This window comes from Helicoverpa armigera, chromosome 9, assembly GCF_030705265.1.
Source record: "Helicoverpa armigera isolate CAAS_96S chromosome 9, ASM3070526v1, whole genome shotgun sequence".
In the NCBI taxonomy this organism is placed as follows: domain Eukaryota; kingdom Metazoa; phylum Arthropoda; class Insecta; order Lepidoptera; family Noctuidae; genus Helicoverpa; species Helicoverpa armigera.
The window spans coordinates 8,585,003-8,789,506 of NC_087128.1; the positions used below are offsets into that span (position 1 = coordinate 8,585,003).

At 35.5% G+C, this 204,504-nt stretch overlaps 11 protein-coding genes across 19 annotated transcripts; 8 read left to right on the forward strand and 3 right to left on the reverse strand.

The window, feature by feature from the left end:
- Positions 1 to 9,956: 9,956 nt before the first annotated feature.
- On the forward strand, positions 9,957 to 47,059 carry Ptr (Patched-related). Of its 2 annotated transcripts, none has more exons than XM_021329398.3 (11): positions 9,957 to 10,230; positions 37,459 to 37,735; positions 38,002 to 38,219; positions 40,972 to 41,153; positions 41,848 to 42,191; positions 42,461 to 42,661; positions 42,809 to 42,946; positions 43,043 to 43,356; positions 43,653 to 43,865; positions 43,955 to 44,164; positions 44,256 to 47,059. In XM_021329398.3, exons 2-11 carry the CDS (start codon positions 37,459 to 37,461, stop codon positions 45,357 to 45,359), a joined length of 3,201 nt encoding a protein of 1,066 aa, XP_021185073.3. In that variant the 5' UTR covers positions 9,957 to 10,230; the 3' UTR covers positions 45,360 to 47,059. The 2 variants fall into 2 exon arrangements, with proteins under 2 accessions (XP_021185073.3, XP_021185074.3); XM_021329399.3 differs by having other exon boundaries at positions 43,046 to 43,356.
- Positions 46,324 to 56,716, reverse strand: LOC110372587 (telomere-associated protein RIF1). Its single transcript, XM_021329396.3, has 12 exons — positions 56,587 to 56,716; positions 56,060 to 56,310; positions 55,746 to 55,979; positions 55,036 to 55,286; positions 54,050 to 54,830; positions 53,798 to 53,973; positions 53,474 to 53,720; positions 53,211 to 53,394; positions 52,445 to 52,668; positions 48,824 to 52,363; positions 47,925 to 48,740; positions 46,324 to 47,830 (listed from the first exon to the last, which is right to left on the reverse strand). Exons 2-12 carry the CDS (start codon positions 56,306 to 56,308, stop codon positions 47,522 to 47,524), a joined length of 7,011 nt encoding a protein of 2,336 aa, XP_021185071.3. The 5' UTR covers positions 56,309 to 56,310; positions 56,587 to 56,716; the 3' UTR covers positions 46,324 to 47,521.
- A 752-nt stretch (positions 56,717 to 57,468) lies between these two features.
- On the forward strand, positions 57,469 to 65,479 carry LOC110372593 (uncharacterized). Its single transcript, XM_049839226.2, has 3 exons — positions 57,469 to 58,302; positions 61,620 to 61,812; positions 64,391 to 65,479. Exons 1-3 carry the CDS (start codon positions 57,912 to 57,914, stop codon positions 64,575 to 64,577), a joined length of 771 nt encoding a protein of 256 aa, XP_049695183.1. The 5' UTR covers positions 57,469 to 57,911; the 3' UTR covers positions 64,578 to 65,479.
- A 1,239-nt stretch (positions 65,480 to 66,718) lies between these two features.
- On the reverse strand, positions 66,719 to 70,225 carry LOC110372591 (tropomyosin-2). The gene is made up of 6 exons (XM_049839229.2): positions 70,086 to 70,225; positions 69,736 to 69,975; positions 69,312 to 69,414; positions 68,435 to 68,541; positions 67,957 to 68,082; positions 66,719 to 67,121 (listed from the first exon to the last, which is right to left on the reverse strand). Exons 1-6 carry the CDS (start codon positions 70,173 to 70,175, stop codon positions 66,774 to 66,776), a joined length of 1,014 nt encoding a protein of 337 aa, XP_049695186.2. The 5' UTR covers positions 70,176 to 70,225; the 3' UTR covers positions 66,719 to 66,773.
- Positions 70,226 to 70,760: 535 nt separating this feature from the next.
- Positions 70,761 to 72,405, forward strand: LOC110372585 (heat shock 70 kDa protein 14). The gene has a single exon (XM_021329394.3). It carries the CDS (start codon positions 70,940 to 70,942, stop codon positions 72,359 to 72,361), a length of 1,422 nt encoding a protein of 473 aa, XP_021185069.3. The 5' UTR covers positions 70,761 to 70,939; the 3' UTR covers positions 72,362 to 72,405.
- A 396-nt stretch (positions 72,406 to 72,801) lies between these two features.
- LOC110372554 (multiple inositol polyphosphate phosphatase 1) lies at positions 72,802 to 78,744 on the forward strand. The gene is made up of 9 exons (XM_049839222.2): positions 72,802 to 73,112; positions 73,514 to 73,645; positions 73,760 to 73,935; positions 74,106 to 74,231; positions 74,331 to 74,481; positions 75,015 to 75,115; positions 75,329 to 75,438; positions 75,815 to 76,000; positions 77,420 to 78,744. The coding sequence occupies exons 1-9, from the start codon at positions 72,944 to 72,946 to the stop codon at positions 77,604 to 77,606; spliced, it is 1,338 nt and encodes a 445-aa protein (XP_049695179.2). The 5' UTR covers positions 72,802 to 72,943; the 3' UTR covers positions 77,607 to 78,744.
- A 10,621-nt stretch (positions 78,745 to 89,365) lies between these two features.
- On the forward strand, positions 89,366 to 108,822 carry LOC110372600 (uncharacterized). Of its 2 annotated transcripts, XM_021329419.3 has the most exons (5): positions 89,369 to 89,569; positions 89,668 to 89,749; positions 91,903 to 91,935; positions 94,620 to 94,802; positions 107,556 to 108,822. In XM_021329419.3, exons 1-5 carry the CDS (start codon positions 89,559 to 89,561, stop codon positions 107,952 to 107,954), a joined length of 708 nt encoding a protein of 235 aa, XP_021185094.2. In that variant the 5' UTR covers positions 89,369 to 89,558; the 3' UTR covers positions 107,955 to 108,822. The 2 variants fall into 2 exon arrangements, with proteins under 2 accessions (XP_021185095.2, XP_021185094.2); XM_021329420.3 differs by lacking the exon at positions 91,903 to 91,935 and having other exon boundaries at positions 89,366 to 89,569.
- Positions 97,008 to 103,034, reverse strand: LOC135117290 (uncharacterized). 6 transcript variants are annotated; one of them, XR_010276771.1, is made up of 3 exons: positions 102,720 to 103,034; positions 102,582 to 102,641; positions 97,008 to 97,679 (listed from the first exon to the last, which is right to left on the reverse strand). XR_010276771.1 is itself a non-coding variant. In XM_064036207.1 (2 exons), exon 1 carries the CDS (start codon positions 102,542 to 102,544, stop codon positions 101,081 to 101,083), a length of 1,464 nt encoding a protein of 487 aa, XP_063892277.1. In that variant the 5' UTR covers positions 102,545 to 102,575; the 3' UTR covers positions 97,008 to 97,679; positions 99,196 to 101,080. The 6 variants fall into 6 exon arrangements, 2 of the variants coding, with proteins under 2 accessions (XP_063892277.1, XP_063892276.1); XR_010276772.1 differs by lacking the exon at positions 102,582 to 102,641; XR_010276773.1 differs by lacking the exon at positions 102,582 to 102,641 and having other exon boundaries at positions 102,715 to 103,034.
- Positions 108,823 to 123,160: 14,338 nt separating the features above from the next.
- On the forward strand, positions 123,161 to 129,240 carry LOC110372598 (uncharacterized). Of its 2 annotated transcripts, XM_064036266.1 has the most exons (10): positions 123,161 to 123,321; positions 123,791 to 123,905; positions 124,061 to 124,113; positions 124,455 to 125,063; positions 125,250 to 125,374; positions 125,522 to 126,405; positions 126,587 to 126,680; positions 126,871 to 126,923; positions 127,055 to 127,597; positions 128,167 to 129,240. In XM_064036266.1, the coding sequence occupies exons 6-10, from the start codon at positions 126,317 to 126,319 to the stop codon at positions 128,267 to 128,269; spliced, it is 882 nt and encodes a 293-aa protein (XP_063892336.1). In that variant the 5' UTR covers positions 123,161 to 123,321; positions 123,791 to 123,905; positions 124,061 to 124,113; positions 124,455 to 125,063; positions 125,250 to 125,374; positions 125,522 to 126,316; the 3' UTR covers positions 128,270 to 129,240. The 2 variants fall into 2 exon arrangements, with proteins under 2 accessions (XP_063892336.1, XP_021185093.3); XM_021329418.3 differs by lacking the exons at positions 126,587 to 126,680; positions 126,871 to 126,923; positions 127,055 to 127,597; positions 128,167 to 129,240 and having other exon boundaries at positions 123,162 to 123,321; positions 125,522 to 125,641.
- Positions 129,241 to 130,342: 1,102 nt separating this feature from the next.
- Positions 130,343 to 136,635, forward strand: LOC126054288 (uncharacterized). The gene is made up of 10 exons (XM_049839223.2): positions 130,343 to 130,575; positions 131,031 to 131,115; positions 131,431 to 131,498; positions 131,954 to 132,853; positions 133,201 to 133,354; positions 134,372 to 134,515; positions 134,736 to 134,806; positions 134,994 to 135,752; positions 135,832 to 135,965; positions 136,120 to 136,635. The coding sequence occupies exons 1-10, from the start codon at positions 130,400 to 130,402 to the stop codon at positions 136,194 to 136,196; spliced, it is 2,568 nt and encodes an 855-aa protein (XP_049695180.2). The 5' UTR covers positions 130,343 to 130,399; the 3' UTR covers positions 136,197 to 136,635.
- Positions 136,636 to 146,249: 9,614 nt separating this feature from the next.
- On the forward strand, positions 146,250 to 170,178 carry LOC110372602 (ras-related protein Rap-1). The gene is made up of 3 exons (XM_021329422.3): positions 146,250 to 146,493; positions 163,665 to 164,097; positions 167,458 to 170,178. The coding sequence occupies exons 1-3, from the start codon at positions 146,405 to 146,407 to the stop codon at positions 167,773 to 167,775; spliced, it is 840 nt and encodes a 279-aa protein (XP_021185097.1). The 5' UTR covers positions 146,250 to 146,404; the 3' UTR covers positions 167,776 to 170,178.
- Positions 170,179 to 204,504: the final 34,326 nt, after the last annotated feature.

Below are 204,504 nucleotides of genomic sequence, written 5' to 3' on the forward strand. Positions count from 1 at the left end.
TAAAATTAACAAAAATACCCTATGTTGCACCGACACGTCAAATAAGTTATATATAACCGAATATGTTTCGCTAAAAATCTAATAAGTAGTGAAAGAATCGATATAATAGACGTAAATAAACTATATCAACTCGATTTCTACCGCAGCATATTTACCGTGACAGTGTGCAGTGGTGGCACGTCAATCATAGTCTAACGGTTTCACTTACTACGGATTTACAATTACGAAGCCGTGTTAAAGAAAAAAGGAAAAAACATGGCTACACTTATTAGATAGTCATGTTAAAGAAACCTCTTTTTAATATAATTTAATATTTTGTATTATAATAAAACATAATTTTAGAAAAAATACCTTTTATGTTTAAAAGAAAGGTAAATGTTTGACTAATCAGCTGACATTGGTGTCGATATGAAACAGATGGCCGAAATGACGCAAGCGCATCGAGTTCACGCACCAATGAGAATTCGGGCCAGTCGGTGCATCCACCGAACCAACTTGCAGTTACTTCAATTTACAGTAATCTTTATTTTAATACTCTGTGATATTGATGATAAGGAAAAAGGAATTTATACTAGAACATACTTTCACCTTTAACCCGCGTCCCGTGGGTGCTGAAAGAATATTTAAAATCGGTCCAGTGGCTTTTGAGTTTATCCATTACAACCAAACAAACAAACAAAGTTTTCCCCTTTATAATATTACATAGTATACATAAGCGCCCATCTTAAAGTGACATAAAAAATACTGTATTATTTAAAAATCCGAAAAGGAAAACCAAAGGGAATTTACATTGTTATCCCATAGCTACTTGTATATTTTTGTCCATCATGCCGTATATCATTCTTCATCCTATACCCTTAGTTACCGACTTCAAAAAAGGAAGAGGACCTCAACTTATCAAAACTTTTTTTTTGTTATGGCATCTCGCAGTTCAGCCAAGAAGTACTGCTTAACCGGACTTTTCCCTGTGGATGCCTAGAATTGAAGACCTCCAGACAGGGGCGATCATCAGAACTTCTTTTTTCAAAATTCTTGACTTTGGGGTCGATACAGAATGTCTTATTACATACCTTCCTATCTGAAGTCATTTCCCAAGACACTCTTTGCAGCCATATCGTCTTTCTCAAATTTTTACGCTGTTCATATTTGTAAATAATAATGACGTAACATTAAACCAGTAACCCCGATAGCGGAATATTTGTTAATCTCGTATAATACATGTAAACATTTCACCATTATTTCATGAGCTGTGTTTGTTATTTTCATCTTCCGCACGGTTCCTGTAAACAAAATGGTTTTAAGGCAGCTCTTGACCCATCTACAAATATTTTACGGCGTCACACGCGGCCTGTGGAAACCACTGCCAGTACCGAGATAAAATGGGCTATGTTACTCGGGAAGAGTGTAACTTTCCAACAGTGAAAGAATATTTCAAATTGGTTCACTATCAACCAAATATAAAAGAAATCATTTACCTTTATTGTAGTAGTATAGAAGTAGAGATATTTAAGTTCTTTCTGGTATTTATTTTGCTAAATACGAAACTCTAACCATGTGACAATTTGCAATGTAATAAAGATCTCTAAAATATCGGCAAATACATCTCGTATATATGTATAACGTAAAATCGATTGCTTCTCAATATCGATACATTTTTTGTGCAATTGGCAGTTAATGTCGGTTCTTTGTGCATATATTGAGCTAACGAGATCATAATCTACGTGCATATTATCATCACAACAGACCATTAAAATAAAGTGTGCATACTGTTTTATGGTAAGAAAAACTAGAGTATATGGACAGTTCGCGCATGCGCGTGAATGCACTTGCAATCGAGACGCGTGCGCAGCGGCGCGTGCGATCACCATTTCTCTACTCTAATTCCTATTCGTTTACTTTACAAATAACGTTTCATTTTACGCGTACTAAAACATTCTTATTAAATTGTTCGACGGTTTTATTGGAGTAGCTACATTTTAGTTAGCTGAAATATGGAAGCTGAAATGTAAAGAATTTGTATAAAACTTGATATAGAAAATTACTGTAATAAACCATTCCACTTGATGAGACCACAACACAGAATTAACTTACCTACTAACCACAAGAACGGATTAACTGTCCTTAATCAAATTATTTTCAATGTAATAACTAATTATGTATATTTATCAAACCACAATTCTCCATTAATTACAACGTTAATAGGCTAGTTTCCTAAAAAATAATAATTAGTCCGTCTTGTAGATTGTCCAAAATTAAGCGATACGTATTTTTTCTTTTTTAAATTGGATTAGAACTTGTTAAGATATAGCGTGTTAAAGTTGAGTGTGACGTCACAAGTTGCTACAATTTTCAGGACACTGTGACGTAAAAGGCCCCCACTCCTAATTTTTGAAGTGTATTATCTTTGTCATTTTATGTTTAATTAAAAAAAGAAAAAATACGTTTCCAATATTTTTTGATTATCTAAAAAGCGGACTAAATATTATTTCATTATTTCGACCCTGGACACTACCCTATCGCATATTAAGTAGTCCCACATTATTCCAAGGAAGATTATTTTTACACGTTTCAGGACGCAACAACTTCTAGAATACAAGTAACTTGTCTCGCAATTTTCCGAGTATCATTTCCCATATTTCCCATATAAACATTACCATTTACCCACACAAAACAGCATATAGCAACACTCAATCAAATACAGCCATCAAGACATTCCGCTTCCTCGAGTGTCTTCACACATATTACCAAGTAACCACCTTAATAATACCTATTTAACGTTTTGCAATACACAGTAGTGTCCCAAGCAAAGTGACCATGTTATTCTGACAGCTAAATGAACAAGTTCCATTGGTGCGTACACCAGGATTTTCCTCGATCACTTTCACTGTGCGCGTGTGTGCGTACGCTCAGGTTGCAACAGAATCCGCTGTATCTCGGTTGATCGCTTGATTGTCATATCAACCTGTTGGGGATGGCTTGTAATATCCGTTTGCTATATGTAATCTTTGGTGTTTGTTGGGGAAAAACTGTGTTATGAGTGTAAATGTAACTTGCGTAAGATGGGTAAAGTTGTATGGTATTTCAAAAGAAGAAAAGTTCTAGAAAATATTGTTTTGAGGAAAATAGATTCTAAGTAATAGGAAAAGGGTAATGTATTATAAGGATTGTTCCTTTAGTTGTAATTAAGTATAAGACATAACGATTAATACCTAATTTGCATAATTGGAAAATAGTAACGCTAAACAAGAAGTTAAGATCATAAAACCACATCAATGATGAAAACGTACATACTTAAGGCAACTCTAACTATCCTTGCTCATCTAAAAAAGTTCCACAAGCGAACTATTCAACAGCAAATCGCTCTAACATTGCTTATCCTTTTACGGCGCCAATTTAAACGTCCGTCTCCAAAAAGATTAGGTGCCAACTAGTGCATCGTTCTAGAAAATACCACGTTGCATGCCCGTGCGCAATGCGACCGTCTAGAAACTTCGATGCAGTTTGTCATTACAGTGAGCACTGACTGAATGATTTAGTTCGTAACACCCGTCTTGGTCTGTGCTATGGAACATGCATTTTGTTCCTTGTAGCGAAAATAGGTGTAAAAGTGAAGGGAAATTGTGGGAAAGAAAATTATAGAATAGAATAGAATATTTTTATTTGTAAAACATAGGTATTGACAAAATAAAGATAGCTGTTATAGATTGGATTAAGTTTTAAAATAGTTCTGACTCATGAGAATCAAGTGTTATACTGAAAACCTCACTTAGTCATGATCAATTGTATATGTATCAGAATTAAGAATTCCGAGTACCGCTATTAAAGTCCCAGTTAATTTATTATTTTACTTGCCTTTCGAGGAAGTACCTATAAAATGTCAATGTGGGTAATTTTGCCTTCCTTTAACGGTGGTTGTTGATATTATTCGTTGAGTAAGGGTTTCCCCCGCTGTTGCAAAAGTCCTCAACATAACTCTTTCCACTTTTCCATGGTATACCGAAAGCCCCAGGTATTACCTACCGTTAATTTGTTAAGTTTCGTTTCTACAAAACTAGGCCTCAAAAATAAAGAAATTAACAATCGGCCTTGAACAAGCGCACTGACCAGTACCTTCTCCAAATTATATAACATTTGACAGCAGGCCGATGTCGTCAACAGTACACAGTTGTTGTTTGTTTTGTCGCCAAGAATAATGTCGGTCACCTGTGATTATGACCTTGAGACTGCACTCACAAACCACCAATTACTTTCATAACTCTTCATGCAATAATGGCGCCCAAAATGGAACGAACATTTCTCCATAATGACCCGTTGCTTGTACACTAATGAATCAGCCTCGATAGGCTATCGTTCGCGCCATTTTCGTAATCCTATTATATAAAGCTGTGGTAGTGTGCTGACAAAATATGCTGACATAACATCGTCCAATATGAACTTCATAATAATTACACGAAATATATTGAAGTTGAGAACAATCAGTTAATAAATCTTCCCAAAAAGTCTATATTTCGGCATAAATGTAAAGAGTCTGGGTGAAAAAAGGTTTGAACAAGGTACAAGGATTTGTGTACAGTGCAATGACCTACGGTCAATGGTCATTATAATAAACATTAGAGTAAGGTAAACTAGGGTCACAGTCGTAAACAGCAGGTAATTCTAGTGTGATGAAATAAGAAACTACAATATAACATTAGGTGGCATTATGGCCACAATTTACAAAAAGAATTAAATAATTATTGAAATATATTTTTTTCTGCTTTTTGACTAGGTACACAATGTTACGTAAATCATCCGTCCAAACCCAAAAAAAGTCCACAAGCTTTTTACATACAGAGTAGAGTAAATACAGAAAAAATCCTTGTGAGTAGCAACGTGTTTAAGAAATACATCCCATTTAAAATTCGAGTGCAACAAAACTTGTAATCAATAAATTAAAGAAGCAAAATAAAAATAAAATTCGTTTAATCAGTCGTTGACCTACAGATTTTGGCTCCGGAGCAACATTAAGCATACAAATTCTGAGAATTAAGGGTCTTGAGTACCGTTATTGCGCTTCGATTGCAAAGATGCATATCGAACAAAGGATAAAAAATTTACCAGGAAGTTTATTTTTAATTTTATTTCAACGATAACTAATTTCGCTACTCGTCTTAACATTTATAATTTAACAGCAACATAAGAAGACTTTTGCCCAGTTGAGGCACAACTTTTATTACGTATTTTTTTTCTATTACGCGTAACTCGGCAATGTAACTCGTCCAATAATGCCTCCAGGAAAACAATGTCTACTCATTTAAAGCACTTCCTAGAATTTATTCGTCTCTACGACCACTTTTATTTTTATCGTGTTTTCAGCTGTCCAAAGAGCATGCCACTAATTTAGATCGTAAAAGAACTGTAGTGCTAAATAACCTTGCTTTCTTGCCACTCTAATGACTTAATTTAAATGTCCATCAGATTCTCTTATTAGCTAAAATAAAATATCTTGTCTGTTTTTTCGCTCAGAGCTATAAAAAATACTCACTCTATGTTATGGCGATTTTTTAAATATTCTAAGAATATATGAGACATCTTTGCTCGACCGAAGCAAGGATTAATCACTAGTGTTACATATTATATTTGTTGCATAGATAGTCTAAAGTGAAGGCAAGTCCATCGCAATATCTTGTGCAATTCTTTATTAGATGTTACAATATTGCAAATAACTGCATCAATAAATAACTAATTTTGCAGTTGCCAAATACGAAGTTTATGACCTGCATGCATTTATAAGCAGCGGTTATAATAAGTATTCATTATATTTACAGTTATATTTTAAGGAAAATATGAAACCAACACACGAATGCAACATCATATAGGAATCTGTCGCTAAAATACAGATTGACCTAACTTATTCAATCTTTCGATTAAAAAAACCTCGGAAATGTTTTGGTCATTTTTGTGTATCAGCATTGCAATTTTCGAGCGAGTGTTTCCTATAGTATGACTAACACATTTCAATTAAGGATGAGGGCCCATCAAACAAATGGACCATGCTATATACTAAAGGTCTCTTCATATAAATCTAGAGTTTGTATTGTGACGTCTTTTGCTCCAGGTCGGATATCTTCAAGAGGTCGTACGGTCACTCAGACTATTGTAATAGTAAGAGCACGTAGGATGATGTAACACAACAATGCGCGGTCACCGCCCGGAAGCTAGTCATAAGCAGATAACTAAATAATCGAGACTTCGATCATGATACCAGGATTCCTAGTGACCATAGACCTAGGAATCTAGTCTGAGGTTATGACGAAGATATTACTAAGTGTAACTTCTGATATTTCGATGGTATTTATTGGTATATCTGTGGTCTAGAGTGAATTAAAGCACCTGGTGAAATGGTGTGCAAGTATGATGAATAAGATTTTTAGGAAGAAACAAGTTCACAATTTAGTAAAAAGGATATCCTTCTATATTACGCCATACTGCTGACTGTGCAGTGAGTTTATGAAAAGCCATAGACACTGCGCGCCCGAAGTAGAGCCTTACCTGCTTTCATCAATTCATACAACTTCTTGCAAAGACACTAACCTACTTTCAAACGCCTTTGGAACTAGTTCCCACTTACCTACATAAAAATAAAAAATAGCATTAATATATTATTTTATATTTATGTGGATAAAGCTAAGAAATTAAATATTAACGGGACATGGTTACGCCCCGATTACTCGCCATGTTACTTGACCACTTGACTGTGCATAGTTTATATTTATAATATAAGAAACGTGAATGACCCACTTTTGTACGACTGTGTTTATAAATAAAGTGATTCACAAGCTTAGATTTTATTTTAATGAGAATGACTAATGGCTAATATATAAATAATCCGGTAGGTACAGCGAATTCCATTTCTTTCAACAAAAGTAGCAAACAGCAAAGCAAAGAAAGAGTGAAAAGTACACATACTACAGAATAAAACGTTGCATAATAATAATTAACATCAAACCTACAAAAAAACGTATAAACTACATAATTACAATTGAGCAAAAAACGTACTATAACTTTCTATATACAATTTTCAACAATAGAGTACTCGTAATTTTTCACAACTAAGTAAAGAAAAGGAGACAATGCGTACAATCAGACAATAGCTTAAAAGATAACAAAGTAGAATCAACTGAAGTCTAATCTTTTGTTATCTTTTGACGTGGTGGAACCTCTAAGCTTCCATACTCTGTGGCACAAGTTTACGACCACGCCGACTCTACTCGGAATTAAGATAATAGTATAATAGAAGTCCAAAACGATGTGTTAAGGGTTGTGTACAATGTACATGTAAACTATGTATGTACTGAAGAGAAATATATAAAAAAAAACATAATTTGATTTTCGAACTGAAACGGTTTATAATTTTCAAGTTACACAAGCTATGGAAAAATGTCTCCTATATGGTACTTACGTGTTTTTTTTTTAATAAAAAAAATATTACACATATGTATAATATGCATGTAATAAAATATTGAATACACCATCAAAACTACCTATGCAGGTTTATGAGATCAAAGGTCTTATTTGTTATTGCAAGTATTTGATGTATTCGTGCATATTGTTACCCAATCTACTTTTATTACCTTTATAAAAAATTGCAATAGACTCTGTAGAGCTTCATAAAACTTTTGTTAGGTATTTCAAGAGATAAAAAAATACACAGGTGACATTTTTATGAATTTTGAACACTAAAAATCGCTTTGGGTTTTAATTTACTTATTCCTAATAGAGCCTTTTTGTTCAAAAATTAAATATCTGAAAGTTGAATTTATCCATGTTGGAACATTTAATTTCATACCTACCTATTTTTATAAGATTTAAAAGGTTAAGGTTAAATTACTGAAAATAAAAACCTTTTTTCTCACCGTTTGAACACCCATCTTAAGACACCACGTGGGTGTCGCGACCCTGTGCACAAAATATTAAATATGATTCAACGATTACAATAAACATTATGACACAGTGTCAGTCAAGGCCAGATCCTAGTCTCCTGGCAATTCCACCAAGTAGGAAGGTCACACTTCATTCAATTCGCAATAACTGTTACCTAGTGCATTTGACGAATGCCGGGAGGAAGCATTAGTTTAATAACTCTGTCTACCTTGATTTTTTAATAAATTTATGAGTATGTACGCAGTTTGTATCAATTTTGGTCCTGATTGAGGCTGGTTAATAGCTAAAGGGATTTTTAGCCATATGATGATGAGATGATAAAGATATAGATATAGATGATAAAGAGATAGAAGTCGTGGTGGCCTAGTGGGTAAAGGACCAACCTCAAGTACGAGGGCGCGGGTTCGATCCCAGGTCAGGCAAGTACCAATGCAACTTTTCTAAGTTTGTATGTACTTTCTAAGTATATCTTAGACACCATTGGCTGTGTTTCGGATGGCACGTTAAACTGTAGGTCCCGGCTGTCATTGAACATCCTTGGCAGTCGTTACGGGTAGTCAGAAGCCAGTAAGTCTGACACCAGTCTAACCAAGGGGTATCGGGTTGCCCGGGTTACTGGGTTGAGGAGGTCAGATAGGCAGTCGCTCCTTGTAAAGCACTGGTACTCAGCTGAATCCGGTTAGACTGGAAGCCGACCCCAACATGATTGGGAAAAGGCTCGGAGGATGATGATGATGATGAGATGATAAAAATATCAATTTGGCTTTACCCTGTAGTTATACTTGCGTCGCTATTTAAATGTTCACACTTTTTCATTCTAAAACTATTTGCTATTTTTCATTTCTTCTATCGGTTCATTTTAATGTAAAGTGCAATTTTCGTGAACTTCCTGAAGGTAATTAGGTAACATCTTTATCCCACACACGCGTCTACAATGGTGTTTTAATTAAATATTTTGATTGGGAGAATATAAGAGCGACAAAACTGAACATTTAAATGAACCGAAAGAAAAAATGATTTACGTTTAACCTCCTTTTAAGAAACGGCACTGCAATATTAGGACATACACAATAGCCGCAGACAGTACAATCCGTTAGTCTTAACAAGCTGTCATAAGTTTTATCGCAGTTCAATCTCCGAAGTTGCTGACACGGATAACCACACTTTTTTACCTGTTTTTGTCCTAGAAAAAATGTTCGTTCGAAGAACTCATGATGAAATGAAGCGATTACTTCGAGCCTATACTAGTTTACCTTGTTTGAGCGCAAGTACGTTACGACTCCACCGTGGATCAGTGGGCATTTAGAGCGATATGGGTCACATAGTCAGTAACGAGACTTCGACGTAATCGATTTCACGTAACCACATTTAATAGGAGTCAACAAGACACGATTCGACCATTTGTTTTTATTCGAACATTTAAGTAAGTAAAACTTAGATTCCATAACTTAACTCGTTGAAGGCACTTCAATTCATTTCCATTTTTATGACCCTCAAAGTGGATTTGAAGGGATTAATACTGTTTTTATTTAAATCACGGAGTATTAATCTCGTATCTCATTAGCATAGCATAATAATCCCATAAAAATAAGGGCTACACTTGAAAGCCCGTATGACAACACTAAAGGAAACAAGCCACAAAGGGTAAGTATCCAGTTTCCATTAAACGAGCTCTTGATCACCTTCCACGTTTTCAAGCATATCTTTATTAGACTCGATTTCCCAACTCAATTCTATGATATCCCTTTGTCGTAAAGTGGGATATGTCAATAGAAAGCATGTAAAGAACTTTTTGACCAAGTTTTCGACTCCCACAATCTTAGCCACTTTAGTAAATCGTCACAATAATAGGCCAGGTAAAGTCGTAATGCATTTCGAAAGATTGAAGGAGAATACGTAGAATTCCACCGACAATGATACGACAAAAAATTGTGTGACAAAGTTCATAGACTCCTCTCCCGTCTCATAAAGGATTAGGGCCCTCGCAGCGGGAAGCGGTAAGTGGAGGTGGTCCTTATCTGAGACTGTTTCAACAGCGCAGTCGACGGCGTAGTGGGGTCCTCGCGCGCCACCACTTCGCGCTCCAACGCGACTCACGCAAGCCGCGCCCGCGCAACACGACCGCTACACACAAACGAGCCTTTTTCGATATTCAAATTTTAAAAATGTATTCGAATGAAGTGAGGTGAATCGATGAAAACTGTTCAGTGAATTGATAATAAGGTGAAAAAAAATATACAAGTGTTTTGGAACATATTTTAGTGAAGGATTTATTTTTGTTAAGGAGCAACCCTCTACAAATCCAAGGTAATTTTCGTTGTTTTGTTATTTTAGTTGTTTATCCGTTCGTGTGTTGCGGCAACGGCAACGGTGTCGAGGCGACTTATTGCATATTGCAGTTTCGTTACGGCTACCTATTTACAACATACGTCGTCGGAATGTCCGGTTGTAGACAAACTTTCTCGCGGGGGTTTCGCGAACCGTTTTCATATCATAACAAACATTCCTATGGTAGCATATATATAGGATACTTTACAACCATCCAATTAATAAACCGAGAGAGTGTTTTAAAGCTTATATAGTAATTAATGAGTAATAAAACAGTCTTGAAAAACGATTAATGAAAACCATGCAAAATAAAATTAATCGAATGTATTAAGGATTATTGCAATTTTGCGTTTAATGAATTTCTTAGCCTTTACATATGCTTGATTATATTCGAAGAATTATGTCGATAAATTACTTTAATACGCTTAAATAATTGTCAATTTGTTACGTGTGCTGACACGCTTTCTTGAAAGTATAATCAGATTTTTACAACAAATAAGTTATATGGACTGTTGAACAAGTAAATTGAGTCCCTTTGTGTAGTGTCACCTACTCTACGCTTATTTCATAAGTAGGGTGCTTCTGCGCAATTTTGTTTTATCTTAAGTGGTTTATTTCATCTTTTTACGTAACTAGTTCAATGTGGTATTTTTGAAATTTGTTCCTTATTTCGAATAATTCAATAAGCAGTTAAGTAAGTTTTATAAAAACCTAAATAATGAAAATCACTGCTATACGCTACAGAATTTTCATCCTTATAACTACATACCGGTCGCATACCTAGAGATTGGCATAGAAAGCTATAGAAAAAAAAACAATTAATTGTTCTCTTTTTTAATTAATCACACAATGAAGGTGAGTAATGTGTGGGAGAAAAGAAACTATATTGGTTTCATAAATCATCTCATAATGACGTTCTATTACCGACATTTTCTCAGGTTTTCCATAATAGACGGCTAGGAAAAGTTTCACTGCTTTTCTAATGCGCACATGGTTACGCGTATCCTTATGCGACAGAAATATACCTCTAGATATTTCCACTATAAGTAAAGTGAGATTTGAATGACTTTTTTACGTAAGTTATTCTTAAAATAACATCCAAAGCTATAGAGAAAATAATGTGCCTGTCTCCACGAGCGGCCATACTTGAAATGAAGCTAATGCACTCTGCCAAAAAACTAACTAGGTACATAATCTTATTTTTAATGCTATTTAAACAAGTGCAGAAAAAGTGCAGAATCTAGGATTTTAGAAAACTTTGCTTACGCTCTACTGATTTCAGCTAAGAGATTTCTTTTTAAATTATTTTATTTTCTTTATATTTTTATTGCGACTTTTTAAACCGACTTCCGAAAGAAAGATCGCACATATATTTTTTGAGACAAAAAAAGTTTTCGCTAAATTCAACTTCATATAAAGCCACTTCTAGACTGTTTTTATTCCTTTAGAAGATTCCAGTCTATTTCAACATACCGACTACATGCATACCTACGTAATAGACACTTGATATGAAACCTGAGACCACAGTACGTGGTTCTATCCCATCAGTTAGATAATAAAGAAAGTAGGTGATATCAAGTATGATCCGTGAGAACCAATGGTAACAAAAACAATTGAAGAAGGCACTGTTCCACATTTGAAAGTCTTGTTTTTTTTATTATAATGTCTTCATTTGCATTTTACACCAAAAATATTATTTATGGTCACAGGAAATTTTTAAAAACATGTAAAGCATGCTGTGTGCTTTGTGATTGACTACGACTCTTCTAACAACTTTTTTTATGTATGTTTCATGTTATAAACTTTACATTATAATAGAGATTTATTCATAAAAAAAACCAAGTTGCAACTTTCTCTTAGCCTAAAATGTTAAGAACAGCTTCTAACCGAAGATATTTTAGTCAAGGCAAGGTCATGAAAACTATGACATAGTTAAAAACAATGCTAAATGACCGTAAACTGAGACTCTTAAGGACACTAAAAGCCGAGCCAATACTATGACTCAAACTGAAAACTACGACATATTATTTAGTTAATTTTAGCTGTCCTCATTAATCGCTAATTTTCATCATTAATTGCCGATTTGCGGATGCCCAAATTTTAATTACCTACTTTTAATTCACAATATTACAATTACTTAAAGTAATTATGCAAAGCATACACTAATTACGAGGCCTTAATGCTTATTCCTGGAATTGTACCTAGTTCTTTAATTATTCAAAAACCCCGTTGTATAATAATGAAAGTCGCTAATTTAACCTGAAGTACTCATTTATTAAAGAAGTATGACTTTATTTATCAGCGTTTAGTTATTTTCATAAGTTGCAAGAAAGTCGATTAAATTAAGTAGCAATATTAATAACAATATCAATAAATAGGGGTCCATATCGAATCTAGAATCACGAGGGAAGTCCGTATCTTGAGCCATAGAAATAATCATCCCTTGGACATCTATTCTTATATGACAGGTACCTGTCGAACAAAAGATTTTTTGTAAAAAACATTTAAGGGTAGGATAGCACGTGTTTACCTGCAAAGTCAAAAAAGGCCACTATAAGGAGTATTTTTTTGCTAACCCATCGATGCCTTTTCCCTGTGCACAAAGGTGTCCAAAGTCCTAAAAGTTTTGACTTTGCGTTATAAACATTTGTAGCTCTTTGTGCGTATTTCACGTTGGAAAGATTTACATAAGAATAGTACAAAGTATGGGTGACTGATTAGCAAGGCGTGCTAAAACTGAATATGCAGGGTGCCAAAAGAAAATACTTAAAAAAATATATATGTCATAGCCACTAGACATAGTCACTTACCTACAGTCTCTTTCGAACGTTCTCGTTTCAATTATGAATTAATAGTGACGTCTGCATGTCCATATTTGTCTATGGAATCCAAAGTATTTTGAACTCTACTTCATAGTGCAGTTATTTTGGTGGTAAAGCACCTTGAATTAAATAGTTTAACTTGGGTAATTTTTGTCCATTGTCTTTATTCCGGAATACATGTCATCATGACGTTAGCTGACGTCTATTTTTTATGGATCCTAAATTTGAATGGAAACTGCATGTTTCAGCCTCATTTTGTCTGAGGACTAGCACTGTTAAACTGCGGAATGACTGTAAAATCTTGTATTTTATTAAGACGTGCATGCTTTGTCTCCATAGAATTTTAATACCAAAGATGGCTGTTATCATACGTAATATCGTGATACTTTTTAAAATATTTAATGTATTCCGTTAAAAAAAAGTTCATGTTTTTTGTTACATCCTTTTTCACGTTGCTAATGGCTTAAAAGCTTAACAAAATGACATTTAATGACATTCGTGACTATTTCATTAGCAAGAGTCTATGTTCCGAAGCCTATAGCAATGTTTTTGTTCCACCTGACCGACTCGTGGTTTGGCTGGAGTTGATGAAGCATGAAATTCGGCATCTAAAACATCTTGTGTGACTTGTTGAAACGAATTGTGTACACCGTACACTGCTTTAGGTGAACAGAGAATACAGCCGTCACGTGGTTTCTTTAAACTTTACACTGTTTGAAAACAGACGGTGTAATACGGACAGTTTGATAGATCATAACTTCTGATAAAGAGTTTCCTAGCGAAATCAAACCATCGAACGGATGTAGAGTACCTACTACATATTTTGTATCAGCGAAATATCACCCAACGTTGTTTTGTCTGTTATTCAGTGTTCAATATAACAATTAAACGCAACTAAATATGATGCAATTTTAAGTAACGTCACAGAAAGTAAGGTCAGGGTCAAAAGAACATAAATTTCTGTTTTCTTTAATCTTACTAAGGAAGCAGAATCATCACAAACATCTTTTAAATAGAAACTACAATCAAAACAAGATCAGAAATGCTAAACAATTGCTAGACACTGGAAAACAAAATGTCAACCGTCAACCAGTTCTTAATTTTAATAGCTATAACGTAACAATACAAATACGTAGAGATACCATAAAGGTTTGTAATGTCCCATACAATTAATGGAACAATACATCAACATCGGTGCCCGGGTCACGTAGTCTTACATAAATTCTGATTGGTTAGTTAAGAACACGCACACCTGTTTCGAAAACGTTAACTTCGCGAATCAAGGTTGGTGTTGTGAATTCAGAGAGATCGCCTCCGATTCTTACCGAATGTTTGGAGCATCTGTAGAGAGAATAAAAACTCCTTTTTAGGTAAAGACGGCTCCGATTTTTTTGCTCTGTCCAGTGTGTCCACTGTCCATCCCGCTTTTTTTTTCTTAGCTGAGATTTTTTTGCATAAAGAGTAATCTACACAACTTTGTAAAGAAGCAAGTTTTAACTGCAGTTTCAAATTAGAAGACAAGTGTCATTGTTTTCTTGATCTTATACCATTTGAAACACCTACGTTGACAACTTTACAGCTGAATAATTTTACGGTTCTGCAAATGTAATCAAATAACTCTAAAACTCGGTAAGGTTTAGAGAAAGGAAAGTGCAAAGGTGCCTCAGGTTTTGATATTTCAGTATCATGTATCAGAATGAGCCAATTAGCCAAAAAGATATGGTGGGTGAACGAATCTCATCTATTGCCGTACTTGCGAAAATAATCAATTTCTGAATATCTCGATTGCTAATTAATACCTAATACATATAAATTGAATATTCTGATTAAAATTGGTTAATATTACTTAAATAATTATTGCAAATGAAATAAACTGCACAGACGTGTATTTAAAATGCACTTTACTTCGTTCTATCGTTATGCAATTTCGTAAAAGTGAATGAACTTTGCAACGGCCTCTGCAGTGGGCGTCAAATAACTTCGATCTTTGCATACATGTAAACTAAGCTGTTTGTGTGTATAACAAGTAAAAGTATGTATTTAAGTATTTTAGCCAATCAGGTTGATTCACTTTGACCCCGCATTTCTCTTCCGCTAAAATGATCGTAGCATAACATTTGTATAATATCTGTTAAATAGTTAAGTTAACTTTTCTGTTACTTCATAAAAGCAATAGTTTTGAGTTATACATAAGAATGACGTAGATTACAGTTGCCAGATATTAAAGGAAAAGATGACTTTCTTCCTTACAATTAAGGATAACTAAGTTAACCTTACGGATTTATGGTACGATAAAATATTTTTCATACATAGCAAAAATTTTCCTGTTACGAAATGTTTACTGCAATGTATAATTAAACTCTAATGAACTTTTAAATTCATTGTCACCTCTACCTAAAATTTACATCCATAAATATAAATCTCTTACATGATATTTGGCACATTATCCTTATTTGACCATTCTCTTCATACAAGACTTACATTTCTCTGCACAACCTCGCAGCAAATATCAAGTTATACAAATAAGCAATACCTGGCAGGTAACATTTTAAAAGACTAGTTTATTTGCAACATAGTGAACGTTCAAATTGCTTAATAAATAGCGAAATAAGATCACAATGTCCGTCTGCTCACAGTATTTATTTGATCGTTCGTGCGAAAAGACTGGCAGCCATTAAATAAGAGGAATATTTTCTTCTAGACTTTTATTGCGTTTGAACTTCGAACTCCGAAATGAAAACTGGAAAAATCTCTGATTTGTTAGATATGGAAATATTTGATCGTGGCTATTTTTCATTATCTCTGATGATGTTAGAAACGAGCCTGAGGTAGATAAATGGTGAAAAAATTTCTAGTTTCCTTATTAAAATTTGCTGTAAAATTTCTAGTTCAAAGTGTGTACCAGGCTGAGATATTCCTTAAAGTCTACCTCCCAAATTAACCCTAACTTAGTCTTGGTTTATTGTCTATTTATTAATAATTTGCTTATTATGAATTTTAACGAATTTTCCTTTAACGGTATCCCCTACCTTAATTATGGTCTTATTGAAAATACATAAAGTGAATGTTCTCAGAACCCTTAGTAACGGGCTTATGATTCCGTTTTGTATCAATGTTAATTCAATCAGTACGGTACTTCGGGGAAAAAACTTTTTGGATCGCGAACTTTTTTCCATAACTGCATGACTTGTGTTTATTTACCATTCATTTTATTATTAAATATGTATTTTTCATTCATTTGCCTTGATATTGTGAATTGTTGTAAAATAGCTCAGCATTTATGTATTTATTAATTAATTAATTAATTTGACGTTGTAGAATAGGAAATTTTATTCGCCATCATGTTAGGAATAAGAATATAATTATAAAAAATAAGAGAGAATGCATAAAAAATTGTGCATTTCATATCACACGAATGTCAATTCACGTGTGATTGCACCGTATGCGTGACGCTTACAAGGGTCCTATTCTTTTCTTAAGATGGCAATCTTCAGTATGTTAAAACCAGTGTTGGGCAAATCAACTAATTTATTCAATCAATTGATCAATCATGATTGATCTAATCATGATTATTTTAGTCATGACTAATTTAATCATAACTAACGAGATCAATCATTAGTATGACTAAATTCGTTAATCGCAAATCATCAATCATTAGTTTTAATCATGAATGTATGACTAAGCTCGATGCACAGGTGTTGGTACACTTCACATACAGGGTGTAAGGATCAGCTGACCGAAGTCTCAGACCATCATCTTGAGTAAAGTACAGAAGGAATCAGGTTCAGGTAAAATATTAAAGTCGGCTGCTAATTTTGTAAAGAAAGGCCAATTTTTTTTCTTTTCTGAGAAAAAAAATCCTTCAGTACGTTACTTAGGATGATGGTCTGAGTCCATGGTTTTAGTTTGGTAAGCCATCCTTTATACTTACCCTATATTATATAGCTTTCTTAAAATATATTATTTGTGTTTATAAAGTTCAATTCAGTTACGCTGAGATGATAATTAAATAAATAAAATAATACAAGTATAATTTAGTTAGTCTTATAATCGTTAAAGCAATACGATAACAGTAACGTTTTGTGTGCAATTCAATATTTGTTAAGATGCAGAAAAATATTTTATTTTACCCGGTATGAAAAAATATCAATCATAAATAAATAATCATGATTATTTGATTAAGATTAAAACTAATCAATCGTTAGTCATCACCTCGTGATTAAACTAAATAATCATTAGTCTTCAATCATAACTAACACATTCAATCATTAGTCATCAATCATTAGTTAACTAAATTTTGCCCAACACTGGTTAAAACATAATGAAACATCAAAGAATTTTAAAAACTTTTCTAAAGGGCACCTTTCTAAAACAGTGGTACCTTTGTATTTTATGAAGATTCGCGGGCAAAACCCAACTAAACTACATATAACGTTAATACAAATACCTGTGAATACGTAGAGCGTACAATTGCGTACTGTTCCGTTTTGCTAACGTATAAGTGCCGTACTTGCTTCGTCAAAATACGTGTAACTCATACCGTTAGGTAATAACCCAGTAATTATGTAACACTATTGTTTTTGTTATAAATCCGGATCTGCAGTCGCATCCCAGACTGCATTGTTTGATGTTGTTTTTATTTTAAGCATGTATTGTGTAAGATGTCTCGTTTTATAGGAATTCAGAAATTAAAGTTACATTGTGTGAGATGGCGGCAGAATATTTCTTGAATTTAAGATGCATTGTTTTTTATACATTAGGTATTTATTTTAAAAGGAATCCATGAGTATTTGAGGTTCATTGGAAGTAGGTAAAGCGCTTTTGTTATAAGCTTTATTCATCACTTGTATTCTTTGTATATTTTGCTTCAAATGTTCTTGAACTTATGTTGAAGACGACTTTGAACTTTGAACAATTAACTACATATGTACTTAAATATAAGTTATAAAAGGACACGATATGCTATGCGAAACATCTGTGTATAAGTAACTAAGAGGAGACAAATATGCAGAAATTAGATATTAAATATCGATAAAATTCATAAGACACGAGTTCAAGGTCAACCCTTACGTTTATGAATTTTAATGAGACATCAATTTATAAGAAGCTGATTTGCATTTAGGCTTAGTAAAAAAAATACACGAGTCTTTAGTAAGGTACTGTCAATGTAAAGTCCCCGATATAAAAACTCGATAATACTCGGAGTAATAAATTCTTACAAGGTTTACATATGTTTTATGGAGATGACAGTTTTATATAAATATGAATAAAATAATAAAACCTCCTTTTTTATTAATGGCTCTTGAGAACAGAAGTGACACTTAGTCATTTTCGCAGACTTGAAAAAATCGCAGTAATTTTATTGTTACGCGGAAAGCTTAAGTACTTGCCTGCTGTAGGTATATCCGTATAGCACCTGTGTTAATACATATATTGGATTATGCCTTTGATTCGTTGTCAATTAATCAAAAATAATAAGCATCTTCTACTAACACTAAATAAATAATTATGCGGTAAATTGTAAGATAACATAGGCCCATAAACATGATATTCAAAAGTTCGTAAATACTCGTAGTCACTTACTTGTGTACATAGAAACATAACACAGACCTGTCATACGATGTAAGCTATTTCGACTATTATACCACCGCGTATGTCTAACCAAAATAAATTAATATTAACTCCAAATGTAAATTAAAAAAGCCCTTAGATGTAAATAATCAACATTCAGCAAGGCCACACAATAATCTGCATGGCTATACTTTGTAAACTGAAATAATTCCAGCCATTCGATTTGATCTCGAATACGTGCCGATTTCGCCTCAACTCGATTGCTCGTATTTATTCGATTAATAAGGACGACTGGTGACATTACTGGGTAATCGATATTTATCGAAGGTAAACAAGACACTACACTATGGTACCATGAAGTATGATACTATGGTAAACTCTACTCATTGATATCAATCACCTACTTCCTAACTATGAATGCGCAAATTAGTTGGTTGAAGCTTTAACGGCAAAACGGCTGAATCGATTGAAATGACATTTGGTGTGAAGATGGTTGGGGATTGTAGTGATGGTTGTCGGATATTTACTGGTTGCTGGAAATTGTGCCAAGATGCAAAGGTGAAGCCGTAGGAAGCAGCTAGTTTAAGTTTACACGGAAGCTCAAAACAAGGGAAGTAATTAATGCGCTATAAGTTTTCATATAAACTTGTAATTAATTGTCACCAGTCGTTGGTTAGTGCTCCCCGAAGGGCAACGCCTTTCGGTATTTTGACGTCATAATTATAAACAAAAAAAAAACTTCGTAAAAGTCTCGGAATAAAGTTCGATGCCTAGTTTCCATGACCTTTAGTTAAGACAATTTAATAATAACGGGAGTCACTTTCACTCTTTTCCATAATTATGTCTTAATGTCATTATTTGCAGAAGGTCGCTCTTTAAGAAATGTTAAAAATTCAATTCATGATTCATATACATTACATACATTACATATTAACGGAAAGTTCAAAACGAATGGATTTTGGAAAACATTTTCATGAGAGTTATTTGACACATTCTACATTTGAATTTTTACATTCAAACTCATTCATTTGTTTTGTTCATTTGTCCTTTTGGTATCTACAATAATAACCGCAAAAATATCCCATAGGCATGTACTATAGAGGTAAATATCATGGTACAATTTCACGCTTGCTTACTTTTCGATCGCAGTCGGATAAACATGCGATGTCGATCCGAAACAATGACAGATCTAGATAACCGATCAATGTAGGTTCGAACAATCAGATTATTTCATAAAACACGCCATATTTTACATGCAATCAAAATAAAACTATGAATGTTTCGGCTACGCATATACATATGTTATTGAGAGCAATTGCTTTGGCGGCTATGTTAGAACGGTTATTTTTACCGATATTGTCAATGTCGGACGTAATTTCAGAAATAACCTGGATATTTGAGGAAAATGAAATGGAAAACCAGACATAAAAGGGTCCGAGATTCAACCTTAACAAACTTAGGGGAATAAGCGAACCCCTACCGATTTAGCGTAGTTTTTTGAATCATTTATTAATTACGTTTAGATCAATAAGAATACATTCTTATTAATTCAAAAGTATTTGTTTATCTTTTAACTAAATCCATCAAAAAAATTGAAGGCTTTTCCGTTATCAAAAACCCTTCATCTAATTAATAAAACAAAGTTATTTATCTTTGAGAATAAGTAGTGGAATAATAATATAACCAGAAGTAAGAATAAAGGTGTTGACTGACCTGTATCATTTGTACATTGTGTAATATGTTACGTAGAAAACATTCAGAGAGCATCAAGTACTGCCGTCTACTTATAACATAAGGTATAGGCAAGTCAGTGTTTACCTTTATATGGACTTCGACCAAAGGCCCTTGACTATTACAAAATAAAAGCAGTTACAGGTATTTACGTTTTGTTTTTATTTAGGTATGTTCTACCTACTTGTGGTACTTTTAGACTCATAATAAATCGTAATTCAATAAATTTTGATGTTTTATTAAAATAGCTGAATAAAGCTGTACAAAATCATTGCCTATAGGTAATAGTACCCGTGTCTCAATATAATAAAAAAGTATTTAGACGTTTCTTGTACTGAGTGTAATATTTATTCCAATTGATATAAATGGTTAATGTTTGATTTATTGACAATTCATAAACTGCATGTAAAGTCAAGGTCTCTTAGGCGTCGTCCTAATGAGGGTTTTCCAAAATGGCGTCCACGAGGTGGCAGCACCGAGTCGTCAGGTCCAGGTACCGTTTAAAGTGCTTTTGTTTACTATGAACCGTGAACGATTTTTGTGATTTTTTATTGTATAATTAAAGAAGTGCATTATTGTTTAACAATTGCGGTTGAGTAGATAAAAAACTAAATCATATTGTGTAAACAAATTCTAGTACATTACGTTATCTACCTTTCAATGAGCTTTTCCTTAGTACCAGTGACTTTTGCACCCCTCTTTCTGAGCTCAATTTTTAGTTCGGAAACCTTATTCCGACCGTAGTCCATAATAAAATCAATAAACACTTCCAATATAATAGAATTTCAATAAGCAATAAGTTCGGACCCTACAATTCCATACTATTTGACAGCTGCTTGGACCAGACGCATACGTGGCGCCACCCGGTGGCAGAAAAAAGAGAGAAAACCCTCATTGGCAGAAATCGCGCGATGGCGCGATGCGTTTTTCATCTAAGACGTCGCACATAGGGGTATTTGATCAATAAAGTCGATCAAAATTATTTATCTGCTATAATTTATTTATTGGCATTAAAATGTACTCAAAAAGTAAAAAAAAAACTATTTTGATTTATTTTTTAACAGGAATTTGAAATAAGTGTAAAAAAAATAATTTGTCTCTATTTGTTTATTGCAATCTTTAACAATTTAGACGTATTAATTAAAAACTTATAAACTAATACATTATTAAATTAATTAAATCGCTTATAACTACTCTTCTTCATCTGAATCATGTTCACTATCTTCTGCATTCTCTTTATCCTTATCAACTTCGTAGGACATTAACATTTCCCTAGTTTCTAGTTTAAAATTTATTGATTTTTTAGTCACTTTTCGTCTAATACTTGTCAAATATGGGTCTGAAGTTAATAATAATCTATTTAAGACATCTATATTACAGTCAGTTCTACTGAATTTTCTTGCATATTGTTCCCTGAATTTTCGAAAATGTTTATTACGAGCCTCTGCAGCTTCTTCTGATAAGGCCCCTATTGGTAGTATGGCGTGTCTAATAACTGTAGGCCCATGTATTAAAATAATAATGCTTGTAACTGAATTTCTGCACACGTTTCAGTGACCCTATAAGACTCGGCATTTGGATAGCAATCTTGTTTTGCTTTTTGTAAAATGGAATAGCACGGATATAGTTTTTTAGAACTTTCTCTAATTATTTCGTACTGCTTTCTTGTTAATGCAGCTTCCACAAATATAGACAAAGCCTGACTTGGCGATAGTTGCTTAATTTTTGCTTCAGGAGTTGCGCTCTTTCTGAAAGCTTCACGATATTTCCGACCACGTGCTGGGGATGCCATAATATCTTTTATCACGTATGCACATCCACATTTCCTTTATCACGAAGCGCCATTTGACCTGCATAAATTAGTGTATCTGCTTCATTTTTGCCTCGTAAATGTGATGTCTTCCGACGCTTACTGCAGTCTGTTAGTTCCGCGAACTCTTTGCTTGGCCGACCCGGGGATTTTTCAATATTATTTTTTTTTTCGGTATTTCAAGAGTGCCTTGTAACCAATCATGGTAATTTTTCAAAAATACACTTTCTGTTCGCTTTGCTGTCTGCCACTTAGACTTCATTTCAGACTTGAGACGAGAAAATGTTTGAATAAACTATGATTTTTGATCAGTTGGGAATGAAGAGTCATTAATTATTTCAAACTCCAATAAATCCAACTTTTTTCCGAAATCTGGTTCAGTATATTCCCTCGATTTTCGGAAAACATAATTTCGCGTCACGACCTTTGTACCAGAAGACCCTACAACAAGAGAAATCTGAAATTAACTTAAGTGACCGCAAAATAAAGTTTGTTTTTGTAAATACCACATGCACTTAATTTTCAAAATGTTTTCATTTTGGCACATGTTGGCAGCTATTTTCTTTTTAAATTTCTAATATGCATATCTAACAACAGGATGAAAAAAGAATTTGACCCGGGAAAAGTCCGGAAATACAACAAAAAGACTTTGAAATATTGGAAAAGGCTAAAATCGACTCATCTTTTTAATGTACCCCATAAAAGATGGAGTAAATAATTGTTAAAGGTATATATTACAAAAAAAATAGTGATATAAATTTTACATACCTTGTTCTGCACCGTCCATAACTAAAATATGATTTATACCGAGTAATCTAACTGTCACGCTTATTTTTAACAATTAAGTTAACTCACTTTCACTGGGTATTAAGTTCGTGCGATCAAGCTTGCGTTAGAAAGACGACTGATTGTGAACGGAATTTTAGCAAGAACAAAAGAGAGTCGAGCGGTTTATTGTCCCCCCGACCCTACCGTTTTGCCAGGTAGCAAAAACTACCTTCTATGAATACTTTGTAATATTCGACTTTTGATCGATTTTTTGGGTTAAATACTCCTATGTGCGTCGTCCCAATTGACAGCGATCGCACGATGACACGATGCGTTCTCGTCATGCGATGAGTTCAAACATACAGATTTCATCAGTGGTTCCGAGGTTCAAATAGGACACTATTTGAACCTCGGAACCTCGCAAGTGAGATCGTGAGATGAAAAACGCATCGCGCCATCGCGCGATCGCTGCCAATTAGGACGACGCCTTAAGCTGTACTTAATAGCTTTATCAGATGGAATTTTAAAACAGTTAACGACTATACCCTACAAATCACATTCAATGATAAATTGGTTACCTACTTAAGTTAGTCACCAAGTATAGCAATGTTCATTGAAACGACTCATAAGATGATTATTATTTAAATACTTGTACTTAAGTGTTATAAATGATGGTCTACAGAAAAATATGATTACTTCAATGATTTATTCAAGTCACATATGAATATTTTCAATAGAACGGAAAATGGAAAAGAACGATGTTGAGCAAAGGCCACTTCAAAAAGAGAGGGTTTTATTATATTTATTTTTCTTTAGTTCAAACACTTTCTGTAAGACAACTTGGAAAGTATGAAGTCTTTGAAAAATAACATAGAATTCTGTCCTGAATATTCCTAAAATCTTTGTAGCTTCAATAAACGAGTACCAGTCAAATTGCACAAAGATTGATGACCTGTGCCAAATTTATAGCCTCCACTATAAATATTTATCGACGAACTAGGCCCAGAATGTATTCAAAACAATTTGGCATTCAAGTGATGCGTCTATCGTAAATTATGTAATCATTGGCGGCTTCAAATGCAAATAAACCTTATTATAATTATACTGTCTAGTCAGTAACTTAAGTTTCGTAAAAACCTAGTTAACTGTATGTATACCTATAGTTAAGAACCTGCTGCCTTGTGTATGTTCAACTGAAACAGATGAACTACGAAACACTATGATTTCAGAACGCCGCTGTCGATGGACTTTTATATTGAGTCCGAACTTAATTGTTATACGATACAAAGTGTAGGAGTACGGTAGACTGCACATCAGTGGTAACTGTCATGCACCTTAACTCAATAGTAATAAGTACGATTTTCCTATAAAACTGTTACCACTGACTATAAAGTTAATACTTCTTTTGTTTTTAATATCTCAATTAACACGTATGCAGTCGCGGTAGTTCACTAGTATTATAACAAAGGTCGACGAGTGATCGGCGTAGCATATGATCAATTTCCTGAAAAATTACGCGAATTAATTTGGCGTGTAAATTGCTCAACATTATAGCCAAAGTTTTGATGATTCAACTGATTTAGTGAGCAATTGTTTCTAGTTTTTCTACAAAGATCGAATGTGTGCTAGAACTGAAGCGAATATAATCGATTTGTTTTAAAAATCGTGCAGAAAGATGATAGAATCATATTTAGATCATTTGGTACTTCCTAGGCTTCGCACCTATTGTGATATGTCTATAGACATAGCTTGAGTATTATTTAAAGTAACTACCAGTAACTTATGAGGGAAAATTCTAGACACAATATGCTGAAATCGTTATAAAAGGCACACCTGACTCCTTGACAGACTTTGATATTAAAGGTTTATCATTATAAATATTAAAATTACTTACAAACATAACCAATTACATTAAGTGAGCGTAAAATACTGAGTACTAGGTAATTTATGATCAAACGCCTGTATTGCATATATGAGATAAGATTAATTAAGAACTTGCTAGAAGTTGGAACTAAATAGCTTATGCCCTTTTCAGTAAAACCTGTCTTCTCAAGAGATCAAGTTATCTTGATCTCCCAAGTTTAAGTTACCACTTGATTGAACCGATTAACTTACAAATTCAGAAACTTGTTTATCTGTATTTCGCAAGCTTGGCAAACGGACATCTAGACGTGACAGTGTGTTAAGCCAACTTCGAGTAAAGATTAGAGTATCACATAACAAAGTTTCCAAGAAAAAAACTGTAAGAATTGAGGTCAGTTACATTAAAATATGCACATAACGAAATTAATGTAATGATGCTGCTCAATTTTATATTTATTCAAAATAAAATTGGCAATATCTAATTGCTTCAATAAGAATTTCAGTTTCACGCTTAAGCAATTAAAAAAAGATTTTCTGCCAACTTAAAATTAGTAAAATGAATCACAAAACTCGTAATTGATTCTGACCCCTTAAAAACATCCGCGGCCTAGCAGGAACATGGTGGGTTTTAGAAATTAAGAGTCTGACACTCAATTACGGTGCACCCACAGCAAGACTGATGATTTTCCACCAAAAAAAGCTCAAATAACAGAACGTGAAACTTAAAGTAATTCTCATTACAATCGTAATTTACTATGTCGGAGAAATAATACATTGTGGTTACCGTGTTTAAAGTGAGCGATTAGCGACCAAGCGGTGTTCAGTTACATCACAATATTGCAGTATCGGCGACGGTGTCGACCGCGGCTTGCGACACCGCTTATTAACCGTCCCGCCGACAATATCTTCCTGGACAACACTAATACAGGGCCGAATCTGGAGCCCTAAGATTATAGGGTCTTGAAAAAGTCTATAATCGAAGTGCAATGTGCTCTGTATGCTTTTAGGATTAGGAAACTAATTGGGACTTAAAGTAGTAGCAAGTAGTTGAAAATTCGAAAAAGTTCTGTAGTACCTATCATTGCCGATAGATTGTTTTATTTAGAAAACGAGAAAATCCAATAATCGCACATATGTATTTTGGGAGCATAAAAGGCTGGACAATGCCTAAAATGTAGGTAATTTATTTTACCTGAAGATGTTATTGCCAATTGGGTACCAGACACCTGACAGCGTAGCCAAGACAAATTTCTCACCGCAAGTGACATCGTTGTGTTAATTAGTCACAGAAATATGAACGCTTTTGTAAGTAAAAATACCAGGAAAGTATAACAAAGAAGCGGCTAGCTGTCTCATTGTTTTTGTGTAAACTGTTTGGTAAAATATCTTGACGAACTTAATGGTACTTTTGAAATATGAAGTTGCAATTTTGAGCATATTTTTTAAGTCTTATGGGAAAATGGTTAACATTTCAGGTCAAGATCAGCTTTGAGTATTAAATATGCAATTTTGAAAGGCATTTTGAACAGTACTGTTAATATTCTCAAAATATGGCACTTGTGATGAAGAAAATGAACGGAAATAGAACGTAGTTTGGCGTAGTGGCAAGTAACAAGCGGAAACGCTCGGTGGATCGAATGTGCTGTAACCAGAGTTATCGCAACGCTGCTGTTGCAATCGACGGCACACATAACCGATGGCCGTAAGCTTCACATTCTGCAATGAAAGGCATCTGCCAGATTACACATAAATTATTTATAAATAATACAGCAGCCGATGAAATAGACTGGTATGCAAAAAGGCGATGACTTTCAAAAGATTTTTTGCGCAACAAAATATACGTTTTAGTAAGACACACTCAGAGATAACGACGGAACTGCAATTGGTTCAAATCATTATAGTTATTTTATTTACAAGATTGGAACTCGAGTCGTTGTTATTATGGAGACTAGAAAATGCCGCGACAAAACAAAGAAAGGTACAAATAACATACATAACTGAGGTTATCTTACATAACGTATTACGAACAATGGACACAAATTCTCTAAAGTTCGGGTCACCGCGTCTTCTTGGAAATCGCGTGCGCCGGTCGTAGGTCAGACAGGACGACTTTCATTGTGGGCGTAGAAATTACAATTTACATGGACAAAGGCTAATAGTTGTTAATTGTGTAAACGGTGGACCAAATTATGAATTAAGGAACGTTTGAATTCGAACGTAGTTGGTGAATGCACTACACGCATGACTTAGTCGAAACCCGACATCTTTGTCCGGTATTTCAATTGAACACGTGCCATTCTAGAACTTTGCTACTTTCATAAAAAACATTGATAACATCCAATAAATACTTTCATAACGTGATTAGTTTGTGTGAAGTACATAATAATTTAGACATATTGTACATACACCGAGGATAGAAAGCGACTGCATGCATGCGATGATGCGCGCGTCGACACGCGACGGCGCGGGCGCATCGCTCTATCGCATCGCGATTAAGAATAATTGCAGCGAAACAAACAAAGCACAATCATCGTATGTCAGATGTAAACTAACGAACATTGCTAGAGACAATAGAGTTTCGAAAGCAACATCGTTATTGACACAAATAATGAGATCTCGTTTGGACATTGTAAACACCTTAAAAAAATATTAGTCAATATCAATTAAAATGTGAAAGCATGATACTGTTCAATTATTTGCGGTAATTAGAGCTGCTTTTATGAAAGTTAACAGAAAGTAACCACGATTATTAATCCGGTTAGCCATGCAAGTACCCTGTAAGTAGGCGCCTATTCAAGATCATTCAAACCAGACGTACTGAATACTGCAACCCACTTGGAGAACATGACGTTCATTTTGAATATGAGGAGGAAAGACGTTAAAATTTTGTAAAGGAAATTCGAATAAAAAATAACGACTTCCATATTTAGAAAAGGACATGGCAACGTGGCTAGCGGAGCATAACAATAGTCTACAATTAGTGTTACGGAAGCGTTTGGTGGATGAGGAAAGCCCATCACTGCGGAGCCTCGAGGCAACCTCGTGTGCTCCATTTGCCTCGACTCAGACACGACCCAGCCTTCGAGGCGGCCTCGTTCCATTGACTGTGCCGTCATTAGAAAATTTAGGTGTCGTTGTCGCTGTAAAAGGCACGAAAGTAAATAGTTCAACAAAACGCTGCATGCTAAAAAAGATAATTGCAAAGCGGTCTCGTTGTATAAAAACTGATCAGTTTTAATGAATTTGCTTCTACAAAATAACTTCGGTTTTGCGTTTGCGTAATATAATGAAGTACTCACGTTGAATAATTGGATCACTTTGTATTAAAGCGTGAGATTAAGCAATAAAGAATCAATATTATTGGGTTTTTAGAGCTTTGAGGCTGTGACCTTCCACATAACTATCTCTGTCTAATGGTAGGTAACGACAGTGCAATACTTAACTGCCGCAGATTACCTGTTTAGTGCCCTTGCGCATGCAATATTGTAACTTCTGTCTAAATCCTTCATGATACAAGGCCGAAATTAAAACTTATGCTTGAGATAGGATGTGCGTGAGTTGCGTGAAAATTACGGGTATGTTTTTCGTTTATTAACAGTTTTAGCAGTCGTAATTTTTTGACTTTTGACTGAATTGATATTTCTGAGACCACGTAGTGGCAATTAATGTTTTTTTATCAGTGCCATGTGAACATTATCATTTGGAACCCTGACTCTTATTTCCCTCACGTAAAGGACGAACTTTGTAACATGGTAAGTATTATGTAAAATTATAATACATCTTTGCATGAAGAATGTTTTAAATGCGGTTTCTTGCGTGTTCTGCGTAGCACCGTTGTGTGACAAGAATCATGTACTAAACAGATTACTTGAAGCAATAATTGAAAATTTAATAATTTTCACATTATGAAACATGCTGTCAGGGGGCGTAACGTGACCCAAAAACAAGACTTTTGATGTGACATTATGGGTTAAATAAGTACCTTTTGTATGTAATTTGCTCTTAACCATTTTGAGAAATAAAGTTTCATATTTTTAATCTACATTAAGGCAAGGAACAATAGCGTCATATGCACTTTAAGATTGGTAAATATATCTTCAAATCCCGACGTGCCAGAGCCAGTCCTTTTTTTTAACGACGTCAAAAATCATCAAATGACCCCTCCCGTTGTGGATTAGCAGCGATGAGAAAGTGTCAGACTAAAAACCGTCGTGTTCCGTCGTAGGCCTTTTATAAGCCATGGCCGCGGTAACTCTTTCGAACAATCCCGCAGCCTGCCAGAGCAAGTCTGTGTTCTAGAATTCTAAGAAATTATATGTGTTACCTTGGTGACAAAAAATAATTGTAGACCACTATAATTAACATTCGCAGTTAGAGCAAAATTATGATTAGACCGTTAGTTACATCTCAACAGCAAGTTAGTTAATATTGCGTGCGTATAATACGCGTTAAGACAGCCCCGGCCGGTCGGCAGGAACGAGGTAACACCGCAGATGACACTATGACCCTAATCTTACATAATTTAGTTATTAAACCTGTTAGGCATATTATTTTATAACTTAGCTTCTTTGCTGGCAATCAACTGCGTGGTGCTGAGATTTTTCACATTAACACAAACATTATTTTTTTAATTTATGTACGAGATAATTAATGTTAAAACTAAATTAGTACATATTACATAATGTAGTTAAAAATACAGACGCAAAAATTAGAATTGCTCGTTTCAGGGGTTTGTTTTCAACTATGCGTCTCTAATCGAATTATTGTGTTTGAAAATGTTTTCTTCGCGCAAAATTAAGTCTACCAGGTATTTGCTTGACTCCGTAACAATAATTTATGTAAAAGTCTACTATGTAATACTAGCTGTTTACCGCGGTTTCACCCACATCCTGGGCGAACTTCTTCCGTAACGGACAAAATATGGCATATATGGAAAGAATAGTATCGGAGACTTTAAGGGTGGTAACAAATAAATATTTCCTGTTTATTAAAAGTACGAGTATAGAGGTATATGTTATCCTGATGTTTATACCTCCATAAATGGGTTATGAAACATACTAAAAGTTAACATTGTACATATTTGTAGCTACTGGGTAGGTATGTGTAATGATGTGTCAATATGTTTATTTACTCACGCTAAGATTTGTTTAACCTCAATACTCGAATCAATACCGTTTAGTAATTAACAATAGCATTAAATTATGCACCTACTAAGTGTTAAGCTCTTAATTGTTTGTTTGAAAAATTAACAACACGTCGAAACATTTGTATTGGATTTTACGATAATGTACTAATATGTACTTGCAATTTTGTAATATATAGGTAGCTTTACACCTTCATAAGTAAGACTAATGGAATAAAAACTAAAAAATATTCTTGAAAACAGTAGACGTGCAGTGTAGTGTGCAGTGCAGTGTGAAAACTAAAATAATTTTAATTTAAAAAAGGACGTCCATTGTAACAAAAGTTAAAGAGGTAAATGCTTTCACTGTATTTTAAAGTTTAAAATAAAATCATATTTAAAATTTTATAAGTAATATAGGTTCATGATTCTTATTTTATCCTACAACTCGAATGAAACTAGTTTACGAATTGTAGGTATTCTATTATTCTATTATTAGCAATTCTAAAAAAAAATATAGCATCAATAAAAACCGAAATAGCAATTTACAGTTTATCCTTGATATATGCAAATCGTTATGTCTAGCACTAAATGCTTATACATCCTTTAATTAGGTCAATAACCTCGACAACTTCTACTTTTTATTTACAAGGCCGTTCTCATTTTACCTTAGTTTTTTGTTAGGTATAGGTAGAAGCTAGAGATAGATAAGATTATAGCACAAAGTTATTGGAGCTAATATTAATGATATCTGCCATAATCCATAATGCCTGTGTTGTAAAATTTATTTTTCTTTCGGCCAAACATTTCGCATGCCTATAAACATAGTTTAGGCTGTAACTTTACGAAGAAATCTGTTGTAAAGGAAAAACCCGAGAATTTGCAAACTGAGCAAATGAAAATCGTATAACAAAACAAACGTATGTAATCACACAGTATCGCAATAGAAAAACAAAAATAGCTGCATTTATGATTTTACAACTGTTTCGCAACTCCGTAAGAAATTCGTAATTGCGAAAGTGTCGCCACCAAGTTTTATAGTCTGCGATTATTTCAACCTGTGTCAAGGTTTAGTGATCTGACAATGACTTCTAACTCGTAATTAATCAAACTTTACGCTGAAAAAATGCTAAAATAATGCCTGAAATCATAAATCCATTTGGAGAGGGGTCAAGATTGCAGAAAATTGGAGACAATATTAAAAGGTCAAGAAGTCCTCACCGGCTATTAGGTTCAATGTCGAAAATGTAGGCAAAGGCAGGACTTTTTAATGATGTAAGCCTTATAATAATAAAATAATATATTCTACGTGATCTAATTTTTCCCTCTATACGTGAAGTAATTTGTAGAAAGTCCACAGACTTGAGCGTCACCATCAATCTCGTGTTTCAGAAAGGTATCGAGAGTTGCTTTACATTATTGTTAATTGATTTGAAATGATTATTTAGGGAAAGCAATTCATTTTTACCGTTTATTTTTCAGACTTACAACTTAATTTAAAAAACAGAGATTTGTAGGCGCCCATGTCAAATTAATGTTTCCTATTTTATGTTGCGTAGTTAATACCAAGTTCCAACCATAAAAATGGTGGAATAAGACTCATATCCAATTTGAGGAAAAAATAATTGAAATATTGTCAGTTATCTATCAGACAGTAGTGCGTTAAGAAATCAATTTCGACGGATTGAAAATCGTTTTGTAACAGCGCTAGCCGTCAAATTGGCGAATTGTGTAAGCGTATCTATGCAGTCTAGAATAATATAGCGTCAAGTGCATTGGGTAGATCAGCAGACCTTAAAAATAAATAATGCAAGAATATCTTTGACTTTTTACCCTTAAAATTCTGATGGTGATATTCTGTTACGTTAAATTTTCACTTTATAACCACGGAAAACATATCGCGCCGGCCCCAATAGGTACTTAGCTAGAGATATGTATAGTTAGGCTAAAAAGAAAAATAATCGAAACTAATTTAGAAGTAATAACAAATTAAAACACTAAATATGCATGAAAAAACATACTTACGTATTATTTTTCTAAGCTTAACAGATGTTTGGGAAATATTTAGCTGGCAAGCACGTTAGCCACATCCGAAGCGCAAATTGCAATGTATTGTACATTCTTTACGTATGTCTGCCAAAGTATTTCAATATTGCACTAAACAGCAATGTTTATTATACAAGGATAAACTAACAAACACAGGACAATCAGTGTGCTGCCAATCATTGGACACGTGACGTAAAATGCCGTTGACCGCACTTTCACAAACGACGGCAATCTACTTGTATTAGTGCTTGCAAATATGTTTTTACTTAATACTTAGTAATTATTAAGGAGGTGAAACGTTCTCCGTGATTGCATGTGAGATGTAAGTATTTTTAATATGAAAGAAACTGACAATCTGTAGCTTTGTCTGTACCAGTTAGAGTTTGTTGACATTTTAGCATATGAGTGGGTATAGATGACACGAAAAAGCGTGTCACAGACTTACAACAATAACAAGCATACAGAATTATTTCAGATTCAATAAAATCTAAATAATACACATTAAAAAAGAAGATGCACAGTTTTAGGTCATTCATCATCATCAGCCTATCGCAGTCCATTGCTGGACATAGGCCTCTCCAAGTGCACGCCATTGAGATTGATCTTCGGCTTCTCGCATCCAGCTCCTGCCAGCCGTCATTACCTTTTCCTCTATAAGTAAACTATCTTTAAAACGCCATTTCATCGCAGCTTGCACCCTTCCATAACACATCATTCATTTCTAATTACGGTGCAGCATTGCTATTATGCAAACTGTCTCCATGGTAGGTAGGTATAGGTACCTAAAATATGATAATTTCTATTTCTAATAACTCATTAAAGTGAAGTCATTAGTAAAGTATGCCGTGTTATACGTCAGTGAACCGAAGAAATGTTTTTACGAGATACTCGTGTTGCCGTAATATTATCAAAATATTTTCTCATATTGATTCAATATTTATACCTCATTTGGATAAAGTGTGAGAATATAAACTTGGAAGATTCTATTCACATGGTAATTACTGTAAACCGTTTAATTGATTCTAGTATTGTTTAGATACACTAGCTTCTGCCAGCGGTTTCACCCGCATCTCATGGGAGCGTCTGGTCTGCACGAACCCGGTTAAAAGTAACCTATGACCTTCCTAAATAAAAGAGCTATCTAACACTGAAATAACTTTTCAAATCGTAAAGTAGTTCCTGAGATTAGCGCGTTCAAATAAACAAGCTCGAAAGCTTTATATGTACCTAATATTTGTATAGCTAAAATACTGTTCGAATCCTGCTTTTGTTAAACGGGAATTGCCCCAGATTTGTAAGTGATAGCGGAAGGAAGGACTCAACCTTAAAAAGATCCTCAATAATTTCTAGGATAGGAATCTTGCAATATTTAATAGGCAGACAAGCAGACACAATCATTCCTAATGAAGACAGATCGACATACATTAAGCTTCATCTGTTCACTTTTTTATGTTACGACTATGTTATTGCCTGTCCGTTTTATTAAGTTTTACGCTATATAAATGAAGTATATAAGTGAAAGGTAGGTCCGTACGCTCGGTCAAGGAGGTCCACACGATGTTCTACATACATACTTATCAGATTTATGTTTTTTAATCAGATACAGCGTAATTATCGTTTGGATTCATGTTTGAGGAAAATATTGAAGGAAAATGTATGATTAATTGTAGGTTTTTGCTAATTAATTTATGAAGATTTTCTTGGATTATTTTGCGATTAACTGACATGATACATTCTTCTGTTGCTTCACATTGAAGAATTGCTATATTTTTATTAAATTGGTCTCAATCTTTTTAAGAACAGACGTTAGCTGAAAAACTAAATGGCACTTTATTGGTGGAATATGACAACTCTTATAGGTCAAGTTAGTAATAAATCGAGAAGAATCTATTTCTACTTAGTGTCTAGCTATTATAAAAATCTGAACTAAGGTAAGGTCGACGGGTAAGGCCGTATCTAATTGCCTAACTACCTCAGTTTATACGATCTAGATTGAAAAGAAGATAAATATTCCAAGATATGCAAATGGGTATTAAGAACATTTATTGATTGACATCTGAAGTAATATTATGAGAGCGAAAGTAATTTTATTTAACTTTGTAATTCAGTTACATGTTTTATGTTAAGTAATATTTTAACGAACAAAAGACATGGCTGCTTGAAATGTTGAACTTATGAGACTATGCTAGACAGAGAAGTATGGAAAAACATGATGTGCCGACATCAAAGAAAGATGCTAATTCGTGATCAAACTTCAACCAAGTTTGATCACGAATTAGTATTACATGATATATAGAGTATTGAATCCCTATTTTGTCAACAAAAACTTTTATTATTAACTTAAGATAACCAACTCTACCTATATCTACTATGTTCTATGACAACTGGCTATGAATGGCTGAAGAAAAACCGCAATCATCAGTACCGCTGACTGCAAAATCACTGACCATAAAAGATCATCATTATAAGATACTTCTGATGCAGGCTCTATCCGTAGCAAAAAACTTCTTGTACGAAGCTTTGTTAAAATACACAATTAAGAAATGTAACTCAATCTGCCTAAATTGAAATCTTAGGTAACTCAAACCCAGATTTTACTCAGGGTTTCTCATTGACCTATGGTAGATATACCATGTTAAATCATGTGTATTTGACATGGTATATCTACCATATGAGAAAGAATCTCTGTCAAACCATAGATGGGTCAATAATTTCATGCGTGACCTATCTAATAGTACTTGCACAGTTCGACTATAAATTCTTCGATCATGCATCCCTAATCATTATAAACCGTCAGACTGATCAAAGAAACGGCACAAAATCTGATGAGTGATATTCAAAAGTTAAATGATATTACAATTTAGCAACGATTACGTCTCAATGTCGCAACAATCCTGCTAAAGAAAGTCAGCGGCCGTGAGATGACCTCCGACAACGGATTAAACACGGTCTTTTGCTACGAACACCCATTTTTTTGTTTATTTTTTCCAATTAAGGTAACTGAAATAGAGGCAGAATTGGAACTGTTTGACTTTTATTTTGGTACGTAATTAGAAATACCTAATAATAACTGTTCGTTTTGGTTCCTCTGCCAATGCTCGTAAGCTAGCATAGCTATCAACTACATATTCTTAAAATTACTTATTGTACACGTGTATTGTCACCACACTTCTTATGGTGTAAGTATGGTGTGTCACTATACTTCGTATGACTACATAATTTATTTTCAAAAATTACAAGAACTGTTTTCCTTTATAACTTGATTTGTGAAGTAAGTAAGTATGTGGTCTCACATGCTAAAACCAATTTAGACCATGGAACTTAACGCCATTAGTTCAATGAGTCCGTAAATAAGTCTTACGGTATAAACGATCGGGTAACATAGCAAGTGCCTTTGTACCCGTTGTGTTGTAAACCACGGCGTAATGAACATCTGTGGTATGACCGCAAGTAATCACAGTTATTGCCGTCTTTAGGACTTGCCGTAAATCATTATACCTACTTACTCTTAAGAAGTACTGCTTAACACCGTTAAGCTACGGTTAAAGGTCGTCGCTCATAAATGGTATTGCAAAATTTTTTGAACAATCTCGTTGGTCAAGTTGTATTTATCGTAAGCCTTTTTAAGGTAAATATTTAAAAATAGTTGTCATACTTTCTTTACCAGGTCTTTTTAGATTTGGTGTTTTAAATCTTTTCATTGCTATGAAACTTTAACAAGGGTACTTATTGATCTCCTGACAGTTCGAAGTTGCTAATATAGTGGTCATGCTAACAATGTGCTTAATAAGTACTGTACTGAATGTACCTACTTCCTGAAGATAATTCCAAAGATACCTACGTATGTACATAAGTGCGTTACTTCTATAAGATAAATGCCAGATTACCGCGCAATATGAAACCGCGATGCGATGCGGTAACACAGACTATGTTTCGGTTTGAGAGGGATTACGCACTTCTCCGAGTTTCACACACTCCACAAGTAAATGGTGTAAATGCTCTTTCGTATTATGTCATAGAGCAATTTTTTGTTCCTAATTCAACCGTTACATATAAAATGTTTGTTCGGAGCAAAATTTTATATTTACTTTATTTAAATGATACAGTACACACTGTCTTCAAAGTCACTTAACTATCTCAAAGTTACTTTACGAACTAGCCTATGTGATTAAGCTCGTAACTTAAAAGTTAAATACAAAGTTTTCTGTGACAATAGCATCACCAAGTGAGTCATGTTATCATTAGTAAATGAATATTAACTTACAATAAGCCCTCAGTGCGTATATTTAAAATAAATTAGTCATTTATAACAATACTTAGTTACAAAATACGACTCACAATATTTAATTATTCATTAAACATTATTATAATAAAGTCTACATTAATTTGTATATTTTGACTCATCGTTATATCTAGGTAATAAATGCACATGTCATATCTACGCAATAGCTATACCAATTTCCATTTCATATGCCCAAAGGAAGAAAATAATGAATTTATAATAGTGGCCGTACGGTATCAATGTAGGGGCAATAATTCAGGGGCAGTCCTAGTACCTATGCGAGCAAGTTACATGTATTTATAATTAACTTAAACAGAAGTTTCTAGCCGATAAATGTTTTGTAGAACTCGACTAATCTATTACAAGTTTGTAACCAATACTTATAAGAATGCAAATATGCAACAATTTTAAAATGAGGACAGATTAACGACTAAGCACCCAACTAGTTACTTATATCGAGAAATATTAAAGAAACGAGTTGTAATTAGTGCAATTATTATGAATCGATTTAATATTTAAATATCGAGTAATTGGGTTTGAATATGTTAGTGCTCCACTTACTCAGTTTAAGTTCAAATGGTTTAGTATAAGTTTAGTAAGAACTGCGTTACTTTCAGAAGCGTATTTTCTATACTCAACGATTCTCCCATAAACACAGGTAACAGGTATTTGACACCTCTAACGAGGAATGTTGCACGAAGTATTTGCTCAAAAATATATATATATTTTGAAAAAGTGTTTATTTTTCTCAAACTCGTATAATATTTGCATATGGCCTAAAAACGCGTGCTTGGCCGGAAAACGAGCACTAAAGGTTTTATAGTCACGTGTTCCTCACTACGCCCATTCAAAGAAATACCTTCGAATTGTAAACAAAACCAGTATCGGTAAAACACTATTACTATACGATGAAAAACAATCCGATTTTCATTGTCTTGTCTACGCTAAAGTTAGTCTTAACACGGGAAAATTATTGGAAAAGACGGGTACACAGACACAGTTAATAAAACAAACCGGTACTTACCTCCTTAGAAATTAGCGAACTTCACACAATTACATCTGAATTCATTCTAGAAAAGGTTACGTTGATTTCTGACACATACGCGAATATTAGACATTTAAATAAAACTAGAATATATATGCTTTTGTTACCTATGCGTTATCTTACTTTATTCCTTTCTCCTTGTTGCAGATGGGTTGCAGGCTCACAATCGTGGACGATGTCCTCAACAAATCCTTCTACAAACTCGGTTTAGTCGTCGGCAGACAACCCGGGTACTTCATCATCATCCCCGTTCTCCTCTCACTGCTCATGATCACAGGATACCAAAGAATTCACTATGAAATGGACCCAGAGTACCTTTTCTCCCCCGTCAGTGGACAAGGCAAATACGAAAGGAGAATCGTCGAGGAAAATTTCAAAGTCAACTATTCACACAGGTTTAACGTTGGAAGGATTACACGGGCAGGTTGGTACAATCAAATACATATGTCTTAAGATTAACTCTTTGTTCCGTAAACAACAAAAACTTTACGCGAAACCGGTCACATTACTCATTTGAGTTGACACTCTTTATTGAGGCGTTTTGGCAATTATTTGGCGAAACGTTGAACTCTACAAAAAAACCTGGCATTGTATTCTTCGCACTCAAGGATCTACGCCTTGATTGAGATGGCCGTGTGACGAGAACTTCTAGAAAAGTACGCTTAGTATTGCTTAACGTCTTATTTCCAGGACGATTCGGCAGAGTAATAATCGTAGCGAAAGACAATAACACGAACATGCTGCGAACAGAAGTGTGGAAGGAACTGCGACAGCTGGATGAGCTGGTTCAGAACATGACGGTGACGCTACCGAGCGGAGAAACCTTCACTTATAAGGAAGAGTGCGCGCGCTGGGAAGGACAATGCTTCACCAACGACATTCTCAATTTGGACAAGATTATTGGCGAGGTAAGGACAAACTAATTTAAATGCACCATATCGAGTACCTACACTTATAATAGTTTGATGCTTAATTTGGTCGTTATTCACCAAACCAATAATCGATGTCAAAATCTAGTTCTTCATGTTATCAAGTGACAAGGCATTGCCGTGCCCGAGATCATGACAAAAAAAACATGTACATTATTGTTCATGATTGAAAAGCAAAATCTCAGTACACAACTACAAAAACAATTTACTAATAGCAGGTACATCTTTTTACTGATAGACGAGACGCCTTTGTGTAGGATAACGATACGAAGCGTCTGGTACACTGCGAGCCTAAATTTATAATACGAGCAACACCGGTCTCATCATAAACAATCTTCTGCGTCATTGGGACTATCAGTGGCGTCCCCCTAATGGAATTCTAGAAAATTCTAAAGGCCATTATTGTATTTAAACGGGACATTGATTTAGATTTGTTGCTCATTTGTCCTTGTGTCAACCTGTGAACATCCTTTGTGCCTCACCCAACTAAACAGATTTGATGATCATATTGATGTTTGCAATTGCCTTGCCTTGCGAAAGAAAGTATTTCCGTTTGCGGTGACCTAATTTTTAATTTCCACTAACTTAGTTATTACTAATTATCCCTCCAGAACCCTTTCTGCGAAACTTTACCTTTTGATCTTCTATACACCTTCCTATGTAGAATTTCAAATGCGTTCGTTGCCGCGGACAGCTACCTACCACAGTACCACACCAGTTAAACAAAACACGTGCAAATGTGTCAAGTAAAACTGAGACCGACAAGTGTCCTATTTACATACGAATATTAACAATATGCTTTCGATTTCTTTGGACTTTCTCTTCGAAAACAGGTGTGCATGCCTTTGCTACTCAGTACTCATTTTTCAATGTAAGGATCGTTTTATGGTTATCATTTATTATTACTGATATTCTCAATAAATATTTTTAATGTACAATACCTACCTACTTAATTGAAGCCAGTAAAAAAATGAAATACCTAAGATTATGGTCACTTTTAACTTTTCAGAAAACAAAAGCATATCAGTATGTGGATACACACGTTTTCTAATGCAATTTCAATTTACCTACCCATGTCTGCAGATGGCAAAACGTATCCACAACTTTATTACAAGCAATCCGGAGTCCTGATTGAACTCACGTGGCTTATCAACAAACTATTTTTCAAATGGGATTAGGACACATAGAAAACTGTCACGATTTAAATTGCTCACAAGATTGCAAATGGAAACTAAAATAGAATTACGCCAACCATGACGTTGAAATAAGAGTTCTCACGAAACGCGACAATTTTATTGAAATTCAAATCAACGGAATTGCTTTCGTGTTTCGAATAAGTAATATGGCATCTCGAAAATCTTTTTTGTTTAGAAACAGACATGGGAGTAGCAACAAATTCTTTCTATTTTAATCGCCGAACAATAGGACGTTATCAATGGCAAAGCATGATAATGACCTTGTCGCTATCAGGAAATTCGTGCCAATACCATGGGTTTTTGACACTTGATTTACATTCAATTCGTATAAATTCTCACACTGACTCAAGGCGGTCGCGGTAAGTCACAGAACGTTCCATGAATCACTACAATTAAACCTTAAACTTGGCGATACAATAGCCTGTTAAACTTTAACAGTCTTGATCACATGCATTATGTGATATAAACCACAGACCGCACGCTGAGCAGTAACTAATTCATTATTCAAAGGGAATCGATGTCATCTTGATAATGCGCACTCCTCCATAATGACTCCTCGAATTTCTTTAACCGCATGCCATTTCCATAATACTTCGGTGCAATCAAGGCACATTTTCGTTACTATACACCAACAAAAGTACTCTTCCAAAACGTTCACTGCCCTTGTCAGCTCTTTTATTGCAAAATCATGATTGTGGTAAGTAGGTAAGGTACCTCATAAATAAAATTATGGTCAAATTCACACGCGATTGCAAAATACTTTTGGGCAAATATTCCAATTCACGTTTGTTTTCGTCGTCTATGAAATTACAAGTTCATGTCATATATGAAGTACATAACTATGCACACAGTAATCCATTGGGTTTACATCATACCATCATGTCTTTCCTAAAACAGAACAATGACAAGTAGTACCATACGCAATGTTACGGTATAATTTTCAGTTACTGCAATATTAGGCAAATATAGCTACGCTCTACACACATACTTTTGTGGTAACCTTTCTATTGTTATTAAAATTACAATAAAAACAGCACAACATAAAGTACATACAATTAGTCTGTAACAAGGCACAACAATGTGTCAGCCGTCATTTATATTCTAAGCATCCTTCTCGAGAGATCTTGTACCCACAAGGATTCGTCATGTACCTTCCTCAGTAATGGAAATTCTTTGTATGTGTGATTACACTAATGTCACGCCTCCGCTAAACAAGCCTGCCCTTTGAGCCGCTTGAAGAACCTTTACCTTTGCATTGGGAAGTACTAAAGGCTTGGAGAGCCTCTCATGCCTTTGTAAACAATCATTCTACTTCCTAGCGCATTTCCGGCGTACTTCGAAGGTTAGCAAGGTATCGGTAGGAACTGCTTACCTGCTAGTTTACATTTAAGTACACTTTTCCAAATGTTATAATAACATGAGCTTTGTACACACAATTTTAATAATTCGAAATCGAAACGTTAGAACTTCTTTGTAGTTACAGTCCTTTGTAAACAATAAATTAAGGATCCTTATTTTATCCTCTGATCCGACAGGTGGAGCGAGGCGAACTAAACCTGACGTTCCCCATAATGTTCAACCCTGTGACATGGGAGGCCCACGCGTTCCCGGTGTTCTTCGGGGGCTCCAAGGTCGTGGACGATATCATAGTGTCTGTGCCTGCGGTTCAGCTCGTCTGGTTCGTGAGGACGGACACGAAAGCACAGCTAGACGGGAGGTAAGATATTTTTCCCCTCAATTTGTATAATTGTATCCAGATATTTACCCATTCCATGAGCAGATATAATTTTGATCGTATCTAGTAAAGTCTAGAACGACGGACCGATAAAAAATAATCGTCGATTTAATAAATCATTGAATCGTTTATCAGCATAGTAAACATAGTTTACAGTCAAGCAGATCGTGCGTAGATCAATATTATCTTACACGTAATGGAGGATATCCTTTAAAATAACTGTGCGTATGTACTCAAAATAGGCAAGCATGCAATACAAGGAAGAGATGATTGTAGCGGTCATTATGTTTTGAAGGAAACAATGAGCGTTTCTATAGTTTCTGATCAGTACTTATTACGTTTACTCTGCTTCATTTAGCTTTTAATGACTTGTTTTGAATTTCAATAGCATTGCACTTTGTGTAAATACACAACGCTGTAACTTAGATAATAGGACTTCGATCTTGACACGGTTTAAGAAATCGTTTCGAATACTAAACACTGCGTAATATTCGACAAGAATACGAATGGAAAGGCGAGTGGAGAGTTTTAGATTGTCGGTAAATATTTCGAAAGGTATTAATTTCCTGCTCAGTGTATTATGAAGAAATATGTTTATCGCACTATCCGGATAATATAATATGTTACTTGACGCCGTTGGTTAATTACTATAACAAATCTTCTCAATAAATTTCAGAGGTGCGGCATGGGAAGACGCATTTTTGGACACAGTAGGAATAGCAGAAGACACAGGCCGATTCAAGCACATTTCCGTCGCACGATTTGCCTCCCGAACCCTCGACCACGAACTTGAGAAGAACACGAGAACAGTCATACCATTCTTCAGTTCCACTTTTATTCTCATGGGGATATTCTCCATCGTGACTTGTATGATGGGCGACTGGGTTCGTTCCAAACCATGGCTGGGTTTGCTGGGCAACATATCGGCTGTGATGGCCACGGCAGCAGCGTTCGGATGCGCTATATATTTAGGCATTTCCTTCATTGGAATCAATTTAGCTGCACCCTTCTTAATGATTGGTAAGTTTTGCATTTGATTACTAAACCATTATTTTTGCTTGACTCTGACAATCTCTCACAGCACACATTTCCAGTTCACCTAAATCAAATTCTTACAGAATGACCATCTACAAAATTACTCAGAAAGTTAACCCATTCGTTTTATTACAAACGTGCAATTTGTTGCTGTCACGTTTTTCCATTATGAATACACCTAGTCACCTACATTGTGTCACACATTGAAAGACCACGTGTTTAGAAATGTTTGTAAGTTTTTATTCCTGTTTCAGGTATTGGTATTGACGATACGTTCGTGATGTTGGCGGCGTGGAGGCGAGCATCTCCCAAGCTCCCTGTGCCGGAGCGAATGGCCATCATGTTGTCTGAAGCAGCGGTGTCTATCACAATTACCTCGGTCACAGACATGCTCTCATTCTTCATCGGTATTTTCTCTCCATTCCCGTCGGTACAAATATTCTGCATGTACTCGGGTAAGTTCAAATCAATTTTAATTTTTATCCACTCCCTAAGAAAAAAGTGCTACCCCCTCACTCTTCATTCACTTCTATTCAAGCAGACTTCTAATTATTTCTTCTTGCTTTTATGTTAAAAAAAAATATCTCCATCGTATATTCCAGGACTCGCCGTTTGCTTCACATTTGTATGGCATCTGACATTCTTCGCTGGATGTGTCGCCATATCAGGTTACCGTGAAAAACAAAATAGACATACGATAACATGGATGAAGGTTTTGCCAGAATCCAGGGCCAGGAAAGGTGAGCCTTACATACACAAATTTTCCAATGATTTGTTTGTGGAATAATTTTCCTTTTACCATGACGGCTCAATTGACAAATCTTTTTTTGTTTCAGAAGAAAAATCATGGATGTACAGAATATTCTGCAGTGGAGGCATAGACGCAGCCGATCCTGATAACCCGATCGACAACAAGGAGCATTGCATCATGGCTTTCTTCAGAACCACCATGGCAGATTTGCTGAACAACGGCTACGTGAAAGCCCTAGTTATCGTGGTGTTTATAGCGTACCTGGCGGGAGCAGGGTACGGTGTGACCAATCTCAAGGAAGGGTTAGAAAGAAGGAAGTTATCCAAAGTGGATTCATACTCTGTTGAGTTCTTTGACCGTGAAGATCTGTATTACAGAGAATTCCCATATAGAATTCAGGTAATTGATTTTGAGTACTTGCACGATATTTTAGTAGGTTTAGCTTTTATGAATACCAAACACTTCGAGATACTGAAGTTAACCCATGATCCTTAGAATGCATTGCTTAGAATAGATGCAAATTGTTTATGTACCTACGGACAGAATTAAAAAACATAGGTAATTCATTGAATGTTACGACTTATTTAAATGTTCTATTGAGTAATAAAGGAGCATACGCTCATAAAACGTGTCGACCAATAAATAATGTAGGTACGTCTATTCAAATAATAACTAAATAGCTACATTCTTTCTAGGTGGTTATAAGTGGAGAATACAATTATTCTGATCCAAAAGTGCAAGATGAGGTAGAAGCTTTGACCAAGAGCTTGGAGAACACTTCGTACATATCAAACTCGCTCTACACAGAGTCTTGGCTTCGAACCTTCGTCGACTACGTATCGAGAAACAACGACTACTTGAACGTGACTATCGATAATGAGGATGACTTCATTCAGAATCTTAAAGAAGTGAGTAGAAAACGAATAAATTCATTTGTAAAAGCCGTAAGTAACCGATATCTCAGAACTGATCTTCATTTTGTTTTTTTTTTTTACAGTTGTGGCTGTTCCCAGCAAACCCATTCTCTCTAGACGTGAAGTTTAACGATGAAGGAAATCGAATTGTAGCTTCAAGATTTCTAGTTCAAGCAGTCAACATCAGCGGAACAAACCACGAGAAAGAAATGGTTCGAGCACTAAGAGACGTTGTTGCTAAGTCTCCTCTGAATGCCTCTGTATTTCATCCTTATTTCGTCTTTTTCGATCAGGTGAGTCCAAAAACTTATATGTATACTTACGTAAGATTCAGACAGGTACATTGAAAAAATGATAACCAACATACTGTTATTTCTGTTTCAGTTCGAACTTGTGAGGCCGACTTCACTTCAGAATTTATGCTACGGTGCTCTTATGATGATGATCACGTCATTTGTATTCATCCCTAACATCCTGTGCTCTCTGTGGGTGGCTTTCAGTATAATATCCATTGAAATTGGAGTAGTAGGTTACATGGCCCTTTGGGATATCAATCTTGACTCAATATCCATGATTAACTTGATTATGTGTATCGGCTTCTCCGTTGATTTCACTGCGCATATCTGTTACGCGTACATGGCTTCCAAGGCAAAGTCCCCTGACGATAAAGTCAGCGAATGTCTCTACTCCCTCGGGTTGCCCATAGTTCAAGGATCGTTCAGTACAATTCTCGGTGTCATAGCTTTGCTCCTGGCTGACAGTTACATTTTCTCCGTATTTTTCAAAATGGTTTTCATGGTCATATTCTTTGGAGCAATGCACGGCCTCTTCTTACTTCCAGTACTTTTGTCTCTGTTTGGTCCTGGTTCTTGCACCAGAAGGACCGATGATGTCAAAATGGCTAAATTAGAGAAATGTTTCCCCAATCCTTACTGTATGCCTCACCCACAGCTAGTTCTCAATGATCAAATATACAACGGTAAGAATTTGAACCCGAATGGTATCTACAAGATTTATGGCGATGACAAAGATCTAGGAATAGGCACGTCAGGCGAAGACACTAGCGAAAGTAGTTCCAACCAGTCGCAACGCCGGCAATTAGGCGACGATGAGAATGGCCGGAAAAAATATGACGACGGGTGGAAGCGATCTGCTTATTGCCAGAATTCTGCTAGCCAGTTTCAACCATCCGGTGAATTAGATCTTTACGGTCACGATATGGATCGTAATTGGCAACGACAACGCTATGAAGACAATCGCCGGGTTTTCGACAATTACCGGAAACCTCCGGCAGCAGGGCGGACGCGCGATGACGAGTGGGTGTCGGCGCGGAAGACGAGCGACGGCGGGCCGCGGCGCGAGGGCACGTACCGCGTGACGCGCGCGCACTCGCACCACAACATCCACCGCTCGCGCGCTCCCCGCCGCTCCAACTCGCATCAGAACTTAGAACATTTAGACTACGTCGCAGAAATGCGTTTTCCCTGACAGTGACCACTTCTGTCTAAATAATATTTAAAATTTTATCGAGTGCTCAATTTATGGACCAAAGTATTATGCTACTTTCGTAAAAACGAAATCAGTAGTCTAATTTCCTAGAAAGTGAAGAACAATGAGTTGATAGATGAACACTTTTTCTTGAAGGTGTCAAGTGTTACATGGAGTGATACAAACTGTTTATCTTCAACGTGTAGTTAGAACTATAAATGGAGCTTTGTATAAAAGCCTTATGCCAAAATCAAAATAAGTAGTCCTTTATCAGCTTTCTTACTGGTGTAGTTGTGGTGGTCGTGTGAAGATTTTTATATTTCCAGCTATTGTTTCCCATAAAACTTTACAAATGACATTTTACAAAACAACTGCATGTAAGATAGGCTGGGCTTTACGTTCTTGTCTCTATTTAAGATAAATTTTGATATGTATAAATATAAAAAGCTCAGTAGTACACCAAAGTACGATCGGTTCAATAACGCTATTGTTATGTAAGTAAGTTATTGATTCGGGAGGAAAAATATGTAATTATACTTTAGTAAATAACCCGTAATTTAATGAGTATTTCGAGATTTTGGTACAAGGCTGTATTATGAGTGGTTATGATTGTTTATCGCAAATTGCCTAGAATACTGTGTTAGCCGCCGTAAAGTAATACATATGTAATAGTTATACGTGATTGAACTGTAATATACTGTAGCATATACAAAACGTCCCAAAAATCCTGATATTGAAATTAAGGCTGCTTTCTGAAATGCGAACTAATAAACAAATATCGTTTTCTCTACAATGATGGAAAAAAAACATTTTGAAAAGGATTTGTAATCGATAACATCGTTTCTAAATACGTTTGTTATTCAAAAAATTTGAAAACGATACAGCCCACAAATGTGAAAGTGGCTTGAAATCTATGAAAAAATAGGTACACGCATATTTTAAAGAAGCAAGTGAAAAATATGTATTGTTTTTACAAAATAATTTATTAAACATACTTAACTAGTTCCTACAACTTAACAATTGAAACTACTGATTCAGTCAGTGCACTTGCTTTCGGCAATCATACAAATTTTGGCTTCCATAGGGTCTGTAGTCTAAGACATCTATTTTTAGTGTGATAAAAAAGGGAAGGGTGATATATAAGAGGTGTGTTAATAAGTGTCTAAGGTTTAGGCGCGATAGAAACTTTTCCTTCCATGACAAAATCTCATAATCAATTCAGGTACTCTGAACAACTAATATAAAATGCAAGTTAAGTCGTTAAATTGAAATAAGGACAAATTAGTCCAAAAACCCAAACTTTTGTCAAAAAAGTTTCTATTGTGCCAACATCTGAAACATTTTAAGTCTTCATGTTATACAAATAAAGCTTTAACCATTACCTGTCTAGATATGGGTTGCTGTAAATATTAGTTGTGATATTATTATCTCGATGCCATGTTCCATCCCTGTCTTACGTTTATGTTTACTGCTACTCTACAACTAATATTTAACTCTTTGTCATACAAATACAATTTATGTTCTGTCTGACAAGATGTGCTTGTCATTGCATTTTGTGGTAGGTATAACAGCAAGTGACTCTAGTGTTTGTTCCGTGTGTTATGTAAGAATATATTTTTGTGATCGCTAGCGGTCGCTCATCATGACTGAATAATGTAAATATTATCTGTTTTACATTAAATAAAAATTAGTTTTATTAACTCTTGTTTATTATTTACTTCTCTTTGAAATCATATAGTTCTATCACAATAAGGTACCTATGTGGATTGACTACAACTAAGTTTAAACATAACACGCATTCAACGAAAACTTCTTGATTAAAGGCACAATACAAAAGTACATACAAACATATCATCGCAATACTACGCTACTGGATGTACAATATAAAATAAACGTAAAAACATAATGACAAATATTAAATGTAATGTACTGTCGTCGCCTGATATATAATCACGCATTTTAATGAGATAATATGATATGAAAAGTATGTGATCAGTCTGAAACAATAACATTGTAACCAAGTATGGACATACTGGGTGACTGCGTTTGCTCTACATTTTGACACAATCAGTCAAACGAACTACACAGCCACGTACTTGGGTATCTAACTGAGTCCATAACCGGGCAAAATACAAACTACTCTACGGTATTGTAAAGTAGCTTTAACGAGGCGAGCGCGTATCATACACAGACTTTAGGACTTCACTACAGAACAAAATCAAATCTTTGGGGTCAAACCTGTCACACATGTATTCTCGGATGAATGATAATTCTTTACTACTGCGATTATCATTTCCCTGGTCCTTATTCCACTGTTTCTCTAGTACTCTGTTTAAGAGAGTTTTAGCGTCAGAAGGTGTGACCTTCTTCATTAACACGTCAGTTATAGCACTGATAGGCAACCTTTCACTAATCTGCCGGATAGATGACTCTTCTAATTGTATGCCAACTTGATCCACGAAGTCTGGTCTCTGCAATAAATAAATAACGTATTTATGAAATGTTAATAATTATAGACAAGAAATAAAATTTGTTCTTTCTCAAAAATAAATTATGTTGACTTACCTCTGCTAAACCTAATTTAACAATATCAGCAGTAGATTTACTGCCCGATTCGTCGGTCTGCGCAACTGTATCCACAGTTGAAGTAGTCTCAGTCTGTACAAATGTAACAGCAGTCGGCGTTACCATGGTTTGCATTTCCACCTCGACGGAAGCATTCGTGACGGTTTGCATTTCACTGTCAACACACTCAACGCCTTTAAGCTGGGGCTCCGGCATAGGCTCGTCAAATATAGCCTCATCAATCGTCACCATAATATCACAAGATGGTTTTTCCACCCTCTTTGAAGCGTAATCTGACAATACTTTCTTTGCCACTTTAACTTTAGGAGCTTTAATACACAACCTGTTTACTTCAAGTTCTGTCATCTTTGCCAAATCACCAACTGTTTCTACCTTACCAACTAATTCTTTAACAAGCAATGACTTCATTGCTGACGAAGATAATTCGCTGGCTATGTTGTCTATAGGATCCTTACAATCTACTAAGTCTAGGCATATGGGATCACTGTCATTTAATTCACTGGCTCTAATAATTTCAACAACAGGCATCTCATCGAGAGAGAAGGCTTGAGTGTCATCTGGAGTGGAAACAGGACCAGTTTCTGAGAAACTTTCTATGGCTTTATTTAATACTGTGTCCAGTTTGAAAACATGGTCTAAACGTTTAGGAGACTTGATGGGCGTATGCTGTCGCAGTTGCCTTTCCAGACGTTTATGTGCAGAGTTTTGTGGAGATCGAACGCCGCCCGGTTCAATGTACTTATGAACTGATACTGTAGTAGACACTGGTGGGTCATGGAAGCTTACTCTTTTTCTCTGAAAAAAATATAACCGTGTTAGTAAATAGACCTTTAGTTGTTACAAGTCATTATTGATATTAAGTAAATAATAATACTCACTTTACTGGCTGGTGATATCGTAGCATCGTCAGCAATCTCTACAAGCTTTCTCTTGAGTATGGGACCTGCTGGACTGCTATCGACTGCAGGCAGTGATCGCCGGAATTTTAGGAAATGTTCACTGTCTTCATTTTCCGTTGGCGGTTCAATATTTTCACTTACAGAATTGTATAAGATTCGTAAGTTTCTTCTAGCGGGTGTACTTGTAGTGCTAGTCTTTTTGATCTCTTCTGTTTCAAGTTTTTCTTGATTTATTATAGCTTGCACTTTATCAGGGACGCAGCATAGACCTAACATTTGCGCTGCTCGACCTACAGAGCGCACTTGAGGTCTGTTTTTCTTGAGAGATAGAGAAGAACTAGGGCTAGTATTGGTCACAGTAACTTCAACTCTCGGCGGAGAGAGATCCCTTTTATCTGGAGACACTTTTTCTTCTGTAAACACTTCAGGAGACCCACCTTTTTCATAAGGTTCGCCATTACTGTGCACAGGAGATGACAATGTGATGACCACAAAATCACTACTAGTCTCAGGTGACGGTGACTTTGTACTTCTTTCGGGGCTCATATTCTTAATCGGTGATATCTCTAACGTATTATTTAAGAAATCTTGTTTTCGCTTAGCCTCATCTCCAATTGCTGAAGGTGATGAAGAGCCACTCTCTTTTTCCAACTCTGCACAGACTGACTCTGATAAGGTTAGTGTTCTATTATCAGAAGGATTTACTACATTCTCGTCTATTTGATCTTTAGTCAAAGATCCTTCTTTGTCTGTGTTATTGCAATCGTCATTGGTGATATTTATAACTGTCACATTAGATGTATCTTTCTGTACATTGTCCACCTCCATTAAGGAAGTAGGATCTGTCGGTTGGGTGTCAGCTTCGGCTAGTTCCTGAGTTTCAGGGCCCACTTCGGTTTCATCACTGCTGATCGTCACCGGCGTTGGAATATCATCGTTTATAATAATCACAGAGAGCACTTTGTCATCAATTGGTTCTGTATCCATATTTTCTGTAAGATTAGCTTCAATTTTATCTTCTGCAACAGTTTTGTTCAGGGAAAACTCTATATCTTTACTGTCATCTTTATTCCCTTCATTGACTTTGGTTGATTCTTGTACTCCAATAACTGCACAGTCTAAAATGCTCTGAGATTCAACTGTATATTTCTGTACATCCTGAAACAGATTCATTTTTTCTAACGTTACAACAGGAATCTTCTTTGACGACTTTTTCGTAGATTTCACTGATATCGTCGTTATTGTGGAATCTTGTGAACTTTCAATAACATCTTCGGAGTCTGGGAGTTCATCTGAAAATGAAGTCTGATCTTTCATTTCGACATCTTTGTCCTCACTATCTTCAACAGTTACTGAGGAGTTTGCGGAACTATCACTGTCTTTGGTTTTCTCTTTACTTTTCTTGTCACTTTTGCCAGAACTAACTTCCGATTTTGACTTATTTAGCTTCTCAAACAAACTCTTTCGTCGTCCACCAGTGGATTCAAGAGCTTTCCTGGTGAGCCTTGTCTGAGATTGCATTTTTAAGAATGGATGTCCTTCAACCATGTCTATTGCTAGTTCCTTCTCAATTCTCGATTTTCTAATGCTTTTCTTTTTGGTAGTTGACTTTTGCTCTTCATTCTCCGTAGTTTTTGTTACTTTTAGAGGTGTTGACAATTGTTTAGCATCTTTTGAGCTCGGACTTGTTTTCCTACTAGTGTTTTCATCGTTTTTCTCATTTACTAATTCATCATCTATTTGTTCTGACTGTTCATCTATGTTTTGAGAATTTTCACTATTCTCAACAATGCAAATTTGTTCCTGGACTACCCGAGGCTTTCTACCCCTTTTGGCAGGTTTTTTGTCTTTATTGTCATCACATGTGTTTGTTTTACTGACGCTAGAAACCTTATTTTCGACTATTACTCTTTCAACGTTCGTGGCTTTAGAAGTTGGCGTTTGATCATTTGCCGCTATATCCATACTATCATCTACGGTCAAGGTTGTAGTGTTTTTTCCTGTTTCTTCAACGTCAGTCGCTTTTTTGACAGTCTCTTTTCCTGTTTCTTCAACGTTAGTCGCTTTTTTGACAGTCTCTTTTCCTGCTTCTTCAACGTCAGTCGCTTTTTTGACAGTCTCTTTTCCTGCTTCTTTAACGTCAGTCGCTTTTTTGACAGTCTCTTTTCCAGAGTCCTCAACGTCAGTCGATTTTTTGACAGTCTCTTTTCCTGCTTCTTCAACGTCAGTCGTTTTTCTGACAGTCTCGTCACTGACTTTAGACACTTCTTTCTGTGGGTTTTCATCAATCTGCACTATACCATCAACCTCAGAAATAGTTTGAATTTCTGGCACTTGTAAATCATCAGGTTTCTTTCCATCTTTTTCAGACTCGGGTGGACTGAGTTCCTTGTCATTATTCTCAGATCTATCAGATTTGTCTGTTGTAGATGTGGTAGAATTAGACTGCACTGCTTGATCTTTCGATTTCAGGACTGGTAAAGACTGGCGACTTTTTTTCGAATTTAATAACAGCAGCTCTTCAAACTTCTTTGGCTTTCTTTTCACTCGTGACGGTCTATCAGCCGATAACATTGGAGGAGCTGAATTAACAATACTTGCTGTTTCATCTCTTTTAGATTGTGTCGGAGACTTGGCAATGCATTCAGTTTTATTAAGTACCATAGGTGAATCTTTATTTCCTTTTTGGTCTCCCGACTTTTCTATTAGATTTCTTACATTGCGAAAGACGCGGTCTTTTAAAGCCATGCGCGGTGTTTTAGTAGTTTTAGGAGTAACAGGTGGTTCAACTTTATTAACAATCTTATCTGAAGAGACTGTTACTTTAGCATCATCCCTCTTGATATTTTCGGAAAAGAAGTTTTCTAGTATTTTATTACTACACACATCATTAGAACTGGGTAAGTTTGTGAGAATATCGGTTGTAGTTTCATTATCTCCAGTTTTTGATCTACTTTCTGATTTACTGCTGTTGGATGTGTCTTGTGAGTCTGTCTTCCAGGAGACCAGTTTAAATTCATCTTGAGATTGAGATAGATCTTGATACAAAGCTGGAATGTCATCTCTTTTCCTTTGTAATTTCTCTTTTTGATTTTCAGTTAGTTTTCTTGGATTGAATTTCCAGTTTGATTTCACCACTTCATATATTTCACCGTTGTCGACAACCTTATTAACTATGCTTGGCTCTATTTTCTTGGCCTTCTTTGGAACTTCTTTTGTTTTAGGTGTTGTGAATTTATTTTTGTCCGAGCATGCAGTTTCGTTCTCAATAGCAGCTACTAATAATTTAATTTTTTTATAGCTTATGTGAGTTTCATCAATTTTCGATACTATTGTTTTCATGACAATAAGACTTGAGGCTTTAGTTAAAGGCTGATTTGATAGATATGAACATGAATCACATAAATCATCAGCTATAACTGGAATTATTCCGTCATATGCAATACTGTCATTTTCAACTTGTAATAAATCAATTAAAAACTTCAACAAACTTTCAACAAGGGGCAGTATGAGGGAGGCCTGCAAAAATAATGTATTGTTAGCTTAAAACATACAGATTCAAAAAAGGAAAAATCTTTATGTATATTTTTTTTGACATACCGTTGTCTTCATCTTCTTGCAAGCATGAGTCATCACTTTCAATGTTTTCATCATAATGAGTAATATAAACCGAGCAGCAGTTTCATTCAAACTTGATTTGATAGATTTTATTGTAGAAAAAATTCTATCAATAAGCATAAAAAATAGACCTTCATAATTTTGGTAGTTATCAATGCGACTTGTCAAAGCATATAGTACTTCCAATTCCTTTTCAGATACTTTACCTACACAAAAATACATTTTATTATAATAAAATAAAAACAAAAATATTATTTTATAATGCTTTTTGGAGCAACATCATATTACTAAAGAATCATCAAACACCCATTAAAGTAACAAGCTGAACCCAAGTTGCCACTTTTCATAGAATATTGTACAACACAATTAGGTAAATCTAATTAGCCTTCACATTAGACTTCAAGTTAATAATTGCTTGTTGCTACAGAAACAAAACTATTGCATTTTATACAGATTACTACATATTAAAAAAAAAAACTTAGGTACTTAATTACATTATCAGAAACAATAAACTAAATAATAATTTTAAAGTAATGCAATAATTTTATTTTCACTTAGGTATTTCTGTCTCACTGACTTTACAATGATCAATAGATTGAAGCTACAGTCACCAAGATTACAGTGAGCGGGTCTTGGGACGAGTCTGAGCTTAGTTAGCACTTAATGGGACTTTATGAATGCCTTTTCTAATCATCTGTTGCTCATACATTAATCAAAAATATTATTTAAAAACAAGATGTGTTCTTACCAACTGCCAATTGCTGCTTTATTACAGCGATTGTGACACACAGTTTAAAATATATCGCAGGCTTATTATCTTCAGTGTCAGTAAAAATGAATTTTGATATTGCCTCTTCTAAAACCTCATTCTGCTTGACTTTTGAATAAACTGCATCATACATTGTATACCATGTCATGGCCAGAGGTTTTAGCTGAAAATAAGCATTTTTGGTTGAATATTTTAAAGGTATTTATGTATTTGTAAGTCTTTATAAAATAAAATGTACATACTTGGGTAAATGAGTTAATCAATGGCAATGGCCACAGCAACATATTGGACAAACTTTTTGCACTGAGCATGCTATGTGGCAACTCACTGACTGTCTCTGCAAGAGCAGTCCATACAATGCAAGATATGTTGCTTGTAGTCAAGTTCTTCAGCAGGAAATGTATGGCAAATGTCGGTGAACCAAACCCTGAATCTAATATCACCTTCACCACTGGTCTCAGAGTTGTTACCATCTCTTTGAAATCACAACTGAAATTATCATAATAATAGTAATATATGACTGCAGATTATTAGAAATATAACAATTAAAATAGTAATTCAATTACCTTTGACGAGCAACATGCAATCTAGGATCTAATATACAAGTTATAACTTTGCATAGAGACTCATTTGAATCATTCCTGATCATTAAGAGTTGTTTCATTCTCATATCTTCATCAAATAAAGACAGTAACAACACATCAAACACTAAAACAGCCAGTTTACTGTTGTGTTCACTTTGCTAAAAAACAAATATTGATTAACAAGACACCATTGTAGAAAATTAAAAAAGAAAACGTTTTGATGATCAAAATTACCTTCACAAGATGTTCTAATATGGACAGCATTTCATTAAAAAGATCCTTTCTTATATTATTTTCAGGTAATTCGCCAATAGTGAAAAGGTATGACTTCCACAAACAAGTCATTTGTTGTTTATTTAAACCATGATCAGTATTTGACATCATAATGGTTGAAGTCAAAGAGAAGATCCAATGATTCCAATTATCCACTAGATTTTTTGTGTTGATCAATTTGCCTTTTAGTTTAGGTAAGTTTGTGCAGCCATTACAACTGACATGGCCTACCATATCCACCATTGCTTGTATACATTGTTTTTTCAATGTCACAGTCATTTGTCCAGGTATTAAAACTGATTTATCTATGGCATTGTGTTTTCCAAAGCAGAAATGCAAAAATGAAACAAGAATAGTGTCAATAAACTTGTCTACTTTGCTCTGGAATTTCTGAATTAAATGCCACCAACATTTAAACTTAGCTAGAGCCGTAACTTCTGCTTTAGCATTGTTTGACTTGAGTGGTATTATGAGCAGTTTAATTCTTTTGTTTATGTTGCTTTCATTTGTTTCAGTGGAGAAACTGTCAATGAGTACATTCCAACACTCAAATGCTTTACATCTGTTGGCCACATCTACTTTGAATGCTGCCTCAACTACTGGCAGCATAGAATTTATGGGAGTTCCTACGCTCCCCTGTGGTTCAGTCACTTGATGTTTAAGGAGTCTTATAAAAACTATCCATAGTCTATGCCATAAAATACTTCCTTTTTGTAAAAGACCTTTCATCACACTTGGGTACCTAGAAATGGAATGTTTATGAAATGTGGTAGATAAATCCTGTTTTGTTTCAATAGTAACTTTTGAAAATTATTAAGCAGATAAAATAATTACCACTGTTGTAAACTCAATTTGAATAAAATTGTATGACAATTCTGTAAATAAGTTAATGTTACACAAACAACTTAAACAATTATTTTGTTAATTTTGCAATATTTTCTACTTACTTTTGTCCATTACAAATACACTCCAGAACACTTTTCCACTGGGGATTGCCAGTGTAGTCTACAGTGATGAGTTCTTCAGTCAAATATTCAAGTGTCTCTACAAGCAATTCATGATCTGTGGGCACTGTAGTCAGATGAGTCATTATTGTAGGAATTACTTTTGAGAACCAAACAGATACTCCTTTGTCTATAAATTGCCTTTTTTTCTCTGGTGGCAGGATTTTCATGTACTTGTGAAGAATCAAACATGCCTGCAATATGTATAGTAAATGACATTAAACCTGCTTTGTTACCAGCTGGCAATGGTTGGCAATACACTAAAACAATATAATACTTTACAATGCTGTTACAGTAAACTATAATCCAATACATTGTTTACACATAGGTTATGCACAAAAACTTAAAACATCCAACTCCTTAGTATGAAATGATGTGTAATGCTGTTGCAGTTACACTATAACCCAATACTTTGTTTACACATACTTAGATTATGCTTTGTCAGTAAGTTAGTACTCATAACATGTTCAATAGGGGTGATCTGACATTACTATGTACATAGGTTGAGTTAGCAACATTTCTCTTATTCTCATTTTAAATGTGTACTTATAAGTGCTCATACAATTTAAGCTACTTGAAACAGTGTCAATAGTTTCAAAAACTCAAAATAACAAGCTGTAACTTTTTGAAATGTTATAACAAAAACAGCATACCTGCAATCTTAGTGTGGGAGGTATCCTCATATGGCAGTACAGGTTGAACATCTCCATGTGCTCTTCATGATGCTCTGCTGCAGCAATGAGTGTGTCAGTAGGGTACGACAGATATGTCTCAAAGCACAACAGCTTCACCGCTTCCACTTTACTCATCAAAGCTGTTGTGTTTATCACAGATATCACTGCTAAAGCTGAAGGCAGCAAGTCTGGACGCTGCACATATTTACCCACCTGAAAATTGTTTACAAACATTACAATGACATTTCAATTCATGCACAAATGAACAAAAGTATATAAACTAAGTGAATTACCAAGACTCTGGACAATATAACAGATACTATGTTCATGATGGTAGTTATGTGTCTCATGTCCTCTTTCAAGTCGTGTACACACACTGCCAGTAACCTCTCAGTTTCTTCCAAACCCAATTCATCTCCAGCATCAAGAGCGCTTTGTATCAAGCCGTAATTCTTGCTTCTAGACAAATGGTTCTCTAAACTATAGTGTTCTAAACCTTCCAACGCCGATACTATGGCTGTATTCATGTTTTCTTCCGGCATTTCTGAAAAAGTATTAAAAGCTAATTGCTTGATTACACCTATATGGACGCAATTCAGTTGCAACAATCGAGCTAGAGTATATATTTGCAAAAGGATGAACTCGTTGACATCAAAGCTACTATACACTCGTACACAGCGTTCTAAAAAAAAGATACGGCAGGCGGCCGCAGATAAGTAGGAAACAAAACCACGCCAATGTTCACACAAATATATATAGTACAATCGTAATGTAAGAAGTATAACAGTTTGTAGTATTAAAAACAAGTTTATCAACGTACTTGGTCGATTATATTTTACGTTAAACTAAGTTATCAGAATATTTCAAAATCGAAATAAAACCAACACATTTTGACATTTAACGCATTTCTGGCGCGAAGTACGACAGCGAAATTGTTGCTATTCTACAAATGGTAGAAATTCATTAAATGTGGTAATTTATTTTGTTGCCATGAGTAAATGAAAAAACTCGTAAAATTGTATGTGTAGTGTGTAGGTAACTACTTATGTTCTTTTATGATGAATGAAACGCGTACGCATACGCTCTGCAGTCTTTACTCATGTACAGCCCTATCTCATAGCCAGATGGATATGTAGGCAATTCGCCTCGAACAGAAAAAGTGACAGAAAGCGTAAGACCAACATTTACGTGCCCTTCAATGGTATTCACGGGTGTTGGTAGGTACATATCAATCACCAACTTCCAGACCTCGAGCGACTTTGTGAAACTCACAAAGCGATTTCGGTCCGACCCGGGAATCGAGCCCGCAAACAGCAATCGCGCAATACGACTACAAGACAAATAGGCACATTGGTAGGTAAGTCAAGAAGGCTAGATATTAGTATCATCGGATAATTTATTAATTAATCTGAACATGATTTAAAATAGGTAGGTAGTACAGTAGGCATCTATGTTCAACCATTGTTTGAATTACCCGCCCACTAAGATTTTAATGTCTCATCATCACCCACTCATAACTTTGCGTAATACTCATCATCACACGTCCCTGGTATTTATGCATTCAATGCTTTAACACCAATAAAATAACTACCCACTTACATTATAATCATGGTACCTACCTCTAATCATTATTCGCTTTTAAGTACCTGGGATGGCTACTGAAAACAAGCATAAGCAATGTTATATAACTACCTACACCCAGACCCTGCTATCCCGTAATAATTGTTTTGGTAACTATCAAAATAGACTACTATGTTAAATAGCTTTCAAAGTTTGCGTGTGAACCTCAGTTCGTTTACATTTCTAATATCTATTGCATCTTCTCTAGCACTCGTTGCGGTGTCTCGCACACGCCTCGCCATTTGAAGACAAGTGCCGCGGCGTGCGCCCGCGCATATGTGCCTCGTAACTCTCCCGCCGATTGCATCGTTCGTTTGTCGAATGTCCACGCGATCCGTGCTGAGCATAACAATCAGTTATTTCAAGCAAAGCATATAAATTACACACATAACCATATCTGGATGGAACGCGCGAACGTGTGGTGATAGTTATGTGTCCAAATGACTGGTGCTTCAGTGTGCAAAACATCCTAGAATCGTTGTGACGGCTCAAAATACAGTGCCAGTGATAACTTTGTTGTAAACAATGCCAGGACACGCGGGCAGCCCCTACTGGGCTGCTGTAGACTTTGACAGCGAAGGGGAAGAGGCGCAAACGCCTCCGAGTAATCACCGGGTGTATCTGGATCCCTGGGATAACGAGGCTTACGGAATGATGCAAGCGGAGACAGCGGAGTCCAGCCAAGGAGATAACTTCAATTCGTTTGCCGGCGAGCCAGTCAGTGCTAGTTTTTATTACGTCCCTACAAAAAACTATGATTCTGGAGAAGAGCCGCCGCTGCCGCCGCCAAGGTGGAAAAGATCTCCACCTGAAGAAATAATTGCGCCGGAGTACGCGATGTATGGACGTAAAGCATCACGAACTATTGTACCAGAGTTTCCTCCCGATGCTGCAATATACGGAGAGAGACCTATAAGTAAGCACTAACCTGTTTAATTATTATCAGCACCTAAATACATAAGTACTTAGGTGTCAAACGTTAAATACCTGCTAAAATTAATGAATGCAGGATTGAAAATGACGAATTAATTGATTTCACAATAAAATTATGTAGTTATTAAATCTCACTTTCGTTTAAATGAAGGCTCATTAAAATATTTCTTAATTTACAGTGAGTCTAATTATACTATTTCTGTTAATTAATTATTAATTAATGTAAATATAATTATTGTGTTCGTTAGCAGTCTAAGAAATGCAACATGCAGAAAAAATGGGCTTCTTGAAGCTACTTTACAATAAAATAAAATTTTAAATTCGTTACGCTATTAGATCCATAATCCTGTATTTGGTATCACCTAATATTTTATGGATCCGTTATATTCAAAGTTATTAAGGCGCGGATGACATCAATTTATTATTCCATATAAAATTAACCATCCATTCAGTGGCGGATTAAGAGTATCCGAGGCCCTAAGCACAGAGCCTGTGTAGACCCCCTATTACTTAAATGGAAATAGAAGGTTGAAGAAATTGACCGAGCGAAGCGAGCGTGTTGCACATGTAGTTTCAAATGCGCGAGCGAAGCGAGCGCGAAATTTTTTTCGGACTCGTACGGAGGTAAAATTTATCCCAAACGTACTTAATTTTTTGTTTGTTGACAAATGCAAAAACGAGGCACATAGTTTCTGAATACGCGAGCGAAGCGAGCGTGAAATTTTAATGATTTTTATTATAGACTCAGAACCAAAATTACGTACAATGTAGCCCAAACGTACTTAACTTTTAATTTGTTGACAAATGTAAAAACGAGGACATATAGTTTTTGAAAACGCGAGCGAAGCGAGCGGGAAATCTTGATTAGGTATGTTTTAAGACTCAGAACTAAAATTTCGTAAAAGGACTACATTTCAAACCTTCATTTCTTTCTGTTGGACAAGTAAGATGGATAACGTAAGATCGATAACAACGTCCGCGGACTTAACCGGTGGTCCGCGGACCACTTGGAATGCCTCCAGGCACCACCAGCCCACCACCACCAGGACCACTGATCTAAAGCATCCAAAATTTTCGGATATGTTTGTTATATTGCACTCGTAGTTACAGCGTGAGCTTCCCAACGACTGTACGATAGCGACTTCGGAACGCTATCGTTGCCTATTAATTCTTTGCCCAACGATGAGTAGAAGCTGAAAAAAAATTGTATAACAACTGCACAATTGAAAAAAAAATCACTGCGATCGTACAACAATCAACAGCACTGCGACCAATCAAGTTTAGAGGCGGGGGTGTATGAAGGGTCACTCCCGGACTGCTTGCGCCTTGTGATTTCGGACATATTGCGGATGAATCTCGATAAAATGTAGGTATAAAATGAAACGCCAGCAGAGGATGGAGGCCCCTGGAGAACAGGGGCCCCAAGCACGTGCTTGTTGTGCTTATAGGGTTAATCCGCCACTGCATCCATTCAATGCAAAAGAATACGAACTACGTTGTTCCTCCACTGTTGGGTTACCGTAACCTGCCTGAGCTTTTAGGCAGATTTTTTAATTTTTAAATGAAGGTGGATTTTGTATCATACCTAAGCTATCTATTAACGTGTGTGTTTATACACAACATTAACACTTTCATACCAATTTGTTTTATCATTCATAAATTGTAGGTACCTACCTAAAAATTGTTCTAATAACAAAATAAAATAATCCAAACTTATGTATGCTTTATTTTGGAACTCCTCAGAAGCAAATCAAGTCAAGACTCACATTATTATCGCTTATCTGTTCTTACTTCTGTATCTTCACGCTTATTTTCATTTAGATCGATATCGCACTGCGTTTATAACCTTCAGATACCTACATAAATTACTGAAATATTTCAGCGATGCATTCTAAAATAATAGTAGGTAAATCCGAAATCAGCTTTAGGAATGTAATCTTGGTAATTGCAGGTACCTAGTTATTCATACATTCGTAGACTTATCCCAAGTAGCATTCGGGGTTCTATATAAGATGTCTAGTCGTTCACATGTACTCTACAAGCTGTGTATGTCAGCTGTATAAGAGCTGTATAGCTTGCTATAATGCTTTTATTGAACCAGTTTGGGCACAAATTAGACAGCCTTGAGTTCACTATGGCTGTACATTAGAAGAATAATAGCATTATAATAGCAGTTTAAGTAGTAACGTCGGACTTAAGGCTGACTTACGGCACTATATGGAACGCAGTGTGAACCATACAACATACATGAGTGTAATAAAGAGTAATTAGTGGCTAAATACACAGCCTTCACAGTTAAAATCGGACAAAAGTACTCCAGTAAGCTACCTTAAATTCACTTGTGTCCTAAAATACTTCTAAATTTTAATATATTAGTTTGACAATTGTACGGAGTGCACGGATTCGGGGCAAACTAACTCCAATGGATTATTATTATGATATAACACGTGGTAGTACCTGTTTTATGTACTATATCATGTTAATGCCATGGGAATGCATCTTTATCGTGAAATATATACATATTGACAACTAAAATTTTCACGCGCCTCTGTAAAAACGCTTTATTCATTTTGAAATATTTATAACTAGCTGAGAGGAAAGTTTTCATTTTCAGTTTTTGATATTATATTAGCATTATAATTATACTACGGTAATTAATTTTAACATGAAACCAAAACTCATTCGCTCTATCTGCGTATTTTGTGATAAATCTGCATTAATCTTGTAGATTTATTTGGTAAATATTGTAGGTTACGTAGAACAAAATGGTGGAAATGAAATACGGCTATGTGAACTGTTATATAGTCCTTCAAACAGCCTACAGTCCACATGTGAATCATTTAAACACTTCTGTACAGATAGTAAAAAAAAGGTTATCTTAAGTATCACAAACAAGTCCTAATACAGCTACTGGCTGTATAACAGTCTAAAAGAAGTAAACATAACAGCCTTTGGCTTTATAAATGACCAGAAGTGTTCTATTAAAATGCTAGATCTATAACATCGAACAAATAGGCCGTTAAACAGCGCTTGCCGTATCTCTACCCTCCTATAATGCTCTTAGTCAGAAAGCTGACTAAAGGATAGTTGTTAGACTACTATAACACCCATAACCGTATAAAAGTATTACTCTACACTCCTATAAGTCCCTTAGACAGGTATAGGTGTAATTAATTGCAATAATGCAGCTAATACATCACGAGTGAACTGTAGTAATGCTTTAAGTTCACCTGTGAACTAAATGTGTACTCTTAAATGGAACAAAATGCTACTTGGGTAGTCATATTTTTTGCTTTTCAGGAGACCGAAGAAGGTCAATGTTCGTGGACGAGCCGACGTACGTCCCCCACCCGATGCTTTACGAGCCACTGTACGGTGGTGTGGTACCGCCAGGATACATGCCTCCGCCCCCCAGAACACGCATGTCCCTCTCACATCCTCCCGAATATGTGATGGCAGGACTTGGGTACCCCAATAGTAGAAGACACTCCAGGTAGGCATTTATTTTCTTTGACAAAAAAATAAGGGACGAAAGTCGGACGATAGCTTTCTGTTACTGTGTCTAATGAATGAGCAGCATCAGCACAAATCGTAAAAATAAGTAGACCTATAAAAAGCAAAACTACCTAGTCTGAGATGATAAAAAACATTAATGAATCTGCATGGAAATTATACCTTGCCACTAAACAAAACGAAATGGGGTGCATGTCTATTTATAACCTGCCTTATTTGAAAGCACGTTCAAGGTGGCTGATTACTTCATTAATGCGTATGTAATTATTGCTCTCCGTACTCGAAAGTGCAGTAAAAAAGGTAAAAACGTGGATACGTAATCTATTCAATGAGAACTTTAATGTCTATTTACATAACCTTTAGCAAAAGCGAAGTTTCACGATACTGGCATTTACTAACGGTGAGCGAAAATATCAGATCAGGGTTGATGATTTAACTTTTGGTTTTTCGGAAAAGAACCTTTAGCAATTCAGCAAAAATAAAACTCCATGAAGTGCACAGGTTGGTATTGTAAATGAAACAGCAGTCCGTTTACCGAAAAAAACACATCCTAATTCTAAGACCTAGATGTCGTATCTCCATAACTTTGAGGTAGTATTGATGACAGCAGATAAAATATGTATTTTAAGTACTTAAGTATGTAATTACCTACCTACTCAAAAAAAAGTAAAGGTCTAGCCGTCAAGAAAAATACTAATGCGTTGAGCATACTCAATAAACATGCGCTGCAGTCGTAGATCAGGGAGATAACGATGTGTAAAAATATTGTAAACAGCAAAGTATCGAAGAGTTACGCTTTGTGGTCACGACATCGCGTCACTATAGACAACAGCCACGGACTAAGCACGAAGATGTTTTCACACTAATGAGATAAATAATAGACATGCACGGGCCGGGTAACATCTGCGGATTTCTACACTTGTTGTACTGCTCGTAATTACTATCTGCTATACAGCCAACGGCGGTGTGTGTAATCATAGTTAATGCTCACACTCTTGATAGTGAAACTGGCTAATAGGTGCTACTTGAGCACCCAGTTAGTCGAGATACTCGATACAACATATTAAGTGCTTAATGATCACCGCCTTTTAGCGGTCATTAAGTACGGAGGAATTTGATGAATTGATATGGCATTCGATTTTTAAATAGGATCCAGGATTATCTATAGTAAAAAAAAATGGCATCACGAATAAAACAGGAGAATGTCTGAGTTGAGTAATCGTGTGCACTTCATCTTGCTAAGTTTTCCCACCACTGTGTCTTGTATAATTAGGATGACCATAGTGTAATACATAAATGGGTAAAATAAAGTTGAGTCGTGCTCGCCACTTGCCATTTCAAACTGCATATCTGTGAATGGGAAGTTCGCGTTCCCAGCACTTAGGCGAGACTTTAGCTTCCACGGAAAGTTCAACGGCAAAAACGGCAATCGTTGGCAAAGGCAGTGTGAGGCGAGCGATTCTGTATTATAATAACAAGCATTGTACATCCGTCGTGTGAACGCGCACCAGTTTTTTGTTTCCTACAAATGAAAGTTGCACTTGTGAGAATGTAGCATGGCTCATGTATGTATGTAGGGAAACTTGTTCATAACATTGACCTTAGTAGTGGGCGTTCTTCGTGGTAATCACTCATGGTGTGTCCCTACACCCACAACATCAAGCATAACAATAAGGAGCCGGTAACCTTGCATGATTGCAGTCACAATTAACCACTTGATTATTAATTTTTGTTATAGATGACACCTTGACAGTTACACACACTTGCATGTCGGGGGCAATGCTGTTGCTAATTATGTAAACGTCGCTCATATCGTACAAGGTTTCTTTTGTTTTTAAGAGTTACGTTTGCTTACTTAGTTTTAATTTTGGCAGCCCGTGCAATTTTACTTTCCATTCCGGTATTTGCCAACAGTTATTTTGTATGCACTGGGCCACAAACTGATATCAATGACGATGTATGTATGCGCTAGGTGTGCGTTTCCTTATGCGTCCAACAATTAGATTCCAATAGCAATTACGAAATGACTTCTGATGGGTATCGACTACCGAATAAAGTTGTACAGACTGGATAAACCGGTGAAGGAATTCGTAAGACAACATAGTTTACCTTTTAAACAACAGGCATTAGAGCAATTATTCGGGTAGCACACCACTTTCTAGTCACGGATTACGTGAACACAAGCTTTGTGAGGTAAATTTAGCGGATAGGTAGAAAGTCAGTCATGCCACTCATGATGGGCGTATTCTTCATAATCGTCATAACGCGAAATAGTGCGAAGTGACGACTCTAGGAAATAGTCCGGTTATCTAATCCGCCTTGCAATCATAACACTCGTATTGACTTGACACTGATGAGAGATTGCGTGCGTGTGTAACGATTATGGTGATTTTAACATTAATCTGTCAGGCTCATGAATATTTGGTGATCTCTCTGTTACGCACGATTTTATAATACCTATCCACCTACCTACTTGCAATTAATTGTACAGTATAGTTGCCTAAACCAATCAATATCGAGAAATTTCATGAAGGTAATTTATATGTTTATGTTAACAGAATGACCGATGCATACGAGCAGTTTGCGTACGAAAGCCTGTCTCCGGAATACGAAGATTGGGCGCGACCATTCCCAAAAACTGCCCCGGATAACTTCCATTTGTCCAGATACGGACACCTCCAAATTGACTACTCCTGCAGTTGGAACTCCCTCGACAGGCTCATTCGTAGCCAGCACCGAGGATAAAGCAAGGAAACTGTAACAAACTTGACTGAAACCTGGGGACTGAATACAAAGTACTTTTGCAACTATGCACGCGTTAATTTTGCGCATGCATGCCTTCTATGTGTATAGATGCTTAATTATAGTTAATTGTGGTATTCAAAGCATGTTTATATGTTTCGGTAGCGGCAAGATCGTGCACATTTTTGTAATTCATAGTTACGATGAAACTCGTGTGCTGTGCTGTCAGACGCATAGAACGGATCGAAAGTTGGTTCCGGATTCTCTAAAAACTGAACGAACGCATCCCTGCGCAAGCATATGATAGTCTTGAACGCACATTTCCGGATGCAATTGTGTGGAAACCCGTTATGTGTAAGAGTATATCTGCAAATGTCTTCCGCGCTTACTTAGAGGTAATCGTACTCATGTATTCGGCCCCTCCAAAGTTATTTTAATGGTCAATTTACCTAGTTATGGTTATAGACATTCATTCGTAATTTGCTATTATGCTTTAGGAATGTAACTTCCGCAATTTTCGCTCTGTTTATAATCAAGATCAATATTAATCTGTCTGTTTACTTAAGGTAGGTATTTTAAATATAGTGAGAGGCTTTTACGTAAGTGAAGTACAAGACGAATTGTTTAATTATTAAGGTGCTAAATATTACCTATCTATATTATTTTTTAATCAATTAAAGAAACTAAGTAAGTGCTAGCCAAAGAAAATACATTATTATGCTTAAGTAAAATGTTTATTTAATTAGGTACCTAAATAATAATTATGAGGCTGAAACCAAGAAACACCAATGTTGGTGTACAACTATGTAAAGTAGGCTACATAAGTTTTCTGTGCTAAAGGTTATTAAGTTTTTTTTTATATAAAAAATGCATTGGAATGAATATAAATAATTGAGAAACTAAAACGATTTTCATTGCAAATCACGGAACGAACTTTTTCCTATTAAAATGGTTAAACGAGTAGGAAAGTCTTAAGAAAATGTTCTTCTCATTACATGCTTACCGGACTCATTATAATGGAGCTAATATCGCGCTTTCTTACGGCACGAGCTGTCGTTTATGTTGTATTGACAGCAATTTGTGTTTATTATCCTATGGTGTGGTTAACTTTCAACATTTTCATTAGATCGAGAGCCTAGACCAGATAAGCTTCGCTATACTTACATCCATCTCTCTACACTTTCACTGTTAGACAGCATGCTATTATGCCTATTTGAACTGTATGTCTGTATTTGTATAACTTTCCCATTCGTTTTACCCAGATCTACCTGTTTTATAACATCTGTTGTAAATGCTTGCATACGTACGGTCTGCAACATAATAAGTACCTAATGCAGATCAATACTGCAGGTTTCTACTCATTTGCAGGAGATAATTATGTAGGTATTTATACAGCTTAGGATACTGCAACTGTATATCTTAGATATAATTGCATATTTATCAGTTTCCCTAAATTACTGTAATTTGTTTTTTAAAATTCAATGAAACTATAGCCACAAATCGCATGTCCAAACAGTTTAGATGGCACAAATATTTCGTGCACACTTGTAATTACAGGGCATAAATTATTTCCAACCAAATAATGTGGTTAATAAAGCAATTCACGCTTCAGGGGAAGTAGGTAGGATTTAAACGACGATATGTGGGTCATCTCGTGATGTAACTTATGAATATTTACCCAGTATGTAGTCATGTAGTTCTTTTCATAATCGCATTCTTATTTGTTGTAACAGGTACTATCAGATAAAGCAACTAAATTAGAAAGAGCCACCGTAGCTAACATAATTGCTGTTTCGTTATGAATAGTTATTGTGGCGAGGCTATGTGTAATGAAATAATTTCTGGTCATTTTGTTCTTATATAATGGTTTGTTATTTAATGTCGGAAGGTCTATTAAAAATATCGGTCTAATTGTTTTGATATCTTAAGATCAATATCTGCTGCATCATGCAGCTGTCTACGTAACTTCTTCTGACTTAATTCTTTAGCTGACAATGCAGATTGGATGCTGAATCACCAAGTTATACTTAATAATTATAAGCTCAAGTTTTAAATAGGTAAGTCTAGCGAAGGAAGGTAAGTAGGTACCTCAGGTCTTGTAGGTGACAAGTGAACGAAACAGAAGAATAAAAACAATCGGACAAAACGTGCAATTTATTACCAACAAATTATAACTTAAACAATTACACAAAAATTAAATTAAAACTCTTGGAAGTCTTTGTCGTTGTAGAGTTTCCTTTTCTTAGTAATATGAAACAGACCTTTTTTCTCGGAACTTTTCGCTTTAGGAGTTCGGTCATTTTTGTTATCGTAGTAAATTACTTGCAAACTGTTTGCAGTCTTCTGTGCTTTATTTTGCGAAGTTGGCAAAGGATATTTATTTACGTCTTGTACTGGGTTTGTGTCGACATTATGATAGTCTATATAAGGTTCCCTGTTAGCAGAATAGGGTCTCTCAACGTGATTTTCATACTGAGATGGATAACTGCTTTGTAAGTATTGCTTGAACTGACTTTGTTTTAGTTTCTCTTCTAGTTCCTCCAATCGCTACAAAACGAATGAATATATAACCGATGAGAAATAGGTTGCACCTAACTTTAGCCACGGCTACACCTAGGTGTAGAATCTACGGCTACACCTATTTCTAGCCGAAGATAAGAGTATGCAACTGAGTTTAACGTGGTTAGCTGCATATGGCCGGTTACACCTAGTTGTAGCCGGGTAACCGCACTTCGGGCTTTAGCCGTAACATTAAATTAGTGAAAGCGTTTCATAATCTTATGTTATAGCTGTCATTAAGCACCTTTCCATAATGATGTCATGTTTAAGTGCAGTTTTAATGGCCAATGTCGGGCCACAAATACGTAATTATATTATATCGCTACGAGCTAAAACTATAGTTTATTACGCAGAGGTAAGTAGTAATAAATGTCTGTCAGTCTGTGTTACTTAAGTGTAGGGGAACGCCGGAAGTGGATGTAGCCAGTTAAAGAAATTGTTGGCCTGTCTGTTTTTCTTGACAGCAAATCCAGCAAAGGCAGGATTACTTATACATTATTATTCATTATGAAAACTAGAAGATATCTTCCAACACAAAATAGGTACTATATCATCATACAACGTTAACTATAGCCCGAGCTTGATTTTTTTCCCAGAGGTTCCTTTCAATATAGAACGTGGCCCATTTACTATTGACCGCAAAATCAAACACCTGATTTGTAGCATCGACATCAAAGCTTTGGATTCATAAAATGAGACATCGCACAGTAAATTGGGCTCTCATAAAGTCATACTCATTGTACATACAAATGTACTTATAGAAAATAACGAAAGATATTTTTTTTTTTTTTCATAGAAAACCATAAAGATATTGGAAACCCACCCGTCTATAAGCATCGATGTTGAGGTCAGTGCGGGCAGTCTCTCTGGCCAGCTCCTCTTGCAGTTGGGTCGCACGCGCAGCCTCGCGTTGTACCTTCTCCTCATATTCCAGTACTACCACGTTGATCTGTCATAGTTGCCGAAATAAAGAAACAAGAAAATTCACCGATTTTCAGAGCAATGTATTATCGTATATAATAGTTCAAACTTAACTTTGTCATACTTGATAACTGACAAATTCTTCTGTGGATCTAAGTATTTATATGGAATGAATCCTCGGGTTCAAAACGTGAAAAAATTATCGTTAGGTAGTTCTTAAACCAGTCAAAAGTCAATCTATACTTGATGATTCGATTACCTACTTGATGTGCTTAATACCTTCCATATCCTACCCTGATAAAATTGTGACAAGGGCAGGAGGATGATGACCCACATCACTTATATCTTAAGATATAAGTAGGTAATTATTTTAAACAAACCTTGTCCCTATGCTCAGCTTCCATTTCCCGCATCTTAGCTCGAAGTTCCTCGATGACACACGTGAACTGTGCCACCTGAGCGTCACATTCCTGCTGCATCTGTTGAACTTTGTACCAAATTCTTATTTATAAAGTATTTTTAATGGTAAGTACCTAAGTAGATGGACTCAGGTCATTCAGGAATATTCTGTATGGAAGATTTTAGGTAAACATAATTATTATGTGGGAGCAAGGTGGATATGGAGCAAGGGGGCATACCTATCAAAGAATCCAATCAAAAGTGTGAATGGCGAGAAATATGGCTGCAAATAATATTACGTACCTACAAGGGCAGAACAATGGTGATGGAGATTTACATAAAGGTTTTTGAAAACTCCATCTAGATGGATGACCAGGGGCCCGATTCTCCTAAGTTTACTTAAGCGACATACGATTCACGTTCGACTTGGTTCGACTGAGAGCCAATCCCGACTCGATTACGATTGAAGCGTATGTGGCATCTATTTTTTCCTTGAAATAAACGTTTTTATCCTTTACTGTCATTCAATAATGAATCGTTTTGTCTGCAAATAATTTACGATTGCAATATGAGTGTAGAGCAAACTACCGTATAGACCAAAATCACCAAAATAGCAGACCAATCGCAAACCAATCGAATGTCGTTGGAATACGATTGGTCTTATATTAGTAGCAGAATGCCCGATATGGTTAAAACTGCTATTGCGAATTTGCGATCATATTGCGATTCGATTTCTATTCGATTTTGACATTATTAACTGGGAGAATCGGGCCCCAGTAGGTACCGAACTAGAGGCTCTGATTCTAAGATTCTATTCAAATATTGGTTCTAGAAGGGGCACCGTAAATAAATACTTACTTTCCCTTTTACTGTCCGTTTTCAACTCTTCAATCTGTGTCTCATAAGCACTCCTCAACTTCATTATATTTTCGTGTTGTTTTTGTAAAGCATTTTCTTTGTCCTATAAAATGTGCCAAAATGTTGACTGTCATTAACTGTCTCTACCTACCACACACCTTGCTATGTCTATTTTTAAAACTAGCTTCTGCCAGCGGTTTCACCCGCATCCCGTGGGAACTACTTCCCGTACGGGGATAAAAAGTAGCCTATAGCCTTCCTCGATAAATGGGCTGAGATTAGCGCGTTCAAACAAACAAACTCTTCAGCTTTATAATATTAGTATAGATAAAAATACATACAGATTTTTTGAAAAGTATACAAAAAAGAACTTATTTCTACACTATAAAAACCAAACTGAAGTTAAGGAATTTTGAGATGTTACCTTTTCTATATCCGCAATGTTATTATCTTTCAAAGATATCTGCTCCTTTAATCTTTTTACGTCTCTTTTGAGATAGACCAGCTGTGACACGGTCTCCTGAAGGTTGCCTATCATCTCTCGTGATGTCAGTAGATGGTAACGATGGGACTTTTCCATTTCTCGAACTTCTTTCAATTCGAGCTCTAACTTCGAATTAGCTTCTCGTAACTTTTTGCATTCTTCATTTTCGTTAGCGAAGTCCTATTTTATACATGGAGTGATTAATAAAAGTAGGAATGAATTATAATAGGTACATAGATATTTAGCTATGTGTAAAAATATCTGAGGTAAACATTTTTTTTTATGCTTACAATTTTACACCTTGACAAAATATTCAGGATATTTTGAAGACGACCGTCCAGAACAGTCTTCTGTTCATCTTCTTCTTGCTTCGTTTCCATTCCAATTAACTATTTTGTCAATTCAATTCTAAATTTAATAGACATCTTTGTTACATTTTTTAAATCCCGCTTAATTGTCTTTTTTTATTCAAGCAAGTGATGTCATAGCAAAGGCATTAAGCTAATTGCACTTATTATTTTTCAAAAAAAAAAACTGATGCATAAAGATACTACCTATTAATTTTGTTTAATTAATTTTCAATACCGACTGTCCGCACGATATTTATGTAATTTACCTGTTATTAAGTAAAATTATACTATTCGTTCCATATTAACTGGCTGATTAATGTAAAAAAATCCGCTCTACAGCCATAATCTTTTTTTAAAAAGAAAATCTTTTTACTTTTAAAATACTTTTTATGGCAGATAACCAGCCAGCCAGCCAAGTTGTCTACGCTAGCAGTATAATTTTATATTTGAAGTTTATTTCTTGAATGTAAATATTATTTAAATTATATCAATTTTTTCGTATTGCGTAATTAAAGTTTTTGGATTGTGGCATTTTTACTTTGGGGTTTTTAATCTACAATATTCCATGACATTAGCGACTGAAAGAAAGGAAATGTTAAATGTCAAACGATACGTCAAAGTCAAAAATTAAAATGTGTTTGGGCCTGAGATTGTGTCTATGTAGGTTATATTGTGTTTAAAATTTGAGTTATTCCTGTGATTTATTGAAACAAAGGATTCGTCACACTGTGATAAAATAACACTATTTCAAATAAATTATTTTTAATACATAAAATCCACAACTTACGAGTAAAATGGCTGCAGCATACGGAATACATTTGGGAAACAGCTCGGCTTCTTTGGCTTCATATTCTAATGGTGCGCCGTTAATCATTGCTAATGATGCTGGAGATCGAGTGACGCCTGCTATTGTAGCGCTCAATGGCACAGAATGGGAGATTGGACTGCCCGCCAAATCTGGACAGCCCTCATCCAAATCTATCATAAAACATAACAAGCGCCTCATGAACACTGACTTCAACGCGGATGACCTCACATACGTCGAGACCTCCTCATCGTGCCGCATCCAGAATGACGACAAAGTGGTATATGAGTTCGAAACAAGTGAAACTACACTCTATTCTAACCCTGACAACATTGCTACGAAAATATATGCAAAATTATTTACCATTGCCAGTCATGCTATGAGCAATGAGGGTGACCTGAAGCTAGTACTGGCTGCACCACTGCATTGGTCCACTGCAAGTACAGAAAGGCTCACAAAGTGTGCTGAACTGGCTGGTTTTGATGTATTACAAGTTATCAGTGAGCCCGCAGCTGCACTCCTTGCCTACAACATTGAAGAGACTGCAGAGGATGTGAACGTATTAGTCTACAGGCTTGGAGGTTCCTCATGTGATGTTTCTGTAGTAAAGGTTTCAGGTGGATTCATGACTATTGAGAAGAATATCTATCGATCAGACCTAGGTGGCCAGTGCTTGACTAAAGACTTAGCTGACTATATTGCACAGGAGTTCAGACAAAAATGGAAATTAGACCCTCAAGAAAGTAGACGCGCTATGGCAAAATTACTGATACATGCAGACAATTGTAAACATGTCCTCTCAACACTCAACTCAGCTCATGTATTTATTGAATCACTGTTAGATGGTGTTGACTGGAGCCAAAATGTATCCCGTGCAAGGTTTGAAAATGTGATTTCAGCAAAGATAAACAAATACATGGAGCCTGCACAGCAAGTCATTGAAAGCTTTGGTGGTCCAATTCATAAAATAGTTATCTGTGGTGGTAGTATGAAGATACCCAAGCTGCAATCAGCAATTGCTAACTTGCTGCCTGAAGCTGAAGTACTTTCTGGAATAAGTCCAGATGAAGTAATCGCAGTGGGATGTGCCAGGGAAGCAGGATTATTGTTGGATATTCCAGAATTCTCACTCAATGACTTGAACACAGAAGTTGAATTTTTGGGAAAAGATATTTATCTGAAGTATTTAGATCAAACGGTTCAACTGTTTAAGGAAGGAACTGCTCCTTATGCACAAAATATTCAGAGTATTGATGCAGGAGGTGATGTGACTGACATAAGTTTTACATTGCATGAAAATCCAGACAGTGAAGAGTTTGCTACTGAAACATTCAATGTTGAAAGTTTAAATAAACCATTCACTTTAAAAGCAACATTACAACAATCAAATGTATTGTTACAAGTAGAATAACATTTCTGTAACTTATGAAATTAAATATATTTGTCTAACAATTCTAGTATTGGTTTTATTTGTTTTTTTCCCCTGAGCTTAGTTTGAGATCTAGATGGACAACTAATTTAAAAAATGGAGACAACTTCAGGTTTGTATAGTTAGTCGTCTACCTAGGTCCTGCACCCAGTTATTTTTTCAATATAGTGAATTTTTTTTTTTTTTTTGGTGACTTGACCACGTCTGTGTGACCTTCCTAACCACCAAAGCCAGATCTGCCCTGGACTATTACAACAATTTAAGAGGAGGATAATCATTCTGAATTTTGAAGCCAGTGTCCGGAACTGAGTTTATTCAGAAAGCTATTCTGGCTTTATGATGAGGCCTCCCTTATTTTTGAAAACTCCTAAACGTAAACATTTATGTCAACGGATCAATGTCATTGTCAAAGCCGACATCTGTCATTCGTTAAGTCACAACAACACTCAAATCAAAACACAGTTCTCATTTTTATTTATTAAAAAAAATTCCGAGTCAATAAAAAACATTACACAAAATCGAAAGTTCCTTTTAAAACAAGATTACAAAATTCAAAAATAAATTATGAATGTATTTATCACAGCTTTTCTTTTAGCCTTAACATACAATACGATCGAAGTAGGATCTGTAATTGAAGAAGGTTCAAAAACAAGTTATATTAGAAATCATCTGGGTTCACGCACGCCTTACAGATTTAGGTCTAACAAGAATGATACAAGAATAAAGTATCCAAGTAAGTATGAATTCAATATCAACCTACTATTTTCAAACCTTTAGTATTACTTAAAAACAATGTTACTTACTTTAATTTCTTGTTATGTTGTTTGTTTGTGCTATTTTATTTAGTTACTAGCTTCCGCCAGCGGTTTCGCCCGCGTGGTGTGTTGATAAAAAGTAGCCTATGTGTTAATCCAGGGTATCACCTATTTTCATACTAAATGTCAACCAAATCGGTTCAGCCGTTTTTGCGTGACAGAATAACAAACATACATCCATACATTCTCACAAACTTTCACATTTATAATATTAGTAGGATATTAGTAGGAAGTAGGATATAAATATAATGCTGTTTCATTGAGGAATATGCGCTACTGGTTTAAGAGTTAAGTCTATGAATGATTTCATGTATTTCAGATTGTAAAGACACAAAAATATGGATGGTGATTCGTCACGGCACGAGGTTACCAGGTCGCAAAGATATAAAAGCAGCGTCAGCTCTTGTTGATTTAAAGTATGAAATTCTAAGGCAACATGAATGGGGTAAAGGTAAATCTAACCTTTATTATATTTTTTAGCTGTTTTGGAAGTTGATTGTGCTGTATTTTAGATAATTAGTCAATAAAAATCATCTTACAGTTTAAATGTTTATAAAACTTTCAGGTCAATTAACAAATCAACAATTAAATGATTTACAAGACTGGGATTTTGATATCGATCCGGAAGAAGAGAGTCATTTAACATTAGAAGGCAAAGATGAAATGATATTGATGGCCGAGAGAATGCAGAAAAGATTTCCTAATGCTATCAAACAAAAATATAATAATAAAACATTTTTGGTAAGCTTTTAATTATGATCATGAATTTGATAGTCTGTATTTTATAAAGTATTTTTTTTAAGTACTGTAGACATTGCACTAAAGAAGTTAAAAAAGTATTTAATGTGAGAAGTATTATTCCAAAGAGTATTTACTTAAATGCTTAGTTCTTTTTTTGAAATTTATTTCAGTTCCGCTATACAGCAACACAAAGAGCACAGCAGAGCGCTCGGCACTTCACAAATGGTTTGTTTGAACGAAGGGAGGCTAAAGACATAATATTCCAGCCAGCCACGAGAGTCGATCCAGTATTACGAGTAAATTAAATTTCTAATTTTATTAAAATAAGAAATAAAAAACAAAACTCAGTTTACTTAACTCCTAGCTTCTCTCTTCACTCAGTTGCAATTTTTCAGTTTTACAAACACTGTGACAGGTGGCAAAAGCAAGTTAAGAAAAATCCAGAGACTTACAAGGAGGCTAAGTTGTTTACTCATAGTCATGAAATGAACAAGACATTGGAGTTTGTGTCCAATAGACTGGGTCTTAATAGAGTACTGAACTGGGGTTTGTAAGAATATCAGTGTTGTGCTATCACTACAGCTTGCTTTGCTTTGCTACATTGTCACAGTTTCCATTCTTCAGATTTCACTGTATTGGTGTTTGTAACTTTTCTGTACACCCTTAGTTGTGGCGTTGTCTGTTATATAGTCATAAAAAAATTGTTTACCATGATGCCTATTATCGCTAGATATGACGCAAGTGGCTCCAAAAAACGTAATGTCTACCTGATTTATAGCACTGATACATTTTCCAAAATAAATGATTGTATTGGCTTGTGTAAACTTTTCGGTAATTATTGTAAGCGCCTGTGCCGACATGTGCATATTTTGAATTACCTACTTCCTCAATGACGCGCCCCAACCATGTTATGGTAATTATTTCTCTGTTTAAAACATACTGCTGTACTTATACATACATAGATGTGTTATAAGTCTATACACTCTGCATTAATTATGTACGCTGTATTTCCATGCTTATTTAAATAGTGTACTATAAATGTCTATAGGTTCATTTATGAATTCCATAACAATTTGCAGAAACTGTGGAAACAATGTACAAGTTCTGTGGATATGAAACTTCGTGGGACAAACATCACATATCGCCATGGTGTTATGCGTTTGATTCAGAGAGTATACAGGTAACTTATTATTCTCTACATATTAACTTTAACTTTGTAAGGCAAGAGGAAGTTATGTGCACCTATCTATATCTGGCACTGACTGATAATCGCGATAAATTTGAACTTGGTAATAATAAAGCTTATATGTTCGATTAACATGTAGGGTACATTTTAACAGGGTGCTAGTTATAAAGTTATTACATAAAAAGCAATTTAAGATTAATGTTTCAGGTGCTTGAATATTACCACGATTTGAAAGCGTATTGGGTCGACGGCTATGGCCACGAGTTATCATATCGCCAAGCTTGCATGGCCATTAAGAATATGTTTGAAAAATTTAGGTAACAAACTATGTATTTTAATTTTTGAGGGTGCTACACTCTTTGTCATTCCTCTAAGATCATCATCTGATTAGCCTTTTCCCAACTACGTTGGGGTCGACTTTGAGATTAACTGCATGCACCTGAGTACCAGTGTTTTAACAGCCTAGCTGACCTCAACCCAGTTACCCGGGAACTCAGTACCCTTTTATAATACTGGTTGTCAGACATTTCGACTTCTGACTACCCTTAACGACCGACCTGCCAAAAATCTTCAAATGACAGCTGGGATCCTCGTCACTTCACAAAAATCAATCAATTTTACGCGCCTTCCAAAATAGGCAGGAATCTGAAAAAAAAACCCTTTCAAAAAATCAATATGTATGTTATTTTTCAGCAAAGAGAATGGGTTACGTTCAATATTCCTGTTCACTCATTCGGGCACTATCCTGAAAATCCTGACACATATGCAGTTGTATCAGCCGCCGGTGCCGCTTCGAGGAGACGCTATTGTTAAGGACAGGGAATGGAACTTGTCCAAAATAGACTGCTTTGCCGCTAATTTGGCGTTTGTGCTGTTCAAGTGAGTGATATTTTTTGCTTTGATGTAGGTATATATTACTAAGCGCGATTGATAAGATCACGCCTCATCTGAAGTTAAAAGAGAGATAAAAATAAACTGGTATTTTAGATTTGAATTTCCGCACCTCGTCGTCGCATCTGCCTGAACACTATGGTTGGCGACAGGTTTATTATGTAAATCCATATTATAATTATCTTGAAAGTTTTGGTTTTCCAGAAATGGTTATTTTTGGATTTAAAACTGATTTGGCTGGCTAAGGCTACCTTAATTAAGTAAGCTTATTTAATTAAGTAAGCTTGATTCTTGATCATGTTCTGTAAGATTCAAAAAATCAAATTACCCACTACCTAAGTAGGTACCTAATAGGAGACCAACAAAAAAATCGAAAGAGCAATAGTTACAAATTATATTTCAACATCATTATCCCTACAGTATAAATACTTCATCCAGATTTTCAAGTGTTAAACGAAATACAGATTAATTACCACTTCAACGCGCTAATGTAAGCAGAAAGTCATAATATAAATCTCGGCCGAACAAAATGGGACCAGAGTTTTATTGTTGAATGGTTTGTATCAATGTTGTGTACCAAATAAACTGCGGTTACCAAGAAATAGGTTAATATTTGTTTTGATGGCCATTGTAATTCAGAGAAACAGGCCGGTGATGTAGGTACTTGTATATTTTTTTCATATTGGGTTTTTAAACCGCTTTTGCAAATCCAAACCCACGTGTTCTACGTAGCGATAGCTTTATGTTTTTATTGACCAAATTTCGTTTGGAAACCCACGATTTATGGGAAATCTGAAAGGTCAATGTCACCATGTTTTCCTTTAAAACAATTATTTTAAATTTCTTTTGATGGAATTTTCATAAAAATGAAGTTTGTCACGTAGGCTGTTTATTGCGCACGTTTTATGGAACGGGCAGAAAACACGTATTTGCTTAATAATAAATGTCCGGCAATTACTAGTCCCGAAGTTTGTTTTCATGATTAACGGTGAACGCGGTACAATGGGTATTCCTTAATTTTCATCGTCAGTTCAGAATTTTCTGGTTATATTATATTATACCCTACTTATTACTTACTACATTATGCCCTGTTTAGAGGGACACGTAAATATTTAAATGGTAGAGACTTTTATCACTTTTTCGAGTAAGGCCCAATTCACCTACAACTGTTTTTCTTAAAACAAATATTTAGTATGATAAAACTGACATTTATGTTTTTGGTGAACTTGGGCCTGGAATAGTTAAATTCAGTATTAAAAAAATCATTAAGACTGGGAATTGGGGTAAAGATTCCAAGATTTTTTTGCATAGGTACATAGTTTGTTAGTAATAAGTGAATCCAATATAAGTGAATCTAATATAAGTGTGTTAAAAATCATTGGAATTATGATGTTTTTTTATCCTCAGATGCAAGGATGGAGACCACGTATTAACCCTACACCAAGAGAAGATCATCAAACTCCCGATGTGCGAACACGAACTATGCCCACTGAAACATTTGAAGGAATACTTCTACGAAACCATATACAATTGTGACTATAACGATATGTGTAAACTTGATAGAAATGTTACTGCTAAACATGAGAGCGATTAATTGCTTATGAATAACTTATTTCTATGTATAGGCAAACTACATAAAAAAGTTATACTAATTAGTCCATCTTTTAAATGTAGGTACATAAAATACTTATACATTTTTTTTACTAAATAAGTAACAATATAGGTAGGTACTAACCCTTTAAACGAGAGTAAAAATTTAGCTTACCGTTCTTTCATATTCGTTTTATTAGTTTGTGAGAGTCGAGGTTGTTTATCTAAAAGTTGGATTTAATGAGTATCACATTTTTATATGTCAGCAGGCTTTCTTTGAGCGTAACTAAAGGCTTTAATGCTTAGAAGTTTATACCAGTTTTTACCATTTTGGTCAATTAATCCATATGCCTTTCGTACATACTCGTAGTTTCATATCTGTTATGGCTTTGCTGTGGTGGTTTAATCAGTCAGTTCGACTGATGTAAGTTTTTTTTTATATCTAGACACTACCAACGGGCTGGGCCTGACTGTTATTTTATAGACATACATACCTACTAATCTGTGTATGTATGCGTATTAGTACTAATTTTATTTAAATTGTATGACATTCCATAAGAGACACGCGATGGAGTTTTTTACCGACTGATTCTACCAACAAGAGATAAATCAAATGTCTGATTTTGTTTATTAATATAGCGGTAATCCTTAGTGTAAGAAAGTTTTATGTTGTTTATAATTGTTTCCAAGGCTTTACATTGACAAGCTAGCGCACAAAGAATTGCACGCGATGCTTAATTCTGCTGCTAAAACTAAAAATTAGTATGTAGGTACCATATGACTTAACATACTAACCTCAGTACATTTAGGTACATTATAACCATGCTTATGAAATTATTATCCAGTTTATACGAGTAACTAATAAGTACCAGTGATATTTTATTAAATGACTAAGTTTTTTTTACTAATGAGCAGTATTGCAGAAAGGGAACCAGTTAAAAAAATTGCAAAAGGAAATTGTGGCGACTAATCGCAGTTATGAAAAAAATCGTAAGACACGCACTTATGAACTTGTTATACGCGAATGAAAAGCTTGAAGTTGATGTATTTTAATAGTTTTAGAATGTTTACATTGTTACATTGAAATGTACAAATAATATTGTTGAATTGATCATAATAAATGCTACACGCTTTGAGTAAAACCCGAACTTTTATTCTCATAAAGACTCCTTAGCTTAGAAACCTTAGCTATTATAATATGTACCTATTATGCTATAACATAAAGTTCCAATTTAATACTCACAGGTTACCTTAAAATCACATTGTGGCTAAGTTATGGTCGTGCTCGTAAGATTTTGGCTATCAACAGAACTTAGGTTCCGCCGCTAGATGTCGCTATTGATATTATTTTTATATCTAGGAACTTTAAGGTTATATCATCTTGGTAAGACGGTGGAATACACGTAAACCATTGAATATGCCTAGAAGCTAGCATGTTACTGGGTTTAGTAAGTATGTGCTAATTTGAGATGTGGAATTTCTAACAGCTGATGCTTATCACGTCTCGACGGTATTACGCGTTCGTGTGATTTATGAAACTCTTAAAATTGGTTTCCACGTATAAAACTGTTTAAAATTACGTCTTCATCAGAATGCGGCTTCAGTCCCCTGTTAAGAAGTATTGAATAATTAAATTAAATTACGAAACACTGAATTTACTCTTTTCCTTCTGAGTAAACGGCCGATAAAATCCGTTAGCTATGTGGTAGAGTTATCATATAGCTATAGCTAACGAATCTTGTTTTAATTAAAATGCTAAGCTGAAATTCGTCTGATGGCAGAAGCAAAAGCAGCTGTGGAGTGGAAAGAAATTAGGTACATGAATCTACAATACATTTATCTAAAGAAAAATCTATAAAAAGTCAACCCTTACCTATGGACTCCCTTGGCTAGGTTTGACGCTTATTGTTTTAGATACTGGCCCACTCGCTTAATAAAAATATTCTATAGGTAGGCAAACGTTAAAATTACTTCAATTAAAGTCAACGGGTGTAAAATTTCAGCAAAGTATCTACCTACCAAGTAAGTATATCTACGTAGTGTTATAGCGTTGTTTATGTAGTACGAGAGACGGAGTGATAACGGCTCGGTAACTCGACGCCGAACTTCAATCAAACTTATAGCGCTGTAGTTGAAAGCTTTTGATGGACTCCCTTATTCTCCAGTTTATTGCTTCGGATTTCACTCAATCTTGATCGCACCACGGATCATTGGTTTTGTGACAATTGGCTTATTAATAGATCTTGTAGACTGTAGTACGTACAGTCAGCGCCAAAAGTCGATGAACAGAATCAACATGACAAAACACCTGTTCACAATAAAATGCCATAAGTTATAGTCGCAACTAGGAAACAAAATGGACTGTACACCAGAAACTTACAAAAGTCGTTAAACACGAGTATTTCAAAAGTATCTGTGCACTAGTATTCCTAAAGTCGCTGTACACCATCAATCCAAATGTCGCTGAACATCATTGTATCAAAAGTCACTAAACAGCAGTAAATACAAAATTAGGTTAACAAAGTGTATTTTAAATGTTGCCGTGTGTTAATCTACTTTTGACGCTTATGTTGTTCAGCTACTTTTGGGACAGTACTTGCTTGACCTTACTAATGTATGGTAACACGTTAGCATCTATTTCAATAATTTTAATAATTATTTTGGAAATACACTCTTTTGCAAAAAAAAGCGGGCACCTATGCGAAATCTTAGTTTTAAGGACTTTACGTGTATTTCAAAGGGTTTTAATGATTGTAGTATGTTTTTAGCATCAAAAGAGTTAGCCGAGCATGCGTGAGAGTGTATTCTAAATTTGAATTTTGTACAATTGCTAAGAAACTGGTTAAACCTTGTTTAGGACTAATTGCTGGCAGAAAGTTCGTCGGTGTTTTGAAAAGTTTTTGAAGTGATTTTCAGAAAACTGATAACGCAGTTTTAATTAATGATTAATGTACCTTTTTGTTAGATAAAACATTTTTGAAAAACTATGCGTGTTTGATAAAATTTTCACCTGCTCTAAATGGGCTATACTGATGATTGATGGCAATGTTAAGAGTTTCGGTATTTTAGTGTAAAGCGTTCTTCTGTTTAGATATTACACCTACGTGTTTTAAAATATCGCTTTTTCATAATTAAACACTATTTAGAGGAGTATCAGTACATTGGGCTGCGACAAAACCAATTTGATCGTTTCAAGATTTTTAAAAACGTTAAAGTCTGAAAGGAGACGAGTTGTGATCGGCACTGCTTACTTTAAATTGGTTTTGTCTCCTCATCTCACGAGATCAGCACATCACACATCGTCTGAGCAGGCTGGTATGTTAACGGCCTTTTCGCCATCGCCATAAAGTACATCGTTGCTACAACAAGATACACAACATTGTTCACTGTACGGAGACGGGATTAAACGCGGAGGTTTTACAACCCACTTTGTAAATACCTATATCGTTTTCAAATTCTACATAAAACATAATGTCCGAACTTTTGTGAAAGCTTTATGACTCATTGCTGAGTAGCTTTAAATTTGCAAGCTATTATGGCACGGAATACGTTCCTACAAAATATAATGTTCGCTCTCTAAGCAATATTAAATGTGGAAATGTTGCCGCTTTAGCGCCGGACAGCTGCTGTGGTGCCGCTAAAGTTTCACTAAAGCAAAACAATTGTACACCCACAATTTACGTAGGTACCTAAGCACCTATAATGCTTATGCTTTGTGCTCATTCGTGACTTTGTACTTAGTTAGCTAGTTATTTTGAATCTTCGAATGTTTGTAGTAGATATAAACTAATTAATTAGTTATTTTTCCATTATTGTAGTAATTCTTTCTCAAGCGTAAATGCCTTTAACATAGGGTCTTGTTACTAGTTCTATCTATTGTTACAAATGAACGCGAAAAATAAAACAGTTTCGAGCCTACGGGAGTTCTGTTCACTTTACGGTACGAGCGTTTCACTCCAATCCACGCAGATTTCAGAGGCTTTTTAGTGTTCGAGAACATGAAATTGGTACGAACAAAACACTGGGCATTTTTTCGTGCGCAACACTCAGATGCAGGCATGAAGCCCAAACCTTTTCGGACATGCTTTGAGCTTTGTACCGTCGAAAATATTTTGTTTGTTTTTCAGAACGTAGCTACTGTCGAACGATACAATTTATTGCTATTTCCTTTACACATTCTACTGGTAATTAATTCTTTCTTCTTTGTAATGCTGATTCATCGCGTTAATGATGAAATTCTCCGTATTCATTGTGGAAACAGCTTGTGATATGTAACGGGTAATCTAGTGAAATGTGTTTGTGCATCTTGTACAGCGTATTGTGCAAATTGTACATTTTCTCATTGTTTCATGAGGAGCTTTACTTGTTTTAACCTGTCATTTTCGAAATTAAATTACCTATACTTATTACCAGTGGCGGTTCCACCTTAGTGGGCACTTGTACATCACTCTTCTTTCTTTTTAATTAACTCTCCCTATATTTTCTTATGAACTCCCCATGTAGGTGCACATTGAGTAGGTATTATCAACTTTGTAAAGCTTTAAAGCCATTACATTTTGATGGCATGTTACTATAATAACAATACGTAAGTACATACGCTTTATTCGGGTCATGAACGCAAGTATTTAAATCTTTTGTAAATCTGTTTCGTGACGCTCCATGAACAATGCGCGTTATTTTATGGATCATTAAATTAACACTGTACAAAATTGAGTAATAACTTTGAATATTTCAAAGGACATATTTTTAGATCTTTGAACCTACTTACAACAACACAACTTTGTTTTGAAACAATAAATTGTGTGCATTTTGCAGTAGCAGTCGCTGAATAATCTTTTGTCGCAATTATCATTAAGCATTCAACATAAAGCGGAATTTTACTTAGCTATTTTTTCATCTAAAGTTAGATAGCGTATAAATTACATTTTCAGGTGCAAATAAGTGACACTTGTTGACTGGATTATAAATCCACATCTTGCCATCCAGAAAATGTAGGTAAGCACGGTTGTCGAAATTCGACTTATGAACACATGACGAATATCCTACGACTTACATCTTAGCAGGAGAGCGGAAAAATCTACGCGAACCTCTCTAATCCGCTTATTAGAAGTAGTGTGGTAATCCGCAATCGGCTCAAGCCAATTTCACGATAAAATGGAAAAGATCCTTATCCTTATCTGTGGTCTACTCAAGTCAGTCATGTTCTTGGAATGTCATCAATTAGGCGTTAATTCGATTAGAAATGGAATATCAAATATCTGGCGCAAATTGTTTCAATTCAGACACTAATTAAACATGAATGTTATTATGCAAACGTTAATTAAGGTCTCGCAGGTGCCTCGTTTAGATGTAATGCATGCCGCTCCTATCTCTGCGTTGCTAGATGATACATTTAGATAAGCAGGTAGCCTATCCAAGGCCCTACCTAGTTCTAGGCTACTTTGATATGTAATTAGTGGTAGTAGGGTCTAGTTTTTCATCTAGATATTTACACAATTAGGTACCTAAAACAAAAGAAAAAAATGGATATTTCAAACTAAAAATTCTTATACCGTAGGATTTCAGTAGTTTATTAGAGATCTACCTAGATATTATAAAAACCAACTGAAATATAATTTTTAATATCCACGGAAACCAACCAATATGATATCCTTGTTATGTGCTGTTATAACCTTCTTTCGTAGTACATATTATAATAATAATGAATCCAGTTAGTTATGCAGATTTCGCAGGCCTATCCACTGGTAGAGCCGTTCAGTCCACGATGTCGCCGCCCGATGACTGTATTTGGTTCGTTAGCCATTTATCGGCTACAATTTGGATCCCGACTCGAGTGTTCACCGAAACAGGCTTAATTGCTTTACCACCATTTCCATTTTCATGCCTACCATGTTCCAGATAAGCTCCATTATCGCAATATGCATTAAACTAGACGGAACAGAAGCCAAATGCATATTGTTTTGGAAAAGAATGTTTGAGTTTCATCTGCTATGCAGAACAGAGAGGATTAGACGATATTGCTCGTTCTGTTTAAACAAACACGCACCGAAATGAAACTTCTGGGTAAAATACTGTTGGAATATCCGGAACGAAAGCGATTTGGGTGGACACTCGTTGCGATCCTAAAATGACTATGTAGTATGAATGGCGGTCGTTCGGTTCGAACAATAGTGTGTGCAGTTGGCACGCTCGCAGCGCAGTTATGGTGCCACGGCGTTGGCAGCGTCCCGCAGCGCCATGGGCACCGTGCCACAGTTCAACGGCACCGCACTAGCACAGTTACTTTGAACGAACGATCAGCAATTGATTAAAACTTCCGAGACAAGATTTATTACACATACTTACCTATTTTTGCTACTGAGATGTTATCTGAATTTAAAATTAACTAGTTAGTCATCGATATACGTCTACTCGTTGCGTATTCTAGTTTGGATAGGTCATTTGTAATATAGAACATATCGCTATTTTTAACTGCAATAAATCGAAGGTTTCGACTCAGTTGCTTAGTCATCTGAAGTAAACAACTAATTTACAACATTATATCAAAAAGCATTTTCCGATCTGTTCTGTTCTAACTTAGATTATGGCTTTAGCTTGAAGATCAGATATGGCACATAAACGACTGATAGTTATCAGGAAATATCAATGATAGATTTTTATAGGACGGACGGGGCGCGGTGTTAGAATTCGCAGACGAAATGCCAGACGTACAGGGCCATAAAGTCTAGTTATAGATTGGATTGCATTGTGCATGTCTGCGAGAACTCGTATCTGATATGACAGGTGGGATAACCTATGCAGTAACACTGATGTAACACGGATTAGTTGACTGTTAGTTGCCAACAACAAATGCGTTTGATGACTGCCAACGAGGATGCAAGAAATCATTTTATACTGTAAGGGGTCCACAATTGCGTCATATGTTGTATGATTGTAACTCAGATCAAAGAAATATAGGGATTGTAAGCTGATAATCAGATGATCTGAAACTAAAATTATAAAGTAGTTTAATTTTCTTTTCAATAAATTGAATTTTAAAATTAAGCTTTTCCTATCATCGCGAACACAAAACTAATATTTGTGCTAAGCATTTTCTCTCCAATTAAATTACCACCCCGACTGGAAGCCGCGCTGGCTAGTAAGATGATGGCTATTATTCACAAAGGAAACCTCGTAACAATACCTTACAATTAGTTTTTAAATTATGTTATGCATTTCTGGAACTTATCTTTTCTTTGCGTGCAACTGACGCAAAGAAAATATCATGTAATATAGAAATTGGAACCGCACCAAGTTTTACATGGATAGAATGGATTTTGAATAGTTTTTGGCTAAAAGTTCTTATCTTACATTGTTTTTTGATAGCTGCCATTTATTACCGTAGTCATAAAATGTCTTGTATTTCCCATAAACTTAATAAATGTATGTAAGATAATAGATGTGTAAGGCGTGACTTGTATTTACTAATCGATGAGAAATATACATATGTATACATATTCAGTAGTCTTAACCCTTAAATTGGCAAATCAATTTATTACAAAAATTTAATTATTTTTTGTTATTTCCTGGTTTATTACGATGACAGATGACTGAAAAAAATCGAAAAAAAAATCTACCTATTACAGTTTTCGCGAAAATCTATGTACTCCGGGGAGTACGTTGCCAACTATAGTGGTTCTCCTGTTCGTACTACGTGGAGTACGTTGCCAAAATATGAATAAAACACATTTTAGTAAAATCTTCACTTTATTAATCATAATTCTTATCAAACTACATAATATGCATTTATTGCGTGTGAGATTAGCGGAAGCAATTTCTTTTGTTACTTTCTCCTACCATAAAACACAAGAGCACATTGCATTTCACGCAAAAAACTTTAGTTCTTCTATCTTTGCAAAACCTACAGCGTGATTGCTTATCTGCTATTTCTGGAAAATGTCCGACAGCATTTTCTGACACTGTCCACCGGCCGTTCAGCTGTAGGTTTCTGAATTATTTTCTCCTTCACCTACCCAAATTCCACCATGTACCGGACCCTTTCAAGAGCCGACGTCTTGAAAGGGGTCGGGTGCAAAGATATAAGCATATCTGCTAAATCAGGTCGTTTCAGGTTCAAGCACTGCTGAAAAAGAAAAAGAACATGCTGTATGACATACAATTCACAACACAACTGAAGTCATTTTACATAAAAACCAACAAACAAAGGCTAGTTTGCATTTCTAAGTAATAGGCAATGTACTCCGTGTATACCAAAGTTTATGTTGTGGACTTCACTACGTACTTGGCAACGGTATTCAGGGAGTACATACACAGTTATGAACTTATAAAATTGCGATTACATTATTTACACACAAAATTACGAATGATTGATATTATTTATAATGTTCCTATGCAATTTAAAGCCAAATAACCACAAGTCCCATCCAAAAAAATGTAGAAAAACACAAAAAACTTACCCGTGACCCGGATACAGCAGACCGCTTCGAAGACATTTTGAATTTGACAGCTATTTTTCAATGGAACCACATTCAAATATTTTTTCTACCAAAATATACAATAATGACAAGCCAAAAAGAACAAAAAATTGTATTTTTTTAAAGATTGGTACTACATTCGATTTAAAAAAAGTTAATGTCTTTTGTGGAGTACACTGCCAATTTAAGGGTTAACTATAAGTCAATTGTCAGAAATCTTCCATTGTTTGGAAGCTCACGCTGCTTGCTGAAATACAATCCATCAACTTAGTGGCTACCTCCTGGACACAATTGTTTCTGTATTTAGTAATTGTTATTTTCTTATAAGCAAATGTGTAAACGTGTTATTATTCTTTTGGTCCCTATAAATAATTATAACAAAAATCATTATTCATGATTCTGACTTAATACCAATCTTAACAACTTCCTATAGTTCGTTACACCATTAAGATCCAACTAGCTAAGTTTCTCAGAGTGGAGGTTCAGTTCATTTTGATTGAGGTGTGAGTGCAGTGAATTGGATATGTACTTCCACGTGCCTGCATTTTCTGTGACTCAACACTTTATGTCACCTTTATATACCTATAGTGAAGCGTAGTTTTAGAGGTTCTTGCACAAATGCTGATCTGCTTTTAGTTGAATGCTTTTTATTATAGACTTGTGAGATCTTTATGTGCCCATATTTCTGCAGCTGAGTTCATGAATGGGTTCTTCAGAATCAGACAGCAGAGAGCACGTTTATACTTGGAGTTATTTTTTTTATTTTTATGGAAAGAATGTCATTCATAACATCCAGGATAGTAGTTCATAGTTGTTTTCTAGTACTTTCGTTGTTTAAACTTGAGCTAGTTCTAAACAGGACAGCTAGGTATATATATTAAAGCGTTGGTATCTGAGTCGGTGTAGACGAGTTAAGTTTTCATTGCCTGAACTCCTTTGTGTTAATTCCTGGCTTACGATGACACCGATCTTAAATGAAATTCTACTGTAATGGAATCGGGTTTATTATTTGATTTCAAAGGCGCTTTAAAACATCGTAAAACTAAAGAAATAAAACCAGAAACCGGAATGAATGCCTTTGATAGAAACATGTTACGACCTTTTTGGATTTGATGTTTATTGTACGTAGGTACATTGGTACTATCTACATACATACACATGTACTAAGTACTTATGTATATCTTTAGTAATAGAAGTAATCGCTTCGATACTACAGAACCGATTGGAAAAAAACTGTCATTGTTGGAAAGCTACACTTTTCGCGAGTACCATAGGCTATATTTCATCCGGGCACAGAAGTCGTTTATCTGGAATGCGGGTGAAACCGCGGGCATACAGATAGTAATACATATAGTTGTTTGAATAATATAACAGAAGACTTACCTAGATTCTTCTACTACCTACATTAGATTAGACGAAACTGTTTTTGAGTATGCTACAAAGGAATAAAATACATATTCTTTGACTCGTTTCTTAGTAAACGTTATTATCTCGCAGGATTTACGTAGATTTTACCTCGTGTGGTTCACTATCTTTATAATGATTCCTACTTGATCTTGTACCTTACAAGCTTAGAAGATTATCCTTTATATCACTAGCTTCCGTCACCGGCTGCGACCACGTTCTAAATAAAAAGTATCTCATAGCCTTAACGCTTAGTTCTTCTCTGTGTGAGAGGAAACCTGTGCCCAGCATTGGGACGATAAAAAGGCTGATGATGTTGATAGCCTTCTTTAATAAGTGGGATATCTAAAACTGAAAGAATTTTTCAAGTTGATACTTACAATAGTTGCAGAGATAAGCACTTTCAGGAAAACCATATCTTCAGCTTCATAATATTAGCATAGATATATATAGGTTAAAATAAAAATAGAAAAACCTAAATGTTAAACTTCGACTTTTTATTTTTAATTAAAAATTAACTTTTGAAAGCTTTGATCAAAACTGTAGGTATACTAGGACTCGAACTAATTCGCAAAGCTGGTTAGCTCGTTTGAGCAAGTCCACCGAAACGCATCGGTGACTTTAGCAACTGGTAACACATAAGTAGACAACTTTCAGCGTGAATTTAGCCTCAGTTTCATTAAGAGTATTTCATTCCGAAAAATATAGCCATTGTTAGTCGGGAAGAGCGGAAGAGTGTAGCTTTTCAACAGCGAAAGAATTGTTCAAATCGGTTTCAGACGTTTCGGAGCCTTTAGGGTACAGACAAAAATATCTTTCCTCTTTATTATATTTTTATAGATTTTTATTTACCTAGTTATGAAAACTCAGTTCATTTGTCAATATGTATTTCATATTTAATTGACTGTGCTCTGAATTTGTATGATTGGACCTACATGAAAATCTGTTCACAATCCGTAATGCATGAGAAAAACATTAAAATTCATTCATACAAACTTCCAGTGGGAGGTATTGTTTATGATAAAAAGTTCTCCCTAAACCTAGCTGTTGTTAATGGAAAACTTCGGGACGCATTTAACTGCGTGTTGCTGTTTCACGTCATTGACTTTAACGACACGCTCAGACATCAGACATTTCATTAGTATTACACGTACGTTATATCAACTCCGCTGTTAGTAATTATACTCACTAAACAGAGCTTCGGCCTTTTATTATATACTTGTGTCGACACCTACTCGTTGCGTCATCGTGCGTATTTGTGATCATTTTGAGACTATTGTTGCTCGTTGTTCTACCCACTGCAGGGAAATTACTTCTTTTCAAGTAGATGTGTGTACAGGGAAATATAATGTCATTAGCTTTTGTTATCTATGACAAATCTCGACGCTCGAAAGTTACTACGAAATTGAGAAATAAAGTAGGCGTACAGATGCCTGTGGAAAGTTTAATGACTTTTAATCTCCTAATATTTTAAGCAGGTAGCTACCTAATATGATAAGATGCCATTTATATCGGTTTACAAGTCCATTAAATATATTAATAGGCTCGATACATCAAAGGCATTCCCTTGGCATAATAATTAATTAACTAAGTGCTTCCCACAACGCATTGATGATAACATTCAACAGTAGGAACATTTTTCAACCGTAAATTCGACCCACTGAGTGATTTAATCTAACACCTCGGATATTAAAATCGACGGGAAACCGTCTTGCAAATTTTTCGTTTTTAGCGAAATTCTTTTATAGTCAGCATGTGGTTAGAACAACCATAAAATTGAGATCTGGAAAGCATCAGCTGCTGATATTTACGCAGCAGTGATTAATAGCATCATTGTTTCGGTGTCTGGTGTATAAGGAACTATAGTTAGTGTAGCTGTCGGGGTGATAGACTGCTTATAGGGATTTACTCGTTTTTTTAACGAGCGAAGCAAGCAAGGCGTGAATGATTATGCAGTGGCGTTAATCCCGTCTGCAGTGTAGTCGTGCCGGCGTGTCGGTAATACGCGCACACGCACCCCGCGATCCCTGTGTCGTCGCGCTCGCTGCGACATCGCTACTAAAGAACAGTTCGTGTTTATGAGTGACAGGTGTGTTGCTATAGCAACGTACTCCATATTCAAACATTTCCCGCGTGTTTTAGCGATTTATTACTCGGCCTTTTTCTAATGAATGTTTTGTGTTTTAGAACCGAAACAATGAATCTTAAGCTGAACAACGAAATAAAAGGATCGGTCACGACGGAGAAATCGTCTGATTCTCTTGTTAAGGTAATCATCATCAGCCTTTTTTGTCGTACTGCAGGGCTCAGGCGAAGACCTCTTCCCATACAGCCATGGATCACACGCTTGCTAAAGGTGGAATTGGCGTTTTCTTTAGTCCAGCTTTCAAGATGTTTGAATAAAAACTTTACTCAATATTCAGTCTAAAGTAAGTGCACCTATGTTATTTACTAATGAATTAACTTACACTCATGCTGTATTGTCTGTAGATATGAAGACTAAATAACGATTAAACTATTTATGAATTTATAACGATGACTTCGTATGCAGTTAATTCACAAAAGAGAGAGTAAGTAGGATACATAATAATTTGACCGATTGCTTGTTGTTTATTTATATTCACTTGCTTTATGATACTGTATCGAGAATCTTTATTTGATTTTGCCAATTAAATAAATACTGCAAAACAAAGAAGTGAGCTAGTAAAAAAACATACAATTAATAGGTAATCGAAAAGAAATGAGATAATTTTTTTCAATAGTAAATAGTAAAAGAAAGTAAGTGAAAGAGATTTTTTGGTGATTTTTAAACTTCGTGTTTTAATTGTCATTTCCATTCTACTTACGCTATTCTAAACCCAGTAGGTACACTTTGTTTACAATGCTTAGTAAATTGTAATAAAATTAACTGATTCTTTGTCTTTGTTTTGTACATTTAAAGCTTTTTTATTTTACCGCTCCAGTGCCTCGAAGCTTTCTTTCTAATTGTATTATTCCCACGCCGATGTTTTAACTTGACTTTTGATCTTTAACTTTAAGGTATTTAAATACTTACATATACATATATACTTATAAATATATCTCTTAAGTAATTACTTAAAATATAAAGGCAGCATTATCAAGGGACTATTTAATTTAAGTGATTATTTATTGTAGATAATATGAACTAGATTTTAGGCAATCACGAAACCCTTGCTGATAAAAATTCGATATAACGAAATCGATTAAATTCCGCTCTGTTTTCTGATACCCAGAATAGTTTCAGGTTCTTCACAAGAAAACTCGTTTGGGCTTCTGAAAACTTCGCAACTATTGTAAACCGTAAATAATCAGAAAACATTTCTAGTTAAACACACGTTAACCTATTGTTACTACGGGAACTGCTTGAAGTGACTTTCATGTTTTTCTTAGTATAGTGCCTTTAAATGGTTATCCTTAGTTTGTTCATAATTTCGTAAAAAATACTAGTGTTACAAAAATGCAATTTTAAGGTTACCACCATGCACACTTTGTGGTTATTCATTTAGTTGAATACTTATGTATATTGTGACTCTTAAATCAAGTTAAAAAAGGTCTACACTAACAATTTATAAAACAAAAGAAAATTATATCAAGCTATAAAGAGTAGTATTAACATTCAACCGTGAACACACTGAAAACAATGCCAACCTATAACTAATACTATAACACCGTGATAGATGTAGACATATTGAAAAAATATATCCGCCCAAAATCCCCCACAATTTCATTGAAAATCGCTTCGCACTTATCAAAAAGAAACACGTTTCAATAATAAATATACTAAATAAAAGCCCATTTTCCGCCGCAAATAATAGCATAGTGAGTCAAAAACGTTTCAGGGGTCGCATAAATATGGCGGCAGAAATATGAGGGTCTGTTTCTCACAAAAACAGAAACAAGAAAGTAAGTAATATAGGGTAAGTTCCCAGGGTCCAACACTAACCTTTTAGTCTCAAGGGAAGCCGTTAAGCTGTCTCTTCACGTCGGTTTAGGTTCTGACTCGAGGGCACTTTCAAAACCAGATAATTTTGAATAATATCTGACAGGCGTTTCGCGTTTAAAACATTTATAAACAGGACAGACCTTTGAATTAAATTAGGTTCCTCAATTAGGGTTTTTTTTCAGTATAAATATTATATTTGTGCAAATTTTAAAGGGCACAGTTTTTTTGGCTTCGTTATAAAAATATTTTTCACTAGGTAACATTTAAGACTCCTTTAAGTCATAAGTTATTTCAAACCTTAGGTTCCTTAGAGATTAACACATGCAAAGATTTTCGCAAGCATTTCGTGCGTTGTTCTATCCTGGCCGATTATTGGTTTTCTTACATACATAATTCGTGAAACTGGACACAAGAGAACAAAGTAAACTTGAATATATCGCTTTGTTCTTCTTTTGCAGGATGAGCAGGAAGCCAAGCGGTCTCAGCGAGAGGTACGTCAGTACCACATGCTAACTCACACGATCTAACTGTGACAAAGTACTCTTGTAGTGTAATATTATGCTAATAACAATTTAATTAAACCTATGCCTCAACGGCAATGGTTTGACATCCATAACATTGCTTGATTCTAAAATTTTCACTTCTGTGACTTGGTTCACATACAAAATTAACCCCTGTTTGGCTATTTAAAACATTCGATTACACTACCAAACGTTAAGCAATATACAGCTGCCGCGACTGACGTACTGCCAACCTGACCAATAAGACACAAGGCGTGAGAATTACAGCTTTTTCACACTGCCGGATTTTTCAAGTGGAAAACTGATTGACATCACTCGATTCGTAATCGGTTTTTCGGGCGGCAAACAATTGACAGCCAGTGTGAAAACGCTGTTACCATTGCCTGATTAGCCATTAGCAGTCATCAAAATACTTATGCTTCCGAATTCTGGATAAGCTTTTCAGCGTGTCGTTTTCTGATAGTAGAGGTAATTAGTGAACTTCGCGTAGCTGGTAAAGATTGACGTAGTTTGGATCAAATATCGGTATTGACAGCTACCTATATGGTTTCTTTCTCAATTTTTTTTTGTATTGCTGATTTACGCTCTGTAAGCGAAAAAGTGCCCGCTCCGGTTACCCTTTGGAGCAAAGCAGGCGTGATATGTAGGCGAATACAAGACAAAAACATTATAATTATACTAAAACTAACTTCTATTCAATGTCTGGTTTTCGTAGAGTTTGTAGATAGATGACTAGGAGACTGAGTTTCATAATAAAGATAAATGTTTCATTGTTGGAGTGGGCTAAGGCGATCCGTCATGAGCAGCTGTAGCACAATATGCTCTGTTACTTAACTCATTATGTAATTAAAGTTTTGTTTGTTTACATCAAGTATTATACGATTGTTTTCCAAAACGATCTCTATCTACAAAGATGTTTTTGATTCTTTACACCTAGATACGAACAAAATGTCATGTTTTAAAACACGTTTATTATGTCTCATACAGTAGACACAATTAGGTGATTAATTGTTCAAAATACTTGTACTTGAGGTTCTAAGTACAAACATTAGTTGGAAACAAAGCGAAAGTAAACGGACCTTGACTTCGCTTTTCCAAGAAAAACAACCAATTCCTAAGTTGCATTATGCGTCCCGCGGTCCCTCAATCTTGGACTGATTGAATCAGGGTTACTGATTGATAGCTGATGCGGTTCACGCGGAGCCCACGGGGGCCTGGGCCGGTCGCAATCTAATCACAGCCCTAACATTGTTACAGGCTATATCGACCTCGTAGATTATAAAGGGGTTAGGGCCGCTAAAAATAGATGACGAGGTTCGTGTCGCGGTGAATGAATGAATTAATTTATTAAGCAGCGGGAGGCTATGGTGTCAAACAATATGATTTCACGCTGCTTTGCGAGTGTTTGGAGGTGGAAATTGAGCTCAGCGCAAAATATTGTTTCAAGTATTTTTGCGTATCTATTTTAGCGATATCCGAGAGTATATTTTTTATTTCCATTGTCCTCTAGATACTTTCTAATAATTGAAGTTAATATTAGTTTGGTTTTTATTTAGATTCGTAGTAACGTTTATTACACAGTAAACTTGAATTGTACAGTTTACAGCTTCTAAAATTATTACCATCGTTTACAGCCATGTCAGGTATGCAGTACTTTAGATTTCCTCAATTTCGGTATCTACATATAATCGGCGTCGACTAATCATAAATCCATCAGAGAATCACTCTTGTTGATGTCTCGGCCATTTCTGTTTGATCAAGAATTCAACGAAGTTAAAATGTTTTCCACTATTTTAAAAGCAATTTTCCACATGTGACGTAAAAAGGGATAAAGAAAAACATCCGGTAGCACTCAGCTCTAATACATGGTATCATTTCGCATTTCATTTCTATCCTGCGTTTAAAATTCCTTTCAATTTGTCTACTTCGTGTTGTAAAGGAATCAGCCGAGCACGTAAATAAGCGAGCGAAAACTTTGGAAATTGCGAAGGAGAAAATGTTAAGTTTCACATTAAGTATTTATAGTTTATATAAAATATGAAGTCTTTGATATCGTCACATACCGTTAGGTATCATTTAGTTTTCTTTTAAGAATCGTATTTATACGATCTTTGTATTATACTGTTTTATTAGAATTTACTTTTTCTTATAACATGACTAACTATACCAAGTTAGAGAGTGGGAGTTTTTCCTAATTTAAATGTAAAAACTGTACAAGATGGCGAAGACGCGTGGACTCGTTTGACCTTTGAAAGAAGTTAAAACTGCTCGTTGAATATTAAAATACCTATTTTTTCATTTTACTTAATACCTAACCGATATTGATGGAATGGAGGATACGGTCTGCGACTTTTGAGCCGCAGGCGAAACCTATGTTCACCTTATCGTTTGCCTACATAACAAAGCGACTGTAGATTTTACACTGCAGAGACTGTGATTGATAACTTAGCGCACAACTACCTATCTTTATTTTTCAGTTACATTTATCACACAGCAAGTTTTTGTCGCTCATTCATCCCATCGTGTCGATACAAATCACCCTCTATTACTTCTTCAATTAGCTACACCAACATCTGTAATACCAATCTTCAAGACACCAAAGACTAGAACACAAAAGAGGGCATATTATTAAAAAAGTCTTTTATATTTTACAGGAGGAGCGGCGACGTACTGGCCGGTACATGGCCATACTTGTAGGCATCTCCCTCTTCATCCTTGCCCTCTACCACGCGTGGGTCCGTCGCATCCCCATAGTGGCCAGTCTCGTGGTGCCAGCCCTCATAATGTTTGTGTACGTCGCGTGGATACTCTACACCGCCTCCAGGGAAAAACACAGGGTAATTATTTATGGTTTCTGCCGTCTTATGTTTACTTTACCTGGTCACTTGATATCGCTGTGTGTTGCTAGGAGATACGGAAAGTTACATTTTGTTTATAGCTTGGTGCATTATATAGTGTTCCTTTATGATGTTTCTACATTTTTATTGTTTGAAAATGTCCTAGTAGGTACATGCGGACTTTGAAAAAGTTCATCAAGACATCTAGTTTGTTCGTGCCTCCAAATTCAGATTTTTAAACGTTTGTAAAATAATTTGTATTTAACGTGTTAATAACAGAATCAACAATGAGATTGAAAATGGACACGTAAAATACGTATTTCGTAAAAGACTTACATCCGTTGTTTTGACTGTAAAATGCTGGAGCAATCATTAGCGCACTGAAATATACGAAACAGAAATGCATTAAACTTTCGTAATTATATTCTTTATTGCTTTCAGAGGTTAATAACATGCTCATGTTGAGATCAAACTTTTAAGACAACTCAAATAAATTAATAGAATGCTTACACACATTTTGTGATATCATTACGAACATAAGTGTAAATATTAAGTGATACATAGTGCACCTACGAGTCTTATGTTGTCTAAAGTATTCATTTATCATTTACAATAATCCACAGCTACGTTTCACATAAGATTTTTAAAGCAAATATGTACGCAGGGAACATAATGTAATATTGCGTTCAGATTTTCAGCTTCATCCGGATGCAGCTGCATTTGATATTCTATACAAAACAAATGCGCTCTCACCGCAACCTAATTATTGGATATGAATACCGATATGCTAAGTGTAGTGATCAGAAATACAGACAGACGGCTTTTACAACATCATAATCTATTATTACCTGCGCCCTTGCGCTCTGCTTAATTTAATACTGGTTATAATTATCGCGACGGTGAACTTGATTCTCCTAATTTAAGATTGCATTGACCTAATAAATAGGGACAGATAACGCAAGTAATCACAATGTCTAGATTACAGTATGTTTCTTTTCTAAACTCATGATGTGTATGTACCTAAGTTGTATAACTAAGGAAAAAAGGCTACAAACTTTCCTTGTCTAGAACAAAAAATAAAAATGCTACAGAAAATTCCAAGACATTCAAAATTAACGGACTTTATTTTCTGTATTTCCAACTGCTAGTTGGAGAAACTTGAAAACATTTTGGACCACAACAAAATTAATGGTCGAGCTGAAAGGATCCTTCCAGTTTTATAAAGCTGACATGTTTACGCAACTGAGTAATACAGGCGCGTGGGTCACTACTCGGGACATTACTCAACTTGTTTTCACCAGTGACGTCGCATATTATCCCAGTGGACACGAACATTTAGTCAAACCACAACTTTGGTGCTTCGCCTCATTTTTATTACGATTCATCATTTTAGTGGTCTCGTGGTCCCTCTTGTTGGCGAGGCGAAGTTTTGATGTCTTTTTTGTAAATGTCTCGTCAACTTCCGCGGCCCGGATGCGGTATTGTGTTTATGTGGACCGGTTTTACATATTTTTTGTACAGCCTTTTTATTTCGCCTGTGTGTAGAATTATTAGGTATCTGGTAATAGGTATTCATATGTATATGGAACTCATGCTTTGTAATTTTAAACGGTACTTTTCGTTTGCAAGGTTTGAATACAACCAAAAATACTTACGCATCTTTATCAAGAGCGTTACGTAATCGGTTAAAGTAAAGTATCGGTAATTCACGTGAGCACGGTTCCGTAATGAAATGGCTATGTAGGAATTTGAATTCATGACGTCATTAAAAATCCACAAAAAAAAAAACAAAACAACATCAAAGTATGTAGTACCCGAGGGCGAGATAACGCGCGATGGGCGGCAATAAACGTTGGCTGAATCACCCGGAGCGCGCCGTAACGCAAACATCTGCGTTAGCGATTGATGCCACTTTGACAGCATGTTTACAATATGAGCTGCGAACTATTAAATTGTGAACCAGTCAAAGTCAAGAACGTAGTTGATGCCTCATACATTGAAAGTAAATAAATTACGTGATTATCACAAAACTAGACATTACCAGGTAGGTACCTACACAACATCATCGTCTTCTAGTCTATTCTAAGCTTGCCAATTACTCGTTTGAAGCAAGACTGATTATTTTTTCAGAAATGTTGCAATTAGTTCGTGATTGATTTCTTTCAGGATGTTCGGGATTCTTGTGTGTGTTTCAATGAATTTGCCTTATTATTTTTCCAGTAACTAGTGCGTTTATTTTTTATACATGTAGGTACAGGTTTTACAAAATTGTAGGGAAGAAAAAATGTGAGTGACATTTAAGACGTCACTGTCAAAGGTCGGTAAATGCAGGCTTTCTGATTGGCGACACCGCTCGATAAAACAGAGCGGCGCCAGCCACGGTCGAAAACATCGTGCGTGCTATCGCCGCTGCACTAGATGGCGCTGATTGTAGACATACTCCCGGCCTTGGAAGCACCAGCTTCCAACGAAGTTACTGTGGTTGTAGTAGTGGACAGAGTTTTGGGTACGTCCTCTTGATAATTCCGGTCGCCGTCTTGATGACTGCTACACGAGAGAGGCCATCTCGACCTGGGAACGTCTCTTGCACTCGTCCAAGTTGCCATTTCAGGGGTGGAAGGTGATCTTCTTTTATTAGGACCAGTGTGTTCGGAAGTAATGTGTCTTGGTTAGATTGCCACTTGGTCCTCTTCTGAAGCTCAGAAATATATTCCGTAGCCCACCGACGCCAGAAGTTTTGTCGCATCTGTTCTATGCGATCATATCGTGGAAGGCGATGTGTGGCTGTCATCGTCAGGTCTTTCTTGTCAGCAGGCGCAGTAAGTGGCCGGCCAATCAAAAAATGAGCTGGACTTAACGGGAGCAAATCTGTCGGATCTGTGGACATAGGAGATATAGGACGGGAGTTCAGGACAGCCTCAATTTGTGCTAGTACTGTGCTCAACTCCTCGTACGTTAGATGTGCATTGCCTACAATACGACGCAAGTGATATTTGCAAGACTTGACTCCTGCCTCCCACAAACCACCAAAATGAGGCGAGTATGGCGGAATAAAAGAAAATTCTATTGAGTTATCGGATGTATAATTCAAAATGTCTGACTCATTGGTATCTAAAAATTTTGAGAATTCCTTTAAAGCTCCGACAAATGTTTTACCATTATCAGAAAAAATCTGCATAGGTTTGCCACGTCTGGAAATAAAGCGTTTCAAAGCCAATAAATATGCCTCACTAGTCAGACTCGTGACTAACTCCAAATGTATAGCGCGAGTGGCAAAGCATACAAACAGACAGATATAACACTTTGTCAATTTTGCCCCTCTACCTGCGCGATTCAGCATGAGCAATGGCCCGGCATAATCGACACCACAACGTAAGAATGGATATCCTGGCACAAGCCGTTCATTAGGTAAGTTACCCATTTGTATTTTCATTGGCGTAGCTCGCATTCGTGTGCACCTTACACACTTGTGTACAACTTGTTTTGCTAAATTGCGTCCCTTTAAAGGCCACCATGTTTCTCTAACAGTTGCTAAAAGCAACTGCGGCCCAGCGTGTAATAATACCTTGTGCTGATGTTCAAAAATAAGTCTAGTAAATAGGTGTCTGCTACACAACAACAATGGATGTTTTTTGTCATAGGAAAACGAGTCAGAGTTCACAAGTCTTCCTCCTACTCTAATTAAATTATGTTCGTCCATAAATATATTTAAACCAGAAATACTACGTGAACATTTAAACTGACGTTTATTTTTTAAACTATCATAAATTTCTGGAAAAGATTGTTGTTGTGCGATTTGAGTTAAAACTCTCGTTGCATTATTCAATTCGTTTACAGATAAACAACCTGTGAAACGCTGTGCACCTGCCTTTAGTTTACGAATATTATGTGTGAAACGAAGAATGTATGCTACCACACGGCGCAAGCGATTAAAACTTGAGAATCTGTGAAACAAAAAATCATCTGAATTTATCTGAACTAGTGCAGTAGATTTAACTGGTTTTAATTCTGGCAATTCATCACAATTAATGTCATAACAGCGCATGTTTTGATCCCATTCCGAATTGTCAACTTGTAAAAATGCGGGTCCGTGCCACCACATGTCGCACGACTTAAGTAAATCTAGGTGCATTCCGCGTGATAACATGTCAGCCGGGTTTTGTTTACCTGCGACGTGAAACCATTGTTTGTCACCAGTGAGCTCATTTATTTCTACAATGCGATTTTGTACAAATGGTTTCAATAAATTAGGCGACATTTTAAGCCATCCTAATACTACCGTGGAGTCTGACCAAAATAGACATTATCAAAGTTTAATCTTAATGATTTCTCGATTTTTAAACAATCTTGCACCCACTAATGCACCACATAATTCTAAGCGCGGTATGCTAACCGGTTTCACCGGGGCGACTCGACTCTTCGCGCATAACAAATGTACTGTTATTATATTATTATCTGTAACACTGCGTATATATGCACAAGCTCCGTACGCACACTGTGAAGCATCACAAAAAATATGTAATTCTATTACAGTTGTATTTTGTCCTATTACATGACGTGGAATGTGAATATACTGTAAATTATGAAATTTATTAATGAAGTTTTGCCAATCTGATAAAATAGACTTAGGCACCGGTTCATCCCAGTCTAATTTAGCTAACCACAGTTTTTGTAGTATGATTTTAGCAGTAATAACCGTTGGTGCAAGTAAACCTAATGGATCATATGTTTGTGCGATAGTTGAAAGAATGATTCGTTTAGTAACATGAGATTCATCTTGATTATATTTAGTGTCAAAGTATAATTCGTCAGAAGAATAAAACCATCCCATTCCCAATGTTTTAGTGTGACAGTTTTCACCGAATGATAAATCCTTAAAAGCGGATACGTTTGATTGTGTAACTGGTGAATTAAATACCCACTTTCTCAGATGAAAACATCCAGATTCTAGTACTTTAGAAACACTGTTGCAAATCTCTAATAATGTTTCTTGATCATCGTGGCCAGTGACGAGATCATCTACAAAAATGTCGTCATTAATGACTTGTGCGATGACGTCATCATTGCATTCCAACGCGAGTTGCTTCAAACACCTCATACTAAGATAAGGTGCGGACGCAGTTCCATATGTTACTGTGTTAAGTTGGTACACACCGAGAGGATCGGATGGATTCTCTCTCAAAGAATTAATTGTAAATTTCTTTGGTCTTCTTGTATTTTTACCTGCCGAAACATCTTCTCAATATCAGAAGATGCTACGTATCTGAATTGTCTGAATCGAAGCAAAATAGAAAACAAGTCATTGTGTAACGCAGGTCCTGTGTGTTGGATGTCATTTAATGATTTACCTGACGTTGACTTTGCACTTCCGTCAAACACCACTCTTAACTTCGTAGTAGAACTGTGTTCTCGGTAAACACCGTGATGTGGTAAAAAATAACAAATTTTATTATAATCAGAAATGCGACTCATGTGTCCCAAGCTTAAATACTCATTTATAAAATCAATATACATTTTTCTATAGGCCGGTGCGCTTCTTAGTAATTTGCGTTCGAGTGCAAGAAACCGGTTCTCGGCCATAGTAAATGTATCGCCGAGTACATCAGCTGACTCGCTTAGCGGTATGCGCACAGAAAAACGACCCTTATCTACGCGTAAAGTAGTGTCTTTAAATAATTTTTCGCATGCGATTTCTTCCTTAGTGAATTTATTACTACTAATAGGAATCTCTTCAAGTTCCCAAAAACGTTTGAGATCAGAATCTAATGTACTATGTGTGAAATTGCACTGAGTCTGTTTAATGCGTGAAACTCTTTTGTGTACAATACCAGATATGATCCATCCAAATTTTGTGTTTTGTAAGTATGGACCATTAGGCAATCTTACTAAACCCTCACTGAGCAGATCCCAGAACCTGTCCGCCCCGATCAACAAATGTATTTCACCGGAAGAACAGAATTCAGGATCGGCCAGTTGAATGTTGTCAGGTATTTCTATGTCACCTTTTGTACTCAGTGTCGGTAAGTGTGATGAAATACAAGACAAAACTAAACAGTTAAAGCGTGTGTTAAATGAATTTACTTTGGATCGCAATTGAATGCTACAAGAATTTGTGGATTGAGTGACAGTATTACCTACCCCTCTCACTTGAACAGTGGACTGTATCAATGGAATATTAAGTTTTTTACACAATGTTTCTGCAATGAAACAATGCTGACTTCCGTTATCCAGAAGAGCACGTGCTGTGTGATATACGTTATGCTCGTCCGCCACTTCCACTAAAGCAGTTGACAATAATACCGGGTTTTGATAATAGTGTGTATTGATATTATTATCTTCTGTGTAAAGCGTGTGTGTTTATGAGAAGTGGTGTGAGCTAACTGCGTGTGTGCGTCACTTGTACTAGGTTCAGGGTGAGACTTTTGTGTGATATGCGCCACTGCTGATGATGTACAAGTGTTTACTGAAGGGTCGTGAATTAATGTGTTATGCTTCTTATTACAATGCTTGCACGGTCCGAACCAACATTCGTTAACTGCGTGACCTATGCGTAAACAATTAACACATAAACCTTTTTCTTCAATGATACGTAGTTTATCCCGAAGCGATAAATTAAGGAACTCTTCACATGAATAAATGGGATGATTGGAACCACACATATTACATTTGTAACGTTTTGAATTGTTTGACCTTTTGCTATCCTTTTGTGTTGCAACATAACTGTGTGATTTTACTGATAACGACTTCTTTGTGTGAGTATTATTATTATTGTCTATCGTGGCTGGCTTATTCTGCGAAGGCTTCACAGTTTCTAGAAAATCAGCTCGATCTTTCAGAAATGTTAATAAATCTGACAGCAACATTTTTTTATCGACAGAACTGTTCGTGGAATTACTTTTATGAAGTTCCCACTCACGCTCAGTTGACGAATCTAGTTTTGAAACTATTATGTGAATAATTAATGTATCCCATGTATCAGTGGGTTCTCCTAAAGTTTTAAGTGCACGAATATTACGTAACATTGTGTCAATTAATTTACGGATTTGAGCAGCTGATTCTTTAGACATTGACTGCGCTGAAAATATTGCCTTCACATGATTATGAACTAATAGACGGTTATTATTGTATCTGTTTTCTAAAAGACCCCAAGCTACTAAATAATTATCAGCTGAAAACTCCAGCGACTTAATGACTTGTAGGGCGTTGCCCGTAAGGACGGAACGTAAGTAATGAAATTTCTGCACATTTTCTAAATTATTACTGTTGTGAATAATAGACATATAAGTATCTCGAAATTCGAGCCATTGGTCATACGAACCATCGAAGGTTGGTAAAGAAATAGTTGGTAGTTTTACACCGTTAATGCGACTTTGACTTTGTGCTTGACTCTGAACGGATTGACTACTGGAATCTTTAAGAACACATTTACATTTAGCCACAATAGCATAATATTGGTCTTGAAACGCTTCTCTCTCCTGTAATTCTTTATCTAATTGACACTCTGACACAGCCACATCTATCTCGTCTTGAATTTCAGAAAATGTATCAAACAAGATTTTATCTCTTTGATAACGCTCCTCCAATTCTAACTTCTGAGTTGCTGTTAAGTTTGACTCGTCCAAAGATTGCACATATTTGAGAAACAATGTGAACTTTCTTTTAACTACACCTCGTTTTTTCACTAAATCACGAATAAGATCTTCACTACTTTCTATATCTAGGGACTGCCCCTTTTCAGTCATATTGGTGATTTACAGGAGAAAGGAATCAAGTACTTACAGTTTTAACTGCAATGTCGTGCTCGTGGCAATGTGGCCGCTGCACATGTGGCTGCGAAGACTGGAATTTGCACAATAATGACGATGTTAGCACAAATTGAGTAGCGGTTTGGGAAAGGAAAGGATTGATTGACCTGACCGTGACTGCCAATGCTGATTCTGCTGAAGATCCGGGTCTGAAGGTCCAATTTTGTTCGGGATTCTTGTGTGTGTTTCAATGAATTTGCCTTATTATTTTTCCAGTAACTAGTGCGTTTATTTTTTATACATGTAGGTACAGGTTTTACAAAATTGTAGGGAAGAAAAAATGTGAGTGACATTTAAGACGTCACTGTCAAAGGTCGGTAAATGCAGGCTTTCTGATTGGCGACACCGCTCGATAAAACAGAGCGGCGCCAGCCACGGTCGAAAACATCGTGCGTGCTATCGCCGCTGCACTAGATGGCGCTGATTGTAGACACAGGAGATTTACGTCAGTGCATTCTAGAAGCTCGGTTCTATTGAAAAGGTTTTCCTTGTTAAAAATTCAAGTGAATTTCATGATTCACTGGTCATTCTATTTTTGAACTGGCGTTGTACCTGAGGTTTAAATATTATATCAGGAAATAAAGTTTATGAACCGAGTCGATAGCAACTCAGCGGCATTTTCAATACTTGAAGATACTCCATAAATAAAATACCTCTTATGGTCTATCTTAGCAGCAGTAGGTTATAAAATAGATTTTATGTGCAGTGTTTTGTCAAGCGTTGAGCAATAAACTATTATCCCCTGGTGCAGCAGAAAACACTATTAAATTGAGTGAGATCAATACGTACTGAAAAGATAATAGCATCATAAACTTTATTAGAAAGCTGTACAGTTTCCTAATGTTGAAATGGAGTCTTAAATTAAAAAAATAAAACTCTTGTTTGTACAGTACTCAAATTATTTCAACGAGGTACTCATGAATAGGAAAAAATATAAAAATAGTAGAGTATACTGCGCAATGAATTCGTTATTTTTCTTCTAAATGGACCTCATAATTTATGCAACTGCGTCACCATTCGTAACAATCATGTACCTACATCTTTACCCAGTAGGGAAAATCATAACACGAATGCACTGAAGCTAATGATTGCAACAGTTCACCGCATTTAGAACATCTGTAGGTCAATTAGTGTTGAAGCCAACCCAAATCTGTTCTCCAAACATTCCCATGACACAACAAACGGCTATACAATCGAAACAATAACATTCGAATGGTCTGAAGGCTCTGAAACTTGCAGTGTTTAGTCTGCGGCTATAAATACGAACATCATAACTTGCAATGTCTTCAACGTATTGACAGTTAGAAGCCGCATACTCTCCACACATACTCCAATCAGAGAAAATATTTAGAAGAAAGTTTCAAATGCTCTAATTAACATACTTTTTATACATCCGCCGAATACTGGCTTTAAACAAACGAAATGCGCGGTTTATTTTAAAATTTCGTAATGCATGCACGTAAAATGTACATGATTTATGTGTATTGTATGAAAAGTACGAAATCACTTTTTTTCCAAACTAACCGGAGATTGTTTATAAGAAACGTGTTGAAGTACTGCAAAATATTGTTGGTATCGATGGATGGTATACGTCAAAAAGCTCAAGGCTTCACAATTATAATTGTTTCGTACATCAGCGCTCAATATCGGATCCGCGAACATTTTGACAGCGATAGTAAAGTTTCGCAGACTCCATTGATGAGCTGAAAGACGTTGTTTATTTACCTTCGCAATGCGGTGTTTTTAAAACTTAAATTATAATAACTCGCCAAGGTTGAGTCAACAAAGTCAAGAGCGCCGTTAAATTGGGTTGTTTTATATTTAATGTCAATAAATTATGAATAAAACATTTGTGAATAAATTATGAATACAAAAATGATTTGTTTTTCATAAATCTAGTGGTATTGAAAATAAATAGAATGCTGTAATAAACAAAGTTTTAGACGTTCTACGCAATAGCTTGCGTATTTATAAAAGCTGAAAGTTTGTGGTATCAATATTTTCAGAGATGGTAAACAATGGAACAAAAGAAAATATCTTATTTGTTTGAAAGCTTACTTGTTTTCGTGTTTAAGCAAAATACCTACAGATACCGTCTTTAAGTGCTTAGGTTTATTCATATTTCAGATTTTATAAACCTCCAGTATAATAAACAAGGTACAGGGCTACATGTTTTTTTGTTACAATTTAAATTTATTAAACAAAAATATAAAAGCCTGGGTACTTCACCTTTTCAGTATATTAATTTACAGTTAATTCATGATACTGGTGAAACTACATATGATGCATTGCATACCCACGTGATGCGAAAAGTTTTTCAGCAGCTAGCACAAAAACGCATTTGCAGTGAACCTTATTCCAAAACTAATTAATCTCTTTACGAAGCATTTATTATTGTACGTCTATTTACTTTGTTTTTAATGTGCATACCTGTTTGAGTCAAAGAAATGTTTTTCTGAACTGTAATGTAATATGTTCAAAGTAGATTACATTATAAAGTGTTATTTATTTATCTATTCTCTTTTTGTGTTTTGTTAAATAAACACTAATTTGTTCATTTGGCGTTATTACAACATGAAACAAAACACAAGCGAATTGATCTTGTAGATATGTGCATCTGCATAGTTAAGCTAAGCAGAATAGTAATAATTCTACAATTCTGTTTAATATCTGGGATTGCATTTAAATGGTAAATCGTAAGACTGGACAGACGACTCTAAAATAATCAGTCTAACTTGGAATACCTTTTTTTCTAATTAACATCTAATCTTTTTTTTCAAACTACGTAACCTTTAAATATGAATATATCTGAATACGCATCCCCCGTATCATCAAACAATTTCCATAACTGCATACCTTTCAACGAAAATGAAATAGATTTTAGCAAAAGCTTTCTTCGTCATAACAGCTACATATGGCGAAAGAAAGTGTCGGCAATCAGTTCCGATATAACAAAGTGTTATAAATCTGCGCTAACCGAAGTTTATTATAAACGTGAGGGGAAATTCAAGTTCCAAAAACTACTGACGGTTGGTAGTAAGTCACGGATCACAAGTTGGCTCGAAGCCAGGGCTGACCGTTACTAATCGTTTCCGCTCATTTGTAACCGGTGACCAGCGGTTAATGGTTGCTGAATATCTTTTTGAAAGGTTTTGAGCTTTACCTACATTCGAAGTATTAGGAGTAGGTATGAAACTTTAGTATTAGTGGTATTTAACTTTATGTTGGCAGTTACATTGACATATTTACGTATTTTAAATTGTTTCTAAGTGTAGGGACTAGATATTTGAAAGTAATAAAAATATACCTTTCGCACAATTTTTTACTAAATACAGACAGGCATAGATTGCATAATGCTGTTTTGGTATCCAAATGAATAGTGTTGATGAAATTGATAACTATAAATATTTTTTTGAAAAAGGCTATGTAGTTGACGTTTCAAAAAATTTCATTTTTGTGTAGGTTATAGGTATATGTATATGTATATTCCTGTACAAAACAAACGATTGAGCGGGACATTTCTGTCAATCTATTACATAATGTGAGAGAACATAATCAGTTGTTAGAATGCATGAACGGCCTCATTGTACCCGAAGCTGCCAATTACATCATGCCGATTCTAAGAATTAGATATTAATGTATGTCACTGATTGTATCATGGACACGGTAATAATAAACACTGGACCTATATTAATACCTAGTGACGCTACTGTCCATTTTATTAATAAGGTTCCTCTGGAGTCGTTTACATGCTCCCATAAAGGTTCCCACTCAGTGGAAACAGTGTAAAAATAATCTTTCGGGAAAATAGGGCCGTCATTAAGTTGTTCCAAGTTCCAAGTTCCAAGTTCTGATAGTTGCATTTTGTGGGTGCGAACTAAATCCTTAGTAAAATTAACAAAAAACCATAATGATAATATGAAATAACCATAAATAACCAAGGAATGTACCTACTTCAAATTAGTTGGGTTGATTTCAGTATTTAATAGTTGACGTTAATCGCACCCCGTATCACGGTCCTCTTGGGATTTGTTACGAATAGCCGCTTTACGCCACCATTGTGGTGTCTGACATATATATCAATATATTAGGTACAGCTATCGTACAAGAATTACCCGCAGTTTCTATGAGTTTTTCAAAGAATGCTTACAGTGCTCACTCGCGCGAACATATCAGTTTGTCTTTTAAGCAATCATTGTAGAAATGGTGGAAAAAAAACCCAATTGTAGTTGGTATAAGTAAGATTTGAAAAGTACAAATCTGAAGCTTAAATACGATCTCACTCAGCCTTCGTAATGACTTTGATGTGTAAAACAATTACGTTTTGGCATTGGTATGTAGGTACGTCTTGATTATGTTCAAACATTACACTTACTTGTATGTATGAGAGTATTTGTATGTTTGGATGTGTGTAAAACGAAGTTGTACTCCAGTTGTTTGCATACAGTTCGACAGCAGAATTCGCTGCTCAGCAATTATTGCCACAGTGTTACTCCTTGTGCTCTAAATATAATCCGTAATGAATTTTCATTACAATTTACACAACCCGTGTTCTGGTTGCCACTTAAAATTATTTCACAGTAAATGTTGTTTGTTCTCAATCTACATGAAGTTATTTTAAGCAATGGGTTATTTGTTATAATTTTACCTGTTCAAGATTTTGTGTAATGGAGTTTCAATATTATTCTGGGCCTGTAAATATCTTGAAAATACTAAACCTTCGATGAAAATATTTATTTATCCTTACGGCTCTATTTGCGTCTGTGTTTTAATTAGCAAGCGGCAGTATTTCTGTTAACGAAAATATAGGTAATAAAATATTTAGTTATCAGTTGATTTGCCCTTATAAATATCTCAAGATAGTATTAGTTAATTATTATTACCTTATGCACTATACACATTATGTAAACAGTTATCATTTCATTTAATATCCACTTTGTAATTCCAGTTTCGTCTATTCGACGTGGAAGTGGGTCAGACAGCGCCGGAGGAAGGCGACGGCGACATCGCCATTACAGAGCTGACACAAAACAACGCCGACACATCTGTCGCGTGTAACAAGGAGAACGACACCAACTGTACAGAAGACATCACCAACTGGACAAACATCTCCACAGCTCTCATGAAAGGAGATAAAAACATTCACGCAGATATCGAACATAATCGACTCCCTATAATCCTAGTTAACGACAAACCCCCTGAAGATTTAGACCAAAAATGGCTGAACATTGTAGAATTATCAAACAATGATAAACTCAGAGTATTTCACACTAGACGAAAGTATAAACGAAGGTTTTGCAGAAGCAGACGACATGCTGCGTTCAAAAGATCTTACTCAATCGGCTGAATTTGACTATAACATTTTATATATCTCGTAGTTATGTACTGTGATTGTATATCTTTTAAGTAAGCTAATGAACTGCCTATTGTTATGTCTAGTATAAACGCTAACTTCATGTTGTAATTTAGGAAGGATGAGACTTATAATAGAAAAATCTACTCGTTGCCATGGTGACAACAATATAACACGTAGATAAAGTGCATTACAAACGACTGATTGTGTAAAACAACTGCTGTGTATGTTTAGATTGAACTTGGAGTTTTTAATCTACATGTATAAAATGCATAGTTATGGATTTTGGAAACATGTTTTTCATGTAGTTTTTGCCAGTAAGTATATGCCTTTCATAATTGTAATCCCTCCTAATAATAATTAATTGCCATAATATTTTCCGAATCTTTATTACAAATATCCCGCGTGTGTAAACATTCCTACTTTGTGTTGTTATGTACATCTGATAGAATATTAAATTACGGAAATTGATGAATAGTTTACTTTCAATTTTCCTGAAGTGTGAGGACAAGGAAAAATCTTGAAACCTAATAATGATTTGAAAGTGCCTTAGAGCTATGTAGAGAGAAGAATAAAAAAATGTTGCAGGTTCAATATAATTTGTAAATAAATTAAATGTATAATAATAAAAAAATAAACTTGCAACTATTCGCCTCCAGCTCGTCCTTTAAACTCATACTCGACCTGCATATTTTTTGCATATTTCCCACCCTTCGCAATTATGTACTATTATGGATGTGTGGATTTTTACGTCCCCACTCAGAGATATTTAATGAGTACTCCTTAGTGACGGAATGTCATACAAATCCTTCACTAAGGAATGGCTTAAGTAACCATTATATGTCTCTGAGTGGGGAGGTTAGTTATTATGACTTACATATATAAGGTACTTATCATAAAAAATGTCCTATAACTACATAAAATGATATAATAACATTACTTATTACATTCTGTCGTTTAAAGGCAAAGAAAATTAGTTAAGTCGTGTCGACGAAATGTTTAGGATTTTTTTGGTTTATCTGCCTTTGTTCACAAAGAAAGGGTATAATGTAGTTTAAATCTGTTTAAAACTATAAATTCTTCTTGAACTTAACTAGTTTCTAAAACATTTTAAAGGCGAGCTTCGTAATTATAAAATATTTACTACAATGGAGGCTAAAGGACAATGCTATTCTTTGTATGGAAGTTGGGCTCAAGTGTTGCCCACAGTAACTGCATAGTGTATTATGTTCCATAAGCTTATATTAGGTCCCAGACCAAAGCATTTCGAAATCTATCCCGGGAGTCCTGAGAAAAACTGGTTTGACTCTTATTCAATATTACATAAAATAAGCTTACGAACTCTTAACTATTCCACTTTTACTACCTTAATTGAAATGAATTATATTCATTGACAAATACGAGGTATTGTACACGACAACTTTTTTTTTAACCGACTTCCAAAAATGGAGGAGGTTCTTAATTCATTTGTATTCTTTTTACGTTTGTACGTGCATAACTCCGTCGTTTACCAACCGATTTCAACAATTATTTTATTGTTTGAAAGGGCTTACTTCCTCAATGGTTCCTTTGTCAACAGGCCCGGGGTCTGGTGATGGAATCTCTAAAAAAATCGGGAGCGACTCTCGAAAATTGTAGACACATATCGAGTAAAACCTTGTCATTCGGGAATATGTCTCAGACACCACAAAACTGTAAAGGTTAAGATCTGACCTGACAATGGAGACGACAGAGAGACGAGGGATCTCCTCAACGGTATCTACTAACTACCTCATGTTCGAGCTTATTTTTTCGTCTTAATAAGATTTTTCTAGAAGATAGCTCTTAGCGCAGGCGCCTTGTAGATTTAAACCGTAAATTCAAAATCATTGTCCGTTCTTATTCGACTGTTCATGTGGAATATTAGAACCGGTTTTTCTCCGGACCCCAGGGACCGATTTCAAAAATATTTGGATTTCATGTTAAGAGTGAAGTAAAGAACCTATTTCAATCACTCCCACTACTGGGCAAATGGCACAGGCTTTGTAAAGCGACTGTTCATGTGGAATATTAGAACCGGTTTTTCACCCGGACCCCAGGGACCGATTTCAAAAATATTTTAATTTCATGTTAAGAGTGAAGAAAAGAACCTATTTCAATCACTCCCACTACTGGGCAAATGACACAGGCTTTGCAAAGCGACTGTTCATGTGGAATATTAGACCCGGTTTTTCTCCGGACCCCAGGGACCGATTTCAAAAATATTTTAATTTCATGTTAAGAGTGAAGTAAAGAACCTACTTTGACCACTCCCACTACTGGGCAAATGCCAAAGACTTTGTTAAGTGACTATCTAAGGAGAACATTTGAACCGGTTTTTCTCGGGACCCCTGGGACCGATTTTAAAAATATTTTAATTTCGTGTTAAGAGTGAAGTAAAGAACCTATCTCAACCACTCCTACTACTGGGCAAATGGCTCAGGCCTATTTGGCAGGCTATTTGAACCCGTTTTCCTCGGGACCCCAGGGAGCAATTTCAAAAATATTTGCATTACGTGTTCAGAGTACACTAAGGAACCCCCTGAAACTACTCCCATTGCTGGGCAAACTATGAGCCCAGACCCTGGCATTGTCCTTTGGAATATTTGCTCTTCAAATATTTTAATGAAGAACCACAGAAACATGATTTAATGTACCTATTTATTCTATATTCTGAAGTTAAATTAAAGCATTAATTTTGAAATACTATGTGTTTTCGGTTCATGTTAACCATCTATTTATTTCATTACTGAATACCTACTGCATTGCGCGAGTACAGTTAATATAATATTTCAAATATTTTTTTTTTATACTACGTACAGAGAAAAACTTTACTTAATATTTAACTATGACTTTACTATATGATTTTGTTAACTAAAACTATCCTTTGAGCTGATTTGCAATTCTAAGAGTTCGATAAAAGTTATTCAAAAAGTCATCATCAGAATCAGTTGTTATTCTTATTTCGTGTACCTATGTAGTTTTCAGGAAAAAATCATGGAAATGTGAATCCGAAGAGACAGTGAGTTCGAGTACATTATGTACAACACACAACAGTATGGTTAAGTTTACTTCGTTTCTATTAAAAAAAAAGAAACAAAAGAGAGTTCTATTTGTCCTAAAACAAAACTAATTTATTACGATAATTAGGCAATCACGTTAACAGACTGGATAAAGGTCACGTAAAACAGACGTGTCTAATTTGCGGCACAATTGTTCATGCCTTCATATCTTAGTGTTCGTAATCTCTAATAGAATAGTTTCATTGACTTTGCCCTTGGTTAGATTACAATCAATTTGCCGGAGTACAGCGTGTACCGGAGAGAGGCGTGGTCGTTAGAGCGCGCCAATTAAACCCGGTGTACGTCCCAGCCCCACGAGAGACGCTTTGAACCCGTTAACCCACGCAGTAAATACACAAGCACCGCATTGTATCTTCTAGAGCATAATGACAGGTAATAGCTCCTCCGTTTAGAGGCCACTCCACGTATTTTTATTACCCCTGCGCCAACGATTACCGACAGAACGTTCCAATCGTAAACAAGTGCATAATAAATCAATTGGGTTTGTTACCTCTGAACTTTGCCGGATTTTATGCCGATTCCGGTGATTGCGGCTAATTTAATAAAGCTCGGATTCATGTTGTTTTGATCAGTGCGTGGAATAAATCTACGTGTATTTGGTATTCAGGCGTAAAGTATGTGTTAACGTATGTTATCTGATAGCATTGCCGGTCGACGTAAAAGGTACAATTTGTCTCATGCGGCTCGAGCCACTATCGGTTAGAGCACAAGGCGCGGTTGTGATTTGGCCAATAAGATCGAGCGAAGCGTCGATGCTTTCGATCTGTTTGATCCGCAAATATCAGACACCGCCGATATTTTGTTTCTTATTTGAATTCCGAACATACTCCGGCGGGATTTGGCATCGTGATCGTGATCGTTCACTCAGAACCGCAGGGCGGTACCACGAATATCAATGTTTTTTTATCATCTCGATTCAGGCTAGGTCCTGAGTTAAATTGAAAGCCGCTTTATAAAAATAACACGTTGCGCGTCGCCTCTATTTATCAGGAACGGAGACCGCGTTTTTCATTCAAATAGCCATAAATGAAATGTTCAAACGGATTCTTCGAATTTAAATTGGCGTGGGCGTTGAAGGTTTTTTAATTCTATCCCCACGTATACCGATATTTTTATTTACACACCCAATTAGTTTAATCTGTTCGAAATATCAAAGAGCTTAAAAGCTTGAGCAGGGTTGACTTTTTGAAATGTCGGAATATTTTGATTTGATTGGTTCCATCTGAATAAAAGGTAAGTTGACCATTAGGACCTTCTGGCACAGCTATAAACCGTTCTCGATTATGCATTCACCTCACAAAACGGTTGTCAAATAACTTGGCTTCGTCCAATTTGCATGAAATTGTTTCCAATATTATTACTTTACTTATGTCATAACGGCTGGCTGGTAGTTTGATGTAATAATGTAATAATTATTGGAATATTAATTTAGCTGACCAATATTTGTAGCACGTGGGTTGAGAGGAAAATAATTGAAATGTCTATTTTAATAAGGAAACGTATTTGGTAAACACTTGTATTTCGTATTAGATTATAGAATGAATTAGAATGGAAGTTTTCAAAAATTCCGAAAAGCTAATTGTCGTAAGTACACTAAAAATATGCATCATATAAGGTTAACAAATAATACTCCTGCCGTTTCAAGAGCTTTTGAATGTAAAGCTGAAGGTCATTTGTCACAAAAACTCTACTAATTAATTTTAATTTAATATGACCTTTGTAAAGCAAACGAAATGAGATTTTATTTATTATAGTTTCAGGCAGTTATAATGAAAGGCAGTAAATATATTTTTAAAGTATTAAATTTCACAGTAATGATATTTATTTAATACCCCGCATTGAGCTGCTTGGTGAAATGAACGTGATTTTCCGCCAGTAAATGGAATGAATTTCAAAAAATTAATTATTTATTATTCGAAAAGTAATTTTAGCACAGCCTTTATGTGAATCATTTTTAACTGCAATATATCTAGTATGAATGGTTTATAAAAAATAACATCACATAACAAAGTTTAACAAAATGCATTCTGAGAAGTGCATAATATTGATAATTGCTTTAAAATAACTTTAAAAAATAATCTAAAGTAACGAAAAGCTGATTAATTAAGTTCGTACCTAATTCCGCAGTGTAGTATCAAGCAAGTAAAGTAAATACCAAGCGTCGTGCCTCGTAGAGCGATTTATACGAGATCTGTCGAGGTGTTAGCTTGCGACTAAATATTCATCTAATCCTTAAATGCGTAAGTCGTAATTAACCTACGCAGATTATATACTCCCACTTACTAAGAACCAAGACTCTCATATAAAATTATATCACATGAATCTGTACACATACATTATAATTTGAAATTATAATCTCATTAAAGAGGATGTGGTAGGAATATACGCTCTGTTTATTTTTAATATTGCGTGTTCCCTTGTGTGTATAAACTACGTAAGAAAAGCTCATTTTCTAGTGTAATATTAATTTGTTATTCAGATGGGTGAAACTGTGCATTCATATATAAGTACTGTAATTGTTTTTGTTAGTTATCCGGATGCATTCTTAGGCAAAACTAGTTTTTCATAAAACTATTCATAGCATTGCTAGTATCCAGCACACGAGCTCCGGACATGTCTCCAACATTTCCGACAGCCTACGACTTGTGAAAAGAGGAACGAAGACGACTAAGTAATTATTACTTTGAAAGGGCCCCGAGCTAACTGCTACAGGCCCATCATTAGTGAATTTTCTTCGAGGGGCCCCTACTCGACAAATACGTTTGTCATTGTCACTGCTACGAAAAATGCTACGGCGTAGCAAAAAACGTAAAAATATATTTTATCAGAGTTAAATGATATTAATTTAGTACCCAATTAAGAATGCTTTCCGTTTTATACAAAAGAGCCTCTCCAAAAAGGTAATTAAATTATGAAGTTTGGAGTTTCAAAAATAAAGCGAGTACAAATTATGTTATATTTGTTCCTGTTATATTATTAAATTATTAAAAAATTATGTTATATTATTAAAACCATATTTTTTATTACGAAAAAAACTCCGTGTTTCTAAAAATATATAATATAACTTTATGAAGGTATATACAACTTTCAAATATGAAGTTAGCAACAATCTACAAGATTGCATAGAAAATAAATAATTTAGGAGCGCAGCGCAAACTCGGTAGGTAATTTAGTTTGCAGTTGGCTGGTGAAATATCACCGAGCTAAATAATTGTGTTGCTGTCAAGGACCGGCGCGGGTCCTCAGTTAAGCGCAAATATATTACGAGTCTGTCGGTGCACGCAAAGAGCGCATCAGATTTCTGACTGACATGTTCATTAAGTCCCGCCCCGCCCATCCTCTACAACACTCATTACGGAGCACCCTCTATAAAGGAACTGCGAGGAAAATCCCCAGCTGAATATTTGGGTCACCAGTTATACACAACTTTATGCACAGTAACGTTGGCGAAAAAGAATTACTCATTTTAGCAAATCCCTTCTTTGGTCCAGGAAATTATACTCACAGATCTGTGTTCAGTCAAGAAAATCTACTGCAAAGTTCCGGGAGTGTAAACAGATGGCAACTTCAGTTTGAAGTCCATTCAGACTGCCTGAGAACTGTGTGTCTTTCAGAGTGTGTCAACGCGTGAAATAAGCTTTTAACCTAATCTAGGTTGCGTGTGCATGCTTACTCTACGAGCTGTAGAATTGTGAGCAAACCCGAACGGGCTCTCGCTCAAACCACTTTATTTATAATTCAGCCAGTTAAATTGTCTGGTTAAGCGAATTTATGAATCTCCAAAAGGTTCGGACTCTTAATCTATTTGACTACGCACAGAAAATCACCGTCCAGCGGTTTTATGATACTTATACATATTTAAAACCCTCGGGACTTTAATTTGCGGTACTTAAATGGGCAGAGGAGCGTAACGTACTTAAAGATGAACTCAATCAGGCAAATGCGTACTATCTTTTAATTTAAACATTGGTAAGGTGATCCCAATTGCCGTATGTAATTTATATAATGTGATCTACATAATCCAATCGTGCGTTAAAACGTTCCTTGGCTAGGACTTGGTGCTTGAGAGTGTGTGATCCGCCTAACTAGTAACATATTGGCAGTCGTTAATGAAGTCATCAAATACAAAACGTGCCGAAACAACGATGCCACGGACTGATAGTATGCGAGTATAAACCGTGTTTGGAAACTTCTAAATTGTTCGACGTTAATGAATTCAAACTCTGATTGCATGGTAAATCAGAACAAGCCATTGTATGTTTATGGAGATATTTTGCTTCAGGCTTTTATGGTTTACTATACAGAACATTAGGTACATTATAAGGAATTGAAGAACAATTGTTAGTGTGGTAACACTGAGTAGCCATTCAATTCGACAGTATAACTCCTGATGAAATGATAGATAGTTAATAGTTAATCTATATTTTTTTGCATCTTGATTCAACCAAGACTGTGTAGACTTGATCGAAAGTGCTTAATAAAAAAAATGTATCCTTAGAATAACTCATAGCGTTAAGCCTAAATAAATAGTAGTAAAGTAAATATCGAAATTCGTCTAAGTTATAAAATCGCTACCATTGTCTTTGTTTCCAGCATCCACTGACTCCAGAAAGTCAAAGACCTCAAAATCGCCATTATAATAATTTAATTTATACTGGCATAAAAGTTCGTATTTCTCATTAAGATATTGCGCAGTTGTTGTTAGGATTCCTCGAACGAGATTCACAAGTAATATTATTTCATTAAACTGTGGAGGGACACCGAGATTAACTTATTAGGGAGGCGGAGTTTGCGGAGACTACGAAACCGAGATGTTTGTGTGCTCTGCGGCCAACGGACGCCGCTTATAATCATGTTATTTCAATTTTAAATGTCCAATGTACTTCTACGAACTTACAGCTTTATTAAAGTAGCTCTAAAGTTTCTGAATAAATAATTCGTTTAAAGTAAAGACTCTAGTTGCCAAACAAACGACGTCGTTTACATAAAGTTTTTAAATAATTGTAGCACAATATTGAGAAAATTTTACTAATTTGTACAAAAAGTTCTAAATGTTTATACATGTCATATCTAGATATAAAGGGCCTTGGCCATCATAAAGGCAATAATAAACGAGTGAGCATTAATATTATTAATTGCCTCGCCGCCGGCCATTCGTAAATGTCTAGTAATTCGTACGTCATTTCACAAAAAGCTGACATAAAATATTCGCGGATAACGGTTGTGAATTTCACATAGTAATCTTTTCAGCTGTAGCGCCCGACTCCCAGTTACAGAATGATGAATACTTGCGTGCTGAGTACGTCGGCGGACGGTGCGAGTTATCTCTTTTAACAGAGGGATTGAGCGAGCTATAATACACCTTAGTGCTATGCCATATGGTACATATTGCAGTGCGCTAAACTGGTGATATAAATGCTGAAAAGTTGACGTAGACATTAGCCTGGGAGTGTAAACTGGCTCAACACCACTAATGTACGTTGTACTCGTTTGTAGCACCTTCATCAAAACTAACAATACATCATCTGGTGTGAAACAGCCCTTAGTGAACGCTGAAAATATTTATTATTTCAACAAGATGATCCGTTTGAACTCCAAATGATTTTAACGCCTTTTCCTGAAATCGAATTAGGCAGTCGTGGCAAGAATTTCCAATTGCCGAAGACTCCTGCAAATTAATTAAGCAATCTTGATTTTCAAATAAACGAATTACGAGTCGTAGATTAAATTAGCTCGTTTCTATGTAATGTTATTTAAGAAAATTTATTAAGAACGCAGGGCCCTCTGAAGTTTGTTGATTTCGTTATTTCAACGTTACAACTTGTTAAATGTCAGGTGACGGTAATTGAGTTATTTAGTGATGTATACCCTATTTAAATATTAGATAGAATTTCTTATCATTCTCGCAATTAGGATCATTTAAAATTAAATAGAAGCGAAATAATTTTGTTTATAATACCTACACGATTTTTGCAGACTACTTTTACCCTCTGTCCTACATTTAAAAAACATTGGCCAAATAATAATAAAAATCACACAAAAATCAGAACACGCAATATGTACAAAGAAAAGTAATTTAAATATTCCGTTTAAGCGAAAAAGTCGTGTTCAAATTGCCGCAGGTCTGAAGGAAATCAGGTCGGGATTACTTTTTGTATGGTTTTTTTCGCAACGAGTCATGTAGAAATGTTGAGTGCTTATACGCGTTATCTGAGGGCTAAAGCGTCTATTGTTCAAGAAGGGTAGCTCTGAGATACTCGTGCGGTTAAGTTGGCGAGCTAATTTGGTAATGTGAGGGTAAGTCGTAGCCTGTAGTCCGTAGCGCGTAGCTCGTAAGCGGTTGTAGTGAACTGCGTAGCTCGGAGCCTTTGGGAGAAGACGAATTACGTTATTGATTTAATTGTGTACTTTTAATTTACTATCAAGTAAAAATAATATGTTCAGCAGTGGACGTCTTATGGCAGAGATGATGATGATGATGAAAAATAATACAGTCTTGTATGAAATCACTGCAAAACACGCACAAATATTGTGTCCAGTTCGTACAGTAGTAGTAGTGCGGTTACGTAGTGCAAATCGGGAGAAACAATTTGCTATGTGATATTAAGATTAAGTTAACAGTAGATAAACTAACCCGACACATATACGAACACCAATTTTAAGTAAGCTAAAGCTGCTAGAAACGTTCGTACGATAACGGATCAAATATTTAACTTAACCGTTAGGCTTGTTAAAGTTAAATTGAACGATTTAATGCTATTACTAAATTATGCCTAACTTGTTAACTATCCGCTTGCATAAATAATGCCGCAGTTTAAAGTTTCTAATTGGTATCTTAATTACATAATCTGTCTTGGGTTGGCAACTTTGGGCGAGTTGATCCCAGAATTACCGCGTGGGGGCGCTGACCTCTCAGATTCGGCCAACTTCTGCGCCTTATTATAATAAAGTTGTTTATATTAATATTTATATAAAGATTTCGTGTAATTTTATTCATGTATAAAATTTCTTAAGGCTTTTGTAAAAACTTTGAATAATAATAAAAAAAAAACATAAAAGTAATTTAGCGGTAAATGCTTTTAGTAGTTCGCTATTTTGATATGAATTCACTTAGTGTGGGTTAAGAGATTTCGCTTGCTTACGTGAACTGTGTGTACTTAGCCTTAACTTGACCCCCGTCGAGTAACATTACAGTACTTAGTGGCCACTCTTATACGAGTCTAAGAAAATGTACGGTAATAATACAATTTTATTATTAACCTAGATTTATTGAAAGGTCCTAATGTTATCGTGTTGTTATTTAGCTTTAATTGTTACGCTAATAACATTGTTATAATGAGCTGGTAATTAAATATAGATATATTGTTTTGTGTTACAAATTTTATTACGATTATCGATATATTATATATAAAAAGCATGTGTTCGGCCAAACAAAGATTGATCGAAATCTCAGGAACATTCCGATTCTGCTCAAAACTATGATATTAATGACAATGACATTTCAAACTGCCAAAAGTAGTCAACATGATTTAATTTACCTTTTCATCAATAGAATTTTCGCAACTTTTCCTAGTAAAACAGACTTTTTTTCACTGATGTTACATAAGTCTCCACTAATTAACAACTATACAAGACTATCCGTTACACCAACAAAAAAAAACTCAGCTCATAATGAGGCTGAAAGCCAGGGAACAGCTCCATAATGCGTTGTCCCTTCACGCTATTAAGTTTCATTCCCTTCGACCAGCCATTAACCAGTAGACAGCCAGCTATTTATTGCTCGGACAAACATTACGGCAGCACCGTGTGCTACTTAACAAACTATTATAACCACAGATGAAGAAACAGTGGAGATGCTATGAGGAAGCTAGGTCACGCGCCGTCTTGTAGGCCAAGCAACGGTTGGTATGATCAGTTACGAGAACTAACGAGGCCGTCTGGTTCCTTGTCAAATCAAAACCAATCTGACAAATATGTAAAAAATTGGTATTGATTGATTGTTGTTTTTTTTTAATAATGAGCGGGTCCCATGTAATGCGTGTAAGGAGCTAGTAACATTACTTATCCTCCGAACACCGGCGCGACGTATTGGCGCGTTACTTACTGAAGAGATTTTGTATATGACTTCTCCACTAGTCATTTCATTCTCTATGTTACCTCTTACACCGTTGATGTACAAGTCTGTCAAAGAACAAAGTCTATGCCATTATCTCCTGCAGTGAAGTACGGTGTTTTGCGTAGGTTTTGTTTACTAAGGCTCATGTTACAGAGGCTAGGTGTTTAGGGTTTATGGAAAAATAATGGGAGTCTGATTCAGTAATAGTTATAAATCCTAGAAATCCTAACTGGCCAAATGCGATAGGAGTTGCGCACTAAGGCATAAAATACTCATTTTATTATAGTTTTTTTTTTATTTTATTTTTTATTTAAGCGATAATAGAAATACAATAATCTGTGAAAATTTAAGCTGTCTAGCTATCATGGTTTTTGGGTGATAGATGGTCAGATGATGGACAGCGAAAGCCTTGATGGTTCTGTTTCACCTTTTGAGTACGGAACAAGGGAATGTACCAAAATGTTGCAGTTAGGTATGGTTTTTCCTATAGATATATTTAGGTATATTGCGAAAAAATGCTAAATTCAAGTGGAAGTGGGCGTCACTCAGTGCGAACAGTACAGATAATAGGATACCCCGATAATTCTTGTGAAGTCACCGTACAGATTTATAAGCGTTTTTATTTCACAGAAATTTCGTTTACGACCTTGAATTGGAGCATTCAACATATCTACACTAATATCATAAAGAGGAAAACTTTGTTTGTTTGTTTGTTTGGTTGTAATGAATAGGCTCAAAAACTACTGGACCGTTTTTAAAAATTCTTTCACCATTCGAAAGCTACTTTATCCACGAGTAACATAAGCTACATTTTATCCCCTTACGGGCAGTAGTTCCCACGGGACGCGAGTGAAACCGCGGGAAAACGGCTAGTCATCAATAAAACGAGTGAAATAATTTGGTTATATTTTTGTAGTAGTAACAAAATTGTGATACATCGGAGAAGAATGCTAATCAACATGTTCAGTCACACTCTCTTTCCCGCTTTTTCGTGGCTACAGATAAGGGAATAAGGCCAAACTAAAATTCGACGCAAACTCAATTTAAATGGTCTTTTTCTCAAAAGATCTTCGTTAGATTTGTTTAAGGATTTTATTGTACTCACTAAGAATACTAAACATCTTTGGGATTTAAGTTAAAAGTGCTGTTTTAGGGAAACAAATTTACATTGTATTGCGTTTAAAACGTTTGTAATCGACGAATGTAATTACTTCTCTAAGCTCACCGATATAAAGTGCAGGGTCTTAAGAAAAGGACTTTTTGTCTAATAAATCTTTTGATCGGTTTCCAAAGACTTTTTCCAACAAATTGATTAAATCCTGCGGGGCGTTCGATCTCCGGGTCTCGTCGGCCTCACCGCGTGATATCTTAGAAAAACATTTTATATCCCTTAATACATTTTCCCTATGTCAAGAGGATAGGCCCCGACGGTGGGGACTGGGCGTTTTTCACAGGATACGATTATAAACCGTTATAGATTGGCTGCTGCTGACAGGTAATAAAAGGGTTGCCATTATTGTTTAAAGTTAATAAATTTCCTTTATAAGACTTGCTTTCCGAGGAACTAAAATAGGACAATTACCCGAAAAATTATTAACAATTTACTAAAATTGGCATTTATGCCTACGTTATCATATCACAGCAAATAGTTAATATTAAGTATTCATCGGTTGGCGTTACCAAAATACTTATGGCACAGATCTAGGAAGTAAACCTCTTAGTGTACCTAAACCCTTGCAAAGCAGACTCACACTACTCATATGAAAAATACAATGCTTTTACCACTCCCGGCTGCTCAAAATATAATCAATACCTTTCGCTCAGCGTGCACAGCTCATCTGTAAAGATTTATGCAGCTCTGGTTTGCGCTAGCGCCATTTCTTCCCATGCATATAAACAGAGAAGAAAATTGTTTATTTCCTGTCTCGTCGGGTTTCGGCTTCACGCTGTCAGCTTCTGAACCACGTTTATATTCGTCAACTGTATATCTTAGCCATTAGTTACTGCACGAGGACATTTGTTTTAGGCTTTATTGTTGCAAAATGAGACGCCATTTTTTATTCTTAGGGCAGACATACTTAATATGTGAAATGCTGGACGCTACTTAATTGAGTGAGCACCTACAAAACATTCTCCATAGAGTGAGAAAAGTATTTAATTCCTTAGTGTATCTACAGCAAAGAAACCTCATAAGTTCAAACTGAGCAAAATATAAATTGTACCTGCCAAAGTAAACCTACAAAGGCAAGGCCTAAGACGAAAATACGTCACACAAAGGAAAGCTATTACTTTCCATAGATATGTAAAGTGAAGCAGTTCCCGATATGCGCATATAGCGGAGGTGATCACGGAGGCAGGCGACGGTCTGACGGCTGTCGACGAGCTGGCGCAGACGACTTGCGTAATTGACTTGTCTTGCCGGCCACCTCACTTCGTTACTCAACTGCCACTGCCGGAGATGCAGTACATGGTAGATAGTTCTATTGTACGAACTGGCAACTTAATCTTTTAACTGAATAAGTTTCGTTTTGATACATTTAATCCCAAAATAAAATTGTGATAGTACTTTTTTTCAAACACAATCCCTCCTTGTGAAAGGAGGCCTGTGCTCAGCATTGGGACATAAAAAGGCTGACGATGGTGATGATGATGAATTCAATTATATTTCTTCTTCTTAAAGTGTATTTGCGACTAGTGATCCTTGGCGAGGTAAAACAGCTTAAGCGCATTTGAATTCCTATACATTATCTGCCTTCCTAGAACTACCGACAATATTGTGACAGATATTTCAATGTATGTTTGATAATTACCAGTTGCTGGGGCACTGAGGTGTACACCTGGAGTTCACGATTATTAATTACCGCTGTAAAGCGTTTCATTTTCTTCTCTTAATGCCTGTAAAAACAGAGTATTCAAATGTCAAGGGTATTTTATGTTTTCGCTTTTTATGAAAACATTTTGTAGTGACTTATTATTATACCATATTATTTTTAAAAAGAGTAACCATGGAGTTTCTTGCCCGTTCTTCTCCATAGGAAGCTACTTTTGGAATGGGCAACTAGAATCAAACTTAGTTACCTATATTTTTGACGTTCATAAGTGCTTGATGTGACTTATTTTATATTCCGTCTATATATGTATACAGTTGTCGTAAAAGAAAGCTCTAACAGCTTTCTATAGTTAATAGCGTTTTTTCATAACATTGTCGATAAGTGCTGAAAATGTTCAGTTGCTAAATTAATTATTTTTTTAGCGATGCGACATTCGTGATCATTAATCATTGGCAATTAATCATTGCAGAGAACTTTAGGAATACGCAATTAGTGAAGCGCTCTTGTAATTAAGTGTGTATTTCTCACTGTCCTAATTACCTAGGGTTTCAAATTGAGGATCAAAACAATATGTTTATCATTGAAGTATTTTCCTGTCACTGAAACTGTCAGGGAATATATTTTGCTAGTTCGTTATCTCCCAACAATTTCGTTTCCTGTATATTGCGGTATCGCGAGACATTATCAAAACACACGGCTCGATACTGAGTCATAGTTTATTCCCAGTTTAATCATGTTTTAATATGATCATCCTCAACATGATTTTACCCTGTTTACTCTGATTTTGCTTTGAAAATATTGCCTTTGTATTGTATTTTGGTCGGAAAACTGTGTAAAACTAATATAGTTAACCTTTATTGAGTTGCACCGCAAATTCTGTAAAACAAAAAAATATGCAAAAAGTACGATCAAAACCCATATAAATTTTAGTATCATTATGTTTGAACACAAATCAAAAATATATTATCTATGTACAGTAATTTAAAGGTAAATAGGTACTTAATTTAACTAACTATGAATGGATAGGTACCAAAAAATAGTTTATTTTGAAAACAACAATAACAATTTATATATAATGCACATTTTTATTGCAATCGCCAGGATGTCCGATAGTAGTTTTATCTAAACCACAATAAGCTAGATTTTTTTTTTGAAAAACATTCAATAATTTAGTCAGTTCTTACATCAGTGTGGTCGTTGATACTCGTTTTTGAAAACTTTAAAATGTTAAAGCTTTCCGTAATTCAATTATTTATTATTGGAGCATTTTTTATAGTCGCAGTGCAATCCAGAATATGTAGTAAAGAAGTAGTGTAAGTAGCCTTGTTATTCTAATATTAATTGAGAGAGGAGACAATTTTCTTTAGTATTTTTGTATCAGCCGCTAGAATCGATAGACCCCAGATGGGTGACTAGCACTTAAGAGCATTTGATGAGACTGGAAGCCCATCCCAGTATATAATGGCGTCCACGGCTGATTTTGGCCACGGCGGCTGTTCTCATTTAAGGAGATCAGCCAACTGCGCAGGACATATTATAGTGCACGAGCATTTGCGCAGACACAGGTGCACTCCTTATTCCTTCACTCTCATAACCAGATGGGTCGGCAATCGTACACGACCGGAAAGAGATCAGGCGCAGGACCGACATTTACGTGCTACCCGATGCCATCCCAGTATATGAAGTCGGGTAGTCGTAGTCCCAGCAATTTCAATCACTATGCATTGAATGTTACAATAACTTCCTCCACAGTTTTGAATCTTCTAATCTTTGTTTTTGCAGTAAAACGCGCCCGGTGGTTGAACCTGTTAGTATATTGTCAAATGGCCGACATTATATGGACGAGGATGAAGTGACTCCAAAAACATTATCTAAATCGAAGAGGAGGTATGAAAACGTATGTAAAAAAACTTTAATCGATTAGATGTTTAGAACTTTGCTTTCATGAAACACTGAAACTAAGCATGGCAATTATACTTATTGCCAATGCCTACAAATTCTTATCGATAAGTCATAATTTAAATCGCAGTAACAAATGATTGTCTCTTTCAGGTAACCGTCACGATCACATATTGTTGTAGAGAAGAAGATGACACAGAAATCAGGTACGCAAATACTAACAAAAATGCATGTAAGATAACAATAAAAATATTAATAAATAAAACTAAGTCGCAGATGTCGCTTCTTTCAATAGTTAATTCATCAGTTCTGCTCAATCCAAGCCTACGATGTTGGCAAGAAACCATTCGTTTGCTCATGGAAATAGTATTTTAGACTTTTTCAACATCTATCTACTAATTAGTTTCTAGTACTAGATTTTCCAATGGTTTCACCGTGATCCGTTGGATTATAGACATATAGCCTATAACCGTCTCCAGCAACATTTCACCCCATCTCAATTATCAGTTGTCGTTTAATTTAATTTCCATATTTGTTAATTTTTCAGTTTAAAAGAATGCATAAAAGACTGCAAAGCAAATTGTATGTTTGGCCAGTGCAAGAAAGGAAGTTGTGTATGTAGCTACGGGTTCAAATTAGTCAACAAAAACTGCGTCTCATTCTGTGACCTCTGCATAGAATCAAATGGGACGTGTGACGGTTTGATATTATGCCGGTGTAAGTCTGGAAGCTATGTGGGCCAACCATGTCCATTTCCTGATGAATATCCTAAAACGACTACGGAATATTTGGGAGATTTCAGAGACACTGATGAAGATGTAGCCTTTATGAGGTATTTGTGGGCGAAATTAAATAACGGTTCTATACCATCAGGATCTGAGATTGCTCTGGACGATTATGATCGCTTTGGAGGTTCGAACCACACGAATAATTCAACGGAACCTTCAACGACTATTGTACCTATGAATACGACGATAGCTCACAGTAATAATGAAACAACAGAAAGCGTAAGAACAACTACATCATCGGTAAATATTACACGAGATACAAGTGAGCAGTCTACTGCCGCCAAAGATGTTGCACCTATTTCAACCGAAGACGCTGTCACAGGTCAAAGTAACTCTACCGACTTAAAGCAGGGTTCAGCAACATTCAAGTGAGTATAAAAATGTTCAAGCAAGGATTTAATTAATTATATTCGTTTTATATCTGATTAGATGCTGATAAGACTAGTTTTAACCTTAACAAAAATAAAATGGTTACTACTTATTGTGATCACGAGAATTTGGGATAAGAAAAAATGCATATTGTAATGATGAATGAATGATGTTTTTATTTTCAGGTTTCAGCAAAATGGCGTGTCTATATTAATTGCAATAATATTCGGTAATCACACGTGCGGAAATCAAGATAGTTTGTTGGTGGATGCTCCAAGTAGTAATTAACTATTAGAGATAATAATAAAAGGTTGGTATGTTCTTTGTTTAACAAATTGTTCGCTCTATCATGTCATACGTAGGAACTATGATTGTTCTAGCTAGAGTAATTTTCCTGGAACAAACGTTTAGTTTTACATCAGTTTATGTTTTTAAGTCTGTATTTTTATATTTTCAGGTAATTTCCTCGGAATTTTGGAGCCTTTGAGAGGATTTTTAATTTTAGTATGGTATACCTACATATATTTGTATTATATGTATTTTAAAACATTTTTTAAAAATAAATGTTACATTATTATCCATTCAACATTAATTCCATCACCTTAACGAGACTTAATAGTCGTAATAACGTAATAAAACGTATAAGATTCCAATTAATCTATATGTTCACATCAGAATCCTACTACTGATATTATAAAAGGAAGCCTGTATGGATGTCTTTTCCCTTTCACACAGAATATCACACTTGGCAGTAATTAAGCTATACATCAGAATAACATACAATAGGAAAGATAGCAGATTGAAACATTTTTTAAATTGATCCAGTAATTTCTGAGATTTATTTTTATATATTTCTAAAAAAAAGTCGTGTTAGTTACTCATTTTATAACTCAAGAATGTCTGAACCATTTAAGCTAAAAATATATAGAAGAGAAGATAGCTTAGACACGGGAAAAGGACATAGGGGAGTTTTTGTTACCATCCGGGATGCGGGAGAAACCGCGGGCAGAAGCTAGTAATTTATAGAGGTAGATACCTAGCCAATAGTGTTTTGTACTTTTAAACAAAAGCAGCAAAACATTAATGCTGCGGAATAATTTGCTACCATGGTGATATTATTTTGGCTTATCTATCAAACGCCAGGATGTTGAAAATTTTTATCATTAACACCAAAATTATTCTATTGAAGATACAAATTTTGGCAGTTCATACTTGAGTGTAGCCGTTACTACACGGTTTTAAAAACTTTAAAATGCAAAAACTTTCTCTGGCTCATCTTCTTATTATAGGAGCATTTTTGATAGTTGCAGTGCAGTCCAGAATATGCAGTAGAATATCTACGTAAGTTACTTTAATTTTGTGTGAACATTTTGTATTTGCGTACATAGTTAGAACCCTAGCTATAAAAATAAATTTATATTATTTTCAATTGTATGTGTAGTTATTTATAAGTAGGTACCTACATAATATAAAACATTTATTTGCCATTAATGTTCATTATTTTGTATTCTGTATTTTTCAGTAAAACCTCATTAACCGTCGAAGGACATAACAATCCAGGAGATGTAGGCTCCACTTCAAAACCATCACATAAACAAAAGATCAGGCATGCTAAGGTATTCTAATATGTCCAGTGAATTTTAGTCTAGTGACTCTTATATTTTTTTTGTAACCTAACAGTCTAACGTCGTCAACATGCGCAAGCTACTTGCACCGTGTAGATGCACCCTAAACGACCTGTATGTCGTGTAATTGATAGATATAGTTACCTACTTGTAATAAAATTAAACTGTCTATGTCTTTCAGAGAACCCACATGATCACTTATCATTGTAGCGAAGAAGATTACAACGAAATCAGGTACGTAAATTGACGTTTTGAATGTGTAAGTGTATTTTCAAACCGCCGTGAAAACAGGACAATTAATTTCGCTCTGTTCTGCATTTATTATTGTTTTGTTTTTTATGTAAGTACATTTTTTTTATTTTCAGTGAAGCAGAAAGCAAAGGTATAAACTGTATAGACTGTAAATATTGTTCCGAAGATGGAACTTGTTTTTGTAACTACGGGTTATTGATAAATAACCCTTGTGTAAATTTTTGTGAGATATGCAATCAAAATGGACGTTGTGTCGTCGGTCCATTGGGATGCGAATGTAAGACTGGAACTTATTATTTCCGCGAAGCATGTCCACTTTCAGGTGTAATTAATTCTCCAACGGCAAGTACACATGCAGATTTATACAGTACCGTGTCAGGTAATGTTGAATCCAGTACAGTGCGAGCTGAGAAGAGTAAAGTTAATATTAATGATCGTTTAAACAACACGAGTAACTCAACAGGATCTTTGACATCTAATGAACCTTTGAATTTGACGGAATCACAAGGTTATGATGAAGTAACGAAAAGGAGTTTGAATGTTACAACACTTGAGTCTGACCAGCCTCATCAAGTTGTTAAGCCTATTTCAACAGACAGTGTTGTCAGTAACAAAAACAACTCTAATGGATTGGACCAGGCACCAGTTGTATCAAGGTGAGAACAAATAATGTTAAACCCAAAACTAAAAGTCCCCATTATAAACTAGTAATACATTTAAGACTTTGTGAGTGCCTTCCTTACGATGAGTCCGACAAACCTTTTGAATGCGCAAATTTTGGTGCCGCTGCGTTTTTTAATGCTTGACTCCTGGAATTGTCGATATGACGTCACTATGACTCTTCGTACATACCTGTTTCATTTTTTGAGATTCGTTTAATAAAGTTAACTAGAAAATGGTGGTCAACTTGTCCGATAAAGATCGTGCTGCGTTTGGAGTGTCCACCATCCTGAAAATGTCGATATGACGTCACTATGACTCTTCGCCTACCTGGGGACTATAAGCATGTGTTGCAGTGAAATTGTTAATGCACTTCATTCATATAAAATAACGTACTTGACACTTAATATACTTAATAGTTAAATTATTAAAATCTGCAATACTTGTCAGGTATATGTCTTAAATTTTTATAAACTTAAAAAAATATATATTGTTAATCCTAACGACGAAAATGAAATAAACTTAGAAAATAACTAAATATCTATAATGATGTTCTTATTTTCAGGATGCAGCAAAATGGGATGTCTATTATTATTTCAATAATACTAGGTAATTATAAGTGTGGGAATCAAAATACTTTGTTGGGCGGTTGTTCAACAGGTAATTAACTTCTCGTGAAACCATATAAAGTTAGTAAGTAACCAAGGCATGGAGACGACAGTCGCGACCTGGAGACGGTTCTATAGCGATCCTGGCACATCACTATAATTAGGTTTTTCGGATGTTAACTTCATACAACTTGGGATTCATGTCATGTTTTTGATCCTTAAAGATTTTTTATTATAAATTCTGTCAATAAGTGGGACTATACCGAGTCGTAAATCTTGTAAACGTGGATGCAGATGTTGCGCTACGAACAGCGCACAATCCATGCCTCGGCTTGAGGCGTGTGTTAAAAAATATACCAACGTATGCTCGGGTTGAACCATCTCTCGTGGCGCAATCCTTAGCAATGTCTAGATCCACCTTAACTGTAATGCGGATGGATAACTATTTGACAGACATATTATTTTTTTTATTCCTCTTCTCAAGAGGCTAAATAAATGTAGTATTAGTTTTAAAGCATGTGTGTATCTACGAATATGAATATGCAGGAGACTCTGATGAATGTAAAATTGGAGTGGATATATGTATTTATAAGAATATACTTAGATGTATGGATTTAGTAGAGTGGTGGCCTAGTGGGCAAAGAACCAACCTCTCGAGTATGAGGGCGCGGGTTCGATTCCAGGTCAGGCAAGTACCAATGCAACTTTTCTAAGTTTGTATGTACTTTCTAAGAATATCTTAGACACCAATGACTGTGTTTCGGATGGCACGTTAAACTGTAGGTCCCGGCTGTCATTGAACATCCTTGGCAGTCGTTACGGGTAAGTAGTCAGAAGCCAGTAAGTCTGACACCAGTCTAACCAAGGGGTATCGGGTTGCCCGGGTAACTGGGTTGAGGAGGTCAGATAGGCAGTCGCTTCTTGTAAAGCACTGGTACTCAGCTGAATCCGGTTAGACTGGAAGCCGACCCCAACATAGTTTGGGAATAGGCTCGGAGGATGATGATGACTTAGATGTATGGATTTATGACATATTTTTTCAATAAACGTTGCTATGACCAATATTAGATCATTATTTATTATTACCCATTGTGACCTGACTTTTCCACAAACTTGATAGATAGTCCACTATAAAGATACTTAGCCTGCGCGCACACTGCATATTATTCAGTCGGCGAATGGTAGGTTTTTTTTAATGGTTAATTCAATCAAGTTTTTAGTCGGTCTGATACCGAAAAGTTACCTTAACCTAGTTACTTGTGTTCTTCCATTCTGATTTATGAGCAAAAATCGACTATTGGCCGACTAAACCGAAACAATATTTATTTAGATTTTGGAGAAATAAGCTTTAGGTATATTATAAATAGATGTCCAACTGGTAGGAGGGACAAGTAGTAATAAATTAAAACCGACTCCTGCCTGTGCACAGACATGGTTTAGTAGAAGTTCCCAACATAATATAATATTTTTTGGCATTTTTAAATTACTTCAAAATTTGCCATTCATTAATGTAATTACATTATGAAAAAATCGTATTTAATGGATTTTATTCTATCACAATGAATAATATTATAATATAATGAATATAAGAAAAAGGAGACATTATTTTGTTTATTTTTTTGAGTCTTAGAGTCCCAAAACTACAGAACGGATTTGAAAAATTCTTTCGCTGTTGGGAAGCTAGACTATCTCCGAGTGCTTTCTATGCATTAGTCCGGGTATAGGAAAAAGTTCCAGCTCGACGCAGAAGACATCGCGGGAAAATAGCTGGTACTTATGTACTTATTCGTATACCACAAAATTATATCATCATCATCATGCACATCACACGTAACAATTTCACAAAATTATATTAAAAAGAGGAAATATTTTGTTTGTTTTCTTCCCAAAGGCTCTTAAAATACTGAAGTGATTTAAAAAATCACTGTTGTGAAGCTAAACTATCCCCAAGTAACATAAGCTATATTTTGTTAGGCCACGTCAACAAGGAGTTGCGGGAAACAGCTGCAAAAAAAAATATTAATAATGTATGCAAAAATAATTAATTATAAAAAAAAAACATTTTTTTATATAGGTATTTATATAGGTACACGACAAAATATAATATATTTATAGTACTGGTAACACTGCAAGTTATCAGATGCGAACGTTCTTTAACGGATGTCTGATTAATCATAGTAATTCCCCTTGATGAGTAGTTTTTTGTTATATTTTTTGGTGTCTATTAATAGTTCGCGATTACTCGGTCAGTGGCAAACCGATATTTTTGATTGTAAAATGAAATCCAATTATGTGTTACGTTTGTTGCTAATTTTAGTGTGCGCATTAATTGGAATACACTCTCAAATGTGTATTACATTAAAATTGTAAGTGTAACTTTCAGAATTCGCTCATTCAGTGTAGATACCTAAATAATTATTGGCAAGTATAGGTATACAGATAAAAAAGACAGGACTTTAGATTGGACAAAGCCAATTAATTTAGATATTAACTAGCGACCCGCTCCGGCTTCGCACGGGATAACAGTATTTCCCCACTATTTAATGTATGTTATTATACATATAAACCTTCCTCTTTATTCACTCTATCTAATAAAAAAAACGCATGAAAATCGGTTGCGTAGTTTTCAAGATTTTAGCGTCCCCCATAGGGTGAGAAATAGCGACTTTGTTTATACTATGTAGTGATAGTGATATTTTTGCCGGACCGTGCACATGACAAATTATTAATTTATTAGATTATCGATCTCGATGTACTTAATAGTTGTTGTAAACCAATTAACAGAAATAAATATGATTTGTTTACGATATGCCTTTTTCAGTACAACAAGATTAGTCCCGGAGACGTTTCTTACTTACGACCTTAACGACGAGTTTGTTTTGATTACCAAGAAGACATATGCAACGGTAAATATTTGTTATTTAAAACGCAAATTAACTTAAAATTAACCTAGGTATAGTTATCGGCACGAATCTTGAGCTCCCTTCACCTGCGCAGAAGTAATTTATTGGGTCCCTTTTGTGGTATGAAGTGAGGCGCGGGGGCGGGCTAAAGCGGTGATTGGCCCGCAGTGCATCGCGTCATAGCCGTCACTCGGGATTGGTTCTTTGCTAATAAATCACCTCTTTTAAGATGTAGGCCAGAGCTCAAGATTCGTGCCGATAACTATATAAAATTAAATACAAAATTCATTTATTTCTGACACAATCACTTTTTTTTAGAAATACGACATTACGGAACACAAAATTTGCTGTGACGGATACAAAATAGAAGACGGCGAGGAACCTAGGTAACTGTAAAATTATAATCCTTCTTGTATGTATATGTCACTATATGTATATGCATGAATAAAACGCAGAAAGTAGATAGTTTAAGACACATTAACATTGATATTTTGGTTTAAAATGTGTCATCAGTTCGAAACTAAATCACAAAGACGATCCATGACACATTTAATAGTTGTAGGTACCTCGTGGGTTATATGTAAAAGCGTTTCAATGGAACAAATTCCCGCACCAGGCTGACTGTTAACTTTCAAATACGGTTCAGTAGCTTTGTCGTGAAAGCTCGACAGATAAATAGATTGAGCTATTTTCCCAATTATAACATTTTAGGTTTTTTCTTTATCTACGGCAAAACAAATATTGCTTCAATCCAATTAAATATTAAAAAAACTTTAGTACAACCCTTTGGTAGAACATAATAGAATTGAAATAATACATTTTTATTTTCATATTTTTTTAGCAACACGACATGCAAACCTGAATGTCACTCAGATTGTAAGAATGGCTACTGCAAGCGCCCTGACGAGTGCGCGTGTAACGCTGGGTACACACTGCGCAATGACACCTGCACTCCGCACTGTGAGCACTGTGAGCACGGCGCCTGCGTCGCTCCTAACATGTGCTGGTGCGACGCCGGGTACAGAATCGAGGACGGCATCTGTCAGCCCGTGTGCACCACTCCTTGTGTCCACGGCACCTGTGTAGCCCCAGACACGTGCCAATGTCTTCCTGGGTACAGAAAAACTACAAAGATTGCATGTTACTGTTGCACTACTATGGTATGTAAATATAGTACAACCTGTAGCTGCGGCTTGTATTTACACTTACGGAAAGAAGAAACTGAATCGAACGAATGCGTTCCTGAATGTAATCGTCCATGTGGTAATGGAACCTGTGTTAATCCGAACCAATGCGAATGCTTTCCAGGGTACTCAGTCAATAACTATACCCAGATGGATCCTTTGGACACACCCGTGTGTGTGTTAACGGACGAAATAAGTACCACAAGGGCACCTACGACTAGCCTTCCGTTGAGTAAAACGACAACATACAAATTATTAACCGAATCAAACACTACGGCATCTTCAAAAAATCTATATTTTACTAAGGTTCATAATTTTACAACTGTTGTCCATAATTTTGAAAGCACAACAACGCCTGAAAGTAAATTATTAACAGATGTAAACTACCCGATGGCCATAAACGCTACAACAATGGTACCTACAGACGTGACATTAACCAACAAGGCAGAATACGGGTCTACTACCACCACCGTGTCATACTTTGTAAGCGATATGACCGTTACCGAAGGAGCAAAACTTAACATCACAAGCACTGAAAGAATAAATGCTGAGTCATGGTAAGTCAATAGTTCCATGCAATACGAGTATGAAATGTCTGCAATCATCTTTTTTGTATTCACGTACAAAGACGTCAGGTGGATTTGATATTAAAACCTGCAGTCGACGTGATAAAAAATGGTTGTTCGTTTCCCAACGTGTCCTTCACTTTCTTTTGCCAGTTGAACAAAATATCTGCGAAATTTCGAATAGAAAATAATACATATTATATGCTTTTTAAAACCCTTGATTTATTATTTTTGCTCGCCCATTTTCAAAAAAACTGACGCTTAAATATTTTTTTTCCCTCTTAAAGTTAAAAAAAAAACTTAAGTATAAATAAAGAACTGTTTTGTTTATTTTTCAGGATGCAACAAAATGGAATATTCGTTTGGATATCAGTTGTGTTACTATTAGTTGGAATCATAATACTATTAGTTTGGCGACGGATACCAATGAGGATTATCGACAGGTTCAGAGGAAGAAGTTATTATGTCTACAGATATCATAATGCGGACTTGTAAGCGTAGTATTAAGAAAACAATAATAAATATATTCATCACTATTAAATGGAATAAATGATCTCTCCTCTGGTTGATCCTAGATTGACACTCTATTCAATTATTTTAAATTTTAAGCGTTTGATAAATTAAGTACAAAATGATATGCTGTCTTTATATTTTACTAACGCAGGAACTCCTCGGCCTCATCCTCCGAGCCTTTTCCCAATCATGTTGGGGTCGGCTTCCAGTTTAACCGGATTCAGCTGAGTACCAGTGCTTTACAAGAAGCGACTGCCTATCTGACCTCCTCAACCCAGTAACCGGGGCAACCCAATACCCCTTGGTTAGACTGGTGTCAGACTTACTGGCTTCTGACTACCCGTAACGACTGCCAATGATGTTCACTGACAGCCGGGACCTACAGTTTAACGTGCCATCCGAAACACTGTCAATGGTGTCTAATATATACTTAGAAAGTACATACAAACTAGGCCACCACGACTTCGGAACTCCTCGGCCTATCTGGATAAAAAGGTTCCTTCCTCGGTAAAGGGTTATCCGACACTGAAATCATTAGTAGGTACTATTTAAATGAACTCAGCTTTATAATATACCAGCTTTTGCCCGCGACTTCGTTCACGTGGAATAGTGCCTTCCGATCTCGCGGGATAGATGGCGCTGTATGTCGGATGCCCTTTCTCAGGTTCCAAACGACGACGTGTGTACCAAATTTCACACAAATGGTTCAGTAGTTTTGGGGTGAAGAAAAGACAGACAGACGGACAGAGTTACTTTCGCATTTACAATAGGTACCTATTAGTTTGGAAGTACATTTGTATGTTCAACAATTGGAAAATTAACTCACAATAAGTGCAAGGCTTCTGTTTACAGTGTTATTTTATTAAAATTAATGCAAAAAATAATAGGTAGGTACCTAATTACTAATAACCTGCATTATCTCAATAATATGGGTGCATAGCGGATATGTGGCATTGTCGTTAGTGATTATGTTAATATAAATTGATCAATTATTAGTTCAACATTAAATGTTATTACGCTAACACGTTAGCGAAAATAAAAATGTTAATAAATCCTGTGATTTTCGTGCTGATTATAGTTTCTACATTAGTGGATGTAGAGTGTCAAGTTTGTTTCAAAGCAGTAAGGGGATATGTTGCGGTATGTTATATTAATATTATTCATTTCATTTAAACGTAGTTAAATAATTTGTGCACAATTTCAAAACCCAGGGCATCCTTGAGAAACCTTTCAGAACATTTTGCGAGCTATCAAGCAAATAAACAAACTGTTTAGCTTTATAAGATATCGATAAATCATAAATATACGTAACATTAATGATAGCAATATCTTAAGCCCTTAATACTTCGTGTAATTTCAGAGAAGGAGGTTTATTATAACTAGAATCTGCTGCGAAGGATACACCTTAGAAGCTGACCATAAGGAAGTCAGGTAATCACCCACATCATTATTCCCCACTTTGATATTTTTTTCTGGAAAATTGTGGCAGGTCCAGAGGTCCCTTGTCTTCACTAAAACCAAATTTTGATCTATAGTTTTGTAATTGTTTGAAACTAGCTCCCTTTAAGACAGTTGGTTAATTCTTAAGAATATTATCTACTTAATTATTCATTTCCAGTGTGGATACTTGCAAACCGATTTGCACAACAAACTGCACGAATGGCTACTGCAAGCGCCCTGACGAGTGCGCGTGTAATGCTGGGTACACACTGCGCAATGACACCTGCGCGCCGCTCTGTGAAGACTGTTCGCATGGCGACTGCGTCACTCCGGGCACCTGCCGGTGCTCCGCCGGGTACGATCTCGTGGCCGGCACGTGTCAGCCCGTGTGCACCACTCCTTGTGTCCACGGCACCTGTGTAGCCCCAGACACGTGCCAATGTCTTCCCGGGTACAGACAAAGTGATTTAAAGGGCAGTGATTGTGAACCAATATGTTCCAGCGGTTGCATTTATGGTGATTGCAAGGCTCCGGAAAAATGCGTCTGTCACTCGGGTTGGCGGAACAGTAATGGCACTTGCTCACCAGTATGCAACGTTCCATGTGGTAATGGCACTTGTATTTTCCCAAACGTATGCGCGTGTTTTTTGGGATACAGAAATACTATGTTAAGAAGCCGAGGTGTAGATGACGCTCCAGTGTGTAAACCTGTTTGCAAAAATTGCAATGGCGTCTGTATTGCCCCTAATCAATGTAAAGAGGAAACTCAAACAATGATTGCACTCGCAACGACAAGCACAAACAGCCCTAACAATAATCTGACAGTCGGTATTCTAATGACTCAGTCATATTCTTCATTTTACTGGAGTTCTACGGAAAACTTAGATCATATCGAGAACTCTACTGTCACATTGGAAAAACTTACGGAATATTCATGGTGGGTTCACCAATCATTATCACAGTCATTGCTTTATTATTTTTCGTAATAATGTTGTCATAACGTACTTACTTTTCAGGATGAAAGAGCATCAAATTATTCTGATATCGCTTGTGGTAATCGTTACTACTGGGATAGTAGTGTTCATTGTTTGGCAACGACTACCTATGAAGATCATATATTTCTTTAAAGGCAAGAACTATAACATTAAAGGTTTGTACTTGTTACTTTAAGCTAGTTACAATTCGTTAAGCATATCGTTTAAAGCAACATGCTCCATCATTTTTATTATTCTGTCGTATTTTTTACGTTCAATAATATAATCACAGATCACACCAGAATATATCTTGTACTTTATTATTTTCAGGTGCCGGTCTAAGAAGAAATATCAGCAACTCATTTGTAAACATACAGTTCTTATCACAACTTGAATCACGGAGTTGAATCGTTATTGTTAATTTCAGATACATTTTTAAACTAAGGTAGTTGTTTTATGCAGGTATTTAAAAACACTATTCAGTTTTAAACTGATTACGTATAGAGCGTGGCTCGTTGTTTTACTAGGTGGATCGTGAAACTGAATAATTTATTATTATGGCCTACTTAGGATCGAATTGCTACGCAATCTGAACAGAAAGGTTTTCCGTGTCTTATTGCATATAATTACGGTAATGGTTTCTTTGAATCGCATGATTAAATCGGACGAGTTTCGAGGAGAGAAAATAATTTTGTATAATAAAATGATGATCGTAACGACTCAATATGGGTATTTTTGTTTTACACAGTACTTTCCTTGCGAAATTAAACATTTGTAGTAAGAAAATACTTTGATTGAATGCCACCCTTGCATAATTGCTAATGTTAATTAAATTAGGATTTATTATCATTACGTTTTAATTCGTATCAGCTGTACCAACCCTCTCCCAATCTGGTAATCTCTTCCCTCCCTGTATCCCAATACGTATTCTATATATTTATCAAAATGTCGGCAATAAGGAAAGCTCCCGACGTTATCGGGATGGGTGCAATTCTTTTCCTAAAAGAGGTCGTTACAAACGAGTATCGTATCGTTTGCTCTCCAATAATTTACCTCGGAGTTGCCAGTATTTATTAGAAAAAAGTGAAATTGACTACTTATAAACATTATGGGCCTTACTACAAAAACTTTACCTAAACACTGTTTTAAACTTGTCTAAAAAAAAAATGTGGCTCCAAAATGAACCATATGTCAACGTCATAATTTGACATTTTTTTAGACAAGTCTTAAACTGACGTTAAAAAGTTTTTGTGGTAAGACGGTATATTTTTTGGGTTTAAGAAAAATCTTTTTTGTAGCTTCTCTGTTTACTAGGCTAGAGCTTTTTTATCATACTTTTTATTTTAGTTAAACCTAACATATAGGTACGTTGTTTCAGCCAGTCAGTTCACAGTGAGACTGTGCGAATGGCTACAGTTATACCCGACCCCGTTAGTATCTAATACCTCTGTCACGAGTACTGCTGGGAATTTCCTCCAACACGTGTTGCGAGGAATTCTCTTTCAAATACCTCTGCATAATTAAACGTAACGTAATAATCTTGAGTAATGTCTATGTACTATACGATAATAAGGGTTGTGTACCTAAAATTAATTGGAATATATGTTGATAGATGAGGTAATCACTGTTTCTATTTTAGGTCAATATTTTGCTTCTTTTAAATCTAAACAAATATTATAAAAGGAAAAAAATGTTTTGAACCCCAAAAGCGAACTAGTGAATAGATTTGAAAAAAAAAACACTTATGTTAGGTTAAAACCACAGGAAACAGCTAGCAGATTAGGTACCTATAATGATCATAAGCGCAAATTATATCTATGCGATTTTCTTTGAAGCAATATCTACTTAATACTTTGATAAATTCTCAGAACAATAGCCCGTTAATAAATAGTTTTTACTACAGTGCTCTTAAAAACCCCTTATCTTGGAACTCATTATTTATTTACATTCAACATTATTTAGCAAAGTTGATGGTCTTGTCTTGCCACCGTTAGTTTTTAATGGTATCAACATTCCGTACAGCTGCACTGTGAAAAATCTTGGCCTACACCTTGACTCCACGCTGAATTGGCAATCACAGGTTGCAGCTGTCAGTCAAAAAGTGACCGGTACGTTGCGGTTCCTCTATCGCTTGAAAAATTTTCTCCCGGTTAACGTGAAGGCGACGCTTATGCAAACCTTAATCTTTCCCATAATCGACTATGGTGATGTTTGCTACTACGACCTGAATGCAGATCTGCTCAATAAACTTGACCGGCTTCTCAACAATTGCATTCGATTCGTTTTTAATCTCCGCAAGTACGATCATGTGTCAGCCTATCGAGCGCAACTTAAATGGCTACCGATAAGACAACGACGTGTGATGAGGGCATTAACTACTCTTTTTTCTATACTATACACCCCGTCTTCACCTTCATACTTAACCTCCCACTTTCAGTATGTGTGTTCACAGCACAACAAAAATCTCCGCTCCTCTAATAATCGTCTTCTTCATTGCCCTGCTCACCGTTCAGATATTGTTCATTCTTCCTTCTTTGTGAAATCTATTCTTCTCTGGAATGAGTTACCTCTTGAGATCAGGATGGTTAACAGTCGTTATACATTCAAAAAGAAATTACGCGACCACATCCACAGGAAATTGGCAGAGTCGCTACCGTAGATTATTATTTTTTTAATTTATTTTTCTCTCTTGGCAATTGTAATATGTATGTATTAAGTATGTATGTATAGTATGTTTATGTATAATATATATTAGTATTTATTTTTTTTACACTAAATGTCATAACATATAATCTTTGCACCTACCACTGCTATTTCTCCACCACCCAAAGGTAGACTGGTAGAAAACGCCTAAGGCGTTAAGTCCGCCCTTGTACAAAATGTGCAGAAATATTAAATAAATAAATAAATAAATTTACCTAGGTAACAAAATTTAATAAAGATTTGGCTCGGTCGTTTTTGAGGCAGGCCCGATAAATAAAGGTCTTCTAAGACTTGACTAATGAGGGCAGCTTGTTCGGACGCGGGCAAACACCCGACACACGACATTCATGTTCGTTCCATTAAAAAATTTCGAAAAACGATCTCAGAGATATGGGAATGCGATTAATAGCAATAAATATTAAAATAGTTTATTCTAGTTCTTAAGTCACACTTATAACGTTTGTTAAATATTAATAGTGTTGTTGTTATAAATGATGTGTATACCTGTAATAGGCATACATACCAGCAATGTAATTTTTAACGTATTTTTATAACTTCTGTGTATGTATTGCTGTTGGTGTACCTAATAAATAAATAAATAAATAAAATAAATAGTGACAACCATAGATTAACTATAATACATCACCATTCCACATCATCACATAATACCGCTCAATCAGGATTTGCGTAATTAGATAACATACTAGCATTATTGACAGCGTCCAAGTGTGTCAAGCATTATAATTATGAAGCATATATTGTCCTGATAATGAACACTTTATTAATAATAGGCAACTGATCAAAGGATGTGTGTCATTTCACAATACCTACACATGACCTAGTAAAGTAACGTGACATACAACTAGTCTTTTATCGTACCTAGTAAATGTAAGACATGAATAAATATTAAATTCCAGTTCACAGATACTTTCCCTCGTCTACACAATGGGTGATTGAGAAGCTCCGCTCGATCCCTCCGAAACAAATGATATAACCTCACGAAGAAAGGACTGATGTTTGCTCTTGTTCAGGGCCGAGGGTGAAGCAACATCAAGCCTCATGACAACAAATCAAGTATTTCCCAAAAGGTTGAAATCAATTGAAATGTTCGATAACGCAGAAACAATCTTATTCGATTTCGTTTCAAAATGTAATACTAAAATTGCTGAGAATCCATTTCTTCAATTTGAAGTTCTGCCAACTCACGCTTCGGCAATTTTAGAGATTTTGTGCATTATACCATCGCTGTAAAGAACAATAACGTTAAGTATCCGGTATTAGTAATCCTATAATTTAATTTGAAAATCCTCAGTTATTATCTAGTGTCGGAGCTCGACCGTAAAATAGACTCGCTACCCAGGTTATTTCCAGCAACACGCAAGGCACAAAATGGGGAAAATGCTTCACATTTTTTAATATCTTTCTATAAACGACCATCATAAAAATGTTTTATGGTTGTATAGGTAGGTGTATTGTAAGCTATTTCAGAGGAAAAAACTGAGGTTTGTTTTACTCCAGACTCGGTCCCTTTTGTCTCACACGTAATGAATGTGGTGAATATACCCTTCGTATATTCAGAATAAGGGACATCTTTATCTTTGTGATTTGTCTTTTAAACAATGTCATTTCACTAGTGGTTTTGATGCGATAAGATCGGTCGGTGCGATAGTTTAAATAGTGGTATGTTTATAGAGAATTTCGTAGGAAAGGGTATATTATTCAGAGCTTAGTATACATGTATTTCCTCAATACCATTATGATGAAGCGGTCGGCACGCCCACGCGAAGAAAGCTGCAGATGTTCATTAGTTCACGGCCGTGCGTGGGAAATTTATAGCGAAATGGAATTTTAAAGAGCCGCTGGCAAGTATTAATAATTTTGTATATGATTTTCTTTGTTTCTGTCTCCTGAAATTAAAGCATTTTTATATTGAAGTATATTGAAGGGGGTAACAAAATTCCTTATGAAAAACAAAGATAGTTAAGTAGGTTATTAAGATGCATATTATAGCAAACAATGTACTATTCAGTTTTGAAAAAAATATTTTACATTCAGGATTATTAACCTACACTTACACTGCCTGCACTTAGGTAACTACATGAGTATGAGCATGAGAGCATAATAAACTTTCCTAAAGATATTCTAAACTAAAGTAAGTCTGTATAACAATGTCGCTCAGTACAGTCTAAGCACTCATGTGTGTTGGGAATTAAAGTTCCTAAACGCATAACTCTTCCTTTGAACCGATAGTAAACAAACTGTATTGTAGTTAGTTCATCATCAGGTGGAGAGTGGTGCCGTAATGTAGTGAGCTAAACTTTGTTACAAATGTAATATTCGCAAGTTACTGCCGAGACCCGGGAGTGGAGAGTGTGGCTCGCACATTTGTTTTACGTAACTCGGTAAAAATGGAACCGAACTGAACAAAGAGTCTTACCTAAACCTGGCTTATCGCCGAACTGTGAACACAGTTTGGAACACAAGAAAATCACAATCTAACGTGTGTTTACACACTTGCGCAGAGTTGGCCGAGAGTATAATATATAGGTGATATTCATTTTATTGGCTATTTCTTTACAATTCTCTTCCACAAATATTTTCCCTATTTTTTGGAAACTTGAGATAAGTTGAAATTGGTAACTTTATGAGAAATCAATATCCATCAGTACAGAGGAAATGAAAATTGGTATTTTATCTCGATGATTAAAGGTCCATATTGCAGGATTGCTTGAATGCTGATGATGACAGGAAGGTAATTGATGGACCTACGAGGCAAGCTACCGCACCTCGATGAAGCGGTGTTCCGTGGGTCCCTTTACATTGTGTCGACGCCAACTCTTACGTGTATGATTATAAAGAAAAAGCTCAACAGTTTCAACCTTAGATGTTGAAAAAAATATAAAGATACAGAACTTCCTACATATCAAAATCTGAACACGACTGATAGGAGTCAATTCGGGTCGTTAAACAAAAACCTTTTTGATGCAAAACTATCCGTGTTTGCTGAAGTGGTGCTTAAGGCGTTAGGGATAAGCACACTCCCAACTAAAACTCGGCATTCAACAGGAGTTTAAACTATTGTATAATTAAAACAAGGCTTTAAACTAGACGACTAACTAGTGAATACTCGAGGTATTATTAAGTTACTAGTTTCTTAAGATTTGGTTAGTATGAAACTGAAACCTCTCGTTTGACCCTTTGAAATTTCATGGAATTCCTTAACGAGCTCCTTGGATCTAAGAAGTAGGGGAGAAGGTATCTTATTGAAATAGCAAAAATATTCTGATTAGAAAATGTGTATTTTAATATTATTCATAACTTGTGTAGAGTAGGCTGATAAAGGCATTTTTTTCATTGTAAAAGGGGTGATATTAAATCTTATTTTCCTTCATGGAATCTGATCCAAGTACCTACATAATAATTCTTTCACGGGTCGGATACGGCGACTGTAACACATTGTATATAAAATAGACTTGGAATTTTGAAAAGGTCATGCGGAAGAAACCCATGATAACAGTTACATCCTTGTGAAGGTGCACCATTTTTCATTTTATCTGGGTTTTTGCTATTTTTGTGGTTATCGCTGCCTGTAAATAATGGTAATTTGAAGACGTGAATATTGAACATGAAAGTAAGAACTTATTTTCATATTTTTGCGACAGTGACAAGAAAATAAAAATAATTATTTCGTTTAAAGATACAAAGATAAAGATGACAAAAAACAAATTAAATCGATATTGAAATGATTTTTGAATAACTTGCGATACACTGATAAGTAAATGTTCCACTTAAATATTGGTTAACTCTAGTAAAATCACAACGGGCGTCAATCAATGTAGAGCGTACCTATGTTAAATAGGATTTTTCATGACCATATCCAGTTTATTTTTATAAAAACGATGACGGTATTCTGCCTTCTTGGTAAAAAGGACAACCAGGAAGATAAGTATTTATTTTTTGTGTAACTGCTTAAATTTCAACGAACGAGGAAGAAACTGGCAACAAATAACATTTTCATGATTGTTTTCATATAACTCCAAACACAGCAGAGAACAATTCAAGCGCGAGCCCGCAATGCCGTTTAGTTATAAAATTTTCATTAACAATAAAATAGAAATGAACATGATAAAGCTTGGTGTTGTTAAAAGCTAGCAAATATTGTTCGACAAATGGACACAAAGCGTAGGTACATTGGTGGAAATAAAATGTATTGTTCAATAATTCCCAACAATTGTGACCGATAAGCGATTAAGTATTACGTTGATGATGTAAGACGTGCCCCTTCTACCCGCTACTCTGAGATTCAATTACGAGAAAGATAAACTGTTTGCATGAAGTTTCTTGTGATAAAGAAGTCTGATACTCGGTAAGAAGTAGTTGTAGACCAACTGACTGCACTCGTTACGGTTAGTTCAGGTTTCCCTGACTGCAACGAAGCGCGAAAGAATAGCTAAGTATATATATTTTTGTTTTCTGTTACAAAATTACTTGAAAATTTATTTCGATTAATATTATTCAAACTACCGCTTGATATTTCACTTTATTCACGATGTAAATCAAAACCCCCATGACAATCATTCTGTCAGGCTTTGCAATATAAAACTTTCAGCATACATCAGCCTTTCGCAAAGTTTTCCTCTTACAGCAATTTTATTTACAGCTACATATATCGCGCTTACTCATACCGACAGCATAAATCTCTCAAGGCATTCCCCCTTTAGGGTGTGATTTAACACCACCATTGGTATGTGGTTTCGGAACGCATCGCACGCCCGTCCCCTTGTTTGTTTGCGAAGTTATCCTGATTCTGATTCAACTTGAAGGTTTCCGAACATCTGATATTCAGATTTAAAAAATAAAAGCCTAGAAATCATTTCATATTAGTTTGGTTTCAGGTAATAAATGTCCAAAAATGCCAGGTTAAATTACTATTTTTTTGTGAAAAATAACTTTGCAAAGACAATTGAAATCGGGTTTCAGTAGCTTTAAATGATAGCGAGTAAACGATTTTTATTTTTGCGTATCAGAGAAGCCACTCGAACGAATGCCAAAGTTTCTTAATTACAAAAGCTGTAATGAGTTTTAGGAAAGTAATAAAAAACATAGAACGATATTACTTTTGCTGGATGCGAATTGAAGCCAGAATTACGTCGATACCAGAGTGGCGCTTCTCGCAATCTATGGATAGGGATTCTAATCGAGATCAAAGAACTAGGTCAGCTATACAACCTTTGTACCACGAAAATTATAAATCTGACGTCATTAAATAGAATTTATAATTGTTTTTGATAATATATTCGTAAATCATTAATAAATAAAAAAATAAGCTTAAATATCAAGTTTTAACACATTTCCATAGAGTGGAAAATACAAACGTATATATTGTATAGCAGCAATCGGCTCTATTAGACAAGTTGTTGCTATATTGCTAGTTAGGTACGAATAGTTGCAGATTACAAACCAAAATAAAGTCATACGTAAATACTTTAGTAATATATTTTTTTGTATGTACATTGTACAAGTACCTTAAGTAAAAGTATCCATAGTTTTGGTACTAGCTATATCCTTCTCCTCTTTTTCTTGTCCTTGAAAGCTTGTAGAATGTAATATTAAACAGGGTCAGAGCTTTATTATATAACTTCTAGAAACCTACTTAAATAAATTAAAAAACAAATTCTGTTTAAATAATGTAAATGTGTATTTTTAAACAAGTTTGTCATTTAAACTATTGCTTATTTTGGAGCTTGTAGAGCAGTCTCGACACTGACCAACCAGTCATATTAGTCAGTCGGTCACTGATATCACTGTGTTTCATATCAGAGCTAGTGTATAAAATTGCACGTTTGACCAAACCTTATCTGTTCCGAGTCTGTGGTCACGAAGGGTTAGTTCCTCACTTGTTGAGCGCTATTTTTCGCGTCGAGCTGAGCAGGGCGCCTCCCCCTCCCCCCAGTCTGCCTCACGAGCGTAATTTGCAATTCTCGGGCCTCAAGCCTCACCCCGCCGTCCTCACACGACCACTTGCGGAACACACCTTAATTCACTTGTTCCATCAAGATCTGTTTGACAACACCTTCATACAAGCGAGCGTTTTAATTGTTTGTATAGGATCACGCCGGGACTTTGATTTAACGGAAGATTATTTAATTACGTCGTCAATATTGTGCTACCCGACCTGCACGGTGTGACAAATGATACGAGTGTCAACATTTGCGTGTATCGTGACCTTTGCACCACAAGGGTAGTCATATTTATCTGTGGGGGCGAAATGAAGAAATTCAGTAATGTTAAGACCCACGCTGAATACGCAGGACAAGTACAGATAGGATGTAGGGCAAAAATTTCATTATCATAAATACTGAAAAACATAATATTGGAAAAAATGTATACGCTATAATTTGTAGTTCTAAATATTTTATACGTGAGGTAACAAAGAACATCGCTAGTGTAATGTCTGTCCTTTCTGTTATTGTAGTTTTGATGTAAGGCTGTGCGGCATTTGAAGTTTTGGATACTTTATAGGTATAGACGGGAGATTAGTAGTACTAATGTCTGAATTTACCGTTATTTAAAACCTCCTATATGTTTCTTGACAGAGAGAAATTAAATTAACGCACAAATAAAACAATAGCGAGATACATGCCTTTTACGAGTATGCGAGTATATAACACACAGAACCCTAAAAATGAAACATGAAATTGTTCACAAGCGTGAAAACGGTGGGCTCTTTACAAAAATATATCTTTCATTTTGTGTCCCTTTTTCAACATAAGGATTTTAACATTTTGCGAAACCAGCGACACATAAAATTACTCGTAATAAATCTTAGGAGATTTGCTTATTGGTACCTACTTTTAACCAGTAAATTATTTGAATAAAGTGTTGCCAATATGAGTCGAAAGGAATTTCTCGAATTTAAGACTGAACCTATCGCTACCATAGCCATTTATCAAAGTACAATTTTATAGCTTTTCTAATACCAAAGCATTTTTATAACGCGCACGCACTCGTAGAAAATTTATTTCTTTTCTATTATGATTCTCGTACGTTTGGAACTTTGCAATAAAAATCCCATCTACTGATGACAATAAGAGGAGAGGCTGTGTAATATATTCGGGAAGGCGTTTCGCGTCGATGTGCCTTCACTCAAGTCACAATGTCTGTGGGAGTGAGTTTAGAAAAACACGGCGAACACTTTATCCACTTAGGCAGGGCTTCGAGCGCGCAGCAACAGGCGACCCTGTGTCTACGTGCGCGCTACAGGTATTATCTTAGGTGCCTACTTACATTTTTCTTCATAATAACACGTTGTAAGAAAACTGACAACATCTCTAAGGTCTTCATTACACGCTTACGTGAATAAAAACTACAGAGGGATTACCTTTTTTCGCAAGCCGCTTCAAATAATGAGTAAGCTCTTTATCGTATCATGCCACGCTTTGGTGTTTCATTTATTGCATATTGATTGGCTGAATGCTATCATTTCGTGCCGATCGATACACTTTATTGCAATACAAATTGAATTTTGATTCGGCTGTCACCAAAATCGCTAGCACCAAGTTCACTTGACGCTATTTGACGTTTCAAAAATTATCTTTGAGTGGCTAGGATCAAAATTTGCATTATAATAAATTTGAGAATTGTCATTGGTAATGAGATTTCACTTATAAGTAGTGGAAGATAGTATAAGTATATTTAGTGTTGAGATGCGTTCGGAAGTGCTAGGGGCACGGCGTGGTGGCTCTCGGCTGAGCGGCGTGGCGGCCGGGCACGCCACTCGTCCTGCGACCGCCCCGAGCTGCGCACGTCGCGACACGCTTGTCTCCCAGGCGCTATCGACACACGCACTCAAACATTGTGCACCAACTCGAACTGTACCTAGTATGTGCTAAGTGAATTAACGATTGCCAATATGAAGGGCCGTCACCAGTTCAGGCGCAGATTCAGTCTGCAACCGTCTTTTATGAAAGAGGATCATGAGGAGGAGCGGAGACCACACAGGTGATCATCATTATAATTTAAATTATAATTAAAGTAACTGTCTAAAATAAAATAGGTCTATGTTTAAAGTTATTAACTACTTGGACTGTAAATTGGTAGCTCGTGGTAAGTTCGTAGCAGCGTCTACGACGGCGGGCGCGTCACGTAGCGCCTCGTAGCTGTTTTGTTTGGGTTCGCTACCCCAACTCGCTAAATATTATTATAATATTACGCTCTCAAATTACGAGCACAATTTTAAGGTTTATTATGAAAGTAGAGGACAGACAGAACTTGTTATATCTAACGTTTGATATTAGTTCACGTTATAACAGAGCAGGTATTTGCTAAAGCTCTTAAGCTCACAGTTTGTTTAAGATAATCTAATGTACGTGTTCACTCACTTTGTATCGCTGATAAAATATTTAAATAAGCGGCGTGTTTTCGCTTAAAATTAATAACTTTCTTATCGTTTATCGTTGGCAAAATGCGTTATGCTCACACAACAAGCCTCACTTCCAGGGAACTCGTTATCTGAGAAAAGGGAAGGCAATTTTCTGCAATTTACCTTCGGCTCGACTTCATCTCTACTATGAATATTCTGATAGGATCGCGACGGGTAAAGAATGGGATTTTTTGTCACATAATTTCTTAACAAGGTTTTCTTTTTATTACTTTCGGGAAATCTTTATCATGAATGATGCGTTTTAGTTGATCTCAATAAAACCTTGTTAAGTGCACGCAATTACCATTTGTATTATGTATTCTGCAATATGAAACACATTTCAGTTCAGTTCTTAAAAGGACAAGGATCATGATCCTGAATCTACTTTATTATTTAATTTAAGTACTTAGTGTCACAGTGGGTCTTCTACTTCTTTATAACAGTAAGAATAAAACAAGCATACTACCGAAAAAAAATAGTGTTAAAGTAGGTGATCTCGATATATGTATTAAGTATCCTTATATCCTATTGCACACCATAGCTGCAAATTATGCTTATAGACAAAGGAAATTGAAGAAATTTAAGATCTTTTTAAAAGTTATGCAACAAATGATACAAAGAACATGAAATGGTATATATTAACTTTAACTTCCAGACATGATTACTATAGTTGCAGTACTTTTTTTGAAGAACTTAATTTAACTTGAACGAAAACTTTATTTTATCAAAATTCTAACAGGAAAGCTAAAAATATTGAAGTTTCGAATGTTTCCAACAAGAAGAAATGCTTTATCTCAAACAGATGTTTCTAGAATATCTAGAACCAGTTTTATTTTGTCTGATTCGAATAAATTTTCGAACAAATCCCTGCGGTGCGCATTCTGCATCCGCATCGACTTAACAAGTCAATTTTATCGTATTCCAAGACGGCTTAAACAGATTGTATCAATTTTCTCAGCCGCCTCAAGTATAGCACTTTATCGTAACAAATAATCTGCTGTTATTTTATTTGTAGGACTTTATCGTAGGCCTATTTCTTTAGAAGTTATTACAAGCCGTCACCTCTTTTTTCTCGGGGTATAATTGTTAATGTAGGTATGTAGGGACAGCTTTTCAATCTATTCATAAAAAAACCGGATAAAATTTCACATGGCCAGTACTTACCGTGACCCAGGGTTTGAACTTAAAACTTTCCTCAGCTATCGCGCTTGCAATTACGAGTCTAACAAGGCAGTTTTTCAAACGTGCACAATGTACCCTATTCTATACACTGTATTGTTTATTTTTATAAGGAGTGTGCGAAGTCGGTTGACCCGGGTATAACCTTTCGCAGTACAATGCATGGTGCGTCAGCGTTTCGTACATGGAAACTAGCTGTTTTATGTGAAAGAAAATGCGGCGCCAAAGTCGGCGACACACCCCCTTTCAGTGCGCGAATATTTTGACACTTATTTATTGGCCTGAAATTAATTATATTTTTCGTATATTGAATATTGTTGAGCTTTTTAAAGACTTTTTTGCCATCAACATAGATGCCTCGTTTATGGATAGGGCTGGATTGTAAAATAATAATGCTTTTTGAATAATAGAAGGATACATTTTACGTACGTAGTTCCAATAATAAAAATCTCCAATTCCTATTAGTTGTTTGAACGACGTCTTTGAAAATCTGCCACCTTATACAATATTTGGACATAAACAAAATGCCCACGTTATATTGTTTACCAAACGTCAGACCATATCAGACGCCGTATGCCCATTTTCCTTATCGCACATAAAGCTCTGTATTTATTACTTTCCTTCTTTTCCCTTACTGAATAAAGTTCCAAGTCCTGTAAGGGTGCTACTCAAATGCCGTTACATCTATCGGATTTAAAAGCACGATAGTGCGATAGAGGTTTCTCGGCTATCGACCGACATAAAATTACCATTTATAAAAATAAGTAATTGAACCATGTTCTCGGTTATTGCTTGAGAGGTGTGGCGGAGCAATGGACGCCATAAATTGTGAATATTATAGCCATTACTCGCCAGACGTATTTAAATCTCCTAGGGTCGGTAAACCTGTTAAAGGGTGACTAGAAATTCAGTGTTTATATTTCTACAATTTTTATATATAAATCTTATTAAATATAATTCTTTAATCGCAAAATACAGGTTTATTTTTTTGGTCACGCCGGTATTTTTGAAAATCCAATTAAGCTTAACAGATTAATCAGACGATGTTAACCGAATAAAAATATTTTCTCAGAAGCCTCAGTATTGTTTTCCCAAATGCTAAACTACTGATGATTTATTAAATTAACGTATTACACGATGGCATCATTTAACAATAAAATAAACGATTTGATTTGAATGGGTTTATTTGTAGTTCTTACTGAAACAAGAATGCAGTCATCGACACAACGGGAATATTTTAAGTCTCAACTCTGTCAATCATATGAACGCCTACGAAATATGATTATGCTATTTCTACGTATTTTCAATGTCACTCCATTGATTTATAAATATATCAAAGCTTTTTGTGTTCCATTGTGCAGGAGCCATCGAACGCTCCAGGCTTTATCTGCCTACACTATCGTTCGATGCGCGATAACGTTTGATAACAATACACAATCATATACCTAGGTACCTAGGTATGTACAGATGTTAAGTAGGTACTACAAGTCCTTGAAACATTAATTAGAGTTCAGTTTCAGTTTCAGCTGAATTAGGTATTACTTTATTTAAGCACGAAGGTTGACCTTTTCGAGGTGAATACTATTTTATTAAAAAAGCAGTCTTTCGAAAAATCTCAAGCAAAACTTAATTAAGAAAAAGTGTTATCAACTGCTTCTGCAAACACATGAATTGATTATGAAATTGCTATTTTTAGGAGTTTCAAAAGCAGAAAGCCCAGTAGTAATATATTTTCATGAAAAGTTTAGTTATGAAAGTATAAAGAAAATTCTGCGAGTTGATAAAAGCTGAGAAAGGAGGTGGACTTCGACTTGCCGAGGATATTCCCTGAGGCCGTGTTGTACTTGATAACGTAACACACACATCGGTATTTCATGCATGAATTCAGAACTAAAATAGTTTTACAGCCCATTTGCGATTCCAATAGATCTAGAGGACTGTAGAAATTCGATTTGTAGATGAGAATAAGAAGACATGGTTCACTAAGAATATTACAATAAAACGGTTAAATGAGAAATAGTAATTGTAGGTCTAAATTGTGTACACTTCGGAAGTTAGATCTAGGTGTATTTCACATAAAGCCTATGTCTCATAAAGCCATAATTTGACAAAAGTGCTCTTCACAAAACAATAAGTTTTATGGATCATTATTCCGCAACATTACATAGTCTGGGCGCTTTATCTTGAAACACCATTTAAGTTTTTCGTATCTCCGTAAATAGCTATTCGAATCGATACATACAAAAGGGTTTATTCATTTCGAATGACGCATAAACAAATCGATTTTCGAAAGTTTGATATCGAGTTGCAATAACTTCGTTCATTGTTTTATAAAGCTGCATGGCCGGCTCGATAAAATATATTTTGTATGCGATCATGTTGGCTTATTTGTTCATCGTACATTGTTTTAGTTAGTCATGTGTGCCGGTAGCTTTAATTAACTACCATGTTTGTTGAATGGTTAATACTCACTAATTCGAGCTAATTTATGTGTTTATTCTAATGCAGTTATTTATTTATCCGGCGTAATAATGTGTTGATTTGAAAACTGCAACATTTTGGACAACCTACTGACAGCCTAGAATAATTAATGGTGGTTACTTAGGTACTAATTACTTGAAACTATTAAAAAAAAACAAGTCCATCATGTTTAAGGTTCCCACGTTTTATAACGAATTCTATATAATGTGTTTTCTGCTAGTGCCACTCTAATAAACATTGTCACATTTTACTTTTAAACGTTCATCCAGTTATCAATCTCTATTGTGTTACCCAATTCATATTTCTCTTTCAAAAACCAATAAACCAATCCGTCGGATGAAATCGTTTTAAATTGACACATTGTTCAGGCTCCCACATTGAATGCCTGAGCTAGGACGTGTCTGGCGACTGATCGCAACCCTTACTCCAATTTACCACCGTTCGAAGCTTTTAAGTCAAAACTCAGACGTGAAACAAAATTGAAAAAAATAAAAGCAAAAATGTATTGTGCGTCGTCCTCGAATGCCTATGAAAAGGATTTTTTTGAGCGTTCCTTTCTCCGGAATGTGAAAGGGAAAACGTTTATCAAGAGTAGGTGGAAGGAAATCTTTTATCTCTTTTATTTGACCACGCTTATTTTAATATCGGTGTTATATCTTTTCAAGAATTTTATGTCGCGCAAGATTTTTGTTAAAAGCTTCATTGGAAGTGAATCGAATGAATTTGTTTCTAAGAAACGTTTTACGAAGATAAGAAAACAACAGGGTACTTCGTCTATGAATAAATATTAGTAATATTAAAAGACACCGCAACACTAAAAATAATGCTTATTCTGCTATCTCCCATTTATCTTATCAGCAAGATACACTTGATGCACAATCTAACAAGTTAGATAGCGGAAGGTAGCAGCTTATGCCAAAGTTTTATATACCCAAAAATATAACTAAAATACGCTATTCTTTACTACATCCATGGCTACCTCGGAATTTATTACACCATCAATATCAATGAAACTTCAAGAGTCTTTAACTTAACTCAATATAAATTGCTATAATAACGATTAATTTACCCTTTGACGCTGATAGCTCATCAAAGTCACTTGCACTTACCCCGCTCCACAACTTTCCGATTAAAGTATCGTAATAATTAAACATGGTTTTCCTCTTACCGATAAATTACTATCTATACTATACTTTTCACGGAAATTATTTACTGTTAGTTCTCGGACTAGATAGCTCTGTTAATTGTTTCTGTATTGCTTTTGTAAAATACATTCGCTGTTGTTGAATCTAGCCTCTATTTCACTGAATAACTTTTGCGAATTGTAATACGAATCTGCCAGCTTCTGAGCGAACATGCTTGTTAATCATGAAAACATATGTGTATTTGGTATGTTTATATGTATTTACGAAACACATTTAAACCGTTTCTATTCATCATTAAAAGAAATTCTTTAGGAGTAAGCTTCTGAATACCCACTCTTTCATTTCTGTTTTCTTTTTGTATCCATTGAAATCTTAGAATATTTTGAGTCTTCAATAAATAGGTACGTAAAAATAGTTTAACATTTTTTCAAGTATTCTAAGAGTCAATCGCTTTTTTCATTCACTGAAAAGTGTTTTTCTTTTTCACATTAAAGAGTAATATTAACTTGAGAGAAAAATTACCAACGATTATAGTATATAGAAAATGCCAACTTATGCAAACTTTGTCCCACAGTGAGGCAAATGTTTTCGTGTTCTAAAAATGCACGGCTGGTTTCATTGTTCAAAAATATTTAGTTTCAGTTTTCCACACTGAACGCCACCATTACACGTAGCCACGGTTTAGATATTTTTGCATTTTTAATAACTGGAAAGCTTAAAATAGATTGCGTAAAACTTGAAACATGTCGTAGCTACAGAGCTGCATACCACTTGGAACATAAAAATTCTACCTGTAAACACTATCTCTATACAACTTAAGTACATACAATAAAAACATTTATATTCACAACAGAACATCACGACTTTATGTGGCTCAAAATCCTTAGATAAAGCGCACCAGTCATTGTTTTAGTCTAGCATTCCCAACGAAATTCCCGGATAATAGTCACTCGCAGCGAACGAATGAAATGAACGATCTGTGAACCAAATGAATGTTGGGTCTGTGGGACGACGTGACAGGAAATCTCATTACTGACAACTTTCCGAGGTATTGTAGGGTATTGTAGCCTATAGTGTGACACTGAATACGAGTCTATGTAGACCCTACATAGCTACAGTTTTGCTTAGTACAACAAATTGATACCTGGAAATTCACTTGCGTTTCGGAACCGGCTTAAGCTAATAAAAGTGTAACATCATTTGTTTGAGGTCAGTTCATGGGAAACAGGTAATAACCTCATACTTATTTGAGGTTATATTTTGTCTGACTGAAAACGAGTAGGTATCATTTTTAACTTATCGAAAACTTCACGTAAAAATATATAGTATTGCGCTTTATAATAAAATATTTAAAAATTAAGACATAAAACATCCTTATCCAGTTTCATCGTTTCTTGCCAACAAAAGACATCTTTATTTCCTCCTGAGGGCGCGATGAAAGGTGAAAAACATTTATCAGATGGATGGTCACGCACTGTAACAAACCTGTGCTCCGATAAAATTATTTTCGGAAAACCGTTGTTACTGCTTGGAATTCCCTTTTCTTAGAAGCAGGGAAATCTTGTTATAACTTTGTTGGCGTTAATGGTTAATGAGCCGATTGGTTTGAAGTCCGGCAATGAAAGAGGGAATATATTTTAAAAGAAAGATTTTGTTGTTAATTCATAAACTAATTTACTTGGCTTTAATTTAGAATTCTTTGTCTGAAAACCAATACTGATTCAAATATGAATTCTTCATTGGAATATAAGTAAAATAAGGAAGTTCATTATGTGTGAACTGTAGATGAAAGAGTTTTTTCACAACAGTCTACCATCCATATATTTGCATAACCATAAACATTATTTAACCAGTAAATACTCCAACATTTGGCACAAAACAGATAAATGTTTCCTTTAGCTAGTCAATTTTGGAATCCCGATAAATCTTATTAGTCCGTCGTATCAATCTCTCTCAATCGCATAAACATAACAGCCATAATATATCTGTATCTTCGCAGTGGTTTGTACAACTCGGTCGAGCCAGCCGTGGTTATAATCCAACTAAGGCTGGATACATCCATCACTACCCTTCTAAGCCTAAGTAGACTTCACTCGAAGTCACTAATGTCTATTTTCCTGGAAAATGAAAAGGTCAACTCAGATCCCGAGTAAGTAAATGTTTAGCGAACTGACTGAACAGTTTGTTAGCGGCGGGTATCGCAAATTCGGTCATTGGATAGGACCAATAAATGGCACGTCGAAGTGTCTGTTATACCTAAGTACAGATATCTTATTTAGATATGTTATTAAGCCGAAATACTAAGTTGAATTCTGCACGAATTGTACGTAATTATTCAATTCAATATTGCTTAGTTTACCTTAAACTTCAAATCCGAAGCTGAGCCTTCCAAAATCCTGACAAACCCAATCATTTGTAATGAAATAAATCTTCACAATTGTCGAAATCCCCGCCTGATCAAATATTAAACATTTATCTAATAACTTCTGAATGCAGAGTAAACTTGGATAATATAATATAATCAAGTGAATAACTTAATCACTAGATTGTGATTCCATTACAAAGCTGTGTCAATGTGAACCTGAGTTTGGAAATATTTGATTGCTCCGTGAAATGGAATTATTTTTCATGTCAGAACAGATTTTCCTTTGTAACGTTTTACAGTATACGGTAAAGGCCTTTTAAAGTTGAATATAATACTTACACGTTTTTTTCTAAAACCTTTATACGCCCACATCAATGTTTTTTACCGCTTGCCCGCACTAATAGAACTTAATGAAGCGTTAATTAACGATCGTACATTAACTCAAATATGGGCAAATGTGGACTTTGTGTTCCTTCTAGCACATTTAAGCTTAATTCCATGTTTTATCCCTAAATATGTAATGACCGTTAAATAATCTGTTGATAATGGGTTTGTTATAATAAGGTTTTAGTATAGCTTTGATGATGATATTATATTCTATGAAAATTTTAGTACCATATAAATAGGTATACGGACAGCCAATTTTCTTTTACATACACAGAATGCTTACAAGTTATCAAGTAATTTTTCACATTATTTATTTATGTTTTCTTTAAAAACTGTTCAGAAGACTATGCAAGCAATAAACATAGAGCTAGTAGTTTTGTAGACAGTACGCGGGGTATTGACCGCAATGTAACAGCAACTCTTTGAGATAAACTTTACGAACTGGCACTAGTTCAAAAGTTGAATACAATTTATTTTATGTTTGCTTTGCTTGCAGTACTTCCTCGCCAAGAGAGCATTACAAGCGTTTTATAATTCTGGCCTTTAGGCTTTGATCATATTTTCATGATAAAAACTTTGCACCGAGAGCTCTATTTATGTTGCCAGTATTATTTTTTTGAAATAACAATGAGATTCACCCGTTTTAGTTGGAAAATTATAACCGTCCGACATTTAGTCTGTAGCGGAAACAAAGAAAAACTTTTGTGGCTTGTATTCACACATTTTGGCATAACATTGGTATTTTCAACGTCAGGAAATATGAGACTCTTTCTTTTCATGTGGGTCATCAAAACGTTGTAATATAATCGTTAGGTAGTGGTTGAAAGCGCGTTTCATAAGTTGAAGGATATTTTTAACAAACATTTGTACCTAATCATTAAATGCCTGATAATAATAATTTTAGAAGATATGTCGGAAATGAGATGTCAATCTTTCTTAATTCCGGAGGCTGCTCGATATCATTAAAGGGAAGCTTTTGCTTAATGATCTGAGTGAATCGTTTGAATAATAAACTGTTGCATTGAAACTGACAGCTTCCTGGACTGTACTTAACATTATTAAACCCTTCATTTTCTTAATTGACCATGTTTTAAGGCCATATTTTAAGGGGTTATCACAAGCTGTGAATATTCACTTACATTTTTAAGCAAATCGCGGCGGATATCGTGTTCCATGTTTAAATAAGCATCTTAACTTTTTGCAGTAAAAAGACTAAATGTAACGTTTTCAACAGAAAACTATGACTGTTGCTATAAGACAGACCACACATAATAATTTGGCCATTGATTTGGTACCAGTAGTTGCCTTGTTGACATGAAAGGTAGTTCTAAAGAATAACCGAGTGCCTCAATGAATCCTTTCGATTAATATAACTGATTTTGAAAGTCGCATTCATTTACCATAATAACAAACAACTTTAAAATGAAGTTACGGCGGCCTCACAATTAGTAAATTAGTGTAGAACGTGTTAGCAATCACACCCTTTGACAAGTAAATAACCTTGCGAGATTTTAACCCCTTAAACTTTACGTCAAAGGAAACGTTTGCACGTTAAAAGGAATGTAATTACACATTCTCGCCATTTAAGCGAAAATATTTTAATTACACTGTGAAGTAGTTTTTTTTATTTTTATTTACTGGCAAGTTGAGAGAACTGCTTCATAAACCGGGATAATAATAAAATCTGCGCGTTTTAACACACTATTGAAGAAAGTAAATAAGTTTATAGGTACGTGAATACTTATTAGGTACCTATACGACACAAGTATACTTTCAGATACATTTACTATTTGGTTTGAACGCAAAATAGACTCAGAAATATTGTAGCCTTTAAAAATACTGCGGCACCTATTTTTCCGACGTAACTCGTCACAAAATTTTGGCGAAACAAATTCAGGCTATTCTTCGTAGCCATTTACTTTTGCTGAAAAATACGTACGCATACCTATTTAGCATTCTTTCTTTTATGTTTTCACAGCAGAGTGTTGGTGAGTAACAGGAATTCTTGAATAAGAATATTATAAACCACGAAATAACGTGCAATATTTTTGAAGAACACCATTGTTATATTTTTCACAAAAACATCTTTTAGGTGTTTTACTGATCGAAGAAGAAGGTACGAAAAATGTTGTTATTTTTCTTTTAAAGGCCATTGTTTGCCAGCGCTCTTAATAAATGTAAAACATCCATTTGCTTATCGTGGAAAGTTTCTAGTGCGACATTTTCTCAGTGTTATTACAATAGGCCAATAAAATTAATAATATTATGATGCCACCCGCTGCTAAATACAGCGCTTCCATCGTAAAGTGCCAATAAGCACGTCTGCGCCACTAATGCCTTGCTCGAGGTAATTTACAACAGCTCTGCTGGGTCTCAAGTATTTTATTTACTTTTACGACCAGTCAAGCGATACTAGATAAATATTCAAACGCACAATACTAGATAGACACGGCAGGTATTGAAGTGTTCTGACATCGAATACCTACCATTAGAGTTGGATAACAAAAAACCGTGCCACACATGGAAAAAACCGTTTGAAATATAAAAGTGGAACGAGTAAAGTAACTACGTTCCGTTCTTAGGAACAGGTGTACAGTATACCTATCACGAGCATAACCTGAACTTCCACAACTGTTTGTAAACTTCCAATATTGAATTTTTTACTACTTTATCCCAAGAAACTTCGTAGTGATTTCTAAGTTCAGACAAAAATCACTGCGTAGGTATACATAGGATTTATATAAAATATGTAGCACTAACCCATCACCAAAACAATCTTGAACAAACCTATGAGACTGAAAATAATCTATCCATGAAAAATAGCATCGTCTCCTTGCCGTATCTACTTCGACAATTTTGCTTTAAACACCCAGGGAAGATTTATAATTGCTCTTTACAACCTTTGGAGTCCTGACTTACCCTGGTAAGTGATCTTTGAGACTTCCAACGCAATATCTTGCGTGATCTACCCCATTTATTTCTAGGCGTGCTCCCCTATTTACGTAATGAGTCTAGGCGTCCTAGACATCGGCCCCGAAGAGCTGTTTAGTTAGCCGATTAGTCACTCATACTTTTATGCCTCATTTGGAAATACTTGGCTAATTAATTTTATCATTCAGCAGAGACCATTCTTGCATGATAAGGGCTATGTAGGCCTTCACTTCGCCTAATTTGAAATGAAAAATAATTTTATCTTAATTACCACTTACATGTTTTTTGCTTGTAATTTTTTACATACCTATGAGTAATAAGTAAAGAAACTAACATCGTTAATAACATTTCATTCTTAAAATAGCCAGTCAGCACCAATATACATTTTCCTGTAAAAATAAATGTGTATCCAATTTTCCATACTTGAACAATTTTCTACGTAGTTTATCTTCATTTTTACTGCGTGGGTGCTTTTCGAAGCTTCTAGAAACTGAAACTCGATGCTGCGGTCTGTGTAGGTTGAACATTGAACATTACCTAACCTGCTCTCATCAAGGACATCTAAATGTTTATACCCGATGTAAAACGACCCTTAACAATGCCGAAAAACTCGTATTATCCCCACGATTACAATGTTTTTTTACTGGGCTGTAGAGGATTTGTTCAAGGTTAACCAAACATTTTTCTACGTTAAAACACAATTACATATAAAGATAAGTAGTTTAAGTTTGTATATATGTATAGTGTGTACATTGTAGAAATAGATTATAAAAATAAAATTTAAATTCATTAAAAAAAATAATAATAAATGTTATGAATAGTTATACCTATTTTCTTTTGTACAAATAAATACTTAATCATTAGTAACCCAATTTAAAAAAAACCCTGAAACTGAATGGTGCGGTCTAGCATTGTAATTTCGTAAGTCAAGGCTCGAGGCTGATAGTTTTGACCGCATCGTCAGATTTGATTTTTACTTGAAAGGACCGATAGCCTTCAAACGCATACTTTTGAAAACTTGTGAAAAAAATAATTAAGTTATAGAACCAATAAAAACAAATAATTTCGCTTTCTTACTAAATATGAAACGAGCTGTCAATTTTTATTTAAGTACGTACGTAATGCCCTTCGTGCGTACTATAGCTTAGGCTGGTCTTGATTATAGCTTCCGCTATTTATCTTTGAAGTTATTTGAGGAAGACAGGGTTTTAAAGCACGAAACATAAAAATAATATTCTAACAATTATTTTGGTTGTTAAGAATTTAATTGTATTGAAACAATGGGGAAAATGTGTCCGTGTACTTTGATCTTCGGTATCAAAGCTTGAATGTCATTCTTGTTAAATATTTTTAACTTTTTACTCGGCCTAGTGTGGGTACATTTCAGATAAGACACTACAAAGACTGTTCAACGGAATACAAAAATGAAAAAGGCTTTTGAGTACAGCATTCTTATTAAGAGTTCGAACTTTTATGAAAACCTGTAGGTATAGGTGCTTATATACATTTTATACCATCAGGCGGAAATTATTGTATAACGCGTGAATATTCCTCGGTAAATATCTAAATAATAACAGGTATTACACGAACGGAATATGCAATGTCAATTTAGTGATTGGAACGCGAACGGAAGTGTATTAAATTGGTTTTTAGTAGCTACCGATATTTCTCCAGCGTGGTTGTTTACATTTAGAAATTTACCCTTTAAAGGATATTGAGAAAATGGGTTTTTAAAGGATATTGGGGAATTTTTTACGAATAATTTTTCGTATTTTTATTCACCCAATTTTCTGGGTTTTCGAGTAAAGTTGGGAAAAGGCTAGGCAAATGATGATTTACCCAATTTTCTGGAAAGTCTCTGTTAAATGTAGAATTCCAGTTATAGTCATATAAAATATCATTGAACGGACGTTGAGTGATGCAAATAGCAATTAAAATTTCATCTCCCGGAATTTCATTCCACTGCATAGTTTCTGAATATAATATCGATATATCGTTACTTATAGATAAGTATATAATACGTAGGGATCCAAATTAACCAATTACCTATAACACAATAATCCTTTCATAGTAATAGTAATTATGCAATCCGAACGAATTCCGTACAACCCGCTGCTATTAAATATGACCCAAATCAAAGAAAAGCCTCCCAATATCTTTAACCCATTAATCAGAATAGGGTAAACTTTACCCCGCAAATTGCAAGTTGAGGAATTGGCCCAACGAATTATGAATAGGGCCTATTAGGGGGGTTATTTGTTGAACGTCATCGACCCGGGTTTTGAAAAGCGCAATATATTTCACTATCCTGAAAAAATAAAAACAGAATTTAGTTAATTTAAGCTGAAACTGACATTTATAAATTGCACTTAGGTACTTAGAAACTGCATTTATTATTTAAACTTGCTTAAAATGTCTATGTATTTTAACAAATCAAAGCACACATAGGAAATGTTTTCATAGTTAATATTAGTACAAATTTTGGAAGACGAGTGGAATTTGCTCTGCGGTTAGACAGAGCCCAAAATATTGTGGTTTGATAACCGCACTATATTAATTATCTCGTCCACGTCTCCTCTTATGTAGATAACAGTAAATAGTAATACATTTCAATTTAAGTATATGATAATTAATAGAAAGAAAAGATAGAATTTATTCTCCGAACACGGTCCACAGTTTTTTTCTTTCTAAGATTAAACAAGTTTGATGTAAATTATAAAGAATACTCTGTTTATGTGCTTGTAACGTTGCCGCTTCTAAAGTATGCATAATCTTGTCTTTTATGTTTGTGGCGTCTTATTTTTCTGTTCAAATATTTTCTTATTTCACTTAAGATGTAAAGCAAATGTATTCATACTAGCTGATTAATCATCCCACGCGAGAGCTCCTCATGTGGAATAATCCTCCACGTAGTGATATCTTCTCATGTACTCGTACCTTTTAAATAAACATCTCCAATTTACACATTTTTACATTGGAAATAAAATTACTGAAGATATTCTATATGATATCTCTTGTTAACTATGTTACGTAGTCAAATATGTTAGGTAGTAGGTTTTTTGCTGGTTTTTAAGTATATGAAGGTTTAATGTTCCCTCGTCTTAGTTTCTTTATATTTCAAGCCTTATTGTAACGTCGTTTTATAATGCGTGGAACATCTTTATCTTCTTCCAAATATGCCTAACGGTTACAAAAAGAACAAGATCCTACTATTTGATCCTAAATATTTCTTGATTAAATAACACCAAACAGGAATGATAACAGTAAAATATAAAACTGCCATCTCACTATAAAAAAAAACAACAAAAAGAAAAAAAATACAAAACTACTAAAAGTTCTAAATACATAACATCACATGTATGTGTTATGGACCATATGATTAATTCGGGCATTATTTATAATGCCCGAGCATTATGAATAATGTCTAGCTTTATCGGGCCACATGATTAATAACTATCTTAACTTCATTATTTATCACTTGGCACGGGCATTATTATATTGCTACATGATAGTTGGGCAATTTGATAATAAAGCTATATTTTATGCGAGGGTGGCAGTTGTTCTAATAAATAAATCCTGTTACTTGCTACATATTTTATGATTATTGTTTTAAAATTATATGTTCTATTTTAATGGGAAATTATAAGTCTAGCCAGAAACTTATTAATTGGACAATTGTCATCTAATTTACTAACTCGGCCTCGTTTTTCTTGATCTCATTTTTCTTGGCTCGTTTTTTTTATGGTAGAATTTAATTTGGATTCAAAACATTGTATTAAAAACTGAACTTAGTGACGAAAACGAATCGCTGCAAAACTGACTCCACGTAGTCTTGTCTGCCCTACCCCTAGAGTGCAATTCAAAACCGCGTAGGCACGGAGGGGCGAGGCGGCCTGCGAGCTGAGGCGCAGGTAGTTGAAGCGATCGCCGCCGCGGCTGAGGCTGGCCGGCTCAGCCGGCCAGCAAGCCGAAGCTGCGTCGGTGAGCGTGAAAACCATCTGCGACGATAAGCTCGCATGGGACCGCCGGAGCCCCGCAGCGCCGGAGCCGTGACAGAAGCCATGCTTGCTGCATCTACTATGCTCAACTTCTATGCTCTGTCAATTGATATGGGATGTGTGAATATGTTTGTATTACTTTGCCCAAAAGGTCACAGGCAATATGTATAGTGCCCGGTCAATTTGATTGTTTGAATAATTATTATCAAATTGCACTCTCATATTGGGCATTATTCATAATGACCGGGCATTATGTATACTGCCCAATTTATCACTTGGTCCATAACATATGCACATAATCAGACTCCCCATAACACAGTGGTTGCAGCCAAAAGTTAGCTCACGGATTATCCTAGTTTCTATTTTACCTCAATACTTGCAGAAACACAATTTAAATTCCAAATAGAGTTTGCTATGTGCTTCTATTTTCCTATATATAAAAGTTAGTCTGATAAATAAGTTTGTTTATGGTATTATGTTCTTAACTTGATGGCTTTAAGCCAGGGATTGTGATACAGTTACTTAAAATATTTTATTAGGTACCTAGTTAGGTTTGATAAAGTAACATACATTATAATACACTATTAGTAGTTAATAAATATATGATTCTCCATTGTTAATTTAAATCGCTCCTCCATTCTCCTTTGTTTAATTAATTTATAAAACGTTAGTTTTTTATTTCTACTTAGTATTAGTATTTAGCTGGTGGTAAATTTCATTTGTTGAGCGCTATTGCATCTTGTCATATTATTTTAAATAAACATATTCCGTCTTACCACAAAAACTTTTAAACGTCAGTTTATGCCTTGTCTAAAAAAATGTCAAATTATGACGTTGACATATGGTTCATTTTGCAGCCAAAATTTTATTAGACAAGTGTAAAACAGGGTTTAAAGTTTTTGTAGTAAGGCCCTAACTTTCTCATTCAAGCTATTAATTTAAATTAATAACTAATGAAGACCAAAATGCGTCATAATATTTAGGCACCTAATACAGATATTGGTATTGTTTCGACGAACCGATCACAAAATAGGTCCAAGCTTTGTCCCAGGCTCCGGGACGCCACTGTTTAGAGGAAGGTGTGAACACAATAGCGCAATCAGTGCGAGCGGAAACATGCTGATAGAAATGAGCGATTTAACGCGTCATACCGGTTGGAAGGGTGTTACTGTTCAAATTATTGTAACCTGTGGCTTATCGACAGATCACGATAGAATTCGATTAAAGAAGTAAACTTCTTGAACAATATTCAAGCAAAATTCCACTGTTACGAGTGTGTAGAGAATTTTGCAACTAAACACATAGGATATTACACCTACTTAAAAAGGGTTCCTTTTATGAAAGTACTAAAGCAACAAACATGTGAGCACTAAACTGACAAAATATATGTTGTACATATATACTGTAGTGTACATCAATGCATTGGCCATCCCACGCAAGAGGAAGAGCAAACCCAAGGAAATGGCTCAATGCCACGTAGATTACGGGTTAGAAGCCACAACGTCTCTGTTGACCGGCGTATACACTGTCTGAGCATCGTTGCTAGCTCCAACAGTGTGTACATACCTGACTTGATCCCCGTCCACAAGCTTTCAAGTACCGATAACTTGTTACAATAATAGCTTGTCAATAAATAAAATTCAGTACGCGCCATTATTGATCGTTTGTTTCCCGATAAGCCGATGACACATCTAATTTATGTATATTAATGACACACCTCGACTTACATATTCCAGATATCTAAATTTAGATAAAAAATCATATTAGGTACAGAATTTTCCGTTAAGTTAGAACATATTGTACTACACTTCACTAATTACCAATGCTTACACGATCTATTTGTCAATTAGCTGTGGTGTATGCGGCCAAGTTCCGTTGATAAGGGGTCTAGTGCCCTTGCTAGTTATCTACCACCTACACGAATGTATTAGCTAGACCGACATGTCATTCACAAGGTTGCCTATATCGAAGAACCGATATCATTACCCTTAAACTTGATTTGCATTATTATTGTACCGCTAGCACAATACGAGTTCGTCCCACGCATTCCCGTTAAATTTATGATGCGATTTATTTCGCCTGTTAAATTAGATCCAAATTCGGTGATTTGCTTTCATGCAGGCAATAACAGTCATTTGTATTTAACATAATAAAAGCATCTATATAGACCGCTCGTAAAATTGATTTTATATCAAATCTCGTATCTAAAGGTACATCAAGTGTAATAACATTTTGCGATGTACTAAGTAACGTTTTATTTTCAGAACTGAGCGGACGGAGGACACCGTGTCGAGCAGTGGGAACCTCACCAACAACGCCGTGCGACATAAAATAGTAGTTTTAGGAGCTGCAAAAGTTGGCAAGTCGTCGCTCATATCACAGTTTCTATACAACACATTCTCGCCGAAGTACAAGCGAACTATAGAGGAGATGCATCACGGGGACTTCAACGTGTCGGGCGTGAGGCTAACGCTGGATATACTAGACACGTCGGGGGCTTACGAGTTCCCGGCGATGAGGACGCTCTCCATGCAGTCCGCCGACGCATTCATACTGGTGTACGACATCACTGACGCGAACAGCTTCACCGAAGTGCGGATGCTCAGAGACCAGATCCACGAAACCAAAGACAGCACGGCCGTTCCTATTGTCGTAGTCGGCAATAAGGTAGACCTAGCGGAAACTGGCGCCAGACAGGTAAGCGCTTCTTTTCTTCTTTAACAAAAGCGAATTGTAATAACTGGGGATGAGATTTTGCTCCAAATCACACGATAATCTCGCGACATATTTTCTTTCACCACATTCATGACTATTGTACTCGTGTAGGACTGGCACTCTGCATTATGCTCTTAGGTTTTGATGGTCAATATTTGGCTTCCACATTTGTTGACTGTGTACTCAGTACAGCAACACAGTTTAGTGTGATGAAGGTTGGATAACAAAGTGACGCGTGAAGCGGATCAAGCGGGTGTCACGTATCACACAACCCCGAGGGATATACATACGCAGTTCAAATATTCACAGAAATCTATCGGCTGAAAACAGAAGATCCTTACATAAGGCACATACAGTACAAATACATGGAACAAATAAAGATTTTTGTCGGATAAAAGGTTGCCTTTTTGGGATTTGTTACAAAATGAATTCATAAATCTTTTATCTTCAATATAGAACCTGTAATTGAAAACCGTGCATCACAAGCGAGTGCAAATAAAATACGATTACCGTCACAAATCTCTTAAACCGATCTAGAGCATTTGACTGTGCATTTACTATGAAGTCGTTTCCTACGTGTTGTGAGGAAAATTGAATTTCCGCGATGTCAGAACTTGCAATATGTGAGCGAAAGGTCACTGGGAAACCTAACAACCAACATTTGTACTACTGACAGCACACAGGATGTCACGAAATCCACCAAAATGCCAGTCACCTTGTGGTGTATTGCATTTATTTTGATGCAAGAACAATTGGTTCACATAGAGCTTTTCTTTAATTACGTAAATTGCTCAGATAAGATAACCGGTAAAGGCAAACAAACAATATGGAAATGTACCTCCATTTTCCAATAGCGTGCCTTTGTTTTAGGAAACGATAGTTTAAATAGAAACGAGGATTAAAATCGGCTATGTTAGTGCTATCAAAGTATCACGAAGTGCCGGAAACTGGTACATTAAGTAACAAACAGAGGATTGTTTATGTTTCTAACAAAGGATTTATACTGTTTGCAAAGTGATTAAGCTAACATGAATCATGAAGTAACAACAACTTTAGAACAGAAACTACCAGTATGTTGTTATTAGTTGTCTAGTTATAAATAAACGCAGAGTTGCTATTAAATATTACAGAAACGTAATTTATGTATAAAGCTTGCAGAACTACTTATGTTCTAAAATAGTTTTAATTAAATTATAGTTGTGTAGCTGTAATTTGACTGTATAGCAGATGTTTTCAAAAATGGCCCGAGCTGACAAATTTTAATTAACGAATTCATAGGGCACCCCCCGATATATTTAATACTTGTAGGTAATTGCTGGGATAATTCATATTAAATAAACATTTTTCAAACCTAAAACGGACATGACACTCACACGTACAACGGCTCGTTTGTTTGTTTCGACTTATCTAAGAACAAAGCAACTTAAATAGCTCCGGAAAAGTATTTCTCTTCAGCGCTATAACGAAGCTTCCTTTCACTGATACAATACCAATTAAAAAATTAAACACCGTGTGCAGTGCTCAACATTCCTTACAAATTGTTTCATTTCATTTTCCTTTATAAGCGAAATTAGTCTTTGTTTTCCTAACAATAGGTGACATTTTACGCTGCTCTTTGAAAATACGCGTTTTAAAGGATACTTCATGGGATAATGATTTTATTTCATTTAGAAAATCCATGGTGGATTTTCTTCTTATTCCTATCAAGTTTCCTCTTAGTAAGAGAAACTTTAAGATATTTGTCTAAATAATGCTAAAGTTTCTATTTTAATACGCTGGTAGGTACTTCGCACGTAGTTTGAAGAACATGTGAAATAAATTTTGTGGCTTTCTCATTCAGGCATTGAAATTTATTTCGCAACGTGAGGTTTTACAAGAGCTATTTTCGAAACTCAATTTGACATTCCAATCTAAACACAGACAGGCTTACAGACGAATTCTGAAAGCACGTCTCTAGTATTAATAGCAAAATCGATTAAATCCCATTAAACGTGAAGGTACATTGAAATCAATTTTATTGATACGGCTTTCCGTTGAATTGCTACGAAAATTGGTCGCTTTTCTATCAAAAACGTAAATAATGGAGTGAAATCGGCTTATTGGATATCAGTAAAGTTTGCATCTGTTAGTGTGATATGTGAAGGAAACTAGATAGTGTGGTTTTATGTATATTTCATAAGGCTGGTGACGAAGTTAGTCCCGGAACCGGCGGTGTCGGCGCGATAGCTGTGTCCGGGCCGGCGCGCACAATGCCCCGGGCGCGCTGACTCGCCAATATCCGCCGCGAGACATACATAACTTCGTTTTTATAGCAACAGAAGTCTAATAAAGATCCCTTGCCGAATGTCTTCGCTTTTTGTTGGCGTTTATTGCTATAACTCTTCGGGTTTTTTTTGTTGCGACAGAGTTGAATTCTTTTCTAATTTTGAACTTTGTTACGTAAGTAACTTCAAATTGGAAGAAATATCTTCATTTGAGTAAACCATTAACGTCTAACTTAAACATTTGACACCTCATAAGTTAGAGCGAATGAAATATTTGCAATTCTCATCATTGGTAAATAGGAAACAGTTCCCAAGTTAGGCATCTCGCGCGTAGTTTAGGAACACATATTTGGAGAATACTTTAAACTTAACTCATAAAACTAAACTTTGCGTAATAAATCAGTGTGAAACTCATTTGGGTTAACTAAAACAGAAGTCGATTTCCCGTCAAGGACAGGCTAATTACTAACAAATTATAATTTGTAAAACTAATGTTGGGTTGAACTTTGTTAAAAAAAAAAACTTTAGACGTTGTGGTCTAGGTATATATATAAGTCTGCTCATTCTTCAAAAACTTAATCAGATTGTTCCAAGTCAAAATTCATTAGTAAAAGCCATTTCTCAACGGCTATACATATTCTTGATTCTAAATAAACATTTATTTTGTGTGAAAATTATAGGGAAACGAATATTTCATCGTTTACATCGCATTCTGCTGAAAATGTTGGTAAAGAAGGCTCTGAAAATATTGACACAGCAGAGTATAGTTTACAATATTTAATTCAGAAGTATTTCCAAGAGATTCAAATAACATGCGAATGAATACTTTAAATGGAGATCTTTGTACCGGGCTTTATATTTTCAGACCGCATGCGCGCCGAATTCCAACAAATGTTTAACAGTCTAGTTAGCCAGCGTACATTTCGGCACTGTGAAAATGCTGTACAGTTGAAATAAAAACACTTTTATCGTTTTGTCAAGGCACACATAAAGTTGGCCGTATAATAAGTAACACGTGTACGCTCTCACCTCAGTGCAAACAACGCGCTGTTTATTCTGACGTTGATTTCTTTTCCAGGTTGAATTTCACACGACGGAGTCTGTAGTAACCGTGGACTGGGAGAACGGGTTCGTGGAGGCTTCCGCGAAGGATAATCTGAACGTGTCTCAGATCTTCAAGGAGTTGTTGGTGCAGGCTAAGGTGAAGTACAACTTGTCGCCGGCGCTGCGCCGACGGCGGCGGCAGTCGCTGCCTACCGGGCCGCAGGGCGCGCCGGGCTCCAGCCCCACGCCGCCCGCGCATGCGCCGCACGTGCCGTCGCCTGCGCAGCTCGCGCACCTCCAGCAGATCCGCGAGCGACACAACAACAAGCGCAACTCTTGCGTCATCTCTTAGATCAGAGCGCGGCTCGCGACTAGGTACACCATTAGTTAAGGACCTCGGGTAACTTTCGAATTTTCTATACGTACCGATAATACAACTATTTATATGAAACTCTCATTAAAGTGGACTTTGTATTAGATGTTCATTAACTAAACTGTCGTCGCTATCTTCTTCGGCCAGCCTCTTAAATATATCTCAGTGATAACTTTCAATCTAACACATGATTGTGCTTTCAAAAGTATTTCGTTTTAAAGATTTTACTGTTCAAAATCAAATTATCACTTATAATACGAGATAACTGTATTGAAAATGGTTCCAAGTTAAGTCCCCTTAGCAATATTTGTGACAGTTCCCGTATCATGAGGTTTGTGACGAGGTGTTCACAAGCATACGTCATCTGTGTCGTCCCCGCCCAGTTCATCGTTCCACTAATTTACGATTATGCTAGGCAATAAAACGTTTCTTACGTGATATACTTAGATCCATTAAGATTTGTCCATTCCTTCGTGATGTTTCTACTTTATATGTGTATATCTAGATAAGTAGTGGAAATAACGCCAACATACTAAATATACCTTTAGATTTAAGTCATAGTGTACTACAGAGTGACATTGTAGGGAAAAGTGATAAAGTAGAAGTGACGGGTATTCGTGACTGGTTTATACTTTAGGTTTATAAAGATTTTCTAACTTATTGGTAAGATATAAAGACGTAGATTTGAGTGAAAGAGGATCCATGAAACGACTGAGTGTTCCGCAAATATATCAAAACAAACGAAAGATAATAAGTGTTGGTATTGGATCTGTGTTCGATAATATTTGTGAGAGGTGTGTGAGGCCGTGGGCCGCAAGGGTACAATGATCTCGTTACACAAATTACTGCGGAAAGAATAATGACCTAATGAGGGTACGAGCCACAAATGTGGTAACAAGAGCTATCCGATTACTTAGCTATATGAATCGTTACATATACCTAATACCAGTTTGCCAAACAGTATTAATGAATTTGTGGATCGTATATCAATATTTATAACTAATTGATAAAACTTTCATTCCAAGTGTATTAGAATAACGTGACTTGTATATTGTAATTGTTTCAATACTGTGTACTATTTTCTGACTTAAACTGAAAGTGTTAGAGTAGGGGTAACTTTTATCATAACTTTGACATTAAGACAAAAGTTTGTCTCTCAACCAGTTGATTGTAATAGGTAAGAACTTATATAATTTCATCTGAGAACATAAAGTTATGCTCAGAAGTTATGTACTAATAATATTTTATATAGTCATAAAAATAATGTATATGATTCAGACATAAATGACAGAAATTAGGTATGCGACATGAATTTAGGTGCCCGAAAAAAATAATAATGTATCAGTATTGTCTGTTTTATTTAAATACCTATATTTACTATATTTTATTGTGTACTGTTAAATTCATGTTAATCAGGGCTTGAAATAATTTTTATTTTTTTGAAATACATTAGAAAAAGTTAATTGTTTTATACTAGTAACATGTTTATTAGTGACACTACAATTGCCCGTTAGAAATGAGGGTTGACCAAAAACCCCTTAAAGCCATATAGATTCCTGATAAATAATGAAATATTACTGGTAAAATGTACGCGTTAATCAAAAGGTGTTAACTAAATACATTTTCGTGTAACACCTGCAACCCTAATCTGACCCCAATCTCCTCGGAGAAGTAATTAATTATTCAGATTACACTTACATCTTTTGCCACCCCTAATTAATAATATACCATTAATGTATTTCCGTTCTATATTTATATTTTTTCAGTAAATAAAGTAACTTTTCTGTATCAGATGTATGAAAAAATCTTAAATTAATTACGACTCTAATATTTCAAATTATATGGATGTGCCTTTTTTAAAAGATTAGTCTTCTTAGTTAGTAGAAAATTGTAGATTTCGTTGAATGAATTCAAATATATTTATGTCTGTTCGCTTACTTCTATTTCGTTTCATACATATGTAGTTTTAATGTTAGTTTAATAGAGAAAGGTTAGATGTAAATCTACATATATTATATTTATAATTGAATTTGAGTAATATTGGATAACATTTAAAGAATATGTGGTCTATCAATGTTTGTACTTTGACGTACTTTTAGCAGCGGTCTGTGCACATTTACTTATGAAGTTAAACATAGCATATTATGTGTAAGAGATTTTTTATGATCCTTTGTATAAATATAACGGAACTGTTCGTAGCACAGATGGATTTGACAAGTGTAGTGTGTGTATAGGTGTTAATTTTCCACTCAGTTTAATAGTCACGTACTTATCTAATGTTTATATTATTATATGTTTCAAATACAGGTATTTACTTCAACATTTGTACCGATGTAATAAAATTGTCTCTGAATAAAAATAACTAACTTCTGAAAAGTGGTCATTTTCGTCCCTGTAAATGCTTATAATTATGTTTTTAACAATTGTTGCAAAAAAATAAAAGATTTACTCCAAAAAGCTTACTAGAAACGGCAGATTAACTTTTAGTTACTTTGTTAAAGACAAAGTGGGGCCATTTCTAAAGTGCGTAGCTCGAATTCATTCCAAGAAAAATTAATGGCCTTTTATTTTTAAGCGTTCTTCTCAAACTCAAATTTATACAATTAAAACGTTCTGCCAGAAGAATTACCGAAGTTAAATTGGAAGTTTATCGTGGAACGTCGCAGCGCAACTGTTGCGTATTATCGGCGGGATGAGGGTGCGGTGACGTTCACACTTCCTATACGGAATATAGTTTTATTTAGAATGGCGTGCGCGGTGCTGTGACCTGGTCAAGCTTCATCTTTGTTACATAGATTGTTGCATGCAGCGCGGCGTGTGCACGCGTGCGGCGGCGGCGCGGCGGTGTCGCGGCGGTGGCGCGGCACACTTGTTGCGCAGCGCGATCGATACCTCCACGCCGCGCCCACCTGCCGCCTCGCCCGCCGGCCCCACGCAGACACTTCCCATTCAGCGCCCAAACTCTCACACCCACTGCCGCCAACAACTAAACTTTACCACATTTCCCTCACACATTCATCTACACCTAGTTAGAGTTGCTTCTCAAAGAAACATTGCCAAAAGTACAATTTGAACAGGTAAGTATGATAAGCAAGAATCTCTATAGAAGAATTGCTCAGTGATATTATCAGGATAACAGCCTAGTAAATCCTTTCCACTGCAGCGCAATGTTATTAACCTTTTACTTTATACAAATTAATAAGTTTTGTTAGGAATGTTGTTTAATTAAGAAGCTCATAGAAAGGATTTAGTAGTTTTAAGTAGTGATGAAAATTATATTCTACACTTTTTTTTCTACCACATTCGCTTTCATGTCGGTATACCGCCTTTCAATTTCAGCTTCAATATAATCTAAAACATATTACGTAGGCAATCTTAGGTATAGGTACAGGCGCGCAATAATCGCCTCATTACGAGCCTCGGCACGAACTGCGGTTCGCGCGTAATATCCGAACACATGTGCTACACGCGATTAGCGCGCAAATCCGTAGCGAAGCGTAGCGACGTAGCGCGGCGTGGCTACGTAGCGAGCCGTAGCTACGTAGAGCGAACAATGCCTCGCACATTTCGAGTCATTAAACCCACCGCTCGATACCGCGCGCTGATAACTGCTAGTACCGCCACAACAAAAGACCACTTTATTCAAAATATTGCACTTGTATAAATCTGGCATTTGACAATATCGTCGAGTGGCGCGTCTCCGCTGAGACTCTTTTCATAAACTTGCATGCATAATAAACAACGAGCTTTGTGGTGGATGACAACGCTGTACACTGCGCTCCGCTTGCTTTCCCCATTTATAAAGGTAATTTATCTTTGCCAAGAATACCGTTGTATTGTGTGACAAGTTGAAATAAGTTCGTCGATTGATTCAGTAAACCCGCCACCTTTACGAAACGCTTTCAATCCGCAGAACGCTTCTGTAAAGTTGAGTATTTCAATTCCAACAGTTAATTGTGTAAAGCTTATTCAAATGCCGTAATAACATTCGCTCAGAATTTCCTTTAAATACGTCTTATATAAAAGCTTTCACAAAGGCCGTTAAGATTGTTTACAGCAAATATTCAGTTATACAAATCAAAGGAAATTAACGAACAGTTCGAAAAAGTAATAAACATTAAGAGTTCTTTTGACGTACCTCAAAGTTTTGTATTGGGAACAAAGTCTAATATTGAACCGAAACTGTGGTATTTATTTACTAGGTTTTTTAATTAAATGACCCTTGTCAGCGGTCCCGCGGAAACTTTTCACTTAAGGATCGGCTGACACAACGCAACGCGATGTAAACAGAACCGCTGTTTCAATTAATGTTGCCATCAATTCTAATATGGCGACGTTTATACCTTTTATTTAATAAAAATACGTGTAAGAAATATTTTATGAGACAGAATAATCCTTCTCACAAAAATTATTGTACTTCGTACCTGAGAATAGTGAGTCGTTGAATACAAATGTCCAATTAGAAAAGAAATGTGATGTTACAATTCTTCATTTTCTAATAAAATGAATAGAATTTGACTTGATATTTTGGGCAACAAGCACAATATAATTTATATCAAATGTTTAACAAGTTGATTGCTACCGTTCAACTAGACGCTCGAGGTAAATGAAACACTTTTATTAAATTATATTTGGACTATCGAAACAATATAATGATTTATTGGAAATATTATGTAGCTATCAATTATTTTCAACAAAATAAAATGGAAGATTTATGAGCTCTATAAATAATACACAAGATTTAGAAATTGATTAAATACTAGAACTAATAGTTAATAAGTTTGCAGAAAACACTTATTTCACATGTTTAGATAATTATTTTGACCAGCATAAATTAATTCCGTAGCTATTTCATAGCGTCTCTTAGCCGCAGGGTGCTCAAGCTTTCATCGCAGCATGTACCTACCATTGCTACGTCTTTAGCGTAATACTTAAAAACCTAGACATTTCGCCTTTTCATAATTAGAAATATTTTAAAATTTTGAAGATTACAATTAATGATTCAAAGAGATACCTACAACAAAATGGTTTGTCTGTCCTAATTAATGCCAGCCTATTCCTTCTCCTGTCTTCGTTAAAACCGGTCGTTAAGTTCAAAAGATTGTCTTTTTAACTGAGCCGGTAACTAATCGCTATTATTATTTCCCTTTCAATTAATGTTCAATGCAAAATGTAAGCAACAATCGCTCGCTTAAAATAAATGATCCTCTAGTCGTTTACATCTTGGAGCCTGATAAACGATATTTAATTAACTTTTCATTTGTTCGACTAGCCTATTTTAGATTTCAATAATAGGATTTGATTAGTCCTGTAGCAATTAAATATTGAAATAGACTTTGACATATTGCAATTAAAAATAAAACAAGGAGACTTTTTGATTATTTACAGTAGTCTTGTGCTAATTACAATACATACTTGTATGTAAGTAACAATTTTAAGTTCAAAATCATTCAACATACATTTATAAAAAATATCCTACACGTACTTATTGGTGAGGGTGAAATGGTCATCAATATTCAGGAAAGTCTTGACATTTCGTTATAGGTGGTTTCCATCATCCAGCATATTTACGACTGGCTGTATGTCATAATGCTAGGAACCCTCATAAATGTCTAAATAGGTCCTATATGTATGGTTTAGGATAGGTCCCTCTGCGGTCTATCTGTTGATAGGTTTTCTTTCCGTTATTGTAAGGTTCGTGAAATGAAACCTACTGAGTTCATGATATACGTGTAATTCCTACTATGGGCACGGTTAGAATTGCCCTACTTACTTCGTTCGAGATTGAGTATGTGCAAAAATACTAGTAACATACAGACTGTTGCTTGTTTTATTTTAGTTACATAATCTTATTCATCCGCATATTTGAGAACACCCCAACGTTTCAAACTCTGAACTATTTTCCAAAATTACTTCCTTGTTCGAAAGAGTCATTCACTTTTATTACCTCATTTGCAAGTTTACATTGTTTCTCGAAGCTTCTCGTCAATGCTGTCTTTTCAGCGGCTGTCACTGACATAAAAAGCTCCACTTGGCTCCCCTCCCCTCTACCCCCCCTGCACTTGTAGCCCCTGATATTAAACCCTGATAACCAACGTTTCCTTTTCACCTTACCCCTAAAAAACTGGAACAATGCTGACAAACATCAAAGGAGTATAACATTTTAAATGTACGAAAATAAAAACTTCCGTTAACAAGGTAGGTAAGTATATATTGTTTCTACTTCATGGTATTATGCTATTCGAATATCTACAAAATAAGCAGCAAGCCTGAAATGTCAAGAACTCAATAACATCTCTAGATACTAACTTGCATTTTATCTGCAGGGACACGGTCCATTAATTCCACTACGTGTATGTATCTAAAGTTTAAAATTGCGGATTTTTAGGAACAACACTATCTTAATACCTAAAACCCCTTATCCAAATAAATGTATAACTCGTGTTTCTTTGAATAACAGTTTTCCTCGTAGTTGTCCATTTGATTGGGCACATAATACTTGTCGTGAAAGCGTGTAACTTCAGACTCAAGCTTTTGTCTCTCGATTGGTTTACAAAAAGTTTTCCGCCCGACAGGAAGGCAATGCCGAGATCAAACAACGTGTATTAGGTCAATTTATTGTACGCTTTGCTTCCTACGGGAGAAACGTGAGGTGGAAACGTCAAAGCCTTTGCGTTCACGCACGATATGTTACTAGGCAGGCTGTGACAAGAACTACGTAGGAAGAAGAGTCTTTGAACGATCAACCAGTTTCACACATACATATATTTCTCATTCAAAATGCCGGGTAATTGTCACGAGATAACTGTATAAATTACCGGCATAATTTAATAAATAATTTGCATCACATTATTATATTAAATTACACATAACATGAGTCTCGCGTGCCCGATTGCCTAATTAATTACTGCTTGCTTATTACGGTAAACAATACAGAACACAATGAAAATAAACCTGATACTTGACTGTTACAGCAAATATTTTTCTTGCTTTTGAGCCTTTATTACGTGCATGCTGTTAATTGAACAATATGATCATCAAATTGCCTGCTCTGATATTCAGAATATTGTAAACGATCCCAATTTTTACCCTGAAGCGAAGTAGGTATATATCTACGATGTATCAGATGTGTAACCTAACCACGGCAGCTTCAATAGGTACTCACTGACTCAGTGAACTTTAGGACTTTCCAATAGAACCCAGTGTAATGAACCATGACTCATTAAACAAGCACTGTACAATTAGATAAGCATCGTATATTAGTGTCGCAATTATTTGGCTTATCGCGCGCAATCGCGTGAGGCATGCGAATGGGGTGTTAGCGGACCTGCCGTGCCCACAGTCGCCGGCGCCGATGACATGCGTCATACGAGATTAACACCATGTAGGACATACACGCCTCTTGAATGCTATTTTTGTAGAATGACCTTTCAAGGACGGGAGATACTGCCGTGTTAGCGTGATCAATAGATTAATCGACATGCTATGCAGATCGAAAACTTAAAATGTTCTGATACTGGTAATCAACCTCATATAATGGGTATTTGTACTTAATTTACATTTACTACAATATAAACCTAGACCTACATTTCGGTCAAAAAGCAAACATTTAAAGCAAAATGAAAATGAAAATGAAAAAAACAAAGGGCGTCAATAAAGTGACAATTACTACATTAACTTAGGTAATACTTACATAAAACGGTCACGAGAAGTCGAATTAAAACTTCTCAACAACTTACTAACTTCTACGAAAGTTAAAACTACTGAAGAACATTACTCCATGATGAAGAGCTTTCAAAAGGTTCACGGGCAAATGATACAACATTTACTTACAACACAAAATCGTAATTAGGAATTGATTAAATATTCAAAGCGGTATTTAATCACCACGGAAGCGAAATCACTGGGCTGGGAGATTTAGATACTTTTCTCGCTGACTGGCCGCAGCACGCTTCAGACATAAAAAGGTGGAAGATTTTGGGGGAGATTTTTGCCCAGCTGTGGGCTTATAAAATAAATCTAAAGATCTTAATGCTCTTAGTCTCTAACACCAATTAGTTGCTAGATCTACATTCAAATTTTTACATCAATTTATTATCTGATACCAACAAAGTTCAGAATGTCCTATTTATATTCTTGTGGCAGCATCAAATTCCAAAAGAACACCACTAACATAATAATATGTCTTTAATCACTTTAGCGAAGTAAACTATGATATGTAGGCGTAACACCCACGACACACCTCTGCCGAAATCCGTGGGTACAGGCGACGTGATAGTTTATATTAGGGCTGATTTTTCAATAGCCAGATAACTCCTATCTGAGGAATATTTTTAACGTTTTGACAGCTTTTGTATGGAAAATATGTCAAACCGCCATATTTATTCCTCAGATAGGAGTTAACTGATGATTGAAAAATCAGCCCTTAATGATCTACACTTTACTAACAATATCGATAAATCTAAATATGGTAGAACAATTTTCAGAGATGAGACTGATAAATTAAGTAGCTACGCTCTACACGCAAATTGTACCCTACGCCTATTCTCTAGGCATACATAAATTGTAAAAAACCTTCTTTCGAGATACTTGGTGCAAACTATCAGAAGCAGGAGATACATCAAATGCACAATATTGGAAGAATCGGAAAAAGATCCTTTTGACGTAGGTAAGTATTAAGTTACAATAGGTAAGTATTTACCTTTCAGTATTCGAACTTTATCCATCAGCAGCAATAAATCCAAACCTGGTCAATTATATCAGATTAGAAAACAATAGATAAACGATAATATTCTATATAACAAAACCAAGACTAAAAAAGCCTTATGCAAAGAATACACTTATTAAAGCACAGACATACACAAACTTACCGCAGCTTATCACGAAAGTCAACGTAAAAAGGTCCAGTAAAACCTAATCTTTATACTGAAAGCTTTGTTTCGTATTCATGTATGAGTTTCCTAAAAGTATATATCTATATGTACTAGGTATGTAGGTACAATGCTCTCTCACTTGTTGAGCGTTGATAGGCCGCAATCGATAAGTTGAGCCGTCGCACGGGACGGCTGCGGTTAGCCATATTAATTCACGTTTGCACCGTGACCAATGTAATTAAATCTCTTAAGTTACTAACATATTGTATCTTAATATTATTGGTAGTTATGGTTTGTATTTACCTATGTGTTTACCGCATATTAAAAAAAAAGTAGCAGTAGAGATTCTCTAAGCGTTGGCGTTGCAATGATTCGTCATCGTTCATTTTCGAAAGTTAAACTAAGTAAATCCTAAGATGTAAGTCGGCTTGTCGTGCAGCCGCAGCGCGGGACGATTTGCACGGCATGCGAATATCAATGACATAATCCGTCGCGCTCTTGTTGCCGTAGGCGTTCCAGCCATATTAGAACCCAGTGGTCTGGCACGCGACGATGGCAAGAGACCAGACGGTATGTCGTTGTTCCCGTGGAAGATGGGTAGGTCTTTAGTATGGGACGCGACCTGTGTCGATACTCTTGCACCATCCCACCTTCCTAGCTCGGCGCGATGTGCTGGTTCCGCTGCTGCGGCTGCAGAGAACCTCAAACGGCGCAAATATAGCACCCTGGTTGGTAAACTATACCTTTGAGCCATTTGGGGTTGAAACCCTCGGGCCGTGGGGTCCAAGTGCTCATCTGCTTTTTAAAGATCTGGCAAAGCGACTTGCTGACACTTCAAGTGACCCAAAGGCTGGTTTTTATTTTGGTCAAAAATTAAGCACTGCCATCCAACGTGGCAATGCTGCCAGCCTCTTGGGTACACTCCCGGTGGGCAGCGATGAGGAGTTTTTTGATGCCATTTTTTAGTTGTATATATGTATAAATAAGGTTTTTTTTTTACGTCATGTAAATATGTATCACTTGTATAAAATTTATTACTGTCTAACAATAAAGTTGTTAAGTGTTATCGACGATAAATTATTATCAAGATGTAAGTATAATAAAATGTAACAACAGTGAAGATTCTAAACGTGTTGACAACAGCTGCCATAAAGGTAGAATTCCGAGGATAGCGGCTACGACAGCCGCGCGCGGCTTACGACAGTCGTCGGCCGCGCGCGACAATAGTCAACCTATGAAAATGTATGGCACCGTTGCCGAGGTCCGCGACAGTCGCGCGCGGCCGACGAATTTCGTAAGCCGCGCGCGGCCGTATGCATCTCAACATGGTCTAGCACTTAGTAACATCTATATAATTTTAGTAAAACCAGAATTGAATTGTTTTTTATTTAGTCGGCAAAACTTCCTTTTGTTTTCATTACAATACAAATGCTTTGAATCAGTATTGGGTAGTATCCTTCATCATTTCTACTTTTTAAAAATAGGGTCGATTGGTAATCTATTTTCATAATACAGCCACAGCAATACGTCATCCTCTTCTTCTTCAAGGATATCAATTAGCACTTCGACTAGAGGGAACGGACGAACAAAATCTACTAATTTCAACAAAATGCCGCGCGCGGCTTACGAAATTCGTCGGCCGCGCGCGACTGTCGCGAGCCTCGGCAGCGGCGCCATACATTTTCATAGGTTGACTATTGTCGCGCGCGGCCGACGACTGTCGTAAGCCGCGCGCGGCTGCGTAAGCCGCGACCCACGGAATTCTACCTTAAATGGGGAACACTGCGGAATGTCACTTCGAAATACTTAATTTATAGAGAAATAAAAAGAGCCCACACAAGCTATTACATATTAAAACAACTCTGCCGACAAACTGTAGTCGTAAAATTCAGAAAACACGCAAACAATATTGTATTGACATTAATAACAAGCAGTAAATCGGCGAAGTGAAACGGCTCGAGGAAAAAATATTGCAGAACAAACAGAAACGACCTAAAAATTCACTCAAACAAGAATTGCAATCTAAATTAGAAGCAATCTTGTAACTTTGAGAAAGTTATTCAAGTAGTTCTTTAGAAAAACTGTTTCTTGAAGAGGAAAGTTTTCAATATCAAGCATTTTGTTCTATTGTAGTTCAGATGTTGGTGACTGCTGAGGTTAGTGCTGGGAGTTCGATTCTTGAGTGAATTATGCAACCATCCAACGATTTCTTTCATACATAAATAGGAGCTCTTAGTAGGTGTTATACTTATCTTACACAATAACACCCACTCATTTTGAATATAGCTTTCACCGTAACATAAACAAGGTACGCTATAGCACTCTAACTCATCCAATCAATATGATTAGCCAAACAATACCTACTAACCTAGCGTTGTCATTACATTAAGCCGCCTAAATGCCGTCCACGTGTTTGCCTGTCTGTCGCTAAAGAATATAGAACAATAACAAATATATGAATCGATACAAATGAACAAACCTATTCAATGTACCTATAGGTAAATTTTCCTTTAGCACACAATTCCCGCTAGTCGTTATCGGCTATTAAGCTGACACGGGATGTGAACTCGCTAGAATTGCCTCAACTTGCCTCAATATACGTCCAAACTTCGGCTAGTGTTAAACATCAGTTCGACAGACTTACTCTAGTTTATAAATCCTTCTTACTAAAACTATTTCATGAAGCAAATTAGGTACTTATTCTACCTACAGTATCTTTGTGTGCTAAAAGCAGACATAATTGGTGGGGAAAACACTGGTTATGAGAAGCTTTATAAAGCAGTAAATTAAGAAATATATTCTAACATAAAACATGTTTATGCCTAAATGTTCTGTATATATTAAGGTCAGTACTCTACTGCGCAGTATTAGCACAGGACCGCGACTTATGAATAATCTATTTTATAATGAAAAGACTTTTATAAAATGTTTTCATGAAATAAGTTATGATGCTTTTGCAGAATTAATTTTCTGTGGCCTCATATCAATTGTGTTCATTTATGAGTAAGTTAACTTAAGTTTTATAAACCTCTGTATTCATTGAGACTAGTTTAATGCATGTATGTATTAAGAACCTTCCCTAGACACATTTTTTCCCTTATTAAATATTCAATAAATCTTGTTGCGCAAAAAAGATGTTAGTTCCTTCCAAATTATGGTCGAAAGCAAAAAAGGTTCAAATAATGGCATGTGTCGGGTCACGTCACATCAACGGCATGCAAAGCGACCTCGAGGGGAAAGTCTTCATACAATGGAACACCTCGAGACCCCAACGATCCCGGAAAAAGTAACCCACGTGGAAGAAATATTTCTCACAACGACGAAAATGTCACCTCAATATAGATTGATAAAAACATTTCTGTCGGGATTAGAGGAAAAACATACTGTTATTAAGTTGTAAAAGTATTTCTTTAAAAAAGAAATAAAATCGATTGGCCTATAATTTTCGGCCTACATAGGCCTACCAGTTACGTAAAGACCTGTTTGCTCACACTAACTATAGTAGGATTTATCTCAATACACATCCTCAAGTCAGATTGGTGATCAATAGGAACTTATGACATTGCGTCTGCCCCAGCGCAAAGTCTTGCAAGTTGCACATACCTGGTGTCTACTTCACATATCTACTAAAATTAGATTAACATCTCTGTGATCCCATTATACTAAGAGCCTAAGCCCGATTATAATCCGTACCAAAACTACGAGGAAATAATTGGATTAAAATCGCACCAACGGTTTAAATAATTAACCGACCACACCGGAAAATATTTTTTCGAGAACCGAGAATAATTCAGGTTGGCTGGCTGGCCACAAAACCACAACTAAATAATAGTATACAAACGGTTTTAGTTATTTTAAAAATAGCATTCTGATATATCAAATTACCACCAAATTAATAAAAAGCTACAAAGACATTCATATCCTTTACTTCCTCATGTTTACTGTCTAATAAATAGTTCATTAAAAAAGCAAAAAAATACTGATATGAAAGTAGTGTTCCATTTTATTTATATTATGGATGACCTATATGCACACAAGAGAACTAGAGAGAGCACTCTAATCTAACCACTTCACGTTTTCAAATTAAAGTTTCATGAACAAAACCATTATATTTCAAGCGTCAAATTACCCTCATAAAGTCACAGCTCAGCTTCAGGTGAATATTATCACCAGTCCCGGGAATCCAGCTCGTTTGATTTATAAACATAAACTTCACACAATTTCCTTAGTTAAAGACTTGAGGAAACTTAAAAGTCAAGCGTTTTTCGCACCAAAACATTTATCTTTCAAATGTAGGGCCTTCGTCAAAACTTTTGTGAAAGTAAATACAGTTTTGCCTTCCTTGCAAAGCGGGGAATTAGGGTTCTACGAAAACTTGTAGGACAATTTGTCCAAGTGTTTTATTTGCCAAGTTGTTGTCTGCATACGGCATCTCTCACTTGGAATATATCGCATTGTACCTCGTCGTGTACAATTATGCATGTTGCGTGTGCATTTCGTGTATGCAAATTGTGCAAATCCACGTATGAATCATGTGACTTATTCATAACGTAAACAGATTTCTCAGACACGAAATTAATAGTTAGTCGGAGAGAAAAGTAGAACCACGCTTCTAGTTGACTAATACACAGACATAACACATTAATGTAGGCATTTACACATGACACTTAAACATCCATTTCTTTAGTTTCTCAGCTGCTATTTACCCACATTCACACTAATGAATACCACTTACAAACATTTATTTAAAGACACGAAATTAATGGGGTAGCACAAAGGGTTAAGTACTAGGATTAAATGTGAAATATGAATGACTAACTTGTGGTAAACATTTTATGTCCATCGTCGAATGAACATGCTGTATTTAGCTCTAAATGGCTGTCAATTGAACGGTATTGATTAAATAGCGTTACCAAAAAATGTTTGAGTGATATCATGAGCCGTGTCAAGTATTCAGTAATCCATTACCTACGTATGTAAACATTTTTCACGAGGGATGATTTATTGCCGGGGAGGCTGCAGCCGCCAGTGTCGGGTAAGTCACAGTTCATTAGTCAAAGTGTGATGATGTAATACAGGCACATACCGTCAGCAACGACACGTATCGACGGACGCTCGTTATGTCAAGCCGATGAGAAATTACACGCTATTAACTAGATACCTTACCTACCTTTTTAGCATATTGATACCTAAACCGTAAACTACCTGATAAGTGAAATATGGGGTGGCTTATAATAACTTAAGTTGTTAACTAATTTAGAATAGACGTAGAGAATAAATTGGATTAGTTTAATCTAAATATACCGTTATCTTGACAAATAATTGAGCACCAATTTTGGCTTCTACGAGAAGCAATGTGCCCATTTTTATAGAATTTCAACTGATATAATAAACTGAAAGTAAACAATCAACAAGTCATACCACAATGAATCCCCGTTACGGTAACCTTTCTACAAGTAGCATGTATGTACTTATACCTATCTCGGATCATGTTATTCAAAATAAAACATTAGACTGAAACTAAAAGGTATTATTGAGATAACGAGAGTCTATTAGGTACAGGCTCCAATAATGAGACCATTATGTTATTTTAATCTTGTACCTACTTACGCCACTCTTAAAGTAAAATGTGGTGTATTATTAAATTCAATTGCCTGCAAAAAAATCATTTCTAACTGAACAAAAGTTACTTATATATCCGGCTATCATTGGACTGTTTCACCAGACTTTATGACTTCCAACGACTGTAAAAGATCTTCAAATGATAGCCAACTGTGCATTTCAAGGCACGGAGGGGCTAGGTACAATATTAATGGTCACCACCCACGGACCGATCCCGGCGAATGTGGCTTACCTAGATTGATTGTCCAATATGGATGTTGCTGAAACACGAACCTATACGACCTACATGGACAGGGCTTAGGTGAACCTGTGTGCGAAGTGTGCGGTGCACACAGGTGCAAAGGTGCCAAGGATAGAGCAAAATTTCCAACAGCGTCAAAGATATTTGAAATTGCTTAAATAAAAGTATTGTTCAACTTGTATCCATCTTTCTGTCATTATATTTGTAATGGAGCGAAAAGTCGGTTAAAAACTTAAAAGTACTAAATGGATTCTATTCTCGTGTGTACTTCCATTTTCATCGCTTTTTTAACGGCAAATACTTTCCACTGTGTAACTGTGTCACAAAAAGTCCATCAGAGCAAACAAAGCCTGCTAACTCGCGTGTTTGACAGTAACGTGCCGATGCGGACCACGCCAGGAATTCTTTTCAACACACCAAAGGGATATTGCAGAAAACTTTAGTCGTAATCACACACTTTTTTGTTTCGCGATGTTCAAGTTATTTTACTTTCGAATTGTTTTTCGAAGAGATTGGAATAGTTACTTCTTTTTAGATATGCTTTTCAGAGGCTCACCCGCGACCCGTGGGAACTATTTCGCCCAATAGCCTATTTATCTCCTAAAAACTTCCTCGATAAATAGGGTACTAGCACTGACAGTACTTTCAAATCGAACCAGTAATTTCTAAGCGAACAACAAACTTATCAGCTTTATAAATATTAGTACAGAATTTAGACGAAATAAATCACACTTTATGCTTGCTGAAAATTAACTACATTAACACACATAAAGGATGAATTATGTTTAGTAAACAATTCCTTTTCTAATATTTGTCGTAAGAATAATACAGTGTCCAGTACCCAGCAATTAATTGTTACGACTTTTGCAGTCCTTTGAAACGTGTGAATAGCCTCACCGGGAAAAAAATGAAATGCGGAGCGGGGATTTAAAAATTTGAAAATAGAATGCCCCCCGCATTCATTCAATCAATATGGCGGTGAACACAAATTGTTTATGAATTAAAATCCATATTGATGAGATTCCGTGAGACACCAATACAACTATTTGTAGCAATAACCCCACTCATAACTAGGGAGATGGGAAGATGCCTCGTCCCAGGGTGCGCGGTCGCGGTATGGGCTGCCGACCGGCGAGTTAAATCTTGATTCATCCACCGGAGACCTAGTAAAAACTCATGAGATCAACACTGCACTATAAGTGCTCAATGGCTCACAGTAGCAGGTCCACTTATAACACAGATCTCTATCTTTGGGATTCACTCGATATGAACCAATGGGCGCTGCGGTAGAAGGTATAATGGCGTGCGCAATCATCAATAGGCACTCCATTGAGGTATACTTTTTATATGAAAATAATGTTTTAAGATGCGGGAAAAATAACTTATTTATTTTATATATTATTTAACAAACATGTAAATTGAAAAAAGGCATTGACGCTTCACCACAGTCTTTTGTAATGTCAACATTGTTTAAAAAAATTACAAACATATTTCATCGCGTCGCAAGACTTTGACAATTTAGCCTTAATTTCAGGTTATTACCAAGGTTTATGCCTTTGTTTTGATCTGCTCACTTATATTTAATGTTCCACGAAATGTCAGCGTGGGTGCAAATGAAAACACATTCACATATACGATGCTGAATTTAAAACGAAAATAATGAAGCAAATTATTTATACGTTTCAAACAAATAAAAGGGGTTTCATGCGACTGTATTTTATGTCAAATTGTCATATTCGTTCCGTTTTACTTTAGAACAAGGATTTAACTCGTAGACTAGAAAAAAGGCAGTAAACCTATATTCTCTTAATACTGACATAAAAGTTATATTATATGGCAGCTGCGCTTGAAGTACTAAACTTTGACAAGGCACATAAAATATACGTCATTAATTTAACGATGCTCACGGATTTTTTAAAGTTTACTTCACTGGTGGATTATTTGACCTTCTCTTACTTTAATGATCTTTAAAACACACCTATCTTTATAAATGAAGCATTTTGTTCTATTTCTATAAATTCAACCAAACAGTCCTAATTCTGACTGATTGATTGATGTACAGACTGACATCTGACGTATTTCCTGAACCACTTTGAAGATGAAACTTGAATTTTGGTAGATTGTATTCCTGGCATGGTAAGACAAAGACAAGTGAAGAGGTTTAGCCTTTGCCGTGTAATGGAACGTTACAGGCTGAAACAATATCAATATTGGCACTTTCAGAGCTTAAAGGAGGTAGCTAGGTCTGGTTGAGATTGATTTGAGTCTATAAAGCATGAACCATGTAATCGTCTCCCAAAATTCAAAATGTGCTTTCTTATAAGCATACAGGCAATAATATTAAACGTTGTTTACTTATTCCTCTTAAGTAATTAATTCTAAAGTTGCTAGGGTTCTGTCTAAACATCTCTTATTTTACAAAGAAGGTTTAAAAAGAAAATACTGTAATTGAGAAAACCTTCATAACACTCCTATTTTTATTGTTATCCTAACCTACCAGGCCACTACCCCTTTTACTATATTATTGTAACCTTTTTGGTTCTGTGAGCAGACGGGCAGAACCAATTAGTTTATCTTCCGTTTCCAGATTAACGCCAAGTGCTCGAAGGCCGATGGAAAAGGTTTTACAGGAAAAATACTTATGAAAATTTCACCCAAAATCCTAATCCTAATTAAAGACCCGTTCTAATCTCTGTTAGCTCTAGTTGGGGTCGAACCTTGTTATTATAAGTGGGATTTCGTATTTTAATCACTACTTACTGGGAAATCTCCTATGTAGCTCAGAGGTATAATATTAGCATAAAAAGCGCTTGAGTAGGTACCTATTAAATAGAAATGCATTTTGCCAGTTTTTCACTTTTAGAGTAAATATCAATAGGAAAATGGTAACCTATAGCAACCAGAACCTTTACAGAAAGCCAAGCTTTTCAGTCAGTGAGGAGATCATAAGCATGTTTTTTCTCTAAAATATTGTTTATCTACTCTAGTTTATCCTGAAAGATTCGATGAATATATTTTCATACTACGCCGATATACAAAGCCGATTTACTTACTTATCTCCTGAAAATTGTTTCTATTGCTTTTGTTATTTCTGTCAACCAATTTTCCTATACTTACCTCACATAAAAGACAGCATTTAACTTATCATCGTACTCATAAGAGTACTCGTAAACTACATACTAAACAGTCGGTCGACTGTTGTCCCAATGGTTGTTTTATTTTTAATAATTTAGTTTCAAAGCCAGCGAAATCGTTCTTATGTGCATACTACCATCCATCTTCATACTGATTTATGACCTCAAACAATCTATCGGCCGACTAAAAGCTTGCAGTGTAGGGGTAGGTACTCTACAAGCCTTTGACAAACTGGGTAAAAACTGCTGGAATGACGGCAATATCGATGGTTTATCGTTTCGGTACTCTGTCAGCAACATTTATCAGGAAGCGATTTCTCAAGAGAATATATTTTTGCCGGTAGAAACAGAAGTGCTATAACGCAAAAAAGGACATAAAACAGGGTTTAATCTGCTACAGCATTGCAGTGAAATAACTCTGCGGATAATATATTTCATTGACTTGGAGCAAGCTTTGATATTATAATTCTGTTGCTTTAGTGCGGGGAATTGTGTTGGACACTATCTATTGCGTGATGAATTGCTCTTGAGGAAGGCATGTAGTCACTCTGTGAAGGTTCTAGAATCTAGAACGTTATACAACATGTCTCTCATGCTAGGGATATCAAGGTTTAGTAAAATAATATCAGGCAATACTTCTATCGCGATAGTGATCTATCTACCTGACAGTTATTTTTGTTCTCTGCCGCGCATGTTACTTTAAGAAATATATATGTCTTTGTAAATTACAAAGTTATTTTCGTTATAATACATTACCTACTATCACAACACAAAAATACAATATAAAAAAACAATGCTTTTTTTCTCTCAATCTATTCCACAATGCAATGTTCGCGAACATTTCTGTAAAACCGCAACATATTCTTAGAAACTCAAATCTATCAAGAAGGTTGCATTCGAATCACATTCGTTAATAAAAAGCCTTTTGCTCTTCAGAAAAACAAATAAAAAAATAAAACATTATATCCAACCAGCAATTAATTTTTTGAATAACGAAAGAGTTTGCATTACTTACGTAGTACCTATTTGCATTTTATTTATTAACACAATTTTATTTTAGTTCCTCCTACTTAGAATTTATTGCTATGATTTTAGTTCTTCACAGAATTATTACCCAGTTAGGTACGAATTAAAACAGCCCATAGCTTATCAAACGACCGGCACAAACCATCGTCTGTATTTACGCCAAGTCATAAACATTATACCGTAATTTTGAAGGTAAGATAAGCAGCCCTACGGATGTGTGTATACCTGTCATCGTACGTTTAAAGCAAATGTTTCGAGACAGAATGAACGTAGTTACTGAGACTGTGTAATATGTTTAGCGCCAACGTCATGGTGTAGATTTATAACAATATTACTTCTCGGGAACGGCAACGCTGTTGTGACATTTTTACTACATTATCCAGCGGTGTGACGTTGACGCTATCCACCCTTGTTGGTCTCTAAGCACTGAGATCTTATTAAAATATTAATAAATTGAGATCTACTTTCGTTTGTTTAATACGGACTGATTAAAGATTATGTAACTCAAGGAATTCATATTTAAATAGGTATGCAATCAGGTTCGGAAATCAATATAAGACTGTTCGATTTCAAAACTAAAACTGAATCGTGGGAGATTAAAGGCTGTATTCCTAACAAAACTACCTAAATTAATTTGTAAGGACTTAAGAAGGGAAACTGTAACTAAAGAGCAACAAAATATAAACATTTTGTATTTAATTCACGTACTCTTTTGCTCTCCGCATTTCTTGTACCAATTTCAACGCCGGTTATACCGATAAACATAAATCAATGTTATTTATCCACCCGCAGCACAATATTGAATTAAATATTACTGTTACCTCAAAACGAATCAGGGTCAGGTTCAGGTATAAAATATAAATACAAGTAGGTATATATTTATATGAGATGTCCAATAAAATGTATATGTAGTCACAAAAGGTTTCGATAAACGTGCGGGCTCCACGAGCTAGAAATCATAACCAATATTCCGCTGTATCCTAGATACATATGAGTATATTATAATACGATAAATTCTCTTCAGCGACCCTTCTTTTGTTCGCAAAATATATATTCATTATTCGCAATAAGTTCTTTTGTTTCACAATACAATGATCTCGGCTGCTGTTTTTCTTATCCGTTGATTTATTTCCTTTTTTCAACCCTTCTGACAAAACCAGGCTGAATTGATGAGCTGTCTTTGATAATATCTTTATTTTTATGCCCTATAAAGTTCTTGAGGAGGGAAATATGAAACTGAATATTATACAGTTCAGTTATGCTACTAGATTAAGATAGATGGCCATTTTTATTACTTCTATCCTCTATCCTAATTATGGAAATAGCTATAAAAATAAACCCAATTAAATAGTAAGAGTCCGAGGTCACGTTCTAGACATTTATATTAAAAAGTTCTAGACTTATTGCTTAGGTACTTATTTTTAATAAACGGTCCTTTTAGGGTTCCAAAACTTCTTAAATGAAATTGCTAATTTATTTAAGTCATTTATCAACATAAATACGTTCTCTTTCTGTAAGGCTGAGGCAAACGTATTTCCCTCATAGTCCAGTTTATGATCAATTATGACGTCTGATTTCCAATTGCCTGGTAATACACATACTCTCATAGGTATCTCACACCGTTTTTAACAACAAATTTTGGAAACACAAAAATATAAAATATTCAGTAATAATACACGAAAACTGAATTGGTCTCTAAAGTTTAACAAATAACACTACTTCTATTTTTCATAATTTAAACTATCCAAACAGTTTTGAAAACCGTACGGCATTCTACAAAAACTCCATTTGACAATCAAACAAACGATATGAAACGGTTTTATTTTTTATTTGATGTCGCAAAATGCTAAAATACTGCGTCACAATATAGGAACCTGAATGTTTTGAAAAAGTTTTTATTTAGAAAATAAATGTAGTTTTGACGAGTGATACGTGAACAATACTAGCTAACGATGGTTAGGGGATGAAACTGGGGGGTTTGGACGCACGCCTCGCTGCCTCAGTGCCTCGCTGCCTCGCTGCCATGATTCCACCTCGTCATCCTCTTTTGTTGTATTTTACATAACATCACACCTGTAATTCCTGAGGGGTTTGATAGAGGACGATTTAAATAGTTCTGTTTGTTTCGTGGTAAATCGGCACACTTATTTCGGTCTTCAATAAATCTAAAAACATTCCATTTAGGATTCTGGAATCTACATAAAAAAACGATAATTAGGTATAAACCATGCGATTTACTTACTTTCTTTATTTTAAAATCAATGTAGTTTTTCTTTAATTATTGTGAAAGCATTCACACCCAAACAAGATTGAGAGTTTTAAAAAGAAATACCTACATAAAGTCAAATGATCAAAACCTTTGTCAGAAATGAAAAAAACCCCCATTTTTTTTTATTAATGTGTCTACCTTTTAATGAAACATGTTTTTCAGATACAAATAAAACAAAAGAATAAAAGGATTTCAGCTGACTGGGTGTAGATTAAATGCGGAGAGCCCAGCGTTCATCGTTCAAGACTCCAATAAGCCGAAATAAAATATCAAAGGCGAAAAAACTGCGAGCGAATGAAACAAGAATCTTTTTAATAATCTTACATTTGCAGGTGCAAACAAATAATGAATTTGTACATAGTACTTCATTTTAATTTCGACTTGTCTTTGGATATACATTTTTTGTACTTTCTATCAGTATAGATAACTATGCCTACACACATAGGTACCCACTTTTTCACGTTTAAGATTTCGGTTACTTTATTACCGCTGTTTATTTTCCAGAAAAAGACTCGATAACACTTTACCCAATATGTAAACTTATCTTAGTACCTCATATTTTCTTTATTTCAAATCATGGTATTTTGAACCCAAAATGTACCTGCAATAATAAAAATATACGATATAGGTAAGTAGGTTCAGACCGGCTTGGCCAGTCCGGCCGCCCATGATGCAATTAAAAAGTAAAACGTCAAAGAACACAGTAATACAATTTGGGCAATTTTATTATAGTTCACAGTCCTATTTGTATACCTTCTTGTATTTTTGTCTTCTTCTAACTTTATGAAATGTTTGTTTAGACTTAGGCTCATTTTATCGCAAAACGCATGATCTAAAAAATAACTTTTTTTTTAATAATTGTGGATTTAATAACCCCTTAATACCTATTATAATGTTTAGTTCCCATTCTAATAGAATACCCTTTCCCAAACCTACTCGTTAGTATTTCCAACCGATTTCTTATAAAAATGTTACTTAGAATTCCGTAGAAATTCGTCCCACTATGAATGAGGGAAAATCGTCGTACGTTTACTAATGAGCACACTACCTTTTATATACGAACGTGAGACTTCGAAATAGGCCGGGAAAGTAAAGAATGGAAAAGAAAATTAATGATACGAGGACTTGGCGTCTATCTATATTTTCATTTATGACGGAAACCAAAACTTTGACATCGTCATCGTGTGGGTTTCAGGAAGCAGAGGAGGTAATGAGCTTTTTCTGAGAAAACTTATTAAAATAAAATATTCCTAAATTAGGTAAGTTTAAGTCGTCGTTTTCTCCCACAATTATAAATTTTTACGAACTATATCTATGAGGCCAGCTGCAATACACCGAACTTTGTCCAAAGTCATAGTTTGAAGCAATAAAGAGTTTTACTTCATAAATTATGCCGGAGAACATGTTAGCCAATTAGTCGCTCTACACTCCACAGGTGGCTTTGTAATTGGGACTTCATTACACATAAACTCCTGTTCATTATTTTTGAACCAAATCTTGTCACTTTTTAGTATTTTAAGAGGCATCTAATTAACTTATTAATTGCAACTAATTTTACCAAGAATAAAAACAGGTATTTATTTGTAATATAAGAGACAATAGGAACAAAACTACAAATGAATTTCTTTTGGTCTTCAAAATATTTTCCCAAGATATACCTACGTTACGAGAATGTGCATGTCGTTGTTATAATAATTCTAATATCAACGAAAACGCTTGAGCAATTACCTAATTGAAAAAGTTTCCGAGTTTTCCGTCACAATTACTCTCTCCGTTGAATTTCCGACGTTATTATATGTCAAGTGGTCGTATTTTTCTGCTTTTATTAATGGTGTTAATTGCTTTCTCTACTGTTTACTGTTAATATTAATAGTTTTAGAAAACATCTTTTATATGGATTGGTCTCTGTGTGCCTACGTATAAAACTACAACCAAACTATCTAAAGTAATATTTTGTATTATGTTTTTGTACTACTATAATATAAAACAGCTATATATTTGTAACCATATGCAACTTACACTAGACTCGAGTTTAGAACACCCACTTAAGGAGTTTCTTGGAAGTTGTATCACATTGTTCTTACTTCCTGAAACGGTACAACTAGTTCCAGGTTTCATAAGGGCTTTTGACGTTAATTTAAACATAGTTTTAATTAACAAATAGTGTTTTTTATTATTATTTATTCTAATAAACAACGTTCTATTTTCAGCAATATCAACTATACCTATTGTATTTAAATTATTTAGAAAAGCGTGAAAAACATGGCTGCGTTCATTAAGAAATCCTTTTGCCCTTTCACAAAGGGCTTATTAATAAATATTAAGACCCTGAGCTAACTTGTGATAATTAAAACCGTTTTATGACGAAGAGCCTCATTATTCAGTTCTTAACATTAGACTAGACCTTAAAAATAACATGTTTTTAGTGCCATTACTTACTTAGTTGATCAATAAAGGTTTTATTTTTGTGTTAGAGTTGCTTTGTTATTCTTACTAATATTATAAATGTCAATGTCAGTTTGTCTATCAGTTTGTCCATATATCACCGTTTTAACGCCAAAACTAGTGGACGAATGAAAAGTTTCGGCACACAGATACCTAGTCTAGATACCTTAGAAAAGACAGTGGCAATTTTTATACGGTTGTGTAAAATATGTTTTCCGGTGAAACCGCGGGTAGAAAGTGGTACATATTTTCTTAAAAAACTGTATTATAAATTTTTATTCACAATAGTTATAGTTATTATAATACCCATTTTTTTAAAGCCCGTAAAAATATAATCTCACCTTTTAATCCGGTCATTGCCACTAAACGTTTTAGAGATCCCGACGTTTTATAATGTTATCGAGCAAACTCAATTTTAGAACAAATTAGTTTTTGCCGAGCTAACCCGATTCATCTGCAGCGGTTTGGAATCAACAATTTAACTGAAACCAATCTAATTATCGCGTGAAAACTGTCTTGGATTAAATAACACAAGTTTTTCTATTCGGGAATTCAGGGAAAATGAAAATCAAAGTTTGTGTCCTTCGTTTTTGTTTAGTATACCATAGACGACAAAACAGTATCATGCTCGAATGTCAACTCTTAGCACTTTACTCTGCCTGAGTTAATAATTATTATTCGTATGGATAAGCCGGACTTTGAAAGCCGACTAATCCGTGCTCCACAACACGAGGTTCTCACTAGAAAGACGGACGCTTCCACGAATACATTTAGTTTGGTACGATGCGTATATAGGCCACTTCCAATCAAGACTTATCTCCTTCAATCCGAGTATAACGCAAAACCTTGTTATCTCACTTTGAAACTTGAAATTGTATGGATATTGTTGGTATGTTTATTGTTTTCGGTTTTTCAAAATAATACCGCAAATATGTACATATATTCTTGTGTTCTATATTTGAAAAAAAATATTGGGTGATTTCCATTTTTAAAGCGGTTTTGAGTAAGTATTATAAATTCGTGGACTTTAAGGACTTTATCTAAAACTAATCTATGGTATAAAGAAAAATAATATTTTTGTTACTTTGTACTGCGAAAGGCTCCGAAAATACTGAAATTTCTTTCAAAGTTGAGAAGGTCTACTATCCCCGGGTCAAATAGGGTGCATTTTATCAGGTTATGTTGAAAAGTCCCCTGGGGACGTGGGTAAAACCGCCTGAAACTGCTAGATATCTTATTTTACAATGTTCCTGGAACTTCATAATTTATACTTCACAAAGTATCACAGTACGGGGCTACGAAGATTCGTTCACAGTCGAGCGAACAAACGTTAGGCGGCTGTGTTACCTACATGGAACTGAGTCGTGTCATCAAAGCCCCGCTTTCATTGACCTTTACGTTACTACTTTACGTCTATGCCGTAAAGAAACCGTGGGAGATTGAAACCAATCTAAATGTTTTTGCTCTTATTTGATGTATCTTCATTTTATGCCTACGTGTTCTTTGAATGCTTGACATTTAATTAAATAATGTAAATGCCCTCTTTTTCCTTATGTTAAAAGTAATCTCCTCAAAAATGTTGTTAAATATTTGCGTGGGTCTAACATGCATTTTTTCTGGAAACTCAGATATAATTTGTTTGAAATAATTATCATAATAAAATGTTTAGGTATTTTTCCTCGGGTTTTGATCTCAAGTGGCTATTAAATTATTTATCCATGGTTTAAAATCTCACTAATCTAATTGCAATACTTGATTTCTCCGTACAAAACGAAATCATTTTTGTAAGCGACCCATTTTCCTACGGTTTCTTGGAAAAACCTTCTCATGTTTCTGTTTATTAAGTAGTTATTTACCGAGACTCAATTCGACACACCCAACGGTGCAAAATGGGTAACGTCATCAATTTCCTTTATAAGAAAATTCAACCGAGAAAATACACTCACGTTGTGACCTCGATTTTGACTGTAATCATTTCATAAATCATCTACAATGTACCTACTATAATCTTTAATATGAACAGGAACCTAAATATATCACGTTTAAAATAATCCTATGTCTAACTAAACAAATATATTGTAAATTGTATATGCTGTCTATTTAATTGTAGGACTTTATTTTCATACTTTGATAGCCAATTTATCGAGAAAGGGTATCATAATAATTTTCGTTCATGTGCCGGGAGTAAATAGTTCCCATGGAATACTAGTGCAACCGCAAATGTCTTTTCTTCAGACACTAGATAAGTTTCAAATGAATTTTTCTATAAACCACTTCCTTCTCAAACTGCTGATCATAAAACAAAAAGCTCTTCATAATATTAAGATGATGATCAGTAAAATTTTCGCGTGACGTGACACCGCACTTCCCACACAATGTAAGGAATGACTTTCGACGCCTCTTCAATTAATATTACTTACGCGCTAATAAATTATCTCAACAAAGTTAATTACAATAACTTATAGGCACACAAGTATGCACTCAAATTCTTAGATTTCAATATATTTTAATAAAACATTAACGTTGTGAATTATGATATTATCGTGCATCTTGTAGATACCCTCGCTACAACATTGAGAAGTTTGGGCCCTAATGCCTGTAGCACACCTCCGCTGCGAAACTCAAAGGGCGAAACCGCCATAGTTTCGCTGTGAGTTGTGAGTTGTTGGGCGGCGAAACAATAGCGAAATTCTCTGCTCTAACGTACAAAACTGACTATGACGTTGTCTCCTTCTGACATGATTTCGCTCATTTGCTTAGGCGTCGTCTACATCTCCGCCCGTTATCCGCCAGTTGTCCGCCAGGGCGGAGATGTAGACGGCGCCTAAGCAAATGAGCGAAATCATGTTAGAAAGAGACAACGTCATAGTCAGTTTTGTACGTTAGAGCAGGGAATTTCGCTTTTGTTTCGCCGCCCAACAACTCACAACTCACAGCGAAACTATGGCGGTTTCGCCCTTTGGGTTTCGCAGCGGAGGTGTGCTACAGGCATAAAAAAGAGTTATATACCCAACAGCAGAATTGTAGGTTAATTAAAAACTTAATGACGGTATTTTTATCTTTATTTTAAAAATATCAAAATTATGTTTGACCAGTAGGTATCATGTGTAGTGTTGCGTTGCAAGTGAGACTTAGCTGCTTTAGGATTTTGAAAAATTTCCACTTTAAAAGTTTTCGGTAGGTAAGACATAATAAGGTATAGGTATAACAAGATATATAAGAAATGTCTAATTCACTTGTAGCTCAACTCATGCACTAACCTCACACACAGCTTCACCTATAGGTACACCTGCTTATCACCCCTCCAAAACCACATATGATTAGTAATCCAACAAACCAGTGGTACATACAAACGTTGATACATAAATCAGTGGCGTGCGTCTGTTGCAGCCATCGGTCAGCCGCCACCGCAGCCGCAGCATTGATTCGTAGTAACCCGGTATATTATACACGAAACAACGCCAACTATAGGAGTATTGATAATGTTCTAAATACTAATAAACTTATTTGTCCAGTCAATACATTTTCTAAAATAAAAAAAATGAATAATATCGCTTTCAACATCATTATTTTTGGATTTTAAAATCACTCACAATCAAGAGAGCTCTATAGAAGGAAGGTACCTACATATTATATCGTCTGCTGAAAAAGTATGTCTCCGTGTTAGTTAAATGCTGATAAATATGTTACCTTCACCGCAATATTATTATTTCAATGTAAAAGATATCCGTGTCGAAGTTTAGCAGTTGTAACCCTTCCCAAGGGAAGCCTCTCTAGACCTGGCGAGATCAATTACCTACTTACCATAACGAACTTGTTTCACTTGTATATCTTACAAACTTGAGCTATGACCTAGAACGATCAACAGTTTCCTATATTAAACAGAGACCAGTTTTAAATTACTTTTTCACAATTTTCATCTCGCTTTTATAAAACATAAAAGAATGTTGCAAAGTTTGAGGAGACATTAGTGTCGTTTCCTGAAGATTCTGAGCTTGGCCTAAGTATTAAAAGTTGTAGCCACCCTGCTGAACGTCGAGTCAGATAAGCTGAACCACAGGGGGTAATTCTTTTAAGAAGTTACTGTTTTGTTCCCATTCAGGGCGTGGGCTGGTTTTATTGAAAATTCGGCCGCTTTCAAAATGTAATTTGCATGAAGAGCGACTACTGAATGTACTTCGATAGGTGTGGGACGATGTTTATTTGAATTGCGTTTCTATTGTCTTTGTTTGAACGACTTTCAAAGCGGAATCTATCTACTAGAGTGCCCATAAGTAGGTACTTACGCTAAAAGCAAACGAACATTGAGATTGTGACGAAATCTCATTAGTTTGTCCTCTAATTTCGAGAATCTGCTAGACAACTTAATGTCAGAATTTGTCAGATTAAAACCTGAATGAAATGCTTCACTAGCTCCCTTGTGTTGAGAGCTAGAAATATTGGAGATAAAACCTTTTCTAATTCCAGACGTGAATGTGAAAATTCAAAGGCTTAGGTACAGGAGCGTGCAAGCTTATGAAAAGTCAATCAGTATTTGTAGCCTGAATGGATAAGGGGGTCGAGTCGATGTGACAGTGGCTTTCAACGGCGAGCCACCGACTGCCCCGGAGCGTAAATATTTGCTCGCCAGTGTAAATTTACGCCGGCCACTCGCAGCGCAGCTAACTGAACAACAATTCGGGCGGACACTGAAATTATACGTAGTGATCAACTGTTTGCATGTTACTTTACAGTACTGGTGAATTTAATGATCAGTTATTAAATTCAACATGGAATTGTACACGTACTGGACTTGTATTTGAGTATTAATTTCGATGCTTAAATACGAGAACCTATAATATGTATCCGTAGTAAACATTATTATGAGAAACCAGAGCTTTTGGCGAAAAATATTTAATACATTAATTAATAATAAAAAATAAACACCTTGTTTCATTGTTTACTGTATTTTATTTATCTAAATACATAACATCGGTGTTTCCAAACCTAATTACAATTTACAATCTAACTTAACGAATTCCACATCGTAACTTAAGTATCAAGCTTCTTCAAAATTGTAAACAATAATCGTCAGCAATAATTTAATTACAAATATGCTAATCACTGTGACAAAGTTATCATTTGTTAACTTCGGTAACGATAAACATTCTTCCGAGATGTTCAGCAGTTTTTCCAAAACGCCATCTGTTGGGAAAATTTAATATCTGGGAGCTAAGAAGCGCGCCGCGCATGTTTTCAGGCGTGAAAATTCGTGGAAAGTTGCTTCGCTGTAGTCCTGGATGTTATCTGATAACACATACAGAGGGCGCTGTTAGTCAAAAGTTTTCAAAAGCCTCGAAGAAACGAAATAGACAAAACTTGTTGTGCCAAGTCTTTTTTCGGGTTCCGTACCCAAAGGTAAAACGGAACCCTATTGTTTTCGCTCCTCTGTCCGTCCGTCTGTCACCAGGCTGTATCTCATGAACCGTGATAGCTAGAGAGTTAAATTTTTCACAGATGATGTATTTCTGTTGCCGCTATAACAACAAATACTTAAAAGTAGTATAAAATAAATATTTTGGACGTGATTTTTTTTGCTCATTTTCTAAATAATGGTACCGGTTTTTTTATTTCAATTTATTATTTTTTATTTCTCTGTAAAATACCATACTATTTTCTTCTGAATATTTTAAAATATTGGCTTACTCGCACTGGACGTAAATCCAACAGGAACCTGGGAGCAGCAAACTAAACAGCGCACCTGCCAGATGCTAAAATTAAAAAAAAATGCACAAAAGAAGATTAAATACTGCAACTCAAAAGTAAACAACAATACTTGTGTGTGATGTAGTAATTGTAACACAAATACTATCCATGCAAACGGTGCTAGGGGCAGCAACAAATAACTGGTGTATCCAAAGAGCCTTGGACGCAGTCACGCAGCGTAACTCATTAACGAACGTCCTTGGGCTCCTTTTTTGGCGAAAATCACACGCAGACTTACTGCGGAAGTTTCTTCAGACTACACTTGGTAAACATTATAAACTGTCACTCTGTATATAAGAGTTGTCGTTATGTAACCGAGTCTTTGTGAACATATCACTGTCTAAAAAAGAGTGTCCATAGAGTTTCTTGCAGGCTCTTCTCCATTAGACCAACTTTTTGGAACCGTGCAACTAGTGTGACATTTCATTAGAGCCTGCAAAGACCTATTGAAAATAAAAATATTTCATACAGAGGTTTCAACATATAGGTAGATCGACCCAATGTCATTGCTATTATTTTTATATGATAAATATGTAAACATTGTTTTACGCTAAACATTAGTCAAACTCTTGCCTAGGGAGCCATAAAACCATGACCTACCCATGAGCTAGGTTAAACTAATGGTTAATATAAAAATAGACCGTGAAATAAATTCTACCTCTTTGATGCCTATAATATCTGCTGGATATTGTGATTTACTGAAGTTTAAAAATCCTTACCATAAATTACTTGTAGCAATAACTACCTTTCGCAAAGGCTTCTTAATTAAATAATCTGCAATAGATTTACAATTCAGAATGCTATTGTTCATTTTATTATCGTTTAATTAGGTAACCATTCAGGTTAAAGAACATAAAATTACCCGTCTATATTATAAGGAAAATTATTTCATTCAACTTTTTTCTGCACAAAACTAATTCTATTCAGTACGTCATCGAGCTAGTTTAGTGAAGTTTAAATAGCACGTATCTTCTAAAATTAAACAGAATCAATAAGTTGATGTAAGCCGCATGTCAGAGATGTCAGTGAGGCTTCTAACATAGAATTTTAAAGTTCAATTTGGTGAATCAATGCTGGTCCGACTTCCAGTGATACACGAAAGGTCTGCCTTTATTTACCCATGAAGAATATGGCATTGATACTGAATTCTATACTTACCTTGATAGCATTTTGTTTTGATGAACAAGGTAGTAGAATGACCTTTTATATGTATCTTAGGAAATCTCTAAAGTATATCAAGAGAAATGATTGCATGTTATTTAATTGGAAGACAGATCCGCCTTTGTAATCTGTCATTTGCACTAGAAAGTGTTTCAGAAAGCATGTTACACCATTTCCCTCGTAAAAAAAACGAAGCACTAAACCTCGAGCTACTATACTCTACTAAATTACCTAGATAACTTACTAATATGCCTATTTTCCACATACACAAGTTATTCATCAGTTAATTTATATGGGCAGCAAGGGTTCAAGTAATGTAATTTGAGCGAGCACGCGAAATGGTTGAAATACCAGGCATGCCAGGCATTGTCAAGGACGATAGAGTGAAGGGGTTCGAATCGCGAGTTACGTTAGTGACGTACATTTGACGGGACACATGACTTCTGTTAGCATTAGATAGTGCTCCTAGAGAACTGACCTTTACTATAATATATAATTAAGCCATTGTTCATTGTTAACATCCCTCTTGAGCCCCGGTAAATAACGGGGTACGGGACAAAATTACCAACGCAAAGATCGGGTCTCTCAGGATGTTAGGAGGAGAGAGCAGTAAGTTTCTAATTACTTTATAAGTGATGAAAAGAGACTCATGTAAAGTTAAAACTAATGTACCTAATGTCCAAACAGCCTTTTGCCTTTTCGAAAAGTTCCCCACATATTTTCCTCTTCAAACAAAGGCTGCATCCTATTGACAATATTGATATCCTCAACCCGTGACCCAGTTCCTTTATGCGTGAAGAGTGAGCGTCCTTACTCCATGAAAATAACGTCACCAGCAACTTTATGAACATGCAATGTTGGCTAACAAGTAGCGATGTCTGATTCAGAGATCGTATCGTGGTACAATATTGATTTTCAGTTGATACGAAATGATAAGCAGTTCGTCCTCTTGTCTCTGATTTATCATAAACACTTTTTGCTCAAAAGGTTTACCTACTTACCTGTGAGTTTTTTTAATGATGTACCTAACTAATGTATTTTTTGGTGCACCAGTGGTCACGGTTATCTAAGTATCTTTATCTTATAGTAACGGCGTTTACGGCTGCTATCTCCCTGTCAGAAACGGCGCTTTGTGGTAGATAAAGTAATGGCTTTTGTACTTATGGATTTCATGATATTGTGCTCTTACTACTTTACCCTATGGATATCTCCCGTTATTATCTATGGTGAGTTGTACGAGGTTAACTGGAAGATTGATCAATTTTCTATAGTTTTTCTATCAGCAGACTTTCATTTCAGAATATAGTTTCATATAATTTTGTAAGATGTGTTAACTTTTTGTGTGACTCTCCAAGCCATAATCTTAAAAGACAAATGCCATGATTGAATAAAGAAAAACATAAACCAAAATACTAATCCAAGAACCATTCCCAGTCAGTAGTAGCCTACGACTTGTAAAGTATCAAAGGCAAAGTATTTGTTTTGAATGCTAAGTATTGTGAAGTTTGCAATCACTGCAGTTCAGTCACGCGATCCTAGCACGGACTGAGTTTGTATTTTATGTATGAATCTAATTTCAAGTATACCTACTTGATTTTATAAATGAACCGTACAATTTTCATTTGTTCGGTAAAATAATATGAAAATTATGTTAATGGTGTTCTGGAAATAGATTGAGGTACTAAACCTTTATCGTGTATGTTTTTATTTTTAAAATCTTTAAGTTGTAACAATGAGATCATCGCCACATCTGCCTGAAGAATGCAATACTTAGCAAGGACATTTATAAATTAGGAACTTTCACATGTGCACCAAAGTAAGAAAACTATCACAACTTTTATTGCACTTCCTTTGAATGCTTAGATGCAATCGTTTTTTATATTATTTAATGATACAAAATGCAACACAACAAATCACGATGAAAATTAAACTCTAAAATAAGACTAATAGGCTGAATCAATCAATCAAAAGCAATCAACGCCCACTGAAATCCTAGTCTATTTACAATGGGGGATTCAGAGTTGAAGGTGCTAATTGTCGTATATGTATCCGGTTCTGACCGGTTATTGCCGCGTCGCAGTGCGCTCGCGCATTGCCCGGGCGAGACGCGGCGCGGCGGGCGGCGCGCACGCTGCCGAGACCTGGCACACACTCACATGCCGGATTTATTTTGATCACCCGCTACCAACACCCAAATAATTAAATTTTTTGAATACCAGACAACGTTACGCTATTTCAATTGACACTGTTTTATGTCCTTGCAGCAGGCGATGCGACGAAATGCTGTGCAAAACATTAAATAAATCGCGACAAAGTGAGCAATATAATTTTGTTGTATTTTATAACAACATAATCCAGCTAAATAACATTCGTAACGGAGCTTGTTGAAAAGTAAACGAGTGGAAAAGAGTAATGGTTAGATTAGCATTTCGCAATAAACACGATAAGTTGAACTCAATAGCTGAAACAAAGGGCGTGCAATTAAGTGATGTCGCTAACCTCGACTGAAAAACAATGCGATGTAGGGTATTAATAAATTCAACATTGACAAAGACCGCCAAAACACCTGGACGGCCGCCAGACGAGAAAAAAACCGGCCTACGCTCCACGCGGCGTCGTGGAACAATGTCTGTGACGTGACTGCCATCAACACGACTGCACTAGTGTTGAAAAATGTTCTAATAACAAGCGGAACTTAATGTTCAAAGTCCATTTTCAACTATTTCGCCAATATTGTTGAAATTGCAGTTTTAGAGAAATCATTTATTGGACTTTTCCGGATTTCCGCAAATAGCGCCCTATTCCATTACACCCATTAATGCTGGCTAAATTTCTCTCTGTTGCAAGGAAGATTCAAACTTCTGTAATTGTAAATATCAGTGTTGGGTGTACCATTACGTCAGGACGTCCGGACGCGCGACCTCCGTGCCTCTGTGACGAAACCGGAGGAATACTTCACGGCTATTTATAGCGGCCACCGCTAAATCATCTCCATACTATATCAATACGGAGAACTGCACTCATGTGGGAAAATTAGGCACTAGTATGAGCAATGAATGCTTGCTTCCAAATGTGTTTCCTAATTTTCTTTTTCATCAGAAGATTATGTATACTTAATTGCCTACCAGCTATGTTACTCAGCATTTATTGAATTCAAATATACGTACTCAGTTCGAAATGTGAAAGAAGTAGTTTAGAAATCAGAAACTGTCACCATCAATGTTATTTTTCCTGGCGAAAATTAGAACAACATAAAGTACTTGGGATACCTGGAATTGGTTTTGTCCTGACTGTTCGTCATACCAGCCTAATTTATTTTTCCAGACACCCATATAATTGTTCACGAGCCCTTCAACATATTTATACACACGAAGACTATGTTTTAGCCCACAAAGCTGTTCGTCGCGACCGTAAACAGGCCAGTCAGAACTTTACGAGCTCCGTCATTTGGCATGCAAATCTATTTGTTGTTAACAATGCATGTTATATAATATATAATTCGCTTATCAACGAACCGTGAAATAAATGAATATTAGCGTAATCTTGATGACATTGATAGTGGAACAAATCATAGAGGTTTTCACCTCACCACTCTTGGAACTTAATGATTATTCTACAATGTGGTAGAACGTACAATTTGACAAATTGAGTTGAGTTTTATTATTTTTAATTTGAGTTGTATTATAAGTGGACTTCTAAGAGATGAATGGACGAATACTACTTATGATTGTAAAAATATTATGTATTTATGTAAGTAATGTATCTATTTATCGGAAACCTAGCTATTTCCCACTATATGTGCATGTGCCTTGTACCCAGTACCGGATCAACACACGTGCAAACATGTCATTATTTGCCCTATGTATACCGATGGATCTGTTGTCAGTGTATCCTGTGTATAGCAACTACAGTATCTCTTTCAAATTTGCAGAAATTTGCAGATGATTTTTATAATAGAAGATTTGAAGAGAAAGAATGTAACGTAACTTATTTTATTTCTTAGTAGGAAACCGATTCATTAAAATGATGATACTTAAATATAAGTTAAGTAAAATCTAAATTTATTAATATAACCATACCTAAATGTAAAAATAATTCTAATCTATATTTTTATATAGTAAAATCAGTGGGTAATGTAATTAAAAAACAATATTTGACACATTAAGATTACAATATCAACAAATTAAAAAGTAATTAAAATTAATTAAGATAGGGTTATCAATAAACTCAAAAATCAAATAGTAATAAAATAACTATTATAATAAACCCGTCATTCGTCATCATAATAACATGAGGTGACAACTTGTTAATTTTAGCCACTTCGAAAACTGATTTCCATAATTGGGTTTTAATTTAATTTTCCCAGTGAACAGTTCTGGGAAATTACATGAAAATAGAAGGTAGGTACACAAATATAGACAAGAAGGTATATCGGGTGTGTCGTTCATAATCACATTAAATTAAATGCGTTAATATACTGGTTAATATATGTCGATTAACATCATTTTCTCATCATTTTTTTATCAAAAATCATTTTTTCAAACAAAGTAAATGGAATAAAAATGTGCAAAAATCAGAACACCATATAAAAGTCAGTCAGTCATTACAAACAACTGAAATTCTCCCTTGAAAACTGACAGCTGTCAACTGATCAAAACATACGATACTCCTAACTTTATCTCTGCTTTACACATGATGTTGTAAATTATAAAAACGAAAAATGACTCCTGTGGCTAAACCACTGAATGGATTAGGTTATTTTTTTTACAATTCGCCATAGAATATCATAAAGTATATGTGATATGATTTAATGTGATTGTGAAAGACACACCCGATATTTATATGTGTAAATAGAGTAAAAAAATCTGGGTCAACCGTCTTGTACATATTGACAAGTTTGGCAACATTTGATTGAGTGTAAAGAAATGCTTAAATGAAAATTTCACATCATCTCTTAAATACTAATTTCTAAATTCTACATTACACTTCCGCATCGACGTAAACATAGTGGTAGTAAGTGGATCACACCGGAAAATATCGAGCTCCGGTTATCTAACAGCTAGGACGAAGGGAATCCGATCAAGTGCAAGTTTACACTGCCGGTACACGCTCCACTGGCACTTGGATACTTCATAATAGCACCTTGTTTCGCAACACTACTTATTTGCACACACGTTTAAAATATAAATGAGTATAGTATAAGTCAAAAACGTTTATTGAAAGTAGTCTGGTTTTTAGCACTTTTTTACGTCTTTACAAAAGGACAGCACCCTCAAAACGCCTCCCTTTCGCCACTTAATAATGTGATGACTTGGAAGTTTGTTCTTCATATTTGATATACCTACATGTAACCTATAAACTTGAAAATAAATACAACTTATAGGTAGGTCATATTATAAGAAAAGATCAAGTCTGATATCTGCTGGATGACAGTCTAATTTGACAGTTAGTTCTGACGTGCCTTCCGCCAAAACTAGTGGCACGCGATAGTCTTCATGGCAGGGAATTTCAGCTCTCACACTGGCAGATTCTCCGCTCGGTTCAGTCTCGAGGTCATAATAACGATGGGAAACACCCGACATGGGTTTTACCACGGAGACCAAGAGGGCAAATGTCAAAATATCATAATTACGCCGCAGATTGGTTACATCGAAATGTCCTTTTCGTTAAGGATTTGGAACCCAATGATAAACAGTTCCTTAGCAGGGTAAAAGTGCTTCCTACAATACTCTAAATTACAAATATTGAATGATTTGAAGATCGCACAAATGTATCTCTTCATATACTATGTTCATTCATTCACTGTCAGGTAAAATAGAGCTACACTATAAGTATGTTTAGTATTAAACTAACTCGCCAATATCTTATGCAGTTCTGTGTTCAATATAGCAGGATTATCTCGAATAAATAATAATACCGAATAGGATTGCTCAGCTCGTGTTGGACAGACTCCAAACATGTCAGATAGTGTAAGGGTTCTACGTGATTATGTGCTTGTTATACCATGTTAATATATGCGTTTACCGTTTATAATGATGACGAAATTGTTACTGTGCTCGAAGGATTATTTTCTCGTCATCTTCATCAATGAAGGCGTTTTTCAATCGCGCATTGATATGTTTAAAACCAACTTACGTTGATTGAACCTTTCTACAACAAACATATCCGTGCGTACATTACTTATGTGTTCAT

Excerpts from the sequence above, each read along its gene's own strand:
- LOC110372600 (XM_021329419.3), top strand. Across the intron at positions 89,750-91,902 it reads CGTCTGATTCTCTTGTTAAG|GATGAGCAGGAAGCCAAGCG; the intron begins GTAATCATCATC and ends CTTCTTTTGCAG. Across the intron at positions 91,936-94,619 it reads CCAAGCGGTCTCAGCGAGAG|GAGGAGCGGCGACGTACTGG; the intron begins GTACGTCAGTAC and ends TATATTTTACAG.
- LOC110372602 (XM_021329422.3), top strand. The coding sequence starts at position 146,405 with ATGAAGGGCCGTCACCAGTTCAGGCGCAGATTCAGTCTGCAACCGTCT. Across the intron at positions 146,494-163,664 it reads GAGGAGCGGAGACCACACAG|AACTGAGCGGACGGAGGACA; the intron begins GTGATCATCATT and ends TTTTATTTTCAG. Across the intron at positions 164,098-167,457 it reads CGGAAACTGGCGCCAGACAG|GTTGAATTTCACACGACGGA; the intron begins GTAAGCGCTTCT and ends TTTCTTTTCCAG.
- Ptr (XM_021329398.3), top strand. The coding sequence starts at position 37,459 with ATGGGTTGCAGGCTCACAATCGTGGACGATGTCCTCAACAAATCCTTC. Across the intron at positions 42,192-42,460 it reads TGCACCCTTCTTAATGATTG|GTATTGGTATTGACGATACG; the intron begins GTAAGTTTTGCA and ends TTCCTGTTTCAG. Across the intron at positions 42,662-42,808 it reads AATATTCTGCATGTACTCGG|GACTCGCCGTTTGCTTCACA; the intron begins GTAAGTTCAAAT and ends CGTATATTCCAG.
- LOC110372593 (XM_049839226.2), top strand. The coding sequence starts at position 57,912 with ATGCCAGGACACGCGGGCAGCCCCTACTGGGCTGCTGTAGACTTTGAC. Across the intron at positions 58,303-61,619 it reads ATACGGAGAGAGACCTATAA|GAGACCGAAGAAGGTCAATG; the intron begins GTAAGCACTAAC and ends TTTGCTTTTCAG. Across the intron at positions 61,813-64,390 it reads AATAGTAGAAGACACTCCAG|AATGACCGATGCATACGAGC; the intron begins GTAGGCATTTAT and ends TTATGTTAACAG.
- LOC110372585 (XM_021329394.3), top strand. The coding sequence starts at position 70,940 with ATGGCTGCAGCATACGGAATACATTTGGGAAACAGCTCGGCTTCTTTG.
- LOC126054288 (XM_049839223.2), top strand. The coding sequence starts at position 130,400 with ATGAGTAGTTTTTTGTTATATTTTTTGGTGTCTATTAATAGTTCGCGA. Across the intron at positions 130,576-131,030 it reads ATGTGTATTACATTAAAATT|TACAACAAGATTAGTCCCGG; the intron begins GTAAGTGTAACT and ends TGCCTTTTTCAG. Across the intron at positions 133,355-134,371 it reads GATATCATAATGCGGACTTG|TTCAACATTAAATGTTATTA; the intron begins TAAGCGTAGTAT and ends ATCAATTATTAG.
- LOC135117290 (XM_064036207.1), bottom strand. The coding sequence starts at position 102,544 with ATGACTGAAAAGGGGCAGTCCCTAGATATAGAAAGTAGTGAAGATCTT.
- LOC110372598 (XM_021329418.3), top strand. The coding sequence starts at position 123,233 with ATGTTAAAGCTTTCCGTAATTCAATTATTTATTATTGGAGCATTTTTT. Across the intron at positions 123,906-124,060 it reads CGAAGAGGAGGTATGAAAAC|GTAACCGTCACGATCACATA; the intron begins GTATGTAAAAAA and ends TGTCTCTTTCAG. Across the intron at positions 125,064-125,249 it reads CAGGGTTCAGCAACATTCAA|GTTTCAGCAAAATGGCGTGT; the intron begins GTGAGTATAAAA and ends TTTTATTTTCAG.
- LOC110372554 (XM_049839222.2), top strand. The coding sequence starts at position 72,944 with ATGAATGTATTTATCACAGCTTTTCTTTTAGCCTTAACATACAATACG. Across the intron at positions 74,482-75,014 it reads TAATAGAGTACTGAACTGGG|AAACTGTGGAAACAATGTAC; the intron begins GTTTGTAAGAAT and ends AACAATTTGCAG. Across the intron at positions 75,116-75,328 it reads TTGATTCAGAGAGTATACAG|GTGCTTGAATATTACCACGA; the intron begins GTAACTTATTAT and ends TTAATGTTTCAG.
- LOC110372591 (XM_049839229.2), bottom strand. The coding sequence starts at position 70,175 with ATGGAAACGAAGCAAGAAGAAGATGAACAGAAGACTGTTCTGGACGGT. Across the intron at positions 69,976-70,085 it reads TTTTGTCAAGGTGTAAAATT|GACTTCGCTAACGAAAATGA; the intron begins GTAAGCATAAAA and ends TGTATAAAATAG. Across the intron at positions 67,122-67,956 it reads ACATCGATGCTTATAGACGG|CGATTGGAGGAACTAGAAGA; the intron begins GTGGGTTTCCAA and ends TTCGTTTTGTAG.
- LOC110372587 (XM_021329396.3), bottom strand. The coding sequence starts at position 56,308 with ATGCCGGAAGAAAACATGAATACAGCCATAGTATCGGCGTTGGAAGGT. Across the intron at positions 55,980-56,059 it reads TTATATTGTCCAGAGTCTTG|GTGGGTAAATATGTGCAGCG; the intron begins GTAATTCACTTA and ends AACAATTTTCAG. Across the intron at positions 52,669-53,210 it reads AAAGCAGCAATTGGCAGTTG|GTAAAGTATCTGAAAAGGAA; the intron begins GTAAGAACACAT and ends ATTTTTGTGTAG.